Source organism: Podarcis raffonei, chromosome 3 (genome assembly GCF_027172205.1).
Source record: "Podarcis raffonei isolate rPodRaf1 chromosome 3, rPodRaf1.pri, whole genome shotgun sequence".
In the NCBI taxonomy this organism is placed as follows: Eukaryota; Metazoa; Chordata; class Lepidosauria; order Squamata; family Lacertidae; genus Podarcis; species Podarcis raffonei.
The window spans coordinates 112,790,048-113,078,405 of NC_070604.1; the positions used below are offsets into that span (position 1 = coordinate 112,790,048).

The following is a 288,358-nucleotide window of genomic DNA, read 5'->3' on the forward strand; positions in this document are numbered from 1 at the left end:
TACCAGAGGAAAGGAAGCCCTAATGAACAAAGCATTTATGCTCTGAAAGCTCTGTTGCTGTTTATAGAAAGCTCAGCCATAGCAACCAAGAACAGGAGTGTCCCAACAGATCTTAACTGCCATGAGAGCTGTATCGGTGGTGTTGGTGGGGAAGTAGTTCCTAGAGCAATTAGTTCAACATCCTCCTGCTCTGTTGAAATTCAACAGCTTAACTACATAATGCAGAATGTGAAATTTAACCTAAATCAGTATGATGGGGTTCTGACGCTCCCCTCACTTAGTCTCCTAGGAAATCAAAACACTGCTCTACACAGAATTTCACTAATGTGTATGCGGTTCAGAGGAATATTATCCTGAACAAATAGAGTTATCAGATCATTTCGGCAAAACATTTCACACTGCACCTGTCTGAATAATAGAAGCTGCAATTCTATGCAGATTTCTTGGAAGTAAATCCATTTACCCTGGTGTCCATGCCCACCCCCAATGTATAATAAGATTGACTTTTAAATCAACATTGTTTGGAATTTCTACGTAGCATGACTTGAAAGTGCATTGTGCCTTGGTTTTTGTTTTTTTTAAACCACTGGGCACAGGAGCAAGAGAAATGCTTAATTTTAACAAGGTTATGTTCCTTACCAAATGTGCATCGGTGAATCATCTAATCTATAAACTAATACAAAAACCTCTGGGTTTCTTTGCAGGTTTGGTTGTGCGGAAGTTTTTCATTAGAACTGCTTTGTGCACAAACAGGAAACCAGTGTGATTATTAAGTGAGGACTGTAACCTGGGCTCCAGGGAAACAAATCATGCCTCTGTATCAAGAAAAATAAAAGGGGGGGGGGAGCATTGGAAGAGCTGCAACAGTTGCCAGAGGGAAAAATAAGATGGAAGGAAGTTGGAGAAAACAAATGCCAGCCTTCCCAACCTGGTGCTCTCCAGATGTTTTGGATTATTATATATTGTATTGTATTGTATTGTACTGTATTATATTATATTATTATATTATAATAATAACTGTCATACAGGCTCCCTGTGACTCCTAGGAAATCCAACAGCCAACAAGGGCAGACCTGTTTAGTTTCAGGAGTAGATCAGTGCCAAGTGCCCTTAGAAGGGAAGGGGGATTTTTTCCAAAAAAAATGCCACCGTCCCCAATGGGAAAAGTGTCAGAGGCTGCTGGTCAGCAGCAGGTGTATCCCAAGCCTACCTGGGGAAGGTGAAGCTGTGAGCTCAATGGGGAGGTAGTTCACACCCCAGCCATCTCCAGGGCACACGGCAGCCTTTGCCAACCTGCTGCCCATCAGGTGTTTTAGACTACAACTCCCATCAGCCACATTTAGCAGAGTTGTAATCAGATGTGTTCGAATCCCCGCGACGGGGTGAGCTCCCATTGCTCGGTCCCTGCTCCTGCCAACCTAGCAGTTCGAAAGCACGTCAAAGTGCAAGTAGATAAATAGGTACCACTCCGGCGGGAAGGTAAATGGTGTTTCTGTGCGCTGCTCTGGTTCTCCAGAAGTGGCTTAGTCATGCTGGCCACATGACCTGGAAGCTGTACGCCGGCTCCCTTGGCCAATAAAGCGAGATGAGCGCCGCAACCCCAGAGTCATCTGCGACTGGACCTAATGGTCAGGGGTCCCTTTACCTTTAATCAGATTTGTAGCGCTGGGGTGTAGAGCTGATGGGAGTGGTAGTCCAGAACACCTGGAAGGTGGCAGGTTGGCAAAGGTTTCTCAAAATTGGACACACAGCTGTTGTTGGACTCCAACTCACATAATCCCCGACTACTGATCCTGCTAGCTGGGGATGCTGGGAATTGTAGTCCAACAGCAGCAGAGGACCCAAGTTTGAGAAACCCTGCCTTATGGTATGCATTGAAGCTGAGCTCTCACCTCCTCTTCACTGGTTTGGGGACTAAAAAGGGCCCGTATATGCAGTAATGTGTTGGAAATCTTGTTGCTAAACTGAACCAGAGCTTTAAAAATTACAAATTCGTTGAAAGCTTTATACCAGCTATAAAATGTACAAGGAACTTACCATAAAACGTACATCCGAACCAACAGAATAAATTGTATACTGGCAAACGCAGGTTGCATAATTAAAGTGGCTCACTTCCCACCCTCCTGCCAAATGATGACCTTTGCTCGCGGTTCCCGTAAGTAAATCAGAATAAATGCTCAATGGAGAGGATCTCACTTCCATGAAAGCGGGCGCAGAATTGCAGCCCAAGCCCCACTAAATTTAGGGCAAAGCTGAATTATGAGCAAAGTTGCAAAGGCAATCAGGTTAATAGGGAACAGAGCACGCAACCCCTGCACACGTTTGCTCAGAAGTAAAACCCATTGTGTTAAAGCTCTGGTTTTCCCAGTAGTGATGTATGGAAGTGAGAGCTGGACCATAAAGAAGGCTGATCACCGAAGAATTGATGCTTTTGAATTATGGTGCTGGAGGAGACTCTTGAGAGTCCCATGGACTGCAAGATGAAACCTCTTCATTCTGAAGGAAATCAGCCCTGAGTGCTCACTGGAAGGACAGATCCTGAAGCTGAGGCTCCAATACTTTGGCCACCTTATGAGAAGAGAAGACTCCCTGGAAAAGACCCTGATGTTGGGGAAGATGGAGGGCACAAGGAGAAGGGGACGACAGAGGACGAGATGGTTGGATAGTGCTCTCGAAGCTACCAGCATGAGTTTGACCAAACTGCAGAAGGCAATGGAAGACAGGAGTGCCTGGCGTGCTCTGGTCCTTGGGGTCACGAAGAGTCGGACACGACTAAACGACTAAACAACAACAGCAAAACCCATTGTGGTGGGCGGCGCTCCGAGTCCAGAACTGAACCTTATTGCGCGGGTTTCCCTTTTATTCATTGCGCGCGATCCCCTCTCCAAACAAGCCACCCCGGCCCCCTTAGGAAACCGCCCAGAGGAATCTCGCGCACAGACGGGGAACGAGCGGAGCGCGGACCAGCTCAGCCGGGCGAGGCGAGGCGCGGCCGCTTGCGCTCGGCACCCTGGGACATGGAGTCCCCCCGCGCGCTCTCCCCGCGGCGGCCGACGGGGCTTGGAACTGCGCTTCCCGTGAGCCTCTTGGCCACAGGCGGCTTGGCTCGGCGGGCGGGAATCCGCGGGGTTTCCAAGGGGATGCGCCAGATGCTGCTGCTGCTGCTGCTGGTGAGGCGATGGTGACGCAGCTGCGCTTTCCCTCCCTTTCCCGCCGAATGATGAGGCGGTTTCTGGCCGGGGCTGCCTAGGAGACGAGCGGAGGGCAGGGCGGGGACGAGGCGGCGTGACGCGCGGGGGGGAAGCTGAGGCGGCCGAGGAAGAGGAGGAGGAGGAGGAGGGCGACGAAGGTCCATTCGCCTTGTCGTGCGGTCTCCTGCTCTCCTCCTCCTCCTCCTCTTCTCCTGGGCTCCAGTCTCATAGGCGTCCCTTCTGCTCTTGACAGGTGACAGTCAAAATCACTGTCTTGTGACGGGGGGGGGAGGGGGCGTCGTCGTGATTAGTATTATTAGTGTTATTCGTGATAAGAATCCTGGATTCTCTTCTTTTAAATTTTTATTATTTTCTTTAGATATTCTTTTTCTAACAATCCTTACTATTACCATATGTTCCCTTTGACTCTGCCGAGTCTTGACTTCCCTTCCTCCCTGCAATTCATCACATCTTATCGCGCACATTATTCTAAGAATCCTGGATTCTCAGCTTCCCTTAAACGAAGTTTCTAGCGTTTGAGGAGGCAAAATGTGCAGTCGCTCCCCTCTGTATATCTATTTATGAGGCATAGCTGTCAACGTTTCCCTTTTTAAAAGGGAAATTCCCTTATTCCGAATAGGGTTCCTCACAAGAAAAGGGAATAGTTGACATCTATGTTATGAGGAGACTTAGCCCGAAGTGTTTTGCTTTGCCCTCTTCTCCCCCTAGAAAAATGGCCGTTATTAATAATACTAATAATTACCGTCGCGCTGTTGAAGGGCATGGCGTTTGGCAGAGAGGAAGCAGGAAGGAGGCATGGCTTGCAGCACCTTTCCAGGAAAGGCAGCCTTGTTAATTGAGGCACTGCCTCTGCTTTGAATCATGGCATTGTAGAGCTGGAAGGGACCACAAGGGTCATCTAGTCCAACCCCAACCCCCCGCGATGTAGGAATCTTTTTGCCCAACTCGGGGCTCGAACCCACGACCCTGAGATGCTCTGCCAATTGAGCACTAAGCCCTTACTGAGTTCAGTGGGGCATTTTTCCAGATAAGAGCATGCAGGATTGAAACCTTTTTTGTGGGGGGAGAGGGGACATGGTCTCAGTTTATAGAATTGCGCCTTGAAGGGAATAGAAGTCCTTCTCCCACCCAAGGTCTGTTTCTTAATACTGGGAAGTAGGGTCTTCCAAGGACACTGGCTGATTAGGTGTTCTGGATATGTTGTTTGCTTGATTATGGGTTAGGTGCCGACTTGGTCTTGCTTAGGGTGGGCCCAATGAAATAAATTGGGGCTTAACTAACCCCATGAAGCTGCCATTTACCTCTTTGCTCAGTTACAGGCAATGACAGCCTACCGGTGAGAGGAAAGAGAAAAAGATTAACTGCACATACTACCCTGAGATCCTGAGGGAGGATAGAAATTTTGTTTCTGGGTCTATTTTAAATACCGTTGCTTAACCAGTAGAACTTGTGAAGCGGTAAAGTACTAAGCATTGCTACGTAGTTGATGCTTTCGTAGAGTAAAAATCAGCAGAAAATGCAGAGGAGAAAGGAATAGTTCTATTGAGCATGGCTAGAGCGCACCGTTGAGTAACCAGAGGTAGATCGTGCATCTGTTTTGGATGATTTCGATCCTTTGGTCGTGCTTGCTGAGAAGTATCTTGCATCGTTCACAGACTGCCCTTGTTGCACAGTTCCACCCCATGTGGAAGACTTGGCCAGAGTTCTGTAGTTGTAATTCTCTTATTTTGTCAATGAAACTTAAAATAATAATAAAAATCCTGAAAATAAGTGTGGAAGGAAGGGAAGCAAGTAGAATTTGTGAAGCAGTCAAATAGTAAGCCCTGCTTGATATGTCACCCTTGGCGTATGGGGTGCTTTTACAGAGTAAGATACGGTAGGTCCAGAATACATTCTGATTGTCAAGGTGACTGCTCTGTAGATTCTGATATAATTGCAGCAGGGGGAAATCTGAGCACATACAAATTGTGTTTGTTTTTGCGCAGCTGCCACTTCATTCCGTGTGGTTTGTAAGCTCTCTCTCACACAGGGAAAGTAGTCTTTGTAATATTTTGCTCTTACTGCTTAAAATCAAGCCCCTCAGCTGCATGCAGCTTTTATTTAGCCTATAGCCACCGTGCCTTTAATCGGGCTTATCTCTGTGGCCTCAGTTGTGCCGTAGGGTTCATCAACTTGTTCTAAACTACCTGTAGAAGAAATGGTTCTCAAAAACAGGGAAGTTGTGGACCTCTTCTCTAATTCCCTTGCTTTCCTTGTTTACTAGCTTCTTTTCGGAGGAAAGGTCTCAAACCACCTGCATGGCAACCTTGCAATTAATGAAATTAGCGGTTGCTCCACCTTGATAGGGATGTGTGAGCAGAGGGATCTTGCATTGAAGAAATAGTTTCTCGCCCTGGGTCTGATAGTGGCTGGCTGCAAGGCTAGAGTCTTTGGATCATTAAATGAGGGTGATATCCAACTAAGTCCTTCTCAGAGGAAATGGTGAAAATAACGACCTGTTAGGGTGATACCTAGTGTTGGTCATATTTAGAGTATACCTGAATATCTGACTAAGTTTGGATGTCACCTTCAAGGTCCCATTCAGTGTTAAGAAGTGGAGCTGAGCTGAATAGGGACCATGGTCCTTTTTGCAGTGGAATCCCAAAGGCACAGGAGGCAAGGGAGACGGCAGCAAGGAAAAACTTGAGATGGGCAAGATAACTCGTTCAGTTCCTGTTGCTGCTCTGCTAATAATAAAAATAATAATAATTTATTTATACCCAGCCAGATGGGTATAAATTCACCAGCCACTCTGGGCGGCTTCCAATAGAACACTAAAATACAATAACCTATTAAACATAAAAAGCTTCCCTAAACAGGGCTGCCTTCAGATGTCTTCTGAAAGGGTGGATAACCCCTTCTAAGTTAACCACATAGCTGAGTGAAGCTGCAAATTCTTAGCAACTGATGTCAACTCTCTGCCTCCATCCTGATGGTATCTCAGACTTCAAGGTACCCGTTGCTACTGATCCCTGCACAAATTGGGTGGAAACTGCTTTGAGCAGTTGTGCTCTGGCTGTGTGGTATCATTTATGTAACTAGCTAGTGGGAACACTTCCCCCTCCTCCCTTCCCCTCCTGATTTCCACAATGTTTGTCACTGCTTCCTAGTGTCTCATTAATTCACCTCCATTGGGCAGTGGTTGTGTGTGCCATGTGTGCATGTTCTGGAAACACCCCCCTCGCATTTAGTAGTAGAGACGAGTTTGTTATCATGAGAAACCACTAGACTGGCATACATGTTGCCCCCCCCCTGCCCACTGGAAATATTCTTGTTATGAGAAAGAGTGAGAAGTGGGGGGGGAATGCTTTATTTTGTTTTACAAAATGTACCCTAGGGAATTCTAATATGCTTTATTTGATAAATGAGGACCATTTCATTGCTTTTCTATATGCAAAAAAATGGTTTCATCACTATCTACATGCTTCCCTTTAGTTCTGGAGGTGGGGTGGGGTGGACAGGTGGTGCTGACACATTTTTTTTAAAAAATTATACTGTAGAGTGATTAAATTGATCAACTTGTATGGATGGCTTGCTTTTATTAAGGTTTCTTTCCTTCCTCCCCCCTCCCCCAGAAATTTCCTGTCTTTGCAAAGTTGCAAATGCATTAAGATGAAAATCCAGAGAAAACCACTTTGTCGCACGTTCAGAGCCATCACACAGTGAATTAAAGCTCGTTGCTTGCATTTGAAAAGAACGGGCGGATTCCTGTGCCAGCTGCACCTTTTTCCCACACCGTTAAAAAACTATATTTTAAAAAATGCAGTGACTTTCTCCTTGCAAGAAGATGCGTTGGGCAGAAGAAGCATAGCACACCACCGGCGTCCTGCGCCTGGGTGATTGTGACACCTGGAACAGGCTCCTTTGGGTGGAATCGGCATGCAATAGTTCCATACAGCGTTGATTTGCATCTGTGTAGGTGCCCCCCTCCTCTCAAGTTGCCTGGGTTGCAAAACAGGGAGAAAGCAGCAGCTGCTCATCTTTGGCAGTAGAAGATTATGGTGGCAGCTCGGCACTAGCAAAAGCAGCAGCGGCAGCGGCGGCGGCTGAAGCAGCAGCAGCAGCAGAGCACGACTTTGCCCGGATGCATTTTCCCCTGAAAACCATCAGCATTGCAAAGTACAGCCCCCAGACTTGGCAGCCAAGCAGGAATTGGAAGCGTTCGTAAAAGGAAGGGAACCGGGGACTGGCAAGGAACAGCAGGGGTGGAGGGCAGCACCACCAGCTTTTTTCCCTGTGTGTTTCAAGGGGGGGGGGTCGTCTCTTATCATGGCGGATCGGACAGCTCCTAGATGCCAGCTGCGTCTGGAGTGGGTATATGGGTATAGGGGTCATCAGTGCCGCAACAACCTGTACTATACGGCAGGCAAGGAAGTGGTTTACTTCGTGGCTGGAGTCGGGGTGGTTTATAACACCAGAGAGCATAGCCAGAAATTTTTCCTGGGGCACAACGATGACATTATCAGGTAAGGAACGGTGGGCTGGCAGGCTGGGGGGGAGGGCAGGGAGGGGAGGAGGGGGGAAGGTTTGGCAAAGCAGCCCACAACTTCTCACGGTTTCTTTTTTTAACATGCCTCTTGCAATTTAGGAAAGCAAATGTATCCAAAGATGTGTATGTGAATTGCTGTGTTCACCTGGATCTCATCTGCTCTGTATTTTTCCTCTTGTGTGGCATAGGATCTTGGTGGAGGTTAAGTTTAATTGCACCCCGAATCGGGAAGGTCATTCAATGTTCCTGGAAAACTAGACTTTATTTCTCATTGGTCCAATTATTATTATTATTATTTTGGTTTTTGAAAACTAATGCCTGTACAGTGATAACAGGTATAGGTGATGCTGTTCCCTCAGTAACATCTGGGCACTGATACATAAATCTGTAATACATCTTTTCTTCCTCCAGTCGGTTTTGTTCCTGAACCCAATATTTCAGTGCTTGGGTAGAGCTTATGTCCTCTTCCTCAATACATTTATTGGAAGTACGGCAACACTTGCTTCCACCTAAGACTTGCTCCAGCTTGTTTAGGATTGTGGTGTCAGTTGTTTTTTTGAGGAGACTCACGGTGCCTCCTGTAGATGTCTACTCGGAAGTATGCCCCATTCAGTTCAGTGGTGCTTATTCCCAGGAAAATTGACATTGGATTGAAGCCTCAGTGCGGCCACAGAATGTCAGAAGGATAATCTACTTGTTTGCTTTTGAGAGTTGTCTGTGTATACGAGGGAGCTTTCAAGTTTATATCATGAAACAGGCATATCTGTGCTGCTGCTATTTTGCCATTTATTTCAAAACACAGTTGTACAAGTAATACAGGAAAACAGCTGGGATTTTCCCTCTCCCATTCTACTATTCTCTCGGTGCTTCCCAAGTGTATTAAGACTTGGATTTTATATCTGGGTCGTCCTAATTTCATTCAAATTTTCCTGTGCATTCAGAAACTTTCTATTTAAAAGACAGCATGTTTTCATGTTAGTAGAATCTGACTAGTTTGGCATCTGATTTACGGTTCTGGATTCTCCTTGATATTCATTCATATAGTTGTGGAGCTGCCTCCTTTAACTTATCGTGTATGCAAGTTCCCATCTACCAGATGCGGCTCCTATTTTCATTTTGTTTCCGGTTTATCATCGTGCCTCTAATTATTTGCATTAGACTGACATATCTGCAGCTCTTCCATGTAAGCGTGTTAATTTGCAGAATGTTTTTTGTAGCATGACAATAATATGCATAGTTTATGCAATATCATTTTACCTGCTTTAGATTTTTCACTGCTTTGGATTCTAGATTTTTCCAGAAAAAAGTGGTATTTCCCACTTTCTCCCTTGGAAGATCATAGCTGTTGTGAAAATAAATCCCTCAGATCCATACATGTTCATTCCATGTAACCCACTCTTAAGGATATTTACTTGGAAGCAAGCCTCACTGAAATCTGTAAGACTTACTTTCAGTTAAGGCCTGGTATGTGAGAGAGGCTCCAGTACTTTGGCCACCTCATGAGAAGACTCCCTGGAGAAGACCCTGATGTTGGGAAAGATGGAGGGCACAAGGAGAAGGGGGCGACAGAGGACGAGATGGTTGGATAGTGTTTTCGAGGTTACCAGCATGAGTTTGACCAAACTGCGGGAGGCAGTGGAGGACAGGAGTGCCTGGCGTTCTCTGGTCCATGGGGTCACGAAGAGTCGGACACGACTAAACGACTAAACAACAACAACAAAAAAAATGTGAGAGTGAGGGTCAAGCTCACAGAATGACCTGGTTTGGACACAACAACAAATAATGGTATATATTCTCTGATGAAACTTTGTGAAAATCAGAAGGTCTTGGTTCTGATTTCAATGAGCCATGGTTTGCTGTTGCATCTGAACCCTGTTGTTGTTGTTGTTTAGTCGTTTAGTCGTGTCCGACTCTTCGTGACCCCATGGACCAGAGCACGCCAGGCACCTCTGTCCTCCACTACCTCCCGCAGTTTGGTCAGACTCATGTTTGTGGCTTCGAGAACACTATCCAACCATCTCATCCTCTGTCGCCCCCTTCTCCTTGTGCCCTCCATCTTTCCCAGCATCAGTGTCTTCTCCAGGGAGTCTTCTCTTCTCATGAGGTGGCCAAAGTACTGGAGCCTCAGCTTCACGATCTGTCCTTCCAGTGAGCACTCAGGGCTGATTTCATTAAGAATGGATGCGTTTGATCTTCTTGCAGTCCATGGGACTCTCAAGAGTCTTCTCCAGCACCATAATTCAAAAGCATCAATTCTTCGGCGATCAGCCTTCTTTATGGTCCAGCTCTCACTTCCATACATCACTACTGGGAAAACCATGGCTTTAACTATACGGACCTTTGTTGGCAAGGTGACGTCTCTACTTCTCAAGATGCTGTCTAGGCCTGTCATTGCCCTTCTCCCAAGAAGCAGGCGTCTTTTAATTTCGTGGCTGCTGTCACCATCTGCAGTGATCATGGAGCCCAAGAAAGTAAAATCTCTCACTGCCTCCATTTCTTCCCCTTCTATTTGCCAGGAGGTGATGGGACCAGTGGCCATGATCTTCGTTTTTTTGATGTTGAGCCTCAGGCCATATTTTGCGCTCTCCTCTTTCACCCTCATTAAAAGGTTCTTTAATTCCTCCTCACTTTCTGCCATCAAGGTTGTGTCATCTGCATATCTGAGGTTGTTGATATTTCTTCCGGCAATCTTAATTCCAGTTTGGGATTCATCCAGCCCAGCCTTTCGCATGATGTATTCTGCGTATAAATTAAATAAGCAGGGAGACAAAATACAGCCTTGTCGTACGCCTTTCCCAATTTTGAACCAATCAGTTGTTCCATATCCAGTTCTAACTGTAGCTTCTTGTCCCACATAGAGATTTCTCAGGAGACAGATGAGGTGATCAGGCACTCCCATTTCTTTAAGAACTTGCCATAGTTTGCTGTGGTCGACACAGTCAAAGGCTTTTGCATAGTCGATGAAGCAGAAGTAGATGTCTTTCTGGAACTCTCTAGCTTTCTCCATAATCCAGCGCATGTTTGCAATTTGGTCTCTGGTTCCTCTGCCTCTTCTAAATCCAGCTTGCACTTCTGGGAGTTCTCGATCCACATAGTGTTTGAGCCTTCCTTGTAGAATTTTAAGCATAACCTTGCTAGCGTGTGAAATGAGTGCAATTGTGCGGTAGTTGGAGCATTCTTTGGCACTGCCCTTCTTTGGGATTGGGATGTAGACTGATCTTCTCCAATCTTCTGGCCACTGCTGAGTTTTCCAAATTTGCTGGCATATTGAGTGTAGCACCTTAACAGCATCATCTTTTAAAATTTTAAATAGTTCAGCTGGAATACCATCACTTCCACTGGCCTTGTTATTTGCAATGCTTTCTAAGGCCCATTTGACTTCACTTTCCAGGATGTCTGGCTCAAGGTCAGCAACCACACTACCTGGGGTGTACGAGACATCCATATCTTCCTGGTATAATTCCTCTGTGTATTCTTGCCACCTCTTCTTGATGTCTTCTGCTTCTGTTAGGTCCTTACCACTTTTGTCCTTTATTATGGTAATCTTTGTACGAAATGTTCCTTTCATATCTCCAATTTTCTTGAACAGATCTCTGGTTCTTCCTATTCTGTTGTTTTCCTCTATTTGTTTGCATTGCTCGTTTAAGAAGGCCTTCTTGTCTCTCCTTGCTATTCTTTGGAAATCTGCATTCAATTTCCTGTATCTTTCACTATCTCCCTCGCATTTTGCTTGCCTTCTCTCCTCCGCTATTTGTAAGGCCTCGTTGGACAGCCACTTTGCTTTCTTGCATTTCCTTTTCATTGGGATGGTTTTCGTTGCTGCCTCCTGTACAATGTTACGAGCCTCCATCCATAGTTCTTCAGGCACTCTGTCCACCAAATCTAAATCCTTAAACCTGTTCGTCACTTCCACTGTGTATTCATAAGGGATTTGACTTAGATTGTATCTTACCGGCCCAGTGGTTTTTCCTACTTTCTTCAGTTTAAGCTTGAATTTTGCTATAAGAAGCTGATGATCTGAGCCACAGTCAGCTCCAGGTCTTGTTTTTGCTGACTGTATGGAGCTTCTCCATCTTTGGCTGCAGAGAATATAATCAATCTGATTTCGATACTGCCCATCTGGTGATGTCCATGTGTAGAGTCGTCTCTTGTGTTGTTGGAAAAGCGTGTTTGTGATGACCAGCTTGTTCTCTTGACAGAACTCTATTAGCCTTTGCCCTGCTTCGTTTTGATCTCCAAGGCCAAACTTGCCAGTTGTTCCTTTTATCTCTTGATTCCCTACTTTAGCATTCCAATCCCCTATAATGAGAAGAACATCCTTCTTTGGTGTCACTTCTATAAGGTCTTGTAAGTCTTCATAGAATTGGTCTATTTCAGTTTCTTCAGCACCAGTGGTTGGTGCATAAACTTGGATTACTGTGATGTTAAAAGGTCTGCCTTGGATTCGTATCGAGATCATTCTATCATTTTTGAGATTGCATCCCAGTACAGCTTTCGCCACTCTTTTGTTGACTATGAGGGCCACTCCATTTCTTTTACGGGTTTCTTGCCCACAGTAGTAGATGTGATGGTCATCCGAACTGAATTCGCCCATTCCCGTCCATTTTAGTTCACTGATGCCCAGGATGTCAATATTTATTCTTGCCATCTCATTTTTGACCACCTCCAACTTACCCAGGTTCATGGTTCTTACATTCCAGGTTCCTATGCAATATTTTTCTTTACAGCATTGGACTTTCCTTTCGCTTCCAGGCATATCCGCAACTGAGCGTCCTTTCGGCTTTGGCCCAGCCGCTTCATCAGCTCTGGATCTACTTGTACTTGCCCTCCGCTCTTCCCCAGTAGCATGTTGGACACCTTCCGACCTGAGGGGCTCATCTTCCAGCGTCATAACTTTTATATGCCTGTTGTCTTTGTCCATGGAGTTTTCTTGGCAAGGATACTGGAGTGGCTTGCCGGTTCCTCCTCCAGGTGGATCACGTTTGGTCAAAACTCTCCACTATGACCTGTTCATCTTGTGTGCCCTGCTCGGCGTAGTTCATAGCTTCTCTGAGTTCTTCAAGCCCCTTCGCCACGGCATCTGAACCCTAGAAGCTGATTTACTCAGCTAATCACAGTTTATCTGGGTTCAAACATAATGCTTGATTGCGGTTCGTTTAAAAGGAAAGTGGAAGCTTTTGAACACAGGAGGGGGAGAGGGGAGTGGGTTGTACATGAGCCTCAGCTCACTCTGGATTGTTCCCATAATAAGAACATAAGAATAGCTTGCTAGATCAGGCCAGTGGCTCATCTAGTCCAGCATCCTGTTCTCACAGTGGCTGACCAGATGCCTGTGGCAATCGTAGAACTGTAAAGTTGAAAGGAATTCCTGACGATCATCTAGTCCAACCCCCTTGCAATGCGGGAATCTGCAGCTGTACCATGCGGGGATCAAACCTGCAACCTTGGCATCATCAGCACCATGCTCTAACCAAGTGAGCTGTCCAGGAAGCCCACAAACAGGACCTGAGCACAAGATCACTCTCCCTTCCTGTGGTTTCCAGCAACTGGAATTCAGAAGCATACTTTCTTTGACAGTGGAGGTATGAATAGCAAGTTTAGGAAGTTCTTGATGAATCCATATTTATTCCGCTCTAAAAAATTACAACTCAGCTGTCTGTCCAAATACTTGGTGAGGTAGAAGAACAATCGCAAAGCACTGGAAAATGATTATAACAACAACAATAAAAGACAGCAAAAAGGAAGAGCGGCAGCAAGCTTAGCTTAGAACATCCCAAGGATATGCAGGCAGGTGGGATTTCACTTTTTAGCATGGTCAGCGGGGTGATACAGGATGGCGAAGCTAGGATGGGCATGAGACTGTGGGCCAAAGTTGGTGTTGCAATTAATTGCACACTTTTTAAAAGTATGAATAGCACCTGCAGGGATACTGAGCAGCAGCGGAAACACAGGGAATGGACAGGTAGAGAGTTTAAGCATCCCTCACCTGCTGCAGTCTTTTTTAAAAAATTGCATCCCTAAAGGTTCTGTTGCATTGTGGGTGGGGTGGGTGGAGACCTCCATTAGTGGCAGAGTTTGGTAATATGACACCCTGGGCGAGGAGAAAATTTGGGTTCCTCCCCCCAATATTTCCCCCCTCCACACACAATAATTCTTTTTGGTACAGTGTCTGTTTGGCACCCTGTTTGATGGAACCATAAATCTGGTACTGCCTGCATTGGCACCCATAATAATATATATATTAGGTAGTTAGTGAGTGATATCTGGCTATCCGGTTTCCAGTTGGGCATTGTAAGTACAATCTAGAATTATTTATTTATTTATTTATTTATTTATTTATACCCCGCCCATCTGGCTGGGTTTCCCCAACCACTCTGGGTGGCTTCCAACAGAATATTAAAATACAATAGTCGGTTAAACATTAAAAGCTTCCCTAAACAGGGCTGCCTTCAGATGTCTTCTAAAAGTCTGGTAGTTGTTGCTCTCTTTGACATCTGGTGGGAGGGCGTTCCACAGGGTGGGTACCACTACCGAGAAGGCCCTTTGACTGGTTCCCTGTAACTTGGCTTCTCGCAATGAGGGAACCGGCAGAAGGCCCTCGGTGCTGGACCTCAGTGCCCAGGCTGAATGATGGGGGTGGAAACGCTCCTTCAGGTATACTGGACTGAGGCCGTTTAGGGCTTTCAAGGTCAGCACCAACACTTTGAATTGTCCTCGGAAATGTACTGGGAGCCAGTGTAGGTCTTTCAAGATTGGTGTTGTGTGGTCTCGGCGGCCGCTCCCAGTCACCAGTCTAGCTGCTGCATTCTGGATTAGTTATAGTTTCCAGGTCACCTTCAAACTATTATTTGCCCTACAACTTTCTAAAAAATTGTTCATGGAATACTTCATAGTTGTTTCAACCTTTCTGACAACAGTAGTGTCTGTTCACAATGCATAAATAAGAAACTGAGGCATAAATAACATTTTGGTTCCTAATTGATAATTAAAACTGCTGTTGGCTGCAGAACACAGTTATTGGTCTTCCAAATATTATTATGCACTTATAAGTGACGCAGAAAGCATGAGAGAGGCTTCTAATGTTATATATGAAAATATACCTGGAACTAAAGAAAATTCTGACTCTGTGAGTCAGATCCTGTTACTACAGTGTTGTTTCAAGTAAATGTAAGAGACACGCCTTGTCAAAAGGACTGAATAAGCAGAGCTCTTGGGCTTCAGTTGCTTGTTTCAAGGAACTGTTTTCTATTAGCTTTTTCATGTTGGAAAAGACAGCTGAATTGCTGCAGAAGGTAGCTAAGGCCATGGAGCAATGAACTTAGAGTAAGCCCAGCAACATTCAGTGGAACTTCCAGATAACATGGCATTAGCCTGACTTGCTACCATTCCTCAACATGGTATTGACATTTACCTTTTTGTAAGTTGAAGCCTTTCTGATAAAGCTCTGCGTTCTTAGCATTCCTTTTTTAATAAGTAAATTTGTCATAATACTTTAAATGTGGGGTCACCATAGTAATGGTTTCTCTACGGCGTCCATAATGGCAAATTTTCTAAGCTTATTGTAACATTTATGTGCAAAGGTTTAAAAAGTCATACGCTGTCAGTTTAATTCCCCACGTCCCCCCCTTTTTGAAAGTACATCTTTCTGTGGGCACTTCCAGACTATTGCTGGATTTTGGGTAGCATTCAGTCACATACCCGTAAATTCTGGTGACACAATTATAGTTTGTTGGGACGTCTTGCACAACAAATCCATTTTCCCCAGTATGCTTTCCTTTAATGGTTAAGCGCTTTTGCATGGCGGTGTCTTGAGCACCCTACCATGATCTAGCGGGAGACCAGTTTTGGGGGTTTTCCCAGGCCGATACGACTGCCAAATGGGCCTCACACCAGTCTGGGAAGTGGATCATAGCCTGCCCCATATTCGTCCAATCACAAGCCTGGCTCTGCCCTAGAGGTGGGTTGGACAGAGGCTCTAGGCTTCATTCTGGTCCACCTCTTGGATATTTAAACCCGCTCAGCTTTCTACCTCCTCATTTTTGGCTTAAGTGATGGTTTAGGCATTGGGCATGCCTGAAGTCTTTGGTGGAGGGGATGCTGTAGCCTCTGCCTGCCCCCCCCCCCAGGCTTCAGGGGTATCCCGTTAAAAGGATCTGGAAGGAGTCGCTTCTGTCCAAATGCCCAAGCAGGGGCTAAGGCCATAGCACTTCTCAAGGCGGTGACCCCACATGGGGTCCCTACTTGTGTGTCATAGGCCCCCTTCACCCCGGATTGACCCCTAACAGGTATACCCCAGCAGGCATGCTGATGGTGCCCTGCCTGTGCCAAACCTCCACCTCTTTAAACAATGAAGTTGTTGTCCTGTATTGAGAGACGGACTGGGAGTTCATGCAAAAGATTCAACTTTTATAGAAGAAGAAGAAGAGTTTGGATTTGATATCCCGCTTTATCACTACCCGAAGGAGTCTCAAAGCAGCTAACATTCTCCTTTCCCTTCCTCCCCCACAACAAATACTCTGTGAGGTGAGTGGGGCTGAGAGACTTCAAAGAAGTGTGACTAGCCCAAGGTCACCCAGCAGCTGCATGTGGAGGAGCAGAGACGCGAACCCGGTTCCCCAGATTACGAGTCTACCACTCTTAACCGCTACACCACACTGGCTCTCTTATAGGGGAAGCGACAGGGGAAAGCACTGGAACAGTGCTTCTTTAACACAATGTCTTCTAAACTCTACACAGGCACATAAGAATGGATGTTTGTTAAATAGCCAACGTTGTCAAATCCACCTGCAAACCAGTCAGGATGAATGTTGAATAAGCAGCTCATTTGGAAGTGCCCTGTATGTTCCTGCATATTCCAGATCTACTTAGGGAGCGTTAAGCAGGGCATGAGGATAGTTGCCGCTTGCTGTTTGACATATCTGCTGTCTCTGTGAAGTTTCCATGTTATCTCCTAGCCAATGGACAGAGTTCATTTCATTGATAGGATTAGAACGCCTCTGCATGCACATGACTGGTCCGCACAATGAAGGCTGCCTAACTTCTACCTCTATGTTTGTTGTGATCCACTAGATGAAATAATCCTATATACACCCACCCACCAATCACAAACACATCTCCGTGAGCGTACATTCTTTATGTAGCCAAAACAGCACCATCCACATGCAAGAGGGAGGTATGAGCAGGCTTGGCAGAACTCCCAAGATTTGCAGAACGAAACATCCTTGGAATCCCCCACTCACCCAAAAACGTCAGCGAGGACTGAGCATGCTCGGTGGGTATGGAATACTGACTGACTGAGGTGGGGGTAATGAAGGGAACGGTCTGGCCGGCTGGAACCCTGAACAGGAGCGCGCCACACTGCAACATCTTGTTGCAGGCCCTCTTTTTTGTAAATGTCAATACCGTGTTGAGAAACAGTAGCGCGGTAGGCCATTCCCGTGTTATTCCGCCGAATTCCATGGGGCTCATTTCTGTACGCATTGCTTCATGGCCTGAGTAACCGCCATAAACTAATAGAAAATAATAATAATAATAATAATAATAATAATAATAATAATAATAATAATAAATAATAAATAATAAATAATTTATTTATACCCCGCCCATCTGGCTGAGTCTCCCCAGCCACTCTGGGCGGTTCCCAATCAAGTGTTAAAAACAATACAGAATTAAATATTAAAAACTTCCCTAAACAGGGCTGCCTTCAGATGTCTTTTAAAGATAGGATAGCTGCTTATTTCCTTCACATCTGAACAGTTTATTGAAACAAATGACTGAAGCCCAAGTCAGTGAAAGCTCTGCTTATTCAGTCCTTTTGACAAGCAGTCCCTCTTAAGTTTTCTTCAAACAGCATTGGGTCACAGCAGGTCATTTCAATAAACTGCTTCCTCACACATTTTAAGACCCTCTTCTCCCTTGATATGCCTGTGTTCTGGTGTTGCTCTCCATCTTCTCCCCCTTTTTTCCAACTCAACACAGTACATGCACACAGCCGTTATTCCATTGGGCTGCTGCTGACCTCTGCTTGCTCTATCTGTGCTTCTGTTCATATGGATACTAAGGTTAAATCAAGTAACACAAGGAGGAATGCACACCCTGTTGGTGTGATCGCAGTTCTGCTCGAACAAAAACGCTAAAGAGCTATGGATAAGAGCCAAAATAGAGCAAGACGCATTAATTGGACAAACACCTGGAAGTTGCCTTTGTATTATTTCCTTATGCAAGTTACTAATGTTTTTATTTATTTTTTAAAAAATAGCTGCATAGCTGACCTGACTTTTAAGAAACATTACAATAACTTCCTAAACAAAATATTCCATAATTCCATAAATCATATTCTCTATTCCATTCCATAAACCCTGTTTTGTTTTTCAAGTTTTATTTGCTTGCCTATTTAACAGAGTAAAATTTGATAGTTGCTCTAGATGAGATCAACTGCAAGTTCAGACCTGTATTTTATTTGATGCAACTTTGGTTGACTGTAAGATAAGGCAGTGGGATTAAGGTCTTATCTCTTGTTTTATTGTGGAATTATTTGTCTTAGGGATATTAAAACTACCCAGCAAGCTTGCTAATCTCTTCTGAGCAGCCATGTAAAACAGGGCAAAACTTTAATAATAACGCAGAATAGGGTCAGTCTGCCAGTTCCGATGTTGGTTTATATGTTCCACCTGTGTGTGTACACACACACACACACACGTATTAATGCACAAAGAACGCTGGGGTTTAGGGTTGTTAAGAGTAGAGTGGATCTTCATTTCAGTTGTTGCACTGCTTATCTCAGCAGGCAGAAACCATATTGGAGGATATCTGCGTTTTGCTCTCTTGACACAATTGAGGGAAAGAAACTCCATGCTTGAAGCAATGTCATCCTTTGATGGGTTCATAGATGTTATTTCACAGAAAAAGCTTCAAACAGAGCCAGGAAATCAAGTCCATGGTGGACAATTAAGTGCCCTCTTTGCAGCGAGATACTGACAACCAAAGATACACGAAATTAAATAGCAATTCTAGTACTCTTCCCTTCTGTGTCCTTATTAGTGGCATTCTTATTACATACCGTATTTTCCCATCTATAAGATGCCCCCATGTATAAGATGCTCCCTATTTTTGACATTATTTTTTAGGCAGGGAAACCTAGTCTTATACAGTGGTACCTCAGGTTAAGTATTTAATTCGTTCCGGAGGCCTGTTCTTAACCTGAAACTGTTCTTAACCTGAAGCAACACTTTAGCTAATGGGGCCTCCTGCTGCCGCCGCGCCGCCAGAGCCCGATATCTGTTCTTATCCTGAAGCAAAGTTCTTAACCTGAAGCACTATTTCTGGGTTAGCGGAGTGTGTAACCTGAAGCGTATGTAACCTGAAGCATATGTAACCCGAGGTACCACTGTATACGGAAAAATACGGTACCAACTGTCCTCCAGTTACAATCATTTGCTGCAACTCAGCTTTGGCAATGGACAGAACAATCCTGTGCTCGTATTTATGCTGGCGGATGGAAAAACACACTGCTGTTACGCTAGCAGAGAGTACTCACCCAGCTGGGGTGAGGGAAACAAGCAGAAAATCCAAAAATGTCAGGAAAAATAGCAGACCCACTGTCCCTGGAAACATTCCCAGGGTCTACCAAACAGCAGTTGTGCTGGCAATGCAGCCCACTCAGGGAGAGAGAGAGAGAGAGAGAGAGAGAGAGAGGAGGAGAAGAAGGAGAAGAAGAAGAAGAGTTTGGATTTGATATCCTGCTTTATCACTACCTGAAGGAGTCTCAAAGCGGCTCACAATCTCCTTTCCCTTCCTCCCCCACAACAAACACTCTGTGAGGTGAGTGAGGCTGAGAGACTTCAGAGAAGTGTGACTAGCCCAAGGTCACCCAGCAGCTGCATGTGGAGGAGCAGGGAAGCGAACCCAGTTCACCAGATTACAAGTCTGCTGCTCTTAACCACTACACCACACTGGCTCTCTTATAGGGGAAGCGACAGGGGAAAGCACTGGAACAGTGCTTCTTTAACACAATGTCTTCTAACCTCTACACAGACACATAAGAATGGATGTTTGTTAAATAGCCAACGTTGTCAAATCCACCTGCAAACCAGTCTGTGAGGTGAGTGAGGCTGAGAGACTTCAGAGAAGTGTGACTAGCCCAAGGTCACCCAGCAGCTGCATGTGGAGGAGCAGGGAAGTGAACCCAGTTCACCAGATTACAAGTCTGCTGCTCTTAACCACTACACCACACTGTAGTGGATTTGCTACTTCAAGAGCACATCCATATTTTATTGTTAAGTGTTAAATATATCTTTTTGTTGCTGTCCTTGAAAACCTTGTTTAAAGGCAGGATAGAAAATTATAAATAAGTTAGTAATGAATCCCGTAAGGCAACTTCCATACAGTGGAATGAAGAGAGGTGGGCAGATAATAAAGGATATTGGGACATGAATGCATCCGTTGTTTGAATAAGGGCTGTGCTCTATGGGCCAGCCACTCTTAAGTGGTAGCTTGTTTGCTTATTAAATAGAGGGGTTCTAATGCTGTTGTACAGTCTACTAAGCCCCCCAAGGCAGTTCACAATAGCTATAGGTGCAAACGCCATGCAAGAGTAGACAACACTCCCAATTCCAGTAAAATATAATGTTAAAAAGCAGACATAGCAGATGGAGTGTTTACTGAAACACAGCGCAGTAACATTTCCCAAATGCAGAGCGGGTTAAGTAATTAAGGCTCTTCCAGAGACTGAGAAGAAGAGGTCAGCCTGGGTAGCTCAGCTGGTTGAGAACATGGTGCTGATAACACGAATGGCTGCAAGTTCAATCTCCATTTTCCTGCATTGCAGGGGGTTGGACTAGATGATCCTCAGGGTTCCTTCCAATTCTATGATTTATATTTCCTTGGGGAGGATAGTCCCGGTATATGAGGTTACCGCCAAAAAGGGCCCTGTTCCTGGTATTCTTTAACTTGACAGCTCTCATCAGAACAGGAGGGTCTTAGATGCTAGTCTTAGAGCTTGGGCAGGTGTGTATGAACCGTTTAATTTTGATTACTTAATTTCTATGCTGCTTAATACATTAAAATATATATTTAAGAGGTGTGCAAAAAAGCTGTGTTCCATTCAGTTGCACTATCGATATCCAGGTACAGCAGGTTGGTTGAGTTTCCCAGGGGTCCAAAGGATGGGGAAAGCTGTTTCTTCACCCTCTGTCCTCTTCTCCTCCAGATGCTTAAAACTTTAGAGGTCCATGCTGGTATCTTGAGAGGGTGTTTGGGGAGTTTTCCCCTAAAGGTTTTTTTTTTTTTGCACTTCTTCAAACTTTGGGGTTGCTGCAGTCTTGCTAAAACTTCACTTGTGTGTGAGTGTATATATTGTGCCAGCGCTATTTTTCTAGAAGAAGATGTGCCGGAGCTCATCATGAACTTCTCCCTTGTTCTCTTAGTATGGCAGTGGTACCCACTTGAGAGGTGCCGGAGCTGAGCTCCGGTGAGTGCCAGCTGAAAAATAAATCCCTGTATAGTGCCATTTGGCTACCTAAGGATCAGTACCCAGAGAATGAATTTGCTGTCAGTAGAGAGCGCAAGTGATGAGCAGAGACATCACCTTGCCAACAAAGGTCTGTATAGTTAAAGCTATGGTTTTCCCAGTAGTGATGTATGGAAGTGAGAGCTGGACAATAAAGAAGGCTGATCGCCGAAGAATTGATGCTTTTCAATTCTGGTGCTGGAGGAGACTCTTGAGAGTCCCATGGACTGCAAGAAAATCAAACCTATCCATTCTGAAGGAAATCAGCTCACTGGAAGGACAGATCCTGAAGCTGAGGCTCCAGTACTTTGGCCACCTCATGAGAAGAGAAGACTCCCTGGAAAAGACCCTGATGCTGGGAAAGATGGAGGGCACAAGGAGAAGGGGACGACAGAGGACGAGATGGTTGGACAGCGTTCTCAAAGCTACCAGCATGAGTTTGACCAAACTGGGAGAGGCAGTGGAAGACAGGAGGGCCGGGCATGCTCTGGTCCATGGGGTCACGAAGAGTCGGACACGACTAAACAACAACAACAGCAGCAACAACAACAAGAGAGCACAGTCTTTTCTATAGGAATATGCATTGCTATGGAAAATAGGCTTTGTTGATCATGCCTATCAGCCGTACAATGCCTACATGATCAGATAAATTACTTTTGCACCCATCTCAGTCCTCCTCCCCTTTTATATAGCACAATTTTGCTGCTGAACCTTTCGTTCTTTGGAAATCCACAAGCATTGCGATCCTAAGAGGGATGGTGATTCAGAAGCAGCACCTGCTGAGTAAGGCTGCATAGGATTTCGCAAATATCTGTCTGTCGCATGTTTGCTAATTACAGGCTAGGTTACAAGAGGAGGTTCTGTGAAAAGTCACAGAAGGGTAAGTCACTGCAGGTTTCAGCACACAGCTCAGGACATCTACGGATTCCTTGCCAAAGGAAGTTCTTTTATGTGCATACAATGACATTGTTACACCAGAGAAGAAAGAGGCAAATTCTGAATTGTCTCAAGGCTCGGATACCTCCAGTTGCAATTAGTGTATCAGCTTCTGGCTCGTAGTCAAGACTACTGTAGTCCTCGTGGTGGTGACCTTACATATTTTACAAAGGATATGTCCGACAAATTACAAAAAGACCGTCAGTATCATCATGAGCTGGAGTCAGCTACCCATTAATAGTGGTGACCATATCCGTTTGTGTTTTAAGTCCTTATTCTAATTATTTCATGGAGAATATTTTGCTTGGGGGCTTGGGAAGTCTATTTTTATTAAATAACCTGGAATGACCCATGAACTAAACAGGCCTTTTTTTGGTGGTGGGGCGGGGGAGGGAGAGCAGATATCCAACTCTAAGAAATGACAGGTGGGGGTGTATTTAACATAATAAACATTTTGATGCATTTTGCCTAACATACACAGTTTTGTAAGCTGTTTACCCTCCTACAATTCATGTTTATGCTATTTTCACTAGTGTTTTCATTTTTATGCCTACTTTCCCCCGAGATACACATTTCATAGAATTGTAGATTTGGAAGATGATGATGATAACAAATTTTATTTATATCCCGCCCTTCCCGGTTTAAAAACTGGGCTCAGGGCGGCTAACAGCAAATATAAAACGTTGATTAAAATGTGACTTAAAAACAGCATAAAACAGCATAAAATACAACATAAAAATGCAGCATCAATATCAAGGCACCACAGTTCAAGAAGGACACTGACAAACTGGAACGTGTCCAGAGGAGGGCAACCAAAATGGTCAAAGGCCTGGAAACGATGCCTTATGAGGAACGGCTAAGGGAGCTGGGCATGTTTAGCCTGGAGAAGAGGTTAAGGGGTGATATGATAGCCATGTTCAAATATATAAAAGGATGTCACATAGAGGAGGGAGAAAGGTTGTTTTCTGCTGCTCCAGAGAAGCGGACACGGAGCAATGGGTCCAAACTACAAGAAAGAAGATTCCACCTAAACATTAGGAAGAACTTCCTGACAGTAAGAGCTGTTTGACAGTGGAATTTGCTGCCAAGGAGTGTGGTGGAGTCTCCTTCTTTGGAGGTCTTTAAGCAGAGGCTTGACAACCATATGTCAGGAGTGCTCTGATGGTGTTTCCTGCTTGGCAGGGGGTTGGACTCGATGGCCCTTGTGGTCTCTTCCAACTCTATGATTCTATGATTCAATAAAATTCAAAAATTCAGGGGTCATTTTTTGGGGGGGGGACAAAAACCAGCCAGTAGACATCAAATGATCACTAGGGCCAACTGGTCAAGTTGGCCCTACTAGGGCCAGCAAGGAGACCAGGGAAGAATTTAAATCTGGGGTCCCAGAGGGTCATCTAGTCCAACCCCCAGCAATGCAGGAGTCTCAACTAAAGTGCCTAGCTGCGCTATTTGGTAGGAGGATTGCATTGCAAAACTCAAAAGTGTGGATTTTGAAGGACAGCTGCCTTTAAGTTCACAAAATGCATCAGAACACTGCAAACCAGAGAAGCTCAAACTAGAATGCAAATGGATTCTGAATGACTGTACTTGTTTTTTAAACAAATGGAAAACTGCTGTCCCTTGCAAAGCTTAGGCAGGGCACTGTCCTAGACACTTCTCAGGTTCCAAAAGTTCTTACCAGGGTTTCTCTTCAGTGAGAAGTCCAGCAGTGGTGTGCACAAGCTTCTCAAAAGTTTGACACCCATCACTCAGCTCCCCTGATGATATGCAGCCATGGCAGCAGAAGTGGGCATGTTCTAGTTCTATTCTTGCTTCAGGTGGTGTGATGACATGACCCATCTGGTGCATCCAGCATGGTCTGCAGAACTGGAATATGCACCCTAGAAAATGTGGCAGAATCTGCTTTGCTCATGACTACTGTAAGGCAATTCTGATTAGTGCACTGGGACGTGGGTGGCGCTGTGGGTTAAACCACAGAGCCTAGGACTTGCCGATCAGAAGGTTGGCGGTTTGAATCCCCGCGACCAAGCTCCCGTTGCTTGGTCCCTGCTCCTGCCAACCTAGCAGTTCAAAAGCATGTCAAAGTGCAAGTAGATAAATAGGTACTGCTCCAGCGGGAAGGTAAATGGCGTTTCCGTGCGCTGCTCTGGTTCGCCAGAAGCGGCTTAGTCATGCTGGCCACATGACCCGGAAGCTGTACGCCGGCTCCCTTGGCCAATAAAGCGAGATGAGCGCCGCAACCCCAGTCGGTCACGACTGGACCTAATGGTCAGGGGTCCCTTTACCTTTTTTACTAGAATGAGGGGTGCGAATCTCTATATAAAGAAAACACTCTTTGGGATGGTCAGGGCTTTTCTTTCCAGGGAACTTTGTACTGAAAATTCGTGCTATCACAGTCTTCTTCTTTTGGTGTTTATTGGCACCCAAAAGAGAATCAAGGAAAAGGAGCACTTGCTTTACAGCTGTCAAGAGTGTTGGTCCATGCATTGTTTTTAAATTGCAGGTCTCCAGCTTGACAAACCGGCCTGTTACTTATGCTAGTAATGATATTGCTTTTCTATCGTTTGCCCCAAGTGTTTTTCTTGCTGTGTTTTCCCCCCTGAAGTGAGTGGCTCACCTAAGCCCGGTAATTCAGTCAGCTAAAGAGTCTCTTTTCCTGCAGATAAGCACATCAGAGAGAATTATCTCTGCACTGTTACTGAAAAATGGTCTCTAAATTACAACTATGGAAAATGCTTGGCTCAGAAATCAGAGGGAGTGTTTTGTCTTGTTTTTAGCTTGTATACAAGTATTTTATCTATTTTGTGCCTAAATAGCCAGAGACTATTCCCCGTTCACTTTCTCTGTTTTCCAACTATATATTAATAGTAGCAAAGAATGCAGAGATCAAGGTTACTGTTATCTTTGAATACTGTGTTCTGCCCAGGATGGCCTGTGTTCTGCCCTAGATTCATCATTTATTATTGTTTAGAAAAAACTGGCACATAGAATTTAAAATTTTCTTTATTAAATCTGTATACCGCCCTTCATCCAAATGTCTCTGGGAGGTTCACAGTATAAAAACACTAAATAAAAAACACTAAATACAATGAACTTGCAGGACCTGTACCCACTGTGCAGTCTGTGCTGAACAGGAGTGGGGAACCTCAGCCCAAGGGCCACATAATATTCTGAGGGCCACATGTCAATGATGCATGGGGCCATAGGCAAAAGTAGGTGGAGCAGTCAATGCAAAAATTTACCTTTGTACAATAGACTAGCTTCAACAGATACTCAGACACTTCTCTCTATCTTCCATCCATCTGTTCCAGCCAGGCAAAACTGCTTGAAATGAGAAGCAAGGCCAGGGGAGGGGGTGTGGCTTGGAAAGAGTGGGTGTGGCCTGTGGAGAGTTTCTAGGGTCAGACAGAGAGGCTTGGAGGGCCACATTTGGGCCTCAGCTTGCCCACCCTTGATATATGTGGGATGTGATACGTAAGTAGCAGTCAAGTACAACATTCCTTGTTTTCCTAGAGTGTACATGCAGGGGAATGTTTGGTCCAGCCAGTCAAAAACTTCCTGTTTCCTCCTGGCTGGGACATACTTCCTTTGCATGTGACTAGAGTGGGCATAACCCTAGCTGCCCAGGTAACAAAAAGGACAAGGCACGCAGCACTCTTTCTCTCTCTTTGACTTCATCCGTCGTTGGAGCAGCTTTTTAGCTAGAGACACTTGGAGCCCTGCCAAAAAAAAAAATGTAGCATAAGAACGTAAGAAGAATCTTGCTAGATCAGACTCAAGACCTGTATGAGACCCAGGTGCCCCTGGGAAGGGTAGAAACAGAACACGAGGTTGATAATTCAGTGGCGGACGTTGGGCTCTCTAATTTCAGTGGCACCCTATGCGATGCTAAAATTTGGCGCATGCCCCGCTTTTCACTCTCTATTTAAAGCTGTGTTATGCTGTGGCAAGGGACACGGGCGGCGCTGTGGGTTAAACCACAGAACCTGGGACTTGCCGATCAGAAGGTCAGCAGTTCGAATCCCCACGACGGGGTGAGCTCCCGTTGCTCGGTCCCTGCTCCTGCCAACCTAGCAGTTCGAAAGCACGTCAAAGTGCAAGTAGATAAATAGGTACCTCTCCAGCGGAAAGGTAAACGGCGTTTCCATGCGCTGCTCTGGTTCGCCAGAAGTGGCTTGGTTATGCTGGCCACATGACCTGGAAGCTGTACACCGGCTCCCTCGGCCAGTAAAGTGAGATGAGCACCGCAATCCCAGAGTCGGCCACCACTGGACCTAAGGTCAGGGGTCCCTTTACCTTTACCTTATGTTGTGGCACGCAGTGAGGCCAAACAGATCACGCCACCCTAAAACCACATCTGAATAACTCACTCCTTCCTGCTGTAGTTTCTCCGTAACTGATATTCAGGGGGCAGAGGTGGTCATTTGTTTGTTTATTGACTTGATTTTCATTGGATTGTATAAGCAGGCTGAGACAATGTCAACAAGACGGTAATTGTCCTTACAAAAAAAGCAGAACATATGGTTGGACAACCTAACAAACTGGAGGAAATGCAGAGTATTGATGCTTTGCAAATATTTAGTCGCTGCCGTTAGTAAGAGATTGTTAAATTATATTAAAGTGGAAGCATAAAAATAAATATATATATAAATATAGGCCAAGGGAGATGAAGCAAAACAAGAAGTCCAATAATAAAATATCAGTAATCAAAAAATTTATCAAGGAACCTTCTTAACCATAGTTCTGTTTTTTACATGTTGCTTTAAACTGAAGTGTGTGGAATTATTCCTTGGCTATGTCCCAAAAGATCTGATTATGTGCAGTCATTATCAGCTCTCTGTTTTAGTCTGGACACTTGAGTTCCATTGCCTTGCAGGCGGGTCATTTGAATAGGTCTTTGATAGCCATTGGTAAGAAAGTTAATTGGATTAAAGAGGAATTATTAGTACTGTTGACTGTATCTCGTACAAGTGCTAATAAAGTCGGACTTTCCTTTCAGGCAGTATTGGACATAGCGAAGGACATTACAAATTCACATGCTGCCTTCAAGCACATGATGCCCATACAACAGCTCTGGGCACATTTAGAAACCCAGCGCACTACTAAACAGTGACAAGATAGAGTCAACATCAAGTGCTTTCGAGTCTTAGTGATCTTCTATGGGGGTGTTTAATAATAATAATAATAATAATAATAATAATAATAATAATAATTTATTTATTTATATCCTGCCCATCAGGCTAGGTTTCCCCAGCCACTCTGGGTGGCTCCCAACAGAATATTAAAAACACGATAAAACGTCAAACATTAAAATCTTCCCCCAACAGGGCTACCTTCAGATGTCTTCTAAAAGTCAGTTCTTTATTTCATTGACATCTGATGGGAGGGTGTTCCACTACCGAGAAGGCCCTCTGCCTGGTTCCCTGTAACCTCACTTCTCACAGTGAGGGAACCGCCAGAAGGCCCCCGGCGCTGGACCTCAGTGTCCGGGCAGAATGATGGGGGTGGAGACTGTCGGGATTCAAACCAGCAGAGCCTCCAGCTCTTAGGAATTTGGCCACCCTCCAGGTGCCCGGCTTGAATCCTTGTGACCTCCCCTGCCACCGACTCCCGGCAAGATCAAAGGAGGTCTCCAATCGGCGATTCTCCTCAACGTGAAGGAGAACACACCACTCCTCCCCCACCCATCTCCAGGGGGGGGGAAATGAGACAGACAGAAATATATTTACATGTCTTTATTTCTGTCTTTCAGCAGTACAGAGAAAACATGTCTGCACACTCTGCTTCCCCACTGCAGAGAGAGAATAAACTCCACCCATGTACTTCCAGTACAGGGTCATGTGCTGCTCTGAGGTAACATCCGGCTCTCAGAGCACTTTACAAACTGTGCCTGGTTCCCACGGTACAGTCCAACATCACCCACATCCTGTTTACCATTCCAGCCACCTGGTGCTTGCTTCTGCATTGCTCCTTTTTCGTAACATCCTCCCCCAAAAGAATCAATGCGTGTTGCAGCAAGCAAAGCATGATCCAGAGAAGAAAACAAACAGTTGTTATACACATAACACTCCCCTGTTGTTTCAGTTCCACCCTTGGAACTCCCCGCCACTGGTTTCCCCAGTGTACCTCTCTGGTTGTCTGGTTTCCAAGGAATGAGTGCATCTGCATTACCTTGGCTAGCAACTCTCTGTTGTGTCTTTGTCTCTGACTTAGACACAGCTCCAACCTGTCCTCGGTTGTTTACAACAGCAACACATGCAACAGCTAAGTTAGCAAACTCTTTTGAATACCTCTTGGGTGGTTGACCCTTTGTAACTCTCTCAGACCTACGTATGAGGTGCTGATCCTCTCTGCTCACTGGTCCAGTCTCAGGACTCTTTGGAGAACCAGTTCCAATGGTAAACAGTGGTTCATCCTTCAGTTGTGAAGGCCTATCCATTGTGTGAGACTTCCTCTCAATGACTGTGACAACTGAGCTCTCCGAGCTATCAGTGTCATCACTTTCTGTACAGCTGAAATCAGTGAAATCATCATCATCTGATTCGTCCTCAGTGGGAAACGTGTGTACTATCACTCTCTCCTGTTCAGGAACACTCTCTAGAAATTTTGTGAGAATCACCTGACCAGATTCAGACAAAATTACTCTGTAGAGACCCTTTTCATACCCCACAAAAATGCCTCTGGCATTCTTTACTCCACCTGGAGCTTCTGTTCTCACATGAGACCCAAAAACCTTGAAATGGGCAACAGAAGGTTTTCTGTGGAACAGTTTCTCAAAAGGAGAACTTCCCAACTCTTTTGAAACCTTTCTCACTTTCGTATAACAGTACGACATCAGAGACTCGGCCCAGTACTCATGTGGCAGATGTGAACTTAGCAATTGCGCTTCCATCCCCTTTTGCAATTCTCTGTTCACCCGTACACAGACACCCCTGTTCCACGCTTCCGCTGAAACAGCAACCTTGTGTCTTATTCCCTTCTTCTGCAGGAACCTTTGGAAATCCTGTAAAAGAAAAATCTGCTTCTCATCTGTGAATAGACAATCAATATTAGCATCATGCATACTCTTAACTTTGTCACAAAACTCCTGAAACCTCTCCAAGGCTTCCTGTGGCTTTCTCAACACATAAACCCAGACATAGTTAGAGAAATGATCCACACACACAAGATAAAATCTTGCATTGCCTCTAGATGGTTCTAGAGGACCAATCACATCAGCATACACCCGCTGAAATGCTCTGTTGACTCCGGTCTTCTTCTTGCTCACGCCTGCAAGAGAAACTAGGTTAGACACAGATGAATTACATTCCATGTAATCACTTTGTGCAAAAGTCAACAAATAAAGTCCATCCTTCTCCCTGGCTGAAAGAAATAACTCTCCATCTTTGTAGATCTTGCAGCTCTCAGCATCGTAGGACAGTTTCAGTCCTCTCTTTGCAATCTGCGAAACACTCAGCAGATTGAACTTCAATTCAGGAACCAAGTAAACATTGTTTATTGTCAAGTTCAGACTCTTTAGATAGACAGTCCCCACGCCGGCCGCTTTTAGCTCCTGACCATTGGCCTGTGTCACAGTGAAGCTTTGCTTCTTAAACGTTGAAAAGAGTCCTCTGTGTGGGGACATATGAACCGTCGCTGCAGTGTCGATAATAAACGCGTTCCCAACATCTGGCGTGGTTCCTTTCGCCATCAAAGCCTTTGCAGGTTCCACCATAGGCTTGGTACGACCTTTGCCTGACGCCTCAGGCTTTGCTGAGCGGCCCTTTGCTCCTTTAGGCTGACGTGGCTTCTTGCAGTTCCGCTGAAGATGCCCAGCCTGTCCACAATTGTAGCATCGGACAGCGTTCAAAGCTAGAGCTTTTTCTCCAGTAGCTTCATCTGCGGGGGAATTAGAACTCCGTTCCTCCCTCCCCCTGTCCTCTTCTTCCAGTGCAGCATGCCGGCTGTGTTCATCTAGAACCACGGCACTCAGGGGCACTCCCCCCTTCTTGGCATCCATGCTGAATCCAAGGGTCAGCTTCACACTCAATCTCAAGCCAGCTTTCACTTTCCAAGCCAGTAAACTCCAAAAGTCTCTCGGCTTGTTTACTGCTTTCACTGGCAGGCAAACTGTTGGGCTGTTTTCAAAAACCTTTGCACAGCTGCGCAGATACACTTTCGATTTCCCAGGCTCTTTTTAGCCATTCTTTAACTGGCAGACGTTGCCTAGCAACCTGCTCAGGACGGAACTCCTTATCTCACCACAGGAATTCCTGGTATGCAAGCTTGCTCTTTCAGAGCTGTTGTTTTTCAAACGCAGCTCTTTCTTGTGAACCAGAGAATTAAACCTTTCTGCGTTCACTTTTCTCTCTAGCCCGAAATGCTGCATACCTTTTCTGGCTCCGTTGCCTTGGAATACACTCCTCTCGGTGTCCAGCTGTCTGTTTCAGCTTTCTGGCTGCAGGCAGACGCTTTTCTTTATCTCCTTAGGTGCAGAGGATGGCAACGATTCATCGACCTCTCACCTCTCATGCAGATTCTCATAGATCAGATAACCATCCTCTGCTACCAGTTGTCGGGATTCAAACCAGCAGAGCCTCCAGCTCTTAGGAATTTGGCCACCCTCCAGGTGCCCGGCTTGAATCCTTGTGACCTCCCCTGCCAGCGACTCCCGGCAAGATCAAAGGAGGTCTCCAATCGGCGATTCTCCTCAACGTGAAGGAGAACACACCACTCCTCCCCCACCCATCTCCAGGGGGGGGGGGAATGAGACAGACAGAAATATATTTACATGTCTTTATTTCTGTCTTTCAGCAGTACAGAGAAAACATGTCTGCACACTCTGCTTCCCCACTGCAGAGAGAGAATAAACTCCACCCATGTACTTCCAGTACAGGGTCATGTGCTGCTCTGAGGTAACATCCGGCTCTCAGAGCACTTTACAAACTGTGCCTGGTTCCCACGGTACAGTCCAACATCACCCACATCCTGTTTACCATTCCAGCCACCTGGTGCTTGCTTCTGCATTGCTCCTTTTTCGTAACAGAGACGCTCCTTCAGATATACTGGACCGAGGCCATTTAGGGCTTTAAAGGTCAGCACCAGCATTTTGAATTATGCTCGGAAACGTACTGGGAGCCAACATAGGTCTTTCAAGACAGGTGTTATATGGTCTCGACGGCCATATACTGAGTCATCTTCCACTGAAGTTAATGGAATCCAAATACGAGATCATAACTTTGTCCTGATTGTGGCCAGTGTTGGTGCAAATTTCAAAATTTCTTAACAGTTCAATCCTGGGCATGATTTCGATGGGGTTTACTGCCAGGGAAGTGTGGATAGGATTGCAGCTTTGATCAGCCTTACAGGTAAAATGTTACCTGCCCATCCATCCACACTGGGATTAGCTCAGTTGGTAGAGCATCAGACTCTTAATCTTTGGGTTGTGGGTTCGAACCCCACATTGGGCCAAAGATCCCTGCATTGCAGGGGCTTGAACTAGATGACTCTTGTGGTCCCTTCTAACTCTGTGATTCCAAGGCAGCAGTAATGGTGGATTCTTACTTATGCTGGACAAGGTCTTTGTGGTAGCTATACATCCCTAATACGTTATCAGAATATTTTGTTCATTTTTGATGCATATTTGGGCACAGTATGAAGAAACAGAAGGTGTTGTTTCGGGGGCCACTAATGAATATGTATTGGCAAATGCACGTGAGTGCATAGGGGCAGGTGTCAATGTTTGGCATGAATAGAGAAATTAGTTTATTATCAATACGTTTTCCTGTGTAAAAACTGAGCTGCGGAGCTAATGGAAGCAAAGATGAAATGGCTAATGCAGTCTTCCATTCAGCATTACATGTAAACATTGTTTAGAGCACTTATCTAAGTTGTAGAGGTCAAGCTGTAATGCTTCTGCGTCTCAGAGCATGTTTTGCGTTTGAAAATTGTAAAGCATGGAAAGAACACGGATCTGTGGGAAAATCAAAGCACCATTAAGGTTGCCTAACAGACAAAATGGATCTTGGTTTTGCAAATGTATCTGATTACAGTTAGAACACACACAAAAACAGCCCCCAAATCAAACCACATCAAAATCCAAATGTCTGAGGAAACAGTCATGGCGCCTAAAGTCTGAAAAGGAAGGTTGGTGCCATGAAAATTCAGGAGGAAATAGTATTTTATGGTTTGCTGCAAACTTTGATTCAAAGTTTCTCAGAGGGTGTTGGAGAGTAGGGAGTGTACAAACCATAGGCTTGTCCATGCTCATAATGCCAAAACATGATTTGGTGTTACATCCCAACAACCCAAGAGGCTCTGGTTGCAGATACTGACTTTTAAAAATATCTTTTTTACATTATTTGTGATGTTGTATGGTCACTTTGTCAGGCACGTTTAAGCTAGAAAATACAGCTGTGATTAAAAGTTAGATTGCAGTTAAATGAATCAGGTTATAAATGACAAGTACTTGCCATTTGTGATTGTTCTGAATTTGCTGTGTTGCTTGAATATTGCATTTCATTTCTTTCTCGTGGTGTCCTCCAGCTTTCTCTTTGAAGCCATGGGTTTCCCTGCTGCCTCAAGGTAACTTGCTCTCTTCCTCTGTCAGTTAGTTTGACATGATTCATTTATACATACTGACAGTTCAGAGCACTGGACAGAAATGGTTACTTATGCTCTCATTCTCCTTACTCCATTTTGAATGCAAATATTTTAACCACGTTATGAAGAAAAACAGGAAAAACTGTTGGAAGTTACCATGCTTTTTAGTGTCTTGGATAATGCAATCCCCCTTTACCACTTTACTGCAATAAATGCTTATTTGTTTGGGATTTTGATTAATACTGGATTTGGATAAACACTGTCCAGCAGAGTCCTAACCATGTCTAAAAGGTAAAGGTAAAGGACCCCTGACCGTTAAGTCCAGTCTTGAACGACTTTGGGGTTACGGCGCTCAACTCGCTTTACTGGCCGAGGGAGCCAGCATTTGTCCGCAGACAGTTTTTCCAGGTCATGTGGCCAGCATGACTAAGCTGCTTCTGGCGAAACGAGAGCAGCATATGGAAACGCCGTTTACCTTCCCGCCAGAGTGGTACCTATTTATCTACTTGCCCTTTGACGTGCTTTCGAACTGCTAGGTTGGCAGGAGCTGGGACCGAGCAACAGGAGCTCACCCCGTCGCGGGGATTCGAACTCCGACCTTCTGATCGGCAAGCCCTAGGCTTAGTAGTTTAGACCACAGTGCCACGGCACCCAGTATTCCCAGGCGGTCTCCCATCCAAGTACTAACCAGGCCTGACCCTGCTTAGCTTCTGAGATCAGACTAGATCGGGCGTGTTCAGAGTAGTATGGCGAAACAAATCCCATTGAATTCAATGGGGTTTGCTTCCCAGGTAACTTGGGGATAGGATTGTCAGCCTTTTTTTAATTAAAGGATTGGGTGTTCTCGTTGATTATATTCATCCTGGCAACAAATGTTGGGTGGCTGGACATCTGTATTATTTGTAGCCTAATCTAACCTCCTTCAGTTGTTATTTTCAACTGAAACTTCATTAAACAATATTAGAATGCAAAACGATTTGGGATTTTACATTTTAAATGATCCTTTTGTCTTCTCTTGTTAGGTGGCAAATAGCATGCACAACCAGTGTTAGCTTTATGTCATTTCACGCATTGCGAAAAATTGCAAGTAGAAAAACGCAACAGTACAAACAAGGTAACTGTTTTGGGAGAAAGCTGCAATTAATTTGTGCAGAGGAAGTGTAGAAATCTGCAAGGAGGTGATAGCACCTGTGAAATGCTTTCCTGAACAAGGCTATCCTGGTGGTGACGCTAACATTTTTTTGGGCATATCTCTTCACCCAGGCAATTGACGGAATTTGAATTAAAACAAAAACAAAACTTGATTGCAAGGTTCCTGGAGATTGCCTTGCCCTAAGCAACTAACAAAAACAAACAAACAAATAAACAAATAAGAGCATTAATGTAGAATCTGATGTTTGCTGTCTACCAAACAGCTGTAATGAAATTATTTCTTGGCTACACCACTCCAGACTTCAGGTGGAGGAGGAGTTTGGATTTGATATCCTGCTTTATCACTACCCGAAGGAGTCTCAAAGCGGCTCACAATCTCCTTTCCCTTCCTCCCCACAACAAACACTCTGTGAGGTGAGTGAGGCTGAGAGACTTCAGAGAAGTGTGACTAGCCCAAGGTCACCCAGCAGCTGCATGCGGAGGAGTGGGGACGCGAACCCGGTTCACCAGATTACGAGTCCGCTGCTCTTAACCACTACACCACACTGGCTCTAGGTATGCATGTTTCTCACATGCAGAAGGAGAGGGGAGCAAGGGCCCAAATCAAGATCTTCCCAGCCAATATGGAGTCAATCACAACGCACCACGTTAGGAAAAAATGCACTTGGTTTGTGCCAAGGAGAATGGAGGCAGTTCCCTGCCCAAGTTGGCCAACCATGAAAGGGAATCACATTTTTAAATTCTCCCCCTGTAAAACTTCCTACCCAAAAAGTAAGAATAAAATAAACCTTACAGATCAGGAGATTTTTTTTTTGCATAGGGGGAGAATTAAAAAGTGTGATAGCCCTACCTGCAGTTTGAAGTGGTACACTGCTTTCATTATGCTGCATGTTCAATATATTAAAAGGGTTGGGGTTCTTCCAGGTCACAGGGTGTGACATTTAGCCAGGGTTGAGTCTCAGACTCTCTCACTTCAGAAAGTCAACATAGAATATGCAATTGTGTGCCCTTAAAAAGCAGAGCAGCTAGAACCGCTTGCAGGAATTTTCCTGTTTTGTATTTACTGCTCATTATGTTAATTTGTTCCCTAAAGGTTGGTCAAGCAGGTCATCTCATTAAAAAGGGGGCAAAAAAACCACAGGCATATATAAAAGGACACAAGGCATGTTGAGGTGGCTGTGTTAAAAATTTAAAGGCACCCCATGCACCTTCGTTTGGCGAAACATCACGAAAAGGGGACAATGGAGAAATTTCACAGTGGAGTTGGCAGAAAATTGCTAAAGAAACGGGGCAAAATCGCCATCCAGATAACCTGTTTGTCACACATTGTGATTTGCTTGCACGAAACCTACACAGAGCTTAGGCTGGATCCGTTCTTTATTTAGCATCCATTTTTATTTTTCTGTGGGGAGCCTTTATCACAATGAGCACCCATCTTAATTTGGTTTCATGGTGGTGTTTATGTGCCTTCCCATTAATCATTTGTTAAGTTGTCCCACATTTTTCATCGTAGTTCTCTGTCACTTTCCTAACTGCAAAAGTCAGGGTTTAATCCTCCTCCCACACAGAAAACATACTGAATTTATTTTATTTTTTTGCAGCAGAGCACTTTAATGTCTCAAATCTAAAGTTCCAGAATGCCCTTAAATCCCTCCTGAAGTGGGTTTGAGAAATGATATGTGATAGACCCACTGCAGAGAGGGTTGCCAAGGAGGAAGTAAAGGGACCCCTGACCATTAGGTCCAGTCGTGGCCGACTCTGGGGTTGTGGCGCTCATCTCGCTTTATTGACCGAGGGAGCCGGCGTACAGCTTCCAGGTCATGCAGCCAGCATGACTAAGCCGCTTCTGGCGAACCAGAGCAGCGCACGGAAACGCCGTTTACCTTCCCGCCAGAGCGGCACCTCTTTATCTACTTGCACTTTGAGGATGGCAGGAGCAGTGACCGAGCAATGGGAGCTCACCCCGTCACGGGGATTTGCACCGCCAACCTTCTGATCGGCAAGTCCTAGGCTCTGTGGTTTAACCCACAGCGCCACCCGCATCTTAGAACTGCACATGGGACCTGGAGATAGGAGGGGATATGCAGGCAAGATAAGGAGCCAGTCTTATAGATAAGGAACCTTTTCAACCTGAGGACCACATTCCTTTTGGAGCACCCTTCTGAAGGCCACATGGCAACGGTGGGCGGGACCAGAGGCACAAGTGAGTGGAACAATGAATGTAAATTTTACCTTTGTGCAGTGAGCTGCTTTCTGCACACACACACGCACACACACACACACCCCTCCATTTTTCACCCAGGCAAACAAGAATCTTTGAAGTTCAAGAGTATACTCTAACCAGGCAAAAGCTATCAAGGAGTGTACAAAGTAGGGCTAGGGAGTTGTGTGGCCTGGGAAGAGCTTTGAGGGCCATAGAGAGAGGGCTGGTAGTCTACATTTTGCCCACACACCTGAGGTTCTCCATGCCTGTTGTTACGTATTTCTTTATACACCTTTTCCCCTAATGGTACTCAAGGCGGAGTAAGGAGCTGATCTTTCAGCGTGACAGCGCCTAAACTGTGGAACTCCCTGCTCATTGATATTAGACAGGTGCCTTTACAGTGGTACCTCAGGTTAAGAACGTAATTCGTTCCGGAGGTCCGTTCTTAACCTGAAACTGTTCTTAACCTGAAGCACCACTTTAGCTAACGGGGCCTCCTGCTGCTGCTGCCGCTGCGCCACCGGAACACGATTTCTGTTCTCATCCTGAAGTAAAGTTCTTAACCTGAGGTAATATTTCTGGGTTAGCGGAGTCTGTAACCTGAAGCGTCTGTAACCCGAGGTACCACTGTACTGTACTCGCCACTTGCTTAAAACTTTTTTCATTATGCAAGCCTATCCAGTTGTGTAAATCTGACATATATTTTAATGTACACTTTTATTTTATAATATACATTTTTTTAAAAAAACTGCTGGATATATGCAGAGAGAGAGAGAGAGAGAGAGGGAGGGAGGGATGTTTTTTAAAGTATATTTTATGTAAACGATTTTGAGGTTTTTATAATTAAGAAGGATGCAGATTCTGTTAAAATAAATGAGGTTTGGAAGCCTGTGGAGTCAGACAGAAGAGAGGGCACAGGATCACCAGGTCTAGAGCTGACGTTTGGGGAATCCTGTCAATTGTGGATTCCACCCTCATTGCTGCAGAAGTGAACTGTCAACTTGATTAAGGGGCAATTGCCAGGAATAAGAAGGAAGCTGTGGTTAAGCTGAAATTCACATGCAAATATGAACTAGCCAGCCAGTTTTTGTTTTTTGTTTTTAGCCTGTAGGCTTCTAGTTCTGATATTTAAATAGCTTATTAATACCACCTCTCACTATTCAAAATCAGTTTTTTTATCTTGCCATGCTATCATGTAATTGAATGCAAGTTTAGTTTGGTATGGATTATGCTCGCAAACAGAAATGTGCCAGGGTTTTTTTTTATATAAAAAAGGCAAGCACCCTCGTATTAAATGCACTGCCAAGAAGCACAGTCACGAGTTTAAGATGAATGCACTCAAATCTAGGCTAAATCCTCATGAGGCTGTACACCAGTGCACACACGTCAAGAGCTGCCACAGATTCCAAGCATCTTGAGAATCTGGCAAACCTTGATGGTAGAGAATGATAGCAACGATACCAGATAAAATTGTCTGGGCCGAGGAGAGTGCAGTACAGGTCTCTGTAGTATTGCTATCTGAGGTTGCATGCCCACCCTTCCCATATTTTTCATGTTCTCAGAATGTCACTTAACTGCTGGACATCTTTGGTATTCCACTGCATAGCCAGGCATACAATTTATTACTTAACTGCAGATATGACTACATAAACGCAAGTGTCCCTGAAAAACTGGGACGTCCCGTTTTTTATCGCAAGGGAATAGAGGCCATTTTGCTTGTCTTGATCTCATGTGATTTTGCGGCACAATTCCCCCCAAAGCACTTTTTTGTGGGGGGGGGACTGTGGCACAAGATCACATGAGATCATGGTAACCAGAATGGCTGCCATGCTCTCGGAATAAAAAGCGGGAAGATGGCATCCAGGATTTTGGCTTCAAGGTGTTGGAGGGTATGTGACTATAGCAAGACCTTTATTCATCCTGTATGTTTACAAAGCAATCCTATACAAGCCTGCTCAAAAAGTACTGAGTTCACTGAAACTTTCTCCCAATGGGATCTACCAGCTGGATGGTAGTTGTCAATGCTCCATTTGGGGGGGGGGGTTAAGGAGATGGAGTGTGTCACAGCAAAGCAACTAAAAGCATTTCTGGGGAAACATATTCTCTTAATTCATTCAGTCTTGGTTCAGGACCAGGTCTGGGACTGAATCAGCCTTGATCAGCCCACAACCCCCATTTCCTTTCCACTGAAATGAATGGGGGGAATAGTGTAATGACAATGTAACTTGTGTGATTTACATAATTACACAGCAGGGAGGGGATGAGATGAATAATGTAGTTTTTGGTGGACAACAAACTGCTGTGGAACAGAAACAGCGCTACATGGAACAAGTACAGGGCAAAATGGAAAGCAAGGCCTTCTTACATCCCTATGGAGTAGGCTGAAGTTCAAATTTTCGTCCCCCGTCATGCTTCTGAATACCACTTGCTGGAGGCCAGAGGAGGGAAGTGGGTTTCCCAAGGGTACTTGGTTGGCTAAGAGAACAGGATGCCAGACTAGATGAGCCATTGGCCCTGATCCAACAGGGAATGTCTTATGTTCTTCTTCAGCCATAAAGGACTGCCTCAGAAATCACCTCTCCCCATATGAACTGACTTGCATCCTGAGGTCCTTTTTTGCCCATTTATGGAATGCTCTCCCAGGAGTCTAGCCTGGCACATTTGTTACCTATCTTTAGGTGCCAGGCAACAACATTCCTCTTCTCGCAGGCCTTTGGCTAATTAAGCAATCTATGGCCTTTAAAAATGTGTGTGTGTGTGAGAGAGAGAGAGACAGATTGATTTTTGTTTGATATTAGGGTGTGTATTTTTGTGTTTTCATCTTGTAAACCACCCTGTGATCTTTGGTGGAAGGGCGGTATGGGAATTTAGTAAATAATCATACTGTATTAGTATAGCTTGCCAGATAAATGCAGGCCAGACATTCTCCCCGCACTCCAGCCTAATGTATCTTACAGGGCAGTTGTGAGGCCACAATCTGAGGGTGAGGAGAGGAAACAATACATACTGCCCTGAACCCCTTAGAGAATGGATGGAATCCATATGTAATGGAGAAAGTAAATGAATATTGGACATTTGAGGAAGCTGTTTTGTGTCTCCCACCCACACCACACCAAATTACTGCTGCTGTTTTCTTATTCTTTGTTTTATGCCAAACTTCATTGCCTTTCTCTTTTTTCCTTCATGCTTTTCCCTTTCCCTCTTTTCTCTTGCAACTTTCTCTTTTCCTTACTCAGAAGCCAATGCAGCCCCTTTTGTAGTGGTCATAGCCATTGCTTGGAACGCGGGTGGCGCTGTGGTCTAAACCATTGAGCCTCTTGGGTTCACCAACCAGAAGGTCAGCAGTTCGAATCCCCACAGTGGAGTGAGCTCCTGTTGCTCTGTCCCAGCTCTTGGCAACTTAGTAGTTCGAAAACACGCCAGTGCAAGTAGATAAATAGGTACCACTGTGGCAGGACGGTAAATGGTGCTTCTGTGTGCTCTGGTTTCCATCACGGTGTTCCGTTGCACCAGAAACGGTTTTGAAATGCTGGCCACATGACCTGGAAAGCTGTCTGTGGACAAACACTGGCTCCCTCGGCCTGAAAGCGAGATGAGTGCCGCACCCCATAGTCGCTTTTAACTGGACTTAACTGCCCAGGGGTCCTTTATCTTTACCTTTTTAGTCATTGCTGCTGTTGATTTTCTTTCCTTTGTGCCCTGCCTTCATCTGCCTTGCCTGGATACGGCCTATGCGCACTCATGTGTTAATTTTCCAAAGAGTACAGTAGGCCCAGGGAATCCCAAAGCAGTTAATTACTCACTCAGCCTGAGGGGGTGGGGAGAATTACCCTCCCCTGTGTTTCCAAGCACAGAACAAATTGTAGTGAGATTTGATTGACATTATCATGCTGCAGGCATTTAATTACTGCATATGCACTAGCAGTTCATCACTGCCACCAGTTTTTAAGGCTGAATGGTTTATAGTTTTATATATATATATTTGCTTGAGTTATGCTCAAATGTGCACATTTGGGAACAAATCATTAATTCAGAATTCAGTATGCTTTTGTTGCTGCACTTCCAAAATTTGCTGAAGCCAATAAAAAAAGAAATCCAGGCAACTGTACACCTGGAGGCTGTCCAGGGAGGAAGATTATGTTGCTCATTTTTAGAGAGAGGTACATCAGCAGTAGGAGCCTCCAAGAGCACAAACAAGGATCAATGCATATAATGTCAAGATTTTCGACAGTCATGGTTAATTGTCGTTTTCTCCAGCAGAGAAGTACGTGAAATGGGAAATAAGAAAGCAGAAAGCTTTGGAATGTAATGAGGATTGTGCAGACAGTGTTAAGAGCACTTTCGGTTGGAGAGGGCTCTGTAAAACTATTTTAGTTTATTAGCATTTATTAGATTTCCTTACCTGCCCTTTACCGCAAGGTCTCAGGTTGGGTTACAGCAATTTAACAACGCAATCTTAAAATCCGTTTAAAACAAGTTCCACGAAGATCATGGCCACTGGTCCCATCACCTCCTGGCAAATAGAAGGGGAAGAAATGGAGGCAGTGAGAGATTTTACTTTCTTGGGCTCCATGATCACTGCAGATGGTGACAGCAGCCACGAAATTAAAAGACGCCTGCTTCTTGGGAGAAGGGCAATGACAGGCCTAGACAGCATCTTGAGAAGTAGAGACGTCACCTTGCCAACAAAGGTCCGTATAGTTAAAGCCATGGTTTTCCCAGTAGTGATGTATGGAAGTGAGAGCTGGACCATAAAGAAGGCTGATCGCCGAAGAATTGATGCTTTTGAATTATGGTGCTGGAGAAGACTCTTGAGAGTCCCATGGACTGCAAGAAGATCAAATGCATCCATTCTTAATGAAATCAGCCCTGAGTGCTCACTGGAAGGACAGATCGTGAAGCTGAGGCTCCAGTACTTTGGCCACCTCATGAGAAGAGAAGACTCCCTGGAGAAGACACTGATGCTGGGAAAGATGGAGGGCACAAGGAGAAGGGGGCGACAGAGGATGAGATGGTTGGATAGTGTTTTCGAGGTTACCAGCATGAGTTTGACCAAACTGCAGGAGGTAGTGGAGGACAGAGGTGCCTGGCGTGCTCTGGTCCATGGGGTCACGAAGAGTCGGACACGACTAAACGACTAAACAACAACAACAACAACAAAACAAGTTCCAATCCTGCTGTAACTAAACCTAAGCGTATGAAACTGGAACAACCATATTATTCATAGGAAAGGCCAAAGCTCAGTGGTAGAGCGCATAGTTTGCATGCACAAGGCTCCATGTTCAATCCAATGCAGCATTTCCCCCCCCTTGGTTTGCCCCCTCTTGGTGGTAGGGTCTCCACCTTTGTTCTGGCAAAATACAGGATAGGGCGGGGTGGGGCTGTTGGTGGACATCCCCCCCCCCCAAATCTGGCATTGAAGTGACTTCAAAGCAATCCATTAAAATCTATTGCAGAATGGTCCCTCTGGGATTTGTTCACACACACACATGCATGCACACATACATATGAATTTGGAAATCTGCCTGTGCTTGGCTACCCAAAGCTTAAATATTCATGACTTTTCAAACCCTTGCATTGGAGATGATCCCTAACATAGCAGAGAGAGGGAGAGAGAGAGAGCGCACAAAACTCTATCAACACAAGACTTTTACATTGAAGGACGTTTTACATTTTACATTGAAGGACTGGACAATCCTGTATTATACAGGGCAGGTGGCAACCCTACTTGGTGGGCTAATTAATTTGAAATATTTGACTACTCTCCCTGGAAATCCCCCTTTGGGCCTGCCTTGCTGTGTCTGCTGTGTCACCTTTACGGGCTGCTGTCATTTTCTCCCCGTTTGTGCTCACACTGCATCCCTGTGGGGCTGTTCTGTTAATAATCTTCCCCAAGACGGAGCAGCTGAACAAACTTTGTTGAGTTTTTTTGCTGGAAAAAATCCTATGCACTTCAGGAACCAGTGGCACAAAAGGTAGGTTGCTAGGAAAGATGCAGGAACGTGAAGGAGAGACCTGCTCATGTGAACAGTAGCCTTTTTTAGATGTCGGAAGTATGGCGATACTGAAAGCGTGGAGAGAAAGGGTTGGGCCCATAATCCCTTGTCCTGTCTTCTACATGTAGATAGTTTGAGAACAGAGACTACAGTCATGCAAGTAATAAACATACAGTGGTACCTCAGGTTACATACACTTCAGGATACATACTCCGCTAACCCAGAAATAGTACCTCGGGTTAAGAACTTTGCTTCAGGATAAGAACAGAAATCGCGCGGCACAGCAGCAGCGGGAGGCCCCATTAGCTAAAGTGGTGCTTCAGGTTAAGAACAGTTTCAGGTTAAGAACAGACCTCCAGAACGAATTAAGTTCTTAACTCGAGGTACCACTGTATAGGCTTCCTCCAGGTGCCTTGTGCTCATACGCCAGTCATTATATGGAAATTCTTCAGTTTGGTTGTGTACTTTTTGATGTTTGGTTTGTTGTCAATGACTACTTTTGTTTCGTTTGTAGTTGCTTTTTAAAATATGTTGTAAGTCGCCTTGAGCATGGTTTTAACTTTGGAAAGGTGGCATACAGATAAAATGATGGCTGGCTCGCTGAATTGACCTCAACCCCCCTGCAGCCACTGAAGTCCCTGCCTTGTTTTAATAAATAAAATAAATGCCAGCAGAAAAGCTAAATCTGTATACTGCCCTTCATCAAAAGGTCTCAGGGCGGGTCACTGCATAAAAATACAAAATGAAAACATAAAATGCATAATAAGAACAAGAACAAAACAAGCCCATACCATATACATGCACACACAAGAGTATTTGCTGGCAGAACAGCTGCACTGCTGGTGTATCTGTTATGATAACTGGCACATCTGGCATTCTAGTGGTGCAAAGCAGTTTCTGCCAAATCCGGTGGCTCCTTAGCTGGCAGAATTTGCCCTAATTCTAGTGAATATTTTAGATTTTTATTTGGCTGTGTCATATAGCTAATAGTGAAGTGGAGCCGTTGTTAACTTGTTAATGCTTTTTTTTTAGTTTCAGCAAATGGGGTGGGGGGAAGGCTCAGCATTGCCTTTTATTATTGTGGGTGGCAAGAAAAAACCTTTTGCTTGAAGAGATTTGCATCCCTCAGATGTTTGCATCTATGTAGTAATAGGACTTGGCTTAAAAACAAAGTGGCAAGCATCTTCCCTTTCCTTTCCCTTCCTCTAGTCTATCATATGTTGCATAATTCATGGCATCCCAAAATCAATATGCTTATCTCAAAGAACCATATAAATGTAAATTAATTTAATTTATCATTGCTTCGCCTTTGTCACTCGTATTATTTTCATCTGGGCTGCAGCAAAAGCCGACTCCCTCATTTTTCTTGCCTGCCATGTAAATAGCAAATACGGACCTCCGGAACGAATTACCGTATTTTTTGCTCTATAAGACTCACTTTTTCCCTCCTAAAAAGTAAGGGGAAATGTGTGTGCATCTTATGGAGTGAATGCAGGTTGTGCAGCTATCACTGAAGCCAGAACAGCAAGAGCGGTTGCTGCTTTCACTGCGCAGCGATCCCTCTTGCTGTTCTGGCTTCTGAGATTCAGAATATTTTTTTTCTTGTTTTCCTCCTCCAAAAACTAGGTGCGTCTTGTGGTCTGGTGCGTTTTATAGAGCGAAAAATATGGTAAGTTCTTAACCCGAGGTACCACTGTACTGGAAACATAAGGTGTCTTTGTAATATATGCTTTATTTACAAAGGTAGTAGTAGTGTGTTTGACCAAACTGCGGGAGGCAGTGGAAGACAGAAGTGCCTGGCGTGCTCTGGTCCATGGGGTCACGAAGAGTCGGACACGACTAAACAACAACAACAACAAGTAGCAGTGTATGTTGGGTGGGGAGCAAAGTGGCCCTGCTACACACTGGTGAGAGCCAGTGTGGTGTAGTGGTTAAGAGCGGTAGACTCCTAATCTGGGGAACCGGGTTCGCGTCTCCACTCCTCCACATGCAGCTGCTGGGTGACCTAGGGCCAGTCACACTTCTCTGAAGTCTCTCAGCCCCACTCACCTCACAGAGTGTTTGTTGTGGGGGAGGAAGGGAAAGGAGAATGTTAGCCGCTTTGAGACTCCTTAAAGGGAGTGAAAGGCGGGATATCAAATCCAAACTCTTCTTCTTCTCTACACAGCAGCAGTTGCACTACCTATCATCAGTTACTCAGAGAAAGACTCTGAACCCCACAGTGCTTCTTCTGCCAGTCTCCCTACTCAAAACTCCCAAGGTCCTGTTTCTTCTCTGTCTCTGCTCCCCTCTCTCTCTGAAAATGGACCATCACCCTCCAAGCTCCAATGCTCATGCCAGAAAACACAGACTGATTCCCTGTCACCAGGGGCCACCCCCTAACCCTGGGTAGTCCAATGCAGCCCTCAGTGCCTTTTTTGTGGCCCTCAGCAACATCTGATGTTCTGTCCCATCCTTCCCAAAGCTGGGTAAGTGAGACCTAGGCTTTGGGGAGGTAAGACAAGGGCTCTGACATGGTCCTAGAGTCCTCCCACCTCCTTGACAAAGCCTTGTTAGCACCTTCCCAGCTTTGGGTAGGAGGAGGTAGGGCTCTAGGACCCTGCCTGGCTATAGTTTTGAAGAGTTGAAAGCTGTTTGAGAGAGAGAAGGCTTCCCATAATATAGGGACATATTTCTTTTGTGTCCGTGTTGTCTCTGATTAAAGAGACTTTGCAGAGTTTGGGAGACATTACTAACAGCTGTGAGCGTAGGATGAGCACACACCCCGTGAACAGCAATCCCTTTTTCAAACCCAACTTCAGCGTTTTTTTGTGGGAGGAGGACACAAAACCTACCATAGTCTGCCTCCAGCCTTCTTAGTATGTGAGGAGGCTGCAGTTCTATACACACCCGCAAATAAGCGCTGTGAAACTCTGGACCGCAGTTTGAGTCGCACACTTCTGACTCACCAACAGTTCTGTGAAATCCAGAATTGGTGCACCAGATGAATAAGTTGCCAGTTCCTACATTGTGTTCAGTAGTACATGCAGGCCTAATAATGATTCTTACATGTTTGTGCTGACACAACGATCAAAAGAGTACATCTTGAATTCCTCCCATTAATCAATGTTGAATTATGTTGTGTGAAATGTTGAGTTATTGGATTACATCCAGCTAAGTTTGAGTCAGAGTACACTCACTGAAATTAATGAACTGAATTTGGTTATGTCATATAACTTTTGATGGGTCTGTTCTGAGTAGGACTAGCATTGCCTGCAAGCCATTATTATTAGTATCTATAGTCTTGTTTGGTTCTGAAAGTGGAACTTGTATTGCATTTCTTATATATTGATACATTTTTGTTAGGACTATGTAAAACACTTAGAAATTCCTGCTGAAAAATGAAGCTGTATATAAAATGCATGCACACATACACAACACAATTAAGCCCCTTGTCACAAACAAGCTTGCAGGCTGACATGCATTTTATTTTTTAATGTGGAAATGATTCTTTTGTGCGGAGGAAGATTGAGTCATGAGCTGGGGCAAGCCCCCACCTGCAATCTGAATTGGTAAAGCCCAAATGCAGTCCTACCACCCCCATGAAAGGAAGACCTTAGATTTGACTTGCAACCCGGAGACTTTCTTCTGAGCATGCATGCCTAGAATAACTTGCACTGAGCATAGGAAATATGATTTGCTCCAAGAGCTAAAAATTTATCTTTGGGAAAAGCAGGCTGATATGTTTCCCTTTCAAATGTCAGGAACCAGATGCTCTGCAGGCTTTCTCTTTTATCTTTTTTACAGCTCCAAAAACGATCTCTCTGATAGCAAAGAAACAAAATAAGCAGCTCATTGTATCCAAAATCTGTTGGTTTTTTTTTCAAATTAGTTTTTATTAATATTGCTATGATTCTGATAGAACTTCTGAATATTCGTTATTGTTTCAGGCTAGACTCATTTATTCTTTTTATTGGGAAACCAAAAGGAGGTGGTTTAGGGGTGAATTACAGAAGTGGACACATACTTGAAAAGGGCTCAGTAATGGGGAAAGAAATGCTATGGGTCTTTATTGTGCTCCTATAAATCAAGGTGAAACTGAAAATACTTTCTGTCTGCAGGCTCACAATCTGTGAAGTTGTTTACTCTATTTTTATAGCATCTTTCCAACAAGTTGCCAAGGCAGCTTTTTAAACACAAAGGGAAGGGACAGATTATATGTGGTGAGGGGGGCAATCTAATGTAGATAGCTGTGGGGGAAACTTTATTATACATGCACCTTAAAAATGAAAAAATCATGTATTAATTACAACGGCACCTTTGATACCTCAAGCATTAACTAAAGGTGGCAGGTCAAATAAGTTGGGGAAATTAGAATAAAGATCTACACTGGCTTTTATAATGAACATGCAGCCCAGTCTTCCATATTGAATCTGGTGCTTCTAAAATGGGATTTATATGTACAGCAAAAATAATAATTATACAACACAGTAATTTCATCACTGTGAGGCAGATTGATGCTATCTGGGCAAGACCAGAACCATTGTCCCCTCCTCCCTCCCCCAAGTATTCTTGTTGCTTTGTTATTGTTTAGTCGTTTAGTTGTGACAGGCACTCCTGTCTTCCACCGACTCCTGCAGTTTGGTCAGACTCCTGTTGGTAGCTTCGAGAACACTGTCCAACCATCTCGTCCTCTGTCGTCCCCTTCTCCTTGTGCCCTCAATCTTTCCCCACATCAGGGTCTTCTCCAGGGAGTCTTCTCTTCTCATGAGGTGGCCAAAGTACTGGAGCCTCAGCTTCAGGATCTGTCCTTCCAGTGACCACTCAGGGCTGATTTCCTTCAGAATGGGTAGATTTGATCTTCTTGCAGTCCATGGGACTCTCAAAAGTCTCCTCCAGCACCATAATGCAAAAGCATCAATTCTTCGGCAATCAGCCTTCTTTATGGTCCAGCTCTCACTTCCATACATCACTACTGGGAAAACCCCAAGTATTACTATTTTTATACTTTCAGTTTCTGAAAATATTTAAAAGAAACAATGCTCATTATTGCCCACCCCTAGAAAATATGGGCTCCCCACATTGGTGGCTCTGGTGCCCATTGGGTGGAAAGGCAGGGAGACCAGCACTAAATGGAGACACTGAGCAAAGCTAGGCAGCTCCCATCCTCTTCTCTTTTGAGTTCTGCAAGGGCAATACTGGAACTAAGGAAGAGGAACCTGGCAGGCAGTGACATCCCTTGGGCTGTTTGTAGGAAGGCAGGCAGGTGGGAGCTGGCAGCCCCACTCACCGTAACAGGGATGCAGGTGGTGCTGTGGTCTAAACCACTGAGCCTCTTGGGCTTGCTGATAGGAAGCTCAGCAGTTCAAATCCAAGTGACAGGGTGAGCTCCCATTGCTCTGTCCCAGCTCCTGCCAACCTAGCAGTTCAAAAGCATACCAGTGCAAGTAGATAAATAGGTACCACTGCAGCAGGAAAGTAAACGGTGTTTCCGTGCACTCTGGCTTCTGTCATGGTGTCCCATTGCACCAGTAGCGGTTTAGTCATGCTGGCCACATGACCCAGAAAGCTGTCTATGGACAAACACCGGCTCCCTCGGCCTGAAAGCGAGATGAGAGCCACACCCCATATTCACCTTTAACTGGACTTAACTGTCCAGGGGTCCTTTACCTTAACCTTTTACCACCCGCATGGAATAGCCTCTGTTGGTTCCCCACTCCTGTTTTAATGGACAATTGTATGCGTGCTCTTCTCATAAGCGAAGGAGAGAGCAATGCAAACTGTGCTACCTAGAAAGAGCAAGCATTTGGCGATGGCACCGAGAAAAATATTCAGGGCAGTAGGTCACACTCAGATTAGTCCTGCTGAAATCAATAAACATCCGTAGCTTAGGTGCACTAATTTCAGTGGCCTGGCCTGAGATGGACTTGGATACTATCCCAAATGTTCCTTAATTTCAGTGGGTTTGCTCTTGGTTGAATACCACCCTATATGTTTAATTCTGTGGTGGGCATGCGCATTACTTTACCCATTCAGCAGCTTCAGGTCCAACTACTGCCACCCGCAAATGCCACCAGCCTGGTCTTTCCAGCCATTCCAGTGCAGTACTTGGCCAGCAAAGCGGATTAGAAAAGGTGGACATGTGCATGGTTATGTATGAAGAGCTGAATTCCTGAGGTGCAAATGCATTTCAGAGCATTTAGAAGACAGCAGCCGTTTACGGCATTTATAACTCCCCTCCCCTTTAGCCCAAAAGGCTCTCAGAGCAGCTTACAAAAAAAATCAGTATTAAGACTGTCCCTCCCCCCAGGCTTACAGTCTAAAAGGACATTAAGGGGAAATGAATGGGGAGGAGGAAAAAGGAAGCAGAAGCGCAAGGTCTTAAAGCTGCAGTTCCGAGCACCAGCTCCTCACCAATAAATCAGCAGCGGTTCTGGCTCCCCGTTCCATCTCTCAGTTCCAAAAATCCTTTTAATACAAAGTCCTCAAATAGAGGACATGTATATTAAACTGACAAGGACAATCTTTTTTTATCAGGGAATGTTTGATTCCAAATCAAGACAGTGAAGCAGCATATATCATTCCCATGGAAATCACCGGTGCACGCTTGCAGAGGTTTTAGCAAGCAAAAGTAGGAAGCAGGTGTATAACAAGGCATGCAAGCCCATTCTGGGGAAGGTAGGTGGCAGGTGAAAATCCATTTAGTGTCTATCGAGAAAGGGAGATCCGGACAGTGGTCTTGCCTTGTTTGCGTGCAATGGGCGGGGGCAGTCGTCTTCCACCAATTGCAGCCTCCAGTTGCGGGTCCTTGGCAGCGGGAGTGCTTTTCCGAGAGGCAGGAATCCTGCAAATACAGTGGTACCTCAGGTTACATACGCTTCAGGTTACAGACTCCGCTAACCCAGAAATAGTACCTTGGGTTAAGAACTTTGCTTCAGGATGAGAACAGAAATCGTGCTCCGGCGGCGCGGCGGCAGTGGGAGGCCCCATTAGCTAAAGTGGTGCTTCAGGTTAAGAACAGTTTCAGGTTAAGAACAGACCTCCGGAACGAATTAAGTACTTAACCTGAGGTACCACTGTATATTCTCTGCGGTGGTTGCTGGCATGTCCAGTATATGGCAGCATAAGGCATGTGAGAATGTCACACGTAGCATTTCCCACAACACAAAGTTACATATAGTAATCAAAGAAAACACTACATTTTTATGGTGCAGGGTTAGAATGCAGTAGAAATATCTGAGATGTAGATATAAATATTTTCATTGAAAGATTTTCATAGATGATGGAGGTACAGAAAACATCCATGTTTTCAATTCATATAGTCCTTTCTATGGGTCAGTTACATTCAGTGTGAGATGCTGCTGTCATAGGCATTGTGAGGTTTTGGGGGGATAGAAAGTGGGGGGAAAGAAAGGGGGGCAATGCATAGTTCGGAAAGTACCCAGGACTCCTTTCCTGATGGATTTTGAGTGGGCCGAGAGCACATGGATGCTCCAAAGGTCTCACCGTCACATCAGAATCATCACTGTTTGCTTTTGTTAGGTGGGATCAGAGTGTGAATCGGTAAGCAATGATTTGCGTGTAACTCCAAAAATGTTATGGAACCAACCTGTGGTAGCTTGATGGGTAAGAATCTTAAGAGGAAGAAAATTGATCCAGCATATCTTCCTTGAATAGCAGTCATTCCATTAGCTGACATCTCAAAGTTGAACACGGTGATCATAATTTTGACAGTTTGATTGAATAGTCCCTTTAATGGACGTTCCCTGTTGGGTATTTGAGGAACCATTTAAGTGGATCGTAATAAATCTAAAAAATGACACGTTAAATAAGAAATCATGCATGCTAGGTCTCCGTTGTCATTTCTGCAATTGAAAATGCACGTTTAAGAGATCTATGCTCTCCTAGGAGGAAGTCATTACTATTCTGTGTAGTTATTGAATGAAATATAGTTTGCGTTAAGGGTAACTGTATGCTTCCACTTGGAGCTCTTTGTTGCAAACATAAAGCAAGGGGAAAATAAATGGCATCCCAGCAGTTTTCTTCCTAAGTGGTGCCTTTTGCATGTGAATACTTTATTCTCTTGCATTAAGCAAGTCTGCTGTATAAAATATTGTAGAGAACCTAACATGTAGCCTTTCAGCTTCGACAGAGCTTTACAAATAATTTTTTGGGGGTTTCTATGAAGATAAATAGTGGTTTTCACTGAAGCCTAGAAACAGGGAAGGTCTTTTGCATAGAAAAAAAAGCATGCATTTACAACATTACTATATTGCTGTAACACTTATAAATATGTAAGCAGCCATTCCTGGATGGTGCTTTTGCCTTGCTTTTTTTTAATCCCAGGATTTTCCAAAGTTATCTTAGGGGTATATATATACTCACCCTAGCATCTGATTAAACTTTTGTTGGAACCATCTATCAGGAAGTGGTTTGCAATTGTTGGTTTCCTCCCTCAATAAATGAGGGGGTTAAATGAGAGATGGAAGCAGGAAGATGTGGCAGAAGAACAGGAGGCCTGGATAGCTTTTTGCTGTGTGGCAAAGTGATGCCTAGGAGCCTCTCTCACATGGACATCAGATGGCGTAGATTGCAAGGTTCCCTTCATTTGGCGAAGCTCCATTTGTTGTTATGTGAACAGGGCTTGGCTTGCTTGGTTGGTCCACACTTGAAACCCTTTGCAAATAGAGAGGAATAGCTAGGGTTACCATATGTCCAGGATAACTAGGACATATCCTCTTTTTGATGGCCAACATGCCCATTTGGGTAGATTTTTACAATTTAAAGGAAATGTCTGGGGGTTTGGTGGGGGGGGTTGGGCTGGGGCTGCTCTGCATGCTGCAGATGCTGCCAGCCCGAGCTGGGGAAAGAGGCACATAGGCATGGTGGTGGCAGGCCCACACCTGTATGCCTCTTTCCCTGACTCGGGCTGGCAGCAGCTCAAGCTGTCGTCCTTTTTGCTCTTCGAGATATATCGACCCTAGGAATAGCAAGCAAGAGCTGGCGAGCGATAGGCAGGGGAACATATTTAATAAGCACAGAAAGCAACAGAAACATTTTAACATGACTCTATTTATGGCACAAACAGCTCAAAAGTCATGTACAATTAAAAGTTAAAAATTCTGTGTTTCCATATTCTATGAATATAATTAAATGAGTTCAAGATGAAAATCTATCCATTTCTAGGGTGAATTTTAATTGCTCTTATTCTCTCTGTGTGTGTCTTTAATGTCCTTATGTACACCAGTAAGAAATACCAAATATTAAGTGGCATATTAAATAACTGAATCAAAAAATCTTTGTTATTATTTTTTAAAATTCTACCCACTCTCCCAAGTTGTTTAGGAGTGGTTTACAAAAACCCCTTACCCTTTTTTTTTATCCTCACAACTGTGCGACTGTTTCAGGCTCATCCAAAGAGCTTCATGGCTGAACTCCAGTCCTTACTCAGCAGCTAACTGCTACACTACACTGGCTTTCTAAATACATATTCTAACAATGTGTTGTTCTGGACATAGTTTGGACAAGTTCAAAAATGCATAAGCATCGCAAGCAAACTACCAAACGCCAACTAGAGATGTGAAAAAGTAAGCAAGGACTCAGTTGTGCAGTGAGACTTCAACTCTCAAATGCAAGAGCAAGATGCGTTTCTGCCTCTTTGGCGGCGCTGCCGTCGTCACAAAAAACCCTCAGACTTTTTTGTGGTTAGGAAAATGATAGGGAAATGCCTTGGGAACTGGGTTGACCATCGCTCGATGCAATTTTTTACAACCTCACTGCAAACAGAAACGAATGCTCGACCTCCATGCAAACGTTGCGGAAACAAAAGGACGAATGCTCAATAATCAGGTTGTTTGGAACAGCCCTACGAAAACAAGGAACTAAACGGAACATAAACAGGGAAAGTTTATAGCATCATCTGAACTGAATCGGCTCTTGGAGAAGATAGGATATAAGTTTGTAGCTTATCAAATTTTATTTGAATTTAAAGGTGGTTCTGGGTCTTCCCTCCCCCGTCCCAGACTTTGCTGTAAAGCTTGAAAATACGTTAGAACGACAGAAATAGCAGCAGAAACAAAACTGTGTATTCTCAGTGAAGCAGAGTTTTAGCAAGATAGGAGATTCTGGGCAATGCACAGAGTACTGCGACAGAAATTGCGGAGGTGGTGCAAGTTTTGCCATCTGGCAAAGACCCTCAGCCAGATGGATTCGCTAATGGCTCCTATATAGTATTCAATCAGGCTCTTCTGAAAGGCGTGACTGGCATCTTTAATTATTCCAAATTAAGAACGAGCATGCCAGATACTGGCTTGGATACAAAATATATAAGCGATGCTTTTTAGAAGGTAAAAAGTCATGGTGCCAGTCACTCTGCTTCATTACATTAGTAAAAGTGAAAGCATGTTAGCCAAATTGTTGCCTTGCGAGTTATTTCTCAAGTATTCGGTGCATCAAGGCAATATTTTTAATGATCTGTTTTTGCAAACTTGTTATTTCGTGGACTTTCAGTTTTTTCAGTTTGAGGAGTTACTGTTATTTCAGTGGATACTATTAAAAAAAATACTTTTCACAAATCTTAATCTATATGGCTGCAACAGAGGGAGAAATGGGGTCACCCCACTCTCTCAGCTGAGAGCCCACCTGCCATTTGCCTCCTACTTTCACTGAACTATTTCCATTCAAGCTGGTTGTTATAAGAACTTTGTAACTTTAAGAAACAGTGCCTGTGTTTGCTGGTTTTCCTCTTCCCTCCCCTCCCATTTTTCTTCTTGTGCTGCATCTTTTAGATTGTAAATATGAGGACAGGAACTGCCTTACTTGTAACTCAACTTATATAAGCTACTCTGGGAGCATTTTTGGTGAAGAGTGGCATAAAAATACTTTAAATAAATAATAGTTTGGGCAGTTAATGTACAGCTTTTGGCCTTCAAATATCTGTGGCCTTTTAGGAGTGGGTGGGATGTTCTTAATGAATCCCACCCCACCCCCAGTTTTATTGTATCTATGTGTGGGGTGTGGGTGTTTATTTGTTTGTCAGTCACTTTGGATAAGAACAGTGCTTTTTTCTATTAAAAAAAATGTTTAGGGGTATTCTCATTTTCCTACTCATTGAAATACTGCCCCTCAATGAGGCCAAACTCAGATTCACAAAATGTTTAGGGGTATGCGTACCCCCAGGGGGGAAAAAATCACTGGATAATAATAAGAATGGTAGAAGAACTGTTATTCTCACCTGTTGGAATTACATGTTGAGTTTGCCTTGCTATGTGATTTGGTAAGGGCAGGGTGTAGTTATAGGGGTAAGGAAATGGTAAAAGGACCCCTGACCATTAGGTCCAGTCGTGACCGACTCTGGGGTTGTGGCGCTCATCTCGCTTTATTGGCCAAGGCGTACAGCTTCCTGGTCATGTGGCCAGCATGACTAAGCCGCTTCTGGTGAACCAGAGCAGCTCACGGAAATGCCATTTACCTTCCCGCCGGAGCGGTACCTATTTATCTACTTGCACTTTGACGTGCTTCCGAACTGCTGGGTTGGCAGGAGCTGGGACCGAACAACAGGAGCTCACCCTGTCGCGGGGATTCGAACCGCCGACCTTCTGATCAGCAAGTCCTAGGCTCTGTGGTTTAACCCACAGCACCACCCGTGTCCCTTTAGTTATAGGGGAGGGTGTAGTTATTTCCTCTTACAAAGCAAGATCGCCCTTCAGAGTAGCTATTATGAGTTGTGGGGCAAGAACTCCCTCTATTTTTGTGTGGGCTTGAGGGCCCTTATATGTCTAAAGGGAGAAGTAGTTAGATCTGGAGGACAAAAGCAGCATCAAGCGTCTGTTGCCAAACCTAGTTTCCTGGGCCAGAGAGGGTCTTTTTACTCCTGAAATTGCATGTGCTTTGACTTCTCCTCTGCTGGTCTCCTTCTAGCATTGCAGTGTAGAGAGAGCCTCAGAGGCCCCTTGGATCACACAGTGAGACCTTATGAAGGTTTAAGGATGACACCCCTTGCAGTGCCAATTGCAAAAGAAAAACTGGAGGTGGAGCAAGGCAGCAAACAACTGCCTGGAACTTTGAACAAGAGCACTACTGTTTGAGACCCGGGATGCATTGCAACATTCCCACTTCCGTGTTCACAAAAAGAATGAATATGGATGGGGTAGGGGGCAGCGATTCTTGCACTGATAAAATAATTGTTGAGAGCGTTACTGAAAATGTGTAAACAAAAATAACTATGAGTGCATCCTCTGATAACATGGTACTGAACCCTTATTTTTGAACTATCTTCCCCCAGTCTAGCTCTGCACCCGGAAAAAACCCTGGTTGCTACAGGGCAAGTTGGGAAGGACCCTTACATTTGCATCTGGGACTCCTACAACATACAGACTGTTTCCATCCTGAAGGATGCTCATACGCACGGAGTTGCCTGCTTGGCTTTTGATTCGGATGGCCAGGTATGTATCTACAGTATTTGGTTAAGACCTAGTCATTTCAGAAGGCCTTTGGAGCACCAGGCTGAGATGGCTTAGCAGCATCTTTCAGTTCTCTTTGTTGCCACCTTAATATACTACCCTGCTGTGTTTTCATTATTTTCATTGAATTGTGTTGTAACTGAGGTTTTAGTGCTTCAGGTGTATATACAGTGGTACCTTGTTCTCAAACTTCATATGTTCGAGTTACAGAAAGGTAGCCGTGTTGGTCTGCCATAGTCAAAACAAAAAATTTTTTTCCTTCCAGTAGCACCTGAAAGACCAACTAAGAACTAACTAATACTAAGAACTAACTTAGTTGGTCTTTAAGGTGCTACTGGAAGGAAAAAAAATTTTTGTTTCATCTGTTCCAGACGTCCGTTCCAAAACCAAAGCGTTCCAAGACCAAGGCACACTTTCCCATAGAAAGTAATGCAAAATGGATTAATCCGTTCCAGACTTTTAAAAACAACCCCCAAGACAGCAATTTAACATGAATTTTACTACCAAAGAGACCATTGATCCATAAATTGAAAGCACTAATGTACTGCAGTCACACAATGAATGAATGAATGAATGAATCAATCAATCAATCAATCAGTAGCTGAACTGGGTTCCCCACAGTCACAAAAACAAAAAAAGAGCCACAAAAAGAAAAACGCAAAATAAATAGCAAAAACAGACAGACCACAGCGTAACACTCAAAACGGAAGTGTGGCACTCAAATCGGAATCGTAACACTCAAATCATCAGCGTAACACTCAAAATGGAAGTGTGGCACTCAAACTGGAAGCATGACACTCAAAACAGAGCACATTCGGCTTCCGAAAAATGTTCGCAAACCGTAACACTTTCTTCTGGGTTTGCAGTGTTTCGGTTCCAAGTTGTTTCAGTACCAAGGCGTTTGAGAACCAAGGCATCTCATTGTGCATTGTGAGCTACCCTGAAAGCTCTGCTGGGGCCAAGGAGGCTGGTTAAAAATTGAATAAGTAGGAACAGTTCATCAAGTCACCATTAGCACTCTGCTATTTGTGGGCAGGGGGTTGTATGCCTTCTAAAATATTTCATAGAGGGGCACCTGATGTTGGCATTTCACAAGCCAGTATACAGTGCCCTTCCTGCCACCCTTGCTTGCTTTCTTAGCCCTCTGCTTGTTTTCTCGTTGGGAACTCTATGCTTCTTCTCTCGGGACCTCTCCAGACATCCTTTTCCTCGTGCATTCATGATGATTTGTACTTTTGACAATACTGGGGCAGTCGAACACAACCCCACTTTCAATACCATTTGCACCTGGAAATGTTTGGAGTTGGTCATACTGTTTCATTTCCAGTAGGTGTACGTCCCACAACTTTTCATACCGCAAGCATTCTGGGTTTTTTTTATTCTCCTGCTTTTGTTGTGTTGTAGTCCCTCCAGAAAGCAATAAGTGGTAGTATTGCAGAGCAGCTAATAAAGCAGAATAAATCTACAACTAATGCACTAAAAAAGGTTTTTAAAAAAGAGGTAAAGGACCCCTGGACAGTTAAGTCCAGGCAAAGGCGACTATGGGGTTGTGGTACTCATCTTGCTTTCAGGCCAAGGGATTATTGTGTCGGGAACCTACTACAGAATATACCTGCAATAAAACACTAGTCTAGAGACTCCCTCAAAAAAAGGAAGAGGAAACCTTTGTCGCTTTTTAAAAGCTATCATTTTGTATCACTGCTGGCATAAACCAAATATTCTGTTTTACATGAGTGAATTTAATACTACCTGTAAACCATCCAAGCTGGTTTCTCAGTTCTGCTGTTCTGGTCTCATCTGTGCCAGGCACGGGGCAGTAAGAAGGAAATTAGAAGCTAATCTGATTTATTTGCTTGAAAATATACTTCTCTGTCCAGAGGAAGGAAATGAGAGAGGCAGGCATCCAGCAGGTTTCAATCATCCCAATTGTTATCTGCAGTAAGCTTTATGATTAATTGCAGGCCGTTGTTCCCTTTTCCATTGAAAAGTTCGGCAGGAATACTAAGAGACAAGAGCTATTGCCACCTCTAAGTGTATATCTACACTGCATACGAAGACTAGTTTCACAGTCATTCCCTCTCCTGGGAATTACAGTTCTGTGAGGAGAGAAACTAGGGAGTTAAGAGCCTCAGCATCCTCTTCAAACTACAGTTCCCCAGATTCTTTGGAGAGGTAGCTAGATGCACCTTTTGGGCTGCTACAGTTAGCTATATTTCAGTGGTGTTTAAATAAGGGCTATTGAAAGATGTGAGACATAATTCTGTTTGCTGAACTGTGAGGCAGGTTTTCATTTCTCGTTTTCCAGCAAGGGTAGTTAAGAAAATAATTTAATCCATAAGATTTGAGGGCTTGTGCACTCTCTGTCAGAAGCCAGTTCTAGTGTGCAAGAGGAGGAGTGCAAGACAGAATTAACATTTTCCCTGTTTCCATTGATTTGTGAGAATAACTTGTTTACAGGGCCTATAGGAGGTTCCCAGCTCAGTATTTTTAAGCAGCCTAGGGAGAAGATAGCCTCATCGTAAGGTGCATGTGGTAGGGTTGCCATCTTTCAAAAAGTGAACACCCAGACATGAAGGTTGTTGAGATTTTTTTGCAATTACAATTATCCGTCACAATTTCTTCATATTATTTCTGGATAGTAGGGAGGAAATATATATATGGGGTCATAGAATTGTAGAATTGGAAGGGACCCCAAGGGTCATCTAGTCCAACCCACTGCAATGCAGGAATATCAGCTAAAGCACGCAAGACAGATGGCCATCCAACCTCTGATTGGAAACCTCCAAGGAAGGAGAATCCACAATCCAAAATTCTTTCTGATGTTTAGTTGGGATCTTCTTTCTTGTAGCTTGAAGCCTTATTGGACCCAGGGCACATTTGGACATCTTAGGAATTGCCGCGGGCACCACAAAATACTCATTTAATAGAAGAAAAACTGGTAGAGCTCATAACCGCCACACCTCAAAAACCAAACAAAACACAAACAACAACAAAAGCAGGAGGCACTGCCTAAGGCAGTTGTTCCCAATTAGCTAGGTACTGCAGAACCCCTGTTTCTCAAAAGCCAGGCCGTTGACACCCTACTTTTGAAAACTTTGATATCTCTATGGCAGCTTTTGTGATGTGAATGGTGTCACAGACGCTCTGGGACCACCAATAGGAAACCACTGCCCTAAGACATACGACCATTGTAATTTTAATGTTGTGAACCACCCTGAGCTCTACAGGCATGGGCTGTATTTAATAAATAGTAGTAATAACCAAAAGAATCCACATCCCCATTTAAAAAATGGGGTGGCAGGGGATCTTGATGGGTGTCAAGGAGTTGTCTGAAGGTAACATGTTGCTCACAGACACCACCCTTCATCTGTTTTCAGGAAGACCACAATCTTTGTTATTCACTCAGAGATTGTAGTCTTTTTTGTGTTGTCCGTCTTCACTGCTGCATTTTCCCCCAGAACCTTTTCACCTGTATGAATGAACGGCTCCAGCATCATCTTCTGTAACGGCAAATGGTTTTGTCGCATTGCCTCACCAATGTTGATGTGCCCATTAGTTGGAGCCTATCCGTGGGTTATCCATGCCAGTTTCATCAGAGCGTATTTCTAATGAACCAAGCCAGTTAAACCAGCCCCATTAATTTTGCATTGCTGGTGATTGGCAGTGCTTTGAAAAGCTTCAAAGGCACTGACGGTTTCCAGGCTCAGAAAGGCTTTGAGGAAATGGTTTCAAAATTTCAAAGGCCACTGTCTTGCAGAGCAAAGATATTTCAGTGTAACAGGAGATTCTCCATTTGCACTGAAATTAATAGCTTTGAACATTTCTTGTCCTTCTAGACTATTTTCTTAGAACCATTATTGTGCCAACAAGTAACAAATTAGTAAGCAGGTTTTCAACTCAGGTGAATGTTAAACCAGACAAGTGTTTCTGCCATCCTTCACAAATGCATATTCATCACCTTATGGCTGCAACGTGTGTGAATGGGCAGATAATAATAATAATAATAATAATAATAATAATAATAATAATAATAATAATAATAAAATTTATTTATATCCTGCCCTCCCCAGCCGAAGCCGGGCTCAGGGCGGCTAACAACAATCAAATAATCAAACAGTCAAATAATCAAACATTCTAAAAATATTTCATTATGAAAATTAATTAAAATCAAGTTGATGGCAACCGATTAAGCAAAATTCTGTGCAGGTTGCCAGAGGAGGGAGTCAGGCTGCGCCCTGACCAAAGGCCTGGTGGAACAACTCTGTCTTGCAGGCCCTGCGGAAAGATGTCAGGTCCCGCAGGGCCCTAGTCTCTTGTGACAGAGCGTTCCACCAGATTGGAGCCGCAGCCGAGAAGGCCCTGGCTCTAGTTGAGGCCAGCCTAACCTCTCTGAGGCCTGGGACCTTAAGGATGTTATTATTTGCAGACCGTAGGTTTCTCTGTGGGGCATACCAGGAGAGGTGGTCCCGTAGGTTACGAGGGTCCTAGGCCGTATAGGGCTTTAAAGGTTAAAACCAGCACCTTAAACCTGATCTTGTACTCCACCGGGAGCCAGTGAACTGGTATAGTACCGGATGAATGTGATCTCGCAGCGAAGACCCCATAAGGAGTCTCGCCGCGGCATTCTGCACCCGCTGGAGTTTCTGGGTCAGTCTCAAGGGCAGCCCCACGTAGAGCGAGTTACAATAATCCAGTCTGGAGGTGACCGTCGCGTGGATCACAGTGGCTAGGTCAGGGCGAGAGAGATAAGGGGCCAACTGCTTAGCTTGGCGGAGATGAAAAAATGCTGCCTTTGTTATAGCTGTAATCTGCGCCTCCATAGAGAGGGAGGTATCGAAGATTACACCCAAACTCTTAACGGACGGTGCTGGCACTAATTGCACCCCTGCAAGAGATGGGAGTTGCCCCCTCAATCCCATATCGTCCCGTCCCAGCCAGAGGACCTCTGTCTTCGAAGGATTTAACTTCAACCGGCTCCCACGTAACCATCCAGCCACAGCTTCCAGACATCTGGCCAGTGTGTCTGGGGCCGAGTCAGGAGGGCCATCCATCAACAGATAGAGTTGGGTGTCATCGGCATACTGATGGCAACCCAGCCCAAAACTCCAGACAAGCTGGGCGAGGGGGCGCATAAAGATGTTAAAAAGCATCGGGGAGAGTATCGCACCCTGAGGCACTCCACACACCAAGGAGTGGTGCGATGACAATTCCCCCCCAAGCGCCACCCTCTGTCCCCGACCAGAGAGAAACGAGCGCAGCCATTGAAGGACTGTGCCCTGGATCCCCACGTCGGCAAGGCGGTGGTCCAGGAGTTCGTGATCGACCATGTCGAAGGCTGCTGACAGAACTAGAAGAATCAGCAGCCCCGACCCGCCTCGATCCAGCTGCCTGCGGAGATCATCTGTTAGGGCGACCAGAGCCGTCTCGGTCCCATGACCAGCGCGGAAGCCGGACTGGAATGGATCCAGAGCCAATGTTTCATCCAGAAACCTACCAAGCTGTTCAGCAACCGCTCTCTCAATCACCTTACCCAGGAATGGAAGATTTGAAACCGGGCAGTAATTGGATAGATCTAAGGGATCTAATGATGTTTTCTTTAAGAGTGGACGCACCACTGCCTCCTTCAGTTCCCCTGGGAATATTCCGGTGCCAAGGGACAAATTGATGATATCCCCCAGGGGGGCCCGCACCTCGTCTGGACACGCTCTAATCAGCCATGACGGGCACGGGTCAAGAGGACAGGTGGTGGGCTTTCCAGCTTGGAGGAGTCTGTCCACATCGGCTGGAGATATCCGGTCAAAGTGGTCCAATACTGGACCCGAGGACAGTCGAGGGGATAGACATTTTGTGCAGCAGTATCCCATAAAAGTCCATTTGGGCAGGGAAATGAAGTCCTTAATTTGGGGAGGAGCTATAGCTGAGTGATAGCAAAGGTTCAGTCCTCAGCATCTGCAAGTAGGGCTGTGAAAGGCCTCTGCTTGCATCTCCAGAGAGCTGCTGCCAATCACTGTAGACCAGCCTTTCTCAACCTTGCATCCTGAGGTGTTGCCAGACTACAACCCCCATCATCCCTAGCTAGCAGGGCCCAGTGGTCAGGGATGATGGGAGTTGTATTCCAACAACATCTGGAGACCCGAGGTTGAGAAAGGCTGCTGTAGACCTGGGTTTCCCAATCTTGGGTCTCCAGCTGTTTTGGACTACAGTTTCCATCATCCCTGACCACTTGTCCTGCTAGCTAGGCATGATGGGAGTTGTAGCTCAAAAACAACTAGAGCCCCAAGTTTGGGAAACCCTGCTATGGACAATGCAGAGCTAGAAAGGTCAAAGATCAAAGGTCTGATTTAGTTCAAGGCAACTTCCTATGTTTTACCAGAAAAAAACATTCTTTCCTTTTACAATTAATAATTCAACTGTCTTCATAAAATAAACACCAACATGAAATAAAATATGCAGTTATATACTCCCAAAACCAGGAGCAATTGTAATTTAACAAGGCTAAACAATATTCAAACTTACATTATATATGTCGGGCTGCCATACGTCAATCGAAAATGTTGGGTTTTTTTGGTGTCTTTGTTAAGAAAAAGCTCAGCAACTTTACTTTTTGAAACATGATTCCAGTAGCTAATTTTCATTATCATTAAAATCTGCCAACCACTTTGAAGCTGCAAATACAATACTTTTTGATGGAATCAGTTCACACATTCAGCTGCCACTGACAGAGTATAGAGGAATCAAATTAACTCCAGGGATGTTTCAACCAACTCATTAATTCAGTTCTAAGACCATTAGAATAGTTCCGGTGATGGCAGCATGCAGGATACCAATGTTAAAGTATTTTAAAACTTATTGAGGAAGATTTGAGGAGTGAGGTTATTACCCTTCTACTACTTTCCACAACAGGTCACTCAACCATTTGCAGGTGACAGCAAAAACTGCAGAAAAACTAGCTGGGGCAATTAGAATAAGATCTGTTATTTGGTTATTGATGTAAGCCTCCAGAATGTATTTTGTATAGTTAAGGGTTTTTTCTATCTATCTTTCAGTGCACTGTATTTTATTTTATTGATATGGCTAGTCGTTAATGCAAATAAAGATGCTTCTTATGACTGCAGTGAATAGCTAACTCCTGAGTGGGTGTTCATTTAACAAAATCATTCATTTCTTCTTCTTTTAGCGTCTGGCTTCAGTGGGACTAGATGCCAAAAACACAGTCTGCATTTGGGAATGGAGGAAAGGAAAACTTCTTGCATCAGCTACTGGCCACTCAGACAGGGTAATCAGCTAATGCGTTTGGCATAAACGTTTTTTGTAATATTTCTGAAATATTTCTTGTAACCCTTTTTGTTGCACTGATGGAGCTGTTAACTCCCCCCCCCCCCATTAAGCTAATGCTCACAGAAATACAATATTATAATTTATTTATTATTTATTATTTATTGTTATTATGATATTTCGTGATATTATAGAGACAGGGAAATTAATAAGTGGAACTTCTGTGATAGGATCTCCCAACATTTTTTGAAAGCAACAACAGGGGCTGCTAATTTGATTGGAGAAGGGACACAGGCAGGGTGTATGTTTATCTTCCCCCTGTGCCATTTCCCTAATCAAGCATCCCCCTTCCATATTTCCAAGTTGCCATTAGCAGTGGCAGAGACTAGAGGAATCACAGCTAAAGCATCCCTATCAGATGACCATCCAACCTCTGCTTAAAAACCTCCAAAGAAGGAGAGTCCACTATGTTCCGAGGGAGTCAGATCCACTTGACAAAGAGCTCTGTCAGAAAGTTCTTTTTGACATTTAGCTGGAATCTCCTTTCTTGTAATTTGAATCCATTGGTTTAGATCCTACCCCCTGGAGCAGGAGAAAACAAGCTTGCTCCATCTTCCTTGTGACAGCCCTTTAGATACTTGAAGATGGCTATCATCTCCCCTTCTAGTCTCCTCTTTTCCAGGCTAAACATACCCAACTCCTTCAACCATTCCTCATATGATACATGCATTGTATCTCCCTGTTCCTCTCCAGTGGGACTTACTGAAGTCTTGTTCAGTTCCTTCAGCTGTGCTGTTACTAACTGTGTATTTACTGGCGTTTTCCAGCCATTGTCAGTTTTGCCGTCACATGTGTAGATTGTTTTTGACACTGAGGGATGGAGACATAAATGAAATTGAGGCAAACACTTGCCAAGAGGTTTGTATGCCTTACATGGTCTTCATGATGCTGTTTGTGCTTCCCATAAACATTTTTCATCCATATGGAAAGCCAGCTATATTCACGTATATTATTGGTAACAGAACGTTAGGACTTTTTAGAGAACCAGGCATATGTTTACTGAATTTATGACATATCTGATATGAATGCATGTGGTTTCTAATTTAGTGTAGCAGTTTTGAATATTTTTTGACAGATCTTTGATATTTCCTGGGACCCATATCAACCCAACAGAGTGGCTAGCTGTGGAGTGAAACATATCAAGGTAAATTGGTTTTGATGCTTTGCATTGCCAATGAAAGAAACTCTTTATAATTCCTTGGCATATTTTCTTTTACATTTTTTTTATGTTATGCAGCCAGCTCAGTGTGGCAAACTTCCAGAACTATTCAATATAAAGTGATTGCAGTGACGGACTGCTTATCAAGCAAAGCAGAAGGGACACATAGTATAGTTTAGGAAATATTTATTTCCTGCTTGGCTTGCTCTCTGCATTTTCCCCCAAGATGAATTGATTTAGAGTGAAGATTACTTGAACCAGCAATTTAAATAATCACCAAATGGAAAATGTTAAATTGCAATCATCAATTTTAATCAATTTTTCCATTTGTATTTCACTTTTTTCTCCAAGGCCATGTTTTCCTTGGCTGCTGTACCCAATTCCAACATATCAATTTACAATTAAATTCCATGTTGTTCTGTATTTCTCTTTGTTTCTCAGGGTAGCACTTGCATCTACTGATGTCCTCCCTCTCATGCACACACACACACTCACACACACGTATTTAAGCAATTATATTGCATAACATTTTTCAGTCTTATTAATTGAGCATAATTAGTTCTGCATTGGGGAACGGAAGCTGTAGCCAATCCTGCAGCCCAGCACGAAAACCAACTTGTCAGATTTTGTTGTCAAAGTCCAAAAGATGGGCCCCGATTAGCCTGTAGAATTCACTTCGTTTAAATGAGACACCCAAGACTGGATTAATGCAATATTCTAATACCACGTAAAGGTAAAGGGACCCCTGACCATTAGGTCCAGTCATGACCGAGTCTGGGGTTGCAGCGCTCATCTCGCTTTATTGGCCGAGGGAGCCGGTGTACAGCTTCCAGGTCATGTAGCCAGCATGACTAAACCGCTTCTGGTGAACCAGAGCAGCACACGGAAACGCCGTTTCCCTTCCTGCCAGAGCGGTACCTATTTATCTACTTGCACTTTGATGAGCTTTCGAACTGCTGGGTTGGCAGGAGCAGTTCGAGCAACGGGAGCTCACCCCGTCATGGGGATTCGAACCGCCAACCTTCTGATTGGCTCTGTGGTTACAGCAATATGGAATAGACAAGTGCTGTGCACACACCATCATTTTAAAGCGCATTTCAAGAACACACACCCAAGGAATCCTGGGGACCGTAGTTTGTTAATGGTGCTGAGAGGGGTAAACTCCAATTTCCAGTATTCTTTGCATGGAGAGAAATGTGCTTTAAATCTGTGGCATGGGCCAGTCAGGGGCGTAGCTATAGCTAGCTGCTCCAGCACCCAGAGTGGCGGAGGCGTGGCGTGGAGATCCGCCCCTGGGGCGCCACGGCGATTTGCGCACAGGGGTGGGACGGCAAGCTGTCCACGGAGTCCGCCTGGCAGACGCAAGCCCCATGCTGCCGTTTCGGGCAGCGCGGGGGGCTCCAGCCACTGTGTCACTCCCAGGAGAGATGCGTGGCTCGGACGCACTGCAGGCCAGGCCCCGTGGTAAGTGCCGCCCCCCGCAGTGTGCCTTTTTGTCACCCCCCTCAGGGATGACACGCAGAGCGGACCGCACACCCCGCACCCGCCTTCCTACGGCCCTGGTGCCAGTGACTCTTTACAGATTCAATTTTTTTGTCCACACTTACTTTACTAATTAAGGGATTTGGGTGGCACTGTGGGTTAAACCACAGAGCCTAGGGCTTGCCGATCAGAAGGTCGGCAGTTTGAATCCCCACGACGGGGTGAGCTCCCGTTGCTCAGTCCCTGCTCCTGCCAACCTAGCAGTTCGAAAGCACGTCAAAGTGCAAGTAGTTAAATAGGTACCACTCTGGCGGGAAGGTAAACGGCGTTTCCGTGTGCTGCTCTGGTTCGCCAGAAGCGGCTTAGTCATGCTGGCCACAGGACCCGGAAGCTGTACGCCGGCTCCCTCGGCCAATAAAGCGAGATGAGCACCACAACTCTAGAGTCGGCCACGACTGGACCTAATGGTCAGGGCTCCCTTTACCTTTACCTTTACTTTACTAACTATTACATGTAAGGAAGGATATAATTTTAAGTAAAATAGAATTTTCAAAATGTATAATTTCAGATTTGAGAAACAAACAGGCAAAAACTGTAGCATACTAGAAGCCCTGAATATATATATATATTTGGTCCTGGTGCTCAGGAGCAAGTTAGACATATTGCAGTTACTTCTCCTTAATTAAGTGGGTGTGAGGACCAAACTGATGTTTTTCTGCCAAGAGTCTTGCACCTCTAACATGGCACTGTGTTCAGATTGCTAAGGTGAGGCCTTAGCGGAAGAATTGCTGTTTGTTGTTCTCTGCAGGAAACTGAGCACCTGCTTTTATTATTTTGGCACCTGGGATCTGTAAAACCGGTGTCCTGATTAACCCAAGCAATCATCATTCAAGCCAAACAAACAACGGCATGCCAGAATTGTCTGAAGGCAATCAGCTATCCAATCTGGCAGGGCTATACGTAAATTGCTTTTGAAACTCTCTGATATTAGAGATGCTGTTATCTGGAGGAATTATCTTTCACATTTGGTGAAAGAAATTTTTTAACCCTTGCAAACCCTTTTTAGTTTATTTTAACTGTATCAGCCTGCAAAGGAAGACCCCCTTAAAGTCCTTTCTGGAAATGCAGTTAATGGCAGAGTTCAGAAAGACTCCATTTTAACATAAAAAATAGATTTTATTGATATTATGTTCTCAAAACATTGGCAAACTTAAGAACACGTTTGATTGTTTGTTTGTCCATAATGACACCCAAACCTGGCCCCTTCTACTATTATTATTGTTTTGAGTTTGTGGGTGCAAGAAATCCGTAATCCCTTGATTTAGTATTAGAATTTAATCAATGCTTGTAGAGTTAAACTGGAAGTCTGACTCTTAATAGCTGGACTCCACTTGCTGTGTTCAAAAGATCACCTGAGAGATGGGCTGTTAACAGAGAACAAAGATTGTGAGCAGAGAGGCAAAAAGAGAAGATTGCAAATGCCGATAGAAATCATGCAAAGGTCACCAGTTGCATGCGTGTCCTTAACATTTACTGATCCACTAACATTAAGGCAGGTGATACATGATAGGGCCGTGAAGCAATGGAGCGGTTAAAATAATGGATTTATCCTTCACCTTCATACCCTTTCATACAATTTTTTTCCTTTAGTTCTGCGTGGTTGCTATTAATTACTTATTTATTATTGCTTTCACCATTGTCTAAATCTGATTTTTATCTCTACCATGTGATTTTATGCTCTTCCTGCATGTTTTGTTGTTAATACGTGTTTTTTGTGTGTGTGTTTATGTATTTTAATGGGTTTATTTGTTCAAAGCATTTTTAAAAGCCCACATTTCAACTGACTGGGCTCCCAGAGTGGCTTATGCATGTAGGCCACCCTGATAATTCACATAAAGTAAGCGGAAGCAACTGGGCCTCTTGCAAGGTTCTCAAGCAACGTGGAGATATGTTCTGCCTTTAGGATGATCTCAGATCATGAGTCTCGCAGACTCCTTTTTGTACTTTGCGTTGTAGTTTTGGACGCTTTGCGGAAATGCCTTGACAGCCAAAAGAGGAATATTTGGTAAAACAGGAGACTTGCAAACTATCCTCTGTTTGTCCTGCGCAAAAGATGACGTCACATACTCTGGTGCTTTAAACGGAGACATCTACGTCTGGAAAGGGCTTACCTTAGCCCGCACAATTCAAGGAGCTCATGGTGTAAGTTGCCTTCTACTTTCTCGGTTCTGTTTTGTGAAAATAACGAAGCGTCTTCCCTGAATTCGCTCTGAAGCACCACAGAGGCCCTTCGGGAAGGAGAGCCAGTGTGGTGTAGTGGTTAAGAGCGGTAGACTCGTAATCTGGTGAACCGGGTTCGCGTCTCCGCTCCTCCACATGCAGCTGCTGGGTGACCTTGGGCCAGTCACAATTCTCTGAAGTCTCTCAGCCCCACTCACCTCACAGAGTGTTTGTTGTGAGGGAGGAAGGGAAAGGAGAATGTTAGCCGCTTTGAGACTCCTTTGGGTAGTGATAAAGCGGGGTATCAAATCCAAACTCTTCTTCTTCTTCTTCATTAATCCAGTAGGTTTTATATTCTGAATTAAGACTGTGCTGAAATCCTACCTTTGTCTCTGGTTCTCAAAAGCTTTCTCCCCTGTGAAAAGAGGCGCATTTCCAACTGCTTTTTTGTGCAGGTGTGTGTGTGAAACTTCTCCAAAATTTTCAGGAGCAGGTTGCCACATACCGTATTTTTTGCACCATAACACTCACTTTTTTCCTCCTAGAAAGTAAGGGGAAATTTCTGTGCGTGTTATGGAGGAAATGCCTACGGGTGGCATGCCTACGGATTTTCCTCCTCTAAAAACTATGTGCGTGTTATGGTCAGGTGCGTGTTATAGAGCAAAAAATACGGTATTTTACAGAATTTTACCAGGAAACGCAGCAAGTGAGAAGCTGCAGAGAGAGCATCACACCACTTCCTGAGCACCACTCATGACTTGGGAGTGCTTCAGTGCAGCAGCTTCCATCACCCATCATCCAGCTCACCATTGGTCAGGAGGACTGGGACCTTTGGGAGTAGGAACTTAGCAACATCTGGGGGTACCACGGTGGCAAACCCTGGATGAGGCTGTTGTTTGTTAACAAAAAAAGAAGTTAGGTTTTCTGTGTGGAGGTCCTGACTTATAAATCATGCTAAGGGAGGTGTTCACTTGGCGACCATCACATGATAAACGTGATCATGTTCATTATTCGCTCCTCCACTTATGCAAAGGTTCTGCCTCTGACCGCTGATATATGGTGGAATCATCAAATCATTGGGTTTATATGAACAATGGGAGTTTCATAGGAAAAACAAGCTGATGTGAAGCCAACCTAAGTGTGATGACGTTTAAGCCCTTGCAAACAGGTTTGGGCTTTGAAATGCCTTTTCTTAAAAATCCAGTTCAAGTATGTATGTTGTTCATTTGCAGGCTGGCATTTTTAGCATGTATGCATGTGAAGAAGGTTTTGCCACCGGTGGGAGAGATGGCTGCATTCGACTGTGGGACACTGTTTTTAAGCCAATAACTAAAATTGATCTCAGGGAAAATGAACAAGGCTACAAAGGTAATGAAAATACTTTTTACGCAACTCTATGTTTCTATGATTCTATGAAATTATTTGTAATGTATTTAATGCAATACAAAACATGAATATTTTTGTTCTTTTTCTCTTCCTCCGAGTTTGAATTTAATCCTTATTGCTGTGATCCTGAGGAGGCAGTGGAATACATACAAGAGTTAGCACATCTGCCCTTCAGATTTTGCCTTTCCCCCCACAATTGTAGCTTACGGCACTACCTCTTACCCAAGTGAAGCACAACCAATTCCTTCGTTTCATGTTGGGTGGTACTACAGAATAATTGGAGGTGGCAAAATGAATGGGTATAGCATTTGGATTGCAGATTGCGATGTGTGTGTGTGTGTTACTCTGATACTCACACTGCCTTAACAGACAACGTAGGAAGCTGCCTTAATGCAGGTCAGAATATTTGTCTACCAAGCCCAGTATTTCTGGGCCAGCTTCAGCTTTGAGGGGGTCCAGAGAAAGCTGCTCTCTTGTAGAGTCTCCTCCATAGTTGGTAACCCCTCGTGGGATTACCTTGTGGCAGTGCAGGACAATACTTAGCAGCAGCAGCACTCTTCATGATTGCATCTAGCAATGCTATCTGTGGGAGTATTATGGGATATGATGTCATATTCTGGTCCATTGCTGGATCCCACAGAAAAGGAGTCAAGGCTGGACAGAAGTTTCAGGACCATGGATAGCTCCTAGTGAGCAACTTGACTAGCACTGGCTAGTGGCTTCTTTTCTAGCAAGTGTTACAGACTGAGGTGCTTGTGTGAAGATGCTCTAAGTGTTAGTTTCTGTTTATGCCACTGTGCAGTGCTTGGAGTCACAAGACTCTGTTTTGCATTCCAGAGATTCCAGGCTGTTGGAAGTCTCATGGAAGACGGGAGATGAATGTGATGTTACTGGTTTCCTGTTTGTTCCTTTGTTTTCCAGTTGCTCTCTGCTTTCACAGAGAGAGCATGTATATCTCTTTTCTGTCTGCGTAGTTAGAAATAAAACCTAGCAATGTAGCTCAGACTTCTTGTCTCTTCTGCTGCTTTGATACTCTGCTGAATGGGGAACGTGCCTGGAGCCTTATCAAAGGCTCAGGTCGTTAATCATCATCGGAGGAAATTCCGAAGGCTCGACCAGGGGAGTAGCTCAGTCATAGCGGACATTCTGACACTAAGTTGTGGGCACCCTGAAAGGTTCCAGCTGGAAACAGGACACTTGACTGGATGGATCCCAGTCTGATCCAAAGAGTTCTTAGGTTGTAAGTCCCACGTATCTCAATGGAGTGAACTTTCCTTCCAGAAATATGTGTGCGAAATTATGCTTGGCATAAAATTCTTTCCTAATAGCTTCCTAGAATACCATTGTACTGTCACACACAAAAAGATTTTCTTGCCCCTGCTACCTGAAAATGCTAGAGATCTTCTCCATTCATTTGTTTTAGTGTCACTCGCCTCCAGTATGATGGCAATGTGGCCCCATTTATGCTTCTATAAATAGTGATTTTGATGCTATTTATGCCATTGTATTTTTGTAGTTAGTGGTTTGTCCTTTAAATTATTTCTCCGTATAACTTCTCTGCAGGATCTCCTTTGCAGACACAGTTTGAGCTTCATCAGTGTTAACAGCAGTAAATCCATAGAAATGGGCACTGACATTTCTCCGAGGTTGAAGCACCTGTGTACTCGGTGTGTAAGAGGACCTCAAAATGATGGGGATAAAAATAGCCACAGCCAATTAAGAGATATAGCTGGGAACCACAAATCAGAATAAAGTTGCAAAGCTATCTTCCTAACCCTTATCCTTCTATACATTCCACATAACAGAGATTTCAGAAGTCACAGACAATAGGATCTCTCGGGTGGTGCAAAGAAATAGGTACAAAAGCACAGAAGGCAACATGGAGACACAGCAGAGATGAAATGGAGATTGAGGGACAATAGCAAGCTAGCTTCATAGTACAATGCATTGCAAGTGGGGCGAATCCCCTAAGCCAATCAGGTGTACAATCTAGAATCTTCTAGCACTTGAATATATATGTGCTCCCACACAGCTGAGATCACTTTCTAGTTAGTCTCTGGCTTTGAAGCACCGTAGCACGAGATAACACAGGCACTTCAACCCAATGATCTCATCCTAGTTACTCTAATGTTTCTGTTAGGATATAGTTCCATTCCACCTTAAAAGCATATAGGCATGATGTTTGTGTATCACATGCCTGTTTACTCCCAGCACAGTCTGCTGGGAACTTCCATTGTATGTTGCTTTTGTATTTTGGCTGTTTTGCTGGACACGAAGGCAAGCAGTCATGTTTTCCTTTGTTCCCGAACTACGCTGAATAAATGCTGTAAATATGTTCTGTCTTCCTCTTCCGTTGTGGATGATTTATACACTCTGCTGACAGAGTGTGCACAGGTCTTGGAACGTATCTGAGGCTCGTGTCACTGACTGACTGATGCTGTTCCACGGGAGACTGGTGATCATCTGGAGCCAGTTGGGGGCCTGCCTGATGCCCCCGTCTCCCCAGCAGTATCCTCTTCTCACAAAGGCCAGCTTTCGCCCAGAGACCTAAGCGAGGAAACCATTTTCTCAAGAACCTCCAACTAATTAATTGACCTAAGAAGCAGGGGCGGAGGAAGGGGGTGCGGTAGGGGCTGGGGGCCCTGGGTGTCACCACTGAGGGGGTGACAAAATGCCGGGCGACACTCACCGACGTGCCTGCAGTGCGCCCAAGCCACTCGTCTCTCCTGGGAGACACATGGTGGCTTAGGCGAGCACAGGCTCTGCGGTGCCCAAATGGTCCACCCACTGCCTCTCCCTCAGCTGTAGGGTGGCTGAGTGGGTGGGACGCCCCGCAGAGCTTTCCTGCCCTGGCTGGCCCAACCCTCGGGTGGCTGGCCCCATCCCTGGGGCACAGGGCACGCATGCCACCCCAGGCGCCCGATTGGCTTGCTCCACCGCTGCTAAGAAGACAATATCAGATGAATATATTTGGAATCAGAGGGGCGTTTTCATCATTTATTTGTTTTGGTTTTTCAAAATAAGCCTTGTTCTTTAGCTAATAAGCAAATTCTGCAAGATCTGTAGACAGTCAAATATTGCATAGGTGCGTGTATAAGGTTATGTTTGAATAAATGGGTGTGTGGGTGATTTTTCTTCAGAAGACGCTGACTTGGTCATTCCTGTGGTGTTTCAAGGAACCTATGAATATATCAATAAGAAACGCCCCATAGTAAATTTGGATGAGTCACTTGAACTCAGCCCAGATTTATTAAAAGATGTATTTGTTGGCATGGACAGAGTGAGGATGTTGTGTTGTGCTTTGAAACATTGCAAAAGATTCCTACAACCGTTATTTTGTCTGAAGACCCTACAAGGTCAAAAGCAGTGTAACAGATAATATATTTTCCAGCTTCTTTCCAGCCCTTATCTAAGGAAGAAAACTTTGTTATTTCCCAGTAACTCCAGGTCTTAAAGCCCGGCTGAATCAGTTTAACTGAGGAAAACCAAGCACATTTGGGGGTATAGCTCATAGGGGTGGGTGCAGAAAATGTTTCAGGAAAAGTGATGCCATATGTATTTCATTCCTACACAAACACGTGTGTGTGTGTGTGTCCACATATATACCTGTATTTATATATGTGGTTGTGTGTGTAAGAGAGAGAGAATGAGAGAGTGGGGAATGACAAAGCTAATTTCTAGGGTAAGAATCACATAAAAACATGTGGACTATCCTTTTGTTTTAGAGCAGTTCCAGTTTCCATAAACAGTGGTACCTTGGGATGCGAACGGGTTCCGTTTCGGAGCCCTGTTCGCTTCCTGAACATAACGTAAGACGCGTCTGCGCGGGTCACGTTTCGCCGCTTCCGCGCATGCGTGCGACGTCATTTTGACTGTGCATGCGCGAGCGGCGAAACCCGGAAATAACGTGCTCCGTTACTTCCGGGTCGCCGCGGAGCGCAACCCGAAAGTGCTCAACCTGAAGCGTATTTATCCCGAGGTATGACTTTTACAATTGTCAGGAGAGCGACGGTCACCACAATTATGGAGGGGCAAAAATCTTCCCTTCAGAATGATAGGCAGCAGTAGGAGGCCATCATTTATTTATAAATGCCATTTACCCCTAATGTGCTGCTTGTAAAGGCATGTCAGTTAGCCTCCCACTGGGGGTCTAGAACGCATTCCAGCCTTGAAGGAAGTTAAAATCTTTTTAGCTTAAGGGGGGGGGGAGTCTCATTAGGGGTTCATCAAATTAATGCCATTTATTAGCCATTGATTCTGCGTAGAGAACATTTGGAGAGAAGCAAAGAGGGCAAAGAAAATTGCAGCACACAGATGTAGAGGTATAAACTATTAATGCTAATTGGCTCATTGATACAGAATTCCACTTGCAGAGAATTCTGCAGATGCACTTTGGCTCCTTTTGTATCCATGAAGGGGGGGGAGTTACGTGCCCCATGGCGCTGTGGTCTAAACCCCTGAGCCTCTTGGGCTTGCCAATCAGAAGGTCGGCAATTCGAATCCCTGTGACGGTGTGAGCTCCCTTTGCTTGGTCCTAGCTCCTGCCAGCCTAGCCGTTCGAAAGCATGCCAAAAAGTGCAAGTAGATAAATAGGTACCGCTCCGGCGGGAATGTCTGTGTAAGTGCCTATGCAAATGTCCTGAAAACACCAGAAAAGTTTTGTATTCCAAGTTCTCAAGCCCAGGAGGTCTGGAGACAACCTGTTCCGGTCAGGGTTGCACTCCCTTAGAAGAAGATGCTTCATATTTTGCGGATACTCCACGATCCAGCATTGTCACTGGAGGGCAAAGTTTCCTCAATGGTGAGGAGTTCCTGTTTCCAGCCCCATCTGATTTGCCAGGTATATAGCTGCTTTTTGGCAGAAATGACTTGGCTCTAAGTGTGGCTACTCTTGAAGACAACTTGGCAACTTCAACTGGTTCAAAATGCAGTGGCCAGATTATTGACTAGGCTTAGGTTTAGAACTCATGTAACTTCCCTTCCAACTGCTTTGGCTGCCTGTTCATTTCCAGGTGCAATTTAAGATGTTCACGCTAGTGTTTAAAGCCCTAAACACCTTCGGCTCCAAACATCTGAGAGCACATGCCAAAGAAGGATAGAACTTTCTTTATGTACGCCACAACAGCAGCAAGAATACTGATCGCAAAATATTGGAAGACACAAGATCTACCCACCCGGGAAGAATGGCAGATGAAGGTGATGGATCTCATGGAAATGGCGGAAATGACTGGCAGAATCTGGGACCAGGGAGAAGAGTCGGTGGAAGAAGATTGGAAGAAATTTAAAGCTTATGTACAGAAACATAGCAAAATTGAGGAAGTTTAGAAGGAGGCTGGAATGTAGTTATATGACTTTTGCATAAATAACATAAAGGACTTAAGTCAAATAGATTGTTGAAGGAAATGAGGAAAGGTAAAATTATATTATGTCAAGATAAATTAATGGATAAAAATTGGGGAAAGATGGAAAGGATTTGCTGAATAGCTAATTGAAGCAGAATACAAAAAAGGGAGGTGTGAGGAGGTCAAAGAAACAAATGAAGTTAAGTTATGGAAGGTTTATTGTATTTTTGTGTATTTTTTCTTTTTCTTTTTTTTATGTCTGACTGTTTTTATTTTTTCTGATGTTTTTGATGTAGTCCCCCCCCTTCTGTTCTATTTTTAAAACTTTAATAAATATTATTATTTTTTAAAAAAATCTGAGAGCACAGAAGCTCTTGGGTATTAAGATCAGCAGGGAAGGCCCTCGTGGTAATTCTCCCACCCTTGGCAGTTCAGGAGGGTGGTGACTCAGAATAGGGGCCGTCCCTAAAGTTAGGAAACTCTGTCTACACAGAAGTGTGTGGCACCTTCACAGAGTAGTGTCCAGGATCAGTTCTGAGTTGTGAGACCACATCTTGTTGGGATGCTGCCGGGAGTCCTGGGCAATTGGCAGGCACCCAGCTGGCTCTAGCCACCGGCCGGCAGCCGGGCGATACTCCGGTTCTCAGGACAGCATCAAAACTGCGACTCAAGCCTCAGATACCTTTAGAGACTCTGAGCACGCAAACCAGCAGAGATAAGAACTCTTTGCAGCAGAAGAGGCGGACAGAGATGTGTAAGCAGTATTTACAGGCATTTTATTCAGCATAGTTCAGGAACAAAGGAAAACATGTCTGCTTCTTTTCGTCTCTACCAAAATAGCAGCAATACAAAAGCTATATTCAAACTGAAGTTCCCAGCAGATCTGTGCTGGAAGTAAACAGGCATGTGACACACAACAGTCATGCCTGTACCCTTTTAAGGTGGAACGGAACTATATCCTAACATCCTCCCCCTTTCCGTGTAACCTGTAGTACCTGTGGTTCAACCCTCTGTACATAAACCTTAAGTTGTTCTCTGTTAACAGTCTTAGACAACAGATCTGCAGGAATTTCGTTTCCTGGCATGTAGGACACCTGAATGAGTCCTTTCTGAACTATATCCTAACAATCTTTAGAGGGAGTGAACCCCCCCTGAAAACAATCTGAGCACATAATTCTGGGTTAACGAGAGAAAGCTGGAACCTTCATGCCTAGCTTGAGGAATGGGAGACAGTTCTTGCATTCATGACCAGCTTGTGGCCTTCCTGAGTCATCTGGTTGGCTGTTATAGAAGCAGGATGCTGGGCTGAATTAGGTCCTTAGGCTGAACTAGCCAGGCTCTTCATATGTGAAAGATTTTTCAGAGTCTGAACCAGGAATTAATATTAGACCATGCCATATAGTGACTTAATCCCCATGAAACATAGCGAACCTGTAGTTTGATCGAAGAATGAGATTAAAGTCAGTTTTATTTTCGTATTTTTGGAAGCAGGGCACATCTGTTTATTGTACAGTAGAAGAGAGCTTTATCTGACAAAACAGATTGCAAGCCTGCCAGCAGCGAGAATTAACTGTTCTGTAGTGTTCATCCGTATGCACTTTGTTAACATAGTCAGTGATGGTAAACTGGAGAGAGAAAAAGACCGATATCTGATTCGTATCAGATAAAATACCTCTCAATTAAGAGTGCTTAATAAAGAACGGCGTGTGCATTTACATAAATTAACCTTTGGCTACTACACAAGCTGAATAATGGAAAGAATGATGTTTTGTGAACAGGTGTCAGCAGTTACCTAAAAAAAATTAAAATGTGTGTGTGCCGAATCAGAAAATCAGCATCTGAAATGAGGTCTTTCCACCTTGCGACCCATGGAGAGATATGTAGTACACCAATTGGTACTTTCTGGCCTCCTGGGCCCTGTTTTTTGCAGACCCTGGCAGGCAGGCCTTAACAAGCCCCAGGTGAGCTGCCTTTCATTTTTGATAGACAGCACTGGACTTGGCAGTTGTGAGCTTGTCCATGCTACCATTTGCCCTGCTGCATCCCCACGGGAAAACTGTCTTATTTACTGCTGAATCAGAGCAAATGTCCATCAGATTTTCCACGGACTGATGTTTGCTCCGATTCAGCAGTAAAGAGAGGGTTTCCCTGGGGGAAAAGCAGCGGGGCAAACAGAAGACTGCTCAGAACCGTGCCTAGAAATCATGAGACAAGCAGGAAACAAGTGGCTTTACATTATTATGCATGGACTCCCATTAACCAAAACCTCACGTAAGCTGCAAGTTACCTATATTCTTATTCATTGTACTGTTATGAGCTGTGCTGAATACCAACTGAAGGAACACTGGCCCACTGGCAGGAGTTGATCACGGTGAGGGTTTGCCAAGTGTGCCTTCCTCTTAGCACGTTTTCCCCTTTCATCCTGAGTTCAAGGCAACCCTAACTTAAAGGCTTAACTTTCACCGGATCATGGCACAATGGATCAGTGTGTCTTGCTGTTGACCAGAAGGTTGGTGGTTTGAGCCCACCTGGGACGGCTGTGGGCCAGAGGGTCCCTTCCAGCTCTATGATTCTACGTCCTATATAAACAGACTGATAGCCAGCCATCGTCATTATATATATATATATATATATATATATATATATATATATATATATATATATAAATCATATCATTTTCAACAATAATTAAACATACTTTTACACCTTATACAATCTTTTTTGACTTCCATCAATCACATCTGAAAATTTTCCAATCTAATCACTTAATATACATTTCTTACTTTCACTATTACATTTAAATCTCATAATTAATACCTTTAATCTTTCTCTATTTTGCAATGTTTCATATATTTCTCCTTACAAAACTTCTTATAGTCCTATTAGCATAGTTTGTTGATTACAGTCGCTCTTCAAACAGTTTGTATATTTCTTCCAATCTCCTGTGAATCTCTGGTCCCGCAGGTTTCGAATCCTTCCTGTCATTTTATCTAATTCTGCGTAGTCCATTAATTTTGTCTGCCGTTCTTCTTTCGCCGGAATTTCTTCTTGCTTCCATTTCTGGGCTAACAATACTCTTGCTGCTGTTATTGCATATAAAAACAATTTAACATCTTGCCTATTAATATCCTCACCTATAATCAGCTGTCGTCATTCTAAGGCTATTCTGTCCTCTCTCAGGTTTGTCCATCCGAAGCGTGTGCTGGAAAGCAGACCGGCTTTTAGCAGGGACGCAGGACAGCGAAATATTTGAGGTCATCGTGAGAGAAAGAGACAAGCCCATGCTCATTATGCAAGGTCACTGCGAAGGAGAGCTCTGGGCCCTGGCGGTGCATCCCAAGAAACCGTTAGTTGTTACCGGCAGCGATGACCGATCCGTGCGGTAAGGCAAGAAGATGGCCTATGGACTGTCGCCACATACATTTTGGAGAGCTGCCATGCTTTAAAATGGGGATGGGTGCGACCTCCCGGGCAGGACTGGAACTTAGAGGGGAGGGGTGTTATGTACTGAGTTGAATAGGATCCAAACTGCAGCAGTTTGGATCCTATTCAATAATAATAATAATAATAATAATAATAAATTTTATTTATATCCCGCCCTCCCCAGCCGAAGCCGGGCTCAGGGCGGCTAACAACAATAAAACAATACAAAAGTACAACACAAACAACACTCTAAAATCATTCATTATAAAATTAATTAAATTCAAGCCACTGGCCACCATTGGGCCAGAGCTCCACGAAGATTGCCGAGGGAGGGAGTCAGGCTGTGCCCTGGCCAAACGCCTGGCGGAACAGCTCTGTCTTACAGGCCCTGCGGAAAGATGTCAAGTCCCGCAGGGCCCTAGTCTCTTGTGACAGAGTGTTCAACTCAGTACATAACATAAATATCCCAAGGAGGGAGACACCAGTGGGGAGTGGGGCCAGAGGCACAAAGTAAGTAGAGCAATGTATGCAGCAAGCCCTGTAAAAGTCAGAGGTTTCTGTTCGCAAACACACAAACAGGCATCATGAAAGAGGACGTGCAATCAAAGCAGATGCTTCACCACTGAACTATGGCTCTGAAAACTATTCCTGCTCTGCTAAATTTTTCTCAGAGGAAGGCTCAAGCATTAATTGTTCTGAAACACCAGTAAAGCTTATGAGATCCTTAATTTACTGGTGAGGTTGTTGCTAAGTAACCCATTTTTTGGGCGCGGGGGGATGCAGCAGCCAGCGTAAGTTTCCAGTAAATAAACTCAGTGGCCAGGTGTCTGATAGAATAAGCTGGAGTAGTTCCAAGAAAACACAATTCTTTGGACTGGTTAAGGATTGCAGAAGTCAGGGTTTTAGACAAGTGAATTACAGATTTTCCAAAGGAAGCTGAAGCAGACTTTCTGAGAAGTGTGAGCAGCTGCTAGATTTCAAGCGGTCTTAGCTTTTGGCAACTTTCTGCTTAGAAAAGAGCATGCATCTATGTCTCCCCTTCTGCTGCGACAAGCTCCCCTCCCTCCCTTGTCTCCCTGACCCAGAAGAGGCATGAAAGAGGCAGAGGAGAGAATAGCTGCAGACATGCACAGTCTCCAATTGTTTGGGGAAAGCCCTGGAAAGGAGGAGACGACGACTTCTTCTTCATTTGTATGCTGCTGTACACCTGCAGGCCTCAGAGCAGTTCACAGGATAACACAAAACAGCTATGGTCAGGCATGGACCTTTAGTCTCAGCAACTGATTTCATGGAGAATGACCCACAGGGAACGCTGCTGCTGGGCTCATTAGACCTGACACTCAGCCAATGAGGCGTTCACAAAGTAAAGGAAGGATTGAACTCTGATTAATAAGAATACACACAGAGGCTTGAACCAGCAAGACTCTGGGAAGGGTGCGTATAATAATCTCGCCGTCTCCACCCCTCGGCCCAGGTCGTTTTATTCACAAAAGAACTTTTTACAGAGTGTTCGTAAGAACCAATCAGATTTCTTCTGAGCATTTCAACAAACCCCACGTGGGGACAAAGTTAAACTACCAAAACTAATTAAGCATGGGGTAAATAAAACAGAACTACAAAGGAGTGCATTTGGCAACCCCTGAGGTCATAAACAAGCAATACACATGATAAGAAGGATGGCCAGGAAGACAGCGATCATTGTCACTTTCAGGTGAGATCTGTTTCCTGGCCCTAAGATTAACATCCTAAGATTAACATATCAGAAAAGCTACATCAAAGAAACCGCCCACTGTCTTTGATGACCCAGGATGCCTGCCTGGGCAACTGGCAGTGTACATGACTGGTCAAGAAAGAGAAATGGAACAGGGATGCAGAGGTGTGGACTGATCAAGAATCATATCAAAATAGTTTAAACCCAGTCAACGCAATGCTTTCATTGCTGACACAGATGGCTTACTCTATATTTGTTATAATTCCTCATAGCAATCCCACCTGATCACTACAGCCAAGTCTGTGAAGATTGTGTTTTTGCTAATAAAGAGTTAACTCCAAATTTGAACTGTGTGATTTACTGACCAGCACGCTCTGTGACATGAGGGCCGGGAGAGACCCCTGTCTGAAACCCTGGACAGCCACCTCCAGTCAGCGTAGACAACATTGAACAAGATGGACTAGTAGTCTGACTTGTTAAAATGAAGCTACCTATGCTCCCTCCTAATTTTTCTAAACATTTAAATATGGAACCTTTCTCCTTCTCCTTGCGTTTTCAGACGGTTGATCTGAAGAAACTGTCTTGAGCAGGCATCCCCAACTTTCGGCCCTCCAGATGTTTTGGGCTACAATTCCCATCATCCCTGACCACTGGTCCTGCTAGCTAGGGATCATAGGAGTTGTAGGCCAAAACATCTGGAGGGCTGCAGGTTGGCGGTGCCTGGTCTTGAGCATAGTTGTTAATATAAGGACAGGGTCATATTTTTCAAAGTCTGCCATGCTTTCCCCCCCTAATGAAACCAAACCCTTTTGACGAACTCCTGCATTAAACTTGATATTCCTAGTTGACTTAGTACATTCCTGTATCGCTTCAGTTTGATGTCAGGGTAATTCTGTAATTCACGGGAAAAGCCGAGGAAGCCAGTTTCCTAGGAGACGGGTCTTTCCCTCTCATTTTTACCATTCTGAGCGGCTGATACTAACTATTCTTGATGTGCTGAACATGTTGAAATATCTGTGATTTTCTGATTCATGCCTTGCATATGCTTTGTGGCATCATTTGCATATTGCATTTTTATTTTATTTTTTACTGGTGTTTGCTCCTGGTGGAAAGATTTGTCAGTGTACTAGGGGTGGAACATTGCTGGGTGGCTGAGCACATGCTCTGCATGCAGAAGGGCCCACATTACGTTCCTGGCATTTCCATTTAACACTATTTAACACTAAGGCAAGGGAAAATATTTTTTCCTGCAAACCCTATGCAGCTACTACCAATGAGAGCAGATAACACTGGTCTGGGTGGACAAATAGCCTTAACTTGGCACAAGCAGCTGCCAGTGTTCCAGGTGCAATGTTCTGAGGGCTTTGGTGTAATGTAGATAATATAATAATAATAATAATTCATTATTTGTACCCCGCCCATCTGGCTGCGTTTCCCCAGCCACTCTGGGCGGCTTCCAACAAAGATTAAAAATACATTAAAATGCCACACATTAAAAACTTCCCTGAGCAGGGCTGCCTTCAGATGTCTTCTAAATGTCAGGTAGTTGTTTATCTCTTTGACATCTGATGGGAGGGGGTTCCATAGGGCGGGCACCACTACCGTGAAGGCCCTCTGTTGGTTCTGGGTGTGGAAGACTCAATCTGGAGACAGACCATAGTTCTGCTTTGTTTCGCTGGAGTTAGTGTGGTGTATACATGACCCCCCAAGTGGGAGCAGGTAGTGCTGTAGTATAAACCACTGAGCCTCTGCAGCTTGCTGATCAGAAGGTCAGCAGTTCGAATCCGCACAACAGGGTGAACTCCTGTTGCTCTATCCCAGCCGTACTTTTACCTTTTACATGGCCCCCATCATCACATCTTGTTAAAAATATATTGTTGCCAACCGGGTAAGCCCCATCGTCTTTTTATTTATTTTTAAATTTATTGGTCACTTTAAAAACAAACAAACCAAGTTAATTCAAATACCAAGTTAATTACAATACACACACACACACACACACACACACACATCCAAACACAGGGCAAATGACTTCACTCAGGACAAGGAAGCAGCAAGCGTACTGAAATATACTCGGAGTCGAGAGTGGATTTCATGCTCTTTATTCAGCTCATAGTGGTGAGGAGGAATGAAAGTTCCCCCAAAATATCTGCTTTATATACATTATTTACACAATGGGCTGCAGGTGATTGGCTAATTCCGGGATTCTCCTGTAGGCCAATCAGGTTGTGGATTCACTTCCACCTGGAGCTGTATTGGGTGGTTCCTGCAGACCAGTCATACTGCTACATTGTTCTAGGACCAATCAGACAGCTGCATTCTGAATCCTATTGTTCTAGGACCAATCAGACTGCTGCATTATGGATCCTATTGTTCTAGGACCAATCAAACTGCTGCATTTTGGATCCTATTCAGCTCAGTACATAACAGTACATTCACTGTTCTCCATCAGCATAGGGTTGCACCCAGCAAAACCATCCCACTAGCCTAAGGACTTCTGCATGTACAACAGGACTTCTCCCACTTCTCTCTCGCCATGGATCTAGATCCCCATACACACAGGCTTGACTTTGTCCAGGGTTTCTTCCAACCCTGAATGGGGCATGTGCATGGGGCATGTGGGAAAAGGAGAGGAAGTCCTGTTGTGCAGCCAGAATTCTGTGCACCAAAAAGATGACTTTGTTGGATACAGTCCATGGACCATGAGAGTGTTCCTACTTTCTATCCTGCAGGCCTGAGGCTTCTGGAGTAAGCACACACTCTGTTTCCTATCCAGTTCCTAATGCAATTAAATCTTGCAGCTCACCTACTGATAGGCATTCCAGAGCTCTGGAGAAGGAAGCCCTGGGAAATGGTAGCTTAAACAACTCAGTAACCTATTACCAGTCATTAAGGTTAGGGACGCGGGTGGCGCTGTGGGTTAAACCACAGAGCCTAGGACTTGCCGATCAGAAGGTCAGCAGTTTGAATCCCCACAACAGGGTGAGCTCCTGTTGCTTGGTCCCTACTCCTGCCAACCTAGCAGTTCAAAAGCACGTCAAAGTGCAAGTAGATAAGTAGGTACCGCTCCAGCGGGAAGGTAAACGGCATTTCCGTGCGCTGCTCTGGTTCACCAGAAGTGTCTTAGTCATGCTGGCCACATGACCCGGAAGCTGTATGCCGGCTCCCTCGGCTAATAAAGCAAAATGAGCGCCACAACCCCAGAGTCGTCTGCTACTGGACCTAATGGTCAGGGGTCCCTTTACCTTTAAGGTTAGAAGCCACCGTCCAAAAGTGCACAAAACCCCTCCAACGTCTCAAACACCTATATTATACTTGTAGCACCCAAGTGATTATTGAGGGTTTTTTGTGAATGTGATAATGATACAATTAAAAATGCAGGTTTTCATCATTTGGGAATAGGCTAGTGTAATAGGAAGTGAGAGCAGTGAGTAGAATCCGGACAAAAGTTTCTGCTGCCAAGTAAATTAACTAGCATATTCTGCAATGATAAGTTTTCTCTGGTCCTTTTCGTTCTTGCTCAGGTTATGGAGCCTTGCTGACCACGCCTTGATTGCTCGTTGCAATATGGAAGAAGCTGTGCGAAGTGTATCTTTCAGCCCTGACGGATCTCAGCTGGCACTGGGAATGAAGGATGGTTCCTTCATTGTTCTGAGAGTAAGGTAGGAGAAAAAGAAAATTAATCTAACGAAAGCAAGCATGTTCTAAAAACTCAGACCAAATCTGAAATTGTGGGTGCTACTTGCACCATTCTATAACAAGTCCATAGCCCAGCTCATAATTTTCTGATAAGCCATGGTTTGTTTGCCTGAGAACGAGGTGTGTGACCACAAGTTTTCCTCTTGCTTCCTTGCCACTCCCTTTCTCCAGTAACCAGATCCTAGTTTAATAACCTGATTTTTAAGCAGCCCTTAAACAACAGTTTCCCAGTTCAGACAGCATGGGGAATATTTTTAACATACCATAATATTGTCTTTCAAGCTGGGCACATGAGCTGAGCAAGAAAGACGAGAGCTGAAGAGACAGCAAATCAGCAAAAGGCTTGCTTTCAGCCTGATACACTATCATTAATTGGACTGAAATGGGCCTTTCTGGATTTGGCTAATTTTGTGCAAGTGGGGGTTAATTTGAGTTCGTTGGAGATGAAAGCATTGGGAGTGTACACGAATGGACAGTGTGAAGAGGAGATTTTGCACATTCTTCAGTTAACATGCACAGTGTCCAAATGATGTTGAACAGTGTACAAAACAGAACACTCAGTAAGATACTGTGCACATTATTAGCTTGTCAATGTACATATTATCTGGTTATGAATTGCGAGCGTTACCCAAGTAATATAGGAAGTATGGTTGGAGGCTGTGCTTATTTATTAACCTGACAATGTGCAAAATGTCCCTAATAAATTCACATTCTCTGATACCTGCTGTTAATAATCTGTTCTGGCTTACTGACACTGTGCACTTCTTCTAAGGCTGCAACCCAGCTCACACTGTTCTGTGTGTAGGCTCCAGTGAAAGCAGTGGTATTTGCTTCCAGGTTCCTAGTAAATGTGCATTGGATTGTGCTGTTACTTTCATCATTTTTGCAGAAGGTATTATTACTAGCCATACATACAAAAATAAGTGGATGCATTAAAAATGTATATTTAGGCAGTTTCACAGAGCTCCATTCATGAATAATTTTACTCTTGCCTTATAGCAGTGCTGCCTTTTATTAGCTGCCTGACATATAGAGCTACTCTGCCCCTTGAACATTCCAAAACATTTATGTGACATGTCCATAGGGCAGTCATCCCTGAACTTTAGAAGTCCTGGATTGTAGGAATGCATGTTTTCTTTTATTTTCTTTAAACCAATATTGGCATGAGAAAGGGATGTGTCCCAGTGGGATATAGGCTAGATGTCTTCTTTACAAGGGCTATTCTGCATGTGAGATACAAATGCTGGATTTACATTACCATAGAATCATAGAATTGCCATACTGGAAGAGACCCCAGGGGTCATCTAGTCCAGTGTTTCCCAACCTTGGGCCTCCAGCTGTTTTTGAACTACAATTCCCATCATCCCTGACCACTGGTCTTGCTAGCTAGGTATGATGGGAGTTGTAGTCCAAAAACAGCTGGAGGCCCAAGGTTGGGAAACACTGATCTAGTCCAACAGAAGCATCCATGACACATGGACATCCATGACCTCTGCTTGAAAACCTCAAAGGTTCAGGTCCTAGCCTCCAGAGGAGGAGGAAACCATCTCACTGCATGCTCCATAGGACAGTATTTGAAGATGGTCATATCTCCTCTCAGTCTTCTCTTTTCCAGGCTAAGCATATCCATTTCTCTCAACCATTCCTCATAAGGCTTGGTTTCCACACCCTAATTGTCTTGGTCACCCTCCTCTGCACTTGTTCCAGTTTGTCAATATCTTTCTTAAATGGTGGTGCCCAGAACTGGACACAGTACTCCCGGTGTAGTCTAACCCAGAATAGAGCAGGGCTATTACCATGATCAGGACACTAGACTTCTGTTGATGCAGCCTAGAATAGCTTTAGCTCTTTGCTGCTGCATCATACTGTTGACACATCTTCAGCTTGTGGTCTACTAAGACCCATAGGTCCTTTGCACGTATACTACTGGCAAGCTAGGTGTCACCCATCTTATATTTGTGCAGTAGATTCTTCCTGCCTAACTGTAGAAGCTGACATCTGTCCCTGTGGGATTCTGTGGAATTCAAACTATAATACAATATCTAAGACATAAACGATAGAATAATGACATAATTAAAAATTGTACAGCTTCTAACACAGCAGATTGCAATTGCTACAACAGGCAGAAAAATCATTAAGTGGTCTTCCAAGACCTTTGGAAATTTTCAAGTAGTCCCTGCACAGGGGGAATTTGGGAACCGCTGCTATGAATCATAGTTAAATTTGCACAAAAAAGAAATATGTGGCAAGACAAATCGTAGTGATGTGATAATAAAGTACCATGAATCTGTTTGGCTTTTATTTCAGATGACTGCGTTCAACTGTTTTGAGAGCATAGAATTCTAAATAAATGATATCTGTTGTTTTTTTAAAAACATTTTGGGAACTGAAAGGTGGGCTCTTTTTAATCGAAGTAATAAATAAGTCAGGACTTTTGAGGTGGCGTGGGCTTGGTTTTGGTTTTAACATTTTGCATCTTCAGGCCTGCTGTTGACATTTCCACCCCTTTGCAGAGATATGACAGAGGTAGTTCATATCAAAGACCGGAAAGAAGTAATTCATGAAATGAAGTTTTCGCCAGATGGCTGCTATCTTGCAGTGGGTTCCAATGATGGCCCTGTGGATATCTATGCAGTTGCTCAACGGTACAAAAAAACTGGAGAATGCAACAAGTCTTCTAGCTTTATTACTCATATCGACTGGTCTCTGGACAGCAAATTCTTGCAAACTAATGATGGTGCGGGAGAACGCTTCTTCTACAGGATGCCATGTAAGTCCTTTAGATTTGCACTGGTTTTTAAACATTTGTAAATAGAACTGTGCAGTTTTAAATTTCACAGGTATAAAGGCTGATTGGTACCAGGGAAAGGCAAATCTGTCAGCTTCAGTTTCTAGTCAGTTTCTTGTTTTCAAGTCTTAAGTTTTCCACATTTTCACATCTGTGATTTGTTTTTAAAGTCCTCAGGAAAATTCACCAGCATTTTAGTGCGGATTTCTCCCAGTATACATATTTTTGCAAAGAAATTGCCTCAAAATAATTTTCACTAATATATATATATTAATGCACATTTTACTGTAGTGTATACATTATTGTACACAATACTTGACTAGAGAACTACGTATATTACAAAATTCAGAGACGTGCAAGTTTTGAAGGATGGTTGTGTTTTGGTTCTTGTACGCGGGTGGCGCTGTGGGTTAAACCACAGAGCCTAGGACTTGCCAGTCAGAAGGTTGGTGGTTCGAATCCCCATGACGGGGTGAGCTCCCGTTGCTCGGTCTCTGCTCCTGCCAACCTAGCAGTTCGAAAGCACGTCAAAAGTGCAAGTAGATAAATAGGTACCGCTCTGGCGGGAAGGTAAACGGCGTTTCCGTGCACTGCTCTGGTTCGCCAGAAGCGGCTTAGTCATGCTGGCTGCATGACCCGGAAGCTGTACGCTGGCTCTCTCGGCCAATAAAGCGAGATGAGCGCCGCAACTCCAGAGTCGGCCACGACTGGACCTAGTGGTCAGGGGTCCCTTTACCTTTACCTTCAACGTCTTAGAAATATTGTGACTTAGGGAAGTTCTTTAACCTCAAACCTGGGTTTAACTTCTTTCCCATCCCTTCTTGCTCTGCAGTTCTCGGGCAGGTCTGCTTGACTTGCTTGATATGAGCCAACAATAGTGACTAGTACAAGGTCACACACACAGTGAACTTCATTGCTGAGCAGGGGTTTGAACCCGACTTTTCCTCATCCTAGTCAGATTTACTACCCCACCTGAATTACGTCCAAGGTTGTGCTCAAATTGAAGTCATTATGTGTTGATTCAGGAAAGAAATGTGATAAAATATGTAACAGAAACCTTTTTTGAAGAAAATTTCCAAATTCCTTTCATTAACAATTATTCTGGAACTGGTGGGAAAGGTCTAGGATTTGACTTGATGCAGCAGAAAGGATAATGGAGTAGCCATTATCAGAATTTAGAACAACTCCAAAACTAAGGTTTCTAAATCATCAACATTGTTGTCTCTTCTTCCCCGTAGTAGAACATGAAACTGTAATCAGGTCACCTTGGAATTAATAAAACAAGCAAACAAATAATAACACAGACCGCGGTTAAAAGTGGAATCTGCAACAAAATGTTGCAGTATAGCCTAGCTGCCAAAGTGAGTGCCCCTGCCCAGAGTTCCATTTCAGCCATTTCCTCCAAGTAGAGCATTCCGCTGTTCCTTCCCTTCCTCTATTTTTATTCTTCAGCCATCATTCTATATTCCATGGCTTCTGAGCCCGCATAGTGCTCATTTGGGATCGTTTTGAAGTGGCTGCAAAATGGGTCCAAAATGCATGCAGGTTAGAGTCAGACTTTGGGAGGGGGGCGTCTTTTGAAAAGTCTTCAAAAAATAGGGAAGGGTTGCCTGGGTGCCCACAGGGGGTGGCGAGAGGTGGCTTGCTCATTCTAAATATATGTGTTTATTTTAATGTACACACACACACACACACACACATATTTTTCGCTCTATAAGACACACCAGACCACAAGACGCACCTAGTTTTTGGAGGAGGAAAACAAGAAAAAAAATATTCTGAATCTCAGAAGCCAGAACAGCAAGAGGGATCGCTGCGCAGTGAAAGCAGCAATCCCTCTTGCTGTTCTGGCTTCTGGGATAGCTGTGCAGCTTGCATTCGCTCCATAAGACGAACACACATTCCCGCCTTACTTTTTAGGAGGGAAAAAGTGAGTCTTATAGAGCAAAAAATACGGTACATGTCCAGCTAGTGAGCAGGAAGTTTAGAGTGGTTTCAGAGATCACTCCTATTGAGCGTGGAAGCCAGACTCCATATCTTTGCACTTTTCCAGAGGAGAGCTTTCTGGGGACAGCAGGCAGCTCAGATGAGCGCCACTTCTTCTGAAACAACAGTGATGTTATGAGATTTGTAAACCCTAGGCTTAAAGTGATAATATAAACAAAGGAGTTGTGGCGCATTTTTGCGATAAGGCAAGGCAAGGAGTCCGGTACTGCTGCTACACCCAGCCCTACTTTTTGAGCGGCCAGTGATGATGGCGAGTGCCCAAGAACAGAAGAGACAGTGGAAGAAGATTGGAAGAAGTTTAAAGAATATCTGAAAAAAAATGTTAATATTTAAAGTCTAGAATAGCCTTGGAAGTGGATATCGGCTATAGGGTTAGAAGTAGAAGATAGTGTATTTTAAAATAGTATTATTTGTAAGCGATAACATGTGAAGATTTTTTTGGTAAAAGTAAGCGTGATAAAAATGGTTAAAAATAATGATATATGTAAACTGCTAAAGGTGAGGTAAAATGAAAATCAGATAGGGGGACTTGGGGAAGCTCATCTAACAATGTTTAGAAAAAATAAGGATAAGACAAGAATTTGTTCGTATTGTTTGTTTTTCTGTTTGTGTTGTTTAGTTGTGTTATAAAATGAATAAAAAAAATTGAAAAAAAGGAAGAAAAAGAATAGAAGCCAAAATTAATTGTGTACAATCGAAACCAAACTGCTGACAAGATTCTCAGGAAACTGTTAGTGAAATATCCATACATACCTGGAGGTACCAGGGATTGAACCTGTGACCTTCTGCACATGAAAATTTACCAATAAACTGTGGTCATCCCACAGCTGACATGGTGGAAATCCTTAGCAGGCAGGTTGATATGGAACTAATCCCCTAAAACAGGAAATTTGAAAGCCGCCGAGGTAGAAATTTCCGTTCCGTTACTTCTTCTGAAACGCAAATGGTTAAACAGCTTATTAACCTGATTTCATTTCAGCTGGAAAGCATTTAACAAGCAAAGATGAAATCAAAGGGATTCATTGGGCTTCCTGGACGTGTGTGATGGGATCAGAAGTGAACGGGATCTGGCCAAAGTATAGCAACGTTACAGACATCAACTCTGTGGATGGAAATTACAATAATGCCGTTCTGGTGACTGGAGACGACTTTGGATTAGTTAAATTGTTCAGATTTCCTTGTCTAAAGAAAGGTAAGACTCTGTCCTGTGCATAACTGATTGCTTGCTTGTGGTTGGGATTGATCATTTAGTGTTTCCTTAGTGGATCTTGAGCCACTTTCAGGTGGGCCTCAGCACCAGAGACTGCCCAGTGCTTCCTCGCTTGTCTGCCCTGCTCCCTAACCATGTCATATCCTTTTGGATGGACCAGTGTCAATAATTTATCTGTTTCATTGCCACGTGCATGGAAAATATCCAAAATATACCAGTATGTAGGAGTGAAATGGAAAGCAAAAAGCTGAAAAAGTGGTCTGATATCTTTAACTCGAGCTTGTTAGTGGTTGGTCCTGGCTCCTATCAAGGAACCTTCAGGCCAGTAGTCCATTGGTAATATATAACGTTCACTTTGCCTGCCTGGTTTCACTCTGTAGGACATACTAGACCTTGGCCAACTCTCAATCAAGTCTTTGACTGGCTGTGGATCCAATGGAATCCCCTCCAAGTCAGGTCAATCCCCAATCCTGAAGACTTTGCTTGTTACAATTGGTAGAAATAATGTAAAGAGCATAAGAAGTCATGCTAGATCACAGCAGAGGCTCATCTATGTCGACATGCAGAGGGCTGGGAGGCCAGCTGGCAAGCCCCAGCTCAGACGTCTCCTTCCATCGGTCTGTGCTCCGAAGTAAATCAGTGACCTGGACTTCAAAAGCCAAGGCACGCTATTAGCAGAGTGTACTGCGCACACAGAATAGGTGTGAGGCTTGTGAAGTCATACTTCAGCTACAGATTTATTAATCTGAAATATACCTGGAGTCAAGTGTGGATTTCATGCTCTTTATTCAGCTCCTGGTAGTGAGGAATGAAAGTTCCCCCAAAATAATCTGCTTTATATACATTATTTACACAATGGGTCGCCCGTGATTGGCTAATTCTGGGATTCTCCTGTAAGCCAATCAGGTTGCGGATTCACTTCCACCTGGAGCTGGATTGGGTAGCTCTTGCGGACCAATCATACTTCTGCATTGTTCTAGGACCAATCAGACTGCTTCATTCTGGACCCTATTTTTCTAGGACCAATCAGACTGCTGCGTTCTGGACCCTATTGTTCTAGGACCAATCAGACTGCTGCTTTTTGGATCCTGTTCAACTCAGTACATGACATAATCATAAATCAGAACAAAGAAACATGTCGTCTCTCTCTCATGTCATCTCAGAGAGAACAGCAAAAGCAAAAGCTGTACACAAGCGGAAGTTCCCAGCATACTGTGCTGGAATGTAAACAGACATGTGACACACATTTCCACATAGCTGTTCCTTGAGGTGGAATGGAAATGTCAACAATCTAGTCCAGCATTTCATTCACACAGTGCCCAGCCAGATGCCCACTGGAAGCCCACAAATCAATACCTGATTTGCCTCGGATGCCAGCTGTCCATGGCATATTGTTCAGGAAACACAATATTAGAAGTTGCTGAACGCTAAGCTATTGAGCATCTTCTGTCCTTCTGAGGTCTGCTGGCTTTCAGAATGGTTTTCTTTCAATGTCTTTCCAATTATTTAACTTCAGAGTCAAGAGGACAAAGGCCTTCTGGCTGCATCTTACAGTAGCAGTGTAAGGATTTCTCTTTCGATTTACTATTTATATCACACCACACAGCTGACATAAAATAAATAAATGCCCTGCAAGCTCTGCCCCAAGGAAACTGCAATCAAACATGCATGAGCAGCGGGAATATGAAACTCAAACATGTAATGAGCTAGAACGATTCTGTCATTAAGCTTACGTGATATTAAGTGCTTTTTTCTGGGGGGACTCAGGGGGACGCATACCCCTAAACATTTTGTGAATCATTGTACTTTTGTCCATTTACTGTATTTATTTTTCCTGATTTGAACTATAAAACAGTGATTTTCTTGAGCCAAAATGAGAGTACCCCTAAACATTTTTTTTAGAAAAAAGTGCATGGTCGGCGGTTCGAATCCCCGCGGCGGGGTGCGCTCCCGTCGTTCGGTCCCAGCGCCTGCCAACCTAGCAGTTCGAAAGCACCCCCGGGTGCAAGTAGATAAATAGGGACCGCTTACTGGCGGGAAGGTAAACAGCGTTCCGTGTGCTGCGCTGGCTCGCCAGATGCAGCTTGTCACGCTGGCCACGTGACCCGGAAGTGTCTGCGGACAGCGCTGGCTCCCAGCCTATAGAGTGAGATGAGCGCACAACCCCAGAGTCTGGCAAGACTGGCCCGTACGGGCAGGGGTACCTTTACCTTTACCTTTTACTGGTGATATTTACATTGACTTATGCAAACAACTTCCATCATAAACTCTCAAGAACTACTTCCAGAGAGTTAGATGTGTTAGTCCACTGCAGCAAAAGAGGAAACAGCTTTATGGACTAACAAAGGATTCTTTGTTATTTTCTGTTTATTAAGAAGTAGTATCTAATATGATTACATCAGCAAGCTAATATGTGCCAGTACTGAAGACAAAAACAAAACCTACAAAACAAGGGGAAATGAATATGCCATTTTGACTACCATGATATGAAGATTGAGCAGGGTAGGCGACAGGGCAATCATTTTAGTGAAAATTTTTGCCCATTAATTGGGAAAGGAAAACACATTTTGTATGTCTGTGTTGATCAGGTGTATAATTTATTGCGACTTCATGCTGGCTGTATTAAAAGAACCTATGATATATATATATATATTCAAAAAGTAACAAAGGTTTTTTCTGACATTTCATGAATTTTATCTGCAATTATCAATATGGTTGTTTTTTTATTATTATTCTAGGAGCTAAATTTAGAAAATATGTTGGCCATTCTGCACATGTTACTAATGTCCGTTGGTCGCATGACTTTCAGTGGGTAATAAGTACTGGAGGTGCAGATCACTCTGTTTTTCAGTGGCGTTTTATTCCAGAAGGTTTAACAAATGGAATCCATGAAACAGCACCCCAGGGTAATGCAAATGACATTTCTTTATTCATTCGTTCATTCGTTTGTTCGTTTGTTTGTTCAGTCACTGAATTACGTCCTTCACCATTATGGTCCCAGGATGGGTTATTACAGCAACATAATACACAGTTGTAGAACATAATACACAGTTGTAGAACACATAATGCACAGTTGTAGAACAGCTACAGTTATAAAAACCAACAAACTGTTCCAACTTGAACTGAGCAGTATAGATTCAGCCAAAAGACATAGGCCCCCTCAAAGCAAAATACCTTCACTTGCCTTGGGTGCTTTGGCCAAGCAATGGAAGAAGTTGCAATTGAAAAGATAGCTTTGATGGATTGAATGGGTTTTCTTTCAATCATTATCCCCCAGAATACTTGAATCCAACATGTACATTGCCTTTTGCTTTCCTACAGGCCCAAGTTCTCCTTGGGTGCAGTTTGCTCAAATAATACATGTACACAATGTTCGCTGTGCATCAGGGGATGTCCACATATTTCAATCAGTAACTTTTAAAAATCATTTCAAACTGCAGAGACCCACAGGAATATTTAGCTAGGACCAATGAAGAAAAGTTGGAATAGGAGACATAGGGAGGTTTGAATTCGCTGGAGGACAGATGGGGAAACACTGTGTACACACAGCTTTCTAGCGTGTCACTAATGGATGTCAGTGGGAATCCTAGAGAGTTGTATGTGCACAGAATAGAGAACAATATGAGCAGCTGGAGCTGTATTTGAACCTGCTCTACTGCAGCTGAACAGAAAAGCCAATTTTCAGTGAAGACCTGCATACTTCTGTAGAATTATGGCCATAATGGAAAAGAGAAATAAAGTCAAAATTCATGGAAGGGGTCACTGAACACTCTACTTTGCTTGCATCTTTGGTTAGGTTCAGTGTGCATGTTTCTACTGCCAAATAAGAAACAATTGTTTGAACAAAATAAAATGAATAAAATAAAATAAAAATTCCTTCCAGTAGCACCTTAGAGACCAACTAAGTTAGTTATTGGTATGAGCTTTCGTGTGCATGCACAAGTTTTTGTATTCATTATTTGCGGGGATGTGGCTTTCGTTTTAAATTGCCTTTATTAAAATGTTGTCTGGTGCATTCTCCCGTGTGCAGAAAGTGGCATAGATTCACACAGCGAAGAATCTGACTCCGATTTATCTGATGTGCCAGAGTTAGACTCAGATATAGAGCAAGAAGCTCAAATCAACTACACCCGACAGGTGAGCAATATGGAAACAGGCCATTAGACCCAGCAACCTGGAAACCCATCGAAACATATTCAGCGGAGGGATTTTAAAGTTGAAGGAAGGAAAAGTTAAGTGAAAGAACTGAGCTCGAGAGTTTAAATGAGAGACCACGTTGAATTTAAGGAAAGTTAAGGCTAAAAATATGAACTGGGGTATTTAAACTGTATTTGTACTCAGCTTTTTTATCCCGGCATTTTATATTATTATTATTATTATTATTATTATTATCATCATCATCATCATCATCATCATTACTATTATTACTATTATTATTATTATTTTATTTTCGTATAAAGATTTTCCATAGGTAACAAAAATACATTCAGTGTCTCTGTTTTTAAGTCCTAGCATCCTTCATACAAATGAATTGCAGCCAGTTGGAGACATTTTTGTTGGAGATAATGTGGGATTGAGGAGAGGAAAGAGAGGGGGGGGGGAGAAAGTAGAGAAATAGAAAGTTAGGAGGGGGAGACAGGAAGTTAAGAGGGGGCATTAAGCTTTCTTTCTTTCTTTGCATAATATATTAGTGGAGTTTTTTTGTTGCCATTGTCATGTGGATAGCGGTCTTATTTTTAGCAAGAGGTCAGAGAGATGACATTGCATGATAATCATGGGACTGAGCATTCCACCCCTTCAGATCAGTTAATTAGAAAACCTTTGAATGAGCAGGTGCAGCTTTTTCCAGATACTTCCTTTTAAAAAAAAAAAGGTTGAAAAATATGCAGCTCTTCTACAAGTCTCTTACAGAATCACGCAAAGGATTTTCAAACCCACCGCTCTCGTTAGCCGGTAAATCCATAATTAATGTTAATTTATTGTCATAGAATCATCAAATTGTAGAGTTGGAAGGGACCCTGAGGGCCATCTAGTCCAACCCCCTGCAATTCAGGAATCGTCCTTTAAATTAAAGGGCTACAGTGCATTACCAATGCAGCAAGGAGTTATATGAAATAAAAATGCTGAATAAATATGTAGGAATTGCATTTCATTTTCACTGAAGGGAAGAAGATTTGCATGAATTTCCTAAGATGCATTTGTTTAAGACATAAGTGGCCTTTCATATGTTTTTGCCAAAATGACCCTAAATGTCTTAATTTCCAATCTGTTTGTTGAAGCTAAAAGAAAAAGTATATTGCTTCAACAATTGCACCCTTCTCTGCGTTTTTGAGAATGTTTATTTATTATTTCCATTTATAAGCTGCCTCTCATTCTGTAGGATCCTAAGGCGCTAAATGTAGTGTACGCCATAAAGCAATAAACAATTAATTAAATCATCATTTAACTCATGTGGACTAATAAAAATATTGAAAGCAATTCAGCGCAGCAGCAGCAGCATCTAAATGGTCGAGTTCATTTACAAATGCCTGCGTGAAACAATGGATGTTTTAAGTTAAAGGTAGTCTTCTCTCCATAAGCAGGTAATTCTGCAAATGGAGGGGCCCCCATAGAGAAGGCCCTGCCTTTGTCACTGCAGAATGCATCACACTCACCAAATGGACTGTGAGGCAGGCTTCCTCTGCAGATTGCTGATAACTCAGTCAGTAGAGCATGAGACTCTTAATCTCAGTCCAGTATACCTGAAGGAGGGTCTCCACCCCCATCGTCCAGCCCGGACACTGAGGTCGAGTGCCAAGGGGGCCTTCTTGCAGTTCCCTCGCTGCAAGAAGTCAAGTTACAGGGAACCAGGCAGAGGGCCTTCTCGGTAGTGGCACCCGCCCTGTGGAACGCTCTCCTACCAGATGTCAAAGAGAAGAACAACTACCAGACTTTTAGAAGACATCTGAAGGAAGCCCTGTTTAGGGAAGCTTTTAATGTTTAATAGATTATTGTATTTTAATATTCTGTTGGAAGCCGCCCAGAGTGGCTGGGGAAACCCAGCCAGATGGGCGGGGTATAAATAATAAATAATAATAATAATAATAATAATAATAATAATAATAATAATAATTAATCTGAGGGTCATGGGTTTGAGTCCCTTGTTGGGCAAAAGTTTCCTGCATTGTAGGGGGTTGGACTGGATGACCCTCATGATCCCAACTCTGCAACTCTATGACCTGTGTTGTGACTTTTGCTTGGAGCGAGTCTTGGGCACAAGAGTTTGAAGTTCCTTCCTCCTCTTCCACAAGGGGGCTTTTTCTGTTCCCAACTTCCAATAGTAGTCCCACATACACCCTCGCCGAAAAGCATTGGCTGAAAGTTCAGGGGCACCCTAAACAGAAGTACCGTATGGGGATGGCGGTGGGGTGTTCAATCCAACGTTTCTTTAAGAATCAGTGTGCATAGCATTGTGCTAAGGGGGTATATCAGCTGTAACACAGATACTATTGGCTGCTGCCTGGAGGTATGACAGAGAATCGTGGGTGGGTGGGGGGTGATGATAGGAAACGAAGATGCAATGGCTTAGAGGGACAGCTGGAGAGTATATGTAGAGCTGTTATGGCTCAGAGGCCATCTATTAAGGAACAGGGTTGTAAGCAAGCAGTCATGATTGATAGAAACAACTCGGACATGTAGTTTGGAGAGATTTCCAGTGCGTTAGAATCTTGCAGCTTCCCAAACGCAGGGAATTTTACACCCACACAGGAATCTTTGGCAGCTGTTTTGCAGCTGTCCACTGGATTAAACCGATGTCATAGTATCTGAGTTCCTAACCATCTCTTTAAAAGATTTGCATGCCTAATATCTGGTGTTCCTGTTAGCAGTGTAAATCCATCTAGTTCTTTCAGTGCTTACAAACTGCTTAAATCTCTGTCATTTGCATATGTCACAAAAACTCCCTGAACGAAGGAAGGAAGGATCTACATAGAATCATAGAATCATAGAGTTGGAATAGACCACAAGGGCCATCGAGTCCAACCCCCTGCCAAGCAGGAAACACCATCAGAGCACTCCTGACATATGGTTGTCAAGCCTCTGCTTAAAGACCTCCAAAGAAGGAGACTCCACCACACTCCTTGGCAGCAAATTCCACTGTCGAACAGCTCTTACTGTCAGGAAGTTCTTCCTAATGTTTAGGTGGAATCTTCTTTCTTGTAGTTTGGATCCATTGCTCCGTGTCCACTTCTCTGGAGCAGCAGAAAACAACCTTTCTCCCTCCTCTATGTGACATCCTTTTATATATTTGAACATGGCTATCATATCACCCCTTAGCCTCCTCTTCTCCAGGCTAACATATGTTTGGGGTTTTTTAATTTAAAAGAATTAAGATAGTGGGGCGGTGGGGGGGGGATCAAGTGTCACACACAGACATAGACACATAGTTTTTAAACTTTTTTGTGCAGTAATCGAATGAGCTTGGCCTGACCTTCCATTACTGGTGCTTCTGATACAAAGAATTCAGACTTCTCAAAGAGGCAGATTTTTGTCATGCGTTACAGGGTAGTGACATTGATCTTTGTGCCGTAGTGGCACAAATAGCAATAAGCCACATGGATTATTGGACTAGGGATGTGTAATGCAATGTAACTCTCGATTATTTTAGGTTTACAAAGAAGATCTACCTCAACTGAAACAGCAAAGTAAAGAGAAAAACCACTCAGTGCCCTTCCTTAAAAGAGAGCGAGCCCCCGAGGACAGCTTAAAGCTGCAATTTATACATGGGTATAATAACTTTTCAGTAGTGACTACTCTTGTCTTTTCGCTTTTATAGACTACAATTTACAGAAAAAGGTAATCTGTTCTTGGCAAAACCAGAAATAGCACCTAGATTTAGAGACTGTGTCTGAAGTTATCATGAAAACCAAGAAACACATTTAGGGAAATGGAGTTTTCTATTAGGGGCTTGCATTGTAGCTTTGCATTGTGCCTGCTTCCAAGTCACCAACACATCAGCTGTAGCTTATATTAAGTGTGGACAACTGAAACCTGTAACAAAATGGTGCCGTATGGATTGCTCCTCTTCATGCTTTCCTAAAGGAGACGTCATTCCATTTACCGTATTTTTCGCTCTATAAGACACACCAGACCACAAGACGCACCTAGTTTTTGGAGGAGGAAAACAAGAAAAAATATATTCTGAATCTCAGAAGCCAGAACAGCAAGAGGGGTCGCTGCACAGTGAAAGCAGCAATCCCTCTTGCTGTTCTGGCTTCTGGGATAACTGCGCAGCCTGCATTCACTCCAAAAGACGCACACACATTTCCCCTAAATTTGTAGGAGGGAAAAAGTGAGTCTTATAGAGCAAAAATATGGTATATATGTATTACATTCCTATACCACCTCTCCTCCCAAGGAGCTAAAGGTGGTGTACATGGTTCACCTCCTCCCCAGTTCACCCTCACAACAATTCTGTGAGGTTGGGTAGGCTAAGAAATAGTGGCTGGTCCAAGGTCACCCAGTGAGTTTCATGGCTGAGTGGGGATTTGAACCCTGGTCTCCCAGGTCATAGTTCAACACTCCAACCATTATACCACACTGGCTCTCAGGTGCCTTGCTGGCTCTCATTTCCTTTTCCACCCACCTTGCAACAACCAGTGTTCCATGTCCGCTTAACATGCTCCATCCTCTGTGAGCTGTTTTAGCAGCTGACCCCCCGTCCCTTAGGGGGCAATTCTAAGCAAAAAGTATTGTTTGTATTTATGCAGACCTTGGGGTTCCCCCAAGCCGTACGCTACCTCTCTCTTGTGCACAGATGGTGCTGTCTAGGCTACCGAAGGAACAGTATTCAAAAAACTTGAGTTCACCATAGGAAATGCAACGTTGCACGGAAATGGATAACTGCTTCCCACAGGCAGCAGTGTCCAAGGCATAGCTGTAAACGTTTCCCTTTTTTAAAGGGAAATTCCCTTATTCCGAATTGGATTCCTCGCAAGAAAAGGGAAAAGTTGACAGCTATGGTCCAAGGACCAGTCCACCCATTTGCTTTAACATACGGAGGAAGGTGGAGGTGAAGCCTTCCCATTTCCTTTTCCATCTTCACGTCAACGTTGGCTTTTAGAGTTCTTTTCTGGATCAGTAATAATTTTGACTGTCTGGAACTCTTGGCTGGACTGGCTGTAGCTTAACACGGCGATGTTTTGCATAAAAATGGGAGTTGTGCAGGCTTTTTGCTGGGCACCACTGTACAAAAGGAATTCCTTTGAAAATATCCATTAATATCAGTTCGTCCGCACGCAGGACTGTCCAATGAAACCCGTTTTAGCATGTCTTGAAAGCTCAGATTTAGTTCAGGATTTAAGGTGAAACTGGAAGACAACTTGGCTGTAGACTGTGAATGAAACCAGCTACCTGGTTCTAAGTAGCTAGCTTGTGACATTTTTGTCCATCCCAGGAAAATACCATCCAGCATTATTCGTAATCCACATCTTCTCATATTGAATCTGTATCCTAAATACATTACTTAGAAATGGAGTCTGATTGATTTCAGCAAAATCTGAAGGCACTTAGGATCATAGCACAATATCCTTTTGCTTCGACAGTTTGCAGGCTACTTTGCTAAAATGTTCACCTTTTGCTGTTTTTCATTCATCCCAGTTACAGAGGCTATGACTGCCGAAACAATTTGTTCTACACACAGACTGGGGAGGTGGTATACCACATTGCTGCTGTTGCTGTTGTTTACAATAGACAGCAACACACCCAAAGACTGTATCTCGGTCACGATGATGATATCCTCAGTCTAGCCATCCATCCTCTGAAAGACTATGTTGCTACTGGACAGGTAAGATTTTGGAGAAACAATGCTTGCCAATTCAATGGAAATTTATTATTATGATCATTGTTGTTGTTTTTGTTGTTTACTTATTGTTGCACTTTGTTTTTGTAAAATTCAAATATCATACCAACCTCCTTAGGAATGGTGTGATTTAGTGTATTGCAAATGGGACCTACAAGAAAATGTTGCATTGGTTTCTCCTCACACCTTAACAGGTCTGCTGCTGTTCACCCAGCCTTCCTGTGAGATATGATAAGCTGTAAGAGGCTCAAGCAAGCCAATTCATTCCCATCCTCAGTTTTCCAGCGGTAACTCAACATTCTACCATTCTTGGAGGCCGCTGAGCATGCTCAGTCCTTGTTTGGCCAGTTTGAGTTTGCGGGGGCCTGTTATTTTGGGGGCTCCTTCAGACTTTTATTTTAAAATGTTTCTTTTGTATTGCTGCAAACCTTGGAGTTATCCAGACATGCTGATACCTCCCCTTTGTTTCTCCGCTTGGCTCCAATCCTGTTGGCATGGGGTACTGTTTGCTTCTAGAAGGAGTTATTATTGCAGCTACTATTTTAGTTTTCCATTTCTGAGTGTACATTTTAGGGAGGGATATTAAGGTAGTCTGCATAACTATCAGCATAATGGTTTCATTGGGATGTCCATGTTCAAACAACCCTATGGCCAAAATGTGGGGGGCGGAGGTGCAAGGAAGACAAAGTTAAACGTTGCCTCTGCTGATAGTAAGGAACCTGTATCCTTGCAGAAAAATAGGAGAGCATCTCCACAACAGAAGGCAGGATGTGGGCATCAAACCATAAAATACACCTAAGTTACAGGGAATGTATACCATTTATAGTATAGATCAGAAGGTCGGCGGTTCAAATCCCTGCAATGGGGTGAGCTCCTGTTGCTTGGTCTCTGCTCCTGCCAACCTAGCAGTTCGAAAGCACGTCAAAAGTGCAAGTAGAGAAATAGGTACCACTCCGGCAGGAAGGTAAACGGCATTTCCGTGCGCTGCTCTGGTTTGCCAGAAGCGACTTAGTCATGCTGGCCACATGACCTGGAAGCTGTACGCCGGCTCCCTTGGCCACTAAAGCGAGATGAGCTCCACAACCCCAGAGTCGGCCACGACTGGACCTAATGGTCAGGGGTCCCTTTACCTTTACCTTTAGCCAACGATATGGGGAGCAGTGAGGTTTACTGGCAGCCATATTTATCCTTCCTGATAAGCAGCAGTGACTTAAGGTTTCAGGAGGTCAGATGTCCCGCTATTGCTGCAGCATCATAAGAGGAAAATATAGGATAAAGTTTAAAATAAAATAGAGTTCCAGTTTGGGGAATGTTAGACTCCAGTGATGGCTAGACATCCAAGAGTATAAATCAGAGAAACGTGTTTTTTAAAAAATTTAGTTTGGCTAGAGGGAACCAAGTAGGAATGAAGACGATGATACATGTATGAATCATCAGTGTGATAGCGCTGGTCAAAGGATCACCCCGAAATAGAATGCAGGAAGGAGAAGAGAAATGCTTGAAGGCTTAAAGCTCATTGGAGCAATCCCCAAAAGTCAAACAGGAGGAAGGCAAAGTACTGGAGGGGCTGCTAAGAGTGACAGGAGGGAAAACAGAAGAGGATAGGGAGGGCAAACTGAGGATGACTTCAAGGGAAAGGTTGCAGTCTGTTCTTATCCAAATGCTAGCTGGCAAAAAGGGTCTTGGAGGAACAGGAAGCGTGAAGGTAAGTTTGTGTCAGGAGACCCCTTGACCCCAGAGGGTGTCCACGGAGAAGGAATTGAATGGGAGAGCCAATGACTAGGTGCTCCATGGATATATTTTGTACTTGAGGGACGTAGTGAAACTGAGGAGAAGAATGCAAGGATGATAGCTATGAAAATGGAAGTAAGATTCTGAGCAACGGATCGTGGCCAAGTCTAGATGACAATACGGGCAGGAAGCCTCTTGTCAGCACCTGAGATATCAAAGTAAACCGCACTTAAGAGAAATCTGGTTGAGAAAAACTAGGAAGTGTCTCTTGGCTGAAGAGTGTGGTGGGTGGAAAATATGACTGTCAAGTTTTTTGTTTACGCACAGCCGCTCACACCAGGTGTTCTGATTTAGGTTGGGAGAGATGCCGCCATTCACATGTGGGACACTCAGGCACTCAAATGTTTGTCGCTGCTAAGAGGCCAACACCAAAGAGGCGTCTGTGCCCTTGATTTTTCAGGTAAGCAGCTATCCACTGCCAACTAGGGTCAGATGGATCCATCAGTTTGGGTTGCTGTCCATTTCTGTTTTTCTCTCCAATATTAGTATTGCCACATTTCCTTATCAGTTTCCAAATAAATAGGTTCAGTTCCCACTTTGGAGCAGCTCATGAGTGCGTAAACCTTAAAGCAGGTTCTTATGTCACTGTTCTTTCCCTTTCTTCATAACAGTATTTATCAATAAGGCTAACAACAGTGGAATTTACAGAGGGATGTTCCTAATGGATGCTGTGTACAAACCATCCTTAATATGCCTTATATTGAATCAGACTTTAAGCTGGCAGTCCAGGCCTGATTCTCTTTTAATTTTTGTAGGGTGCCTAGTTGTGGGGGTTATGTGTTGTATGAAAAATAAATAGCACTCCTAAAATACTACCTGTTTCGCACTGTTATTGATGTGTTGCGCTTGTTGCAAGTTTCTCACAATCTATACTTCAAAATATAGTTTTTGTTCCCTAGAGAATGTATTTTGACTGCTGGGGAAACATTTCATTTGAGAGCAATTCCCATTAGCAACAGCCTCTCCGCGTGGGGCTGTGCCGCTAGATATTTTGTAAGTTTTGTGGGAGATTATACCCTTGCCTGAATCTGCTTGGCAACTGCTGATCTGATTCACAGTAGCTACCTCCTAAGTCTGCTTTCCTCCCTGATGAGTTCAGTAAGAGCTCAGTGGAGCACATGCCACGATAGCCTTCTCCCCTTTGTTTGCAAGCCACATGTTCTGTTCGCCAGGAACCACCACCACTGGCTGGATTGACAGTGTCAGCAGTTCAGTGAAATCAGGCTAGTTTTTTATTTATGCCGGTGTTGGGTTGGAGGTTCTCCTTCCACTGAACACTGTTGAAGCTAAGCAGATGTTGGTCCTGCTGGTGGCTAGAGAGGCTGCACTATGCTCTTCTTTGCTTTCTTGAAAGCGAGTACAGGCATACCTCAGAGATATTGTGGGTTCGGTTCCAGACCATTGCAATAAAGCGACTACAGTGGACGCTCAGGTTGCGAACATGATCTGCGCGGGATGCACGTTCGCAACCTGCAGTGTTCGCAACCCGCAGCGGCACGTCTGCACACGCGCGGGTTGCGATTCAGCGCTTCTGCGCATATACAACCACCAAAACCCAGAAGTAACCTGTTCTGGTACTTCCGGGTTTTGGCGGGTCCGTAACTCAAAAAAAACGCAACCTGAAGCGTCTGTAACCCGAGGTATGACTGTACAGTGGTACCTCGGGTTACAGATGCTTCAGGTTACAGACTCCGCTAACCCAGAAATAGTACCTCAGGTTAAGAACTTTGCTTCAGGATGAGAACAGAAATCGTGCGGCGGCGGCAGCAGCGGGAGGCCCCATTAGCTAAAGTGGTAACCTCAGGTTAAGAACAGTTTCAGGTTAAGAACAGACCTCCAGAACGAATTAAGTTCTTAACCCGAGGTACCACTGTATTGCAATAACATGAGTCACACAGTTTTAGGGGTTTCCCAGTGCATATAAACCAGGGGTCAGGAAACTTTTTCAGGGGACTGGTCCACTGTCCCTCAGACCTTGTGGGGGGCTGGACTATATTTTTTTGGGGGAAAGGGAACGAATTCCTATGCCCCACAAATAACCCAGAGACGCATTTTAAATAAAAGCACACATTCTACTCATGTAAAAATACACTGATTCCCGGACCGTCCGCGGGCTGGATTGAAAAGGCGATTGGGCCGGATCCGGCCCCTGGGCCTTAGTTTGCCTACCCATGATATAAACGTTACATTTATATTATAGTGTAGTCTAGTGAGCTGCAAGCACAGGAGAGGGTAAACCTGGCTCCAGCCCAAGCCAGCTGCACTCCCATGGCCAGAAGAGGGGTAGGGGGTGGGACTTCCTTCCCCTGGAAGCGCCTAGGCTTGCTGCAGCTGCAGCTGCATCTTTGTTAAGGCGCAATATCTGTGAAGCGCAGTGCAATAAAATGAGGTGTGCCTTAGTAGTGGGCCTTATCGTTCCTGTGAAAGAAGGAAACGGTGTTTCTGTCATGTACTCTACTTAGCGTTGATCCAGAGCAGAACTCCAACGTATAATTAGCAGAGTGAAAACTTAAACACGTTGCAAGATTCCCAAAAAAATAGACCAGAGGCAATTGTATTTCATCCAGCAGAGCTTTACTGCTACTGAAGGCAAATGAGCATAATGGTCACAAATCCAATACATTCAGGATTGGCACTGTCCATAAGAAATCCAGTTGCTGCAGACTTAACTTAAACTTACAATAACTCATAAAAAGTCTAAACTTTAACACTATATGCAGAACACCACACCAGAAGGAAACCAGAGATAGAAAAGAGTGAAACCCAGGCTCCTTCTGGCCTTATTATTATAGTCGGCATGACCTTGACAGAAGAGATAAGAGAACCAGCTTAAGCCTGCTGTGCTCAGCTTCTCTGAATGAATAACCCAAACATCAGGAACCTTCTGCTTGTTTCTTTCACACACAGCAGCTTCCAGAACCCTCTTGAATTAATCAGAATAGGAAAGATTTCTACACATCAGATCAATACTTTCTGTACTAAGAAATGCAAACTGACAGTTTCTCCTTATTTTAATTTGCCTCTTGATACTTTTCTCAGTAACTTCTGGTGATACCGGGGAGAGGGGTGGCAGAGAGCTGGATAGTGATGTGGGTGTCATATAATAAGCTATGAAAAAGTTTAGGAACCTGGTAGGTTGACCTGTACATGCTGTGACTGACAATGCTACAGTTAGCAGAAGATTTGCTCCTGTACCCCAGTAAAAAGTTATGTTTATTGCGAAGCATCCAGCTGCATCGCTATTAGTATCTGTACTTTAAATTTGTAATAAATAAATGCAGCATTTGTCAGATTTCTGTTAAGGGTTTCTCACCTCTGATGTTGTGCAGCTGATGGAAAATGTCTGGCGTCTATTGGGTTAGATGACAATCATACCATCGTACTCTGGGACTGGAAAAAAGGAGAAAAGATGGCAGCAACCAGGTAAGAATGTTGTCACGCAGGCATGCTCTCTAACAGCTTGAGTTGCATGCATATATTTTTTTCAGGTCCAAAATTTAGGATGCTGTTTTAAGAGATCAAAATACCACCTTCCTCCCATACCTTAAACCTGTATGTTTAGTCAAGAGAGAGAGAGCAAGATTGTGATTTTCATCAATGCCCCACCTTCTCACATGCCAGATTTCTATGCATTGATTAGAGCAGAGATTTCCAAACTGTGTGTCGCGACATGTTAGTGTGTCGGCTGCAGTGTGTAAGTGTGTCACACGAATGCTACCCATGCTCCTCGTGGGGCTGGAAAGAGGTTAGTTTAACATCTGGTTTGCTAGTAAAACTGAATTACTGTGTTGCGTAATGATGCATGCCTCAAAAATGTGAGACCAATATGAAAAGTTCTGTGATGCTGCACTTCATGGCCCTGTTCACACCAAGAAAATATGTAGACTTAATTCATGGAGGGGTATTTAATCTTGAATGACATATTGATCGTTTTACCCATCAACACCTGCATGTTCACCAGTATTCCACCTATGTTGTTCATTCCAGATGTTGTTGCTTTGTCCTAACTAGCATAGGAGGTACATCTTGTTGTTTTGTTTTGCTGTATTCCCTAACATTAATGATGGTAATAACATTTTCAGCCTTATATTATTATTATTATTATTATTATTATTATTATTATTATTATTACTACTACTACTACTACTACTGTATTAATATACCACCCTATACCTGGGGATCTCAGGGCAGTTCAAAGAATAAAATCAAGATATAAAACCGCAAAATACATAATAAAAATAAAAACAACAACCCAGTTACCCCCTTATAGCTTACATTCTTGGTTTCCCCCCCATTCTTGCGTAAGTTTATGATGAATTGGGGGGGGGTGTCGTTATGTGAATGGAGGAAACAATTCCACCTGTTCTGCCAAAGCAAAATGTTACTTTGTGCTCTTCTATGCCTTTATTCTGCAGTGTTTGCAACAAATGACCTATAGCTGCCCTCTTGCTGTGGACAGCAGTGTGGTTGGAGGGGAGATAGTTTCTCCGCCTGAACCTCCCTTGCAGTTTTGGTAGTATAATATAAATAGATTTTCCAAGTCTGATAATGTCATCTCCTGGGCCCACTCCCATCTTCCCCATCTCAAATTGGAATACGTATTTTTTAATTTTCCATTTGTTGCCTGGGAGTTTATCTGTTAACCTCGCAAGGTCTAAGAAGCTTTTGTGATTGCCTGAACACTCAAAGTTTTCAGGAACAGTTTGGTCACTTATCTAACTGGTTCTCTAATGGATGTTTTCATTTGCACTATTAAATAGAAGCTTCCCTTTTTATAAAATAAGGACTGCGAACAGGCAAATCATGGATCTCAATGATTTCTTTCAATGCAGTACACTTGCTTTGTCTATTATTAAACAGTAGTAGGGTGTGTGTTTTTATCTCAGTATAAAGTATTTGGCTGAAATCTTGCATACAGTTGAACTGTGTTACATGCTGGTTCAAAACACCCCAAAACATCTGAGCTTGAGTCCTTTGCCCTCCAACCAACAGCGAGGGCTGGGTGGGTTTTTGAAACGCACCCCAGCCCCAGCCCCCCCCCCCCCCGTTGATAATGGACAAGACATCAGAGTTCATTCAAATGGCAGAGCGTTGACATCCCATTCGGTTAATCTGCTACATCAATGTGTCTTCTGCAAAGTTAGAATCCCCTTTGAATTTAAGTTTAGTTTTTGAGCCTATACTTTAAAAACACCTCCAGGGACCATGCAGAACCCAGAGGTGGTGAATTCTCTTAACTTTTTTACAATGAAAGCTACATTTCTCATGCATGAGCTGCCGTATCCCTTTGCAAAGATGGGAAGGCAGAGCCTTTCAGCTCTTCTTCTCCCCTACAACTACCAGCCTAATAACTTCTTGCAAATATTCTAGCAGTATTGTGATGATTTAAAACTTTGTGGGGCAAATCCCAGGACCCACTGAAATAACTAACATGAATTAATCAAAATCTATATTTCATGCCTTATTTCTGTTGGCTTTAACTGTTCTTTGAAATATTGTGTTAATTTTTGCCCTTCTAATTATCCATCTAATGTGCTGCAATTACTTATCACGGATCTTCCAGTCCTCCTTCTGAGACTGCTTAAATATTAATAGCAACTTGCTTATCGCCTAGTGGTATAAATGGTGCTCTTTATAGCTCTCTTAATTAATTTGACCTGTGTCGCCTTTCCCTCTGTTATCTTGAATACATTGAAGCACAGCTGTGTGGGGGTTTTTTTACCCCCTTATGAATTACTTTGCCAACACTTTCCTGAAAACTGCTCTCCATATGAAATAGAGTCTGCTCAAAATGGAGAAGATTTGCTGAATAAGAATTAAGTAGCATTGTTTCATTTGGTCAGATCCAGTTACTTTCCTGTTAGACTGATATACAGGTGACGTCCGTAATAGTCTGGAGCAGCCTTTCTCAACCTGTGGGTCCCCAGATGTTGTTGAACTACAACTCCCATCACTCCTAGCTAGCAAGGCCAGAGCTCAGGGATGATGGGAGCTGTAGTCCAACAACATCTGGGGACCCACAAGTTGAGAACCACTGGGGAGGCTGAGTGGGATTATGATATTTTGTAGCTGTCACTTCATCCTTTTGGCTAAGATCAAGTGTAGCATCTTGTAGCCACTGATGGACTTAAGCATAACTGCTACCTCTCATGTTGTTTTTGCTGAGTTGTGACCTCTCCGGGGCACAAGTCTAGGCAATGGTTATGGAGGTCCTGAGCTGGCCAAACGACAAGACCCTCCCCCCCCCGGTCTTTCTGATGTGGTCCAAAGGAAAGCAGAGCAATACATCTGACACCATATTGGCTGCAGGAGTTGCCAGAAGGAGGTGTACAAGGAGCCATCCAGGGAGGAATATGTGTAGGGTTTACTCCTTAGCATTTTCTTCTCCTGAAGATAGCCCTCAAGTTTAGGATCAGAGTTTTCCTTCTCCAATATGGGCTGCCTTCCTCAAGAAATTGTTGTGAATAATGTTGAAACGACTTCCTGTAGTGTCTGCCTGCTAAACTAAGGATCCATACAGTACAACTCCAATAAATGTCCCCATTCCTGTTGTTCCTGTTCCTGTTCATTCATACTATTATTTCTATGATTTTGTTTTGTTTTTTAAAGATATTTATTAAAATTTTCAAAATTAATACAGTAAGAATATAAAAAGTCAAAAAGAAAAAGAAAAAAAATACGAAAAAACAGAAAAAATACATAAAAATTAAAAACACATTAAGTTCACCAAAATTTACTTTCATTGACATATTTTCCCGACCTCCTCATACCTCCCCTTTTTGTATTCCAATTCAAGTTATTGATTCAGCAAATCCTTAACCATAATTCTTAACCTAATAAATTAACATGTTATTATTTTACTTTTACTCTTTCATCCATTTCCTCAATTTATTTTTGCTAACCTTATTTTCCTTTAATTTAGTTCATTTTTTTAAAAACCAATTTTACCTTATCCAAACTTAAACATCAATACTTATACATCAATACATATTCTTAAAACATTCTTTCTAAATTCGACCCAAATTCCCTTCCACGAATTTCCTAAATTTCATAAACATTACAAAAATAAAAGCAAAACACATTATACTTATGTACCATTTGGATTCCCAAACCCCACCCCACCCTTTCCCGGTTCCAGTCCCCAACAAATGTCCATCAGTCTTAATCTAATATTTAGCCTGGAGATCTCACATCCGAGGCTCTTAATTCTCTCTCAATTCCTCTCTGCTGGTTTTTTTGATAGTCCTTAAAATTAAACACCAACTCTCGGAGAAGCTCTGGCCCTTCAGGATCCATGTTTCTTTCAACCAGTCCTCCATATTTAAAGGTGGAACCCAAATCTTGTTTCTTACTCCTTTCAAGTCCAAATGTCCCCAAGGCTCCAACCTTCACCTTGAACAAATTTATAATCATTAGGTCTTCGGATCTCCACATAAGGAGATCTTTCCTTTCTTCAATCTCCAATTCAGGCCAGATTTTCCACATCAAATTCTTATTTTCCTTCATTACCATCATGTCAGGCCTCAAGTCCTTCTTCATCATCTGCAGCTCTTCAGGGACAACATATGTCTCCTTCTCCAAATTCTCAAAGTTGTCAAGTTTCTCTTTCTGTTCAGTTGAATAAACTTCCAGATTCAACTCCTTATCAGTTTCAATGATATTGTTTACAGTTGAGTCCAGAGTTGTAACATTCATAGCCAAAACATCAATTTGGCCTTGCAACTTTCCCAAGAGAACAAAGACTCTGTCCAATTCAGCCTGAATTCTCCCTTCTCCAGCCATTCTTGTAATGTCCCAAATCCCCCTCTAGAGGGATTTTGGTTTCTTAGTGTTCATTCCAATCCAGGTCCAAAAATCCAACTAGTTTGTATCAGTTCTTCCTTGTTTTCAACAAATTATAACAAAAATTGTAACATATATAACCAGCAGAAGCAACAGAAACAAAGTTCTCTTTTTCCGTTTTGACAGCTACTTTGACAGCTGTCAAACTCTTTAGTACCTCATCGACAGGCTCTCTCGCGGAACACTCCCGGGTCCGGGAGGGTGGCACTTCGGTTCCCAAAATTAGCTCTTTATCCTCCAGCAAAATTTCTTATACTGCCAAATCATGAAATTAAAGTCTTTTACCAAAGAAGGAAAGAAGAAAAGGTTCTCTCGACCTTAGTTAGCAGGTCTTTGCTTTAACTTGTTTACAAGACGGGTAGGCAGACTTCCTTTTTACACCTTCCCCGATCGTGCCTAATTCTTAAAAGCAAAATTTTCTTTACAGCACCAATTTCCGTAGTACTCACGGGTTGTTACTTTTAGAGTCCAATTGTTCACAAGAAGAAGTCAGCGCTCTCCGACCATGGCATGCGGCTTCACTCCACAGGAGAAGCAGTCGACTCTCAGCACTGCGCCGCTCACCCCGTCCCCCGTTCCGAAGCCTTTAAAAAGGCTCCTTCGCGGGTCAGGGGGGCGCAAATGGTGCCCGCCGAGTCACCAGGTTCACAGGCTTCAGCGCCTGTGATTTCTGAGGGTCCCCGCGTCGCCGCAGCGGCAAGACCCGATCCTGCAGAGCCGATTCCCTCCGGAGCTCAGAGGGAATCCGCCATTAGTCAATGGCGCTAACCCGGAAGTCTATTATTTCTATGATTTTGGGGGGTATGCTATTATCTCATGAAACAGTGAATACATAATTGACTGGACCCACAATGAGCTTAATTGAGCTCTGCTGATCAGTTTAAAATACTGATACTTTTTTTTTACCAGTCACCTTCACAAACTATGGGAACGAAAAGAGAGCTTTAACTTTGACTGAAGCCGTTATGGATAACTCCAGTTTGTTCCCTGTTCCCTTTTCTTCATTTAAATTAAATTAAATTTAAATTGTTTTTTAAATCCAGAATTCACAAAAGTATCAAAACAGATTCAATAAAATTGGCATTAAAACAAAAGTACAGGAACTAGGAAAGTTTTACAAAGGCTGGATATCAATGACCAGAAATCCTTGGCCAAACATGTATGTTTTTAGCAAGTGTTGAAAACACACTGCAACTGGCAGTTTTTCATGGACTAAAGGTAATTTAGCAGTTTAAGAGAATTATCAGAACTGGAGGAATTATAAGAGGAGTGAAACTTACCAATATGTATTTATATGAATCCTGTAGAGCAGGCTTCCTCAACCTCGGCCCTCCAGATGTTTTGAGACTACAATTCCCATCATCCCTGACCACTGGTCCTGCTAGCTAGGGATCATGGCAGTTGTAGGCCAAAAACATCTGGAGGGCTGAGGCTGAGGAAGCCTGCTGTAGAGTAACGCTTGCTTTGGCAGACATCTGCTTCCTTCCAGCACTTCCTGCATGAACTGGATTCAGCAATATTTAATATGTCATGGATCATATTGATCATATTGAGATGGATCTGTGTTCACTCTGCAGGCTGCGCTAACTTCTCAGAGGATGTTAGAACTCCATTCAGTCATAGCAGATAAAACCAAAATGGCTTGTCAGAGGGACTTAATTCAGACTTTTCCAGACTCTGACCTCGCTTCCAGATGACCTGTTTTTTGACTATTCATCCTGATTCATTGCAAAAAGTTTGCAGGGAGTTTGTGTGGCATCTGCTGTTTTTTGAGCATTCATTCTGAATGCATCAGGTGATTGGTATTCCATATGTTCCCCATCTCTTTCCTTGCTGTGAAAAAATGGAGGGGGGGGGAAACAGGTTTGTTCCACAAGAGCACCAAAATAGTGCAAAATAGTGACAGTTTCAAGCACCTTAAGGATACAAGAACCCTTTTCATATACTGTATGGTTTTAAATCTTTCTGTTTCGATCAGCAATAATAGGGATGTAAACCTACAGCAACCAGAATGTATACTAAATTTCTCTTCAACGTTTGTCTTGCAGTAGCAACACATAGTACACCTGTTCAGTTGTGTCCTTTTGTTGTAAAACAGGTCTGCTGCTGTCACAACTCGTTAAATTCTTAAGGCTTGCTTATAGATCAATAAATCCCCATCCAACTCATCTTTCTAATTTCTAAAAATGTATCCCAAAGCAGTGCCTTTTTTTGGCATGCACCAAAATCTTTAAAAAAAAAAAGATGGGTAGACAACTCATTCATTACTCTTTAATTCATTGCAGAGGCCATAAAGACAAGATATTTGTAGTGAAATGCAACCCTCAATATGCTGATAAACTGGTAACCGTTGGAATGAAACACCTCAAATTCTGGCAGCAAGCAGGTATGGTGTTGCATTAAGAATGTTTAATGGTTATTGTATTTGTATTTGTTTAAGAACAAATAAAAATTAGTTTAAAAAGAAAGGAATGTAAGTTATTTCTTCCCCTTGGGCAATTCCATGCTGTTCACGAGTCTGAGCCTTTCTCTTGACCTACCTCTGCTGGAAGTCATTCCTTTAGTCACACCCAGGATGTGAGCTGGTGTGATCCTGCACAACAGATTCCCAGTTAAGTTCCTCTGATAGCCAAAGCAGTTTTTCAAACCACCATACTCAAGGGTTGTTGGTGCTCGTTGTGTGAATTGGTGTCAACAGTGTGCAGGGCTCTCAATTTTGTCAACTAAGGAATATCTGAAAGTACAGTGGTACCTCGGGTTACAGACGCTTCAGGTTGCAGATGCTTCCGCTTACAAACTCCTCTAACCCAGAAATAGTACCTCGGGTTAAGAACTTTGCTTCAGGATGAGAACAGAAATTGCAGCACAGCGGCAGCAGGAGGCCCCATTAGCTAAAGTGGTGCTTCAGGTTAAGAACAGTTTCAGGTTAAGAACGGACCTCCAGAACAAATTAAGTTCTTAACCCGAGGTACCACTGTACCTTCATAGGGTGTAACAGGGCAGGAGCCATCATTAGAAGAAGAAGAAGAAGAAGAAGAAGAAGAAGAAGAAGAAGAAGAAGAAGAAGAGAGTTTGGATTTGATATCCCGCCTTTCACTCCCTTTAAGGAGTCTCAAAGCGGCTAACATTCTCCTTTCCCTTCCTCCCCCACAAAAAACACTCTGTGAGGTGAGTGGGGCTGAGAGACTTCAGAGAAGTGTGACTGGCCCAAGGTCACCCAGCAGCTGCATGTGGAGGAGCGGAGACGTGAGCCCGGTTCCCCAGATTACGAGACTACCGCTCTTAACCACTACACCACACTGGCCGTTCATCTCTCTCTCTCTCTCTCTCTCTCTCTCTCTCTCTCTCTCTCTCTCACACACACACACACATGCGCGTGCGCACACACGCACACACACACAATTATAATAATGCATGTTGCTCTGTCATCACAATTCAGGTGGTGGTTTCACCTCCAAGCGTGGCATCTTTGGAAATATCGGGAAGCAGGAAACCATGATGAGTGTTTCGTACGGGCGAATAGAGGACCTTGTTTTCTCTGGATCTGCCACAGGAGACATTTACATCTGGAAAGATATTTTGCTGCTTAAGACGGTGAAAGCTCACGATGGGCCTGTATTTGCCATGCATGCCTTAGATAAGGTATGTGTGCCTTGCGTCACCACCAGATATTCTTTGTTTGGCTTCGGAATTTCAAATCCATAGCCACGTACCTATCTCATTTCATATACCTATCTCGTTTCAAGCTCACCCCATGCACACACAAAACAGACACAATTTCACTTTGGCATCCTTGGGGTTTGGATGCCCAGGAATCATTTGTTGCACCCTACAGCAGTGATATGGGACGCGGGTGGCGCTGTGGGTAAAACCTCAGCACCTAGGACTTGCAGATCGCATGGTCGGCGGTTCGAATCCCCACGGCGGGGTGCGCTCCCGTCGTTCGGTCCCAGCGCCTGCCAACCTAGCAGTTCGAAAGCACCCCCCGGTGCAAGTAGATAAATAGGAACCGCTTACCAGCGGGAAGGTAAACGGCGTTCCGTGTGCTGCGCTGGCTCGCCAGATGCAGCTTGTCACGCTGGCCACGTGACCCGGAAGTGTCTGCGGACAGCGCTGGCTCCCGGCCTCCAGAGTGAGATGAGCGCACAACCCTAGAGTCTGTCAAGACTGGCCCGTACGGGCAGGGGTACCTTTACCTTTACTTACAGCAGTGATGCCAGTAGGAATTACTTGGCTGAATCAGATCAAAGATCTATCAAGCCTTCTTTACAGTAGGACAGTTGGAAGATAGGTAGGATGTTTCTTCCTCAGCACCTAGAACTCAGTTACACTGCTTCTGAGCATGGACACTGACTGAGATCCTAACTTCACTTACCTGGGAGTCTCTTGCTTCACCTAGTTGATTTTCACTGGTCTTCAATGGTGGTCAAAACATAACCATTCTGAAAGTTCCAGCTCAGAAGCCTTGGACTTCAGTTTCCAATACAAATCCAACTTCCAAGGCCACTCAGTTGCCTTTTCCCAGTGTTACTGGGGTTCACATGTGCCACAGTTTCTCTCACATGTCATTTAGAGAGCTACTAATACAATTTTATGAGGTTTGCAATCTTTGAACTGGCAAGCCGATTGCTATTATTTTGGATTATCTGGCTTGAAGAATTCTGTGAAAGTTTTAATGTGCCATGGTCAAAGGGATGGAAAACTGGGAGGGGGGGTTCCCTGTTAACAGCAACTCTGCTTATCAAATTCTAGCTTTTAAAAAAGAACATAAGTGCCTGTCTTATACCAGGCCACATAATTAAAATATACTCGGAGTTGAGTGTTGATTTGCTCTTTATTTCAGCTCATGGTAAACAGTGAGTGATTTCCCCCGAAACCTCTGGCTATATATACATTATTTACACAATGGATCCTTCATGATTGGCTGATTCAACTTCCCTCCTGGAGCCTGATTGGACTGCTGCTGCAGGCCAATCTGGTTGCTGATTCACTTCCTCCTGGAGCCGGATTGGGCAGCTCCTGCAGACCAATCAGGTTGCTGCCTTCTAGCATCCTACCTGCCTGTTGTTCTAGGATCCAAGCTTAGTACATAACAATAATGTAACCCACTATTGTCTACACTGTGGGCCTCTGGGGTCTCAGACTGAGATTTCTCTTGCCACCTGGTCCTTTTAACTGGAGAAGCCAGGGGTTGAACCTAAGTCCATTTGCATGCTATGTATGTGCTGTATCACAAAGTGCCTTTGGAAATCAGATGGGTCTATTGGAGCTGGTTGGCTCTAGTTACACCTGGGGGAGGCATTGTCATTGATAGGTGTTTCCATCTATTAAAGGCAGTTGGGATGATCCTGCCTTAATTCCCTCTGGTCTTGACCTTTTGCATCCCCTGCTAACCTCCATGACTCAGGCAACTTTGCTCTGCTGACCGGCTTCCGGGTTGATGGCAGGATTTTACGCGGCCTTCATAAATTTGCCCCCCCCCTAAAGGGACCTCTCAGTAGCTCTTGGTAGGTCTCAAAGTTAAGGACAGGACATAAGAAAGATGCTGTTGTGTACAAGAGGGGTGTCAGCACTATCTATCACTGTGGCAGAAGAAGCTGCAGCTTGTTCCATGTGGTTCTCATTACTCTACTTATATATCCCAAAGCAAATTTGGATAGGCTGCCACCAATTCATGACTGCTTATTGTTTCGTTGCCACGACCATGAGCTTTTTTCTTAGAGGCACTCGTTTCAACCCTGGTCCACTTCACATTCTTTGGATTAGTCTTTATTCCCACAAATCTAACTGAAGACTGCGCTCATTCTCTGGGTCTCAGACACCCTCACCGCGGTCGGTGCTTGCGAGGTTGTGTGCTGCAGAAGTGGGAATGCGCATCTGAATAGGATCCAAAAGGCAGCAGTCTGATTGGTCCTAGAACAATAGGATCCAAAATGCGACAGTCTGATTGGTCCTAGAACAATAGGATTCAGAATGCAGCAGTCTGATTGGTCCTAGAACAATGCAGCAGTATGATTGGTCCGCAGGAGCCACCCAATCCAGCTCCAGGTGGAAGTGAATCCGCAACCTGATTGGCATACAGAAGAATCCCAGAATTAGCCAATCACGTGTGGCCCATTGTGTAAATAATGTATATAAAGTAGATACTTTGGGGGAACTTCCATTCCTCCTCACCACTATGAGCTGAATAAAGAGCATGAAATCCACACTCGACCCTGAGTATATTTCAAGTACAATAATGTGCTTAGTACGTAAAGCAGCCTTCATTCTGTAGTCCAGTTGCATGTGTGCACACCTTCTTCGTCTCTAATGTTAATGCATTAAGTATAAAGCCCTATGCAGCCTAGGACCCACGTACCTACGGGACCGCCTCTCCTGGTATGCCGCGCAGAGGACCTTAAGGTCCATAAATGACAACATTTTGGAGGTCCCAGGTCGCAAGGTGGTTAGATTGGTCTCAATTAGGGCCAGGGCCTTTTCAGTACTGGCCCCAACCTGGTGGAATGCTCTGTCACAAGAGACCAGGGCCCTGTGGGACTTGACATCTTTCTGCAGGGCCTGCAAGACAGAGCTGTTCCGCCTGGCCTTTGGTTTGGACTCAGTCTGACCCTTATGTTTCCCTCCCCTTATGGTTTTGATCTATGGGCTACTTTTAAAATGAGGCTGCATTTTAAATTGCATTTTAACCCGTATTTATTTATTTTTTCCTTTTTCTCCCCCCCCCCCCCAATATTTTTATTGTAATTTTACTGGTGTTAGCCGCCCTGAGCCCAGCTCTGGGTGGGGAAGGCATGGTATAAATAAAAAATTTGTATTATTGTTATTGTTATTATGTTTACTTTTGTGCAGGGCTTTGTGACAGGTGGGAAGGATGGCGTGGTGGCACTTTGGGATGACACGTTTGAGAGGTGCTTGAAGACATATGCCATTAAAAGAGCAGCATTGTCGCCTGGCTCCAAAGGTATAACCTCATACGTGAGTTTGGTGAGAGACGCCTTCATGCAGAACCCCTCCCCAAAATCTAGGCAAATTGGGAAAAACCTAGGCAGTCTGCTTAAGCATCTTCCAGAGCCACCATCAGCTCTGTATTGTTCTTCAAGTAGGGATCAGGGAGCAATTCTGTTTAATTCCGATTTAAAGCTTAATTAGCCTAATTTACACATCCCAAAACAGTGTATGAACCAAAGCACAGTCATTCTTCAAAAAATCCACACTCTTCTGAACGTTCCTTCTAATCTAATCTAATCTCCAGGGTTGCTGTTGGAAGATAACCCGTCCATTCGTGCCATCACCTTAGGACATGGGCATATACTGGTGGGAACAAAAAACGGGGAGATTCTTGAAATTGATAAAAGCGGCCCCATGACTCTGCTTGTGCAGGTACTATGACTTCCAGCATTTCTACACTTGCTTACTTTCATGTGATCTTTACTTTGGATTGCTAATTAATCTCCATCTACCTCACTCTCTTTTCCTTTACAGTCAGATTGTTTTGGCTCTTGGTGTGCAGATCAGTTTGTTTTCAGAGTTTATAAGTGGCAAAGTAAAATGTTTCTCAAAGTTCCTTTGTTTTGGTGCTGCATGTGTTAATGGCTGTTCAGGTTTTAATTGCAAAAAAAAATCAGAAATATATGGTACCAGCAATAGACTTTAGGAAGAGGGGAAAATGGGAGAAGAATGATTATGAATAAAATAGCAAACTTCGTGCACTTTTGAATGGGTGGGGTTTAGTGATTTTGAGGAAAAGGGTGGTTGCTTGTTCTGTATTTGGAATCAATATGAAACAAATGAGACAGTAAATATGAACACATGTAGTATGGTTTGAATCAACTAGATTAATATTGTTTATTATAGAATTGGAAAATCAAATACAAGAAGCAAGGCAAAACAAAAACAAAAGCAACCCATCAGAATACACAGTTGTTTTTGTGCTTCTCAAATAGGAATGTGGGGAGAAATTCAATTCGCCACACTTAAAACCGAACTTACTTAATTTTCACTTTCCAAAACTCCTGGAATGCATTCTGTTTGAAAACCAAGGTACCACTGTATAGAGAACACTCTAGGATGTGTGGCAGAGCACTTTCTGACCATGTAGGTTCAGGCAGAAATGTCCTAAATGGTTTATGATGTTATTAATCCCTCCACCAGTACACAGGTGAGAAAGGAGCAGAATAAATGGGAATTACAGGGACCCTCGTTGCCAGAGGATGAGTAAGCAGCACAGTAAAAAAACAACAACAAACAAACCCACAACGCTCTTTTGAAAGTAATCCTAGCTTGGAATTGAAGCATAAATGTACATGATTTTCTTTTGTAAACCACTCTTTTTCTGTATAAACAGGGGCATATGGAAGGGGAGGTCTGGGGTCTGGCAGCGCATCCCCTCTTACCTATCTGCGCAACAGTGAGTGATGATAAAACTCTGAGGATCTGGGAACTTTCCTCTCAACACCGTATGCTGGCTGTGAGAAAGCTTAAGAAAGGTAACCTTCCTTTAGTCCTATATATGCTATCAATACAGCACCTTTTTACTATCCTCCTTTGGGTCAGGCCCTACACCACACCCAGCTTTGCACCTCACACCTGGAGCTGCTACTTTTAGGAACTGCTCAGTTTTACAGCTGTTCGCATGCATAGTTGTGCTCCTTCTGAGTAGTTTGTCCATCTTTGGTCCCCACCCTGCACCCAGCTCTCACCTGTGAATCCTAGAAGCTGTCAGCATGCGACAGTGGCCACACCCCGGGAACCGCTTCGACTGACCGGCTAATCCAGGTGAGGGTTTAGATGATGGGTCTCAAACCTTCCGTGAGTTAGGGACTTCCCTTGTAAGCAAAGACAGACTCTGGTGGATTGAGCAGAAATGACCAAGAGTGGGTCCTGTCAGGAGCTCAGCCTACACTCGAGTAGGACCCTGGTAGAGACACATGCCTGACTGGCATGTTCTCTCCCTCCTGGTCAATCGTTCGGGAGCTTCAAAAGCTTTCTTCATCCTGAACATAACAGCGACCAATGCCAACCAACACCGGCACACTTAGGGATCTGCAGAGTTCACGCATTTCACGTGACAGAACTCAGCATTTTGGCTAATCTACTTTATTTACATATAAACCCACACGGAGCACTGCAACATGGCTCCCTCTCTCTCTAGCATCAGACAGCAAAAAGAGAAAGCACAAAGGACAATATTCCCACTTCACGGAACACAGTAACACAAACATCCTGTCTTCGTCACTTCCCACTCTGTGGAGTCAAAACATACACCATCATGTGAAAGACAAAAATCCCATGACTGCAATCATAGATCAGGAATTCTAACAGGCCCAGTGGTCAAGAGAGCAGTTTCTGCACATGCTGTAGAGGGAAGTGAGAGGCAGATGAAGCTCATTAACCTGGGAAGGTAGCTCATCTAAGAGAAGGCAAACTATGATCCTAGACTTCCACTGTCTTGTGGCTTGTATTTGAGAGAAAACCTTAAAACATATTCAGAGTGGAGTCCCTAAAATGGATGGATGGCGCCTCATACATTTCCAAGCACAATTCAAAGTGTTGGTGCTGACCTTTAAAGCCCTAAACGGCCTCGGTCCTGTATACCTGAAGGAACGTCTCCACCCCCATTGTTCAGCCCGGACACTGAGATCCAGCGCTGAGGGCCTTCTGGTGGTTCCCTCATTGCGAGAAGTGGGGTTACAGGGAACCAGGCAGAGGGCCTTCTTGGTAGTGGCGCCCACCCTGTGGAACGCCCTCCCATCAGATGTCAAGGCAATAAGCAATTATCTTACTTTTAAAAGACAGCTGAAGGCAGCCCTCTTTAGGGAGGTTTTAAATGTTTAATACTGTATTGTGTTTTTAATATTCGGTTGGGAGCCACCCAGAGTGGCTGGGGAAACCCAGCCACATGGGCAGGGTATAAATAATAGACGATGATGATGAGGGTGATAATGATGATGATGATGATTCCAGCAACTCCTGCAGCCAAGCTGGTTCAAAGCATATTGCTCTGCTTTCCTTTGGACCACATCAGCGAGGCTGAGCAGGAGGTCTTGTTGTCTGGGCAGCCCAGGACCTCCATACATACTGCCTAGGCTTGCACCCCAAGTTGGTCACTTCGGTGCAGCTACCGCAGCGGGTTTGATTTCACCCCTGGCGGTGCACTCTGTTGTCTCTCAAGTCTGATGGATGCCAGCAACAACATGCATAGATATTAGGGACACAGGAAGCTTTCCGACACTGCGTCAAACTTTTGGTCCATCTAGCTTAGTGTTGTCTACACTGGCTGCCAGCAGCTCTCCAGGTTTTCAGGCAGCCCTACCTAGAGTTGTCAGGGATTGACCTTTTGCATGGAAAGCAAATTCTCTGCCACTGAGCTGCAGCCCTTCCCCTAAGACACTGGCTAATTCTGAGTTGCTGATTAATCTGCATTGACTGCTGCCTTCCTCGGTATCGAAGCCCTAAACAGAAACTCTCTCTAAATGTCTTTTTTCCAGGAGGACGGTGCTGTGCCTTCTCCCCCGATGGGAAAGCCTTGGCTGTTGGCTTGAATGATGGGAGTTTTCTGGTAGTGAATGCTGATACAGTAGAAGATATGCTTTCCTTCCATCACAGAAAGGAAATGATCTCTGACATCAAATTTTCCCGAGGTGCACAAGAAATAACTTCTTAATAAGAGGCTTTTTACCATGCAGTGTTACAAAATACTGAGTTTAGCCAATTATTTTTCTCTTTGGGTTTGTATGAACATTTGAAAACCAAAACTACACCATCCTTGTTCAAGAGAGACATAGCAGCAGACTTTGGGGAACCCAAAGATTTGCAGAAATGCAAATAATCTTTAGGAAAAGAATCTTAATGAGAACTGACACAGAACACTGACTGATTGGAGGCAGTGAACAGAATGGAATGTATTAGAAAAGGGCATGACTGGCTGGGACCCTGAACAGAACACTCCATGCTGCAACATTTTATTGCAGGTCCCACTTGTTCCTCCAGCAGGTAGACCACAGGCCACGTCCTATTTCTCAGCCCTCTCCCGCAGTTAACTCTTCCCTTCTCTGCTTCATTGTCCCCAATGTTTTCTCTGCTGTTTGTAGTGACGGGTGACATCTCAGTTCCTCCCAACTGTCACGTTTCCTTGTAATAAAACATTCACACACATAATGTTGCAAGGAAACTGCTGTCAGCATGAAGTGAAAGACTCCAGTGCAGTGGGTGGGAGGGATATATGAATTATTATTATTATTACAAAGCCCTAAACGGCCTCGGTCCTGTATACCTGAAGGAGCATCTCCATCCCCATCATCCAGCCTGGACACTGAGGTCCAGCTCCGAGGGCCTTCTGGCGGTTCCCTCGCTGCGAGAAGTGAGGTTACAGGGAACCAGGCACATGGCCTTCTCGGTAGTGGCGCCCGCCCTGTAGAATGCCCTCCCAGCAGTCAAGGCAATAAACAACTATCTGACTTTTAAAAGACAACTGAAGGCGGCCCTGTTTAGGGAAGTTTTTAATGTCTGATGCTGTATTGTTTTTAATATTCAGTTGGAAGCTGCCTAGAGTGGCTGGGGAGACCCGGCCAGATGGGCGGGGTATAAATAATAAATTATTATTATTACAATTTATTACATTTCTATACCGCCCTTCATCCAAAGATCGCAGGGTGGTTTGCAGCATAAAAATACAAAACAAAAACAAACCGAGTAGCACTGCATTACCTTTACCACGTTCTTTCCTTTTGCTTGCTACTTTTCCATTACAGTTGTATCTTGGTTCTTGTAATGGTTGTATGGGGTTGCTCGTGCGTAAGTTGCCGCCACTCTTGGCAAGGTTGCCTGGTTAAACCTTTTCCCTGGCTGGACAGCCCTTCACTTCGTAGCTGTCTCAGTCGCTAGCAGAATCCGTCAGTGGGCGTTTCCTGAACTTCTTCCAGCATAAAAGTTCTTTGACACCAAGTTTCCGCCTAGCCTCCCTGCGCGGAAGTCTTCTGCGCAGGGTGGGTGTGGGCAGCGGAGGACCCGTGCTCTATCCACTGGTCTCCGGCGAAGAGTCCTGGAGCCATCTCTCCGAAGCCCCCATCTTCCCCCCCTTTCTCCCTGGTGTCACGCTGATTTCCTTCCCCAGCCGATGAGTCCCCTCTCTCCCTGCTGGGCCCTTCTCCGGCATCGCTTGGGAGCCTTGCCTCCACTCCTGGCTCAGATGTCAGTTCCCTGACAGTTCTCAAACTTAATCCATTCCGGGAGTCCATTTGACTCCTGAAACCGTTTGACAACCAAGGCGCGGCTTCTGATTGGCTGCAGGAGCTCCCTGCACTCAAGCAGAACCTGCATCAGACGTTCGGCTTCCGAAAAACGTTCGCAAACCAGAACACTTCCGGGTTTGCGGGATTCGGGAGCCGATCTGTTCAGCAACTAAGTCATTCGAGAACCAAGGTACCACTGTATTTTATAACTCAGCAACATTCCCCCATGCTTCTGCAATGGCAATAAAAAGAAAACCACAGCGAATACCATGCCATAATTTACTTGAATATTCTTTCTTTTACAGATGCAGGGAAATACCTGGCAGTGGCTTCCCATGATAATTTTGTAGATATTTACAATGTGCTTACTAGCAAAAGAGTTGGCATCTGCAAAGGGGCATCCAGCTACGTCACGCACATTGACTGGGATTCAAGAGGTAAAAACCTTGAATATGTTTCCTAGCCTGGTCTCCAGTGAAACAGATTTCATAGTTCTTTTTGACATGCTACAAAACATGTGTCTCCTGCTTGCCCAGTGATGAAATCAAAATATCAAGACAACCTCAACATTATATTACATATTTCAACATGAGCCAAGTGCATTTTGACACCAGGGCCTAAAATAACATTTAAAACAAACAAAAATATGTCTATTGGGTAAAACACTTCAGAAGAGGGAGGTGAAACAGTTACTTCAAATCTCCATTTTAAGCAGCCAGATCATTATTCGTCATCATTATTCATCAATGCAAGCTTTCCCTGGCCAATTAACACCACCTACAGACTCAGAGTGTGTGTTATATAAACTGGGCACAATTCAGCTAGTGATGTCAATGGAAAAGTTAATGCAGAACCGCTGTCGGAATGTGGGCGGAGGTTTTTTGGTGACCTCACAGCAGGGCAGCCAATCAGCACCTTGTGCACCTGACTTCCGCTACAAACTTGTAGGGCAGTTTCTCCCCAAAGTTCTCCTCTGAAGATGAATGGTATATTTAGATGGAATGCTTTGAGAAAGCTTTCTGGGCCTCTCCATTCCTCTAAAATCTTACACCTGTCCTTGCTCTTAGTGGAATCCAGAGGTAATTTCCCCCTTGATGAAGACTACAGTTATTTTTGTAAGTGCTGAATAACTAGGTTTTAGTTCTTTGTCAAAACAAACTATAAAGAGAATTTACCCTTCTTTGTCAAACCGTATCTTAATTTAAAAGTGAGAGCGCCTTGTCACAATATCCTCTTTCTTTTTGATCAAGGGAAGCTATTGCAAGTCAATTCTGGTGCCAAAGAACAATTCTTTTTTGAAGCTCCAAGAGGAAAGAGGCATGTTATAAGATCCACCGAGGTAGGAATGAAAGGGATGGTGGAATATGTCATGAACTGAACTTTCAAAGTTTTATATACTGTTGTTGTTTCCTTGCTCTCCAATAGAATAAGAGCATAGCGTACAGCTTGGTTTGCAGTTTCCTATTTGCCTTCGCCAAAGCTAGTTTGTGATCAGCCTGGTCCTCTGAGCTGTCTTATACTGTACTAGCCTCCACAAGGTTTCGACTACAACTCCTAGTAGTGCCACCTGAATTTGATTTTTGCCAGTTTTCTTGTGAACTGACCAGATCTGCAAAACCTAGACTAATGTGTGAAATGAACGGAATGCAACTATCCTTCAGGTTTCACACTTCTCTGGATTTTACCATGCAGTTCTTGTCCCCAAAACATACCCAAATTTGTATTTATTTATTTTTTTGCGGGGGAGAGGGTATAACTTTTGAAATGTGTATATTGTGAGAAATACTTTAGAAATCAAATATTTTTGAGGACATGCCTGGGGAGAAACAGTGATTCAAACAAAACTTGATGAACTTGATCCAGTAATGCAATGAGAAATTTCTTTGTGAAATGACCCCTCTCCCAATTGTATTCCTCTGAATTATTTTGCTGATTCTTTGTTTACTTGAGAGTAAGTCTGACTTCATTCAGTGGGAAATATTTCTCAGTAGGCTTGTATGGGTGTGGACTTTCAGACAACCTGTTTAATAAAATAATAATAATAATAAATTGTTGCTGTTGTTTTGTTGTTGTTATTGTTGCTGTTGCTGTTGTTGCTGCTGCTGCTGTTGTTATTATAATATCTGTATGACATTCATTGTGATTGGTTTTCCCAAAATTGGTAGGGAGATTAGATAAGATTGACTATTTATTGAGTATTATTCCAATTTGATTGTGGGGAGGTTAGACAATGCTGCATCAAGCAATTATCATCCCACACTTTCCAGGGCATTTCCCCATCAGTTTCCTGATCGCAAAAAGTCCAGCTTGGAGGGGAAGTGGGTTTGTTGCGCAAGAGCTCCAAATCAACAATCCCACATCGTGAATTGGAATCCCATCAGAAAATAGCCTGGAAGCACCTGCAACGTCTGGTTCCTTCCTCCATCTCCCATATCATGTATTTTTAATCTTTGGTTCTGCTTTGAAATAAGGAATCTTTGGGTTTCTTGCAAGACATTATTTTTTTTTTTAAAAAAGAAAAGAAATCCGGACGTGAGCTTAGTAGTTCAAGTTTTAAAAATAGGGTTGCATGGAACAGCACACAGTGATTTTGTGTTTTTAATGAGCCTGCTGCAATCACTGCCCTTTATTTGAGGCACATTTAACTGCACTACATCTTTGGAACAAAATGAGCAGCTGGAGGAACAATTCGCCCACTCTGTAAAAGTGTATGCTGCAAGAATCAATTCCCTAGAGGATGTGAGCTGCTCTTACATTTATGGATTCCATATATATATATCTTTTCAGATTGAGAAGATCGAGTGGGACACGTGGACGTGTGTCCTTGGTCCTACCTGCGAAGGGATTTGGCCAATGCACAGCGACGTCACTGTTATCAACGCGGCTTCTCTCACCAAAGATCACACGCTCTTAGCTACAGGGGATGACTTTGGGTTCGTAAAGCTCTTCAGATACCCGGTCAAGGTAATGTACAACACAGCTCAGGTTTTGAAGTCTCTATACATGTTCCAAAAGCACGCTGGCAAATGGAGTCATCGTGTGTTTTAAGGGAAGATGGGAAATAAGCAGAAGGAATCCTCTTGGTTTCTTGCAGGGTCAGCACGCTAAGTTCAAGAAGTACGTGGGACACAGCGCCCATGTGACTAATGCCCGCTGGTTACACAATGACTCTGTGCTTCTGACGGTGGGAGGAGCTGACACTGCTCTGATGATCTGGACTCGAGAATTTGTCGGAACCCAGGAAAGCAAACTAGTGGACAGCGAGGAGTCGGACACGGATGCCGAAGAAGATGGAGGTAACATTGCCTATGGTTTTTTATTGGTTACACTTCCAAACGTCACGCCATGCATCCATATGGGAGCAGTTGAGACCAGATTCATGGGCTTTTAAAAAAAAAAAAAAATGTTTATTAAAGTTTTACAAAACAAAAAGTTCATCATTTCACATAGATCATTCCATTAATTAAAGCCCACAGAAAGATCAAAAAACAAAAATATATAACAAAAAAAGAAAAATAGAAAAAAGAAAAATCCACTTTAAAAAGTTACAAAATTCCTTATCCCTCTGTCCTGACCTCCTCACATCTCCCTTTTTTGTGTTCCTCTTTATTCCAATCTGATTCAGCAAGTTCAAACCCTTCTTCAAACCATGCTTACAATTTATGTTTTTCTAATTATTATGTCCCAAGTTTTCGTTATCTTAGCCCATTCCTCATCTTATATACTAAGACATAATTTTATTCTGTTCATAACCCCCTTCTCCTTTTTGAAATTCTTCTTTTCATTCACATTTAACCAAATCCCACATGCCCTGTTACCTTCACTTCCCACATCATGTTAACACTCGAACATTTTGCAATATTTTTGTAAATAGTCCTTAAACTTTTTCCAGTCCTGTTCCATCAGTTCTTCTCCCTGGTCCCGGATTCTGCCAGTCATTTCAGCCATCTCCATGTAGTCGATCACTTGCATCTGCCATTCTTCCACGGTGGGTAGATCTTATGTCTTCCAATACTTGGCGAGAAGTATTCTTGCTGCTGTTGTTGCATACATAAAAAATGTTCTGTCTTTCTTTGGCACCCGTTGGCCAACTATGCCCAAAAGGAAGGCCTCTGGTTTCTTGGTAACGTAAATTTAAATACCTTCTTCAGTTCATTATATATTATTTCCCAGTAAGCCTTAACCCTTGGGCATGTCCACCAAAGGTGAAAGAATGTTCCCTCAGCTTCTTTACATTTCCAACACTTGTTGTCAGGCAGGTGATAAATCAGATTCATGGGCTTTTTGTTCACTTAAGAGTCATTCCACACATTATGCAGGAAGAGGAGGAGGAGGCATATAAACCAGGCCTTCTTAGGTGAGCAAGGAGTTGCCATATTTTTGAATGCTTCCCCGTGAAAATAAAAACCTCTTTGTGTAATAAGCTAGCATATCAGGACGAGCGCTGTGTGTCACCTTTCTGCTAGTTTACTACTTACAGGAAGGTCCCCAATTTGGAGCAGCATTTAAAGCTATGTTGGCCCAGCCCTGCATTCTAAAATGGCGCAGCCCAGAATCGTCCCAACTCGTCCTGGGTTGTGTGTAAATGGGCAAGAGACAAGAAGATGGTCACTCAGTGCTGTATTACCAAGTTGGCTAAATAAGTTAATCAGAGAGGACCTTGTGTCAGGAGCTCAGCCTACACTCGAGTAGGACCCTGGCAGAGACACATGCCCAACTGGCATGTTCCCTCCCTCCTGGGCAATCGTTCGGGAGCTTCATAATCTTTCTTCAGCCCAAACATCACAGCGACTGATGCCAACAGACATTGGCACACTTAGGGATCCGCAGAGTTTGCGCAGACGCGTAACAGACCACAGCAACTCAGCATTTTGGCTAATCTACCTTATTTACATATAAACACACACGGAGCACTGCAACATGGCTCCCTCTCTCTCTAGCATCAGACAGCAAAGAGAGAGAACAAAGGACAATAGTCCCACTTCACGGAACACAGTAACACAAACATCCTGTCTCCGTCACATCCCACTCTGTGGAGTCAAAACATACACCGTCATGTGAAAGACAAAAATCCCATGACTGCAATCATGGAGCAGGAATTCTAACACCTTGGACCACCCTAATATTTACAAGTTTTAAACTGTCATGGCATTGGCCATGGGCACCCTGCTTTTTGTTTTGTTTTTCCTTAGATGATGAGGAAGCATGCTTTGTGCTTAATGAACCATGCGCACGTTAATTTCTATGCTACGATATTGCAAGCACCTAAACAAGTGTCGCGTTCCATTTTGCACCCGTCAAAGGTTATGACAGTGACGTTGCAAGAGAAAAAGCGATTGACTACACCACGAAGATCTACGCCGTGAGCATCCGCGAGATGGAGGGCACAAAACCGCACCAGCAGCTGAAGGAGGTTTCCGTGGAGGAAAGGTATGGCAATGGGGAGGCGCTCAGTTACTTTTCCTCATTGTTCCATCAAGGGGCCTGCTGTTTGCACAGCTCCAAAACCTACATTGAAACATCCACGTTACTCTGCAAACTAATGCACTTCCTCTTTGCAATGAAACATGTTTATTTCAAGGCATTATATTGCAACCATCCATTTTTTAAAAGTTCTTCTGCGTATACTTTAAAGTTCACTGAGGGTGTTGATACGTATTGCGTTTTTAAATCTACAGCTCATCTCCCTTATTTGTATGCTGCCATATCTACCAAATCTAAATTCTAGCTTTTCTACATATTGTGCTGAAATAATGTATTCCAGGTACCACCAAGCTGCCTTGTCCATATAACTGGGAATTCTACCATGTACTTCTTTCAAATGGAAGTGGAAAAGAAAAAAACCTTTCCCCATGGTTCTGGGTTTGCATTTGGCGTAGTATTTTTTCTTTTATTTTTTAAAAAAAACTTTCAGCAGTTGTAGTTACATTGCAGATCTTTTCATCAACTCGCGAAGTTTATGGTTCTCCCTTAGTGTGGCTGCCAGAGTTTGGCCTGGCAACTTTGTCTATTATTTTAATAGCTTGGGGAAATCAAGACTCTATTCAGGAGACAAGCCTCTACTCCAGCAGCCCATTCTGCCACCTTCCTTTCGCCACAATCTGTGCAGCAGAACAGGAGCCCTGCTTGCTACAGGAGACAGGGGCAGGGGGCAGGAAGGTTTGAAGGATAAAATGAACTATAGAAGTAATGCATATAAAAACAGCATGGAGCTGATAAAACAAAACTTGCTGTCTCTGGGTCAAGAGCTGGCCATCTTATCTGCTAAGTCCAATTCTTACGTTATCTTTTTTTGAAAAACACTTGTTATTAGTTTTCCAATATACCCCCAATGATAGCCAAATTATAACAATAACAATTAATTCCCAAATTATACAATTATCAAAATGCCAATCGACTTAATGCATTTTAGTTTAAGTGGCTCCGCAGATGGTGGTTTGGGTGCATTTCTGATCTTATATCACTGTGTTCCATAATCTTAATTAATGTCAGTTGCATTTCAGTTATAATAAGAATCCCTTAGTCAACAGCTGCATAATTAATTATTTCCATTCGTGTTGTTATAATATATAAATTTATAAAGCTTCAAGTGAGGTACTCAAACTATTATCTTTATTCTGCCCTGCGTGTGGAAACACTTATGTCCATGGAAATTCCTTCTGTCCATATATGGTGTTGTCTCTGTTACTTCCCAGCTGTTGCTTTCTCCCATCATGGCTTGGGGGCAGAACTGAATCTCGAAGTTTCTCAGAGGTCTTATCTCTCCATCCCTTGCTTTGATGTCTCAGAACAGGCGACAGTATGTTAGAAACTATTCTATCTCACCAGTAAAACATGTCTCAGATCTTCACCATTTCCTCCTCAGCCTAGGAAAAGGTGGGCAGTTTTTGAAGACGCTGAAGATTTAATATTCCTTTCCAACACCCAGAATCACTGTAGCGTTCTTATCACAGCCCCAAAATTCTTTTCCTTCCAGCTACAGATTTATGGCCCAATTAAGCTTTATTTTAGATTACATTCCATCAGTAGCACAAACAAATCTCAGTCTCTTTTTCCTTGTCTGTTGTTTTTAAGCAGAGGTGAGGGGAATTACTCTGTCTTTCCGATACAGTCATACCTGAGCTTCTCCTCCCCTCCTTTCTTCATTTCAGATCACACACAGTTTCCATCTCTGCTTGTTAATAACAATATTACTCCAACATCCCTTCCTCACTTGTAAATATCTTTTTGTCTTGCATTCCGGGGAGGGTTGCCGAATCATAAATATATAAAATAAACTTAGAATAAACAAACCGTGTGCTTCCCTCTCCCCAACCGGCTCTCACACTGAAGAAAATATTATCGCAGTTCAAACCTTTGATCCATGTAGCTGATATGTTCCGCAGTATGTTGTTGCAGCCCTTTTCCATCACGCGCTGGTACTTTAAAGTCAATTAAAAATCCAATTAAACAGAACCTTTGCTTCTTAATGGTGGCGTAGGAGGGTTTCCGCCAGGCAAAGTGCTTTTGCACTCAGCGCCTCCCTGCCTCCTGCATTCCATGCCGGAGCGAGAGCCAAGTACCAAGACGAACTGTGAGTGAAGCCCCTTCCCCCCGTCCCTGGGGGGAATTTGCAAGGATGATTTGCCCTCTGTCATCCTTGTTTTTCATTCGCCGACGATCCCTCGCTGTCGTGGGGGCTGCCTCCATTAAGGCAGGCGGGAGCGGAAGCCCAATTCTTACGTTAACCAAGAGGCATGGGTGTTGGTTGCATCCTCAGACAGTGAATGTATCTCATCAGTTTCACATAAGGATGGCATTTAATCAAGGGAGGCATGGCGTCCTGCCACCACCTCAGCCTCCCTTACCTGGGTTGCACAGCAGCAATGGTAGGCTCTGGCAAAGTCTCATGCAATTTTGGCAAGATCTCAGAATATTTTGGTGAAATTTCACTGGAAGCCAGAGCTGTTGCTGGCACCACATCTCCACTGGTGGTGGAGGTGGCAGGGTGCCTGCAAAGGTGCTGCCTCTTGGGCTTCTGCCACCTGAGGCAGCTTATTCCCCCTGCCTCACGAGTGGGCTGGCTCTGCATGTTATCTCTTGCTGCCACCATGTGAAAGCCTTGTCAGCGAGCAAGACCACATTTCAAGCCTGATCTTGAAATTCCTCTCCATGTGAGACTAAATGTGTCGGCAGACCAGAATGTCTAAAAGAACTGCCTCTGGATTTTCTCATTCCCTCTCCATTTCGGAGTATCCCTGCTATGAGAAAATCAGGATTGAGGGAGGGGGACGAGTGGGAAGGCTGTGATTTGGAGGAGAACGTCATATGTGCAATGGAGGATTAATGGGAGGTACAGGAAGATTGCTGTCCACATTAAACAACAGTATAGATGCGAGTGCGTTTTTCTTTCAGATTCTGTGGAAGGTTTTTTTATATTAAAAAAACTTAGTGTATTTACTTGATGCAAAATTGGTACCTTCGTGCTGTTTGAAAGGTAGCCTTTTAATTTTTGTTTGAACACGAGAGGAAGGCAAAGCGACAACAGGGACTGTGGAAAGCAGGCTCAGAAAACAACAAGGCAAAATAATAGGTTTAGCAGAATGTTTTGGGTGCTGCTGTTTGCCACTCCAGTGCTGCTAAGCAGCTGTAAACTGCTTTTGTGTTGAATAAGCGGGGCTTAGAGTTGTTTTGCTTAGCTGGAACAGCACAAAGGATTCAGGGTTTACTCGTGGATCTAGCTGGCACTGTTTCTCCAGGGCTGCAAGAGGCCTCCACTCTCTGCATTGTTTTTATGTACTGTCTGTGATGTGTGCAGAGCAGTCACTGCTACTCCTTGAATACAGGATACGTGCGATTCCTCTGTCCTCTCCTTCACGTTGGCACCTTCCTTGCCAGCAAAAGGCAGTTAATATGCTGTGGCAGATCTCCATGGAAACACTATCAGCTGGCTCAGGAGGCCCTCTGGTGTAGCAGAGGCACCATAATAGTCACAACATGCTGCTTCTGCTGCTTCCTGTGAGCAACATGGAAATGGGCTCAATTTTTTTCACTTTTAATTTGTACACCGCTTTTCTGTCTTACAGTACCCAAGGCGGTTTGCAAGCTGAAGAAACAAAGAATGTACACCTTACAACAATCTAATCCAATACAAAAATGTGATAATGAATTGTAACTTTAAAATAAGCAACTTATATCGCATAAAGTAATATTCAACAATCCATTAGAATAGTATTGAATAATATTAAATATCAGCATATAAAAATTAAACAGAAATCCGCTCTTAACAGTTATAATAAATAATTTCTAAGCTATAATCCATAAAACAACTGCAAGTCACAGTGCATAAAATAATACAATACGAATTGAGAAGGAGGCCTTGCCTGATGAAGTCTCTCCCCTCACAGTCTCCCCTCCATAACTCTGACTCTTCTCCAAACTGCAGACCCAGACTTGCCCCCAAACCCACACTTTTTGTTGGCAGCTTGTCCCCCTGGCAGTCCGTACTTAACCAGATTCTTCTTTCAAATGGCTGGGACTTTTCTTCTCCTTCCAAGGACACCTGCATGGTGTTGCCTCTCCCTCTCTTCAGATTCCCCCTAATTGTATGATACCTTTGCCATAACCCCTTGGCTCCCCACCCACAAATGAAGGAAACAGATTAGATCTTCAGAGAACAAATAAGCAGATTGAGTTATGGCGAATGAAGTTGTCCTGTTTGTGCAAGGACTTTCAGTTGTGCGATGGAACTTGCCCTCTTTCTCCTCCCTCTTCATGTCCCCTCACTGGAGTGTTCTCCCCACTGGAGCAGATTTGCAAGGGGTGGTGGAGGAAGGGGTACAGGAAGAAGAGACGGGAAGGAAGTTCCATTGCACAAGGGATATTCCTTGCAGGAATGGGATGATTTCGTTGGATGCAACCCACTGTTAAAATACGTTACGTGGCCACGCTGAGAATTCAAATCTTGGTTGTTTCATTTTGAAACGTCCTTACTTGCGGATGGTGTTGGAATCAACGCATCGGGCCCTTTCAAGCATCGCTCCCTCTAATTGCAAACTTGGATGGTGAGCGCCCACAGAAGATGAACCTGAATGGGACCACTAAGTAGTGAGGAGGAAGCAACAGCATGCTCAAGAGAATCCTGGGGTGTGTAGAGTTATGAAAAACCACAAAACAAAACAAAACCCTGAAGGACAATAAAATAAAATATATATCTCCAGATGCCCCATAACGACTGTGTATGCTTAGTAGACAGTGTGTTGAGTGTGGAAAATAAAAATGGAAAATTGAGTTGCTCTGCTTTGAGCTTTTTGCAGCTTATAGTATTCCAGGAGAAGGATATGGTTGCTGGCTAGTTGGCTGGCAGGAGGAGTGCCAGTTAGACGTCGTGATACGCGGCAATATTTTGTTCCAGGTTTTGCTTGTCTTACACTATTGGTACAGTGCGTTCTGTGTCCTGGAAATGTCAGCACATCCTAAACTGAAAAGTGTGTTAATCCATTTGCAGAGCCCTTTGCAGTGGCTTGGTTCGTGCAACATGGCAAGCCGAACTACGGCTTACTGGGATTGCTCAAATGGGTGGACTCCCCAAGGTGCATTTGCAGCTGTTTTACTCCACCCTGTTTTGTTTTTAAAAACTCCTGAGCCACACTGAGGCGAGCCAAAGTTTGACCTGGTATGTGATCTGAACCTGGAATCAAGGCCATACTTAGTCCTTGAGAACCATGAGTTGCAGCTAACATTTTTAGCTTGGCTTACCATGCTGTGTGAACCAGATCCGTGAGATCCTTTAATTGAAGCCACTCGTGTATTTTCAAGAAGTCTACTGGAAACTACTAAGAATTACTTTTTTAAAACCTTTGTATCCCATCACTCTTCAGATAACTTAGGTTGATGTTCATGGTTCCCCTTCTATATACCTTTTATCTACAGAAACAATTCTGTGTGGATTGGTAGCAATTCGATTTTTCTCATAGCAATTGGCCCCAGTTTGCTCCATAAGGTTTATGGCCGAATCCAGATTTGTCTTCTCTAGGTTTATCTTCTCCAGATCCAGCTGTTTGCCCACTGCATTGGCTGTCAAAGTCACCAGATTCCTATAAGAAACTACGTTGTACAGAGCAAAATAACAACAAGCCAGCAATGAGCAAGCTGCTACTTGCCTGTGCTGAATGTTTCAACTTTCAAAAATGAAGGGTTCTAAAAAGTTGTAACATGATTTGGGAATTCAAAAGATATCTTTGTTAAATTAATATGATTTAGTTTTGCTTGGTAAGTAGTATGTGTATAAAGTTGCCTAGAAATCATTAAAATGACTGCAAAGTATTTGCAGTTATGTATTAATATTATTATTTAGCCTTACTTGGATTTTTCAAAAAGATAAATTTAAAATTCTTTGGTTTTCTGAAAGACCTTTATGTGCTTCTTCATCAGATGTAGACTTAACCAAGCTAAATATTGTCCAGTCACTAAAATAATAGCAGATTTGAATTCCTTGCACCCAAAAACGTATTTGTCAGTGCTGTTTAACCTGTTCGGTTTCTGCTTTCGGAAGGAGAGAGATGTGTTTTGCCACCTTCTTGAAAGAGATTAGTTTCCTCCCAGCCAAGCAACTTCTCTCTTTCCCTGACTTGATGCATTCTCTCTTGAAGACCACCCCACGCCCAGGTTCTGGCCTCTAGTCTTAGCCTCCTCTCCCCACACACCACTACAGTCTTGCTTTTCACACCTCTGCAAGCATCTGCCATCTGTATCCACTCCTCTGCTCACCAGCCAATATTTGTATGTGCCACTTATACGGAGGAACACATGCCAATCCTCATAAACCACAGCAGCTGTAGTTCCAGAGCCTGCAGCAGCCATCCAGGCTAGATGCCAAGAATATCTTCCAAGTTGTCCCCTGGGGTTTTTAAATGCTGAGTTTCCAGAAGCTGGAAAAGGAGAGAGAGTCTCTCTCTCTCTCTCTTTCCCCTCCTTCTTACAAACAATAGGAGCATTCAGACAGCTCCAACAATGCGGATTGAAATCACAGTTTCTGCTGCCTCTCTTGCCAAAAAGTGTTTGCTGGACCATTAGAAGCCAAGGAGAGGCCACTGGAAGCCTTTGCTGCTGCCATGGTGGACTCTTGTTAGACACGTGGACCAGCTGAGACCAGCTCAGCCTGAGCTCCCGCAGGCCTGGAAAACCAGGGGCAACCTTCCAATTATTCTCACGACTTTTTACCTTGTTTTACAGTATGCTCAATCGGCTAACAATACGAGATTGTTGCAACAGCTTACTTAAAAATTAAAAAAAGCTTTAGCAACAAATTTAAATGGCGTTACAAACCAAACCCATCCAGTAATATTCAATAAAGTTAAATGTAACAGAGACCAATAGATTATTTCAACCGGCCACCAGTTATTTGAATGCAAATTTAGCCCCAGTGACCCCACTAAAAAAATAAATGCTTTAGGAAGTTTACAGGCTATGGACATCTCCCTAGGTAAGTTATTTCTAGACTTGAGGAGCCACTACCAAAGAGACCCTTCCCTGACCCATAAGGCCTGCTTCAGTTTTTGGTGGTGTCTTTACAAGGCCTCTCTGACTGGTTGTAGAGTAAGAGAAAAATGACTTGGATCCTCACAGGTCACAGCTATGAGGGCTACACATTTCGTGCATTAAAAATAAACCAAATCTACAAGATACCAGCTCTCTCCATCTTCAGCATGATGTGGTTTGTGCACAGAGGAACTGTATACTTGTGAGAAATAGTATTGGCGCCTAGGAGTTGTATTTAATTTTTCAAGCCTTCATAAAGCACAGTTTATGAAGCGATGGACGAACGCCAAAGCTCCCCACCACCACAAAGTCTCAAGCTGTTTTCAAATCTGCTCTGGAGAGTTGCAGGGGGATCCAAAGCCCATGAAGGAAGTGTGCTGAGGGGAAGAATGTTTTGTCGCACAAGGAGAAATCCTTACACTGAGGGAACCTTAGCCATAGTGCTACATTGAATATGCCCCACAAACACTTGGGTTTTAACCTTAAAACATTCCAGGCTGGGTCATCCTTTTACACCCAAAAAGGAAAAAAAATGCAGTTGAGTTCCATTACCTGGTCTGAAATATACTCAGAGTCGAGAGTGGATTTAATGTTCTTTATTCAGCTCATAGTGGTGAGTAGGAAAGAAAGTCCCCTCAAAGTATCTGCTTTATATACATTATTTACACAATGGGCTGCACATGATTGGCTAATTCACCTGTAGGCCAATCAGGTTGTGGATTCACTTCCATCTGGAGCTGGATTGGGTGGCTCCTGCAGACCAATCAGACTGCTGCATTTTGGATCCTATTGTTCTAGGACCAATCAGACTGCTGCATTTTGGATCCTATTCAACTCAGTACATAACATGGTCCATTTTGAGGAGTTGATGGAGAATTGTTTTTAAAGAGCTGCTGTTTTGAACCTCATTTGTGCCTCCCTAAAACTTCGTAGACCTTGATTCTTCTTTCTCCAAATCTTTTGTTGTTTCCTTCCAATTCAGGGCATTCCTCTACAACAGAAAGAGAGAAGTGAAATTTGTATTGTAACGATTGTTTTAACAAGGCGGGTCTGGGCGTATAAATCCTGCGGTGATTTTAGTATGTGCATTTCACTGAGAAAATTAATGGATGTTTCTCTCTCCTCTCCCCCCCTCCCCCCCGTTTTTCTTCTCTCCCTTCTCGTTTTTGCTGTCTCTCCCTCCCCTCCATCTCCTCCTTTCTCGTCCCCTTCCTTCTTTCTCTCGCTCCTCTGATTGGCTCTCCGCCCCTTGCTCTGTCTGCTTAATTTAGGAGTGGGGCACTTATCAAAGGAGCCACAGGAACAGTCTCGCGGTGTGGGAGTCCTAAGAGGAGTGCTCCCACACCACGGGACCATTTGGTCAGTGGTGCGACTGTCCCGGACAAGCCAGGGCAATTGTAAGCCATACAATTTTATATTTAGGACACGAATGAATTGTACCTTGGATGAGAAAGATATTGATATGCTCCAGACTTGAATCGCTTTAACCAAGCAGGCCATATTGTTGGTGGTACTTCCGATGTCTGCGGTTGTTTAATGTTACTGATATGTGGGGCATTGCAAAGCCTTTGCATTTTGCCTTTTACTAACACCTGATTTGTATCCCTTGTTATTAAGCATCCGTCTGTTTTGAATTGCATGGCCGGGTGAACAAATAACCTCTATGATAACCAGTGGGGAAGTGACCCTTAAACAGAAAGTTAATTGCACAAGGCACATTAATTGCTCTGCTCTCTCTCCCTGCTGCCTTTCTCTAATACAGCGGTTCTCAAACTGTGGGTCCCCAGATGTTGTTGGACTACAACTCCCATCATCCCTGAGCACTGGCCTTGCTAGCTAAGGGTGATGGGAGTTGTAGTTCAGCAACATCTGGGGACCCACAGGTTGAGAAAGGCTGCTCTAATACAACCAACGCAGTACGGGCGTCCTTTTTTGGCAAGCATGCCTCAACTCATATATGAAGTATTAAGCACCACTCTAATACACCTTGCAGAATATATGCAACCCCACCAACAGTGCTTTGCTGTATCTCTTCTTTTGGCCTACTGTGTCTGACAAAAAGGGTTGCCTCCTGGGCACTAGCCTGTCTCATGAAAAACACCTCCAGCATTTCCCTGTTCAGACGTTATTATCAGATTTCTTTGTGATCCTTTTATGCTGCATACAAACGATAGGACCGCCGCACCTTCCAGAAGTCGCTTATGCTATTGACAATACTAACTACTAGCTGATATGTGACTTACCTTTCAAAATGGCTCCCATATGTTTTTTTGCATCGTGACTTGAATGCTTGAGACTAACTGGTTTGTGTAAAGTTGGTTCATTTGTGCGTGCAGAAGGTACTTTTAGGAGAAATGCCTAAACTTCTTTATGGATGTTCACACGTTAAGTTTATTTGCTCCTTTCGAAATGCCGTCCATGCAGTTTTTGATGGTGACAGAGGACAGAAGGGGAGGGCTTGGGTGCTATAGCAGTGTGCAGCTACTGGAGCTTGGACCAGCCCATTTACCCCTTTTGAGGAAGGAATATAATCCAGGGCAAGTCTTGGGCTCTCGCACAGCCAACTCCACCCCTGAAGGAAAATATAGAAAGTGAGCCATGCTGTGCTGCTTCATCTGTCCCTGGAGAACATGGAATGTGCCAAGCAGGTGGACAGGAAGTGTCTGTCTGTCTGTCTAGCCCTCTTTACATGAGAGATGCACAGGCTTGATGTTTGCATGGATGAAACACCTGAGCCAGTGTGGTGTAGTGGTTAAGAGCGATGGACTCGTAATCTGGTGAACCGGGTTCGATTCCCTGCTCCTCCACATGTAGCTGCTGGGTGACCTTGGGCTAGTCACACTTTTTTGAAGTCTCTCAGCCTCACTCACTTCACAGAGTGTTTGTTGTGGGGGAGGAAGGGAAAGGAGATTGTTAGCCGCTTTGAGACTCCTTCGGGTAGTGATAAAGCGGGATATCAAATCCAAACTCTTCTTCTTCATTTGAAGAGGGCTTTTACCTCCCTATCTCCTCTCTGTTGCTTCTGTGCCATCTATATAAATGGCACCTTGCAAAGTTACTGTTCTCAGCTTGAGTTCGTATGCAACAGAAGAAATTAATTATCCTGAAATGAATCCTTGTTTGGGGCACACAACCGTAACTGTAATGCATTGAGAATGGGAGTTAGTACGAAAAAAGAAAGTTTGTGCTTTTTGGGTCAGAAGTTTCTTGGATAGGAAAGAGTTCTGTAGTCCTAGCTAACTGACTCATTGGAGAAACGAAGCCAGCCATGCTGGCTTCCTTTGTTCTCAGAGTGAGATCCACAGGATGGCATCTCAAAGTAGATGGAGATGGAGATGTGAGATGGAGGCAGCCGTGAGAGAGGGTGCAACCTGAGAGTTATCAGTCTAAGCTTCAAAGGAAAAGTCAGCACAGAACTCAAAGGACAAATAGAGTTTAGGAACCTGGAGGTCTCCCACTCTCACTGTCTTGACCGCCATGCAAACCTTTCTAAGCAAACTGATCTGCTTCCCACTTCCAACAGTTGCATAGGTAATGTGGGCAGCTCAGGATAAGCTAATACTGCAAAATGGACAATGGGAGAACTTAAAGAAGGAACAACCCAGATATTTTCAAGTGTGGGCTGGTAACAAATATTCTGCACTTGCTTCTGCCTGCACAATATGGAAGTTTTTTCAAAACATTCTTGCTGCCATGATCTTGGGGAGCCAGCCATTCAGAAGGCCAGCTTCTGCCAAGCCACATTGATTGGCTCAGTACAGAATGAAGTAGCCTGAAATGAGAGCAATTATTGAGGGGGGGAGGAAACCCGTTATTTTCTCTATAAAATCCATGATCGCTCCTTGTCAGTGCAAACTCAACAGAGAATTCCAAAAAACCTCTCCCTCTTGTTCTTTCTCTTGGCAAAATCGTAAGATTGGTGTGTACAAAGATTCCTTAGCTCAGGCAGGTGTATACATTCTGAGGACTATAATGCTTCTGACTTCTATCAGGCTGCCTACAGAAATGTCTTACTTTGAGCTGCCGCAAGGCAGTCCTTTATGACACTTTTCAGTACAGCTGAGGCTTCTTTTGCACAGAAAGGAAGGTCTGCCAGTGTATGCAATAGATACAAGCCAGTGAAGTAGTTAGACAGCCTGGCCCAGAATATTGCTTTGTGTTTTGGCATTGCTCACAAGACTGTCCGCTATTTGTGTTTCAATGCACACCAGAGTACACTGGAAACGATGAAGAGACAAGGTCTTAAAAGCAGAGTCCGCTTGCCCAGAAGTGAGATGTAATCAACTGATGCACTGCAACAGCCCCACACAGCCAAAGGGCTGGCCATATTTCATTGATCCAATTTACTTTACAAAATTGATAAAATACTGCCAGTAAAGCAATTTGAAAGAGATTCCTCTGCCAGCTACAAATTCCAAAAACAGCCAGCCAGAAGAAATATCTTCCAGATCATCCAAAGTTATCAGCAAATTCAGGCAGGAGGTGCCTATCCAACCATCTCATCCTTTGTCGTCCCCTTCTCCTTGTGCCCTCCATCTTTCCCAACATCAGGGTCTTTTCCAGGGAGTCTTCTCTTCTCATGAGGTGGCCAAAGTATTGGATCCTCAGCTTCAGGATCTGTCCTTCCAGGGAGCACTCAGGGCTGATTTCCTTAAGAATGGATAGGTTTGATCTTCTTGCAGTCCATGGGACTCCCAAGAGTCTCCTTCAGCACCATTTACTCTGAAGTAAATCTCGCTGTGTTCAATAGCGCGCTTAATATTACAATGAAAATGGGCCAGTGGGAAATCTACACCAAAACATATTGGTGTATGTTTTGGGGAATGTTCAGTACAGTTCCAACCATGCCCACCCTATGAGGTAAGTGAGAGAGACGGTGCTCCTGAAATAGCAATGATGCTACTCTTACACATCACTGTTTAAGAAGGAGACAAACATCTTGGCTTGAGCAAGCCCATTCACCACTGATCTACTATGCCAGGACCCACAGCAAAACAATTGGTAGCTTGAAAAGAAAGGTCCCCTAAATCCTCTTCAGCTCTGATTATATTAATCTGCTTTTCTGCTTGCTCATATTTGTAAGCGGAGTCAGAGTGACACGTGAATGCAATAAGTAGCATTCAAGTAGCGGAACTGTTTTACTGGAGAATTCATGGTTTCTCTATCCTTGGTAAAGCAAGTGTCTGGTGATCAAGTCCCGTTGGGCATTATTTTTTCACCCTTCCTCTTTCAACAAACCTTTTCTCACTTAGCCTTCTGTCTCCAACAGAACAAGCTTTCTGCTTTTACTTTTCCTCTCTGACCAAACTGCACTGGTCAATTTGCTATCTTCCCCTTCTTACCTGGCTTGGCATTTTCTGCTTCTCAATCAGGGTTCCGTAGCCTTTAACTTCTAGTAACTCCTCTGGCTGAAACAGCAATGATTTCCCTAAAGAACCCTGAATTCATTCATTCCATGCAGAATAATGTTTATGCCTAGCTCAAGCTATTCCTGCTTCAATATTTTCTTGTAACTTGTGCCTCTTCACTGCTAATTCGACTAAATCCTGCTCAGGTCTCTTTCGATCTACACTTTGAAGGTTGACTCATATGAACATACCGCATTTCCCATGATTACTTACTTAGGTTTTGGGGTTTGCTAATCCAGTTTACATTTTAGTTCAGTTCCAGTTTAGTCCCCTGTTGGTTCACCGGATAACCTGGCCCATATGGCTGCTGAGCTGCAATGCTGGCCATTATCTGGGTGCAGTAAAGGTAAAGGGACCCCTGACAATTAGGTCCAGTCATGGCCGACTCTGGAGTTGCGGCGCTCATCTTGCTTTACTGGCCGAGGGAGCCAGCGTACAGCTTCTGGGTCATGTGGCCAGCGTGACTAAGCCGCTTCTGGCGAACCAGAGCAGCGCACGTAAATGCCGTTTACCTTCCCGCCGGAGTGGTACCTATTGATCTGCTTGCACTTTGACGTGCTTTCGAACTGCTAGGTTGGCAGGAGCAGGGACCAAGCAACGGGAGCTCACCTTGTCACGGGGATTTGAACTGTCGACCTTCTGATCGGCAAGTCCTAGGCTCTGTGGTTTAACCCACAGCGCCAATCTGGGTGCAGTACAACATAACAAATATTGGGCCAATAACTCTCCCTCTTCCTTGAAGAGTAAGACTCTGGTGTTGCCAGAGTGCCAGGTTTGAGTTTTGTGGTGCTTTACATTTGCAGAACATTGGAAAATTCCTCCGCAATATTTGAGAACGCTTGTAGTTTTCTCTGAGTGTCATTTGTGGCAAACACGCACTTCCTTGTTATGTTACTGCAAAGAAACCGTTAATACTTGTATTATGTTTTAACTTGCTTTCCTTTGGAGGCAGGGAATTGTCAAGTAAGTATATATAAGCATCAACCAGAGGGGGGAGGGAAATAAAACCCACACAGCTTTCTGTGAATGTACCATTCAGCTTACTAAGATGTATTAAGGGTGAATATATTCTGCTAACAACCATACAGATTTCACATCCATGGCATTTTATTGTTCAGAATGAAGCGGTTTGGGGGTCACAAACCAGCTTTCACCAGACTTCCTAGGAGTGTTACATGACTTGTGATGTGGCATTAGTTTTACATCTCTTAGACAAATGTTTGAGGTGCTGTCAGACTGCAAAAGGCATATGTGTGCATATATACATGTTTATGTATATATGAATACACCGAGTATTTGCGCATATATGTGCTGTGCATAGAGAAATATAAAATTTTACAAAATTTTATATGTATGTATACATTTTCAAATTATATCTTGTGTTTCTTCTCCTATATGGCTTATGTCATGGTGAGCAGTGTCTTCCTGGGGTGAAAACAGATGTAACATTCTTAAAAGCAGGTCACGTTGGGTTCTCAAACCCGCAGTAATGAGCCTCGCTTCACAAATTCCCTTGCACTCATGCATGTCTTGCAAACAGAAGACTGGCTCAACTCCCCAGGCAGACTGACCAGCTTCTTTTTAAATAGTATATGCCCTTTATTAAATTTTTATATTCTTCACTTAACAATTTTAAAAGCCACAAACTTTTTTAAAAATAAAACATTTGCAGAGCTGCTCTGGGAGTTATGGAAGAGGTAGGTTGGTGACGGCATAGGCGCTAGCCAATAGGTACCCTGGCACTTGCTTGTTCTTCCCTGGCATGCTAAAAACATGGACACCCACCCACTCCCAACAGCTTGTTCCAGGACAAAATAATGTACCTGTGTGTTTTGAGACAGTGGATGTGCTTGCAGAGCTCTTTTCCCACATTGAATGTTACATCTGTCTTCACCTTCGCTTTCTCCACAAATCCTGCCTTGCTTTCCCCATAAACTTTATCAGACATCCTTAGGAGGAGAACTGTGGAACTCGGTTCATTTTTGAACTATACTAAAACAGAAAGAAGAGAAAAACTGGTTCGAGAGAAACTTTTGAGTACTTTCCAAATTGTTGCTGCTAAGGCTTCAAATTTCCATGCACACCTTCTGCCCTGATCCTGGCAATTACAAGCACTGCATGCCTGATACTGCTCATGCAGTTCCAAAGAGTGATAGCTGCTGAGGATTGTGAACTCTCTGCACTACACATTTAAAGCAGTGCCATCCCAATTTGAACAGTTATGACTTCCCCCAGGAACTTTAGTTAGTTAAGGGTGCTGATAGTTGTTTGGAAATGGTAGCTCAGCGATGGGAATAGGGCTTTCCTAAGTTTCCTGGGAAGAAGGATTGATTGTCCAACCACCCTTGAGAAATGTAGCTCGCTGGATGAAATGGGAGTCTCCTAACACCTCCCAGCATCCTTAACAAACCACATTTTCCAGGATTCACTGGGGGAAGCCATGTGTTTTAAATGTAAAGTCTGAGTGTAACCACAGTCAGCTGTAATGGGGGGGAGAGAAGTGGTGCCAAATCCAAACACCTCCTATTCCTCTTCTACCTAAAGGTGTGTAAATTATCATTTATGAAAAGCAGTTTTCCCCCACAGACAGTTTTGGGAGCTGTGCTAGCACAATCCGTAATTGTCGCTGCTTCCGGTAGTCCCTTTGCAAAGCAGCTGAATGCTGAGAGTGTTTTGCTTTTGAGAGGGTGACAGAGCATCCTGCCCTTTCTCCTTGACCCCCGGGAGAAGGGCAAGGAGGAGCATTGCTCCAACCCACGGGTCAGCAAGGTTTACCTCGCCTCAGCCGGTTCACTCCAGCGGAGATCCCTCTGTGAGCCGAATTGCGCGCCCGTCCGCGATTTTCTGCGCCTGCACAGAAACGATTTCCGACATCTGCGTCTGTGCAGATGTGATTCCTGGTGTCTGCGTCTGCGCAGACACGATTTCCGGTGTCTGCGCATGCACAGACACAGTTTCCTGCGCCACAGAAGTGAGTCCCTACGCTGCATTGCGCCGGTTTAGCGCAGCGTGCAGGGACTCGCCGAGTAGGCGGCTCTGTTCAGGGGCGGCTCGTGGGCCAGTTAAACGACCCCTGTGGCCTCTTGTGGCCCAAGGGCCTTAGGTTGCTGACCCCGGCTCCAACCCATGGAAATTTCTGTTGATAGCGGCTGGGCTCACTCAGTGTTGGAGCGGCAGGCAGGTTCCTTACTGCTCCTGTGGAAATAGATGTTAGAGAAGATATTCAGACACACCATTGCCTCTTGGCCCTGGTGATCCCTGTGCCTAGAATGATGTAAGTCCCGCTGTGCCCAACAGTACTTACTCTGGGGTACGTGTGCATAGGATAGCTGTGTTACAGCACCGTCTTATATATGCTCGCTCGGAAGTAACTCTCATTGGGTTCAATGGGGCTTGCTCCTAGGTTAGTGGGCAGAGGAATACAGCCTTAAATCACTTTTCATACAATGCTTTTTCCTATTTTCCCCCTGCAGAGTGGGAGTGGGGTGAGGAATCCTTCAGTTCTTCACCCCTTTTGGAAATTGCTCTTGAGACACGAGTTGCTGGTTTTTGCTTCCCGTATTTTTCCATGTATAAGACTAGGTTTTCCCCCTAAAAAATAATGTCAAAAATTAGGGGGCATCTTATACACGGATAGTGCCAAGGGTGGACTGGCGATTGGGGGCTTCTTATACACGGGGGCTTCTTATAAATGGGAAAATACGGTAATTCTATTAGAATTAGAAGATTATACAATGCTGGCCTAAAGGACTACATTTCAACCCAAAAGCTTATTGAATTGCCATTTCAGCCTTGCAGAATTTACTAGCATTGCCTGACAAGGGAGAAGGCAGCAGTCTAGGGTGGTGGAGAGCTTTGTACCCTTTGTTTAAGGAATCTCTTAAAAACGAAACGGACTGGGCGCCTGGAGTCAACGGCAGCTGTACACCAAGAGCTTAGCCACACCTATGCTCTTCAACGTTCGTTGCTCCCATTTCGAGCCAAAGGGCAGGTTTTCCCTGGGAAGGGGGCAGGGCAGTGGGGAAACTTTGTGCTTTCTTGACAAGGGACAAGTGGGAGTGCAGAGGAGCCCTAACTCTCTACAGCCACCCCACCCCTCTAAAGTGAAACTTCACAGACAGAGCCTTTGGATCAACATAATGCAGAAAACATTCCCTATCCTACAGTCTCCTTCCACTGCAACACTACAGTCCAGTGAAGCAGTGAATCTGGTATTTCTTAGGACAGCCTTCCCCCAACCTGGCACCTTCCAGATTATTTTGGACTACAACTCCTATCAGCCCCAGCCAGCATGGTGGTGGCTGATGGGAATTGTAGTCTGAAACATCTGGAGAGCATCGGGATGGGGGAAAGTTGCCTTTGGAAGGGGACGAGGAGCCACTTCAAATATTACATTTTTAGGTGTGCATTCAAAATATTTTTTTTCCAATGTGCACCTCAAATAGACACAGGGAGATGTGACAAATTTGTGTTTGCAAGCACTTATATCGCACAGGAACACTCTTCGAGGAGTTGTGATTCTCTGCAGTTTCCTGCTGAGTGTCTGCTCCATGGCAAACAGGTTTTATATATGATGCTTTAGAGCAAAAAAAACAAACAAACCCCACATCCATCTATTGTTTGAAGCTGTTGCTATACTCTGGACTTCTCTTTAGGTGTGCAAGATGCCAAAAGACTTTTTTGCAGAGCTGTTTGGAGCATGTGGGGAGCACTGATAAAGCTTCCTCTCTCTCTTTTCTCCTTGTCTTGTAGGATCTTTAGTGCAGACTTTGCCCCACGATGTCAGGGTATGATCTTTCTGAATTTGCGGACTGGTGCACTCTTTTAATTTCTGTTTTAGTTCTTGCTGGCATGCTTGAACAGCATGGCCTCACAGGAATGACCGGTCAGTTCAAAAGAGGCTTGTGCATGAATGTCTATAATGGCCTGACTCTGTTTCTCTGAACTGTACTAAGTTTCTCACTTGGCTTTATTTGCTGCTTACAAGGGGATCAAGGTAACTCTTTTCAGTGTTGAAGTGTTTTGCTCATGCTTAAACCGAACATACTTACCTACCTGAGTTGCGGTCGTTTGGTTTGCCGCTATTTCCTCAATAACTTTGCTGCAACTTTTTATAGCTAAATAACGTGAGATAGTCAATATTAGCTGCCGTCTTTGTGGCGACCTGTATTTTTAAAACTCTGCTTCCAAGGTCACTGCTACATATTTCTGTACCTCCATTATGATTGTCGTTTGACTGCAGCCTTCTCCAACCTGATGTCTTGCAAGATGTCTAGGATGACAACTCCCAATGGTGAAAACATCTGGATGACACCAAGCTGGGAAAGGCTGTTCCAGTGGATTTATTTATTTTACTATAATATGCTCGGCATTCCTCCAAAGATAATAATTGATCTGTTGTATATTTCATTCAGTGCATTGGGAAAAACATATTAAGCCTTGGTGTGTGTGTGTGTGTGTGTGTGTGTGTGTGTATATGTATGTATGTGTATATATATATATATATATATATATATATATATATATATATATACACTCTGTTTTACAATTTAAATTACTTATTTTTACATCCTTAAGATATTAATGACTTCCCTTCTTCTCTTTCCATGGTTCATTTTGCATATCACAAATCCCTGCATATTTTACAAAAACTATACCATTCAGTATTCCATTATTACATCCATCAAAACCTATTTACACTTTTGAGTTTACCTTAATGCTGCCAGCGTTTTCAAGACCTTGGTCTTAATATCACAAGGTTATTGCAAGCCATGAAATGTCTTACGTGCACATTTATGTCTTAGCAAGTTTTTGTATGAGTGTGCTTGATTCAGCTGAATAACCAAACCTAACAACGAAATATCCTTTTTTTAAAAAATAAAAAAATGCTCACCATGAAACTCATGTTTTCATGGCTGCCCACAGTGTACTTGAATGGCTATATTACAGGGGTGGGGGCAAAGGGATCATAAACCCCTTAACTTTTGTGGCAATCCTTTCCATTACTGTTTTTAAGAAGACTACAGGAGAGTGATAATTTTACTAAAACTGGACGGAGTCAAGTGGTAAGACTTAGTCATATCATTATGCACCCCCAATCTTTACTGCCATCTTATTTGAGCACTGTCTGCAACAACCCCGTTCCTGTGGTTAGAAAGTTATGCTCCTAAAAAGTTGTTCTCAAACTACTTCTTGAAGTTCAAGAAACCAAGACTCTTTAACAGGTCACTGAAGGCCAAAAAGAAAAAAAGAGGTCTCTTATTAACAAGATTATTCTTTTTTGTGCTTAAGATTACAAAGACCCAATCTGTGCAGGGATCTTCCACCGTCTTCAAGATGGGTGTTAATTTTGGGATCTGTGCTCCTCATTGCATACAAGTTTTTTGCAACCCAATGTGGACTCTGCAAAAAGCATGCATGCAGCGAGTACTAACACCACTGTTACCGAAACACCAGCCCATATCTGCCCCCCAATTTAATCCAGATTCATCCTTTCCAAGGGAAATCAGATAAAGTTTTAAAAAACAGCAATACCTTGTTGCCAGCTTCCTATTTGTGATATCTCAGTGGTTTATTCATAATATTAAGCCCATGTCTGAAAGAACCCATAGACTTCTATTCCATTTGCATGAAAGAGCAGCAGTATTTATAGAAGCCAGCAATAAGGGATTTGTATCTGACAGCTCATTGTATTTGTCTTTTCTGTTCTATTTCCACCACCCCAATAATTATAGTTGTTTACTTTGCAGGCATTAATTGCTACTGCAGTAGAGACAAAGAATTATGAGTCAATGTCGCTGGCTGATCCTTACATAACAAAGCAAAGGAAGAAAATCAGCCAGTTATTATTACCCCCAAACAAATGCTCAGTAAATAACATAGAAAACCGAGCCCTCACTAACAAAAACATTCTGCCTTCGTCTGGCAACCAATCTTTCAGAAAACACAGTCATGTTCTAGGAGGAGTCAGAAGTCACTTGGGTCAGATGTCTACAACACACAGCCTTATTAAAAACAAACCACAGAGTCAATAAACGTCGTCCAGTTATATTGCACAGGGTAAAATGCTGTTCTTCATGCCTTCTTCGTTTCATACCGAGATGCAGTTTGAAATTGGCAGCGCTTGTTTTCATGCTGACATCTGGGTCCTTGCAAAATCAATCAGAGACGACAGAGTAGCTGTGGATTTTCCCCCCTTTTCAAAAGCGTCTGCAGAGATTCCATCCACTCCCAGTCCGTTCTTGGAGAGTGAACAAGAGTCCTTGGTGAACCACTTCCAGTCAGAGCAGACAATGCTGGATCAGTGCTATAAAGCAGCTCCTTGTGTTCCATCTTTTTTTAAAGATCAAGAAAAGTTTCATCTTAGAAATGCCTTACACTGAATCAGACTGCTGGCCCATCTAGCTACATACTGTCTTCACTGACTGGCAGTGACTGCCTGGAGTTTCAGACGGGACACGCCCAGCTTTACCTGCAGAGATGGTTTTAGGGTAGCGCGACCATTGTGGACGCACTGGGGGCCATGCTGCAGGAGGCGCCGCAGCAATGCTGTAGAACGGAGCATAAGAGGGAAGGGGTATCAAAGTTTAATGTCGCATGGGGCACCACTGAAATCTGAGAGCCCAGAGTCCACCTCTGCTACCTGGGGACGACAAGGATTGAACCCAGGACCTTCTGAATGCAGAGCAGACGCTCTTCCACTGAGCTGTGGCCTTAGGCCAGGAGGCAGAAGGCCAGACATACTGTTCTATGTCCAGATCCTCTGCCTGCCATCACAGCCCTCTCCAAGAGAATCAGAGAATCATACAACTGTAGAGTGGGAAGGGACCCACGGATCATCTAGTCCAACCCCCTGCAATGCGGGAATCTCAGCTAAAGCATCCAAGACAGACGGCCACCCAACCTCTGCTGAGAAACCACCAAGGAAGGAGAGTCCATAACCTCACAAGGGCGTCTCTTCCACTGTCGAACAGCTCTTACTGTCAGAAAAAAATTGTTTAGTCGGACTCTCCTTTCTTGTAACCTGAAGCCATTGGTTCGAGTCCTGTCTTCTGAAGCAGGGGTAAAACAAGCATGCTCCCTCTTCCATGTGACAGCCCTTTAGATATGTGAAGATGGCTCTTTTCCAGGCTAAACATACCCAGCTCCTTCAGAAGCCACTCCTGGGGGTCAGAGCAACCTTTGAGGTAGCTTACAACCATACAAGTGAGCAGGAGCCTTTGAGATTGGTGGAGATTTCTTCCTTTCTTTTTTATGAAATCAGCCGCCTTTCCTGACATTTATACGTAAGGGACCCTTTCATATGCTAGCCAGAACACCTTTGGCGTTGTTTCAGATTTACTCCAGTGTGATTTTGAAATAACACGGCAGAGTGCAACTCATTCTCCCGACAATAGATAATCTCAAACCTTTGACAGCAAGATATACACCACCCAGGCTCCAGCTAGCTAGTTTCATTATCCAGTAGGTTATTTCTTTCCCATTCATGTGTGCTGATCTTCGTGTTTTCGTTGTGCTTCTTTCAGGCCTCCAGTTAGCAGAGCTGCTCCTCAACCTGAGAAACTGCAAAAGAATAACATCAATAAAAAAAGGAAACTGGTTGAGGTCAGGGTTAATCCTTCGTTGTTTTATGCTAATTGCAACCTGGGATGAATGATGTTTTTGCTTCGGTTTGAGAGTTTTTGTGTGCGATGGCAATTACGGACAAGCAACAAACTGGTCTTTGCCCTCAGTGATTTTTATTTGTTTTTGATGTTCTTCTCCACAAGCCATGCAAAATGTTTAATTTGCACATGCAGTTGTGATGAATTTCTTATTGTCCTCTTGCTGCTTTCAATTTTTGTGTCGGTTTTTCCAATAATACTACCTGCTAGAGCAAACAGCAGTTGTGTTTTCCATGTATGCCATTTGCATGTCAAGACCCCGAGGCCAGCCCCTTGTGTTGAATAATAACATATGGACACCATATTTTAGGTTAACGGGCAAAATTTAGGCTTTATTGGTTGCAGAATGTGAGCAGTATTGGCTTGTTGTTGTTGTTTAGTCGTTTAGTCGTGTCCGACTCTTTGTGACCCCATGGACCAGAGCACGCCAGGCACTCCTATCTTCCACTGCCTCCCACAGTTTGGTTTAACTCATGCTGGTATTGGCTTAGGCATTGGAATTGAACCGACTATATCTGACTCCTGCCTGCCTGCAGGAAGTCTCACAAGGGTTAACCACTAGTAGGGGGACGCACGTCAACTCGGAGAGCCCCCCAGGATCACCGGAAGGTCATGCCATGGCCCTAGCCTCCACCCAGGCTTTGGACAGGAACCACGACCCCCGGGTTCCTTTAATGGAATACCCTTTAGAATGGAGGGGCACGTGATGGCCACACCTCACCCCCCATCCAGGTTTTACCAATGCCGAACCGCCACTCGAGCTGAAGTCTCACCACCAATACCCTCACACCTGCAACCAGCCTCTAATGCCCTCAGAGACCACGGCCAACCAAACATCATTTGCCCGATTGGAAAGATGTACGCCATCAGCACAGAAGAAGGCCTCTTTTGCTGAATGTAATGGCGAGGTGTGCAATCACCTGGTCCTTCAGTTCTTCCGCCTTCCGAGTCACCGCTTGGTTCACCAGTTTTCCTAGCCTTGTTAGCAGCAGCCGGGCAAAGACTGTTACGCCACACACGTTTTTCCAGGAGCACTGACCAAATTAGAGTCATGTTTGGAAAGGCAGCTGCCAGCTTGTCAAAGTCCCTTTTAACGCTCCAAGTCAAATCAGAGCAAACAGCAGTTGGGTTTTCCATGTATGGCATTTGCTCTGATTCAGCAGGTTCAGTAGAACGCAGTTTTCCCCAGAAAAGCACTGGAACAACAACAACAACAGCAACAACAACAAAAAGTCTGCTCAGATGTGGACCTGAAAAATCCAGACCAGTGCCTAGGAAGTATGGAGCAAAGATAGGTTTGGATGAGCCCTTAGAGATGTAATTTCTCCTTTGACAATATGAAAAGGTAAATGCTAAGTGAAAAGCTTCAGTACCTTGCACTGCGCCACATGTAGTTGAACTCGCATGCATTCATCCCATGAAGACTTATCAATAGATTTGTGGCATAGGGATTTATGTTTTGCTTCTTGAGTACTAATAAGGATGAGAATGGTATGGAGAAAACCCATCACTTCTGGAAGAGCAAGAAGTGTATGTCAAGCTGTTACTTTACAATTTTTATTTCTTATGATGTTGAACTGGCTTTATTGCGAATGAGGTAAATATTTGTTAATGTTCTGCAAACCATTTGCATGTTGCTTATTGATTCAGAATTTCTTTGTATGATTTGGATAAACTTTTGCGAATATTATCAGCATCAGAACAATTTGGACGTTGTTCCGCTCTGATTTTTACATTTTTGTGGTTGGTGGCCAGAGAAAATGTCTCTTTTTAAAATGTCGTTGCTGATGTGTCTTCTTTGAGGAGGAAAAAAGAAGTGTTCACCAAAAGTAGCGTATAACCCTCTTATTATCTTGGTACGTTTTTCTTTCTAGGAATTGGCTTTAGACCATGTTTTCGGGTATCGCGGATTCGATTGTCGCAACAACCTTCATTACCTCAATGATGGTGCTGATATTATTTTCCATACTGCTGCAGCATGCATAGTTCAAAACCTTTCCACAGGTAATTCAAAGACATTTTGAGTAAATAATGGATAGATGGTGAAGTAGGGCATAAACAGGTGTTTATGTCAAATCACTAACAGTGCAGTCCTGAGTTAAGTTGCTGAGAAGTAAGTCTGTTGAATTCAATGGGGCACCCTTCCCGATAAGCAAAGTTAGAATTGCAGCATAAATCATTGTTGAAATGGTATAAAAGCTATTCTTATATCAAGTTTTAATTGTTCTTATGCAAACGGAAGTGATAATTTCCTTTTCAGATAAGTTCATTTTTTCTAGGACTGACTTTTTGTACGTATATTGCAATCACCCCTGTTTCAATTTCTATTCTAAAACCAATGTTTCTTTGGAATCGCATAGGAAGCCAAACTTTCTACCTGGAGCATACGGATGACATCCTCTGCCTAACAGTCAACCAGCACCCAAAGTACAAAAACGTGGTGGCAACCAGCCAGATTGGTAGGTTCATGGTCAAAGTTAAAAGTAAAGTATTTAGTTGAGATTCCTGCATCGCAGGGGGCTTCCGACTCTACAATTCTGTGATTCTGTGATGCTGGCCCTCTGTTTAGATGTAGGGAGTATGAAACTGGACAGAGTTATCCTTCCTGAATTATTTTTTCCCCACCCTGCTATTGGATGCTATTCCGAACCCAATATAAGGAGACCACCTAGGTCAGAATTTTCTGCTCAAACATGTAGCAACTCCCTAAGGTCTCAGGCAAATAGTCATGGGAAACATCCCTGTGAATCTGGAGAGAACGCATCTCCCTCTTCCAGAGTGTCTAAATCAGGGGTCGGCAAACTATGGCCTGTGGGCTGTATACGGCCCGAGGGGGTCATTAAACTGGCCCCCGGTCCTTGCTGCCCGCTTGGTCATTCCCCATGCTGGTTTAGCTCCGCACAGGAACTGACTTCCGGGACGCAGCCACGGCTTTCTCCTCCCCAGCCATGGCTCCAAAAGCCAGTGGGAAAAGAGGGGCATGCGTGTGTGCATGTGCACGGGTGCGAGCATGCAAGCTCCCATGCACGGGCGATCTGGCCCACCAGTGGAAAATTTTGCCAACCCCTGGTCTAAATGCTACGTTGCTGCATGTAAAACCCACCCAGGACTGATTTTTTTAAAGCAAACTTTAATTTTTGCTTTCTATGCCTGACGTTCTATACTGTGATACAGCTGCAAGTTATTTCATTGCTATGGTCCTCGATTGTGCTTTGTTTGGTGTTATTTCATCTCTTCGGATCTAAGTTTCCCTTTTGAATACTGGTAGGTAAAGGTAAAGGGACGCCTGACCATTAGGTCCAGTCATGGCCGATTCTGGAGTTGCGGTGCTCATCTCACTTTATTGGCCGAGGGAGCCGGTGTACAGCTTCCGGGTCATGTGGCCAGCATGACTAAGCCACTTCTGGCAAACCAGAGCAGCGCACGGAAATGCCGTTTACCTTCCCGCCAGATGGTACTTGCACTTTGACGTGCTTTCGAACTGCTAGGTTGGCAGGAGCAGGGACCGAGCAACGGGAGCTCACCCCGTTGCGGGGATTCGAACCGCCAACCTTCTGGTCAGCAAATCCTAGGCTCTGTGGTTTAACCCACAGCGCCACCCGCATCCCTTTTGAAAACTGGTAATTGACCGTAATAAAGAGAGATAGGATTCGATAGGCAATGCTAGGCATTAACCCTGACAATTTTTACATGCAAAATGTGTCCTCTACTCTAGCTAGTGCCTTTGATATTACCCAAGCAAAAAGCTATCATCAAAATAGCCCCTGCATGTCTTTGGGGAATCTCTGGATAACAGCTGTTTGGTGTGCTGCCATTTACCACGGCTTCCTTAATTCGCTGTCTTCTCATTAACCTGCCACATGGAAGGAACTCCAGTTCTGATTCAGTCTCAGTCAGCATTTCCACTGGAACTCTCTATTTATAGCTACCTAATAAAACGCCTGTGTTGCTTTAAGAGCTTGAAACTACCTGCATGCAGATAGATGATTTGGGGCCTAACACAATCATCGCACTTCACAAACTGAGAGGTTTAAGTTGAAACTTCTCCTGCCGATGAAATATTAGGCTTGAGGCTCTCGACAACATTTCCAAAGGAAATCTCCCTTTCCTCCCTTGTCTTTGTGGATATCCATCAGGAAAGTAAATCTAAACACAGAAAATGCCCGAACAATTTTTTTTTTTTTGCAATATTTAAGGAACTGAGAATATTTACTGGCTGGCTGTGTTGGCAGCTTGGTTGGCCGGTGGGAAATTCTGTTTCTCTTGGGTGGTGGAGCAGGGCTTGGCAATGTTTTGACATCATGGGTGTGTGTGTAGGGGGTTTGACATCATTTTGCAACTTGGGCTGGATCTACATGGACCTATTTAACATTATTTCCCCCTATTACAACAATATTAAATATGCCGTTCTAAAACGTCATAGGGCATACTTGTTAATTAAAACGTTTTTACCTTGGGTTGTGTGTTTTTTTGGAGGGGGGGTCAAATGTAAGTAATACCCGGCCACACCTTATTCCAAAACACCGTTTCTTTCCCTGTTGCTTGTCGCTGGTTGCTCTGCTCCACATTTTAATTCTTCCTCCCTCCCTGAACATCACCTCTCAAATCACCCCTCAAATATCATTGGAGGGGGGTTGGAGTTTAAATACAGTTAAAAAAAAAAGGTAAAACACTACTGAGGTCCAGCGCCGAGGGCTTTCTGGCGGTTCCCTCGCTGCGAGAAGTCAGGTTACAAGGAACCAGGCAGAGGTAGTGGCACCTGCCCTGTGGAACGCCCTGCCACCAGATGTCAAAGAGAGCAACAACTACCAGACTTTTAGACGACATCTGAAGGCAGCCCTGTTTAGGGAAGCTTTTAATGTTTGAGGCATTATTGTATTTTAATATTGTGTTGGAAGCCGCCCAGAGTGGCTGGAGAAACCCAGCCAGATGGGTGGGATGTAAATAATAAATTATTATTAAATTATTATTATTATTATACATAAGGACGTATGAGCAGTGTTTTACCAACATAGCAGTATAAAGCTATAAAAATAAGCAATAAAAAGGGAAGGTAATAACAGATTGTGAACGTAAAAAGTAGGACCTCAATGTGTCCATCTACATTATCAAAACCATTCCTTAACCCTTCCTTAACATTAAAAACCATAAGGGTAGATCCTCCCTTGGAGTATTTAACCAGGATCTGAAAATATAGTTTTAAACATCCATCTGTCGTGGATGCTTTAGATCAGGCATCCCCAACCTGCAGCCCTCCAGATGTTTTGGTCTACAACTCTCATCATCCCTAGCTAACAGGACCAGTGGTCAGGGATGATGGGAACTGTAGTCCAAAACATCTGGAGGGCCGAAGGTTGGGGATGCCTGCTTTAGATGACTCCCTGGTCCCTTCCAACTCGTAAGATTCTATGATTCTAAGGCGGGGTTCAAAATCAGGTTAATATTAACAGAAGCTAAGGTCAATTCCAGCATTTTCCATTCCTGTGGTTAAGAGGGTAGTTGCTGAGAGGGAAGTGGGGAACTACATTCACAAGACTGGCTCATGATCTCTTGGCAGCAGTGAAGAGAAAGCCAGTGTTACATTTCCATCAGTCTGCACTGGAAATTCTTCTTTTGCAGAATAGCCCACTGCATTGGGGCCATTTTGCTTCTCTACAGGTACCAGCAGAAATGCATTACGTTGAATATATGATTCAACTATATTCCTGCCTTTCTTTTGTTTTTGTTGTTTATTTATCCATATTCATGTTGATTTATTTTTTAAAATTTAATTTTTATTTGGTGCTTCTTCCTTCTGGTGCTGATGTTGAGCGCTTCAGCATTAGAAACAGTGACTTATTTCCGCTATTGTTTTCCCTTGGTGCTTTCTCATTTGCCATTGCCCACACCACGCAGGTGATATGACAGAATTTCCAGGTAAGGCTTTCCTCTCCTGTGAGTCCTAGTCAGAAAAGTCGCGTCAGGTCCTTTTCATGCTCCTCCTCTTGTTGTATCAATGTCAACTGCAGATACAAGTGGAACCTGGGCAGGTTTGGTTTTTGTGTGCCTGGTTTTGTGCATCTTTCCATGAATATTTCCTTACGATCATTTTAGAACATGTCTCCCCTCATGAAGTCTGATATTTATCCCACGTACCCACCCAATCATGTGTGTTCCATGAGCTATTACTACATGTGGTTTTTGGGGAGGGATGCAGATGGTTTTGTCTTAGCTGCTTTATTGTTGATACAATGCACCTGCCTCTCAAGCTGATGACTTTAAATGAAACCTCCTTAATTCCCCGTTCCTTTTGAAATAAATCAGGTACAACACCTTCTGTCCACATATGGGATGCTATGACTAAGCAGACTTTGTCTATGCTGCGCTGCTTCCATTCCAAAGGAGTGAATTACGTCAACTTCAGCGCTACTGGCAAGCTCCTAGTCTCTGTGGGAGTTGATCCTGAACATACAATCACAGTGTGGAGATGGCAGGAAGGTGAGTAGACCGTCTCTTTCTTACTACTGCATTGGCCTGAATATAAGCCGCACCCGCAAATTAAGACACACCTTTAAAATTCAAGGGGTGGGCGCATGGGAAATATAAGCCGCACTTTAACTTTTCACAGTCGGAATTTGGGAGAAAGCCACACATTAAATGTTAAAACAACTTTTTAGAAGTGTGTGTGGTGCTTTTAACAAACACTGATGCATCTGTTGTGTTTACTGATTTGCCGCTCCCTTTTGATTTCCACAGGCGCTAAAATTGCAAGCAGAGGAGGCCACCTAGAAAGGATCTTCGTTGTAGAGTTCCGTCCAGATTCAGACACCCAGTTTGTCTCTGTTGGAGTCAAACACATGAAATTCTGGACTCTGGCTGGAAGCGCTTTGCTCTATAAAAAGGGAGTCATTGGTTCGTTGGAAGATGCCAAAATGCAAACCATGCTCTCTGTGGCCTTTGGTGCGGTGAGTTTGTGCTTTTACTGGTGGGATTTTCAGCAGGGAGGCGGTATAATCCCGCCCCCCATGACTAAGGCTGCAATCTGAAACCTACTTCCTAGGAAGTAAGTCCCACTGAAAGCAAAGAGACTTACTTACAAGTAAACAGGCTGCAGGATTGCTCACTTCTACCTCAATGATTTCAGTTGCTTCTTCATTTCTGTAGCCTCTGGTAACAAGAAAGTCCTGCGCTTCTAATCAGGTCCATCCAAACCAGCTCCAACATTTCCCACCCATTTGACCAAAGGTTGTATAACTAGACGTATTGGAATTGAGACATTCTGCTAGAGTGCACCAACTTCAGAATGGAATCCATCCATTCATGAGGGGTCAGGGTAGATGCCAAAGTACACTGTGACCTACAAGATCGTGGTTAATTATGCTGAGAAGTAACAGAGTCCTTTAATAAATGGCATTTACAAAGCAACTCATGACTGTTTCTTTCAGAATAACCTTACTTTCACTGGTGCCATAAACGGAGATGTTTATGTCTGGAAGGATCACTTTCTAATCAGACTGGTGGCAAAAGCTCACACTGGGCCCGTCTTTACAATGTACACAACGCTTCGTGATGGACTCATTGTCACTGGAGGGAAAGAAAGACCGTAAGAGACTATAACTTGTTTCTGTTTGCAGTTGCCACCGCTTGGCAATTGCTCCACTTCTTCAGAGAGGAGTTCAAATCACTGTTGATTCCCAAAGAAGAAAGTCTGCTTTGCATGCTGCAACAAAATACACCTCCACCTTTGGTCGCTTGCATTTTTTGTGCTAATTATAGGGCATTCATGCATCTGAAAACATGCTAAACATGCACCCAGCCTGGTGGGGTGGGGTGGGTGGTGTTACTACTTCTTTTCAGACATATACCGTATTTTTCGCTCTATAGGAAGCACTTTTTCCCCTCCAAAAATTAAGGGGAAATGTGTGTGCGTCCTATGGAGCGAATGCAGGCTCCTTGGCTTCAGCGATATCAACGTGAAGCCTCCGAAGCGCAGAGGGAGCCCTCCCTCCGGGCTCCGGAGGCTACGCGTTGCTTTCGCTGAAGCCTGGAGAGCAAGAGGGGTCAGTGCGCACCAACCCCTCTCACTCTCCAGGCTTCAGGGATAGCCGCCTGAAGCCTTTGGAGCGCAGCGGGACCTCGCGCTGTGCTCCAAAGGCTTCGCAACCTTACCGCCGCTCCCGGACCTGTTCTGGGGGCTGGGGTCAGGGGAAGCTCGGGCTTCCCCCGCCCCCAGCCCTGCAAGCTCCGGGAGCAGAGGCAAGGCTGCGTGCAACCTTGCCACCACTCCCGGACCTTTTCTGGGGCTGGGGACAGGGGAAGCCCCCGCCCCAGCCCCGCGGCTAAAAACGAAGCCAAGACAATGAGCAGGATCCATCCCGCTCGCTGTCTTGGCTTCTTTGCTCTTTGGGGCTGGAGGGAGAAATAAGATTTTTTTTCTTGATTTCCCCCCGTAAAAACTAGGTGTGCCTTATGGTCCGGTGCACCTTGGAGCGAAAAATACGGTAGATGCCTTGTAGTCATTGCAGGAAAGACACAGCCAGCCTTTAAAGGGAACACGGAAGCTGTCTTAAATGACATCCTGCATACTTTTACCCCCCCCCCAGGACGAAAGAAGGAGGTGCTGTGAAACTGTGGGATCAGGAGATGAAACGCTGCCGGGCATTTCAGCTTGAGACAGGGCAAATCGTGGAGTGTGTCCGATCGGTGTGCCGAGGCAAAGTACGTGAGATACACAAAATGCATTGCCATTTGTTCTCCTCACAAGGGGCTCTTGTTAAGATCGAGCGTTTAGCAAAACAATAAAAAGTGATCTGCACTTAGAGAGAGATTCCGCTTATGGAGAAAAGGACGCTAGGAAGCTCCAGTGGGCAGGAACAAGTAGATGTTTGAGGCAGATGGTTCTGAATATCTAGCAGACTTTGGAGCCATGGCTGGTTCCCTGTAACTTAGCTTCTCGCAGTGAGGGAACTGCCAGAAGGCCCTTGGTGCTGGACCTCCGTGTCCGGGCAGAACGATGGGGGTGGAGACGCTCCTTCAGGTATACTGGACCAATGTCATTTAGGACTTTAAAAGTCAGCACCAACACTTTGAATTGTGCTCAGAAACGTACTGGGAGCCAGTGTAGGTCTTTCAAGACCGGTGTTATATGGTCACGGCAGCCACTTCCAGTCACCAGTCTAGCTGCCACATTCTGGATTAGTTGTAGTTTCCGGGTCACCTTCAAAGGTAGCCCCACATAGAGTGCATTGCAGTAGTCCAAGCGGGAGATAACTAGAGCTAGTGTTGTCTACCAAGGAGAGGCAGTGTGTTGATAGAAAGAGGAGGCGCAGCCCCCTAGACACAGAGCCCACCTTCAAGCCCAAGATTCCTGCAGGGACAGAAATTCTTGTGAGTAGCGCAGCATTCTTTGCATCTGCTTAACATCTTGGTGGGTAGGTGGGGAAACTTGTTGGAATAACCTTGCAGCTCCCATGTGTGGGAGATTAGCAGCCAAACCTAACAAATGCATATTCTTGCTAGCAAGCATGGGAAAGGCCTAAGTCCACAGAGATGTATTGCTAAATAGGCAGATCCTCAGACCATAGAAATACAATTGGTAGAGAGGATTCTCTGTGATGTCATTGCCTCCTCCCCTGGAGAGGAAAGAGCATGTGGTACTTCCTGTTCCTCTCTCTTCCTTTGATCAGCACTGGATGCAGAACAAAAGTAATGTTTAAGATAATTTGTAAAGCCTTTTTTTTTTTGTTAACTTTGCTACGTTACATGTGCATTCTGTGGTTGGCTTCCTTTGCAGCGCTTTATTTTGAAATCCTTGAGATAATATTTTAGTTTCCTGTGAATTATGTTGCTTTGAATGTATGCTTTATGTTTGACTTTCTTCAGTAATTTTTATTCTGGATTGTTTTATTTGATGTTTTAATGTAGGTTGCAAGCCGTTTGGAGGGTATATGTGTGTATATATATATATATATATATATATATATATATATATAATAAGTATAGAAATGAAATGAATAATAATAATAATATGTGAAAAAATGCAGCAGTCTTTCGAAATTCACGCTTCTCTAAGTAGATGTTGGTTTTAAAAAAAAAATAATAATACATAAGTACTGACTTGGACTTTGTTTGAAATATCAACAGGGCAAAATTTTAGTGGGAACCAAAGATGGAGAAATAATTGAAATTGGAGAGAAAAATGGTGCTTCTAACCTGCTGATTGACAGCCACATGGAAGGAGAGATATGGGGCTTGGCTACTCATCCCTCCAAAGACATCTTCATCTCTGCTAGTAATGATGGCACTGCAAGGATCTGGGACCTTTGTGACAAAGTAAGAGGTGCTTCAGTTGAATCGAAGCCTTCAGTGTACTTAGGAAAATTATAGGCTACTCCTGTTGTTCGAGCTTAGAATTTATCATTGCATCTGTCATTTCCAAAATGTTTCATAATCTCTTGTGTTTGCCCTGACAGCAACTCTACGCAGAGGGTTAACATAACCCCTATTTCACTGGTGAACTGTTGAGTACAAATTAGATTCAGTTGAGCCACATGTGCTTCAATTTTGCCTGGTGACTTGCAAAGGTGTCTCTGGAACTCCGGGTTCCTCAGCAAACCTCCAGTTATCACAACTAATCATTATTACTTATATACCTTTAAGGGCTTTTCCAAGCAAGCTGTAAAGATGTAAAGCATTTCAGATTATCTGATTAACAAAGATTGTTGGGACATTTTTCAGTCAGTTGAAACTGGCTCTGCTGCCAACGGAATGAAATCCAGAGCTGTATATCAAGGGATCTGAATCCACTGTGTTTGCAAACCTGCTGTTTTAATCAAGCTACCAGGCAGATATTGTAGGAAATGAGGTACTTCTTCACACATCACAGAGTTAAACTACCACAGTGTGTAGTTATGGCCTCCCATACCAAAGGGCTTCAAAAGAAAATTAAACAAGTTCGTGGAGAATAAAGCTATCAATAGCTGCTTGCCAGGATAACACCTTCAGGCTCAGCGGCAGATTCACAAGGGGAGAAAGTGCAGGTGTGGTCCTGACCTGCTTGTGGTCTTCCTGATGACATCCAGCGGGTCACTGTGAGAACAGGCTCCTGGACTAAATAGGCCTTTGGACCAGTGCCAGTTTTAAAGGTAAAGGGACCCCTGACCATTAGGTCCAGTCGTGACCAACTCTGGGGTTGCAGCGCTCATCTCGCTTTATTGGCCAAGAAAGCCGGTGTACATAATACAAATGCATATTTTATACACTTCTGTGTCCTCTTTTGCAAGAGGGCAGAAGGCTGAATCCACATGCAGCGAACTGGGCTCTGAAAACACAAAACATACATTTCCCCCATTGCCCTGAAGAATGCTGTTCTGCTGAACAAGACAGGCTACAGTTTAATAAACTAGTTACAAAAGCAATAATGTGTACTGTATGGTCTGGAAATGCTTTGCATTGGCAGTGTTCAGAGAATTAGCTACCCCCTACACCACTTTCTGTTAAGGTAAAGGTAAAGGTACCCCTGCCCGTACGGGCCACTCTTGACAGACTCTAGGGTTGTGCGCCCATCTCACTCAAGAGGCCGGCGGCCAGCGCTGTCCGAAGACACTTCCGGGTCACGTGGCCAGCGTGACAAAGCTGCATCTGGCGAGCCAGCGCAGCACATGGAACGCTGTTTACCTTCCCGCTGGTAAGCGGTCCCTATTTATCTACTTGCACCTGGGGGTGCTTTCGAACTGCTAGGTTGGCAGGCGCTGGGACCGAGCAACGGGAGCGCACCCCGCTGCGGGGATTCGAACCGCCGACCTTTCGATCGGCAAGCCCTAGACGCTGAGGCTTTTACCCACAGCGCCACTCGTGTTCTGTTATGGCTGTGATAAAAAATAGACACTTCCATCTCCGTTTATAATAACTGCAGTTTATTGTAAACCGTGCTGAAAGATTAAAAGTAAAGGGTCCCCTGACCATTAGGTCCAGTTGCGGATGACTCTGGGGTTTCGGCGCTCATCTCGCTTTATTGGCCGAGGGAGCCGGCGTACAGCTTCCGGGTCATGTGGCCAGCATGACTAAGCTGCTTCTGGCAAACCAGAGCAGTGCACGGAAATGCCGTTTACCTTCCCACCGGAGTGGTACCTATTTATCAACTTGCACTTTGACGTGCTTTCGAACTGCTAGGTTGGCAGGAGCAGCGACCAAGCGACGGGAGCTCACCCCAGCGTGGGGATTCGAACCACCAACCTTCTGATTGGCAAGTGCTAGACTCTGGTTTAACCCATGGCGCCACCTGCATCCCTTAATGCCAAATTTACGTATAAGCTAAAAAAGCTATAGCTTAGGGCCCCACTCCCTTGGGGCCCCCCAAAAAAATTTAAAGGAAAAAACAACCGGATGTACATTTCCAAAATATAAGATAAAAAACAAATAAAATAAAACCTACATACAGCAACAGTGTTTTGTGTTGTGTAGGCTCCTATGATGTAAGTCATGGGCCCCGCCTGCTAGCCTGCTCCCTAAACTATCACTGGTTTGCTCATTTCTATATCAATTACTTTGATAAAATATATATTTTGTTATGTACAAATGGCTTTAGATACCTATGAGGTCCATAAATTACCATATAGCATATATTCAACACAAAAAAACAGCGACAATTTGTTGTTGACAAAGGACAGCTGGACATATGAAGGGCCCCATTACCTTCAGCAGCTTAGGGCCTCATCAAACCTAAATCCATTGCTGTCAACTTTCCCCTTTTCTTGCGAGGAATCCTAGTTGGAATAAGGGAATTTCCCTTAAAAAGGGGGGAAACGTTGACAGCTATGCCTGAATCTGGCCTTTCTTTGGACTGATTCTGTAGGACTCTTTTTACGTTCTGTTCTTTGTAAATATCGCCACAACCCAGTTAAGGGGCACATGCATGCAGAAACTAACTTCCCTGCTTGTATCCCTGACTGCATGAAGAACCATGCAGTGTGCATAGTTCGACTCCTGATCCAGAAACTGGGGTTGGGTACAAAGTCCCAGTCAGAAAGTTGATGCCAGCACTGTTCAGCTGCACGAACTCGTGTAGCTGAATGAGGATGAAGTGTGTGTGTGTGTGTGTGTGTGTGTGTGTGTGTAAGTGTCTTGAGTTGTAAATGATGCCGTAAAGCAAAGTGTCGCCGTCTCCATCCCACAGAAACTTCTGAACAAAGTGAATCTGGGCCATGCTGCCAGATGTGCCGCTTACAGCCCTGACGGCGAAATGGTTGCCATTGGCATGAAGAACGGAGAGTTCATCATTTTGCTCGTGAACAGCCTTAAAGTGTGGGGCAAGAAAAGAGACCGCAAGTCTGCCATCCAGGACGTCAGGTATTGTGGCTAGGTTGTGGGGTGACCAAGATGGGCAGAAGTGCAACTGACGGGCTCGTGAGCCATTTGGTTTTGCGCCGTGTGGTGCTTGCTAATGGCTTGTTATCTTTGGAAAGCATTGTCCAAGTGGCATTAGTTCACACTAACTCAGGATAGGTAACGTGGGGCCGTCCAGTTGTTGTGGACTAAATTCCCATCACTCCAAGCCAAGATGACCAGTGGTCAGGGATAATGGGAGTTGTCGTCCACAACATTTGGACGGTACCGTATTGGCTTCCCCTGTTCTAAACGCACACCAAACTTCAAGAAACCGTAAAGCTAATAAAACAGATATTCCATAGCCATCCCTAGTTCTTGCTAGCCAAATAATAATAAGTGCAGTTGAGAGCAATGGGTCTGATCAGATAGGCCATATGGAACCCCTAACCACATCTCTCGAGTGATATTATTTATAATCATGGGGCCACCACTGAGAAAGCGCTGCTGCTTCCATTGATGTCCTCACTTTGTGACTCAAGGGAATATAGATCGCGACTCTTGAAGGTGACTTCAGCAGGTGGGCAGCCACATAGCGGGGAAGATGATCTCTAAAATAAGATCTCCCCTGGAACAAATACTGCAGCTGGTGAGCAAAGCGATTTCCAAAGGAAATTTAATTAGGCAGAAACTCCATTCCGCTCTGTAGCCTGTCCTTTGCAGGTCGCATTACCACAAATAAAGTTGCGCTGAAATGCCAGATAATCTGAGGAGTGGGCGAATTCTTTGGACAGTGGGGGGAGGGAAGTCTTCTCTTGCTGTGCTTTTGAGCAGATCTGGAAGCTGTAGGAGGATCTTGTCTTAAGGAGATAGGATTGGGTTGGATAAATATCTCCAAGGGTTTTATGTCACACAAGTTTTGGCTTCCTCTCCCCATGCCTGTAAAAGAAATGAAAACTCTGTATTGACCGGAACCTACATCTTATTTAAAAACAGCTTTCCAAACCACCTGAGCACCACTCCACAAACCACAGATGATCTTTCCAGGAACGAAAGGCATTCTAAAGTATCATTTGCCAAGCATCATATTCAGTTTTTTCCCAAGCGAGGAACTCTCCTAACACTTCATGGCCCAGCACTGTCTCAACAAAGCCCTGCTCCTTCTTGTTTTGCTGTGCAGAATCAGCCCCGATAACCGGTTCCTCGCGGTGGGCTCACAGGAACACACCGTTGACTTCTATGATCTCACCCAAGGCACAACGTTGAACCGCATCGGCTACTGTAAAGACATCCCAAGCTTTGTCATTCAGATGGATTTTTCTGCAGACAGCAGATACATTCAGGTAGGTTTTTGGGTTTAATTCTTCTCTTTTCTATTTTCGAAATTCAGGTTTACAGCTCTTCTGATATAGAAGGCTCCATACTGGTGATAGTGTCCCGGAGGAAATGGATTCTTGATGCAAAATATCGCCTTCTTGCACTTGGGTGGTTTAATTGTAATGAGCTGCATGCAACCCATCCTGGGACCGCATGGTGAAGGGCCAGGCTATAAATGTATTTATTTAATAGCAATATGAATACACTGCTTATAAAGTGGTACCTCTGGATGTGAACGGGATCCATTCCGGAGACCCGTTTGCATCCAGAAGCGAACGCCACCCACGCGTCTGCGCATGTGCGGGTCGCAATTCGCCACTTCTGCGCATGCGCATGACGTCATTTTGACCGCCTGCGCATGCGTGAGCGGTGAAACCTGGAAGTAACGCGCTCCGTTACTTCTGGGTCGCCACAGCGCGCAACCCGAAAATACTTATCCCGAAGCTACTTCAACCCAAGGTACGACTGTATACGGTTATTTAAATGCCTATAAAACAAAAGCAGACAGGCAGAGGGAAAGAAGACAGTGAATGAAAATAGGCAGTCTTGCGTTTCATAGATCAAAATGCTGCTGTTATAATGCCTTGCAGTACAGATATTCCCTGCACATAGAAAACTAACATGTCAGGCAGACGGCAAGCCTGGAATATCCTTCACCCTGACCAGGGCCATAGCTAGGGGATGGTGAGGTGGGCCCCTGCCTGGGGTGCAGGCGAGGGTGGGGGGCCGCAAAATCGCCTAAAAATATGTCCATAAATATGTCTATAAATAAAAATATAAATTATTGCCTCATAAGAAAAGGTTTTAAATAGAGGGTAAATTGAATGGGTGTGGGGGGGTGTTTGGAGGTGAGGCGGAAAGAGGAGCTAATTTGTCCATGGCAAGGGGGCACAATCTGGACCAGGCTTCCTCAAACCCGGCCCTCCAGATGTTTTGGGACTACAATTCCCATCATCCCTGACCACTGGTCCTGCTAGCTAGGGATCATTGGAGTTGTAGCCCAGAAATATCTGGAGGGCCGAGTTTGAGGAAGCCTGATGTGGAGAGTTCTGCCAGGGGTTCAAGATCAACTACCGTATTTTTTGCACCATAACACTCACTTTTTTCCTCCTAGAAAGTAAGGGGAAATGTCTGTGCGTGTTATGGAGGAAATGCCTACGGGTGGCATGCCTACAGATTTTCCTCCTCTAAAAACTACGTGCGTGTTATAGTCGGGTGCGTGTTATAGAGCGAAAAATACGGTAGCTATGGCTCTGACCCGGACATACCTGTTCTTAATGTGCAGAAATGCTTTTCCACAAGGGTTTAATGTGACAGAGTGAATTGCTAACTTCAGACTGACATGGTTCAGTCCAGGCAAAAGTTCATTGGCAGAGTGAAAACTAAGCCAAAGGGAACAAGCCATTTCAAGGAATTTCATGTGATGCGTGTGCTTCAATCACATTTGTCACATTTGGATTAACTTGACTCTTGGGGTCCCTTCCAACTCTACAATTCTCTGATTCTATTACCTTTCCCTGCTTATATCTCAGATAAAGCAAAACATAATCTGCAAGCCTGCATTTGTTAACACAGAAATGCCGCTTCGCATATGCATTTGTCTGGGTTGCAGATTAATTCCTTCATATTTTCTTTTAGAGAGTCGTGTTTCATTAAGCAGAGCCGCAGACCTATGGCATTGCTAGCTGCCGTGGTAGATGCTAGGCATGGGGACCAAGTGTTTTGGCACCATCCGTGTGACGATCATGATGTCTTGCCTCCCTCAGGTATCAACCGGTGCCTATAAACGCCAAGTCCACGAGGTGCCATTAGGGAAGCAGGTGACGGACGCAGCGTTCATTGGGAAGATCACCTGGGCCACCTGGACAAGGTGATGCGGCACAAAAAGAGCTGTGAGCTTCACGGTGGTACAGAAAGGAGATAGAAGGGATGGGCGGCAGGAGAGCAGCATCATGAGCCATAGCTCAGTGGTAGAGCATCTGCTTTGCATGCAGAAGGTCTCAGGTTTGATTCCCGGCGTCTCCAGGTAGGGCTTGGAAGTGTCCCTTGCCTGGAACCATGAAGAGCTGCTGCAAGTCTTTGTGGACAATAATGAGCTAAGCGGGCCAATGATCTGACTCCAGTATAATGCAACGCAGATTATATAATAATAATAACAATAATTTATTATTTATACCCCGCCCATCTGGCTGGGCCTCCCCAGCCACTCTGGGCGGCTTCCATAAAAACCAAAAATACAGTAAAATATCACACGTTAAAAACTTCCCTGAACAGGGCTGCCTTAAGATGTCTTCTGAATGTCAGGTAGTTGTTTATCGCTTTGACATCTGCTGGAAGGGCGTTCCACAGGGCGGGCGCCACTACCGAGAAGGCCCTCTGCCTGGTTCCCTGTAGCTTTGCTTCTCGCAATGAGGGAACCACCAGAAGGCCCTCGGCGCTGGACCTCAGCGTCCGGGCAGAATGATGGGGGTGGAGACGCTCCTTCAGGTATACTGGACCGAGGCCGTTTAGGGCTTTAAAGGTCAGCACCAACACTTAGATTCCTATGTTCCTAATCTCACCCAGTAAGAATTCACCCACTTGTGATGGGTGACAAAATACCCCCTGTTCCCCACCCCAGTCAATTTGCTGGAAACTAATTGGGAGAAGAAAAGGCTGAGGAGTAACTCCTACACAAATCTGGAGTGCTGTCCCTAAGACAGTTGGGTAGCACCTTGTACGCCCTCTTCCGGCAACTCCTGCAAGCCAAGCTGGTGCCAAACGTATTGCTCTGCTTTCTTTTGGACCACATTGTGGGAATGTTAAAGACAGTAGGAAAGGATATATTGAGTAAGTAATATCCTTCCTTCACTCACGCCAATAAGTGATGTAGCAGAGCCGATTCCCCTTCAATAAAGCTGGAAACTAGACCGCAGATTCGTTTGAATCTCTTAGTTAAGATTATTTCCTGGTGTTCCCTTTGATCCCCCTTAAAAGAATAAAGGCACAAGTCTTTCTGAGTAAAAGTTTACTCACATTTCAGTTCACGATTTGATCCCTGAAAGGCAGGCTTTGCTTAATGGTTACACAACAAACTGTGAGTTCATCTCATATGGAAACTGAACTCATGTACTGCTGGCTGAGAGCCAGCAGACAGCAAAATTACATTCAGATAGCAAAATGGCAGCAGGAGAGCAGCATGGCAGCAAAAGAATAGAAAGACAAAAGGAGACTGATAAAATGGCCGCATGACTCGGCTCTTTTATGGAGTCAGCCAGAGCCATGCCCATCTCCCAGATCACATGCAGGGGGAAGACGCTCCAGACCAGTGGAGCAGAAGGTTACACTGACTGGATGTCCCCCTGCCTGTGCCCACGCTCCCTAAATCAGGAATGTTGCATTTGACTGTACCAATGGATTACATCCCATACACATCAATGAGGTCAAGGCAGGGTCTTGTTGTCTGGGCAGCCTAGGACCTCCATACACTGTCCAGGCTTGCACCCCAGAGAGGTCACTTTGGTGTTGCTAACATAGCAGAAATGACACGGGAGGCAGAAGTTATGAGTTTCCAGTCTCTGCAGCCACACCAGGCGCTGTGATTCTCCAGCAATTTCACTTTGCTCCCAGAGGTACACTCCATTGTCTTTCGAGACAGATGGAGGCCAACACATTTGGACTGGCCGCCTCTGTGCTGCCAAAAGCATCTTCTCTGAGAAATCTCAGTATATTTTTTCTTTTAAAAAAACAACAACATACCTAGCTCCCTAAGGGCTTTACTGTCTTCAGAAACACATGCCCCAAATGCTATACTATCTTTTTCCTTTCATCTTTCACCATTGGAGCAGTATCCTTGGAGATGAAGTCATTGGTATTTGGCCTCGAAATGCGGATAAGGCAGACGTCAACTGTGCTTGCGTAACCCACGCTGGCCTGAACATAGTCTCCGGGGACGACTTTGGACTAGTCAAACTCTTTGACTTCCCCTGCACTGAAAAATTTGTAAGTTGGCTTTCTAGCTTTCTGGTGTCTGTACACAGAATCAGAAAATGGGGTGAGGTGCTGAAATCATGAATAAACGAGAGAGACAAATTTCTTAGAATGCCAAAAATATATATTTTTTAATTGCCTGGTGCATTTTGGAGGTCAGGCATCTGGCAAAGGAGGAAACTGTAGTAGTATATATTTTTGCAGGGAGCTCCTGTTGTTCAGTCCCAGCTCCTGCCAAGCTAGCAGTTCTAAAGCATGTCAAAAGTGCAAGTAGATAAATAGGTACCACTCCAGCGGGAAGGTAAACGGCATTTCCGTGCGCTGCTCTGGTTTCGCCAGAAGTGACTTAGTCATCCTGGCCACATGACCCGGAAAAACTGTCTGCAGACAAACGCCGGCTCCCTCAGCCAGTAAAGCGAGATGAGCACCGCAGCGCCAGAGTCGTTCGTGACTGGACTTAACTGTCAGGGGTCCTTTACTTTTACATTTTTATTGCCCCCAAGACAGGAATTTCTTGTTTCCAAACTGTGCCGCACAGCAATAAAAGATTTGGGACACGTTGAGAACTTTTTCTCTCCAGTTTATTCTTGGTTGCATCAGTTTCACATTTTCCCCAGTCTTAAGTTCAGTTCTCCACATCATCTTGTGATTTATTTATTTTTAAGTCCTTCTGAGAATTCATCAGCATGTTCGTGCAAATTTCTCCCAATCTACACATTTTGGGGTGCTAATTTCCCAAAATATGTGCATTTTTGCAAAGCAATTCCCCCCCAATACATTTCCTGCCTGTTATTTTCATGAATATCTGAATATTTTTCCTAACGTATGCTTTGTCAAACACATTACTTAACTGTAGAATTGCACTGCAAAATCTGAGGAACGGAGAATCTCAAAGGGTGGCTCTTGTTTCGGTTCACACATTGTTTCAAACAGTGCAAATTACATAGGTTCACCTTTAAAGGCAAACTCAAGTTGCATTCCGCACGCCCGCCCCCCCAAAATCCTTGGTTCAGGCTTCTGTCTCCCCACTTACAGCATATAGGTGAAATCATGTATAGTGGGGAACACCATCTACAAAGCCTGTAACCCCCTCTCTAAACTTCTGGAAACCCTTGAAAAACCGCTTTAAAAAACCAGACGGGGATAAATGGTAGCAAAGGTGGTTCTCTGTCTTCCTTATCACTAGAGGACGATTTGGAAATGATGACAAGGGAGGTAGACCAGTACCCCGAAGTGCCTGGCTGTGATTCAGAAGCAGACTCCTGGAATCACTAGCTGTTTTTCCGCTCTTTCCAGGGTGTTTTTGTCTCTCTTGTGCCTTTTTGGAGTTTCAATTGATTTATTTATTCCCCCCCCCCCAGCACTGCGTATATATGCAGTTGTGCTCAAGTTAAACACACGTGAGGAGGGAGATACCCATATATAGAACCATATTGTGGGTTCTCAGAAGTGTTCAGATGCCCGTGATCAATGCAGTCGGTCTTCATTGCATTCTGACGATTAAAAAAACCCACAGCTGCCAATGTGGGTGGAACGAGACGGTGCTTTTTGTGTGTGAGAGAGAAACCTTGCCTTTTCCCAACAGGCCAAACACAAGCGTTACTTCGGCCATTCGGCTCACGTCACCAACATACGCTTCTCTCACGATGACAAGTACGTTATCAGCACCGGAGGGGATGATTGCAGGTACCTTTTTGCATTTGTTTATGCCGAGCTGAGCGTTGGGTACGGGAGTGAGAAAGCAGAGTTCGGTTCCCCACTGAGAGATTCGCACTCAACTTAGCCTGCTTCGCAAGGCTCTTGGGAGGCGAAAAGATATTGCTTTGAGCTCTTGTGGTGGAGAGGACAAAAGAATAAAAGAATATCAAACGGAAGAAGTCAGTGCTAACCGCTAGATCCTACAAGCTGCTGTAGGAAGTGGTGGCAAAGAGACACACAGACTCATCCAACCATAGCTGTCAGCCGTCCCTTATTTGGCGGGACAGTCCCTTATCCCAGTGCTGTGTCCCGTTGCTGTCCCTTATTGATGATGTCCCTTAAATTTCCTGGGTTTCAAAGGAAGCAGCTCCTCTCCCTCCCTCCCTTCTGCTGGCCAGGGAGGAGGGAGGCTCCAACTGTGTAGCTCGGCTGCATTGCTCACCCAATAAGGAGTCTAAGAACGACTGGGGGGTGGAGCTTGCATGCCTTGTGCCGATCAAATCGGCCGCGTTGCCTAGGGACTCGCCTTTGCTCAGCGCTTCCCAGCAGAGAGGGGACGGTGGTTTTCCTTGCTGCATCCCCTTTGCCGGGTTGCTGCACTGTGGGAACCACCGCTTGAGGCTTCGTTTGGCTGCTGGCTGGGCTTTCTGCCTTTGGCTTGGAGGGGCTCAGAAATCGAACATACCTGTGTTTGGAAAATCCCTTATTTTGGCTGCTGGTCCCTTGTTTTCAAGGCTGCTGTTCCCTTGTTTTCAAATCTGTAAGTTGACAGCTATGCATCCAACCCTTTGCTGGAACAAGTCGGCAGTTGGGCAGAGCAAAGGATGTAAACTTCGCCTTTCTGCAGTAGGCTGGATTCCTTACAAACCATTCTTTATCTTCCATCCAGACAAGTGGAATAGTTTATAAGCAGAGGTTGGGTGGCTGTCTGTCATGGATGCTGTAGTTGAGGTTCCGGCAATGCTGGGGTGACAATACTAGATGACACTCAAGAGTCTCTTCCAACTCTAAGATTTTATGATTCTGTGATTATTCAAGTGCAAGGACACATTCCAGCCAGGCAAAAGCACTTGGGTGGGGATAGTTCTGAGGGCCAGATAAAGAAGCCCAGGGGGCCGCATTCCAGCCCTGAGCATCCTCACCTCTAGTTCACACAGTACTTAGCTGGATGGGCTCAATGATCTCCCTCAGTGAAAGGCAGCCATCTGTTAAGCAGTCATACCTCGGGATGAATACTCTTCAGCTTAAATATTTTCGGGTTGCACTCCGTGGTGACCCCAAAGTAACTGAGCACGTTACTTCTGGGTTTCGCCACTTGCACATGCGCAGACGCTCAAAATGACGTCACACACATGCGCGGAAGCGGCAAAACGCAACCCACGCACGTGCAGATGCACAGTCGCATCTTACATTCGCTTCAGGATGCGAACGGGGCTCCGGAACAGATCCCGTTCGCATCCAGAGGTACCACTGTATTCTTTTCCATTCCTCCAGAGCGGGGCTGGAGAACCTCAGGCTTGGGAGGCGCATGCAGCCCTCAGTCCTTGCGACTCTCCCCAGACCAGGCCCCTTCCACAGCCGGGTCCCTTTACATCCTCTTTGATCCTCCCTGGCTGCACCTTCCTTGGGTTTCGCCATCTGGCTGGGATGTGAATTCTGATCATGCTTCTTGCCCATCGGAATGGAGGCTGACGAGGGAGAAACTTGCCTACTGTACAAAAATGTGGCCCCCAGTCAGGGCGTGGACCCCTCAGTCTACAGAAAAATAGACCTTTGGGCCGGATCAGTCTGCTTTTGCTTCCCTCCTTCCCTTGCCTTCCCTCTACTGGGTGAGAGGAGAGTGCTTGCGCCACTTCTGTTTCCTCTTGCAAGCCAGGAAAACAGCATTGAGCAGCAGGAGGGGTGCAGCAGGGCCCCTTCTAAAGAGAAGGCCATAAATAAACGGAACAGTTGTTACCGTCGCAAGGAAATGTTGGAAATGCTTAAACTCGGCTACAGTAAACACGTAGGAAGCAAACCAAAGGGCATTGCTCGAGACATTAGGCAGCCCGGATTGAATGTTGCACGCGGGCAAAATTGGGTTTGTGAACCCAGGTCACTGGTAAGCCAATATCTCTGCCATCCTCTGTTCCTTCATCTACCAAATTGCAACGAACGTGTCTGGGTTCTTACAAGAATGAGAGGTGCAACGATTATCAAAGAGCCTCCACGTTAGAAATGGAAATGTTAAACTAGTAAAAAATAAAAACAAAAGTTAACCGTCACTATTCACGTTTGAAGTCTTTCATGTCCCTGGCTTGCCTTAATGCCCCAAGTCATATTCAACTGTCTTCCCTGTGTCATTGGAAGGAATTTGTGGGGCGGATCTGAGTCACTAAACAGCTGCAAGAGTCTGGCATGGGGCAGATGCCGTTTTCCACAGGCCTTAGCCGGACTGTAATGAACAAATTCAAGATCTGAGAGGATGCAGCTGAAGTCTTATGGCCTGTAGAGATTCATTTTTAATATACAATCATACCTTGGCTCCCGAACAAATTGGCTCCCAACAATCGGAACCCGGAAGTGAGCGTTCCGGCTTTCAAACGTTCTTTTGGAACCCGAACATCCAACACGGGTTCCGCATGTTCTGATTGGCTGCAGGAGCTTCCTGCAGCCAATCACTTTGGTTTCCAAACATTTTGGAAGTTGAACAGACTTCTGGAACGGATTCCGTTCGACTTCCAAGGTCCGACTGTATAGTATGTATTGCTGGATGGGGTATATTTCTTGAATTAGAATAACCGTGCAGATAAGGAAGCTGGAGGGCAGAGCCAGGTTGCCAGTTAGTTTTGCAGAAGTCTGATTTCAACCACACATGTGCACACAGATGGTAATTGACATTTCTTCCTTTCTAGCGTATTTGTATGGCGATGCCTTTGAAGGTCAGTTTCCTCGAGTGCCGCTCTTGCTACCACCGCCACGTGAGTGCCAAACAGGGATGCCTCCCCAGTCTTCAGCAGGCGGCTTTGTTACAAAACGCTGCGTAGATTCTAAATGTGTGAGACTTGACCTACATTGGATGCCACAACCACCCCCCAACCATTCAACCATTGTGAAAGAAGGGGAAATTGCTGTATTTTTCCATATATAAGACTAGGGTTTTTTCCTTAAAAATAATGTCCGAAATGTTTTTTGGGGGGGCTTATACACGGATAAGCCCCCCAAAATATAGGGATATAGGGACGCGGGTGGCGCTGTGGGTAAAACCTCAGCGCCTAGGACTTGCCGATCGTCAGGTCGGCGGTTTGAATCCCCGCAGCGGGGTGCGCTCCTGTTGCTCGGTCCCAGCGCCTGCCAACCTAGCAGTTCGAAAGCACCCCTGGGTGCAAGTAGATAAATAGGGACCGCTTACTAGCGGGAAGGTAAACGGCGTTCCGTGTGCTGCGCTGGCTCGCCAGATGCAGCTTGTCACGCTGGCCACGTGACCCGGAAGTGTCTTCGGACAGCGCTGGCCCCCGGCCTCTTAAGCGAGATGGGTGCGCAACGCCAGAGTCAGACACGACTGGCCTGTACAGGCAGGGGTACCTTTACCTTTACCTTTATGCACGGATAGATGTCCCCCCCAATTTTCTTAATTTTGAGTCCCCCAAAATAGGGGCCAAATTATACATGGGGGCGTCTTATAGACGGAAAAATACTGTAATTGATTTGGTCCTTAAGACTGAAGGATGCCCAGTTTGGTTTGCGCTAGCGGCTATCTGTCATGGGTGCTTCAGGTGATACTCCTGCATTGCAGGGGGTTGGACTAGATTCTTGGGGATCCCTCCCAAATTTTTGATTCTAAACCTCTCTTGCTGAAAATCAAGTGTCCTAATCTGCAAAGCCTAGCCCATAGTGCAAACTTAAGCGTCAGTAGCCTTTTTGCCAACAAAACGAGTTGCGATTTGAAGATTATTTTTAAAAAGTATTCATGTTTTTTCATAAACCCAACCATTTTGAAACCACCCACTACAAAACCTTATTGGGCAAGGGATGCCTTCAGAGTAAAGAAAGCTTTGAGCCATGGCTAATTTTATACTGACCAAATTATCATTCCCCCCTCCCCTCCCCAAATATTTCCGGTTTTAAAAATAAGTTCATTTGCCAGTTTTCTATGAAGTGCCTTTTGAAAGCTTTGCCAGTGGCACAGGCTTCCTGCCGGTGTCTGCTTTCTACTCTCGGTGCTACAACTTCCACAACTGACGAGGGCTGAAAAGTCACTCCCCCTCCTGCCCTCCCACCCTCAATGTTCAATTCTCTCTTCTTTTGCATTTAATCTGTCTCAGTATTTTACCTTGAGTCTCAGCTGGTTCTTTTAACAAGAGTGGGGGGGGTGCAAGGAAAGTCTCTTATAAATAGCTGCCTGTCAAATCTGCAACATATCTAACACAGTCTTGAGGATAGGAATGGGGGCCTTGTGGTCCTCTGGCTGTTGGTCAACTCCTACTCAGGTTTCCGTAAGGAAAAGGGGGAGATTATTCTCTTTCTGGCCCCTCCCACTTTCAGAAGAACCTTTTCCCGCTGCGTTTCTAGGTTCGGCGCCAAAAATGGCAATGCTCTGATAAATAAACCTTCCTCCACCTTTGTTCCAAAGATTTGGCAAACAACTCGGCAGCTACACACACAGGCTCTCAGGCAGGGGACCAAGAAGCTGCAGAATTTTCTTCCTCACCCAGAAAAATCCAATAGCAGTGGTAGAGCATGCCTCCTGTACTTGGAAGATTACAGGTTCAGTTTCCTGTACTTTATAGTGGAGTTACAGGCAGGAAATGGAAAGATCCTTTTGCCCCAAGGTACTGGGACGCGGGTGTCGCTGTGGGTTAAACCACGGAGCCTAGGACTTGCCGATCAGAAGGTCGGCAGTTCAAATCCCTGCGACAGGGTGAGCTCCCGTTGCTCGGTCCCGGCTCCTGCCAACCTAGCAGTTCGAAAGCACTTCAAGTGCAAGTAGATAAATAGGTATCGCTCCGGCGTGAAGGTAAACGGCGTTTCCATGCGCTGCTCTGGTTCGCCAGAAGCGGCTTAGTCATGCTGGCCACATGACCCAGAAGCTGTACGCCGGCTCCCTCGGCCGATAAAGCGAGATGAGCGCCGCAACCCCAGAGTCGGCCACGACTGGACCTAATGGTCAGGGGTCCCTTTACCTTTACCTTACTGGGTTCGGGTGCTATGGTTAAGGCTGCAATAGTTAGCTGGCCAATGAAGGGAAAGGGCTCCTATCCTCTTCACCAAGTCAGGCAGGGGCCACCACCAGCTGCTGAAACGAGGCCACTGCATCCTCCTTCGCTAGCAATACTCTGCAAACAGATAGCCTTCCTGCAAAGGGACAAGCAGCAAGGTTTGATGTGCAAATATCTTTGTTCCAACAAGCTCCGCTTGAGGAAAGCCACGCGGGTAAGCAGCTCACTCCCAGGTTTAAGAGAGAGCCAAAATAAAACTGGAGAATTCTCCAAAGGGGTAGGATTGGGGATCAGTGTGCAAAAGTGCTACCATTTGTCAAGAGTCGATCAATAGAATATATTAATGCCTTACATGCCTCTATGATTTCCGACACACAGGTCCCTATGCAGTCTTATTCCCATACTCTTCTCTGTTAAGGAAGCCTTTCTGTATTAGGCAGTGTAATCATATCGAGCCGTTGATGTCAGATGGTCACCTTGTTTGCCTATGTTGTAATGCTGGCCTTTTCACATTGATTGTATCCTAATTCTTTTTTTAAATAAAACATTAACAAAAATGTGACAGAATGAATTGCTATGTAGTGAAATTGTGCAAAAATATTTAAGAGCAATAGAGTGTGTGTGTATGTGTGTGTGCCAGGAAGAGATTTGTTTGTATTTGTTCATACGGTTTGATTTTAGGAACAATATGCTCCTGGTGCTGTATTATAATGTAAATTAAAATAGTACTTGCATGAGTTTATTTTTCAAGCGATCCAGTAAAAGATTTATGATTTGAAAACAGCTGCGTGTCAAGATTTTTCATTTGAGGTTTGCAGCACACCAAAAACAAGGCGACTGGTCTTTGCCCGGCTGCCCCTTCTTCTTAGAGCATTGATCGTAGACAGCAAAGATCTCATTTGTCAAAAGTTCCCAGAACAGATAAATAAAAGCTAGTGACTCATTCACATACTTTTTCTGAAAAAAATGATTTTTTAAAAAGAGAATAGAAGTGGCACACACTAGCAGCCTCTTTATTTTGTCACATGATCTTGAACAGGGGTCGGCAACTTGCGGCCCATGGGCCATAAGCAGCCCAGGGAGGGTCGTTTAAACAGCCCACGGGCTGCCCCTGAACCAAGCCGCTTACTCAGCGAGTCCCCATGCGCTGCGTGGAGCAGGGATTCACTTCCGCAGTGCAGAAAATCATGTACGTGCAGATGCCGGAAATCACATCGGTGCAGATGTGATCCAGCCCACGGAGCAATCTCTGCGGGAGTGAACCGGCCCAGGCGAACACTGAATCAGAGGCAGCCAATATGTTGTCCGCGAGATACTGCTGCCTTTCAACTCCCATCAGCCCCAGTCGCCATGGACAATGGGGTCAGGGATACTGGAAGCTGTCGTCTGTAAGACTGAACTGGACTTATTGCAGTATTTCTTCACTAGTTAATTGGAGCCGTAAGTGGCAAAGTACATGTACCAATCTACCACCATGCAGCAACTCAGCATAATTTCGGTGGAGAGGATTTGCACATTCAAGCTGAACACCTGTAATTTGCCGGTCCCCACACTCACGCTTAATTTGCTAGACAACACACCACCATTTAAGTCTATATGCTTTATTGATACTCAAATTGTTTTGTTTTTACATTTCACAATGCATTCCACAGACTTAGTTTAATACAGCTTGAACCGCAAGTGTATACATTTTTTTTTCATTTGCAATTTCTTGCATTTCTTGCATTCACAAGGTTCGAAATTTCCAAACGACATTTGCAGCATCGGGGCGCAACCCGCTGACCCATGCACAGGCGCTGAGGATTCCGAGCACATTGGAGAACAAGCATGCTGGGTAGTCCTTGCCAGTGCCTCGCAAGGATCTTGGGAGTCACACCTTCAGAAATTCCTTCCACAGATCCAGAGTTTTGAGAGGCTGTAAACTTATTTACTCAAAATAGACAATAGGAGGTTTGTGCAGCAAAAGTTATGGCAGAAAACTGTGTAATGTGCAAGAAGAGTTGGGTGTTTTCTTTCTTTAATAGATGCTAGTGTTTTTTTTCTGAAGATTTAAGCTAAATGGAGCTAAAACAAAACCCAAAACAAAACCCAGTTCCGTTCTCCGATATTCCAAGCACTGTGGAGGAGCTGGACATCCTAAGCTGCTGTGAAACACTATATATATATATTTATATAACTTTTATATTGGCAATTGATAAAACAGTAAAATTAAAAAGCACAATACGGCTACACTCGATACCAAACGGGCAAGGCTTTTTAAGCTTGCTTTAATGGCATATTCTTCTACACATCTCTCTCCTTTTTTTTTAAAGAAAATCTGCAATCAACCTACACAGACCAGAGACAGTGCTAAACTGAAATGCTCTCCCTGCACTCCAGCGGCACTGCGCTGTCTCGAAACGCAGCAAGACTACCTTGGCTGAAGCATAAAATGTACAGCTCTCCAATCTGTTATGTTAACCAGTGCTGCACACGGGAGAAGCAAAAAGAGGATTAGGTTTAAATCCATACATAGCAGCTTACAATACTTATGATGAACACACATGGCAGTCAAGAACAGGTTATTTCCCCCTGCCTCAGAACACTGCGTTGCTAAAAAATAAAAGATCTGTGAAATTGCACTGCAATGTCAAGGTTTTGCTATTCCCTGACCCTCCCCACGTAATCCAAATGAATATGCCTCCCCTTCCCCACTTAAAAGATGAACTCCTATTTTTAATAAAAGTTGCTTTAGGTTTTTCATTCGGCTTTGCGCTTCACCCCGGGGATTTTAGCTTGGATCCTGCAAAGAAACAAAAACAAGGTGTTTTAAATGTTATGCCTCCTGCCTTCCCCGATACCCCATAATCCCCCAGAGTCGGTGAAGCTCATTTGACCTAAAACCAAGCCTCTAAGTGGCATTGGCCCAGCTGTGTGGAATGCTCTCCCAGCAGAAATTCAACATGCATCTCCTGTTTTAACTTTTAAATGATGGCTGAGAATTACCCTGCCAGTTAGAGTACTATTGGCACAGAAATGGAAACAGAAGAATTACCTACGAAAGAGGAATGGCAGACGAAATTAATGGGCTATGCAGAATTACACGACAGGAAGGATTCGAAACCTCTGGGATCAGAGATTCTCAGTGGACTGGAGTAAATATGTGAATTATTTGAAAAGCAATTGTAATCAAGAGATTACGCTAGTAGGATTGCAAGAAGTTTTGTAAGGAGGACTGTGTGAAATATTGCAGAGAAAAGTATGAAGAGAATTATTAGTGAAGGACTATTAAAAGTAATAGAGAAATTAATGAAATGCAGATTAAGTGATAAAGGCTGAAAAATCTTCAAATGTGGCTGATGGAAGTCCAAAACACTGAATAAGATAAGAAAATATGTTGTATGTTTTTTTGGAAATTTTATGTAAAAAATAATATATTTTTTTTTAAAGAGAGAATTATCCTGCCAGTTAAGAAAGCATTTTTCTGCAATAGTTAGCTGATGAGCTCTGATTTTAAATCTGCACATGTTTTTTAGTGTACAGTGGCTGCTGCAAACCACTTTGATTTTCAAATTTTATTTATCAAATTGCGGTGTACAAGTATTTTTTATATAACAAACAAATCAACCTAAGTAGTCCAGTGTAAAAAGTGCAAGTGGACAAGGAGGCTGCAGAGCAAAGATTTGGGGTGCTGACCATCAAGGACAGGCACCCCTAAACTCGGCCCTCCAGATGTTTTGGGACTACAATTCCCATCATCCCTGACCACTGGTCCTGTTACCTAGGGATGATGGGAGTTGGAGTGGCAAAACATCTGAAGGGTTGAGTTTGGGGGTGCCTGATCAAGGAGAACAGAAGCAGAAGAACAGAGGGAGAGACGAGAGGGAGAGAGAGAGAGGTCACACAGAAACCCAGAGGCTCTAGTGAATTTCAGTTTTGACCTGAAAATACTTTTCTTTGCAACCTCAAATAGAGTGATAAGTCATCCATAGATGGTAGTTTTGAAAATTACAAGAAGCACAAGTTTAATATGCTCATTCAGCTCACATTCATCTCTCTGCTGTGTAAGATTATTATATTTATCAGTTGCTCCCTCCCCAAAGTTACTTACAAAAACAAAGATTAAAAAGAAGAATAAATACAAGCGAAAATACAGTAATATGTCTGAAAGTGCAAATCTAACTCAACACCCTCCCCCCTGTTTTTTAAAAATAAGCAGAGAGTTAAACTCTAAAGTCTTGAGTAAATAAAAATGCTTCTACCTAAAAACAGACAATGAAAACTCCCCTGGGGAGAGCATTCCAGATTACAGGGCCTTGAAAGAGGTGTGCGCGCACATGCACATGTAATCTCCCACTAAAAATAATATTGAAAGGTATCAGCTACTTTAAAATTATCTTCAAAATTCTATATGCTCACTTTGCCACTGCATCTTTGACATTCTTGTTCACAAGTCCCAGGTAATGGTCAATTTGAACCTGGCAAGTAAAGACAGAAGGATGAATTACCATTTCAACAACACAGGAAATAACCATGTATTAACACTTACTTTCTGCTCAACATTCTCCCCATAACCAGGGACAGAGGTTTACCGCCACCCTAACAAAAAAGGAACATTGATCCCGATTCCACTAGGCCTTGAGCGTAGATCATGTCTTCTGTATGTGTATCTATTTCAGAACTGTGCAATCCTATTTAGTATAGGATTAGTGATGTTTTAAAGATTTGCAGAATCTTCAGTGCCTTTCACCCGCCCCCCCCAAATAATTTTTATTCATTTCCCCAGTTTTACCAAATCATCCACAAATTAAGGCAAATTTAATACAATTTTCAGTGTCTCGTAGAGGATGTCTGTAAGTTTATGCCTGTCAAGCTTCCTTGTAGGGCCACCAAGCAAAATATTAATTTGAAGCCACTGTTGAACAGGGCTCAACAACTTTTGTGTCTGGATTTCCAGTTTTTGAAATGTGGCAACCCTACCGTTGAAGATGGTCTAGGAGGAATTTATCCATATATGGGGGCAGAGGGGACCCACTATCTGTTTACTTGAAATGGTGCTCTTTTATTTTCTTTTTGCTAGCCTGTTCTCTGAAAGTCTTGCCCCCCTCCAATCTAGCTCTCTGCCTCCCAGCGTCTCTAAAGCAGGTCATTTGGAGTTGATCAGCTCCAAAGTAGTTTCCCAACCAGGAAAGCCTGCCAAGTCAGCTTAAGAGGGACACCCTCCAGGGACTTACATAACCCCAGCTGAGCACTAGGAACAGCAGCAGCTAAGTAGATCAACAGGAGAAGAGGTGGGATTGTGTTCTGCAGAGCTCTCTCAAATCTTTTTCAGTACACAACTTACTTTTAATCATCCCAATTAACCATCACATTTTTGGCAGAATTGTCAGGGAATACGCGCCACACCGTACACTCACCTGGTGCTTTTCATAAATAATAGGAATACTGAAGAGCGAAATCAGAGCTGGAATGGGATGCAGGGGAAAACAAAACACAAGAAACATCCGTAAGTGTATGCAAATGCAGGGATGCAGAAAAGATCAAGTGAGGCAGGGATAGGCAAACTAAGGCCCAGGGACCAGATGCGGCCCAATCGCCTTCTAAATCCGGCCCGTGGATGGTCCAGGAATCAGCATGTGTTTACATGAGTAGAATGTGTGCTTTTATTTAAAATGCATCTCTGGGTTATTTAAAGAGACGTGGGTGGCACTGTGGGTTAAACCACAGAGCCTAGGGCTTGGCGATCAGAAGGTCGGCGGTTCGAATCCCTGTGACGGGGTGAGCTCCCGTTGCTCGGTCGCTGCTCCTGCCAACCTAGCAGTTCGAAAGCACGTCAAAGTGCAAGTAGATAAATAGGTACCGGTCCAGCGGGAAGGTAAACGGCGTTTCCGTGTGCTGCTCTGGTTCGCCAGAAGTGGCTTAGTCATGCTGGCCACATGACCCGGAAGCTGTACGCTGGCTCCCTCGGCCAATAAAGCAAGATGAGCGCCACAACCACAGAGTCGGTCATGACTGGACCTAATAGGGGTCCCTTGCCCTTTTACTGGGTTATTTGTGGGGCATAGGAATTCGTTCATTTCCCCCCCCCCCAAAAAAAAAATATAGTCTGGCCCTCCACATGGTCTGAGGGATGGTGGACTGGCCCACGGCTGAAGAAGGTTGCTGACCCCTGAAGTAAGGTGTGCGAATCCAGGCTAAAACAAAAATACGAGGCTGCTGCAAATAGCCCTTGCAACCGACAGCAGTCTCTGCATTCTGTGAGTATGGGGTGCAATGCCCCTAAACAATGACTGGGCATGTGATGTTGAGCTGGACAAGCAAAGCAAGGTCCCCAAATACATCATCCAGACACCTATGCACTCACCTGAGCTACTTAAGATAGCTCAGTCAGTAGAGCACGAGACTCTTAATCCCAGGGCCATGCAAGATTCCTGCATTGCAGGGGTTGGAAGAGATGGTACTTTGTAGTTCCTTCTATGATTCTATGAAGTTGCCTTATACTAGGTCAGACCATAGCTCAGTATCATCTGTGGTGGCTAGCTGCAGGTTTCAGGCAAGGAATCTTGCACGGCTCTATTCGGAGACTGATGGGTTGAATTTATATACTGCTCTATACCTGCAGGTCTATGCTGGGGATTGAACCTGTGACCTTCTGCATGCAAAGCGGATGCTTTGCCACTGAGCTGCAGCCTTCCCTTTACTTTGCCCTGTAAGAATACTGATCCTGATTGCTACTATTGGCATATCAAGCAAATGACTGTGATCAAGTCAAAAGCAATGGAATTTGCCCTCCTCTGCAAACCCTACAGATTAAAACATGGCGTTTCTACGACTTCCCCCACAAAATCTCTGCAGCCTTTGCCGATTTGCTCTGATGTCTCGGCATCATACTGTGCCGTGACACCAAAATCGCGACGACGTACAGCTTTCCCCACAAAATGCTTTGCATGTGATTTGGTGCAACGTAGTATAGAGGGCCAACTTACCCAGTATCAGCAATGTCAGACCATTGAACAAGGCACCAACGTAGGTGAACACCCACATCAACACGGCAAACTGGAAGAAAAAAGAGAAAGCTGAGTAGGAACTCAGAATGTGGACCATTTATTAGAGCTCAAGTAGACTTTGCAGTTGCCATGGGCTGGCTGCTACGGGGGGAGTGGAGGTGGCTGGAGACTCCCCAAGTGATGGGAGACTCCCCAAGTAAGCCATTCTAAAGCCTTGCATGTGGAAAATGGGGAAAGTTGACATGGGAATGTCACTCGCAGCAGCAGCAGCCTCCCCCGTGGCAATTTGGCATTTGTTCTGACTCTTCAGGTAGCCTTCACTAGAAGGACTTCTCTGAAGGCAGCATGGAAAGATCAGGCAGTGAAAAGGCAGCGCTCCAGCCTCCGTATGTCAGAGATAATTATAGCCAAAAGGACTTGTAATGGGATCCCACAGACTTTAGCTTTGAGGTCCCCTGGCCGTGCTGAGAATGACGAAAAGTCTCATAGGGTTTCACGTCTGCTCCATCTCCCGGTGGTTCATGTGGCCATTTCGACCACAGAAGAGGTTCAAGTACAAGCAATGAGACAGGCCCTTTGCCATTAGATTTAGGGCTTAATAAATAAAATAAAAAATAAAATGATAGATAGATAGATAGATAGATAGATAGATAGATAGATAGATAGATAGATGATGATAGATAGATAGATAGATAGATAGATAGATAGATAGATAGATAGATATATGCCACTCATCTGACTGGGTTGCCACTCTGGGCGGCTTCGAGTAAATCATAAAACCAAAGCAAACCACAACACATTAGAAACTTCCCTATGCTACTTCCATGCACTTAAGGTGCATGGAAGGGAATGTTTCGTTAGCAAGAACGAAGCAGCAAGCAAGGTTCATATATAATACGTAGGGCAGAGGCTTTCAACCTTTTTGGGTCCACGACTCCCTTGACCAACTACATTCTTTCTGTGGCGCCCTTGTGAGCCTCAGGAGCCCAGTTACGTCACCCTGTGCCTGCAGAGCCGACAGCCCCTCACCCTTTTTCGAACACCCTCCCTTCTGAAGTGTTCACCCTGCTGCCTCTCCTCCCCCCTCTCATTGGGAGTCCTCTGGGCACCCGCAGCTGCCGCCTCTGGTCTCTGAGCTGCACCCTCCTTGCCCCAAAGAGATGTGCCTCCTCACACTGCCCCACCAGGGCCTGGGAAGCACCCCCCGTCCAGCCCCAGAGGCATCGTTCACCTGGGGCGCTTGTAGCCAGTGCTGCTGCAACAAACAGCTGTGCAAACCTTCGGGAGGGTTGCACAGCTCTCTTCGGAGACTGGTGGGTTGAATTCGGAATTCGGAGACTGATGGAGGGAGGGAAGGAAAGAGGGACAGAGGCCAGTGTTGCCCATCATTCAAGGAACTCCAGGTTGCCACGGCACACGGCTTGAAAACCACTGACGTAGGACAAAACCTTTATTCTCTCCACCTCCATCCACTACAGCCTCCTTCCTTGCATTCCAGTTCCAAGACACTGTAAGCTTCTATTCCCAGAACACAGAAATTAGATGGTGGCAGCCGTTAAGGCTGCCTTGGTTCTTTGTGACCTAGTGCTAATGGGAGGAGTGGGGTTAAGGTTGTCTTCAGTAGCAGTGGCCAGTTGATTCTAGACTACATTTCATGCCATCCCTTGTTATTAGCCATGCTGGCTGGGGGCTGATGAGAGTTGAAGTCCAGTAGCACTTGGAGAGCCACAGGCATAGCTGTCAACTTTTCCCTTTTCTTGCGAGGAATCCTATTTGGAATAAGGGAATTTCCCTTAAAAAATGGGAAACGTTGACAGCTATGGCCACAGGCTCCCCATCTCTGGTCTTAAATCTAGAAGGGGGGAAGCAGCTTTGCAAAATCTTTAACTGCAGAGATGTGAATGTGCACAGTTCCCACTTGCTGTGTCAAAGCACCAGTCCATCCAGCCCAGCAGCTCTCCATTATTTCAGGCAGGGAGCTGGGGAAGAGCCATGGTCCATGTTAGAACATCTGCTTTGCATGTAGACACTCCCTGGCACATACAGGTAAGGCTGGGAGACAGTCCTGCCTGGAACCCCGGAGAGCTGCTGCCAGTCCATGCAGACAACACTAAACAAGATGGACGAGTGGTCTGGCTTGGTATACAGCAGTGCGTTGAGTCTCTTTTGGTCCTGCTAACTTGACATCCGTTCTGCCCAGCTCACCAGGGACTGAACTTGAGAAACAACTTGGTCTGTGGTCTTTTTTCTCAAGGAACTGGTGGCTCTTTAGGACTTGAGAGAGGAAGCAAGGAGGGCCGTTCGGAGGCAAAATGTTTACCTTTCCTAAGCAACTAGTTAATTGCAAACCCAAAACCCCAACCCTGTGAAACTGGAGGAGGTGGTGGAGAATCACCTTTACTGTTCCAAATGTAACATGAGAAATAAGTGAACGAGACCAACGTGTCCCGGGATGAGATAGAGCCCTACTAGTTCCCAGAGGGTTTAAGATCTATTTGCCAAGTAAGAAGGGCAGGGGTGTGGGGGTGTGACCTGGAAGTGCTGAATCACTAATGTGTTGCGTGTGGGGTGGTGGGTGAGAGTTCCCAGATCAGCTGATTCCCACTGCTAATCTGAGGGCAAAACATTCAGTAGGGGAAGGGCTCTCTGAACAAAATGACTAAGAGCACATTTGCACAATCATTTACTTAGAAGTATTTATTACTTGGGCTGGGTTTTCTTTTTTTATTGGATAATGTTCGAAGAACTATGACCTGAGTTAATTTTAAAAAAAGAAGTTCAGCAATGCATTTAAAAAGTAGTAAAAAATGGCAAATTAGCAAGAGTTTATCCAAAGACTCAATGGCACTGTTTTCCCATACACCCTGTATCTCTCAATTCTTGCATTCTAAGAAACCCCTGGGATGCGGGTGGCACTGTGGGTTAAACCACAGAGCCTAGGACTTGCCAATCAGAAGGTTGGCGGTTTGAATCCCCACGACGGGGTGAGCTCCCGTTGCTCGGTTCCTGCTCCTGCCAACCTAGCAGTTCAAAAGCACGTCAAAGTGCAAGTAGATAAATAGGTACTGCTCCGGCAGGAAGGTAAACAGTGTTTCCGTGCGCTGCTCTGGTTCGGCAGAAGCGGCTTAGTCATGCTGGCCACATGACCCGGAAGCTGTACGCCGGCTCCCTCGGCCAATAAAGCGAGATGAGCGCCAGAGTCGGTCACAACTGGACCTAATGGTCAGGGGTCCCTTTACCTTTACCTTTTAAGAAACCCCTGCTTGTGACCCTTGGTTAACCAAAGGTATCCTGAGTCCCCCCCAAAAAACTTGGGTCTCCAGTTGTTCCTAGACTACAACTCCCAGCACCCCTGACCACTGGTCCTGCTAGCTAGAGATGATGGGAGTTGTGGTCCAACAACAAACTTGGGGACCCAAGTTTGAGAAACACTGCCCAAGGAGAATATAAAGAAGCTTTCGCTTGGCACCTGCAATGCTGGTAATGTCACTATTAAATGGATACTGGTGACAAAGCGCCAGCAACCCAAAGGCCCATGTCCAGTTAATACCCCTTTTCCTCTTCCACTGGCTGCAGCACCTGCAGCAGAGGCTCCTGCTGAACGCTTAAGCCTGCAGCAGCACACCTGTGGCCCTGTAGATGCTGCTGGTCTGCACCTCCCTTCATCTCTGACCACTGCATGCAACCTGGGGCTGCTGGGAGAGGCTTCTATGTAGATTTAAGATTATGCATTCTTGCCTTGGCACAGTACTTTCGACTTAAAAGCACGGCGTACACAGCACCCTGGGAAGCACCGACAAGAAAATGCTTGGTGGCATTTATCAGGGAAAGGGAACCCTTCTCGGGCTGAGGGCCATGTTACCTGAATACCATGCTACCTGTATACCTGAAGATCGTCTCCAACCCCATCGTTCAGCCCGGACACTGAGGTCCAGCACCGAGGGCCTTCTGGCAGTTCCCTCATTGCGAGAAGAGAGGTTACCGGGAACCAGACGGAGGGCCTTCTCGGTAGTGGCATCCGCCCTGTGCAACACCCTCCCTTCAGATGTGAAGGAAATAAGCAGCTATCCTATCTTTAAAAGACATCTGAAGGCAGCCCTGTTTAGGGAAGTTTTTAATATTTAATGCTGTATTGCTTTTAACATTTGATTGGGAGCCGCCCAGAGTGGCTGCGGAAACTCAGCCAGATGGGCGGGGTATAAATAATAAATTATTATTATTATTATCATCATCATCATCATCATCATCATCATCATCATCACGGACAACCTTGCAGAGGCCACATGTCAGCAAAAGGGGAAAGAAGGTGTGGCCAGATGCAAAAGTAGGGAATGCACGAAAACTCCTTGGCATAGAAGGATGCATTCCAGTCACAGAAACACCAGAGGTTTTACACGTAGACCTTTCCATTCTTCAAGGTCACATTCCAGGTAGACAAAAGCACTCAAGGAGTGTGTGGAGAAAGGCCAGTGAGGTTAAGACAGTCCTGCAGGGCTGCAATCACTTGTTCACACCAACACAGAGCCTGAGGTCCCCACCCCCCGGCATGTATACCACAATCTGAGGCCTACAGTTGTTGCAGAGTCTTTGACAAGGCCAGGTCATTCCGCACATCCATAACAAAACGTTTTCTGGTGCGTAAGCTTGCCTTTTCCTCCGAAGGGTTAGAAACCTTGCCTTCCCTGCAACGTGGCTGCTCATCACATTGCTTAAGAGCCACTAGGGAGCTGTTGTTGTTAAAAAATCAACCACTATTTCAGAAACTGCATAGAAGTCTTACTTATACAGCAACTATGGGCAGAGGGCTGTTTCTGCAGAACTCTGGCCTATCTCAGAACCGGCTGCAAGTCTTAGCAGATGTTAAGGCTCAGATAAGATACCTAAATCTCTTTCCAGGCAAGGGTCCTTGTATGTCGTCGTCTTCTTTTTAAGGCTGTAAGCTTAAGCAAGAATTCTTCTGAGATAGGACAGGGTGCATCTTACAGGAAAGTCAGTCCACCAGACAGGATCAGTTACATGAACCAATGACAACACAGCATTGCAGAATTATCCCTGCCCATATGGCTCTGCCATATAGTTAGCCAAGAGCATGGGGGCCACTACAGGAAGCAGACACCCCCAACACACACATCTCTATCTTCCCTCAACAAGAAAGAGGCATTTCCAGAGTTTCTAGCCAGGCAAGTGAGGGTGTGTAGCAAAGCCATGAGGAGTGCGACAGGAGAGGGTAGAATTCCAAGGTCCAGAACAAACGTCATGGAGGAGCACATTTGGCCCTTGCGCCTAAGGCTTTTAATCCTGTCATATTGGGCTAAATGGCATTAAACCAGCCTCTCTCAGCCTTGAGTCCCTGGATGGTGTTGGACTACAACTCCCACCATCCCTAGCAACCAGGACCAGTGGCCCGGGATGATGGGAGTTGTAGTCCAACAACATCTGGGGACCCGAGGTTGAGAAAGGCTGCGTTAAACCAATATGTGATCTGTTATATGCCTCCTTAAGTGACTCCTACTATATTTAGCAAGAAAAATAATCAACCCCAAACCCAACACTGAACAGCTGACCCCTTAACACAGTTTGGAGATACTAAAGATAGGACCGAGTCCTGTGGCAGAAGAAGACTGGCTGGACCATATGCTTTGGCGAATTTATACTGTGCTGCAATCGCTATAGCAGATCTTGATAAAATCACAGCATGACTGAAAACTTTTCAGCAAACCTCCTGCTCCTCAAAAGTCTACTTTGCCATCACTGCATAGCTGGGAGTTCTTTTGATCTGCCATCATCACCTGGCAAACGGTATTGGGAAACTGCTGAGTAGTCCCTCCAGCACATGTGACTGGCATCTCCTAGGCTGCCTGAGTTTTCGAATTTAAGGAATGGGGCAGTTTCCACTCCCTCTTTGGCATTTTAAATATGGCTGACCGCAGGCCTTTCCCCAGAAGAGGAGGAGGAGTTTGGATTTGATATCCCGCCTTTCACTCCCTTTAAGGAGTCTCAAAGCGGCTAACATTCTCCTTTCCCTTCCTTCCCCACAACAAACACTCTGTGAGGTGAGTGGGGCTGAGAGACTTCAAAGAAGTGTGACTGGCCCAAGGTCACCCAGCAGCTGCATGTGGAGGAGCGGAGACGCGAACCCGGTTCCCCAGATTACGAGTCTACTGCTCTTAACCACTACACCACACTGGTGTGGTGGGATGCCAAAGATACTGCAAACCAGAGAGAAAACTCATCCAAAAGTCATTAATAAAAAAACTCCACACACTTCAGAGAAATATCTTCTTCCCTTTGTGGGGGGAGGGGGAACACACAATATGAACCTCAGCGTGAAAAGATTCTAAATCAACTTTGGGTTGATGGCTTTCCAGATGTTAAAAGGTAAAGGGACCCCTGGCCATTAGGTCCAGTCGTGGCCGACTCTGGGGTTGCGGCGCTCATCTCGCTTTATTGGCTGAGGGAGCCGGTGTACAGCTTCCAGGTCATGTGGCCAGCATGACTAAGCCGCTTCTGGCAAAGCAGAGCAGCACACGGAAACACTGTTTACCTTCACGCCGGAGTGGTACCTATTTATCTACTTGCACTTTGACGTGCTTTCGAACTGCTAGGTTGGCAGGAGCAGGGACTGAGCAACAGGAGCTCACCCCGTCGCGGGGATTCGAACCGCCGACCTTCTAATCGGCAAGCCCTAGGCTCTGTGGTTTAACCCACAGCGCCACCCATCCCGGCAGCTCCAGCTAGCACAGCCAATGGTCAATGGTGATGGGAGATGTAGTCAAGCAACATCCGGAGGATACCATGTTGACCATCCCTGACCTGGAATGCTAGAGTAGACAGATATCTGTTCTTATACAGCAGGATTCCTCTGGTGTTCTTAAGCCTCAAACAACTGCAGTAGGGAGAACAAAATGATGCTAAAGGTTTTATTTTGTTCCAACTCATCTTGAGTTCCACAGAACCATCCTTCAGGAATTTCCTTTTACATTTTAGGAATGGGTTGCTTCAGTCTTGCTTTATGCTGCTGACTTCTGGGAGAAAGCATTCAGCAGAGCAAGAGAGGACACTGGCTTGTATTTTGCTAAGGCAACACCAGCAATTGAACCAAGTCAGGGAGTTGAAATTTCAACATCCCAAAGTTGCCAGTGAGCAACTTCTATAAGTCAGTAAATCAAAACAGATAGGCTTCAGTCAATCAACAGTGTCAGGTAGTAACTCAGATTTTCTGATAAGGAGATAGTTGATCCTCCTCCAGGGCTGTTGAAGACTCCCATAGAAGTGGCTATACCAACACTGGGAAACTTTGTTCAGATCATGAACCTCTCAACTGGAATTATCCAGTAGCAAGAAGTTGTAAAGTGGCATTTAAATGCACTCTAAGGTGGCCTTTTTGCAGATGGAAAATAAAGTAGTTAAATAAGAAAATAAGTGGTTAAATATTAAAGGTGTCAAGTCCACAGCCCTACGGTATCAGCTACTCTAGCCTAGATCTGAAACCAATCATGGTTTTAGATGGGTAAAGAAAATATCCAAGCTATCTTCTATTTCAGAAGCACTTCCTACGTGCTCCACTTCATATAAACCTACGTGGTTATGCAAGTCTTTTGAAGCATGAAAGATCGGCAGAATGCTAAATCAATGAGCTGGAAAGGAACTGCAGAATATTCCCTTGTTCAGGGCAAGAATGAAGACTTTACTGACAGTTGAAATTAATTTTTCATATCAGAGGGTTTCTTCTTCCTCTTTTGCCAGTTGGATCAAAGACTTTTATTCTATTGGAAGTATTATGCTTTGTCAATATTTACAACATCGTATACTGTCTGCACAGAGTCCATGGGTAGGGGCCATCTGAAGTACAACACACATTCACAACGTTTTTTGCTGGGTGCCATTTTTAATGACCCCCATACATTTTTAAAAGCCAGTGCTTCAAATTGCTGAAATCCTTTTCCAGCTGTAACTTTTCTTTAATGAAAGCCTTGTAATGCCATAATGCTATTATGCCAGTTTCGGTATTATGGTGCAATGGAGTTCAAACACCATAACACTATAAAGTGGGAATAATTAAACCACAAACACCATAGCATTATGGTGCTGAATATCCTTTTTTAAAAAAATAGGTGGGGAAGTGTTTTTAGCAATAATGAAAGGATTAAAAGTCAAAATCATGGTCATGAAATGGCACCCACCACAAATTTTATAATGAATGTGTGCTGACCTGTGACAGGTCCAAACTCATGTTCAAAATTTGCCCTTTTAAAAAGGCAGAAGAGCAGCTCTAAAGCAGCCTTGCTCAACTGGGAAGAGGCACTGATAAAGATGGGACTAGGAATTCAGACGCAAGACAAATATCAAAAATACTAGATGATGCTGTTGTGTGGGTGCCCCCCCCCCCAAAAAAAATTATGATGCAAACCATGGCAGTTCCATCTTAAATAACTAGTATGGAAGCATCCCAAGTCTCCAGCTTCTGGCCCAATAGTCAATTAATATAGACGAACCTTGCTTCTAAAGCAACAAATTTCAAATATGCCTGCCTAATTTAAGAATAGGCATAAATACTGAAGAAGAAGAAGAAGAAGAAGAAGAAGAAGAAGAAGAAGAAGAAGAAGAAGAAGAATTTGGATTTGATATCCCGCTTTATCACTACCCTAAGGAGTCTCAAAGCGGCTAACAATCTCCTTTCCCTTCCTCCCCCACAACAAACACTCTGTGAGGTGAGTGAGGCTGAGAGACTTCAGAGAAGTGTGACTGGCCCAAGGTCACCCAGCAGCTCCATGTGGAGGAGCGGAGACGCGAACCCGGTTCACCAGATTACGAGTCCACCGCTCTTAACCACTACACCAAGGGAACTGAAATCCAAATAGGCCCACATACCCCCGGTGGTCGTTAGAACCTCTAACGTGTGGGTGGGGAACTTGTTGACCTCCATGTGTTGCTAGACTACAACTCCCATCACCCCTTCTGGCTGGGGCTGATGGGAGCTGGAGTCCCAACAACATCCAAAGCAAGGGCACAGTTCGCCATCCCTGCCCTAAAACCATACAGCCACATCTCTGCCCGCCTCACATGCTTTACTGCATTTGAAAAACACCAGATGTTCCTTCAGGTCAACCTGGACAAGATTCCCTCCCCTTCTGCAAGTATATACTCCGGAAAGGTTGAAAATAATGGAAGTCTCTTACCTTTAGCGAATCCACCAAGTCATCCACTAGGAAGAGGCGTCTGAGCTCCTTAACTGTGTTGTTGAAGTGGCCAAGCACCATATGGCTGTATTTTTGCACAAGCTCCTCAGACACAGCGACATCTTTATCCAAGTAAGCCCTAAAAGAGGGAAAGCGCCGTTCATAACAATTCGACTTGGCAGCACGAGATTCTTGGAGCTCTCCAAGCTCCCGGCAAGAGCACAATGGAGAAACAACGGGGAAGGTCATGGTGCTCAAGAATTGTACAGATGGACAAAGACCTAAGCGTGAGGCACTCTATAATTTATTCACAGCAGAGAAGCTGCCGCGCTTAAAACCCCAGGTTTTTCCAAGAACTGGCACAATTAGTTCATTAAACTGCACTTAAATGGTAGAAGCAAATGTCTGGCCACTTAAAGCAGGTAAACAAAAGGTAAATAAATAAATAAGACTGTGCCTTTTTGCACATGGAAAGGCAGGCTTGGCAACTAAAATCAAATGTCTTTTTGGCTAGATATAACTGGAGATGATGTCCTACTCAGTCCAAAGAAGAGCCTTTGTTTTGAAACAAAAACAACAACACTCCCACAGCTTCACTGCATTAAGCAAACCCACTTCCCAGAATATTGCAACCCTCAAAGTTCTACTTTCGTCCTGCTAACCTCTTGCCAATCAGCCCAGCCCTTCAAAATTGCCTCTGGGGGTTAGGAGAGCATTTAGCAAGCTAAAATGTTCACCCTGTTAAAACCACTACTTTAGCACAATGTCAAATTCCTCCCATTTTATCCTATTTGCAGAAATGTGGCATCCTTGAAGTTTTCAAGATGCTTCTTAGACAGGCATGTAGCATCTGCCGATTCTGCTTGCACGATGCTTTTCTTGTCGTGAAAGGTACCTGATTTTAAAGCTACTGCAAGTTTCACAACTGCCCAATTCAAAAGTGGTGGCATTGCTTTTGAGATGGTTCAGTGTTGGCTGTGTAGGTTCCAAAGCTACTCAAATAGCCAAAGATTATGAAATTATTGATATACCATACCAATGCAATATAGTGTAATGAAACATTACTGTACCAAAGTGCATTGTGAATTATGATAAATGCCTTAGGATCTAAACCTACCTGGGTAAACATGTAGTAGTAGGAAAGAAAAAAAGTAATTTTTTCTTTTCTTTTTTGCACTAATGTGCATAATTTTTATTATGGAGATCTGCAAGACTGTTGGTATGTGGAGAAGGGCACATACCAGCATGCATTGTGAAGAAAGCTAGGTGTCTGGTAAGCCATCTTCCAGTGGATTAGACTCCTAAGTTAGCATTGAGTAAATCTGTTGCTCTGTCAACCTTTAATTGCTTCCATTAAAACGGGGCTGGCTGGGAGCTTTACAAATAAGCATAAACCTTTGCTCTAAAGAGTTTTACAGCCCAGAGATAGGAGGTCAGGGAAGGGGAAGAAGCAAATTTGCATGCTGATCAGCAAGAGCCGCTGTATGGCAAGCAACCCAAGGGACACAGTGTGTACAAGGGTGGCAGGGTGGTGGTCATCTGTCATGGATGCTTTAGCTGGGATTCCTGCATTGCAGGGGGATGGACTAGATGTCCCTTCCAATTCTTCACTTCTATGATTCTATGACCATAGATGATGTATGGAAGTGAGAGCAGGACCATAAAGAAGGCTGATCGCGGAAGAATTGATGCTTTTGAATTATGGTGCTGGAGGAGACTCTTGAGAGTCCCATGGACAGCAAAAAGATCAAACCTCTCCATTCTTAAGGAAATCAGCCCTGAGTGCTCACTGGAAGGACAGATCCTGAAGCTGAGGCTCCAATACTTTGGCCACCTCATGAGAAGAGAAGACTCCCTGGAAAAGACCCTGATGTTGGGAAAGATGGAGGGCACAAGGTGAAGGGGGTAACAGAGGACGAGATGGTTGAACAGTGATCTCAAAGCTACCAACATGAGTCTGACCAAACTGCGGGAGGCAGTGGAAGACAGGAGTGCCTGGCGTGCTCTGGTCAATGGGGTCAAGAAGAGTCTGACATGACTAAACGACTAAACAGCAATGACCATAGCTATCTCCCTCTGCGCATAACAGGGGAGGATATTCAACTAATAGCTGATGTGTCAGCTTACACGTCAACTAACATATAAGCCCAATGCTGAAGCACAGAATACCAACATGGTGACAACTTCTGTACATAGACAGGAACTTTCTCCATTTTCAGCGCCAGCTGAAGACGTTCCTCTTCCAACAAGCCTTCAAACACCTTTATTCCAACTGTTCTGGATCTGAATCAATATTGTTGTTTTAAACTGTTGTTTTTTTAAAAAAATATTTATAGTAGTTGTTATTGTTTTTATATGCAATTTTTTCTACCTGCTTTAATATACTGTGTGCCATTATATCCTTTAGAGATGCCTTGTGTGAAGTGATTCATGAATGAAACAAATAATTGCACAGGCTTCCCATTTGCTTCCAGGCCAATTCGGGGTGCTGGCACTGCTCCTCTGTGAGCCTGCCTGCTCACAGGCAGGTTTAACATACTGAAGGACATCGTCCTCTTTCTATGCTCCTCCCAATATAAACATGCAGATGGAGACAGACCTAACCCTGCTTTAAGTCGTTTACATACTGTCCTCTTTTGTATATTATTTACTACAAAGCTCAATGACTAAGCTCTTTAGCAACGAAATGTCGGATTACCAGAACGACGTCCGAGCACTGGTATAACACAAGTGGACTCTTTATTACTGCGTTTGCAATTGTTCAAGATAAAATATATTTTGGAAAGAGAAGAAATGAGCACTGAACCACTGATATATGACAAGTGGACTCTTTAATTACTGTGTTTGCAATTGTTTAAGATAAAACCTATTTGGGAAAGAAACTACTTTTGCCATTTTTTTATGGACGTTTAGTGTTTGTTTACAGATAGTTGCCTTGGTGATATTATCTTGTGTCCATTGCAGTAGTTGTTGTATCATCAACCTGTTCGTTGTTTCAACTGCTATTTAAGGTTATCAGCTCAGGCCCTGCTCTGCATCCTTCCCAAAGTCTTCAAAGGTACCACCAAGGCATCCGAAGGCAGATAGGTAACATTTAAACCCTGCAATTCAGTGCCAACACTAAAATCATGGCACTCCAGTGAAGCAAACCGCAGCGTTCTACATGCACCTAAGATTACTCAAACAACAACAGGAGCTCCTACCTGCAAGACTACTCCATGCCAAAGCCCAGGAAGGCTGAAAAGGAACTAGGGCTTATCCACACTTACCTTTCCTCTGCGCTTTCCAGGCATGACCCGCAATTTAAAGCTCTCTGAGTGCCCCTTTTATTTGCTCCAGAGCTTTCCCTGCAAAAACCCACTCTTTAAAGTTCAGTCAGAGGAAATGTCAATCCAAGGGAAACCCAAATTGATGTTTGCTCCAAGACTATGGTTAGCCCAGTGAAGACACCAAAACAAAGCAGAAGGAAGATCACAGATATGTGCACAACTGATACATAGGGGAGCCTACTGAGACTATCCCTGAATAGAAAAGGAGTGGGAGAAAGTTGTTGTTGTTGTTGTTGTTTTAAGCTAGAAATCTCCACTCAAGGCTCAGTTTAGCTAGACCCTAGTGACTGGCTTAGGGAAGCCACTACTACCCAACCTCCCTATCTTTAAAATGGGATTAAATGGCCCTGCTCTACATTAATGTTATAATTATCCTTTGCAAAATGCAAGCTTGGCCAACCATGGTGTGTGAAAGAGACGTGTTTGCATTTGCGGGAGTACAGCTAGGGGTACTTTTTTGAGGGTAGCGAGAGACCCTCGTGCCTCTACATGCGAACCTTGATTGCACACCCAATAAAGCTTACAGACTCATTTGTTAAAACCGTGTTTATGGAAGACAATCTTACTCGGCTATGAGTGATTGCCAAAGAAGAAGAAGAAGATCATTATAAGACCACAGGAAGCAGCCTTATGCTGAGTAAGATCATTAGTCCACCTTGCTCAGTACTTCTATACTGACTAGCAGAGCCTCTCCAGGATTTCAGACAGGATTCTCTCACAGCCCCCAGAATTGTACTCATGACCTCCTGCATGCAAAGCAGATGTTCTAGCATTGAGCTACAAGGGTACATGGCAACTAGTGTCGGGCATCAGGCCAGCTAGAAGGACTTTTCAGTAGAGATTATCAGTGGGTCGCTTAATTTTGTCAATGTGAGATGTTTAGGCTAGTTACTTGTTTATATGGCTATTTGAACGTTGTTTTATGCCTTGCGCCTATTAGTGAATTTTGTAGGTTATTGATGAGAGCTGCCTCAAGCAAGGATTCCTACGGATATGTGGTATTACAAATGAACTAGTGGTGGTAAAGCCATGGTTTTCCCAGTAGTGATGTATGGAAGTGAGAGCTGGACCATAAAGAAGGCTGATCGCCGAAGAATTGATGCTTTTGAATTATGGTGCTGGAGGAGACTCTTGAAAGTCCCATGGACTGCAAGAAGATCAAACGCATCCATTCTGAAGGAAATCAGCCCTGAGTGCTCACTGGAAGGAGAGATCCTGAAGCTGAGGCTCCAATACTTTGGCCACCTCATGAGAAGAGAAGACTCCCTGGAGAAGACCCTGATGTTGGGAAAGATGGAGGGCACAAGGAGAAGGGGATGACAGAGGACGAGATGGTTGGATAGTGTTTTCGAGGTTACCAGCATGAGTTTGACCAAACTGTGGGAGGTAGTGGAAGACAGGAGGTGCCTGGCGTGCTCTGGTCCATGGGGTCACGAAGAGTCGGACACGACTAAACGACTAAACAACAACAACAACAACAAGTGGTTGTAAGCGGAAAACAAAGTCTTGCTTGGAGGGACGTGTACAACCTCACATCCTCTCCCCTTAACAACTGATTGTGGGTAGGGTGACGCACTCACCTAAATGGGTGGCCTTCCTCAGACTTCTGGATTGCCTGGATAACTCCCTTGTATATCCTAAAACTGATGGTCACAGACAGGAGGACCAAGGCAATGTAAGCGACCACACTCACAATACTGAACACCGTTAATGACAGCAGCAGGAACAAGCTGGCTCCAAACACCACGCCCGTCTTCTTAACGTCTCGCCAGTAAAGGAGGTCAACAACTAGAGAGATTTAAGAGAAAGGAGATTAGAAGACATTGTCAAAGCAATATAGCCCCAACTTTCCCCCCCCACACACAAACACACAATGTATATATGAATGCACTTCTAACACACATGCATAGATAAAAACACACTCATGCATCAAACATTGGCGATTTTCCCATGAAAATTTAGTACGTGTGTGGTGTCGAACACCACGATGGCTCAGAAAAGTTAATAGATCCTGTTTAAGTGGAAGTCAAAATAACAGTACAGGGCTTGTTTTTCCTCATATGCCACTGTGATAACAGACAAGCCAAAGAAGAACCTTAACCCTGATGGGGTTGGTGCTGCCCCCACCAGGCCTGGAGTATAATTTCTCTCTCACCTGCTCCTTCAGGAAGAGACCACTTGGCCCCAGGTGAGCAGAAGGAGAACGCACTCGCCATCAGAGCAATATAAGTTGTCTCTTGTTATGGGTTTGGTGAAGGCAGCAAGCACAGTGCAGTGATGCTCATTTGGGCCTGAGGTTCCCAGGAATCGGAATAAGCAGGCTGGCACTAGCAGTGTACGGATGGGGTTTTCAAAACTGCTTTTCTCAAGAACAAGGCTGCTTTCCTTTCCTACCAGCACAACAGGTTTCCATCATCAAGGCCAAAATACAACGGGTACAATTTCCAGCAGGTCTTATCTCACAGGGGCAGAAAGAAATATATTAGCGACAACACCCTTGTGCAAAATACGGTGTAAGGAAGAGGGTGCTCTGTTTGCACATGGGAAAAGCCAGGTCTAAACCCACTCACCAAATCATGAAGCCCACCATGAATTATGGCAAACAGAACCTTGGACAGGGGAAACTGCAGTTCAAATCTCACATTCAGTCATGGCACTCACTCTGTAGTCTTCCCTACCTAAGAGGTCACAGCTGGGCTGTTCTATGGGCTAATACAGAGTTCTAGGCTCTTGGGAAGAGGTGTGGAACACAAATGTAACAAAGAAATCTGCAAACCATATTTGGCATATTGAATACAACATTCCTACCACTTTATTCTCTTCCACTGCAACAGCATACAGTTGTGATATACCCCAGAGTATAGAATATAGTATGGAATGCCACATTGGATATTAAATTCAGGAATCATGTACCCCAGGGACAGGCCCTTGGGTACATTTGTATTTTTGAACCACAGGCACCACTCCCTCTGGCCACCCCCGAAACAATGAAACAGAAGTCATGCATAGGCTCATTTCACTTTTCTAGGCAATCTTGAGTAAAAGTCGGACCCAGTAGAATTAAATTGAGCCTTGCAAAGTGCATAGGGCTGAAAGAGGAACTGGGAAAGAGTGTCACTGCTGGCTCTCTGTGTGTCACAGCAGTATCATCAATTATGCTTCTGTTTTGTTTTTCTTGACAACGTGTAAAAGTATCAGTGATATCCCAACCACATTTGGCCACAGTTAAAGGAAAGCCTCAAATATTGGAATCATTCCATTATTTAAATTAGGCAGTGTTTAAAGGAACAGGTCCAATTTTCTCCAGAGGATTTTGTCACACTGAGTATTTTGTTTCTGTTTATTAAAAATGTTTCTGTGCCACCATGTCTAGAACTCCTCCCCAATGCTAATAATGACTGAAAACAATTGTATAACGAAAGCCAAACCAATGAACTCAACATAGTTTTTTAAAAAATAATAAACCACAACAGCAAACACACCATAGGACCAGCTTGCATGCAAACCAAAAGCCTTTCAAAGACACCTTTGCCTTGACAGGTGACCCAGTTGTAGATGACTTTTTATTTTTGCAAAGTGAGGAATGCATACACTCCTAACTGTATGGAAGCCATATAAACAGGAGCCTCAAGAACCAGAACATAGGCGTCTGGCTGCCTTAGAGGGCTGATTCCAAACACACCTGGTCGACAAATTAACTCGGGAAAATACGGAGGGAGCCAATGGCTGTGTTTGGACACAACACTAAACCGAGTTCTACATGACAAGAGCTGCAGCCTGTGAGTGCCCTTAAATAAGCCAGCTTCAGAAACCATAGTTTGAAGTTAGCTTGTTTGAAACTGACCATAATTAGTGACGAACCACAATCCCAGGTACCAATACAACGAACAGAGATTAAAGGAAACTGAAAGTAGTCCATGCCAAAATCCTCCTCTGGGGTGTGCGGGAGATAGGGAGGGGAAGAGCGAGAAACCTGAGACTGGCTGCAGCTTACTTCTGTAACATGAAACCATGGTTTAGTATTATGTCTGAAAGCAGTCACTGGGTGCCTTGAACCAGTATGTGTGTGTGTGTGTATATATGTGGTTTGTTTTTTCTGCCATTATCTCCTATAGCTTAAGTCACAAATCCCAAAATACAAGCCTGTGTGTGTGTGTATGCGCGCGCTGTGCATAAACATTTAAACCTGGGATTTTTATTTTTTAGGTTTTTTATTTGAACAATTACAACACTACAGTCGTTTTCTAGGTCACAACTGGTACAGTTCTTGAGTAATACGTACAAGATAAACTGCCTTTTGCTTCCTTTTAAAATGAAAGCCAAACGTATCCACTGGCAGAGACACACAAAAGGGTATTCTGAACAGCCACCTGCCCAGAGGCAAACGCATTTCAAATGTGAAGGATCTACAATTTCTGCCCTTCAAAGAACAAAACAAAACAACCCAGGCCTATTCCAAAGCAAATGTCTGACTACATTTGGTAAGCACAAGGACTGTCACTTGGTGAATCTAAAAATAGCAGTGCTAGCACAGTGCCTCGCATACACAGCTCATCCAGTTACAATCTTCCCTTTGCTTTTAATGCAACTGTCTGGATAAGTCAGAGCTCTGCAGTCTTCCTATTAAAACCTTTTTTAAAAAAAACCAAACCACTGCACAACTCTGGAATGCCAACTGCAGCTGCTGCACAAAATAAGGATTCTGTGTCTATCCTGAACATTCTCCCCTCCGCTAGAGAATTAAATAAAACGCACACCGAACCACACTGCCTCTTGAGTGCAAACCAAACAATAAATGCAAGAGCTGGCAGCAAAGCCAGCCTCGACACAAGACATACTCACCACTTCTGGCATCCATCTTGCCAGGGTTGTCTGCATGCACTCAGATTTTGCACAGCTGACTAGCAAACCTTTCCACTTCCTGCTAGGGCACTCAAAGGTCATCTGATATACGCAACTGCCTGCAGCCTCGCTGATACACAGTTAGGAACACCCCAGGCTACCACACAGTATTTTAAGCCCTCGTCCAATGGCTGTTTCCCCTGTAATTCCTTGGAATGCAGAACATATGTTTGCAGCTATATGCTGCGTTCTACATTTAGATTTCAGACAGAGGCAGCTACGGTAGTCAAACGGCATTCCTTTAAAAACGGGGCAGGGGTGAACCACATGAAAGGTATATATATTTGAGGAGAAAGAGGTTGTAACACCGTCCGTATGCTCTTCTTCTTGTTTAATTCTTTGAATGGTGTTTAAGAGAAGCAAATATATTGCTACAGGGTTGCAATTGCAGTGTTGCTTTTGGAGTTCCACATCTGACAAGAGTGCATCAGGATAGGAACTGGGAACCCACTTGGTAAAGAGTGGACATTTTGCAGCTTTTAAACAAGCGTTTTTTGGTAACTCTTAAGACAGTAAAAAGGGGTCTTCTTTTTCTTCATACATAGGCAAATTTCTATGAAAGGTGTGCTAACCAACCAACATTTTTCTCCTTTGCTTCTTGAGAATCTGGAGAATACTACAGGTCACTAATTCATTTCTAATAACCTGAAGATATTGATGTTTTAAGAACAGGCTAATAACCTTTTTGTTCTTTTGTTGTACACCGCTTTGGATCCATTTGCTAGGAAAGCGTGTATAAATGTTTAAATTAAGTAAACAAAAACAAATAAACCTAGGAATTTTTTTCGGCCGTCCAGCAAATCGCCAGAATTTCAAGGTGAAGAACATGAGGAGCAACCTATCCACCGAGCAGGAATATATCCACCAAGCAATAAATCCTTCCAAGTGCAAGCACACTCTATTACCAAGCGTGGGCTCGCCTCAAGGGGCTGGGCAAAGAGGCAAGGCTATACTAGGGACTTCTCTCCAAATGAAAATAGCATTGGGGGCGGCAGAGTTGTCAGGACAATAGTAAGGGAGAGGCAGAGTTCAGCTGTGCAACTAAGGGCTCCTTGATGCAGCTATTTACATTTTCTTTTTTTAAAAAAATCCACGCTAATGGCATCCGTCCAATTAATGCCATGCCTAATTTGGCCCTACACCTTTTTTCCATGGAAGCTCTTGAAATTCACATTCTCCTCTTTGGCCAGGGAGTGGAGCTCTGCGTGCACAGAGCACGGATGCACGGGCGCATCTCGTGGCAGAAAAGAAGAGGAAGCTGCTCTCTTTGCACAGCCCTTTGGATCTTGTCCGACAGGTGTCCCCCGCCTATCACCCAAGCCTAAAACATTAGCCAAACAAAACACAGCTGGGGAATCGGGCGCAGCGCCAGCTTCTCTTAAAAATATACTTTTGGCTCGGGAATGTGGGCCAGAGAGAGAGAGAGGTGCTTGTGCAACACCTGTTTGGATCCAAAGTTATCTCTGGGGTGTCACCAGAGTATCCACGCAACACAGAAATGCCCCTCTTCCTCGCAACCCCTTCATGCAGGAGCTTCAGTTTCAAGAGGCTATTTACCAAAGGTTCACTTGCACCAGATTAAGTGCAGCTCTTTTTAGGAAACTTTGGGGGGGGGTGAAGTGAAGGGGGGAGTATGGTGGGAAGTGAGAGAAAGAGGGAAGAAGAGGGCTACAGTGGTACCTTGGGTTACATACGCTTCAGGTTACATGCGCTTCAGGTTACACACTCCGCTAACCCAGAAATAGTGCTTCAGGTTCAGAACTTTGCTTCAGGATAAGAACAGAAATCGGGCTCCGGCGGCGCAACAGCAGCAGGAGGCCTCATTAGCTAAAGTGGTGCTTCAGGTTAAGAACAGTTTCAGGTTAAGTACGGACCTCCGGAACGAATTAAGTACTTAACCTGAGGTACCACCGCACTAGGGACGTGGGTGGCGCTGTGGGTAAAAGCCTCAGCGCCTAGGGCTTGCCGATCGAAAGGTCGGCGGTTCGAATCCCCACGGCGGGGTGCGCTCCCGTTGTTTGGTCCCAGCGCCTGCCAACCTAGCAGTTCGAAAGCACCTCCGGGTGCAAGTAGATAAATAGGGACCGCTTACTAGCGGGAAGGTAAACGGCGTTTCTGTGTGCGGCTCTGGCTCGCCAGAGCAGCGATGTCACGCTGGCCACGTGACCCGGAAGTGTCTGCGGACAGTGCTGGCCCCCGGCCTATAGAGTGAGATGAGCGTACAACCCTAGAGTCTGGCAAGACTGGCCCGTACGGGCAGGGGTACCTTTACCTTTACCTACCACTGCACTAAAGAGCAGGGAAAGAGGACTACTACAGACATCAAGGTTATGACAGCTTTAAAGAAGCGGGGGTCAATTATATCAGGTATGGGGAATGGTTTCCAAACTCTCCTCTGCATGGACCACCTGACAGAGCACTGAGGGTCTTGGCGGACCACCTATCAAATTTTCTGCCTGTTGCAGCAATTGCAATGCGTTGTGCTAATTGCTGTAGGGGTTCCCATTGTGTTTCTTTTGCTTTCTTTTATTTCTTACACATTCTGCATTTTATCGCGCTGCAATAAATGCAAAACATACAATACAATAAAAGGGGGCAATAAAATACAATTTAAAATTAATACGAATATTTAAAGCAATGGATGTGCCTTCTCTGTTATCCTCAGCCACAAATCTACAGGCATGTTGTGGGCCACCTGAATGAAGCTGGGCACCACTGGATGTCCACAGGCCACCGTTTTGAGACCCCTGAGTTAGGACAATGGAACTATTATTTGTTATTTATCAAACAATTACTTGTTCCAGGTGTTAATCCAGTCTCTTAATCTCAGGGCCACGGGTTTGAGCCAAACGCTGGGTAAAAGAAGTGCTTTTTTTCTGTAAAAAAATGTTTAGGGGTACTCTTGTTTACCTACTCGTATTGAAACACTTCCTCTCAATGAGGCCAAACTTAGATTCACAAAATGTTTAGGGGCATGTGTACCCCTGGGTCCACCCAGAAAAAAAAACACTGGGTAAAAGATTCCTGCATTGTAGGTGGGTGGAGTAGATGGTCTTCGTGGTCACTTCCAACTCTACAATTCTATGTTGGTAGTTTCCACCCCATATACCAGCTCTGAATTATGCAGCCAAGCAATCAAAAGGACAGTCTTAATGCTCATGATAAAAAACTTCGAAAGAGGGTCCTTCTCCTTTAGGGGGTGGGGAAAGATGGGGATATCCTAAGCTGTCGATTTTAGACTTGTACACCACTGGTAAGGGAATTTCATTAATTCCCAACAAGGCTTTCTTGTGAGGAAGTGTGTGGGGAAACATTGCAACCTGTGTGTGTCTGTACTGGGAAGCGCCTAAACTAATCCATTTTAATCCTCCTCCTTTCTCTAGTGTAGCTGATGAAGCTACCTCTTTGCAGCAAGGTACCGTATTTTTTGCACCATAACACTCACTTTTTTCCTCCTAAAAAGTAAGGGGAAATGTCTGTGCGTGTTATGGAGGAAATGCCTACGGGTGGCATGCCTACGGATTTTCCTCCTCTAAAAACTACGTGCGTGTTATGGTCAGGTGCGTGTTATAGAGCGAAAAATACGGTATTCACCCACGTAGTAACCAAGGACACTGCTACCTCTGTTAGTCAACAAACCATCCAACTTAGTGTTTGCCAACCTGATGCCCTTCCCTGTGTTTTGGACTACAAGTCCCATCAGCTGTGCTGGCTGGGGCTGATGGGAGTTGTGATTCCCCCCCCCCCAAAAAAAAATAATAATCTGGAAAGCACCAGGTTGCCAAAGGCTGGTCTATGGCCTCAGTTGGTCTTCAAACATGGCGGCCATGGCAATGGAAGTCAAAGGGGGGGGGGGAAACATTTGTAAAGTGCTGAAAGGGGTAGGGAGGTTGGCTTTAAGCTCTCTACAGATGGCAGCTTGCATGATTTCAGAACTAAATCAGAAATGGAGGAGGAAGCATCGCGGAGAAATAGGGAAATGGCAGCCCCTTAAGTGAGCTACGCCACCCTGCTGACCTTACTAAGCCTGCTTCTGCCATTTGGACTGGTGAGAATCAGCACAATCCCCACGAAGTTTGTGTGTGTCATATGCGCTGGATCTGAGCATGGGAAATCACCCCTCTGGATAAGTCTTAAACGGAAAACAAAAGCTTCCTACCTGATTAGAACGACGCAATTTTAATCCGCCACCCAATGTAACCCTTACTTTCCAAGACTGGGATCGCATACGTCACCAAAAGGGAAGTAACAGCATGCATATATACAATTTGTTGGTCACCGCAAGCTTGGCACATGTGAGGGAGAGCGTGCCAAAGCCTAGCAGAGCGAGCAACAGTGGGCTGTAGGGACCAATAGCTTGACTCTGCATAAAACAGCTTAATATGCATCCATCCACACTTGGCGACGCCAAACACTTCAAGAGGTGGAAGGGAGATCATGACTGAAGCAAATTCTGAAAGCAACGTACATACATAAGCTTTTGAAACACACAACTGTGGACCTTGGACTCTGTATCAGACTGGCTGGGTTGCCCCATCATCGCACACCCAACCCCTTTAAGAAAAGTATTGTTTTGGATAGCTGGATTAAAAGCTGGGGGGGGGAGGGGGGAGAGAAAGAGAGCCTGTTTTGTTCTACTGGCACAACCCAAAGCTTAAATGTGCCGCACAGACTTAAAATTCTTACAGTTTCACAACACAGAGATTACAAAGAACGGCGGCTGCAGGGGCGAAGGTCAACCGTTTTAACTATAGGTACTTATTTTATCCCAGCGTGCTTCGGATTGGCAATGCCGGTTTTGCAATTAAAAGCAAGGCAAACAGTTTTGTAAGTCATGGGAACCCACAACCCCAATATCAAACATTAAGACAACCAACTAAAAATAGCGTCACAAAGCGAGGAACGAGAGAGGCTGTGAAAACAAGGGAGACTTGAAACTGTATTGCTGGACTCTGCTTTGTAAAAGGACAGCACTGTATCCAGAGGTGAAAGCCCATTAATTTAGCAAATTACATTACATTAACCACTAGCAGCATTTGTTGGGTCGATTTTTTTATTATAAGAAAAGCTCCCCCCGCCCTCTCTCTCTCTCTGAGCCAGCACATCAGCTAAATGGAAGCTGGCCCTGACATTTGTACAACCAGGACATACCAAAGGCAAGCTGTCCTGTGCCGTCAGATGGCAGGACTTAATCCACTAAAACATTCAGAGCGTCAGGCAAATGACCCTTCCCCCGCCCCATGCTCCCCCATATTTAGATATTCCTCATCGCTGATCTTCTGAAGGACTCCCCACCCTCCACACTCTTGCCATTAGCCCTCATGCCCTTTCCTAGAAAAACTGCTCCTCTAGAGAAAAACGCACACTATAAGCCTCTTTTGTACAGTGGGCAGCCCACAGCATCGTTAAAAGCTTAAAAAGAATTGACAGTAAAACTGCAAATACCCTTATCCTTCCAATTGCTCGGCTGGCTGTCCATCTCTCTTCACAATGGATCTGCCCCTCCAGCTGGGATTATCAATTATGCATACCAATGGAAAGGGTGCAGTTGGAGAAATAAAGCAGCCGACAGATGACACATCAGGCTTCCTCCAGCAGAGGTCTGCAGTCTCTTGCCTGCTGCACGGCTGCTGCAGGACTTAAGTCACCTGACTGTCTTCTGGGTGTGGAGAAGACTGACGCAGTGCAATCTGTAACTAGGCTACTGATATTCCCCGCGCTAATTCCTCACTTCAATCTGCTTACCGTGGCAACCGTTTGCTTGCTGCCCGTACCAAAAACGGGATGGGGAGGGCAGGGGGAAAGAGACTTGACGATGCAAGACAGAAAACACACACACACACACACACAGCTTTTTAACACCGTGTATATCCAAATAACTGGTGGGTTGCTAGATCGTTATCGCACCAGGGCAAGGAGGTCTTACAGGCAGCAAGAAAGGACCAAAGGTAATACATGGTCTAAATGAAAATTTAAGCCCAGTAAATGCATGCAGGCAAATAATACAGTCATACCTCGGGTTAAAGACGCTTCAGGTTGAGCGTTTTCAGGTTGCGTCCCACGGCGACCTGGAAGTAACGGAACGGGTTACTTCCGGGTTTCACCGCTCGCGCATGTGCAGACGCTCAAAAATGACGTCACGCGCATGCGCAGAAGCGGCAAATCGCGACCCGTGCACGCACAGATGCAGGTTGCGAACGGGGCTCCGGAACCAGAGGTACCACTGTACATCTATGTACAGCATTTCAAGTATTCAAAATACTTAACCATAGTTACCACCTCCCTGTAAGGTGGGCCCTGCAGCGATTAGCCTAAGCCAAGTGTGGTGAGCCTTTGACCCTGCAGATGTTCCTGAACTACAGCTTCCCTTCAGCCTTAGCAAGCATGGTTGAAGGATAGAGATGATGGGAGTTGCAACTCAGTCACATCTGGCGGGCCAAGGGTTCCCCACACCTGGTGAAATATGCCCTGGGGGACTTGCTCCATTGCAAACTATTCTTACGCTGCATCAGCTTTCAGCCTTTGCAGGTATTTTACAGATGCTTGATTACTGACTGGCGTATGGCATGGATCAATTTCCAGGTTCTATTTTTATTTTTTTAAGTACTTTTGACTATGTCGATGCTAACATTGCAGGGAGCCGAATTTTTGGCTGCTGTGTACCTAAGCCAGCCACTTTAAAATGGATTTCTTTTTTTAAAGTAGAACTGGTCAGCCTGCTGCTCCTTCTTAAAAGTACAGACCACAATTTGGCTTGCCATCACTCCACACAGTTTGGAAGGATTTGCAGAGCACGCCAGCCAATCCTCAATTTGTGCTTGCAATAAGTCTTTCCGATGGCAATACGCAGGGCTTTTTGTTTGCTTTGTCTTAAAATCCAGCCCCACCAGCATTTATCTGAACTGACACCATGAATTTCCTGGTTCAATATCTAGAGTTGGGATATACCGGAAGCCACGACAGCAAAGCCACGCCAGTGCTGCAGCAGTGCACGGCACTGCGCCAGCAGTGTGGGCAGGTTCCCAAGTGCAGTGCAGTGACTTAGAACTGGAGGGCAAGCGTCTAGTCCTCCTGGCTGCTGCAGAGAAAAGCCTGGAAGTGTGACTAATGGCAAAGCTCAGCACTTACTTGTGCCAAGAAAAAGTAGAGGTTTTGCACAGGTTACAGAACTGGGCAGATTCACATTTTACTCAGCTAGAGAAAAGGGAAGGAGCTAACAAGAATACAGTCATACCTCAGGGTTATGCCACACGCAGCACAAAAAACAGAAATTTGCATAACACTTGTGCAGAACCATGCAATATTCAGCAGTAATTTTTGTTATGTTGCCTTAATTTGATTGGGGGGTGGGTTTGGGGTTCTCCCCCCATTTTTTGCAATATTCATGGCTTACCAGGTTTCCAGAATTCTTCATAGAATTGCAGAGTTGGAAAGACCCACAAGGGTCATCTAGTCCAACCCTCTGGAAGGCAGGATAACCTTTCACCCAAGGGTGGGAGGCTTGAGCAAGGAAGAGGAGAAGACAGGCAACGAACCAAGGCAACAGTAAGGAGAGGTTGAACTAGATGACCCTTGGGGTCCCTTCCAACTTTACGATTCTATGAATGCAGAGGTGAAAAAGCATGTGCACACAAATGATCCCTACACTGGTGTAAAAGCCTTGTCCCCAGGGGCATCTTTGGTGGGTTCTACTTGCCAACACGTGAAAGCCTAGAGCCCAGAACATAACGAAGTTTGAAAAACTCTACCTTTATGATTAATTTTCTAATCATCCGCTCAGTTCTTTAGATGCTTGCAAAATTAAGAATGGAAAGGAACCTATGATTCTTTGTGACTAGTGGGGCCAGTATATTCCCGGATGTGGCTATACTACCATGTTGTTGTTGTTGTTGTTGTTGTTTAGTCATTTCCGACTCTTCGTGGCCCCATGGACCAGAGCACGGCAGGCACTCCTGTCTTCCACTGCCTCCCGCAGTTTGGTCAAACTCATGCTGGTAGCTTCGAGAACACTGTCTAACCATCTCATCCTCTGTCGTCCCCTTCTCCTTGTGCCCTCCATCTTTCCCAGCATCAGGGTCTTTTCCAGGGAGTCTTGGGGGTTTGGGCAATTAAAAGCAGGTCCATATAGTTAAAGCTATGGTTTTTCCAGTAGTGATGTATGGAAGTGAGAGCTGGACCATCAAGAAGGCTGATTGCCGAAGAATTGATGCTTTTGAATTCTGGTGCTGGAGGAGACTCTTGAGAGTCCCATGGACTGCAAGAAGATCAAACCTCTCCATTCTGAAGGAAATCAGCCCTGAGTGCTCACTGGAAGGACAGATCCTGAAGTTGAGGCTCCAATACTTTGGCCACCTCATGAGAAGAGAAGACTCCCTGGAAAAGACCCTGACGTTGGGAAAGATGGAGGGCACAAGGAGAAGGGGGTGACAGAGGACGAGATGGTTGGACAGTGTTCTCGAAGCTACCAGCATGAGTTTGACCAAACTGCGGGAGGCAGTGGAAGACAGGAGTGCCTGGCGTGCTCTGGTCCATGGGGTCACGAAGAGTCGGACACGACTAAACAACAACAAACATCTTTGTGGGTTATTCTTTCCCTGATGGGGTTTCTTAGCTGTTAAAAATTGCCTCAGGAGCAGGGCTGGCCCAAGACATTTTGGCACCTGAGGCGAACCACAAAATGGCCTCCCCCAAAGAAAGAAGCGGGGAGTGAAGATCTACATCAGGAACAAGAGCTGTTGATTCTGCTGCCCGAGGCAGTTGTCTCACCTTGCTTCATGGGTGGGCCAGCGCTGCTCAGGACCAAGTGGTTGTAGAGCTATCCAGGACAGAATGAACACCACTTATCTAAGATACAGCTGCCACTATCGTATGACATGTGCAAAAGTGTCAAAGATGTCTTAAAATGGGGGTAGCCAATTTGGTGCACTCCTGATGTTGCTGGACATCAACTTCCATCATGCTTGACCATTAGCCATCTGGAAGGCATCACACTGGCTTCACACTGCCTTAAAATATATCCTGTTATTTGCTAATTGTCCAAATATCACAATGGGAATTTACTAAGATGCTTAACTCTAGTACAGTGGTACCTCGGGTTAAGTACTTAATTCGTTCCGGAGGTCCGTTCTTAACCTGAAACTGTTCTTAACCTGAAGCACCACTTTAGCCAATGGGGCCTCCTGTTGCCGCCGTGCTGCCGGAGCACAATTTCTGTTCTCATCCTGAAGCAAAGTTCTTAACCCGAGGTACTATTTCTGGGTTAGCGGAGTCTGTAACCTGAAGCGGATGTAACCCGAGGTACCACTGTATTTAAAATGAAATAAAAAACTCCAGAAGAGGACTTGGGAGCCATCAAACAGCATATAAACTCTGTGATAAATGAGTAAAATAAAAAGGTTACAGAAGTAACGACACTTCATAGCTGTCAAACTTTTGCAAGTGTAAAATACAATTGCGGAGAGTACTTTTTCGCTTTGCAAACACTAGGTGGCTGCAGTGCTCTGCTTTCAGTCTTGGGAATATTCTCAAGATACAAAGCTGCATTTAGACAGCTCTTGTGGATACATTTGTCTTTTCAAATACAGTAAAAGCAAGCTCTTGGCAGGAGAACAGCATTAATGGTGCAGAATCAGCAAAGCCGCTTTTTTATGAACGACATTACAAAAGTGAGGCAGGCTTGTAAATCGGTACTTTTGGGGGGCGATTAAGAATTACCTATTGACTACCAAGCAGAGAAGCTCCAACGAAAGTTGATGCATTTTTTAAATTTTAGGCAAGAAGTTCAGCCATGACCATGAGCACCGCATTTTTCGCTCTATAAGACGCACCAGACCACAAGACGCACCTAGTTTTTGGAGGAGGAAAAAAAGAGAAAAAATATTCTGAATCTCAGAAGCCAGAACAACAAGAGGGATCGCTGCGCAGAGAAAGCAGTGATCCCTCTTGCTGTTCTGGCTTCTATGATAGCTGCGCAGCCTGCATTTGCTCCATAAGATGCACACACATTTCCCCTTACTTTTTAGGAGGGAAAAAGTGAGTCTTATAGAGCAAAAAATACGGTATTTCAGATTTCCTGCAAAAGGTATCAAAGAAGCAGTAGGCCTCTTTTACACATGAGCTTCAATTAGGGTGCAGCATAATAAAAAGTATTTCCAAATCAAGCAATCAAAACTCGTTATCAGGCAATATAACTCTACAACAGGTGCTTGTACGTTAACCCTTGCAGCAGAAATGCCTGTTAAAAAAATACAGCCTCAGTACACAGAAAGTCCATAATTCAGCTACCTTGCTAAAGATGAGCTGCTCTGGGTTAGTACCTAGATGGGAACTTGGAATTCTATGTGGGATACTTTTGAGTTCCATGGGTGAAAGGCAGGATATAAATCCAAACAAATAAAATAGCAAAGTGCTTTCGCTGGCCTTTAAAAAAGGAACAAGGAAGGTCAACATGCAGATTTCTGGTGCAAGAAAACTGTACAATTTGGGGGCCACCAGCAATAAGGCCCTACTCGCCACAGGCATTGACTTGCAATTGCTTAGTTACAGGAAAAGCTAGACAAGACAGAAACTCAATATATTGAACTCCAAGCTCCACCAGAGGAAAATGCAATGTACGAGCAATGTTTATTGCAGTGAATTGTTACAGAAGTAGGACACAGATCCCTCTTCCTTGTTGAGAAGTCCAGGATCATTAGGGAAGGGAGCAGAAGAACAGCAGAAGTGACCAGCAGACGATGGTGTGGGCAGAATAGCCTCCTGCAAAGTGTGCATTTGAGTAAGAATGGACATTCGACAGATGAGTTGCAGTGGAAGAATGATTACAAGTTGACTCAGACATCACCAGCATTTCAGTAGGGCTGGGAAGGGAGTTGGAGAGAACAATGCCATCATGCTCCTTCAAATCCTCCTATGCCTATTTCAGAATCTCAAAGCTGGAGAACTGAGTTTTCTCATTTCCAAACTCACCCCAGCCACCTCTAGGATCACCCTACAATTAATAATAATAATAATAATAATAATAATTTATTATTTATACCCCGCCCATCTGGCTGAGTTTCCCCAGCCACTCTGGGCGGCTCCCAATCAGTGTTAAAAACAGTACAACGTTACATATTAAAAACTTCCCTGAACAGGGCTGCCTTAAGATGTCTTCTGAATGACAGGTAATTATTTATCTCTTTGACATCTGATGGGAGGGCATTCCACAGGGCGGGCGCCACTACCGAGAAGGCCCTCTGTCTGGTTCCCTGTAGCCTCACTTCTCGCAATGAGGGAACCGCCAGAAGGCCCTCGGCGCTGGATCTCAGTGTCCGGGCTGAACGATGGAGGTGGAGACGCTCCTTCAGGTATACAGGACCGAGGCCGTTTAGGGCTTTAAAGGTCAGCACCAACACTTTGAATTGTGCTCGGAAACGTACTGGGAGCCAATGCAGATCTCTCAGAACCGGTGTTATGTGGTCCCGGCGGCCACTCCCAGTCACCAGTCTAGCTGCCGCATTCTGGATTAATTGCAGTTTCCGGGTCACCTTCAAAGGTAGCCCAACGTAGAGCGCGTTGCAGTAGTCCAAGCTAGATAGCTAGAGCATGCACCACTCTGGCGAGACAGTTCGCGGGCAGGTAGGGTCTTAGCCTGCGTACCAGGTGGAGCTGGTAGACAGCTGCCCTGGACACAGAGTTAACCTGCGCCTCCATGGACAGCTGTGAGTCCAAAATGACTCCCAGGCTGCGCACCTGGTCCTTCAGGGGCACAGTTACTCCATTCAAGACCAGGGAATCCCCCACACCAACCCGCTCCCTGTCCCCCAAAAACAGTACTTCTGTCTTGTCAGGATTCAACCTCAATCTGTTAGCCGCCATCCACCCTCCAACTAAAGCTCAACACAAGAAAAGGAATTTGGGATTCTTAAGACTTGAAACTGGGTTCCCTAAAATATATCACATCTTCCATCTACCTGGACATGAAGATCCTCTTTTGAGGCCCCTTGCCACCACATGAAGCGAGGCTGGTGATCATAACAGAGAAGGCCTTTTCGGTTGTGGCACCTCAGAACCATGCCTGGTGCTTCCTTTATGGTCTTTCCCCCATCAAGTCAAGGTTTTTTTTTTATTCAACCAGGGTCTTTTAAATCTTAGGAAAGGGGTTGGTTAATCCGAGTCCCTGCAGATATTGCTGTGCTCCAGCAACCATTGCATTGGCAAGGTGGGCTTGCAGTTCAGAGTTTACGGCTGTTGCAGCCCAGTTTGCAAAGTAATGCATTGGTTTGGAGAAATACGTTTTTAAAATGGCGGCATGTTTTCTGTAGTTCCACACATTCTGTGGAATTCCATATAGAATATACCTGTCACAGAAACACAATCTGCAGATTTTTCAAGTTCTTGCTGTCTCTGTGGTTGTGGATATAATTGAAAGTAAGCAAGCAGCACCTACAAAATCCTCCAATGTTTTAGAGACAGAATATTTATAGTTTGCTGCCTTTCTCCTTGTATTCTCCAGCTATGTTCCCTGTTCATCATTTACCCATAACTGTTCTCTAGCTTCAAGAGCAATCCTCTCCAGCTAGCCTCAAACCTCCGTATTTTCAAAAACACAGTTCTATAAAATTCACATGTCCATATCCACTTAAAAATAAGAAGACAAATTGACGAAGTTCAGGCAAATTCAGGTTGTATTCAAAGAAGTCAAACTCACGAGTAAACCCACTGAAATCAACTGGCGAAATTAACTTACATCCATTGGTGTCAATGGGTCAGAGTATGACATTGTGTTGGATGCAGCCCATAATTCACGGTTGGGGGTTTCATGGGGCAAACACATGAGCCTCCTTTAGAAAAGCAGCCTTCCTAATGCATATATTAATGCTTTTCTTCCTGGAACCTACTTGAGACACTCCTTCAAATATTAATTAGGCAGGGCCTAAATTATACATTGGGACTGAAAGGGAATGTGCTTTAGCGGCTGACATTTTTGGTGTGAGGAAGAAAAGCACAGCTGACTGCTGTTTTCAACCAGAAATCGTTCTGAAGACAAGCAGCCTCCCTTTCCCTTTTCAAAAAGGTCAGAAAGCCACTTGTGCACTGTGGAAAGCATAAATACTACAGCTGGATAATCAGTCGGATTATTAATTAACCTAGAAATTCAGTACCACGAGACAGATTGATGGCCCACAAATGTAGTTAAGCTCTGGGGGGAAGAGCAAAGATTAGATAAACATTTTTTTTATTACTCAAAAGACAAAGCAATCACTAAATATCAGCTCCGATAAACGAAACATCTCAGTTCACATCAGCTGTGCTTCTGAATGCCGATTGCTGGTTGATAAAAGAGGGGTCATCCCTATATTGCTGGATTTTTTGGAGTTAGTGCAACCTTAGGTCAAGATTTTTTTATCCCAAAGGACTTGAAGTGGTGCATATGTGGTATTATTATATTATTATTAATAATTAGATTTATATACCACCCTTCAGCTGAAGATTCCAGGGCTGTTCACAACAGAAAAATTCAATACACATAACATAACAAAAACAAACCAATAACCCATTTCCGCAAACACATTTTAAAAGCTGTAGAATGTATTACAGTGGTACCTCTGGTTACGAACTTAATTTGTTCCGGAGGTCCGTTCTTAACCTGAGGTACCACTTTAGCTCCCGCTGCCACTGCGCAATTTCTGTTCCCATCCTGAGGTAAAGTTCTTAACCCGAGGTACTACTTCTGGGTTAGCGGAGTCTGTAACCCGACGTGTTTGTAACCTGAGGTACCACTGTATTATTTATTAAATTTGTGTGTTATCATTTATTAAATTTGATACTAAATATGGTACTCTTTCATCCTCAACAATCACCCTTGTAAGGCAGGCAGGTGGTTTGTAAAATGGACCCCTCCCCAAAATTCACCTGATGGGCTTCACAGCTGAATGGGCAATTTGAACCCAGGTCTCTTATGGCCTTACTGCTTTGAACCCCAACCATTTCTTGGTAGCCTCAGTGAAGAGGGTTGCTGTACTTCTAACCTTGTGAGTGAGTGACAGGTGTCTACTGACTGACTTAATACGCTGGAATGATTAAGGAACATTGACGAGCTGTAGGGAGAGTGCTTTAGTGCTGTTCTCCGAATCTCTGGTTAGTTTTAACTGTGTTTTTTTAAATGTGTTGACTAGTGAATGCATGCGTGGCATGTTGTTGGCTTAGCAATCATGATTTGTTTAGGCGAAACAAAACCTCAATCCTGGGCCTGGACATCACACTTAAGCTAGCAGTCTGCTTTGTTTAGCTGCTAATGGAAGGCAGAAGCAAATGAGGAACGCTCATGGCTTAATAAACTCTACTTTATGGCTAAGCTTTATTTATTAACTGAGAAACATTTAGAAATCAACAATGGAAAAAATATCTGAAGTGTATGTAAAACATAAAACTATCATCAAAGATGTACAGATAAAAGCATACTATGCTAGAGGTCAGTATACATAACTAAATCATGTGTCTGAACATGTTTGCTGGGGGGGGGGGAATGGCTTCAGCTTGCATCTAAGACAGTATAGCAATAGCTGCCTGTCCAATGTTAATAAGGCAGGGAGATTTGATCTCTGGTTAAGGGTTCTCCCATGGAAGGGCTGGTAAACACCTCGTGTCTGAGAGTCCTTGAGAAGTGACAATGCCTAGTCATGACTAATAAGCAACTATGCTAGATGAATGACTGGTCTAACACAAAAGGGCTGGTTTGGATGCAACCCTGAACTACAATTTAACATTATAAATTCACAAGGCAGTAATTAACAGCAGCTTGCTGTTCTGTGTGAACCTGGACAAACACCGCTTTATTTTAACCATAGTTAGTGGAAACAAGCCGACTTCAATCCACAGGTTGGGAAGGAGCAGGGCTGCTTTCACTAATTGTAGCAGAGTTTACATTACACTAATCTTTCAGCAGGGATGCGGGTGGCGCTGTGGGTTAAACCACAGAGCCTAGGGCTTGCCGATCAGAAGGTCGGCGGTTCGAATCCCCGTGATGGGGTGAGCTCCCGTTGCTCGGTCTCTGCTCCTGCCAACCTAGCAGTTCGAAAGCATGTCAAAGTGCAAGTAGATAAATAGGTACCGCTCCGGCGAGAAGGTAAACGGCGTTTCCGTGCGCTGCTCTGGTTCGCCAGAAGAGGCTTAGTCATGCTGGCCACATGACCCGGAAGCTGTACGCCGGCTCCCTCGGCCAATAAAGCGAGATGAGTGCCGCAACCCCAGAGTCAGTCACGACTGGACCCAATGGTCAGGGGTCCCTTTACCTTTTACATTTTCTTAAAACTTAATTAGGGGGTCTCTTAACTGCTAGCGCAGCCTTCATCAAGCTGAGGTCTTCCAGATGTTTTGGACTACAAGGCCATGTTAGTGGATGCAAAGGTAGTGGAAGGTCATGCTAGTAGATGCAATCCAGAGAACGTTCACTTACAACTCCACTGAAGTTTCAATTTACTCAGCTCTTGAGTTTCAATGTACTTCTTCATTGTTACTTTAGCTTACCTATCTTCCGCTGGGACCGTGCGCATTGATTACAAAGTCGTTTCTGGGTCAGAGTTTCCATGCCTTTTATAACAACAGGCAGTTCTTTCCATGCCTATAGCACCATTTCAAAGCGAAAAGGTGGTTTTTGTTGTCATACTTTTTCAGCAGCAACATAACTGCTGTTAAATGCTTGCCACAACCTTCAACTTCAGTCAAAAAGAGCTAAGGAAAACAAAAGCTTCCTTTTCAACTGCCTTCTGCTCTGTTTGTTGTTGGCAGCCTCAGCACAATACCTGTCTGTTTTTTAAAAACGTTATACATAATAAACAACTGACAGAGTTCAAATGGAGAGCAAGAGAAGCGTTTTCTATTTTTAAAAGCTGGTAGCGCAGCAGGCAGATTAAGGAGAAGAAATCATAGCTGTGGAACACACTTTTAAAACCAGTTTAGAAGTGGCACAGATGTGAGTGCCAGCCCAGCTCACCCCTTTACCAATTTGGTCATTTATCCTTAAAAACGTATATTAGAACTTAAAATGTCAGAGCAGTGGGGTCTTTTTGTATTATTTATATTTCAAGCTTTTTAATGTATCACTTCTCCATCGGCATCAGCAAAATGGAGAGTTATCGACTACCAAATACAACTGTTTATAAAACTTACTGCAGTTTGACTGATCTGATTAGTTAATTTTAAGGTCTCATTCAATTCATTTACTATGCATAGCACATTCATATTATTCTATGCTTGCCTTTGGCTGATGCTATCAAATACAAAAATTGTGCCCTAGTTAAAATATTTATGTGGTATCGGATGTTAGGTAAAGGTAAAGATCCTCTAGATGGTTAAGTCCAGTCAAAGGTGGCTATGGGATGCAGCGCTCGTCTCGCTTCAGGCTGAGGGAGCCAGTGTCTGCAGACAGCTTTCTGAGTCATGTGGCCAGCATGACTAAACAGCTTCTGGTGCAACGGGAAACCGTGATGGAAGCCAGAGCGCACGGAAATGCTGTTTACCTTCCCACTGCAGCGGTACCTATTTATCTACTTGCACTGGTATGCTTTCGAACTGCTAGGTTGGCAGAAGCTGGGACAGAGCAACGGGAGCTCACTCCCTCGTGGACATTCGAACTGCCAACCTTCTGATTGGCAAGCCCAAGAGGCTCAGTGGTTTAGACCACAGCGCCACCCGCATCCCTATGTCAAATGTTACTCTTACTTGAAGTAGGTTTATTGCTTTCAATGGCTCGGCTTAAGGGATTACTAAGATTTTATATCAACCAATATCTATAAAATCAGAACTGCTGTACCGAGAAGGACTGCTGCAAATTTCAGATTTCTAACACAGCGGGTGTTTCAGAAGCGATGCAAAAATCTTTGCTGTTGCTGTACTATAGATTAACAGGATCTGCTTGGGAAGCTAGCACACAAAAACCTTTAGAAAGGAAATTCTGAAAAGGTAAGTCTAATTCAGAACCCAGCTCTTCAAGTGTAGCACAGGGAAGGCATAAAACAGTGGCATGAGGCAGACACCTTTGCACAGAATTAAGCCTTTGCTTTTAAACCATAAGCACAGAAATGAAGCATTGAAAGGGACATCACAATAGGCAACTCAGAGGTATCCCACATCAAGGCTAAAGAATGGCCCTGCTCTGTGCCAGAAGCAGTTTTTCCGCTGAGTCAGAGGCTTATGCATAATTCACAGGAATCTTTCAACAAGGGGCACAGTGTCCTGAAGTGGAAAGTCACACACAACTGGAATGTGGCAAACAATTATGCGCAACAACAATGAGAGGTAGGAGATCCAACAGGACTGGCAGGGGGGAAGATTCTGCCCAGACACGGTTCCCTGACTGCCCCCGCAAAGCAACAATTTCTGTTGCTAGGCTCCAGGTCCTGCTGAACAAGAACACCTGAAAGTTTCCTTATCACCTCAAAACAGATTCTTGGGATTTTCTGGTAGCTGTTCCTTTTTGTCCCCAAGTTTCCTTAGCATCAACTCCTGACGCTTCCTGTCTAACTCAGAATCAAAAAGGGGGATACGGGTATGATGTAGAATAAGAGGGCACTGGAGTACGATAAGAACCAAGAATAAGCTCTTCCCCCTCTTCTTAGTTCAGCAGAGCTTCATTAAGAGATGTTCTGGGTGGACTGTGAACTTCCTTCAAGACTCAGCCATACCAGTTTCATTCTGGCCCGTGGCAGGAAAGATTGTTACTAACTCATACGGCACCCTCAATTTATTTGGTACTTACAAAGCTAAAAACAGAAGGCAGGTTTCTGCTCCAAAGGGCCTGCGAAAGCTGCATCAAAGGAAGCGAGATTCTAAAAAGGAGGGATGGGTGAGCAAGAGTAACCGGCAAGTCTAGCGCTTTGTGCAAAAGCTGTTTCAGTTGGGTAATGACCCAGGAAAAGACAGCATAGAAAAGGTTTAAAGCCATAATGCTGTATTGTTTTTAACACTTGATTGGAAGCCGCCCAGAGTGGCTGGGGAAACTCAGCCAGATGGGCGGGGTATAAATAATAAATTATTACTATTCTATTATCCAGATGTTGGGACCTGTGGTCTTCACTACGCAATTGGACTCCAGCGCCCATTAACCCCAGCCAACAATGGACTATGGGAATTGGAGTGCAACATCTGGAATGCTACTCTATCCCTGGTTTAAAGCAGGGGTGGGAAACCTCAGGCCTGGGGGTCAAATGCAGCCCCCCAGGCCTCTCTACATGACCCTCGGAAGCCTCCAAACTTCTATATTCAGGCCCTGGCCCTAAGTCCTACCCCAAGTGTTTCTGCCTAGCTGGAATATGCTCTTGAACTCTTAACAATACCTCTTGCTTGTCTGAATGGAGACCAGAGGAAAGGGGAGTATAGACACCAGTCTCCTGTACAAAGATTGCATTTGAATTCACTTCCTGCCCCCCACTTTCGCCTCTGGTGCTGCCCACCAGTGGCCCATGTCCCTCAGAAGGTTCCCCAGAGAAGAGATTGAGGTCCCTCCATCTGAAAGAGAGTCTCCGCCCCCTGGGTTTGAAGGAAGAGAGAGAGCCATACAGAGGATGGGCGAGGGAGCTCTGGGCCTAAAGGGTAGCAATAGGTAGGGTGTTTTTAGAGAGCAGGAGATCTTCAGGCTGTTCCAAGTGGTAGAACTGAAGGAGAGTGTGTGCTGTTGAGGACGCAGGAGAAGCAACTGAGAAAGGGCGAGTCATACGGTGTGGTCAACAAGAGAGGTGAATGATTCTGGTGGCAGCATTCTGGATGAGGTGCAGACAATAGTCAGGTGAAAGTTCCACACACTTTCATCTGACTACTGTACATCCAAGGAACCCCAAATAGGATTGCTTCTATTTCCCCCTTTTTGTGATGGCTCTGTACTCCAACCTGTTGCTGCTGCTATTGTTGATACTATTATTTCTTCTATCTAGTTCATTTGTAATTGGAAATCAATAAAACACCTTTTTAAATTTTTTTAAAAATTGTGGACGTTTATCCGAACCCTGGGTACACTATGATAATTCTATACAGGTGACTTTTCCCTGTGGTACCAACTAGGTTGTGCTGACTAGCCCAACCTTAGACGCCCCCCATGATCCATCAACCCTTCAGTGTGCAAGTGTCCAAACACTTGGGCAAAGGGCTCAAGCAGCATTGAAGCCAATAGTCCTTTCTCCTTGTTTCCCACTCAGCAACTAATTAACCAACGAGTCTTGGTTGACCACAAACTTGACATGAGCCAACAGTGTGACGCGGCAGCTAAAAAAGCCAATGCAATTCTGGGCTGCATCAATAGGAGTATAGCATCTAGATCAAGGGAAGTAATAGTGCCACTGTATTCTGCTCTGGTCAGACCTCACCTGGAGTACTGTGTCCAGTTCTGGGCACCACAGTTCAAGAAGGACACTGACAAACTGGAACGTGTCCAGAGGAGGGCAACCAAAATGGTCAAAGGCCTGGAAACGATGCCTTATGAGGAACGGCTAAGGGAGCTGGGCATGTTTAGCCTGGAGAAGAGGAGGTTAAGGGGTGATATGATAGCCATGTTCAAATATATAAAAGGATGTCACATAGAGGAGGGAGAAAGGTTGTTTTCTGCTGCTCCAGAGAAGCGGACACGGAGCAATGGATCCAAACTGCAGGAAAGAAGATTCCACCTAAACATTAGGAAGAACTTCCTGACAGTAAGAGCTGTTCGACAGTGGAATTTGCTGCCAAGGAGTGTGGTGGAGTCTCCTTCTTTGGAGGTCTTTAAGCAGAGGCTTGACAACCATATGTTCTATGATTCTATTGAGAAGGTAGACCAGGACCCCCTCCTGGATTCAGGTGGCCTCTATGTCTAGCTGTTGCATCCAATAAGTAGAATTCATTGGAGAAGTATAGCTAACTGGCAGATGAAGACTTATCCTCCATGAATTTGTCAACCCCACTTTGAAAGCCATCAATCACCACACCTTATGGAAGCAAATTCTTTAAACTAATTATCTGCATTCTAATAGACAGGGAGGAGAAGAAAAATCTCTATTCACCCTCAGCACACCTCCACCATACTTTTTCAGTCATCTTTTCTCCAAACTTAAACGGAAAAGAAAAGGCTTTAGCCTTTCTTCATACAGTGCTCCAGTTTTGATCATTTAGGTTGCCTTTTTCTTCTTTTCCAGTTCTGAGATACCCGTTTTGAAACAGGGTAAGTGTGCAGAGTATTTCAAATACAGCCACAATATAGGTTTATAATATAAACCCTCACTTCTCCCAAAAAATAAATTAAAAAATTGTCCAGTAGCACCTTAGAGACCAACTAAGTTTGTTCTGCGTATAAGCTTTTGTGTGCATGCACACTTCTTCAGATACACTGATTCAGAAGTCACCAGACCCTTACATATAGTGGGAGGGTTTTTTCTCAGAAGGGTAGTAGGAGACGGATGATTCACTCAATGGGTATGGTAAACCTGTTGACGACTGTTAAGGACTGCAATTAGTCCAAAAGGAAAAAGCAAAGGATAGTATGCAGATGACCAAAAATAGCTACTGGACAATTTTTAAATTTTATTTATTTATTTCGACTGCGTCAGACCAACACCTGAATCTTCTCCCAAAAACTTTATATAAAACTTTCCCCTAAAAATTCCTATCTTTTCGACATCATTGCACACCAATAATCCCAGGAAGTGAATTGGTTAAACGAGGCTCAGCTCTCTAGCCCGGGTCTAGAGAAAGGTTGCCCAAACTTGGGTCTTGAGCTGTTTTGGGGCTACAATTCCTATCATCCCTAGCTAGCAGGACAAGTTAGAGACCCAAGTTTGGGAATCTAGAGTATCCAGATTAGAAGTGCCATCAGCAAGCATCACCCAAAGGCATCTTCTGGCTTACACAAATTCTACACAGAAGACCCAACAGAGGCAACAGTTTTGAAGCAAGCAGCAGCACCTCCTTCTATGTGCAGCATAAAATCTCAACCTCAAGGAATTATGTTGGGAAGAAGGGCTGGGCAGCAGGCAGAGAGGGAGGAAATCTAGACGGCCGCTTTCTGAGCAGACGCCACCAGAGAGATGTACAGCCAGATCGTGAGACACACATTTTCGAAAGGGACACAAGCCATGGCATGCTGAAGAAACACATTGATTAGTGAAATGCAAAGGAAGTGAAAGCAGGTTACCTGAAGGCTTAGTCAGCTTTGATGAAAACATAGGGGCAGGTTTCTCCTTTTCCTTGACAGAAGCAACTCCTCTCTCAGCTCCCTTTCCTACACTGTCTAACTTTTTCTCTGCCGGCGAAGGAGTAACATCAGCTGGGGGCGAGATCTCCTTCGTTGCTTCAGGCACTTCTCTGTCCAGTTTCACGGAGGGTTTTCCCAAGGCAGGACCTCTCTCTTCATTTTTGACTTGCACATTCTTCAAAGAAAGGTCGTGGGCCACCTCTTGGCAAGGAGGCTGCCTTGCCTCCAATTCAAATGCATCACGGGGCTCTCTGCTTTCCATCTCCTTCAACACATCTTTTTCCATCACCGACTTAGCAGCTTGATAAGGAGCTGTGGGGAAATCATCCGTCTCTGGAGAGGATTCTGCAGACAACACAATTTTGTCTCCCACTTTGAGCTCCTTGGGAACAGGGAAATAACCTGCGCCAGTACGTAGTTCTTCCATGTCTAGTTCCTTCCATGTCTTCTCCTCCTTTGCTACTTCTGGAGCCCAAACAGTGGGTGCATTTTTGGGGGGTTCAGTCTGAGGCTGGAAGGATTCTAAGTAAGGCTTGCTAAGGGAAGCTGGCATCTCCTTCTGCTTCTCCTCCCAATCTTCCTTGGAAACAATCTTAGCAGCAGATGCAGTGGTTTTCTCTTTCACAGCTTCCCTCTCTTTCTGAGCAAGGACAGGTTCTTGACAACTACCAAATAAGTCACTTTTCCCAGGTGCTTTCTCGTCAGGCTCAGCATATTCAGGCACAGGTTGGGAAACACATTCTGAAATCACCTCCTTAGATATCTCTGCAACGGCCGGCAAAGCAGATTCATTGGGAACCTTCGTTTCTTTAACTAAGTCGCACGCAATGGATATATAAGAATTCTCCAAGTCTTCCGCAGTTGTACCACTCTTATGTCCGGGTTCAACCTTGGTTTCCTGTGCTTGACTTGCAGGTACATTCATTGCCTCCTGATATGAGGGAGGCTCCTCAGACTTCTGCATTACATTGTCGTAGTCATTCTCGTAATCGCCAGCAAAAGCTTCCGAAGGGGAGGCTTCGGTTTGCACAGCAGGAGCAACCACCCCAACAGCGCCTGCATTCAACGGTGCTTCCATGACAATATCTGGCAAGACAGGGGAAGGAGCTGTTTCAGACCCTCCTTCAAAGGAGGGGCAGATCTGCACGGCCACATTCAAGGGCTCTTGCGACGACTCGGACACCTGAACCAAATCGATCTTCGTTTCGTAAGCGACTTTGGGGCTAACTGCATCATGAAGTTCGCTCTCATATGCTTCTTGCACTAAGTCAGGAGTAAGACCTTCGGGCATATTAGCCAGAGCATCAGTAGACGCCAGCAGATTCTCGGCTTTATCAGATTCAGCATTCTTGCCCTGGCCACTTGCCAACTCATTGTGGGCAACACTTGGTTCTGTGCCAAAATGGGCCTTCATCTCCGCTATCTTTTTCTCATCTGTTTTATTTTCAGAGGCCTGCTCCTCCACCAGAGACTTGGCTGCGCTGCCCTCGACTGTCACAGCTGATTCAAACTTGGCACAAGTAATGTAAGCTTCTGAAAATTCTTTTGAGGCTTCTGGAGTGCTGGGGAAAGAAATATCTTCATTGCTGCTTTCATGCTTCTTCTCGCTCTCTTTTCCAAAGTCTTTTTCTACCGGCAGAGTCTGAGCCTCCTCCGTGTCATATTTACCTACACCATCCACCTGACTCCTAGCCATTTCTTTCAAACTGCTGCTTTCATTGCTAGCCCATGATGGTTCAAAAGGCTTGAAGTCCACATAGTCGTCTCTTGCAGAAAGGTCTACGAAAGCCATATTTTCGTCGGCATCGTGCTTTCGGTCTTCAAGAGATGCATCGTTATCATGCTTCACAAACAGCTCGACAGGAGATTCTGGAGAAGAGTCCTGCTGGTGCGCAGATAGTTTTTCTATATTAAACACTTCATTGGTGCCTACTGGTTCCTTGGTCTGAGATGAAAAGAATAGACCTGTCCCAGTGTCAGAGGGCACTGCTTCCGAAGGTTTCGCTTCTGAACCACCAGCATCTTCAAGGAACGGGTTCCGTGCGTTTTTGGTAGCAGCGGTAAATGCCTGGCTTTCAACCTGACCGTAACTGCCCTTTGTAGATAGCCCGCCTGATACTGTGTTGGGGGCTGTGTAGTCTTTAAAAGGATTGGCTGAGAGAGGAGAGAGAGAGGGAAGAGAAGCGGTAGCGTCAAGGGGGGCTGCAGCGAAATCTTCTCGCCATGCACGACCCAGCTGCTCCTGCAAGTCCATACCTTTGTCTGTGGCCGTGGACAGAAAGGAAAGTTAGCGAAGAGTGCAAGTGGTCTGAAAGTTAAGGCAAGTTTCAACGACAAGATCCCGTCCCCAAAAAAACACAGTAGCTAGCTCTCAACGCTTACAGCTAGAAAGGTTAGTAGGGAAAGCATGCAATATTAAAGCTAAGAGAGGGTAAATGTAAATGAAGCAGCAAATGTTGTGCAATCCAGTAAGGTTAGGGGGGAGCTTAGAGCAATGCAAAGTACACAGGTTTTGCAGAACAAGCCTGAGAAATAGGTCTCGTTCTCCTACCCACTCTTTTTTTTTTGGAAAAAAGCAAGTGAATAATAATAACCCCGTGAAGAAATAATATTGATGTTCTCTTAACCATAGCCAAGAGAGCAGGAGAAGGCGTTAAGTAATGCATTTCCTCTCCCTCCCAAGTCTTCAACTAGGGTTTCCATATTTTGAAGAGAGAGAAAAGAGGACGCTACGACGGTCATTAAAAGCAAATGAATGCAGTTTGTCTCAAACCTTACTCCTGGAAAAGAAGGTGTGTCCTAGGAACTGAGGACTCACCGCAACCCTACTTAACACCAACTATGCTTAAGACTGAGTAGGTTCCCTCCGAACCAGCATTTGCAAACCAGCTTCAAGTCCGGGTAACAAGGGGAATCCTTCTTAGCATTAACCATAGTTAAGAGCCAGTGTGAATGTTAACAGTAAACTGGGGAATAAATACAAGGAGGAAGAGGAAAACTCAAAGAATCTGAAGCCCAGTCTCTTAACTATATACCGTATTTTTCGCTCTATAAGACGCACCGTACCATAAGACACACCTAGTTTTTGGAGGAGGAAAACAAGGGGAAAAAATATTCTGAATCTCAGAAGCCAGAACAACAAGAGGGATCGCTGCGCAGTGAAAGCAGCGATCCCTCTTGCTGTTCTGGCTTCTGGGATAGCTGCGAAGCCTGCATTCGCTCCATAAGACACACACACATTTCCCCTTGCTTTTTAGGAGGGAAAAAGCGAGTATTATAGAGCAAAAAAATACGGTAATTAAGAGATTGGCAGGGTTACCTTCATCAGACAGGTGAAAAGACGAAGCAATTTCAAGTATGGTAAACTGCATTAATGCTAACAGTTCATTAATTGTAACCAATTAGAGCCAACTCTATATCAGCAAAAGCAACTACACCTTTAATAGTTATTCTGTTAATAGTAGCTACAAGGTGTTCCTAGGGGAAAGTTCCAAGAATTCATGGACAGCTGCAGTTTAACTGCAAAACAGAAACTGCCCAAGTTTGAATTTCGAGCCACTTCGAAACAAACAAAACATGTTTTGCAAATTTAGGAGACTTTAGTATTCTTGGATCCTCGACAACTTTTTTTTAGTAAATACATCTAAAAACTATTAGTGGGAAAGGAAAACGCAAAGGACACGGAGGGGTGGGGGCATACTCTAATGCAAAAGGCTAGCTGAAATAACTTGCCTGCAGAAGAGTGCATCAGAGGGTCAGATGCAACAGGAAGAGCAAAAAGGGTCTCATCTGAAAAACAAATACAGTATGACCTCAGCAGAAATAAATGTGGAAAATGAGCTCAAAGAAGGGAAAGAGGGAGAAGAGAGTATTCAGCATTCATATTTTTAGCAGATATTTTACACCCATATTTAAAAAGAACTAAACGAGAGAATTCGCATGCAGGATTACTCTGTCACAAAGTGGAAAAGCTTCTGCTAAGGAACACTCCTCCCCATTCCAACCCCACCCCCCCGGCCACTTGCCCCAATCTTAGCTGCAAGCCTAAATAGGAACGCCCAGGAATATTGACTCAGGATCCACCAGCCAAAAAATTCCAGGGCGTTTCATCCGCTACACTTATTTGCTAATGTGGGTCATTAACAGGTCACTTAAAACTCCACCCAGAATTCCACACAAGCAGATGTGTTTCACACGGTTACTCTCCTAAGATGAGGATCAAGAGTCCCTAATTTTAGCACACTTCCCCCTCCACACATTCGTCCCCTAAACATATGAACATTAAGTACGTTAAGGAATTGAATCTCTCGGGGGTGGGGACAGCTATTGCTAATTGACTGCAGAAATAAGGAAAATATGTTTTAATATAATATTTGGGACTGTTTTAAATGCAAAGCAGGTTGTATAAAATCATGAAATAGCATAGGCAGAATCAGTGCACTGACTTAACAGTCTCAAGAGTGCATGTATATCCACTTACTCCAAGGTTGAGCTAACATATTTCCCCTGAAGCAAAGAGCAAAAGAGCTTTGATTTAACCATTAGCCCTCGCCCAAGTCTTATACGCCCTCCAGTTCACATCTTGTGATCAACTATTTCAAGAGCGTAGTATCGGCAGGATAATTACTAGCTATCCTTCCTGACTGATCCAAGAAGCAAAGAAAAGCGTTATGCAAAGGGCGCCACCTGTGCCCTGCAGGAGAGCTCTGCCAGAGCCTCACTTAATGAGGCAACATGTGAACTTGGTGGGAAAGCGATTAAAGGACTAAGAGCAAGCCAGTGCACATCTAAGATGATGCAAAAGCTGAGCAACGCACACCATAGCAGCTGACCATCAAGAATAGGGAATGGCTGGCTTGAATTATGCACTATACGGTGTTGTGTTTGTCATGAGGCCGGAGGAACATCGCCCGGCTGTGAGGCGTGAAGGCCACTCCCTACAAAGCCCTTTCCACCTGGGCTAGGGGGCAAGGCCCAGACTCACCAGCCCCACTGAAGAGGCTCCTCATGAGGCCGGAGGAACATCGCCCAGCTATTGTTTCATTGATTTATTTATTTAATATGCTGTAAACCGTGTTGAGGTTTTTATTTAAAAATATGAAGTGGTATAAAGGTAAAGGGACCCCTGACCATTAGGTCCAGTCGTGAACGACTCTGGGGTTGCGGCGCTCATCTCGCTTTATTGGCCGAGGGAGCCGGCGTACAGCTTCCGGGTCATGTGGCCAGCATGACTAAGCCGCTTCTGGCGAACCAGAGCAGCGCACGGAAACGCCATTTACCTTCCCGCCGGAGCGGTACCTATTTATCTACTTGCACTTTGATGTGCTTTCGAACTGCTAGGTTGGCAGAAGCAGGGACCAAGCAACGGGAGCTCACCCCATCACGGGGATTCGAACCGCCGACCTTCTGATCAGCAGGTCCTAGGCTCTGTGGTTTAACCCACAGCGCCACCCGCGTCCCTATAAAGTGGTATAGAAATTTATAAATAAATAAATAAATAAATAAAGCCTGCTGGATGTTGTTTGCATCTCCCAAACCTCGCAAGTGCATGCCTAAAGGGACTGTTTTCAGCTGCAGAAAGCATCACCATTGCTGTTTTTAGTGCATACCACCTACATGTTTTTGCTGAAAATTCCTTGGGTGGCCAAGGAAGCCAACATGAATATAATGCATTATACTGGGCTACCTTCTGGAAGGCTGATTAGAAGCCTCAGTTATATGGGAGCGAGACTTCTGCCTAGAGTTATGCCACACTGAACGGAACTTGTTTTAAGAGATCTGCCCCGGCTTTCAGTGTTTTTATGGGTCCAATTCAAGGTGCTGATTTTGTCCATATTAGATCGCATGGCTGCCATACAGTCAATCTCTACTGGCGAATAAGTAGAGATTCCAAGCAGGAAGAAAGACTTCTTAGACTTCTTCCAAGCAGGAAGAAAGACTTTTTAGTGGTGAATTCTTTCGTCTAGAATGCCATCCAATTATCACTATTCTGGAGACAATATTATTATTATTATTATTATTATTATTATTATTATTATTATTATTATTCACTGCATTTAGTGGGTCTTTTCCTGCTTCCTGCAGTTGCTTTCCCTCTCTTGTGTTTTAAAATAAAATAATTATATTTCTATGTAGTTTTACTATAGTCCACTTTTTAAATTCTGTTATGGTTTTGTCCTCGTTAGCGAACCTGGTTATTTTTTTACCCGGACAGTGGCCTAAAAACATCAAAGATACACTATGATTAACATTTCCCAACTTTCTTAGGGCTGTGTGGAGTTACATCATACACATCTACACACACACACACCCTCTTGGCCCTGAAACTGCTGAAGAACACAAAACGGGAGATATGCTTTGCAACATACACTTAAATGGTGTCCTGCTGTTACGTACACATTCTACTTCCAAAGCATCAAGTATAAAATGGAGCCAATCTTTATTTGGTCTTTGATTTCTTGAAAGTATTAAGCCGCACAAAGAGATCAGATTACTGCACTGCTCAGGTTGCCAAGTAAAGCATCCGAGAATTAAGGAATGCTAGTCTGCCTCTGTATGATTACTCAACAAAGCAGAGATCCGGCGGAGGAGAACAAAGATGTGCATTGCGAAACCAAGGCGCTATTAATGCACGCATTTCTTTGCACAAGATGCAGAAAATGGTGTGGGTGATTATCTCATCCTAGTTTTTACATTGCCAAATTTTAAGGGATAGATTATTATTATTTATTGAATTTATACCCTGGCCTCCCTCCTGAAGAAACCCTGGGTTATCAAAATTGTGTAAAGGGAATTATTAAGAGGATGGCTGAAGAACTTCGTGGGAAGCTGCAGAGTGCAAAGTTTATTACTACATGGCATCTGAAAAACAGCTTTTTCCATATTATAGGTTAAAGGTAAAGGTAAAGGGACCCCTGACCATTAGGTCCAGTCGTGGCCGACTCTGGGGTTGCGGCGCTCATCTCACTTTATTGGCCGAGGGAGCCGGAGTTCAGCTTCTGGGTCATGTGGCCAGCATGACTAAGCTGCTTCTGGTGAACCAGAGCAGCGCACGGAAACACCATTTACCTTCCCGCAGGAATGGTACCTATTTATCTACTTGCACTTTGAGGTGCTTTTGAACTGCTAGGTGGGCAGGAGCTGGGACTGAGCAATGGGAGCTCACCCCATCACAGGGATTCGAACCGCTGACCTTCTGATCGGCACGTCCTAGGCTCTGTGGTTTAACCCACAGCGCCACCCGCGTCCCTATATTGTAGGTTACTACTACAAAATTGATGCTGCAGACTATAAGTGCTGCTCATGCAGGCAGAGAGTGGTGCAGACTGATACAACATATTTTGCTTTCAGTTTATACTGCTACCCTATTATCTGTTAAAAGGGCTTGAGAAAGTGTGCACCATAATGTCCGTTTGGAACATTTTAATTATTTATGCATAGCTAGACAAGCATCACTTTGGACAATGAGTTATGAGATGGATTTCCACATTAAAATTTGACCTTCGCGAAAATCTGCTGGCTGAAATGAGAACAATTAAATGGTATTGATGAGGACTGTCAGACATTTGAAATGTTTATTTATTTAAACATAGAATCATAGGATCACACCCTGCAATGGAGGAATCTCAGCCTTTTTAATGGATCGTTTCTAAATGTGCATGTTATCAAAACCTTTCCAAGTTATTAAATTGCAAAGTAGCAACCACTACTTATCATCAGAAGACAACACTACCATTAATATCTATTCTTTTGGCTTATTTGAAGTTGTAAATGCAAAACCGTCTTAAGAATTGTCCCTTAATGGCATACAAGTATGAAATGTGGGCATGCAGACTCTAATATTGAAGTTATGCATCCATTTACTATTTCAGAGAAGACACACCCCCTTTAAGGAGAGGGAGCACTAAAGTCAACGAGGCGGCAAAACAGGAATTATTTGTTCTGCTGCACAGGAACACACCTCAAAACCCTTGATTCCACAATCAACAGGAATCCTGCTCAAAGTATCTTAACTCCTGGTCTCATACGAACATAACTATCTCACACTGGTGTATTAACTCCTATTAGCAGTGGTTCTCCAAGACTGAAATACTGAACCCTCACACTCACAAGAAGTTAATACATGTAAGAGAAGGGTTCAGAGGTCACAGAAGAGTATCCCAGAAGATAGGATTAATGGGAAGGGGCCCTGTTTGCCCCTAGGCCCCAATTTATTGATCAATGTAATTTAGTTATTGTCAAAGGCTTTTTAAAAAATGGAATGCAAGTAGTAATCCCTTTAAGGATACGTTTTAGATTCACATTTATCATTTAGTTGCTTTCAAATGTTTACAAAAGAAGAAGGGTATAAATACCATCTTAAATGATTTGCCAAGAGAAATCATCCATCCTAAAGAGATAAGAGCTAGAATTTAAGTTGATCGCCACTTAGGACGGATCATCAAGTATCAACAGTGGCACACAACCCCACACACCCCACCACTACCACCCTTCTCAGCTTCCTGGGATTGACTCCTCCTCTTCCTGAAGCACTAATAGGAGAAGTGAGGCTTCCTGGAACACTACAGCAGGAGAAGTGAGGCTTCCTGGAACACTATAACAGGAGAGGTGAGGCTTCTACTTGCCAGGTGCATAGGACTGTACCAAAATATGGCAAGTAGGAGCCTCCATACTCTGGCCACAGGGCAGCTTAAATACTAGTCCAGCTTTGACTACAAAAACATTAGTACAAGCACTGGAATGAAAAACAATGAGAAAACAGATCAAAACAAGGCCGCCGAAAACTTACTTGCAGCCATTCTGGCATTATTACAAAGCCATTACGAACTTACAACTATTATGCAAATTCAACAGTGAAATAAACAACGGGCATTTGTACAACAGTTGCATCCGCTGACTTCCCAGATGCTTCCATTCCCTGCTGCCATACACAATTAGTATGTACAGCTACAACTGGCTTTCCCCCTCAATAATGACTAGACTTTCATAAAATCAAGCTTGTTTTGGCTGAGAACAGAAGGTAATGATTTAATATCTGTTCCCTACATACTGGCGTTTGAACCTTTTGAACACAAATCATAACCTTCAAAAATATTAAATTGCTTCAACGAATCTGCATACATTTCTAAACAAGAAAATACGCCCAGTGCAACAACAGAGAAGGGCAAAAGCCATTTTGCAGAAGTCTTCCGAAACAATGTTATCAGAACAGTTACACTCTGCCAAAGCTATCACGCTGAAAACACATAAGCTCTTGACAATCATGAGGTCTCCATACAAGCAGACTTGCAAAAGAGAAGTCACAGCCCAATACCTGTCTTATTTGCTGTACTCTGGAAGAATTCCCAGGGCCCCATTGTTTGCAACTGATTCCCACTTATGCCTGGGAAAATGTAAGGCTCTCTCAAGCTCATTGGAAGTATGGGCAGGGATGGGGCAACGCCTTGGGTTCAGAGGCCCATGTTGGAAGTCTGTGCCAGTTTTTGCTAAGCTGTTGCAGGCAGGCTGCCACTGTGGCTAGCCCACCCGTCTGAGGCTCTCAGCCTGTGTGAACTGGCTGAGGAATAAACGCTCTGTGTGGGGGGAAGAAAGCCCCATGTGTTCTCAGCAAGGCATTGTAAAGGGATGCAAGCAAAACCATATACTAAAGGAAGGGAAAATGAGAGAGAAAAGAGAACCAGTGGAGAAGGCTGAATCCCCAAGAAAGAGCAAACACAGCGAGACACGCAAATGCAGGGGGAAAGAATAAATTTTAGAAATTGAAAGATTTACATGTGGAGAGATGTGTGGTAGTGTAAAGAGAAGGATGTGTTTTGAAGGAGCATGTGCAGGGAAGATTGGTAGGTGGCAGAAAGGGTCTGACTCTACGCCAATCGATGCATTGACTCAAGACAGCCTTGTGGAAGTTCAAAGTTGAGTACATATTGAGCTGGTGATGTCAAAGGAATAAACAACTACCTGACGTTTAGAAGACATCTGAAGGCAGCCCTGTTTAGGGAAGTTTTTTAATGACTGATGTTTTGATGTGTTTTTAATCTCCTGTTGGAAACCACCCAGAGTGGCTGAGGAAACCAATAATAATAATAATAATAATTAATAATAATAATAATTGCTTGGCATTCTTATTTTTCAAATAAGCACATATTCCCACCCACCCTTCAGGCCAAGCACCAAGACTTGAAGGTCAGCAGTGGGGAAGCTACATGTGGAAAGATGGCCTTTAGGAAGAACCAGCAGGGACATGAAGGGTTAAGCACTGACCCTCCCAGGCACAAACCTCCTGGCTGGGAGAGATCCAACTGCAACTGTTGTGAAGGGCAGCACATTGTAATCCTGAAGGCAGGGAGTGCCTTACTTCTGATCTTTTTAAGCTACCCTGGAAAGTCTTTGATGTGAAATAATAGGATAGATCACGGGTGTCAAACACAAGGCCCGCGGGCCGAATACGGCCCGCCAGACCTCGTCATGTGGCCTGTGTAGCCGCCGCCGGGCGCCAGCCTTCACCTTTTATTCTCGCCTTTTTTTTTTTTTGACACAAGAAAGCCGCCTCTTCAGCGCATGCGCGGCAGCCTACAAGCCAGAGAATGTCTGCCCTCTAGCAGCGCCGGCCGTTCTACACAGGAAACCTCCATTTTCCATGCATTCAGGAAACCTCCACTTGTTTTTATATTGAGCGCATGCCATCCTGTGATGTGACAGATCCAACGGCTGCCTGAACCCTTCTCTCCTGTACTGTAAGTCCTACAGATACAACGGGCCCTTTGAGGGTGACCAAACTGCTGATGCGGCCCCCAATGAATTTGAGTTAGACACCCCTGGGATAGATGCTTTAGATAAAGGGGGAGAAGAACAGATTCAAAGGTAAGTTGACTACAGGTAGAGGGAGAAGGCAGCATAAGTTGTGAGAATTGGGGGGAGGGGGAACTAGGAGGATAATTGTGTGTTGTAGTGGTGCAGAGAGAAACAAGTTCTGGAGTACAGAGGGGAAAACGAGGGAGGGTTTAACAGGGGTTTGTTTCAATGAGAAAAGGGAGTTCATCCCAACAGCATATGAAAGCTGAGATGAGCTAAAAGCATGTGGAGAGGATGACAGGTATTCAAGGTAAGTTTCCAACAGCACACCTTCTCAGGTAAACATTTGGGAACAATGCAAATACCCAGTGACATACTCTTGAGCTGCTGCCAAAACTTTAAAGTTGTTATCCTTTAATATTACTGTAAATAGAAATAGGATTTATGGTGAAACCCTACCGGAACTGCAGTCCTTGTTTTCAGAAGGAAAAATGTGATACAATTCAAGAAGGCATTTACATGTGAAGCCTACCAAGACTTAACTAAAGTTGTGCATTCTCTATGTATCACCAGAGGTGGGGGAGCCAAAATGATGCTCTCCAGACGTTGGTGGTAGGCTACAGCTCCCATCTTCCCAGATAATCAGCCATGCTGGATGATGTAAGCTGTAGTACACATAGCATCATTTGCATGTAATGTAGAGCCAAGCCACCAGTCTCCCTCCAGGTCAAACACAAGCTGTAACCAAGACAAACCACAAGCTCACGGTCTGATGATGCACCAAGGCAAATCACGACTTAGCTCACAGCAGAACCAGAGAAGCAAAGTAGCCACAATCTCCTTTCTAGGTGGGGCTCACACATTTTCACACTAAACCATAGTTTAGTTTGATGACTTTGGCATATTCTTCTCCCTGTTGCTCTGCTATGCCTTCAGCTTGACTGGAGACAGTGTGTATCTCCATTCAAGGACTGATAGGGTCTGCTCAACCTGGCACAACTCCATGCCAATACAAAAATGTGGCGGGTTCTTATCCAAGAGATGTTGTTTACAGATGACACAGCTTTGACAATGCACTCCGAGGAAGCTCTACAAAGACTCATCTCAACCATTTTGCCCAAGCCCGCAGGGAGTTCAGCCTGACGAAGACCAGCATCCTGAGTTATGATGTCACCAGCTCTCCACACATCAGAACTGGGAACCACACACTAGAGGTGGTAGACGATCCTGTCTACCTGGGCTCCACCATAACCAGCAACCTCTCCATCGATTCTGAGCTGGACAAGAGTATTGGCAAGGCAGCTATGACAATGGCTTGCCTCTCCAAAAGGGTATGGGAGAATGTGATGCTAATGACCAATACCACAATGAAGGTCTACCTGCTTGCATGTTGAGCACGCTGCTTTATGCAAGTGAGCCATAGGCAACTTACAGCCTTCCATACGCACTGTATCAGAAAGATTTTGGGCATCACATGGCAGGGCGCCAAGTTGACGACCAGAGTTGAAAGTATCATTTCCACTGTGTGCGTGTTTCTCCTTCTTGCATACTGCGACACGTGATCTGTTGTAAGAGCAAGCTACCATCAAGCAATGTAGCTGAGATCATAGAAATTGTAGAACTGTTGGATTGGAAGGGATCCCGAGGGTCATCTAGTCCAACCCCCTGGCAAACAGACACCTAGCTTATATATCTGAGTTTCTAACGTTGTACTGTGCTGCTAGAAGATCTGGCTATGTGGCAGAGGACAGCATCCTGGGAATCCCGGCTTTCATGGTGAAATAATGAGTTTCTAGTCCTTATGGCTGCAGAAGCAAGTTTGAGAACATGTAGGCAGTCAGCATCTGACGAAGACTCAAAGTGGCTGGGGAAGATAGCACTCCTGGATTCAAGAGTTTTCACTGTGGCCAACCGGATGCCTGCGGGAAACTGGCAAGCAGAACCTAAACACAAGACCATTCTCCCCTCCTGTGGCTTCCAGCAACTAGAAGCACTTCTGCCTTCAACCATAGAGGAAAAGCATAGCCACCCTGGCTAGTGGCCATTGACAGACTTAGTTAACTATGCACTGCATTAAGTACTTTCTACTATCTGTCCTGAATCTTCCAACTAGATTTCCACAAGCTCTATACAGTATTTATGAAAAAGGGAGAAAAACCTCTCTCTATCTACTTCTTCTGTTCCATGAACTCTCCTCAACCTGTCATAGCACCTACCTACTTCTTCCCTTCTGATTATTTCCACTGCTCGTTACCATATCCCAGGTTGTTCAAAAGATTAACTGCAAAATTAGGCAAACAATAATAATAATGCAGATTTGCTGAAACTGCATAATTTTTGCAAACAGCAGGGTATGAGCTTGTTTTTGACAAGTTAAGGTCATGGCTAGATGCAGCATCTTCATAAACAAGAATCTGGTTACACACTAGGAAGCGAGATGCCAAGGTCAAAAGACTGAGCAGGATTTCAAGCACCTCAATTAGAAAATGCATACTTCCATTTATATCCACCGCAAGCCAGTTTTTAGCCAAGCTCTTCACAATCTACACTCTAGAACTAAACTCCTGCATTTAAATAATATGCACAGTGAACACAGAATGCAATTCCTGTGCTAAATGTCCACATTTACTCTCTTACTAATAACACAGTAAAAAAATCCACTGCAGGAGGACAAACTATTAGAAGTGAGTCACAGTTAGCAGTTAACTATAGAGGATGCTCAGAGTTAGAGCTCTATCAGTTCTTAGTGATTGTTCATTGGGTTATAAGCATCCCAGCACCAGCTTTTAGTGGAGCAACTTCAGCCAAAGAAACAATTCAAAGGCTATAAAGGTAAAGGTAAAGGTACCCCTGACCGTTAGGTCCAGTTGCCAACGACTCTGGGGTTGTGGCACTCATCTCGCTCTATAGGCCAAGGGAGCTGGCATTTGTCTGCAGACAGCTTCCGGGTCATGTGGCCAGCATGACTAAGCCGCTTCTGGCGGACCAGAGCAGCGCACAGAAACGGCGTTTACCTTCCCGCTGCAGCAGTACCTATTTATCTACTTGCACTTTGACATGCTTTCAAACTGCTAGGTGGGCAGGAGCTGGGACTGAACAACAGGAGCTCACCCCGTCGTGGGGATTCAAACCACCGAGCTTCTGATCGGCAAGCCCCAGGATAGCTCAAATGTACTCATCCACTGGGGTTGCTAGTGCAAAGCCCTGAACCATGCTGTCAAGCCATGTGCATTAGACTCCTCCTCCACGAGACAATCCAACCATGTGCTGCATTAACAGGCAAGCCTCGGCTACCCACACAAACACTCCATTTGAATGAATCAGCATGAAGAGAAGTTCAAAAATTGCTCTCAACATGTGGATTGCCAACACAGCCAAATACTTTTCAAGTGAGCATGGTTATTCACACACAGAGCACTCTTACCTTTCTGTAGTATGAAACAACATTCCACTGAAAGAAAACAACGCTTCAAAATTCTTTGCTCGTCTCAAACAGGAAGCAAAGCTTGCATTACATATCCAAATTCCCTGTGCTCAATTAACAGAATTCAATTCTGTATACACCGATGTATTAAAAGTTAAGTGGTATTTCCAGTGCTACACAAAGTAGCTGCAGAAATATGCCAAAATGTATCAACACTATTATTTAAGGGCCATGACACAATCGACCTGCCCCTATATACCTGTGCTACTGGAGAATTACTGTGTATTTAAGCATTTTGCAGAAGGGAGCTGACAGAATCCGGACCTGTGTTACTTCAGAATGCAAGTTGTGGTTGGTGAGGGGTCATATATGTTTTTAATTTCCCACATGCAAAAACCTCTCTGTATGTAGTAAACCAGAATATCAGGGAGAGACAGCTTTCGATACAGTAATCTCCCTGATGGGTTACTTTACAACATGCAAGTAGTGTTACATATGGCAAGGCACAAATGGGACACACCCACCTGCTGTCAAGTGGGGGAGCACCTGCAGAAATGGGGAGACCTACCTAATCAGCACATGAAAAGAACAACATTTTAGTGAGAGAGATCAAATGAAAGAATCACTGGGTTCTAGAAATGATGAAACTGCAGGAAGCGGAACACCCCCTGTTTTGAATCTGGGGAGAAGGGGAAATAGCAGCATTTTCCAAAATGAAAGGGAAGTGTAAGACAGAAATACTAGGAGGAAAGACACCCAGTTATTGACAGGGGAAAGAGGGGGGAAATGTGCAACCAGAGATTGACAGCACAGTAGCAAATATGTGATTGATAGAGTAGCAAAATGAAGTTAACTGTATATTCCATAAACAAGGAGAATACACCTAGCTACTACTTGGATGAATACCCAAGATTCTCTGGAGATCAGATAGCAGCTCCACAAATGATTTTTCCCTTCCGGACTTTGGCAAGTTTCTGGCTCCATTTAATTCTAACCATTCTGTTTCTCAGAAGTCGCTTTTCATTTAGGAATAATAAAACCACTAGCAGTCACAGAATTCTTCTGACAATTCCCACCCTGGCCAGATTATAAAGTCCAAGTTCTTCCACAGAAGCACACACCCCTTCCTACTATATAAACGTTTGCAATACAAGACAAGGATTTCTTGCTGTCATTTTTAACTACCCGTATTTTTCGCACCCGACCATAACACGCACGTAGTTTTTAGAGGAGGAAAATCCGTAGGCATGCCACCCGTAGGCATTTCCTCCATAACACGCACAGACATTTCCCCTTAATTTCTAGGAGGAAAAAAGTGAGTGTTATGTTGCAAAAAATACGGTATCTTAACTATTAATCCACTTTTATTTGCATCTCATTTTTGGGAATCAAGTTTGTAGTTAAAACACATCAAGTCCATTTGTAATTGATCTGATGCTTATACAATGTTCTTTCTACCAAAGTCTTTCCTTTCACTCCTCTTCGCCCTACTTTGAGACTGTACCTTATTCAGCTTCAGAGCGTTTTAATACATCATTCTCTTTCTTGTAATTCCAGGAATCTTGGACACAGCCTAGGCTACCTGAACAATTGCATCTTCCTATATGAACCTCCCAATGGGATCCTCAGGTGAGCACCTTCTCTCAACCCAATCAACTTCAGAAGCACAGTTGGCTGTGACACAAGAGAGAGCCTTTTCAGTGGTGGCTCCCATATTGTGGAATTCCCTCCCAAGAGAGGTTAGACTGGCTCCAACTTTATCATCCTTCTGCTAGCAAGCTAAGACCTTCCTGCTCAGACAGGGCTTTGAAAACTAAGGTATTGACATGCTGATCAATGGCCTACTTGTTAGGGCAACCGTATTTTCCCTGCTGGTGCTAAATATGTTCTGATGTAACTTAATTATTTTTGTAACTAGTTCGTTTTTATTGCTTTGTATTTTATAATGTTTTTAAATTTGTAAGCCTCCTTGATTCTCAACTTGGGAGAAAGGTGAGGTATAAATGCACTAAACATGTTTTGATACATTGTGCACAAATGTAGAGAAACTACTTTCACTACACCTATCCCCTAGGGTGGCTAAAGGGCAAAGAGCATCTGTTCCCAGATTCCTATCATATACTTCTATCAAGAACTACTTTAGAGTTCATTCTGAATGCAGCACTGTCAGAGAATATCCAGAGGCTTTAAGACCCGTCTCATAGCATACCCATCTCATACACAGAAAGTGAACACCTACAGACATGCCTTTAAAAACTAATACTGCACTATTTCTGCAGGATCCATTTTTGCGTCTGCATTATTAAAGGCACTACCAAGAATGACAAAAGGGACTGGAAAATACTACAGTACTTGGATTTCCCACTGTTTCATGCTTATTTCTAATCCTTAAAACAGCATGAAACTTGGTGGGAATTTAGTGCTGTATTTAATATGCTGCTGCTGCTTCTCTTTTCTTTAACATTTTATTTTGATTCTGTAATATTAACAACAATCAATGACACCAAAGGGAGTGTAGTATGTAAGCATGAAATGCACAATGAATGAAATTAGAACACGATCCTCACTCTTTTTTAAAGAATCGTAATATTATTTTTGCATTTGTATCCTCCCAGTAACTCTCCATAAAGTATTGTGTGAATCTGGTGCTGACATTCTCCTGCCCAAATCATTCCCCTAGTCTCTGTTTCTACTTAAGAACAAATGCTTTCCGAATCCTTTTCATGTTTCTAAGGGACAGATATCTGCATTTCAATGTACACAGGCTTTGCTAAGCGCCTTGAATTTCCAGACTGAAGGCACAGAAATCTTTGAAAGAAGGAAGAGAGAGAGAAAGAAAGAGAGACAGGCAGAGAGAGAAGTCTGCATAATGCTCCCGTCTGGTGCGGATGCTGGGCGGTGGCAGGAGGCTGAGTCAAGTTTGCTGGTTCCATATACAGGAAGGGAGGTGCTCATTCTGAATCCTGCCTGCTGTAAGGAGGACCAGAGCCATCACTCATCTATTCTAGATCCAGTGTGTGCAAGGAAAAGGCGGGCTCTCTGTGACAATAGACGAGCTGGATGTAGAGGCTTCAGTTAGCCTGCAGACAAAAAGATACGCGGAGCTCCAACGCCTATGCTAGACAGTGGGAAGGACTGGGGGTGGGCTGCCCCCCCTTAACCCCCTTCTTAACCCCGAATGAAAAGGGGGGGCTTTTCTAGATCAAGAAAAGAACAAGGCGCAAAAGCACCAGGAATGGGAAGTAAGCAAAGAGGAGGAGCATGAATTACATGGGGGTGGGTGGGTGTTGAACCAGCTTCTTGCATGAATAGCTACTGAAATTGAAAAGTCTCCAAAAGTCAAAGGGGGGGGGCGGAATGGCAGTTACCCCACCCACCTTCTCAGCAAACAAGAACCCTTCCCTGCGCTGGAACTATTCCTGTAACACCCTAGATATTTTTTTTTCCTCCTCCTCTCCAGTGCTGGCATTCGGAGCCCGTCAAACAAAATGCCTTTGGAAAAGGCTGGTCGACAACAGGTTCCAGACACAAAGGAAGATCTCAGCTCTTCCCATGACAGATGGCAAAGCGCTGCTCACGGCCCCCTAAGTATTCTTTAGGGGAAAGTGGCAAGGGAGCCTGCGTAACGCGCTCGCTTAGCAGCAAAGCCTTTCCCGGACCTGCTACGTCCACGCGCACGTGTACCCCACAAAGCGCCTGCCACTCCCATCTGCTCTATTGCAGAGCCCACCCCCCACGGTAGCCCGATCCACCTCGTTGCATTTCCAGCAGATCACCTTACAACCCGAGAAAAAGAACCCCCCTTAGGACAGTTTGCCAACGGAGAAGTCTCCGTAGCGCGCGCGCACGCACACACATGCACACACACCGGCCACTCCCTTCAGAAAAACCAGTCACTCTTCCTGACCACGGCCCCCCCGGGCCCCTCTTCTCATTGTGCCCCACAATCAGACACCCCCGGCTCCCCAAAACATCCACTCACTCCTTCCCTGGACACCAGCTGCGCCTCGATCACCCCCCTGAACCCCCAAACTCCCCACGGCCACTCTTCCTCCGCATCCCTGCCTCCTAAGCCCCTTCCCCACTTTCCCCCTCCAGGAGCTCCCGCCGCCTTTCCCTACCCTTACCTGCAATGCCTGGCCCCCCAAGTTCGTCCCTTGCCCGCCCCGCCCCCCCAATTTCTTGCCTCAATCCTTCCGTTTGAACAAGTCCTCCAACTTTACCCCCCCCCAAAGAAAACCCCGATCCTTCCTGGCTCCCCGACACGGCTGCCATCGCCGCCACAGACACCCCCCCCCAACTCCACCCCAAAGGAAACACGCCTCACACCCCACCTCCCCGCCATTTTCCTCACGGCTCCCCAGCCTGCCCCTTCCCTTCCCTCCCCCCCCCCCAGGAAACTCTCTCCCCACAGCCTTGTAAGGCCACTCCTGCCACAGTTTCAACCCCCCCATAAGTCTGAGCCCACCCCCCACGCGGCCCCCCATCGCCACAAAGCCAATCGGCCACACCCCGGAGCTCCCCTCGGGGGAATCTCCCTCGGAGCTTCCCTGCCCCCCCCACCTCGTCTTCCTCAGTTTCCCCCCTGCCCCACGCGCGCGCGCACACACTCACCAGGCGAGCCTGAGGCGGCGCCCTTCTTGGCAGCTGAGGCGGCGGGGGACTCGTCTCTCTTGGGCGGCAGCGGGGCGCTGCGCGGAGGGACGGCGGGGGCGCGGGGCTCCTCGCGGTGCGGCGGAGGCGGCGGCGGCGGGGCGCTGCGCGGGGGGTCCTTGCCCTTCCCCTCAGGCAGGGAGAAGTCGGAGGCGGATGGAGAGTAAGGGGAGGTGGTGGAAGAGGGCGCCTCCGGGTGGCTGGTCCAGGCCGGCTGGTGGGGGGCAGGCGGAGGCCCCGGGGGCTTCTCGCCCAGAGGCGGGGCAGAGGCCGCCGCGGGGAAAGGCGCTGGGGCGGCGGGCTTCCTCTCCCTCACTTCCAGCTGTTCGTCGTCCACTTCGTCGTCGTCTTCTTCGTCCTCTTCCTCGGGTTCGCCGTCGTCCTCCGCGACGAACTGGTACTGGAACAGGGGCTGCTGAGGCTTCCACTGGTCCTGCCCTCCGGCTCCCCCCGAGGTGGCGGTGGAAGAGACCAAGGGGGACTGGTCGGGGTCGTCCATGGCTCCTTGCTTCTGCTTCTGGGCGAGAACAATGAGGAACGGGAGCAAGTCACTCGCTGCTGCTGCTGCTGCTGCTTGGGCGCAAAGGAGGCGAGCGAGAGGGATGGGAGGCTGGAGCTCGCCTCGCGCGCCGTCGGAGAGGGAGGGGGCAGAGAAAGAGGGAGGGAGAAAGTGAAAGGAGGAGGACCCAAAAAAAAAAAAAAAGAAGGGAGGGAGGGCGGCTGCGCAAATGCCTCCGGAGGAGCCGGCGCGATGCCTCGGGAGGGAAAAAGGGGCGCCGCCGCCACCAGTGTCTCCACGCCCTGTTGAGTCACAGAAGGCGGCAGCAAGCGCGCGCAACTCGCAGCCTCCGCGCAATGAGCGGGCAGAACTTGAACCAAGTCTCAGTCTCCGTTCTATTCCCACCCCCCCCCGGGCGCGCTTTGGAACGAAAGGGACAGCCCAACAGGCCAGTGAGGAAGGGGGCAAGGGAGGGCGCTACCAATTAGAGGGTGGGGGGGAGGAAGATGAAGAGGCAGGCGCGCGCCCTGCGCTACTACGGATCCTCTTTATCATGCAGCAAAGAAAGTGGTTGGTTTTGCGGAGAGGCAGGCTGGGGAGGTGGAGGTGGAGGTGGAGGTCCTGAAGTGGGGGAAAGTTCGGTCTTCGGCGCGCGAGGGCGGGGTCCGGACCGGAATGGACTCTTCGCCCTCCCCTTTGCGAGCATCTTTCAGAGGAGGAGCCGGGGAAGACCTCGTGCTTTTTGGGAAGGGGAATGTTGGCTGGCGCTTTCTCTCTGATAAGTTAGCTTGTTTTCAGATCCAAGATGACGTCGTCGTTTAAAGGAGGTGCTTTCTTTCTTTCTTTTAGATATATATTTTTTACGTGACTCGTTTTTTAAAAAAGCTTTGGATATGGAAAACTTTGACAGCCGTTCAGTGGCTTGCGCTACTCAGAGTAGACCCAATGAAGTTAATAGGCACGACTGACTTGGTTTTAATAGGCCTTGTCTAGGTAGGACATCATTGAACGCAACCCTTTAATTTGTACCTGCGCAAAAGAGATGCCATGGAAAAAACATTCAGACATTCCTTGGCGATTTTTAATTAAATTGCCGGCTTAGGATCCCTTTGACATTCCCCTGGGCATAATAAGGCTGGTCACTATGAGAAAAGAATGGCGGGCTGCTTGGGGCTTGGGCTTAATCCAGCAGGCTCTTCCTAGGATTAAGAAAAGAAGTGGTGCAGAATTAAAACTGCTAGTACAGTTGCAAAGCTAAGCAGGGTCTGGTATGGTTTCAAATTGGATGGGAGACCAAGGGCCCCGCAGGGGGTTGGACTAGATGACTTTCAGGATCCCTTCCAACTCTACTGTTTTATTATTCTGAATTCTTCAGGTGAAGATCTCTTTAATGCATCTGACTGCAGACGAGGAGAAGCCTGACTTCTTGAATGTCTGCACTAGCGGTGAGAAACCTGTGGCCATCTGTGGTGGTTTTTTGGGGGATGCCATATGCCATCAGCGCCAACCAGCAAGCCCAGTGGTCAGGGATGATGGGTAAGGAGTTTGGATTTGATATCCTGCTTTATCACTACCCGAAGGAGTCTCAAAGCGGCTAACATTCTCCTTTCCCTTCCTCCCCCACAACAAACACCCTATGAGGTGAGTGGGGCTGAGAGACTTCAGAGAACTGTGACTGGCCCAAGGTCACCCAGCAGCTGCATGTGGAGGAGCGGGGAAGCGAACCCGGTTCACCAGATTACGAGTCTACCGCTCTTAACCACTACATCACACTGGCTCTGGGTAGTGTAGTCCAGCAACATTTGTTGGGCCACAAGTTCCACATCACCTGTTGCCTGGAGTAATTAAATATTTTAAGGAGTGCATTGATCTATAAGTCAAGAAAATTATAGAACAGAAGTAGTTCTGTTGTCATGTGAGTGTTTCTGTGCAGGTCTGGCCTGCTCTGTATGCTGAGCCCTTTACTATTATCTGTGGTGGCAAATCCCATTGCTTCAGAATTTGGGTTACCACATGCCTTTGCAACGAAGGCTTTCATAAACAAGAGGTGGATAAACGATTATAAGATGACGTAGCCGGTAATTACAAAGGGGTAATAGGTAACATTTAAGAGGACATTATTATAATTGACGAAAAGCATTTCTTGTGTTTGGGTTTATTTCCACCCTGCCTTTGATGTGAGCTCACCTTAGGGGTTCCTTGAGGATTGACAGGCAAGATGGAAATTAATAAAATATGTACAACAAAATTGTTTAAGCAATTGAAATCCTTCGATTAAAAATATGTTTAAAGCTTTTCAGAAACGTGTTTCTCTGCAGAGCCTTGAAGAAGGACCATCTCTAGCCATCATCATTGTTTGGACTCTTCTACCCCAACCACACACAAACATTACATATAGTCTTCATTTATATAATACCCCTATGTAGTCCATCAACATCTGGCGGGCCACTGGTTTCCTGCCCTAGAGGATGGTAGCTGCCTCATTCCCACTGACACACTTAGTGTGCTGCGGGACAACCACTTCCTCAAAAAACACCATTTCCTATTATTATTAAAGGGTGTTTTCCTTCTCTACCCAGACTAGAGGCCTTTTTGCTGTGCCAGGGCAGAGAGAGAGGTCTCCCTGCTCCTGGGCCTCAAGTGGCAGAACAAAACCTTGTTTCTTTATCTCCAGCGCTGTCCAAACAGACATGACTAATGTTACAGCTTCTTGATGATAATTACACGCACCCTAATCTCCCAAGCAGGGATAGATTTCAGGGGTGCCAGCTTATGTATTTGGGAAGAAGGTTGCTGGGGATTATGATACTTTTGTGATAAAGGTAAAGGAGCGTCTCCACCCCCATCGTTCAGCCCAGACACTGAGATCCAGAGCCGAGGATAAACAACTACCTGACATTCAGAAGACATCTTAAGGCAGCCCTGTTCAGGGAAGTTTTTAATATTTAACGCTGTACTGTTTTTAACACTTGATTGGGAGCCGTCCAGAGTGGCTGGGGAAACTTAGCCAGATGGGCGGGGTATAAATAAATTATTATTATTATTATTATTATTATTATTATTATTATTATTATTAAAGGGACCCCTGACTATTAGGCCAGTCGTAGACGACTCTGGGGTTGCAGCGCTCATCTCGCTTTATTGGCCGAGGGAGCCGGCGTACAGCTTCCAGATCATGTGGCCAGCATGACTAAGCTGGCAAGTCCTAGGCTCTGGTTTAACCCACAGCGCCACCCACATCCCTTTTAGTTTTGTGATAGTGCGGCTTAATTACACACATGTACAGGCTCAGCATCAGATGGGAGAGCTTTAACTTCCCAACTGGTCCTGCTCCCTCCCATTAGGTTTCTAGGGAGTTCCCAAAGTCACCGCTTTCGTTTCAGTGCATAGAGCAAGCCAAGCATCCTTCCCAGCTACCACCAGTATAAGATTGGCCACTGACCTGTTCTCCTTCATCCAAGATGACATTGCCTCAGCCCAGGTGATGGGTGAAGGTCTGCCCCCTACTGGAAGCATCAGTAGCTAGTAATTTCTCTGGCAACATTCCTATGCTTGGCCAACTCTTGAGTCAAGCAAAGAGATACTTATCAGACTTGGCGATGGTTGCAAGGAGACTGGTTTGACCGCTTCTGCAGTTCCTTCTACACAATCCTGTTTTACAGATGATAGAACTACAAGCCTGGAGGGGACTTGGATAGGACATCCAGACTAACACGAACACCCCGTCATGCAACTTTATTATACATACATTGTGTGGGAGGACTTAACTTTTTCATATTACTTCCCCATAACTGAGAAGCAACAGCTTGGTTTCCTGCTTTGAAGAACACGGGGAGGAGCAGAACGCTGGTGCTCTCCACATTGTGACTTTATTTTAGGTGACAAATTAATGGGACAGAAAGGGCCTGTCTGGCAATGTGCATGGCTGTCTGTATGTACTCATAGCCAGTGGTGTCTCCGGGGCTATGACTCAGACATCAATGGTGGCACTTAGCAGAATGCACAAGCACAACCAAGGCTGGCTTACCGCATTTAGATTTAGTGACATCATACACATTGCCCTCTTAACAATCCATAGTCTAAAATTTTCTGACTGGACCACTCACTTCTGGTGGCCCATCAAGCCAGGAAGAAATGGTGGTAGTGATGTGGAGACCCAGATTATGCTACTCAGGCTGTGTGCACATCCATGTAAAGCACATGACTTCCCTCCAAAGAATTATGGGAACTGTAATCTGATAAGACACGGGTGGCACTGTGGGTTAAACCACAGAGCCTAGGGCTTGCCGATCAGAAGGTTGGTGGTTCAAATCCCTGCAATGGGGTGAGCTCCCGTTGCTCGGTCCCTGCTCCTGCCAACCTAGCAGTTCAAAAGCACGTCAAAGTGCAAGTAGATAAATAGGTACCGTTCCGGTGGGAAGGTAAACGGCGTTTCCATGCGCTGCTCTGGTTTGCCAGAAGCAGCTTAGTCATGCTGGCCACATGACCCGGAAGCTGTACGCCGGCTCCCTTGGCCAATAAAGCCAGATGAGCGCCGCAACCCCAGAGTCGGCCACGACTGGACCTAATGGTCAGGGGTCCCTTTACCTTTACCTAATCTGATAAGGGGACTTGTAGCCCTGTGACAGAGAAATGACCATTCCCAGAATTCTTTGGGGAAAGTCATTTGCTTTAAATATATATTGTGAATGTAGCCTTGGTACAGAGTGCCAGTGCTAAATTTCTAGTTCCACACACCCGCCCGAAGGTATTAGACGTGTAAGCCAAGGATTTTGTGATTTAAAAAGAAAAGAAAGACATATTTCCGTAGTTAAACAAGGTATTGTTTTTTTTAGCCGTGTCATTCATGGCCTTGACTCATTCCACTATTTATAAAGTCCATGGTGAAAAGCGAGGGATGCAAATTGTGTCATTACTTCATCCCAAGCAGTAGGAGAATCTGCACCAGCTTGTCAGTGTCTGGCAACGAGCCCCTGACGGAAGCTTATATTGGCTGCAGATTAGTTGATCTCTCCGCTTTGCCTGAAGAAAAGACTCCATGGGCACCTGTGAAAATCAGATATGGAGCTTGGTGGTGCTGGTCTTCTGAACTGGAAGGGTGTGTGTGTGTGTGTGTGTGAGAGAGAGAGAGAGAGAGAGAGAGAGAGAGAAAGCGCTCTTCTGTTAATATCAGTAGCACTTGCTAACCATGGAAAGGAGCTCAGTTAAGTGCATTGAAGCCCCATTCACTGCATGAGCAGAGGTTTAAGCGCACAATTAAAGGTAAAGGGACCCCTGACCCTTAGGTCCAGTCGTGACTGACTCTGGGGTTGCGGCGCTCATCTCGCTTTATTGGCCGAGGGAGCTGGCATACAGCTTCCGGGTCACGTGGCCAGCATGACTAAGCCGCTTCTGGCGAACCAGAGCAGCGCACGGAAACGCCTTCCCGCTGGAGCGGTACCTATTTACATACTTGCACTTTGACGTGCTTTCGAACTGCTAGGTTGGCAGGAGCAGGGACCGAGCAACGGGAGCTCACCCCGTCATGGGGATTCGAACCGCCGACCTTCTGATCGGCAAGCCCTAGGCTCAGTGGTTTAACCCACAGCGCCACCCATGTCCCAATATGAATAATTGGATCTGTAAAATGTGATTTCCTTTTCCTGAATCGGCCTCGGTGTAATTGCCTGTCACTGGAAGGACAGATCCTGAAGCTGAGGTTCCAATACTTTGGCCACCTCGTGAGAAGAGACCCTGATGTTGAGAAAGACTGAGGGCACAAGGAGAAGGGGACGACAGAGGACGAGATGGTTGGACAGTGTTCTCGAAGCTACCAGCATGAGTTTGACCAAACTACGGGAGGCAGTGGAAGACAGGAGTGCCTGGTGTGCTCTGGTCCATGGGGTCACAAAGAGTCGGAAACGACTAAACAACAACAAAATTCAAAATGTTCTGCAGACACAGGGCAACTGGTTCTCCACTGGATAAAATGTGGGGGGTTGGGGAGGTGTTCATAGCTCCATCTTTTGTCTGCTTGACTGGTCCGTTTCCATGGATACACGCCACTGACAGACACTCCGGGCCTGAAACACAGGCAGAACTTTGCTTTCTAATAATAATTAGTACAAGCATCAAAATCCTACCGACATAATTGGAATTGTAACGTTGGAAGGGATCTCAAGGAATCAACTAGTCCAATTCCCTGCAGTGCAGGAGTCTCAACGTACAGTCTCCCATGCATTTTGAAACCTTAACTTTGCTTAACTTTGCAAATATACTAGCATATTTATTGCTGCCCCACTAGGATTTAGGGCAGGTTGCAAGGGACAGAATCCAACCACTTAACAGCTCTGAACTTTGTTTGTGAGGCAACAAAGACAATGGTGGGCTGCCAGCCTGTGCATGTTTATTCAGAAGTAAGCCACCTGTTTGAAGGGCTGATTTAGGCTCCAGTCTGAAACCAGATTTTGGGTCCATGAGCCACCAGCTGAAGCCAAATGTTTGAAAATGTGCCTCAGCTTTTGCCTGTAAGTGAACTGGAATATAATAACCTGCCTTAAACCAAGTCAGATCCTTGGTCCATCTAGCACAGTATTGTCAACACTGGCTGGCAGCAACTGCTGCAAGGTTTCAGGCAGAGGTATTTCTCAGCACTGCTTGTTGAGTCTGGAACTGGTGGTCCTCAAGAGCTTCTTCCTCTCGTCCTTTCGGTTTGCTGCCTTGTATTGCTCAATCTGTTTAGAGCTCTTTCCCTGACTCTTATCTCCAATACTGAGTCACTTCCCTCCTTCCGATATTAGACGAAAAACTCTTCCGCTTCTCTTTAAGCTGGATATTGATTCTCTGTCTCCATCAAACAGACCGCAGTAAACGCACAGTGTGAAGGATGTGGCATAAAAACAAACCCAGTTTAATTTTGAGCAATATACCTCACTCCGCATGAGTGTGCTTGGGTGAGACTTGACACCCAAATTAAGGCATAATTTGGCTTTATGGGTGTTGTTGTTGTTTAGTCGTTTAGTCATGTCCGACTCTGCTAATGGGCCGATGCTCAGGAAGTGGGTTTTTAAGAGCTACGCAGAGCCGTTTGGAAAGCAGCAAGCTTGCACACTCACATCTACAGATGTTTGCCTGGTTAAAAGCAACCAGGATACCATGCCGCACGAGGGAATTTCACCACCCCTCCAACAATGCAATCTGAAGCCTATCTACGGACGTAAAAAATAAATGAAGCATCACTTATTCCCAGGTAATGGTGTAAAGAATGGCTGCCTAAAGAGCAGAATGTCTAGAGCAGGGGTAATACAGTCACACCTCAGGTTGACGTTGCTTCAGGTTGAGCGTTTTCAGGTTTCCGCTGCGACCCGGAAGTATCGGAACGTGTTACTTCCAGGTTTCGCTGCTCGCACATGCACAGATGCTCAACATGACATCACACATATGCGCAGAAGCAGCGAATCATGACCTGCGCAGACGCGGGTTGCGTTCTGCTCTGGATGTGAACGGGGCTCCGGAACGGATCCCGTTCGCATCCAGAGGTACCACTGTAATCGCCTGATTATTACCAATAATTGTAAGATCGCCCAGCTGTAAGGCGTGAGGGCCGCTCCCTGCAAAGCCCTTTCCACCTGGCCTAGGGGACAGGGCCCACACTCACCAGCCCTACTGAAGAGGGTCCTCATGAGGCCGGAGGAACATCGCCCGGCTATTGTTTAATTGTTTTGTTGATTTTATGCTGTACACTGCGTTGACGTTTTTATTAAAAAGATAAAGCAGCATAGAATTTTATTGTTATTATTATTAATACCATGCCCATCTGGCTGGGTTCCCCCAGCAACTCTGGGCGTCTCCCAACAGAATATTTAAAGCACAATAGAACGTCAAACATTAAAAACTTTCCTAAACAGGGCTGCCTTTAGATGACTTCTAAAAGTCAGATAGTTGTTTATTTCCTTGACATCTGATGGGAGGGCATTCCACAGGGCGGGTGCCACCACTAAGAAGGCTCTCTGCCTGGTTCCCTATAACCTCACTTCTCACAGTGAGGGAACATCCAGAAGGCCCTTGGAGCTGGACCTCAGTGTCCGGGCTGAACGATGGGGGTGGGGATGCTCCTTCAGGTATACTGAAAGGAAACCTTTGTAGGGAAACCTTTGCAGCCTGAGGGCCACATGGCTTCCCTGGCAGCCTTCTGGGGGCCGCATGCTAGTGGCGGGAGGTGACAGAGGTAAAAGTGGCCCAAATAACAGATGTTACTCTTAAAGGTAAAAGTAAAGGTACCCCTGCCCGTGCGGGCCAGTCTTGACAGACTCTGGGGTTGTGCGCCCATCTCACTCAAGAGGCCGGGGGCCAGCGCTGTCCGGAGACACTTCCGGGTCACGTGGCCAGCGTGACAAGCTGCATCTGGCGAGCCAGTGCAGCACACGGAACGCCGTTTACCTTCCCGCTAGAAAGCGGTCCCTATTTATCTACTTGCACCCGGGGGTGCTTTCGAACTGCTAGGTTGGCAGGCGCTGGGACCGAGCAACGGGAGCGCACCCCGCCGCGGGGATTCGGGGATTGTAACTCTTACCTTTGTACAAAAGCACTTGGAAAGAACATGGGGCAATGCTGTGCCGAAGCCTGGGGAGGGGTGTGTGGCCTGGAGAAAGTCCTGAAGGCCGGGTAGCGATGCTTGGAGGGCCGCATTCATCCCCTGGGCACAAGGTGCCTCATCACGTTCACAGTTGGGTGTTTATAGGATGCAGCTTTAAAGCATTGCCCTTAAAATAAGCTAGCACGGGAAGCATGCAGAAGGCCTCACCAATATTTGATAGGCTATTTCTGATTTGTATCTTCTCTTGCCTGAAGAAGAAGCAGGGAAAGGCAAATCTGTCACAGAATGCGGCCTGTAACCCAATCTTCCGCAGACGGGTGCTTTTTCAGATCAGGTTTCCGCTACTGCTAATGCGATAGCCATTCATCTTGCCTTGGCAATAGTCCTTTATCGAAACCAGATCTCCGTCTAACAGCCCTGGAACCTCGCTGATACCTTCGCAAGATAATCTGCAGCACGCCTTGCCCACTCCTCAAAGCTCATGTGCTTTTAAGGGGAAAGGAATTTGAAAAGGGTCTGGAATAAATCTTGCCCGATTGCGCCAGCAGACAACAGAACATAACCCTAACCCTAACCCTTCCTGAAAAACCTAGTCTTATAACAACGAATCTTGATCAACTGAATCGAGGAGCAAACCTCACATTTATTTATTTATTTGTTTGTTTGTTTGTTTGTTTGTTTGTTTTTGCGCTCATAACACACCTATGTCTGTTTTTTTAATATAAAAAATAGTATCCTGGGTCAAGAGAATAATTTATGGAACTGGCTAGCAAAAATGCTTTGAGGAACCGCATTAATATGCTAATTATTGGGAATCACTTACCCTCCAACATGTCCTAGGATGTCAATAATAATAATAATAATAATAATAATTTTATTGTTTATACTCCGTCCATCTGACTGGGTTGCTGCAGCCACTCTGGGCGGCTCCCAACATATATAAAAAGATAATAAAACATTAAACATTAGAATAGCTTCCCTCTACAGGGCTGCCTTCAGATGTCTTCTAAAGTTTGTACAGTCCTACCTTGGTAGTCGAACACCTTAGTTGTCAAACAAAAAAGCTCCTGAAATTGAGTGTTCCATTTTGCGAACATTTTTTTGAAGCTGAACGTCCGCCATGGCTTCCGATTGGCTGCGGGAAGCTCCTGCAGCCAATCGGAAGCTGCGCCTTGGTTTTCGAACTGTTTTGGGAGTCAAACGGACTCCTGGAACTGATTAAATTCAAGAACCAAGGTGCGACTATATAGTTACTTATCTGCTTGACTCGGGTCGCATAACTCCATACCTTCCATCATTTCTCCAACGAAAATAGGGACGTCCTAAGGAAAAGAGGGACATTCTGGGATCAAGTCAGAAGCTGGGATGGCTTCTGTAAATCCAGGACTGTCCCTGGAAAATAGGGACACTTGGAGGGTTTGGAATAATAGAATTGTAGAGTTGGAATCTAATCCCACCTCCTTCAATGTAAAAAATTGTGTTTGTAGTTTCACCCACTGGTTCCACCCTATGCTGGCATGCAGCCCTCTGAAGGTTCCCAGGAGGACATGAAATGTGTTCTCTGTGGGGCTACCTTTGAAGGTGGCTCTGAAACTACAACTAATCTAGACTGGTGACTGGGAGCAGCCACAGAGACCATAGAACACCGGTCCTGAAAGACCTACATTGGTTTCCAGTATGCTTCCCAGCACAATTCAAAGTGTTGGTGCTGACCTTCAAAGCCTTAAACAGCCTCGGTCGGCCCAGTATACCTGAAGGAGAGTCTCCACCCCCATCTTTCAGCATGGTTGCTGAGTCCAGCTCCAAGGACCTTCTGGTGGTTCCCTCACTGCGAGAAGTGACGTTGCAGGGAACCAGGCAGAGAGCCTTCTTGGTAGTGGCGTCTGCCCTGTGGAACACCCTCCCATCAGATGTCAAAGAGATAAGTAACTATACATGTTAGGTTGTGGGTGAACATACCGCTATCAGACGACACAGCGATTCTTCAAACAGCTCTTGTTTATTCACAGGCCAGAAAAGAACTGAACTGAAGGGTTCAGCCAGCCTGCTTATCTAGACCTCCACTACAACACAACTGTAATACTTTCTGTAACTACCCAATCACTGAAAGTCACTTTCAATCCCTTATTTGCATATGTGGACCTGAGTGAAAACTATCTACAGTATTCCCCTGCTGGCCCAGGGTGAGAACTTCAGTACATAACAATACAACTTTTAGAAGGCAGCCCTGTATAGGAAAGCTTTTTAATGTGTGATGGTTTGTTATGTTTTTATATATGTTGGAAACCACCCAGAGTGGCTGGGGCAACCCAGTCAGATGGCTGGAGTACAAATAAAATGATGATGATAATGTAACTCTCCCGCTGAAAAAGGTTCCCCACCTCCGTGATATATCATGCTGGATAGTTGAAAATGCTTACTTCCTGAGCATAGATTGCCAACAAGAATGCAAAGTTAGGGGCTGAGAGTCAGATGTTCTCTCTCTGCTTCTCTGTTTCTCTCTCCCTCTCCTGCTCTGTATTTGGCAGGGGAACAACAGTTTGGCCCAGATCAGCTGATACTCTGGCTGATGATACTTGCTTCCCTCCCCCCCCATCCAACTTCTATTTGTAAATAAATTCCCCGCTATTGTAAGACACCACTAAGCTGAATGGAATTCCCCACTGATGGGTCAGCGTCTACTGTGTGCTACAAGATCAGCCATGACAGTATTCCAAAAGCAAAAGATCCCAGCCGTCAATGCTTTGGATAGGAAGCTGGGTTTGAGCTGAATTTGGACCTGAATTTGGAGTCTTCCTTCAAGTTAAGTGCCTTTCTCCTACCACCGAGCTACGCTAGATTCCCAGCAGGTGGGTCACTGTTGCTTGTTAGAAGGGGGAAGAAGAAAGGCAGCAGTGCGGTCAGCATGGTGCAAACACACCTGCAGGAACAGCAGATTCACTCTGTTGGTGTGCTTGCAGTGTGCTGACCTTTCTGAAATCTCACCTATTCACCTCCTGCCCCCAGGAAGCAACAGCAACCCACCTGCTGGGAAGTTTGGGTAGCAGCTCTGCCCCTCCTTGCAAGCCACTTCTATATGCAACCTAATCCTAAATGCAAACATAAGTCTCACTGTGTCCCACCCGTTAGATAAATTATGGACTCAAAGACAGACCTCTCCCCCTCTCTCCCTAATACTTAGGACAATACTTCATAATTTATCTACTGGGTGAACAAGATAAGTATACAAGTGCACATTTTCTGTCTGCAGGACAGAAGTGATGAGAAAGTTACTAAGAGAGAATATTGTGTCTTGTCAGGATGACTCAGAATTCTATTTTATGTTGTTATTCACTTAGTTTTTGCATAATATTATTCAGATCTACATAAATTAATTTTATTGCATCTCAGTTTTTAAGATTTCATTTTAACATTTGCTAAAAGAGGAACAACATTTCCTTTTGAAATGGGCGTGTTGTGATCTGGCAAAGAAATTTGGAGTTTAAAGTTTGTTCAAGCTGTAGTTTACATTGAATTTACCTGGCGTTACTTTCATACTATTAAGTTTTGTTTTGTGATGGTCTAATGACTAGATACAAACAAACAAATCTGATCCAATTACCGTGTTGACTTGGGCTTATTCACAGGCAAATACCCATGAAATTGCAGCGCTCTTCAGCTATTTCTATGGAGCTGCTGTCTTAGTCACCATCAGATGTCAAAGTCCCCTCCTTAAAAACCAGACTAACCCAACCAGTCTGTTGGCATGGTTTATACCCATAGGCTTTTAATTGTCCCCTCCCAGGGCATATTTATAGATGTGTGCAAAACATAATTAGTGATGCACATAATTGTTTAAAAAAATTCTGGGGCTCCAGAGGGTCTTATTATGATGATGCAATAGGTTAGCTCTCCAAGCCAACTAGTATCACAGAAAGAAGTGTAGCAGCTGTAGTGTTTTGGACACCATGACAATTTTCTTCTTCGATTGGTTATTCATGCCTGTGGCTCAGTCAGTCAGGCACTGCTGGTTTTCGAGACAGTGGTCGCATGCTTCAGTAGGCTGGGATTTCAAAGGCAGAAGTGCCCGTCTGGGGGGAATTACTGGAAAATGAGTTTGTAAAAAAAACACCCCACTGTGGTGGGGTTTTTTTAAAAAAAAAAGCTCAACAATTTTGGGGTCTTCATAAAACCTTTGGGGTGTTGAAATATACTCAGAGTCTAGAGTGGATTTCATGCTCTTTATTCAGCTCATAGTGGTGAGGAGGAATGGAAGTTCCCCCAGAATACCTGCTTTATATACATTATTTACGCAATGGGCTGCACGTGATTGGCTAATTCACCTGTAGGCCAATCAGGTTGTGGATTCACTTCCATCTGGAGCTGGATTGGGTGGCTCCTGCAGACCAATCATACTGCTGCATTGTTCTAGGACCAATCAGCCTGCTGCATTCTGGATCCTATTGTTCTAGGACCAATCAGACTACTGCATTTTGGATCCTATTGTTCTAGGACCAGTCAGACTGCTGCATTTTGGATCCTATTCAACTCAGTACATAACAGGTGTCCTGGTTCTTACTTTTTGAAATATGGCAACCCCAGAAGAAGATCATATTCCAGTCTAAGCAGTTCCAAGCCAGAGGTTCCCCTTTTGCCTAAGATTTCCAACCGGTTGGCTGGCAACAAACCACGTCAAGTGATGACCGCAATGCACAAATGATCCATTGCAGCTGTAACAGCACAGATAAGGACATGAGAAGAGCCCTGGTGGCCAAAGGCTCATCTAATCCAACGTCCTGCTCTCACGGTGAATAGCCTTTTGGAGCCCGCTAACAGGAGCTGTGTGCAACAGTGTTCTCTCGCTTGGAAATCCAAGCAACTGGTTTCCACTGGTATCCTCACTCCCTCCAACACTGGAGATAGGCAGTGGATATTAGGGTCATATCTACACCAGGCATTCAAAGCACACTTAAATTGCATGGCTTTCCCCAAAGAATGCTGAGAACTATATCCCCTTACAGAGCACCCTTACATACCCTCCAACATTTATCAGATGAAAATAGGGACGTCCTATTCTATTATTATTATTATTATTATTATTATTATTATTATTATTATTATTATTATTATTTTTATTTACACCCCATCTGACTGGGTTTCCCCAGCCACTCTGGGTGGCTTCCAACAAAACACTAAAATACAATAACCTATTAAACATTAAAAGCTTCCCTAAACAGGGCTGCCTTTAGATGTCTTCTAAAAGTTTGGTAGTTATTGTTCTCTTTGACATCTGGTGGGAGGGCAATCCACAGGGTGGGTGCCACTACCAAGAAGGCCCTCTGCCTGGTTCCCTGTAACTTGGCTTCTCGCAGTGAGGGAACCGCCAGAAGGTCCTCGGCGCTGGACCTCAATGTCCGGGCAGAATGATGGAGGTGGAGACGCTCCTTCAGGTATACTGGACCGAGGCTGTTTAGGGCTTTAAAGGTCAGCTCCAACACCTTGAATTGTGCTCTGGATCTGTGACATCATATGGGGGCAATAATAAGTTAGGTAGCCCAATGGCCTGATGGTGGGCAAGGCAGTGTCCTGCATTACAAGGTCCTAGGTTTAATCCTCAGCATAGCATTGGCAGCTGAGAGGATCTCAGACTCTACTATAAATATGTGGGCCAGAGAGGAAGGAGGGGGACTGAGGAAATCACATGTCTTCCCTGCAAGGCATCCTCTTGAGTTGGGGAGCAGAGGAAAGATTCAAACCCAAGTCTACATGGCTCTTCATGGTTCACATGTGGCTAGGCCAGCTGGGGTTGATGAGATGGGAGTTTCACAACATCTTGGCGGCCTTCTTCGCTCTGTTGGTTTAACCTCAGTATATCAGGCAGTAGACCAGCTGTGGTCTCAGCTATACAGCTGCAAATAAAACGTTTCAAGTGTGTTTGTAAAGTGCAATATACAAATGTGACACTAGATGGCGAAAGTGAGCTATGGCAAATTCAATATATTTTTCAAAATGTTTCACAGCATTTTTTATATGTGTGTAGATTCCACCTATGTCTGCTGTAGAAGTCTTTCCTCCAAAGTACATGTTTTTCTAGTGCTGTGGACTGATGTCATGGAAGCCTGCAGAGACATCCTTTGGACGCAACCGATCCTCTCCTACTCAAATAGTACAATAATCGTTTCCCTCCCCCCGCCCTTTGTGCAAGTTCGTAAATACCTTCCAATATTTTCTCCTGCTGATGTGCAGAGAGAGAACAAGAGAGAGAGACGGGAAGGCATTTAACGCGGTCACTGCGGGAGAGTGGGAGAGCTATTAGTGATCCACCTTCCGTGGAAGAACAGCAAAAGCAACCCGGTGGAATTCAAAGGATGGATTTATGGGGAAGGTGCTTTGATCTCAACACTGCAGCCTTACAGTATGAAATCTACTATTTAAAACCAGTGTTTCCCAAGTCACATTACATTTAATTGTATGTGTATCTTATTTCACGGCTTTGCTGCATAATTTAAGTTCATGATTCATCCCTCTAATAGAAAATATGATAAATGTGCGCTCGTGGATCTATCAATATCATTTGCAGATTGAAACAATGAACAAATGAAGAAGGGTCTTGAAGATGCTTGTTGCCTGAGGTCTAGGACTGGCCCTGCCTTCATTGCTTAACTGCAGTCCTGTTCACACTTTCCCACTGAACACAATGGCCTGAGTAACACGTAACATGACACCATGTTAAAGCGATGGTTTTCCCAGTAGTGATGTATGGAAGTGAGAGCTGGACCATAAAGAAGGCTGATCGCCGAAGAATTGATGCTTTTGAATTATGGTGCTGGAGGAGACTCTTGAGAGTCCCATGGATTGCAAGAAGATCAAACCTCTCCATTCTGAAGGAAATCAGCCCTGAGTGCTCACTGGAAGGACAGATCGTGAAGCTGAGGCTCCAGTACTTTGGCCACCTCATGAGAAGAGAAGACTCCCTGGAAAAGACCCTGATGTTGGGAAAGATGGAGGGCACAAGGAGAAGGGGGCGACAGAGGACGAGATGGTTGGATGGTGTTCTCGAAGCTACCAGTATGAGTTTGACCAAACTGCGGGAGGCAGTGGAAGACAGGAGGGCCTGGCGTGCTCTGGTCCCTGGGGTCACGAAGAGTCGGACACGACTAAACGACTAAACAACAAATGCTTTAAATCAACCTTAGTTAATAAACAGTGGCTTAGCATTAAGTGTGGATCCAGTCCAGTGCCTTAACAGTGGCTTATTAACAATGGTTTGTTATTGAAAATAAGCTATGGCTTGCTCAGTGCTGGATTTACATATACATTAAACAAGTCATAGCTTAGGGCCCCACTCTCTTGGGGGCCCCAAAAAAATTTAAAGGAAAAAACTGGATGTAAAAACAAATAAAATAAAACCTACATACAGCAACAGTGTTTTGTGTTGTGTAGGCTCCTATGATGTAAGTCATGGGCCCAACCTGCTATCCTGCTCCCTAAAATATCACTGTTTTGCTCATTTCTATATATAGAGTATCTACATTCTGCATGTGCAAATGGCTTTAGATACCTATTAGGTCCATAAATTACCATATAGCATATATTAAACACAAAAAAGTGACAATTTGTTGTTGACAAAGAACAGCTGGACATATAAAGGGCCCCATTACCTTCAGTAGCTTAGGGCTTCATCAAACCTAAATCCGGCCCTGGCTTGTTGTTAACAAAATTATATTAACTATAAACCCAGGCATGGCCACTTAATTGAGAGTAGAACTGCACAGAATTGCACTGTTAATTTACTTGTTCCTCACAGCTCCTTAGTTGTTCTCCAGTGCTACACAGTTTGTGCATTACAGTGGTACCTCTGGTTAAGAACTTAAATCGTTCTGGAAGTCCGTTCTTAACCTGAAACTGTTCTTAACCTGAGATACCACTTTAGCTAATGGGGCCTCCCGCTGCCGCCGTGCCACCGCTGCACGATTTCTGGTCTCATCCTGAAGCAAAGTTCTTCATCCAAGGTACTATTACTGGGTTAGCAGAGTCTGTAACCTGAAGCATGTGTAACCTGAAGCGTCTGTAACCAGAGGTACGACTGTACTGGTTTAAAGAACGATGAGTCTTGTATCAACTTAGCAGATTCTTATTTGCGATATGAAGAACTAATCACCTTCCTTTGAGTAGTCACTAGACAATGCACTGGTCCAAACTTGAAGTCTCTAGAACAATTGCAATTCTCTCAGTGGAAACAGAAAGCATGGACACTAGCACTCTCATAAGAATTAACTGGGGAAGTTAAGGCATTGGCTGGAAAAAAAGAAGAAGATAACTTTATAGCAATGGGGCATCCTTTTATTACGCATGCAACAGACTTTCATTCACAATGGCAACCCTTGGACCTTTTAGAACAATATTTTCTCATATGGAACTATGTTTGGAGGATAGTGGGGAGGGGGACCTGTTCAATGGGGGGTTGTTATTCCATGTTGTTTTGAAAAATCGATAAAACATACATATGTAGTTTTTTAAAGACTGGCAGATTTATTGTGGCAAAAGAATTCCTAGACAACAACCCACTCCATCAGATGTGTGAAACAGCTACTCAATGGAAGGTGCAATAAATAAGTCACTCGGGTGGGTTGTCCGTCCCGTCCTCGTCCCCCCGCATCAATACTTTTTAGTATCATATTAAATCTTTCTGTGCAAGCCTTGGGGACCCTTGATGTGAAGGACAAGAATTATCCACATCCAGCTGCATACCGGGAGAAAAATTAAGCACATTAATCCTCCACATCATTTCTGGTGCAGCATCAGCAGAGAGGAGGATGTTATGCAGTGGTTCACAAAGTAGGCGTGAGTCAGCAGGATCTACTGTATTAACACGAGACAAAATGCTATTTTAGGACCCATCAGCAGAAGAATCGCATCCAAGAAACCTCAGAAGATTCGCTGCTACGGCCAGAATTTAACTGATGAGTAGAATAAGCCACATCTAACTCTCAGGAATGCACTCTGAAAGAGATCAATACAGACTGGTTCAAGTCCAATGGAAAATTACACAATTTTCACCTATATAAAGTAAACCTGTATTAAGTTACACTGAGTCAGACCAGTGGTCCATCTAGGTCAGAATTGTCTGCACTGACTGACAGCAGCTCTGATTTCAGAAAGCCTTTCCCAGCCCTACCTGCAGATGACAGGGATTGGGCAATTCTACTTTCAGCAAGCTTTGCAAGCCCAAAGTCTTGAGACTTTGGGCATGCAAAGCTTGCTGAAAGTAGAATAGCCCAAGTCGGTCAAGCATGAGACTCTTCATCTCAAGGTGGTGGGTTCGAGCCCCAGGTCAGACAAAGGATTCCTGCATCACAGGGGGTTGGCTTAGATGACCCTCGTGGTCCCTTCCAACTCTACCATCTATGATTCCATACTTCTAGCACTCCGTGGCCAAGGGAGCAGCCCCAATTGTTGGGCGTGATTTTCATTGAGACCACTGTGTATGGAGACAGCATTAAAACATCCACTCCTTTTCAGTGTACTGCTGATTATGATTGCTCCCCCCATCCCAACGTTGCCAGTTAGGCAGTGGGAGAAATGATGGCTATACAGTATAAGAATATTACATAAGAACATAAGAAGAGGCTGCTGGATCGGACAATGGCCCTGTTCTCTCAGGGACCAACCAGTTGCCTCTGTGAAAGTAGCAAGCAGGATTCAAGCGCAAGAGCACTTTCCCCCTCCTGTGTTTTCCAGCACCTGGTATTCAGAAGCCTAGCCATCATAGGCAAAGATAAAGGGACCTCTGACCATCAGGTCCAGTCGTGACCGACTCTGGGATTGCAGCGCTCATCTCGCTTTTCTAGCTGAGGGAGCCGGCGTACAGCTTCCGGGTCATGTGGCCAGCATGACTAAGCCGCTTCTGGCGAGCCAGAGCAGTACACAGAAACGCCATTTACCTTCCCGCTGGAGCGGTACCTATTTATCTGCTTGCACTTTGACGTGCTTTCGAACTGCTACGTTGGCAGGAGCAGAGACTGAGCAACAGGAGCTCACCCCGTCACGGGGATTCAAACCGCTGACCTTCTGATCGGCAAGTCCTAGGCTCTGTGGTTTAACCCACAGTAGATAACTAGGTACCGCTCCAGCAGGAAGGTAAACGGCGTTTCCGTGTGCTGCTCTGGTTCGCCAGAAGCGGCTTAGTCATGCTGGCCACTTGACCTGGAAGCTGTACGCCGGCTCCCTCGGCCAGTAAAGAGAGATGAGCACCGTAACCCCAGAGTCGGCCACGACTGGACCTAATGGTCAGGGGTCACTTTACCTTTTAAGGAAAAGTGGGACATTTCGGGATCAAGTCAGAAGCTGAGATGGCTTCTGTAAATCCAGGACATATGGAGGGTCTGATAGAGGGCATCACTGCAACATACAGTGGTACCTTGGGTTAAGTATTTAATTTGTTCTGCAGGTCCGTTCTTAACCTGAAACTGTTCTTAACCTGAAGCACTACTTTAGCTAATGGGGCCTCCTGCTGCTGCCGCGCCACCGGAACATGATTTCTGTTCTCATCCTGAAGCAAAGTTCTTAACCTGAAGCACTATTTCTGGGTTAGCAGAGTCTGTAACCTGAAGTGTATGTAACCCGAGGTACCACTGTAGACCCAAAGTACACTGCCTAGGGCCTGGGATACTGGACTCTGGGATCAGAGTTTCCTTGCTCTTTCATATGCTTTAGCTGGGGTGGGGAGCGGTGCGGGGGGGGGACAGGGACTGAGGAGCGGCTAGGAATGCATATCCATTTCCAGCAGAGAATGCAATCTGTATTTACTACTGGGCATCAGTCTCCTTCGCCAGTGTTTAATTTCAGTACGAGTTTCTGAGTTCCACATATTTGCTCCAAGGTGAATTCCTGCTCCTTTCAGTATTAAAGGCTAATACTTTGCCGCGTCTTGATAATGATGTCTCTTTTATGCCTTTGCTTTGTTCCCTTTCCAGCCTCCCCCACTCCCTCCAGAGCTCTTCTTCTGTGAGTAACAGAAGGATTCAAGAAGCTTCATTTTCTGTTGCGGCAGAAAAGGGATGCTGGCAAGATTCCTGTTGGCACCAGCTCCTAATTCTCTTCCTGCCTCAACTAGCCTGGGCTGCCAGACAACGTCATGTAGCTTCAAGGTGCTTCCTTGGGACCCATTAAACCAGGTGGAATCTCAAGCCAAAATGGCCATTGGAATACCGCAATCCCAAGTGCCTCAACAAGTTATCCAATTGCTACATGTTGTCCCAAGAACAAGCCGGGCTAAATGTCTAGCAGACCCTCCAAGTGTCCCTATTTTCCAGGGACGTCTCTGATTTAGAGAAGCCGTTCCGGTTTCTGATTTGATCCTGGAATGTCCCACTTTTCCTTAGGATGTCCCTATTTTCATTGGAGAAATGTTGGAGGGTATGGAGTTATCTGACTCCCAAGCTGTCCGAAGGCAATCCCGTATAGGACAGTTTTTTTTAATGTTTCATGTTTTATTATGATGTTGTTGTTGTTGTTGTTGTTGTCGTTGTTGTTGTTATTTATACCCCGCCCATCTGGCTGGGTTTCCCCAGTCACTCTGGGCGGCTTCCAACAGAACACTAAAATACAATAATCTATTAAACATTAAAAGCTTCCCTAAACAGGGCTCTCTTCAGATGTCTTCTAAAAGTTTGGTAGTTATTTTTCTCTTTGACATCCGGTGGGAGGGCGTTCCACAGGGCGGGTGCCACTACCGAGAAGGCCCTCTGCTTGGTTCCCTGTAACCTCACTTCCAGAAGGCCCTCGGCGCTGGACCTCAGTGCCCGGGCAGAACAATGGGGGTGGAGATGCTCCTTCAGGTATACCGGACCATGGCTGTTTATTTTGGAAATGTACAGGGTATAAACAATACAACAACAACAACAACAACAACAACAACATTCTAGGACATGTTGGTGGGTATGTGACTTCCAATAAACAGCATATTATTGTGGTTCCTCAAAGCATATTATCAGCATATTATTGTTGTTCCTCAAAGTGGCTAGGACAAGCCAGTCAGATGTGTGGGGTATAAATAGTAAAAATATAATCATGGAAAGGGACGTCCCTATTTTCATCGGAAAAATGTTGGAGGGTATGAGCAAGCACTTGGATGACTGGACCATCAGATAACCTGACACAGCATATTGATGTCTAGACAGAGCTTTTATTGCTAGGCAGCTGAAGGCTGTCCTTTTGCCCTTTGTTTTCCATTGCCAGCATGACATTGCAGATTGCATTTTGATCGAAGGAGTCTGTGTTGCTGTCAGTTATTTTTAAGATATAGTTTTAGACATAGAGCAATCTCATTTCCTTCCTCCATTCGCTCAATTCAGGTGTAACGCCCAACCGAGGTTTAGTGATCAGTAGGCCCCTAGAGGCGTGTCTGATTCTTCCTTCTCCTGCCTCATGCACAGAATGTTTGATGCATTACTGTATTTTAATATTTGGTTGAAAGCCGCCCAGAGTGGCTGGGGAAGCCCAGCCAGATGGGCGGGGTATAAATATATTATTATTATTATTATTATTATTATTATTATTATTATTATTATTCCTTACTACACTTCCTGGTTTCTCTTAACCACGGTTTGCTACAATGTCTGGACTGGCATACTAATTTTGAGACTATGGTTCACAAACAAACCATGGTTTCATGTTGTGGTTTCAAGGCAAGATGCTAGCGGCTGCAGTTTAATGTTTTGGTTGCCACATGGCTAACAAAAAACAAGTAGAGGTGGATCCCAGACAAGTCTTTTCCAGGCCTACCTGGATATGCCAATGATTGAAAAAGGGTGAAACAAATACAGTGGTGCCCCGCAAGATGAATGCCTCGCAAGACGAAAAACCCGCTAGACGAAAGGGTTTTCCGTTGTGGAGGCGCTTCGCAAAACGGATTTCCCTATGGGCTTGCTTCGCAAGACGAAAATGTCTTGCGAGTCTCGCCATTTCCCCCCCGCTTCCTCCCCCCTTTTTCAAAGCCGCTAAGCCGTTAATAGCCTTTTAACAGCTTAGCCGCTAAGCCTTTAATAGCCGCTAAGCCGCTAAATCGCTAATAGCGCTAATCCGCTTAGCCGCTAATGGGGTTGCTTCGCAAGACGAAAAAACCGCTAGACGAAGAGAATCGCAGAACGGATTCTTTTCGTCTTGCGAGGCACCACTGTAGCTCAGTCAGTAGAGCATGAGGCCCTTGATATAAAGGTCACCGGTTCAAGCCCCATGTTGGGCAAAAGATTCCTGCATTGCAGGGGGTTAGACTAGATGACCCCTGTGGTCCCTTCCAGCTTTACAAGTCTGTTGTTGTTGTTTAGTCGTTTAGTCGTGTCCAACTCTTCGTGACCCCATGGACCAGAGCACGCCAGGCACTCCTGTCTTCCACTGCCTCCCACAGTTTGGTCAAACTCATGCTGGTAGCTTCGAGAACACTGTCCAACCATCTCGTCCTCTGTCATCCCCTTCTCCTTGTGCCCTCCATCTTTCCCAACATCAGGGTCTTTTCTAGGGAGTCTTCTCTTCTCATGAGGTGGCCAAAGTATTGGAGCCTCAGCTTCACGATCTGTCCTTCTAGTGAGCACTCAGGGCTGATTTCCTTCAGAATGGATAGGTTTGATCTTCTTGCAGTCCATGGGACTCTCAAGAGTCTCCTCCAGCACCATAATTCAAAAGCATCAATTCTTCGGCGATCAGCCTTCTTTATGGTCCAGCTCTCACTTCCATACATCACTACTGGGAAAACCATAGCTTTAACTATATGGACCTTTGTTGGCAAGGTGATGTCTCTGCTTTTTAAGATGCTGTCTAGGTTTGTCATTGCTTTACAAGTCTATGATTCTATTACAGTGGTACCTCGCAAGACGAATGCCTCGCAAGACAGAAAACTCGCAAGAAGAAAGAGTTTTCCGTTTTTCGAGGTGCTTCGCCAGACAAATTTCCCTATGGGCTTGCTTCGCAAGAAGAAAGCCCATAGGGAAATCTCCGGGGACCTCTTTTAAAATGCTGGTGGTCGGGAGCAAAGACTTTCGCCCACCGCCGGCCTTCAGAAGAGGTCCTGGACCTCTTCTGAATGCCGGCGGGGGGTAAAAGTCTTTGCTCCCCCCCGCCTGCCTTCCCGGGATAGCAGAGAAGCGCAGCGCGTTTCTCCGCTATCCCGGACGGCTTTTGAAGGTCTCCGCTGTCCCAGGGGCTTTTAAAATGCTGGCGGTCGGCAGCAAAGCCCTCCTGTCCCCGGAGTTTGCGGGGCGGGAGGTGGGGAAAAGGGCTTTTCTTCGCACCACCAGCCTTCAGAACAGCCTTCTGAAGGCTGGCGGTGGGAAGAAAAGCCCTTGTCCCCCCCCCCAGCCTTCAGAAGAGGTCGGGGGACAGACGGTCCCCGGACCTGGTCTGAAGGCGGTTTCCATAGGAACGCATTGATTGATTTTCAATGCATTCCTATGGGAAACCGTGCTTCGCAAGACAAAAAACTCGCAAGAAGAAAAAACTCGCGGAACGAATTAATTTCGTCTTGCGAGGTACCACTGTATCTCCGTGTTCCCCGCCACTACCATACTACCCAACATGTTGGTTCAATTTCAACTGTTGCTACAATTAGCCATTCCTAATCAGCCGCCAAGCTCGCTCCCTGAAATATCCAATTAATTCCTGTTAAGAAAATGAAATTGTTCCTGTTCTTTAACATTTATGTCGGAGCCTCTGTTTTTCTTGCGCCTCCTCATTACAGCTGAGTTTTCCATCAGTGCGTGGTGACATTAATAGGAAATTAATGTCAAAGGAACACAACCAATGAGGTTTATGTGCAGGGCAGCCGCGACGTACCACCAATCAATTTGAGGGTTGTGAAAACACTCAGTAGGATGTAATACATTTTGCACTTGACAGAGGTTCTGGAGTGGGAGGTTTTTTGTTTGCTGCAATTGAGGAAAGTCTGCAAGATATTTATTTTTAGGGACAGGTCCTGTTTAAGCACTAATGTTTCTGGAATGAGGTCAGATATTCAAGCCATGCAAATACAAGAGTGTTCAAAGGCTGCCGGTCAGGCTCAGCACAGATAAGGAGACCTGCAGTAGGCCTTCATTGGCAGCCACATTCATTAAATGTGCTCCCCCATGCAATTGCAGAGTACCAATGCCAGCAGTTCCATTGTTAAAGCAACGTCGTCACTCACAAGCTATTTAGCAAAGGCTGGAGACATTTCTAAAGGGTACCAGCTTCAGAAAATAATAATAATAATAATAACAATAACAATAACAACAACAACAACTATTATTATTATTATTATTATTATTATTATTATTATTATTATTTATACCCCGCCATCCCCAGCCAAGGCCGGGCTCAGGACAGCTAACAAGCAATAATAAAAACAAGTTGAATGAATACAACTTAAAAACAACATTAAAATACAACATTAAAATATTGAAACATTAAAATATTACAATGTAGCCTCATCGCAGGAGGAGAAAGGAAAAGAAAAAAGAAAGAGGGGGAGGGAATCAAATTGGAGGAGGTGCCACGTCCAGTCTCCACCTCTTCCCTGGCGCCCTCCAGAACGTGGCGCCCTGGCGCCCTGCGCCACTAGCCTCTATGGGTAAGATGGCCCTGGCTCTGAGCCTTCTTCCCTTCGGGTGGCCCTTGTGGGGGGGTTTCCCCAGCTGGTGCCTTCCACCACTCCTCTACATCCAGCCAGTCCATTGCATGTAGAAATAATGACTAAAATTGTTTACTGGGGAAGTGTCATAGCTCAGTTTGGGGGGGGGGGCTTGCTTTGCATGCAGAAGATGCCAAGTTTACTTCTTAGCTTCCAGGCAGGCCTGGGAATGTTCACCTTCTGAACCTGTGGGGGAGCAGGTGCCAGTCAGTGTTGCAAGACTGGGGTGGTTGATTGTATATTTAACTAATCAGCTAAAACATTTTCTAACATTTGTTGTTTTGTTTTAATATTATGCTTTTGAATTTTAATTGATCAGGGAGTTACCTACTAGACTTGTGGACCAAAAGGCATACCTGCATATATTTGCATGTGTGTGTGCGTGCACACACACATACATACACACACACACACACAGTGCTTTTTTCTGGGGGGACACATACCCTGAAACATTTTATGAATCTAACGGGAGAAGAAACTAAAAGAAATTACAATTTTAGTTTCTTCTCTAGCACAGTGAATCGCCAGTACTGTTGAATAGCATGGTGGTTCATCTGTTCCATTGCTACCCCCAATGGCAGCCTCATTTCCTTTCCCTGTGTTTTCTGAGTCTCAGACGGAAGCGAGCGTTTAATATGTGAAGCAGTGTGGAATGTGGATGTATGGTGTTTTACTGACGAAAGTTTGGTCTCATTGAGGGGCAGTATTTCAATATGAGTAATGCATGTTCTTTGTACTTTTGTCCATTTACGGCATTTATTTTCCCCGATTTGAACTGTAAAATGGTGATTTTCTTGAGTCAAAATGAGAGTACCCCTAAACATTTTTTATAGAAAAAGCACTGTACACACACACACACACACACACTTAAGTTACCTCTTGATTGAATGGAAAAAAAACTTGAAGCCTTCAACAAAATGAACAAAACAAGTTATCAGCAAAAAAAACCCCAAACCAGTTAAAAACAGCTATTTAAAACGTTTAAAAAATAATTTAAATTGATGATAAGCTGAAACAATTGCATCCTTTTAACTATTTGGGTCACTTTGCCTAAAAAAACCCCATGTTTTCAGCACCCGCAGTAACAAGTACAATGAAGGCGTCGGCTGAGTATCAATAGGCAGGGAGTTCCCAAGTGTAGGTGCTGCAAAACAAATAAATCTCAAATGATTACTTTGGCAGGAGAAAAACAGATCAAGTGACAGGCCTGCTATTAAGAGCATGAATGTTCCTTCTCTCCTTTGTTCCTGGGGTCAGACAGCTCAGCGAGATATACAGATGAGTCTGGAGACTGTTGTTAACCACCCCATAATATCACACGGCTCTGCCTTTCTATCCACAACAGAACCTTTCCCCCCAGAACAATATCAGAACATCTGAGTTGAGCAGCATTAAAAATAATGAGAGAAAAACAGCCTGGAATACCTCCAGCTTTTTTTGAGCTATTTATAGAACATTGTGCCATCGGCATTCCTGTTCTGCTGAAGAGCCACGGGACAGTCAGGTTTTGATAGCAGTTCCCAAAAGGCAGTTGGGTAGGAGGGGGATGACTCAGCAGGACCACGAAACAATGCTGTGTAATTTTAACTCTCCTCCCTCCCTCCCTCCGTGCCAAGTTCGCTTTCATTTCGTTTCCCCAAAGGATAACTCTTCTGCTGCTGTTGCTGCAGCCTCTGTTTTCATTCCGCAGTCGACTAGCTTATTGATAGCACACTCAAGCAGCATCCCTCCCAAACACACATGCAATCATCACATTTTATATCCACAACATTGTCAGTCATACACTTCTTATGGTGTTTTCACATGCCGCAAGCCCAAAATCCTTTTGTTAAGCTGTGGGTGAACATATCAGACAACACAGCAATTCTTCAAACAGTTCTTGTTTATTCACAGGCCAGAACAGAACTGAACTGAAGGGTTCGGTCAGCCTGCTTATATAGAGTTCCAGTACAACGTAACTGTAACAATTTTCTAAAACTATCCAATCACTGAACATCACTTTCGATCCCTTATTTGCATAACTATCTACAGTATCCCCCTGCTGGCCCAGGGTGAGAACTTCAGTACATAACACCTTTTTTAAAAACATAATTTTTATTGAGTTTTCCATATTTCATTATATTTTCATTACACAAATCCTTAACTTTGCACAAACAAAGCATCGACCTCCTTCCCTTCCTCTTTCTGACTTCCAAACATCTTTTACAAATTCTTCACACTTCTATAGCCACTTTTTTACCTTATATCTTCTTTTGACATTCACCTCCTTCTATGTAAATCAGCTCCTTATTTTCACATTACCAAACATTTCAATTCAAACCTACAAACGTTTTCAAATGTTTACAGTTTTTTCATATAAAATGTAAATTTGCTCCAGTCCTTTTGAAACAGTTTGTCACGCCAATTCCAGATCTTCCCCATCAGCTTTGCCAACTCTACGTATTCAACCATCTTTGTCTGCCACGCAAACCCAAAATCCAATGTATGATCAAGTGGTTGGACCTGTGAAATGTCTCTAGGTTTGCTGTGGGGCTGTCTAAGAAGGACATGCAATGCAGCAGACTTTTGGAAGGTTCAGAACAGATCAAAGAAAGTATTGCTTTATGCCAGGGGTCAGCAAACTTTTTCCGCAGGAGGCCAGTTTGTGGAACTTCTTCCCACAGGAGACAGTGAGGGCCACCAACTTAGATGACCTTAAAAGAGTAGACAGGTGCAAGGAGGAGAGGTCTAACCATGGCTGCTAGACACAATGGCTATGCTCTGCCCCTCCAGCGATGCTTCTGAGCAGCCTTGGTCCAGTATATCTGAAGGAGCGTCTCCACCACCACTGTTCTACCCGGACACTGAGGTCCAGCTCCAAGGGCCTTCTGGCAGTTCCCTCACTGCGAGAAGTCAAGTTACAGGGAACCAGGCAGAGGGCCTTCTCGGTAGTGGCGCCCACCCTGTGAAACACCCTCCCACCAGATGTCAAAGAGAACAACAACTACCAGATTTTTAGAAGACATCTGAAGGCAGCCCTGTTTAGGGAAGCTTTTAATGTTTGATGCATTACAGTGGTACCTCGGGTTGCATACGCTTCAGGTTACATACGCTTCAGGTTACAGACTCTGCTAACCCAGAAATAGTACCTCGGGTTAAGAACTTTGCTTCAGGTTGAGAACAGAAGTCCTGCTCCGGCAGCGCGGCGGCAGCGGGAGGCCCCATTAGCTAAAGTGGTGCTTCAGGTTAAGAACAGTTTCAGGTTAAGGACCTCCAGAACGAATTAAGTTCTTAACCTGAGGTACCACTGTACTGTATTTTCAATATTTTGTTGAAAGCCACCCAGAGTGGCTGGGGAAGCCCAGCCAGATGGGCGGGGTATAAATAAATAAATAAATTAATAATAATAATAATAATAATAATAATAATAATAATAATAATTCTGAATACCAGTTGCTGGAAACCAGAAGAGGAGAGACAGCTCTTGTGCCTGAATTCTGTTTGCTGGTTTCCCACAGGCATTCCTTTGGCTACTGTGAGAACAGGGGGAGCTGGACTAGATGACCATTGGGGATCCCTTACAACTCTGCAATTCTATGATAAGAAGAGCATGCTGGATAGGTCCATGGCCCGTCCAGTCCAGCATCCTGTTCTCAAAGTGGCTGGCTTGTGGGAAGCCTGCAAGAGGCACATGAGCGCAGCATCCCTTTCCCCTCCTGTGGTATCCAGCGACTGGTATTCCGACCACGGAGACAGAACGTAGCCATTATGACTAGTAACTGTTGATAGCTGCTATTGTTGTGAAATTGCCTGAGTAGCTCCCATTGTGAAATAATCTGATTTCGTCTGTCCGCGCAGAAATCTAATCAGCCGCAAATACGTAAACAGGGAAGGATGACTGCGTTTTGATTCATGTATTGTCATGGAAAGTGCTACGCTAGGGTTACCAGATGTCCCCAGTTTTTTAAAAACTCTGCTCATTTATGTTTCACAGAGTGCGAAAGAAGGGCTTTGCACCTTTATACAATATACAGGTGTGTTTGGGCCCAAGGTCTTTTGCCTCACCATTCCCACTACTGACTCCCTGTTGTTGTTGTTGTTGTTGTTTAGTCGTTTAGTCGTGTCCGACTCTTCGTGACCCCATGGACCACAGCACGCCAGGCACTCCTGTCTTCCACTGCCTCCCGCAGTTTGGTCAAACTCATGCTGGTAGCTTCAAGAACACTGTCCAACCATCTCGTCCTCTGTCGCCCCCTTCTCCTTGTGCCCTCCATCTTTCCTAACATCAGGGTCTTTTCCAGGGAGTCTTCTCTTCTCATGAGGTGGCCAAAGTATTGGAGCCTCAGCTTCACGATCTGTCCTTCCAGTAAGCACTTAGGGCTGATTTCCCGCTGTTGCTACTCAGCTTCAAAATAATAACAATAATAATAATTAATAATAATAATAAAGTGTCCCCGGATTCATTGAAAAAAATCTGGTAACCATTCACCTTTAAATTCAAACCAAATTGAATTTCTCCCTCCTCTTCTTAATTGTAAAGGTAAAGGTAAAGGTACCCCTGCCCGAAGGCCAGTCGTGTCCGACTCTAGGGTTGTGCGCTCATCTCACTCTAGAGGCCAGGAGCCGGCGCCATCCAAGGACACGTCCAGGTCACGTGGCCAGCGTGACGAAGCTGCTCTGGCGAGCCAGCACCAGCGCAGCACACGGAAACGCCGTTTACCTTCCCGCTATAAAGCGGTACCTATTTATCTACTTGCACTTAAGGGTGCTTTCGAACTGCTGGGACCTAACGATGGGAGCTCACCCCGCCGCGGGGATTTGAACCGCCGACCATACGATCGGCAAGTCCTAGGCACTGCGGTTTTACCCACAGCACCACCCGCGTCCCACCCACGTCTTAATTGTAGCTGCCTTTAAAAAAAGAAAAGAAAAAGATAGCTAATGATTGCCAGAGATTCCTCCTGAGCAAATGTTGCCTGTGGTCTGGAAAAAAGGGGGGGGGACAATTACATTCCATTATCTCTTTCAGCTTCTAGGAAGGGGCGTTATCTGTTGTGCACAAAGGCAGTAGGCAGGACATGTGCAGAGTAGCTTGGCATGAGAGACAGTTTCGTACACATTCCAGCGCAGGGAATAGCAGTTAGGATCACGCCTCGGGCAGATGATTCACCATTTCCAAAGTAGATGGTTAGGTAACCGTTGTTTGTTGACCTCTCTGGACATTTCTGCGGGCTCCATTTTGTTACCGGGCCAACAGGGTTATGCCTCGAACTCAGTGCTGCCAGCCGGGAGCCAAATCACCCATTTGCTTGACTCTTTTGCCTGGAGATAAACCTCAGAGGCTGCACAGCTTCTTTCTTTGCCCATCAGCCATGCAGACTCATAGGAACCGGCTGAGGCTAAAGAACCCAGCAGGTCTGGATCACGAGGACAAAATGCACTGAGCAATCTTTTCTGTTCCCTGCCGTGAGGGCAGTCAGGAAGTGTTTAACACAGCAGAGGTGCACAAGCTTCGTGCGGATGCAATTTTTTTCTCCAGATGTTAGGTAGAGGGCCATTTTGAGGAGCCACATGATGAGATACCGGCTCAGAGAGCCGGCCCTACCATCTGGCAGACTGGGGAAGTGCCTCATGTTATGGAAATTACAGGGGGGCACATCTTTAAAGTTGTTAAATGTTACAAATATTATGCATAAGTGTATCCAAAGGTCTGTATAGTAAAAGCTATGGTTTTCCCAGTAGTGATGTATGGAAGTGAGAGCTGGACCATAAAGAAGGCTGATCGCCGAAGAATTGATGCTTTTGAATTATGGTGCTGGAGGAGACTCTTGAGAGTCCCATGGACTGCAAGAAGATCAAACCTATCCATTCTGATGGAAATCAGCCCTGAGTGCTCACTGGAAGGACAGATCGTGAAGCTGAGGCTCCAATACTTTGGCCACCTCATGAGAAGAGAAGACTCCCTGGAAAGACCCTGATGTTGGGAAAGATGGAGGGCACAAGGAGAAGGGGACGACAGAGGAGGAGATGGTTGGACAGTGTTCTCGAAGCTACCAGCATGAGTTTGACCAAACTGCAGGAGGCAGTGGAAGACAGGAGTGCCTGGCGTGCTCTGGTCCATGGGGTCACGAAGAGTCGGACACGACAAAACGACTGAACAACAACAACAACATCCTTTCGACTTGACAGCTCAGGAAAGTTACCTAGCTTTAAAAATCATATAAAATCAACTCCTTTGCCAATGTCCTCCATTCCAACGCTATTTTGCCCTTGAAAGGGGGACTCCAGGAAGTTCCCAGAGGTGACAATTGCTGAGCTGATTGCTGGCCAAGGAAAGCTTGATCCCATCACCAGACGTGCCAAGGAGCCAGACATGCAAAGGAAGTTCTATTGTACTTTGGGTGGTGGGACTTCAGAGGTGTTTGCCTATGCTAATCTTATACCTGGGTCTTGCCCTGACATGTCTGCTTACTCTAATCTTGTACCAAGGACTTGTCTGGACATGTTTGCCAAGGTTAAAGTAGTGCAACCCCTGTCTACCCTTCCCCTTTGGTGACATGTCAGTGATGTAGCAATGATGCTGTACGAACTGTATTCTGGGATATGGTGGGAAAGTTTTAAAAGTCTTTGTCACCCCATCCTCGGGGTTCAAAATTCCTCTTTGAACCTGTTGTGCAATAAACTTTGGTCTACAGCTATTTGCTCCGGTTGGTGGCTGGACTCCTTCCTTTATTCCGCAGGGAACCGCGGGCTCTGCCCGACGAGCTGGGTGACTGAGCAGCCTCACACCTAGATTTTTCCGTAACACTCAGGTGGTGAATTCTGAGCCTCTGAGCCCCCAAACCCAGCATGCTGTCCTCAGGTACAGTGGATGGTGTTGTCCCATAGTCTCTCTCTCTCTCTCTCTCTCTTTCTTTCTTTCTTTCTTTCTTTCTTGGAATACTGCCACTAGTCAGCACGGTTTATGGTCAGAACTACAGCAGTATCTGATCGTCTTCTAACCTCTGACTTTTGTTCTTGACTAATGAAAACATTCTTGGCAAATGCTTTCACTCTGGTTCGTCTTGTGCTGGTCCAAGAATTTCACCTCCCAGCCATCCCTCTTAATCATGGCCCCAGTTCCAAAAACTAACAAAACAGAACTGGAGTCCCATAGTCACTGTCTGAAGTAAGGTGGGGTGGGAATCTTGTCTGTTGCCTCAAAGTAGCAAATGACTCGGGCCAACGTGGCCTGGTGCCTCAAATCCATATTTGTTGTGTTGGTCCAGCACAACGGGATGCCTCCATCTGCCCCAGCTGCAACAAAACATGTCTGTCCAGCATCGGTCTCTACAGCCACAGCAGGAACCACAACCTTCCAATGGCTTTACTTCACCCCCAAAGGCTCACTCCTCCATTGTCCCCCAAAACAGATAGATGCCAACTGCTAACTGGTCTTGACCGCACTGGAAGTACTTGCTGAATTTTTAGGGGCATGCATGCGCACTGTCCTCTCCTAATAAATTAAATTATATATTTGCAATAAAAAGTAATCAGGCACTGGGAAGTCCAGAAGCAAAGACCTGGGTGCAACAGCCCTCTCTCCACTTCTGATTCCCACAGACTGCTATTCAAAGGCATATTACTTTCGACCGTGGAGGCAGAACGTTGCCGTCATGGCTAGCAGCTATTGATCGCGACTGCTGCTGTGAAATTGGCTAGCTAAGAGGGCGAAGTTTTCTGATTTTGCATGTCCGTGTAGAAATCTGATTTCTAACATTAGCCCAAACATTCGTGGGTGTACTTGAATGCGGGAGGATGTGCGAGTGTGGGGGAATTTGAAACCGAAAGGCCACTTTGCGGCGCTTCTGTGCAACGCTCAGATGTTTTCACAAAGGGATCCTCTGTTGTCCCTGCGCCATGGAACTGTCAATGTGTCGAAAGAGCCTCCTACTAACAAGAGAGGAAGAAAAGCAAAGTGTTCGCATGCGGAGTCACACGGATGAAGTCATAGGTTGGCATAGCGGCCGCCAATGTTGACCGTGTTCAATGGCCATCTGTGAGCAGCCGACTTAAGCTAGGGAAAGATGCAAACATAAAGGCCCTGAGTGTCCACCTCTGCTTGGCATTCCAAAAAGAGAGGTTTGTTTCCTGAATGGTACAAAGGATGCATTCTTGCAACTTTATTATTATTATTATTATTATTATTATTATTATTATTATTATTTAAAAACTGGCTGGAAGAAAATCAAACGTTTGTGGGGCCGCTGGAGAGAAGCAGCAATTCCCAAACCCTACAAGTTGTTGTTGTTGTTTTGTACTGCAAACACAACAACTAAACTCACGGCAATAACTCTATCTGGCATGAGATTCTCATTTAGAAATCAAGTTTCTAGACCTCTTACATGCTGTAAAAACACCTCTGTCCTTTCTCTCTCTTTTTATGGAACTCATTTCATTCCCACCAAATTCCAGATTACCTGAAAACATAAATCAAAATGTATTATTACACAGAATGCCCTTCTGCAATGTACATCACTCTGGCAATCGGAATTAATTGCTTCTTGCAACTGTTGTGGGAGGAGATGAGACCACAGATTATTGGCTCCATAGAAAGATTTTCAGACAAGTTCTGTACCTAGCATATTAGTTTACGCTAGGAAAAATAAGGAAAAATATATGAAACATTGCAAAGTACAGGAAGAATAGAGATATTAGTTATGAGATTTAAATGTAATAGTGGAAGTAAGAAATGTATATTAAGTGAATAGATTGGAAATTTTTCAGCTGTGATTAATGGAAGTCAAAAAAATGGTATAAGATATGAAAGTATGTTTAATTACTGTTGAAAATGATATGTTGAAAATTAATAAAAAAATATATTTTAAAAAAGCATATTAGTGGCTGGCGGTGAACCTGGGCATCTCAAGTTCAAAACTGTGTCCATCACTGTCAGGAGATGTTGACTGACACTTTCACAAACATATTGTTCTGCCCTGGCAAAGGGAGGACAAAATATGCTGGGCCTTTTTCTTCTCAAAGCCAGTGATTAATCTGCCAGCGCAGGTCAGCTAAGGGGGCAGATGAAAGGACAATGGAGGGAAGGGGGGGAATTATTCTTGGGATCCGTGCCTGGTACTGGAAGGGGGAACCTATGCAAAGTGTAACACAATCGGTTCATTCATAACTCCTTCATTAACAGCTCCCGCCTGCCGGCCTGACAGAAACAGCTCCCCCCCTTTTTAATGACTGAGTGACAGAGCAGGATTGGGAAAACAACAACAAACCTTTAATTGGCAAGTACACAGGGCGCCCTGTTCACGAGCGCTCTTCCTTACTCCTTCCAAAACGGTGTGTTAAAACAGCAAAACTCACCTTACACACTGCTACGTGACACAGAAAGTTTTTAGAAACTTTCGGCTCGGCTCAGGGGCGAGGGAGCGTGTTGTGTCAACACCCGGCCAAGCACTCAAGAGACGGGAGAGGAAGCCGTGCCGTGCGTGAAGCTGAATCGAAACAAACCTTGTGATTTGATTAATTCCAATTAAATGCCGCTACGCAGAGCCAGACTGAACGTGATGGCGGCCGATGCTTTGAGAAGAATCAGGTCACTGCTTGCAGAATCCCTATGGACCGGGGAGAGGGGATGTTCAAAAGCGCTGGAATGAGTGCTTGTCCCCTAAAACAAACTCTCCCCACCCAAAATGTCCAGCAATGCATTTTGCACATCCTTGTTGTGTTTTCAATTGCCTCTGCTTTATAGGAATTTGGCACGTCCCATATTGGGTGACTCGACGCGTCACACTGGGCTTAGGTGATACCTCAGTGGTAGAACTCATGCTGTGTATTCAGAAGATCCCAGTGCAATGCTCAACATCTCCAGCCAAAAAGGGATTTCAGGGTAGCAAGGCTGGGAGACGGGTCTTTTTCTGAGGCTCTGGAAAGCCATGATCAGTCAGACTTGAAGGACCTGCCCAGGCCTGACTTAGTATAAAAAGGAACTTCAAATGTTCAGCACAGTTATTGCAGATGCAGTAGAACAAACATTATTGAGTGGATAATATACATACGGATATGGCAGAAATTTGATTCAGTTTGCCTTTAAAGGTAAAGCTGCCTAATTTGCACTGTCTGAAACACTACATAAATGTAATAAAATTTAATAAACAGCCATCCTTCAAAATTCGCACTTCTCTGAATTTTGCAATGCAATTCTTCAGCCAGATAATACGTATAAGCATGCATTAAAATGCATATGTTAGTGAGAATAACATGCAAAACTGCATTATATCTGGGGAAATTGCTTTGCAAAAATAAATAAATGTGTATCTTAGCAGAAAGTTGTGCTGATTAATTTTCTTGAGGACTTTTTCTTTTAATTGCAAAACGGATTGAGGACAACTGAGTTTAAGATTGGGGCAATGAGAAAGCGAGGGAAACTGAAATAGGCAGGTTCACTCATTCCTAGACCTACATGAGACCTGTGAAGAAACCTGTGAAGTTGAGGCCCTTTGACAAGTGCATCCATGTGCTCAAAGACATGCCTAAGTCACCCGCAGTTCATGCGTCTGCTGTGGGTAGCATTATCAGTGCATCGATGGCAACGATCAAATTTACAGCCTGAACATTGGAAACTGCCTTATCCCGAGTTGGACCACTGGCCCACCTGGCTCAGTACTGTCTAGACTGAATGGCAGCAACTATTGAGGGTTCCAGGCCTTGAGGACTCAGCTACATTAGTAAAGAAAAAGCATTTAATATGTGTTATAACACTGTGACAGCAGTCACGAAATTAAAAGACGTCTGCTCCTTGGGAGAAAGGCGAGGCAAACCTAGACAGCATCTTAAAAAGCAGAGACATCACCTTGCCAACAAAGGTCCGTATAGTTAAAGCTATGGTTTTCCCGGTAGTGATGTATGGAAGTGAGAGCTGGACCATAAAGAAGGCTGATCGCCGAAGAATTGATGCTTTTGAATTATGGTGCTGGAGGAGACTCTTGAGAGTCCCATGGACTGCAAGAAGATCAAACTTCTCCATTCTGAAGGAAATCAGCCCTGAGTGCTCACTGGAAGGACAGATCCTGAAGCTGAGGCTCCAATACTTTGGCCACCTCATGAGAAGAGAAGACTCCCTGGAAAAGACCCTGATGTTGGGAAAGATGGAGGGCACAAGGAGAAGGGGACGACAGAGGACGAGATGGTTGGACAGTGTTCTCGAAGCTACCAGCATGAGTTTGACCAAACTGCGGGAGGCAGTGGAAGACAGGAGTGCCTGGTGTGCTCTGGTCCACGGGGTCACGAAGAGTCGGACACGACTAAACGACTAAACAACAACATAACACTGTGACACCAGGTGGCGCTGTAGAGTCCCGTCTTTCGCCAACGTGATTTCCCGTAATGAAGTTTACAATGCGTTTTCCTGAAGCGCTTTTTTGATCCCGCCCGAGTCTTTCCCAGCCTTACCCGGAGATGCTGGGAACTGAACCCAGGACCTTTTGCATGCAAAAGCATGTGTTGCACGGCTGAGCTACCTACTGCCCCCCTCCCCCAAGTGTGGAGTCGCTCTAAATTTCGTACATGGTTCTAAATGCGGAGGAAACAACATTTGCATTTGTCGAGTTGCTCTAGGCAGAGGAGGCGCTTGAAATAAATTAACGTAACAAGCAGAAAATAGGAGCCGGGGCTTTGTTTGTTCCACTGATGCATAGGCTGAACTCCGGCCTATTTTAAGTGCAACGATCCGCTGATAATTACCTCCTGCCATGTCTGAGTTTCACAACTGAATGCATTCCCAGAACATTAAACCTCCTTGTTACAACATCAGGGCTACCCTCATCATCGCGGCTAGAAATTGACCTGTGAGTGCATGTTGCAGATGGGATCGCTGTACAGTACATCCCTTATTTTAAGGAACATCATCTTGCTGCATTAGCTTACCCATGCTTTAAATTCACTTTTATTTATCCAGTAGACCCTCTGTCTATGGGTGGTGCATAACAGTGGTAGGGGGTTATTTTTTTGGGGGGGGGATAACACTGAGAGTCTGTTGGCTTTTTGAAACATGGGGTAGCTGGATCTGATTTTGCAGTTTGCAGCTGTTTGGAAAATGAAACTGAAATGTAAAAGATCTCTTTTTTTATTCTTATTACAGGGGGCTGATGCCGCTTTCATTCCTTGCCAACCTCCCACAACCCACCTGGAAACCATATCCTGACTGTTGCTCTATGTTCCTACATCCTTGCTTTAGTCAAACATCTGCTGTTGTTCACAACAGCCATTTTAAAACCTTCCTGCTCTTTTTGCTCCTGCCTGAACATTTTGGAAATCCTGGACTGTGATGCAGAACTACAAATCTGCCCATGGGGGCTGTGTGATGATGTTATGTATATAGGAGAAGAAGCATGTGTCTGCAGGGGTTAAACTGCCAGGTGTTTACATTAAAAAATAATAAGTATATCACTCATAATGTTGGGTGTTATATTCAACTGTGCGAAGAGGTAGTACAGTGGTACTACCTCTTACTTACCTCAGGTTAAGTACTTAATTCGTTCCGAAGGTCCGTTCTTAACCTGAAACTGTTCTTAACCTGAAGCACCACTTTAGCTGATAGGGCCTCCTGCTGCCACCGCGCCACCAGAGCACGATTTCTGTTCTCATCCTGAAGCAAAGTTCTTAACCTGAAGCACAAGTAGAGTCTGTAACCTGAAGCGTATGTAACCTCAAGCGTATGTAACCTGAGGTACCACTGTACCTGAACTTTCTTTTTTCCTCCCTTCCCCTCCCCATCCCAATTCCTTTTCCTTTTAGATTTCTTTTAGAATGTAAGCCTGAGAGCAGGAACTGCCGTTTCACTGAGAATTGTAGACTGCACTGGGAGCCTTTTCGAGGCTGAATATTGGGATTAAAAAAGATGAAGCCGCACAGCCATTATCGGAGAGCGCTGACTTTTTCTGGACAATTTGGCTGCAAGAAACAACTACCTGTGAGTAGGATTAAATTGGATTATAAAGGAAAAGAAATTAGTAAATTCGGCACCGAAACGGGGGAAGTATAAACAGGAAGTCTGCTTCCCGTTTCTTGTATACAGAACAAAGCAAAGAGACTGTGAGCTAGAACTTTGAAAGTAACTTTTAAAAGGGTCAAAATCCGAACGTCAGACAGAAGATTTCCCCTCCGGACTGCAGGAAAGGAGGGGAAAAGATTTGAACTTTATTTTCCTGTAAAGAAAGTGGGGAAAGGAATTGGAAATCCACTGCTTAGATCCTGGGAACGGACTGCCTTGAAAATGAATGCCGCATAGTGAAAGGCACGCAGTAAACTGCTTTTGACAGCTAACTCTGCAATAAAAAGATACAGTGTTTCTGGCTGACTTCTCCTGGTTTTAGAGTAACCTTAAAATAGTTGGAATTGATACAGTTGTCCTTTTTGATGAACTGGGGGACTTAAAAAAATTATTTTTTAAAGTTACAAGTTTGGCTGCAACTGTGTCCCCCTAGAGGAAGTAGGACATTGTTACAAAAATAACTGAGATAGGGAATTTTCCACTTCATAACAAAGCCCAGCTGTGGGAGCGAGCTTGGACTTATCTGGAGTGGTATGGCAGACGGGAAAGAAAAGTTAGATTCGACTCAAGAGAAAATATTGAGGTCTGGCAGAATTCGCACAGACATTGGGTCACAAAGAAGAGCATCAGCATCTGGGGCCTCTGGGGTATCTGGACCATCAGGGGCTGTACCAGCACAAGCAAAGTCAAAAGGAATGTCGTCTGAAGAAGTTTTAGCTTTGGCATTAGGGAAAATTAATGAATCATTGGAAAATTTAACAAGGCAAGTAGCTGAAACAAATATACAGGTGGCTGAAACAAATAAACAAGTAGCTGAGGCATCGGCAAAAATTGACCAGAATACTACAAGCATAAATAATTTGGGACAGCAGGTGAATACCAATACACAGGCTATTGAGAAATTGCTTCAAGAATCTACTCAGATTCGAAAGACTGCTGAGGAAGTGAAGGAGATAGCAACTGCCACTGAAGAGAAGATACCACCGATACACAGACGACTGGACGACTACGGCTTGATGCTTTCCATGGTTGAATTGAAGGAGAAACAAACCAATTTGAGAATCAGAGCTGTACCTGAACTTGAGAAGGAGAATTTGGCTGACTTTCTTACTAAGGAATTCATAGACTTTTGGCAACTAGATTTGGGAAAGGAAGAATTCAAGATAGTAAGCGCATATAGGCTTGGAAGAGGAGGAAAGAAGAATAAAGTGAGAGATTGCCTTATTACTTTTCGAACTAAAGAGGAGAGAGATAAAATCTTGAATTTGCACTACCAAAAGACCTTGGAAATTCATCAGTCAAGTGTTGAGGTTTTTAAGGATATCCCGAAACATCTCTTAGACCTCAGGTCCAATTACGGAGAGCTGGTTGCTTTGCTGAGAAGTAACAGAATCCTTTTTAGGTGGGAGTTCCCTCAAGGCTTGTCCTTTAAATACAAAGGAAGGAAGATAAAAATAAGATCACTGGACGACAAAGATAGATTTCTGAGAGACCGTGGAGAAGACTTGCAGAAAGAAGCGGAAACAGGGAAAGAGCCAAGAGCACGGGAAAGTGGAATATTAGACATAGCAAACTTATCTTTTGGATTACCTGGTTCAGAGAAAGCGACGCCACCGACAGATCAAGAACAGACACTTGGAGCTGTTGGAGGAAAAATAAAGTAACTACACTATGGCTCTGCAACTATTAAGCTGGAATTGTAATGGTCTAAATTCCCCCCAGAAAAGGAAAAACGTTTTTCATTTATTGAAAAAGGAACAATTGGACTTGATTTGCCTACAGGAAACACATGTGATTAGGTCACACAGGAAAGTATTGATTAATAAAAGATTGGGACAAGAGTTTATTTCATCTGATAAAGTTAAAAAAAGAGGAGTAGTGATTTATGCAAAGGAGAGATTATCACCGAAATTTATTTTTAAAGACGACCAAGGAAGATATGTGGCAATTGAAATTCAAGGAGAAAAATTTTTGATAGTGGGAATTTATGCACCAAATGAGGGGAAATCTGAATTCTTTAAAAAGTTGCATGAGACTTTAATGGACTACATGGACTATAATTTGATCCTGATGGGAGATATGAACGGAGTAGTATCAACAAACATGGACAAGGCACAAAGAAAGGTGGTCACCAAGGATGGTAGACTACCGAAAATCTTTTTTGAGATGACAGACAATTTGGATTTAGTTGATATTTGGAGAGTAAAGAATCCCCTGGCTAGAGAGGGAACTTTCTTTTCTGAAGCCAAAATGACATGGACCAGAATCGATCAAATATGGCTAACTAGTGGAATGGCTCCAAAGATAAAGAAGGCAGAAATCTGCCCAAGAACTTGCTCTGACCATAATCCCGTTAAGATGGAGATGAAACTGGTTTCCACTGGTTCTTTTAGATGGAGGATGAATGACACTTTATTTAGAGATGAAAACGTGATTAAGAAGGCCCAAAAAACTATGAGAGACTACTTTGAGATAAATATGAACACTAATGTTGGAAAAAGAGTAATCTGGGACGCAAGCAAAGCCGTTATGAGAGGGTTCTTGATACAACAGAATGCAATCAAGAAGAGAAGTCAAAATGAGAAGAAAGACAAAATTTTGGAAAAAATAAAAGAAAGTGAGAAGAAATTGAGAGCAAAACCAAAGTCGCAAGAGATCTTGAGAGAAATAAAGTTATATCAAGTACAATATATGAAAATGATGAATCAGGAAATAGAATGGAAGATAAAACAAATGAGACAAAAGACATTTGAATCAGCTAATAAATGTGGGAAGTTGCTAGCTCGGCAAATGAAAAAAAAGACAAAAATTAAATACTATTACAAATTTAGAAGTGGAAGGAAGAAGCATACAGAACCCAACTGAGATTAAAAAATGTTTCCAGAGGTATTTCAAACAAGTATATACACAAGGGCCACAGAAAGAAGCTGATATAGATCGATTTTTGAAGACAAACGGATTACAAAAAATCTCTCAAGAAAGTAAATTAATGTTGAACTGTAAAATATCTGAACAGGAAATAGAAGATGCCATTCAGAACATGCAATTGGGCAAATCTCCAGGACCAGATGGTTTGACTTCAAGATATTACAGAACTTTAAAAGAATGGTTAGTACAACCTTTAAAAGAAGTCTGTAATGAAATACTGGAAGGGAAAAAGGTACCAGAATCGTGGAAAGAAACATATATTACACTTCTACCGAAAACAGAAACTGAAAAAACCCAACTTAAGAACTATCGCCCCATATCATTACTCAATGTGGATTACAAAATTTTTGCAGATATTTTGGCCAAGAGATTAAAAAAAGTGTTGATGGAAGAGATCCATAAAGACCAAGCTGGCTTTCTTCCGAGTAGACATTTGTCTGATAATTTGAGGAATATAATTAACATTTTGGAAAAGTTAGAAGCAAATATTAACACTAAAGCAATCTTAATATTTGTGGACGCGGAGAAAGCCTTTGACAACATTTCTTGGAGTTTTATGAAGAAAAATCTACAGGGGATGGGGGTGGGAGAAGGATTTGGAAATGGTATAAGTGCAATTTACTCTGAACAAAAGGCCAAGCTAATTGTTAACAATGAGGTGACGGAGGAATTTAAGATTGAGAAAGGGACACGACAAGGTTGCCCAATTTCCCCATTGCTTTTTATATCAGTCCTGGAGGTTTTGCTGAATATGATTAGAAGGGACCAGTTGGTTAAAGGTATACAAGTCAGAGCTAAACAGTACAAATTGAGAGCATTTGCAGACGATTTAGTACTGACATTACAGGAGCCAGAATCTAGTACTAAAAGAGTTCTGGAACTGATTCAAGATTTTGGTCTGGTTGCTGGATTTAAATTGAACAAACTAAAAACAAAGGTTTTGGGGGGAAATTTAACAGAGAATGAAAGAGAGAGGTTTCAGAATGAGACAGGTTTAACAGTGGTTAAGAAAGTTAAATACCTGGGGATTAATATGACTGCCAAAAATGGGAATTTATTTAAAGATAATTATGAAAAATGTTGGGCGGAAGTGAAAAAAGACTTGGAAATTTGGTCAAATTTGAAGCTTTCACTGCTAGGCCGTATTGCTGCGATAAAGATGAATGTATTGCCAAGAATGTTATTCTTGTTTCAAACATTGCAAATTTTGGACAGAATGGATTGTTTCAAGAAGTGGCAGAGAGATATTTCCAGATTTGTCTGGCAGGGCAAGAAGCCCAGAATAAATTTTAAAATTTTAACAGATGCAAAGGAAAGAGGTGGATTTGCCCTGCCAGACCTTAAACTGTATTATGAATCAGCAGCTTTCTGCTGGTTGAAAGAATGGCTACTTCTTGAGAACACAGACATTTTGGATTTGGAAGGCTTTAACAATGTATTTGGTTGGCATGCATATCTGTGGTATGATAAGGTCAAAGCACATAAAGCATTTAAAAATCATATTGTCAGGAAAGCGCTATTTAATGTCTGGATAAGATATAAAGATCTATTTGAAAATAAAACGCCAAGGTGGCCATCACCGATGGAAGCGAAGGCTCAGAAAAAGCTCAATATGGAGGCCAGATGGCCGAAATATTGGGAAATTTTGGAACAAGCAGGAGACAAATTGAAATTGCAGAGTTATGAAAAGCTAAAGAATAAGGTGCGAGATTGGCTTCATTATTATCAAATAATGGAGGCATATAATCAGGACAAAAAAATTGGATTCCAGGTGGAAAAATCAAAATTGGAAACAGAACTGTTAGAGCCCAAAACTAAGATTTTGTCAAGGATGTATAACTTGCTGTTGAAATGGAATACACAGGATGAAACGGTGAAATCTGCTATGATTAAGTGGGCACAAGATGTTGGACACAATATTATGTTTGCTGACTGGGAACAGTTATTGACCACAGGTATGAAGTTTACGGCATGCAATGCCTTAAGAGAGAATATTATGAAAATGATATACAGGTGGTACATGACCCCAGTCAAGCTAGCAAAAATCTATCATTTGCCCGATAAATGTTGGAAATGTAAAGAAACAGAAGGTACATTCTTTCACCTTTGGTGGACGTGCCCAAGGATTAAGGTTTTCTGGGAGATGATATATAATGAAATGAAAAAGGTATTTAAATATACCTTCCTGAAGAAACCAGAGGCCTTTCTCCTGGGCATTGTCGGCCAATTGGTGCCAAAGAAGGATAGAACTTTCTTTATGTACGCTACGACAGCAGCAAGAATACTTATCGCAAAGTATTGGAAGACTCAAGATTTACCCACCCTAGAAGAATGGCAGATGAAGGTGATGGAATTGGCAGAAATGACCGGCAGAATCCGAGACCAGGGAGAAGAGTCGGTGGAAGAAGATTGGAAGAAATTTAAAGACTATTTACAGAAATATTGCAAAATTAATGAATGTTAGAATGAGGTTGGATGAAAAATTATGTGGTTTTTAGCTATAATGCTATAAGGAGGATGAAAAAATTGGACTATTAATAGACAAAAATTGGATTGTAATATTATTTTATGATTAAAGATTAGGATAAGTAAAGAGGGGAAGGATTTGCTGAACTGACAAATTAAACTGGAATACAAAAAGGGAGGTTTGAGGAGGTCCGGGAATCAAGCAAATGAAAGAATGTGATGGAAAGATGGAATTGTTTTTTATTTGTATGTTTTCTTTTTTCTTTTTGTAAAACTCTAATAAAGATCTTTTAAAAAAAATAATAACTTTAGGACTATTCTGGAAAAATGGTGGAGAGGGTTGCTTCGATCAGCTCCATCCCCTTTTTTGGAGCTTCCTTAAGACATTGAGTTAGCTTCTGTAGAAGGAAACAGAGCAGTGAATTAGACAGGCCTTTGTCTGCTTCAGCGAGGCAGTTCTGGTGTTTGTGCGGTCATGTTTCTCAACAAGCAACGTTAGAAATGAGAGATAATGAGATCCCTGTAGATATCTATTCTCCGAGGCTTACCTGGTGGTGCCAAGTTTTCAGGTAGCCCAGCTGCGCTGAGAAGCTGGTCAGCTTGCAGGTGAGCAGTTGCCAGGATACCGTCGTGGTGAATGGGTTTTGGCAAAGGCACGCGCCACTTCGTATGCTTCGCAAGCTCTTAGAATAAACGCTCCTCTTGTTGCTCTTTCAGAACCATGTGAAAAAGGGTACTTGAAAAAAATTAAAATAAATGCAGAACCGTTTGGTTTATAACCTGTTACAGAGGTGCTGTCTAGGTTTGTCATTACTTTTCTCAACCTAGACAGCATCTTAGAAAGCAGAGACATCACCTTGCCAACAAAGGTCCGTATAGGTTTTTTTTTAAAAAAAAATTATTAAGGTTTTCAAAGTATTACAAAAAGAAAAAATTAAAAGAAAAAATACAAAATAAAAACAGTTAAAAACAGTTCAGTCTTTTCATGTCTTATTTTTCATTTGCCTGTTCCCCGGACCTCCTCACACCTCCCTTTTTTGTATCCAGTTCAATTAGTTGGTTCAGCAAATCCTTTCCCTCTTTGTTTTTATCCTAATCTTTAATCTTAATATATTATAACTTTAGATTATCCCCTGTTAACAATCCATTTTTACACATCTTTATAACATTACTGCTGAAAACCACTTTACTTCAATCCAAATCATTCTAACATTCATTAATTTTGCAGTATTTCTGTAAATAGTCTTTAAATTTCTTCCAATCTTCTTCCACCGACTCTTCTCCCTGGTCTCGGATTCTGCCGGTCATTTCCGCCAATTCCATGTAGTCCATCACCTTCATCTGCCATTCTTCCAGAGTGGGTAGATCTTGTGTCTTCCAATACTTTGCAATAAGTATTCTTGCTGCTGTTATGGCATATATAAAGAAAGTTCTATCCTTCTTTGGCACCAATTGGCCGACGATGCCCAGGAGAAAGGCCTCTGGTTTCTTCAAGAAGGTATATTTAAATACCTTTTTCATTCCATATATATCAACTCCCAGAAAGCCTTAATCCTTGGGCACGTCCACCAAAGGTGAAAGAATGTACCTTCAGTTTCTTTGCATTTCCAACATTTATTATCGGGCAAATGATAGATTTTTGCAAGCTTGACTGGTGTCATGTACCACCTGTATATCATTTTCATAATATTCTCTCTTAAGGCATTACATGCTGTAAACTTCATACCTGTGGTCCATAACTGTTCCCAGTCAGCCATCATAATGTTATGTCCAACATCTTGTGCCCATTTAATCATAGCAGATTTCACCGTTTCATCCTGAGTATTCCATTTCAACAGCAAGTTATACATCCTTGACAAAGTCTTAGTTTTGGGTTCTAACAGTTCTGTTTCCAATTTTGATTTTTCCACCTGGAATCCAATTTTCTTGTCCAAATTGTATGCCTCCATTATTTGATAATAATGAAGCCAATCTCACACTTTATTTTTTAGTTTTTCAAAACTCTGCAATTTCAATTTATCTCCCTCTTGTTCCAAAATTTCCCAATATTTCAGCCATTTGGCCTCCATATTGAGTTTTTTCTGAGCCTTCGCTTCCATCGGTGACAACCACCTTGGGGTTTTGTTTTCAAGCAAGTCCTTATAGCTTATCCAGACATTAAAAATGCTTTCCTAACAATATGATTCTTAAATGCTTTATGTACTTTGACCTTATCATACCATAAATATGCATGCCATCCAAATACATTATTAAAACCTTCTAAGTCCAAGATGTCTGTGTTTTCAAGAAGTAGCCAATCTTTCAACCAGCAGAAAGCTGCTGATTCATAATAAAGTTTAAGGTCTGGCAGGGCAAATCCACCTCTTTCTTTTGCATCCGTTAAAATTTTAAAATTTATTCTAGGCTTCTTGCCCTGCCAGACAAATCTAGAAATGTCTCTCTGCCACTTCTTGAAACAGTCCATTTTATCCAAAATTTGCAATGTTTGGAACAGAAATAACATTCTTGGCAATACATTCATCTTTATCACAGCAATGCGGCCTAGCAGTGAAAGCTTCAAGTTTGACCAAATTTCTAAATCTTTTTTCACTTCCGTCCAGCATTTTTCATAGTTGTCTTTAAATAAATTCCCATTTTTAGCTGTCATGTTAATCCCCAGGTATTTCACTTTCTTAACCACTGTTAAACCTGTCTCGTTCTGAAACCTCTCTCTCTCAATCGCTGTTAAATTTTTCTCTAAAACCTTTGTTTTTAACTTATTCAGCTTAAATCCTGCAACCTGACCAAATTCTTGAATCAGTTCCAAAACTCTTTTAGTACTAGATTCTGGCTCCTGTAATGTCAATACTAATTCATCTGCAAATGCCAAAGGTCCGTATAGTTCAAGCTATGGTTTTCCCAGTAGTGATGTATGGAAGTGAGAGCTGGACAATAAAGAAGGTTGATCGCCAAATAATTGATGCTTTTGAATTATGGTGCTGGAGGAGACTCTGGAGAGTCCCATGGACTGCAAGAAGATCAAACCTATCCGTTCTGAAGGAAATCAGCCCTGAGTGCTCACTGAAAGGACAGATCCTGAAGCTGAGACTCCAATACTTTGGCCACCTCATGAGAAGAGAAGACTCCCTGGAAAAGACCCTGATGTTGGGAAAGATGGAGGGCACAAGGAGAAGGGGACGAAAGAGGACGAGATGGTTGGACAGTGTTCTCAAAGCTACCAGCATGAGTTTGACCAAACTGGGGGAGGTAGTGGAAGACAGGAGTGCCTGGCGTGCTCTGGTCCATGGGGTCACGAAGAGTCAGACATGACTAAACAACTAAACAACAACAACCGCGGTGCATTTTACACTGTGATCAAGAAGATTAACCACACTACCAAGAAACCAGGAGTTGCTCTCAGCAGACGTGTGGGTTTTTTTTGCACCAGGCTGGTTTCCACACACAAACACAGCCTTCCTCTATGCTCCTTCCATGCAAGTGAGAGACACAAGCAGGGTTCAGTGGTACATTCCACCCTGGCAAAGCCACTCAAAGAGGATGCAAAGCAGGGCCTGTGAAGGGGTATGGCTTGGGGAAAGTCCCGAGGGCCAGATAGAAAGCTTTCGAGGGCCGCATTTGGCCCCTTGAGCCTGAAAACAACCCCTTCCCCCACTGGGTTAAAGCTTCTTTGTCCTTTTGCCATAATCCTGATCTGGCTCCCTCCCCAGGCTGGTTATTTGCTTCATAAAAAAGATCGATTATACATCAGCAAACCACATGAGAAACTTTGCATCTCGTTTCCCCCTCCTGACTGTGCCCAGGCTCTGTCCATCATGGGCATAGCCAGGATTTTTTTGGGGGGGAACATTTGGTTTTTTGGGGGGTGGCAGAACTGACCTGATTGGTCAGTTAGTTAAATATTTCTATTGATTTACTTGATCTAGGGGGGCAGCTGCCCCCCCCCCGTCCTGCACTGGCTACACCCATGGGTGTTTGAAATAAAAACACCGGAAGCATGTGGTCCTTACAGAGTAGCCATAATGCCACGTTTGTCCTGGTATCAGAGCAAATGCCATTGCAGTATCAATTGGCGTGATTTATAAGTCATGGCTTTAGCAGATGGGGTCTATTTTAGCAAGGCAGCTGCCTTGTTCCTCGTTAACCCTTTGGCGGGTTTAGGCTGCCAGAGATGTGCTTATGCATCCGTTTGTGTCGCTGATGCCACACGTCGGGTTCCTAGCCCCTTGCTTTGGGATAGTGTGGGTTGAGAGAGAATGTCCCACCATCCTGCAATGCAATTGATGGCTAAGCAGGAATTCCCCTTCAGGTCTCTAGCATTCTGCACTAGCTCTAGATTTCAGAAGAAGAGCAGGGAAGTCTCTAGAACAGTTATTGCATTGTTGAAATACTGCGGCAGGAATGGGGAACGTGTGGCTCTCCTTAAAGGTAAAGGTAAAGGGACCCCTGACCATTAGGTCCAGTGGTGGCCGACTCTGGGGTTGCGGCGCTCATCTCGCTTTATTGGCCGAGGGACCCGGCGTACAGCTTCCGGGTCATGTGGCCAGCATGACTAAGCCACTTCTGGCGAACCAGAGCAGCGCACAGAAATGCCATTTACCTTCCCTCCGGATGTGCTTTCGAACTGCTAGGTTGGCAGGAGCCGGGACCGAGCAACGGGAGCTCACCCCGTCGCGGGGATTCGAACCGCCAACCTTCTGATCGGCAAGTCCTAGGCTCTGTGGTTTAACCCACAGCGTCACCCGCATCCCTATGGCCCTCCTTACATGGGCAGAAGCCAACTCCCACCATTGCTGGTTGGAGCAGATGTGGCTTGCAGTCCGTCAACATCTGTACAGCCACAGGTTACCTGGAATACTTTGTCCAGTTCCAGGCACCACAATTTAAGGAGGATGTTGATAAGCTGGAACGTGTGCAGAGGAGGGCGACCAAGATGATCAAGGGTCTGGAAACCAAGCCTTATGAGGAACGGTTGATGGTGATGGGTATGTTCAGCCTGGAAAAGAGGAGTCTGAGAGGAGATATGATAGCCATCTTCAAATATCCTAAGGACTGACACATGAAAGATGGATCAAGCTTGCTTTCTCCTCCTTCAAAGGACCAGCGGCTTCAAGTTACAAGAAAGGAGATTCCGACTAAACATTAGGAAGAACTTTCTGACAGTAAGAGCTGTTCAACGACAGGATGGACTCCCTCAGGAGGTTATGGACTCTCCTCCTTTGGAGATTTTTAAGTAGAGCTTGGATGGCCATCTGTCATGGATGCTTTAGATGAGATTCCTGCTTTGCAGGGGGTTGGACTAGATGACCCTCAGGACCTTTCCAACTCTACAATTCTAGGATTTTATGAAGCAATCTTCAGAAAATACTGACCAAATAACCAGTAATGCTATGTGTTCTCTGAGCTTCTGAGGGAACAGACTAATCCTTTAAGGACTTAAGAAGAGTCCTACTAAATCAGACCAAAGGCCTATATAGTCCAGCATTGTGGTGTTGCAGTTGCAAACCAAATACCTGTGGGAAGTCTGGCTTCTGGTTCTTTGTGTGCATATGTATGCATATCAAAATAAGTCCCACTTCCTGCTGGCTAGGGATCATGGGAGTTGTAGGGCCGAGTCTGAGGAAGCCTGCTCTAGCCAGTGAAGGGGAAGATAAGGAGTCCCTCCAGACGGGTGCTCCTTTTGCAGGCATATTCTGCAACATTTAAATGATGCAATAATAGTGCATTCCTGGTGGATTTGTATGGGAACGGCTGCACGTTTTTTCTGTTGTTCTATTGGGTGTTCCGAGATGCTTCCCCACACAACTGCTGTGCTGAGAGGCTACAGCGCAACAGGACACGCACAGCCCAACAAGACAAGAACAGAAACCCTCTGATAGCATATGAATCAATATGGTTGACCCGACAACCCCCTCACACAAACACAACTCACTGCAGTCAACTGAAGGCAACCAATCATGTCTCCCCCCCCAAATCTCTCTCACTGCCAGCAAAAACTAAAAAATGAATAGAAAAAGAACCTGCCCACAGGATGCTGACACAAAAACCCTGTGCAAGCACTATCTAAAAGAATAAAAGTTTACTACCCCCCTTTTCCCTCTTCCACCCCTCACACTGTTCCATGACATTATTGTCTCACATCAAATGTAACTGATCTGTAGAAAGGTCTGAAAGCAGAGACACTGCATGTACTTTTGTTACCCAAGAAAATCTTTAATAAAAATAATTGGGGGGGGGGAGGAAGTCCCACTGAATTCAAGAGAACTCACTTTCTAGTTGGATGTGCTTAGGATTGCAGATCTGAGAATTGCTTGCAATCAGATGTCTGCCTTCTGGCACCTTGCATTCTGTTTATCTAGCTTCCTTGTTCTGGAGTGCTTTGGGAATTGTTTGTTTAGCTCAAGTTCCAGCAAGATCCAGAAATAGGTCATGGGCAACTTCCTCACGCACCCTCCCAAATACGGCTTAGGCTTCCAAGGGTTTTTAGACAACCCAAGCAGAATTTCTCGAGAAGAAATCGCAGGGTGAAATCCGGCTTCTCTTAAAACCACTGGGGCTTCTTCTTTGATCTTGACAAGAGGGAGATAACAGCCTTCCAAAGTCCATCCCTGCAGAATCCAGCAGCTGGATTGGAGACGCTTCCTTGGCTGTAACTCTGAGAACACTTATAGGGTCAAGAGTGGGGAACATCCTTCTGTGCAAGAGTCACATTCCCTTCTGGAGTACCTTGTGGGCAGTGGGAGGCACATGGCAGCTCTGGGCAGAGTGTCAGCAAAAGTTTGCAGGGCAATGAATGCAAAATTTACATCTGTGCAAAGTTGCAGAGAAAATAGTTACCCTCCACCGAGTGGTGAAAACAAGAAAGTGCAGAGGAAACCTAGAAGCCAGTACAGTGGTACCTTGGTTCTGAAACTTAATCCGTTCCAAAACCAAAGCATTACAAAACCAAGGCACACTTTTCCATAGAATGTAATGCAAAACGGATTAATCTGTTCCAGACTTTTAAAAACAACCCCTAAAGCAGCAATTTAACATGAATTTTACTACCTACCGAGACCATTGATCCATAAAATGAAAGCAATAAATCAATGTGCTGTACTATAAAATAAATAAGACAGTATTGTAGATGTTAAAAATTAAAATTATTTTTTTTTCTTACCTGCACTGATGATAGTCATTGTTTGCTTTTATATCCATTTCCACAGTCAATCAATCAGTAGCTGAACTGGGTTCCACATAGTCACAAAAACACATTAACCGAAAAAGCCTCAGAAACAAAAATGCAAAATAGCAAAAACAAAAGCACCAAACTTAATCCATTCTGGAAGTCCGTTTGACTTCCAAAATGTTCAAAAACCAAGGCACAGCTTCTGATTGGGGCAGGTGCCCTGGAAACAATAGCCGACAGCCACATTGGATGTTCGGCTTCCGAAAAGCATTAAAAAAACAGAACACTTACTTCCGGGTTTTCGGCATGTCAGAACCAAGGCATTTGAGTACCAAGGCGTTTGAGAACCAAGGTACCACTGTACTGTATTCTTTGCACGTTGGATAGAGTTGCACTCCTGTGTTTTATTGTAACTGTTGAGATAAATTAACAAACCCTTTGTGCTTTCTTTGTGAGCTAGCTACCCTCAGTAAGAGCACTGATGCTGGTTTGTGCCAACCATATCATGTGGAAATGCCTCAGACTCTTAATCTCAGGGATGTGGGTTCAAGCCCTATGTTGTACTAAATATTCTTTTAGTGACCTCTAGGCAGCAGGGGTAACAGATCTGGTCAGGGAGAGGGAAAACTTTATTCCTTGTTTATTTATTGCACTTATAGCCCACCTGTTTTCATCCAAGGAGCTCAAGCTGGTGCACATGGCGCTCTCTCTTCTCATTTTAGCCAAACAACCTTGTGCGGTAGTTTAGGCTGAGAGGCAGGGAGTGGCCCAAAGGAGCTTCATGTTTGGGTGGGGATTCGAACCCTGGTCTCCCAGAGCCTAGGCGTTCCACAGGGAGGGCGCCACTACCGAGAAGGCCCTCTGCCTGGTTCCCTGTAACTTGGCTTCTTGCAGTGAGGGAACCGCCAGAAGGCCCTCAGTGCTGGACCTCAGTGTCAGGGTAGAACGGTGGGGGTGGAGACGCTCCTTCAGATATACTGGACCAAGGCCGTTTAGGGCTTTAAAGGTCAGCACCAACACTTTGAATGGTGCTCGGAAACGTACTGGGTGCCAATGTAGGTCTTTCATTTTATATGGTCTCGGCGGCTGCTCCCAGTCACCAGCCTGGCTGCCACGTTCTGGATTAGTTGTAGTTTCCGGGTCACCTTCAAAGGTAGCCCCACGTAGAGCACATTGCAGTAGTCCAAGCAGGAGATAACTAGAGCATGCACCACTCTGGTGAGCCCGCCCCCTGTCCCCCCAAAACAGTACTTCTGTCTTGTCGGGATTCAATCTCAATCTGTTAGCCGCCATCCATCCTATGCACTATGTCACACAGGTGAAAGGGAGAGACTCTCTTTAAGAAGGAGAGAGACAACTGAAGAGATGAACTTGTCTCCTGCAGAATGCTTTTTGCTGGATTGCTAAATTTTACTGGCTGAACTGATAAACTCCAGCTAGGTGGGGAGAACCTTA

At 44.5% G+C, this 288,358-nt stretch overlaps 2 protein-coding genes, 1 long non-coding RNA gene and 1 pseudogene across 8 annotated transcripts; 2 read left to right on the top strand and 2 right to left on the bottom strand.

Moving 5' to 3' along the window:
- Positions 1 to 3,326: 3,326 nt before the first annotated feature.
- Positions 3,327 to 172,697, top strand: EML6 (EMAP like 6). Of its 3 annotated transcripts, none has more exons than XM_053383652.1 (43): positions 3,327 to 3,444; positions 6,827 to 7,717; positions 54,378 to 54,537; positions 61,733 to 61,831; positions 62,966 to 63,034; positions 66,548 to 66,733; positions 67,984 to 68,119; positions 76,660 to 76,861; positions 82,138 to 82,275; positions 84,826 to 85,082; positions 88,087 to 88,299; positions 91,056 to 91,223; positions 92,348 to 92,454; positions 95,963 to 96,081; positions 97,954 to 98,140; positions 100,241 to 100,346; positions 103,276 to 103,369; positions 110,074 to 110,174; positions 111,228 to 111,430; positions 114,638 to 114,749; positions 115,041 to 115,168; positions 116,133 to 116,274; positions 118,276 to 118,428; positions 120,324 to 120,455; positions 121,269 to 121,357; positions 122,806 to 122,982; positions 123,113 to 123,314; positions 125,322 to 125,448; positions 146,471 to 146,549; positions 148,483 to 148,612; positions 148,969 to 149,067; positions 152,504 to 152,524; positions 152,912 to 153,085; positions 153,344 to 153,552; positions 154,033 to 154,190; positions 155,191 to 155,305; positions 156,731 to 156,919; positions 159,762 to 159,934; positions 161,091 to 161,253; positions 163,054 to 163,157; positions 165,115 to 165,268; positions 166,842 to 166,942; positions 169,849 to 172,697. In XM_053383652.1, the coding sequence occupies exons 2-43, from the start codon at positions 7,521 to 7,523 to the stop codon at positions 169,871 to 169,873; spliced, it is 5,898 nt and encodes a 1,965-aa protein (XP_053239627.1). In that variant the 5' UTR covers positions 3,327 to 3,444; positions 6,827 to 7,520; the 3' UTR covers positions 169,874 to 172,697. The 3 variants fall into 3 exon arrangements, with proteins under 3 accessions (XP_053239627.1, XP_053239630.1, XP_053239629.1); XM_053383654.1 differs by lacking the exon at positions 3,327 to 3,444 and adding an exon at positions 3,693 to 5,088; XM_053383655.1 differs by lacking the exon at positions 152,504 to 152,524.
- LOC128411659 (uncharacterized) lies at positions 33,404 to 33,521 on the bottom strand (annotated as a pseudogene).
- Positions 172,698 to 173,737: 1,040 nt separating the features above from the next.
- On the bottom strand, positions 173,738 to 237,478 carry RTN4 (reticulon 4). 4 transcript variants are annotated; one of them, XM_053383657.1, is made up of 9 exons: positions 236,571 to 237,478; positions 221,474 to 221,530; positions 217,682 to 219,895; positions 193,227 to 193,434; positions 188,318 to 188,456; positions 179,118 to 179,187; positions 177,549 to 177,595; positions 176,551 to 176,609; positions 173,738 to 174,934 (listed from the first exon to the last, which is right to left on the bottom strand). In XM_053383657.1, exons 1-9 carry the CDS (start codon positions 237,106 to 237,108, stop codon positions 174,892 to 174,894), a joined length of 3,375 nt encoding a protein of 1,124 aa, XP_053239632.1. In that variant the 5' UTR covers positions 237,109 to 237,478; the 3' UTR covers positions 173,738 to 174,891. The 4 variants fall into 4 exon arrangements, with proteins under 4 accessions (XP_053239632.1, XP_053239631.1, XP_053239633.1 ...); XM_053383656.1 differs by having other exon boundaries at positions 217,682 to 220,003; XM_053383658.1 differs by lacking the exons at positions 217,682 to 219,895; positions 221,474 to 221,530; positions 236,571 to 237,478 and adding an exon at positions 201,994 to 202,193.
- A 28-nt stretch (positions 237,479 to 237,506) lies between these two features.
- LOC128411371 (uncharacterized) lies at positions 237,507 to 240,154 on the top strand. The gene is made up of 2 exons (XR_008329773.1): positions 237,507 to 238,644; positions 239,931 to 240,154. It is a non-coding gene; the product is annotated as an uncharacterized LOC128411371 (long non-coding RNA).
- The last annotated feature ends 48,204 nt before the right edge of the window (positions 240,155 to 288,358 follow it).

What these genes read in the sequence shown, in the direction of transcription:
- EML6 (XM_053383652.1), top strand. Translation starts at nt 7,521, where the DNA reads ATGGCGGATCGGACAGCTCCTAGATGCCAGCTGCGTCTGGAGTGGGTA. An exon ending in TGTGAGAAAGCTTAAGAAAG is followed by an intron (nt 116,275 to 118,275) that starts GTAACCTTCCTT and finishes TCTTTTTTCCAG; the next exon opens with GAGGACGGTGCTGTGCCTTC. An exon ending in GGATGCCGAAGAAGATGGAG is followed by an intron (nt 123,315 to 125,321) that starts GTAACATTGCCT and finishes CACCCGTCAAAG; the next exon opens with GTTATGACAGTGACGTTGCA.
- RTN4 (XM_053383656.1), bottom strand. Translation starts at nt 237,108, where the DNA reads ATGGACGACCCCGACCAGTCCCCCTTGGTCTCTTCCACCGCCACCTCG. An exon ending in CGCCGCCTCAGGCTCGCCTG is followed by an intron (nt 221,531 to 236,570) that starts GTGAGTGTGTGC and finishes TTTGTTTTTCAG; the next exon opens with ATGAGACCCTTTTTGCTCTT. An exon ending in TCTGATGCACTCTTCTGCAG is followed by an intron (nt 220,004 to 221,473) that starts GCAAGTTATTTC and finishes CCACGGCCACAG; the next exon opens with ACAAAGGTATGGACTTGCAG.